At 41.1% G+C, this 207019-nt stretch overlaps 4 protein-coding genes across 6 annotated transcripts; 1 reads left to right on the forward strand and 3 right to left on the reverse strand.

The window, feature by feature from the left end:
• Positions 1 to 22850: 22850 nt before the first annotated feature.
• Positions 22851 to 122067, reverse strand: kalrna (kalirin RhoGEF kinase a). 3 transcript variants are annotated; one of them, XM_026376048.1, is made up of 68 exons: positions 121801 to 122067; positions 90109 to 90183; positions 87945 to 88059; positions 86069 to 86261; positions 85083 to 85256; positions 84914 to 84997; positions 84605 to 84736; positions 83655 to 83777; positions 82082 to 82204; positions 81320 to 81511; positions 80260 to 80391; positions 79024 to 79122; positions 78801 to 78932; positions 76522 to 76644; positions 73612 to 73803; positions 73146 to 73315; positions 72438 to 72612; positions 72093 to 72345; positions 71510 to 71676; positions 70291 to 70410; positions 69527 to 69595; positions 69242 to 69391; positions 69008 to 69157; positions 68427 to 68541; positions 67977 to 68092; positions 67718 to 67840; positions 67336 to 67518; positions 67021 to 67142; positions 66730 to 66796; positions 66525 to 66634; positions 65976 to 66045; positions 65772 to 65861; positions 65357 to 65449; positions 65147 to 65258; positions 64875 to 65065; positions 64651 to 64752; positions 64406 to 64554; positions 63882 to 63984; positions 53727 to 53805; positions 53424 to 53591; positions 41743 to 41949; positions 41167 to 41246; positions 40256 to 40402; positions 39703 to 39798; positions 39130 to 39245; positions 38952 to 39018; positions 38541 to 38644; positions 38380 to 38449; positions 38206 to 38292; positions 37980 to 38072; positions 37580 to 37630; positions 37362 to 37439; positions 37020 to 37205; positions 36744 to 36915; positions 36078 to 36286; positions 34687 to 34967; positions 31197 to 31359; positions 28732 to 28794; positions 28561 to 28588; positions 28143 to 28305; positions 27784 to 27905; positions 27568 to 27699; positions 27313 to 27474; positions 27089 to 27167; positions 26942 to 26993; positions 26685 to 26833; positions 26370 to 26508; positions 22851 to 25823 (listed from the first exon to the last, which is right to left on the reverse strand). In XM_026376048.1, the coding sequence occupies exons 1-68, from the start codon at positions 121865 to 121867 to the stop codon at positions 25266 to 25268; spliced, it is 9057 nt and encodes a 3018-aa protein (XP_026231833.1). In that variant the 5' UTR covers positions 121868 to 122067; the 3' UTR covers positions 22851 to 25265. The 3 variants fall into 3 exon arrangements, with proteins under 3 accessions (XP_026231833.1, XP_026231831.1, XP_026231832.1); XM_026376046.1 differs by lacking the exons at positions 22851 to 25823; positions 26370 to 26508; positions 26685 to 26833; ... (8 more) ...; positions 31197 to 31359; positions 121801 to 122067 and adding an exon at positions 102959 to 103027 and having other exon boundaries at positions 33544 to 34967; XM_026376047.1 differs by lacking the exons at positions 22851 to 25823; positions 26370 to 26508; positions 26685 to 26833; ... (8 more) ...; positions 31197 to 31359; positions 39703 to 39798 and having other exon boundaries at positions 33544 to 34967; positions 121801 to 121867.
• A 4113-nt stretch (positions 122068 to 126180) lies between these two features.
• LOC113173111 (aryl hydrocarbon receptor-like) lies at positions 126181 to 149855 on the reverse strand. The gene is made up of 11 exons (XM_026376424.1): positions 149192 to 149855; positions 146971 to 147158; positions 137872 to 137981; positions 135471 to 135560; positions 134942 to 135074; positions 133323 to 133456; positions 132682 to 132884; positions 132438 to 132547; positions 131530 to 131671; positions 129791 to 131375; positions 126181 to 128916 (listed from the first exon to the last, which is right to left on the reverse strand). The coding sequence occupies exons 1-11, from the start codon at positions 149230 to 149232 to the stop codon at positions 128767 to 128769; spliced, it is 2886 nt and encodes a 961-aa protein (XP_026232209.1). The 5' UTR covers positions 149233 to 149855; the 3' UTR covers positions 126181 to 128766.
• A 2737-nt stretch (positions 149856 to 152592) lies between these two features.
• Positions 152593 to 179586, reverse strand: LOC113172906 (aryl hydrocarbon receptor-like). Its single transcript, XM_026375976.1, has 11 exons — positions 179196 to 179586; positions 171234 to 171424; positions 160475 to 160581; positions 158954 to 159043; positions 158555 to 158669; positions 158281 to 158408; positions 157870 to 158072; positions 157597 to 157706; positions 156955 to 157096; positions 155180 to 156824; positions 152593 to 154888 (listed from the first exon to the last, which is right to left on the reverse strand). Exons 1-11 carry the CDS (start codon positions 179252 to 179254, stop codon positions 154808 to 154810), a joined length of 2871 nt encoding a protein of 956 aa, XP_026231761.1. The 5' UTR covers positions 179255 to 179586; the 3' UTR covers positions 152593 to 154807.
• A 6721-nt stretch (positions 179587 to 186307) lies between these two features.
• Positions 186308 to 191990, forward strand: ndufa10 (NADH:ubiquinone oxidoreductase subunit A10). The gene is made up of 10 exons (XM_026377198.1): positions 186308 to 186463; positions 187521 to 187689; positions 187992 to 188207; positions 188443 to 188529; positions 188675 to 188796; positions 188954 to 189033; positions 189153 to 189207; positions 189288 to 189373; positions 189553 to 189661; positions 191770 to 191990. Exons 1-10 carry the CDS (start codon positions 186389 to 186391, stop codon positions 191836 to 191838), a joined length of 1068 nt encoding a protein of 355 aa, XP_026232983.1. The 5' UTR covers positions 186308 to 186388; the 3' UTR covers positions 191839 to 191990.
• The last annotated feature ends 15029 nt before the right edge of the window (positions 191991 to 207019 follow it).

Consider the following 207019-nt stretch of genomic DNA (forward strand, 5'->3'; position numbering starts at 1 on the left):
AAACCCAATAGAACCAGGTTCAGTCATTTAGAAATCACAGTATATGGTAACTGTTGGTACTGAAAGTCATTAGCAGAACATCCTGCATTTGGAGGGGTACCAGTGGTTCTGTTTCATACCGTTGTTACAGCCTCTCAGTATCATTTTAATATTATTAACGGTAACAGCACTGCCACTGTTCTCCACAGATACAGAAACATTAAAATACATCACATGTGGCTTTTAGAAACACATTATTATAGAGTACTGCACCAAAAAATGTCCATACTCCATTCATTGTGCACTATCATGAGTCTTTCTTTTCTGCTGTTTCATCCATATGACTGCATACAGACCACCATGGTCCAGTAGCCCCTCAAGTCTGAACAGAACCTGAAAATAAAACAGGAGAAAATGAGATGAGACAACAAGGAACTGAAACATCCTTACTCTTGCAAATGGTTCCTAGAGTTTCCAAAGGTAGAATGGGAAGCAGAGCTTTTAGCTATCAAGCTCCTCTCCTGTGGAACTGCTCCCAGTTCAGTACTGATAAACAGTAGGGTGGACCAGCACAGGATGAGCAACACCTCAGGCCCAGAATCAGCTGTATATGATCACCTGAAGAAAACAGGATGATGTATACATTTTACACAGAGAATAGCTGGTATGAGATGGGTGTGAGGGAACTCATAGAGGTTCAAGAGGAAACATCTCTCTCTTCAATTTATCATGCTGCTTTTTAATGCATGTCCTGGAAAAGTGAGACCACTTCACCCATCCACCAGGAAGGCCACTGTTAATAACCCATTTTAATGAGTGTAGGAAGGGTTCAAGTCAGGAGAGAAGCTACTTGGATGAGTAGCCATTTACAGTCATTTACAGATCCTTAAACAAATATTACGGCTTCAACATGTGGCCAATAAAATATTTTTTACCCTTATAATTGTGTAAAATAGATTGATAAAATGCCACTGGGAGTAAAAAAAAAAGGAACAAATATAAAAGAAAAGAGGAGCAGACAGAGGACAAGGTGGGTCCCTCATAATGTCTTATGACACCAGAGCTACTTTTAGAACAAAGTCGAGCTGTCTGAAATCGTCCTGCAGACTTTAAACAACTTCACTATAAATTAGTAAAACCACAAGTCTGCTACTGTCTGGACTGCCAGACGGCAGGCGAGAGAAAGGGGGTCAGAAATAGAGGATTCAGATATGGGTGAGAAAAACAGAACTGGTTGATGGAAAAGAAACAAAGGAAAGTGCAAAGCAGAGATGATGGAAAAGAAAAGGAGGAGACAACAATGTTGGCAGCCATTTCTCTCAGTTGGAAAAGTAATTCTTGCATTTAGCTGCAGATGTGCCAAATGATGCCATTACACAGCCGCCATCCGCCCCAATCACCCCTGATAATTGCTCTAATGTAACTAAATGTAAAGCTTCATTCATTGAACTACAATGTGATTGCGATTTTGTTGTCAGGAGAGGACAAAACAAAGGTTTAACCGGCTGAGACTCAGCAGATTGGATCTGTCCCATATTTATTGTGATGATACAGTTGTTTGACCACCAAAGAGAGGTTTAACCTATCGTTCGGATGTTTAAGCATGGAGGAAGGACAAGAAGCAGCTAAATTGGATCTGCATTGTTTTCACATGTAAGCAGCGTTTTCTTAATTAATGGATAGTTCACATAAAGCATGTTAAGCCTAAGACAGCCTGGGGACAGGATGAGGCCTCTTCCTGCTTCTGTTTCATGATACACTCCCACACTTTGTGACAGAAATCGAGTGCAACCCGACACCGGAGGTGAAATAGGTCCGGTCTTGTGTTTACATCACAGTGTCAATCAAAAGATCAATGGTTTTTGGTTGGTGTTGCCTGCAGCGGCAAACTGAGTTCTGCAGCGAGGGGTGGGTGAACGCACGCATGTATTTGTAGAGTCCTGTAAGTGACTACCTCATCTCTCAGGTGTGCTCTTATCGATATCTTTGTGTTATCCTTTGTGTGCATCTGTGAGCGTGTATGTGAATCAGAGTGTGTGACTAAGGAAGTATTCATACCCAGCTCCTATATCAAAGGATTGCATACACTGGCAGTTAAATGGCAGCTCTAGTGTGTCTGTATGTGTGTGTGTGTGTCGGGGGTGTGCAGGGTCCATCAGCCTCTAGGGCTGAGACAGATACCTGAGGGTCACACACAAAAACACACTGAGGTTTTGATCTACAGATAACAAATTAGCAAACACTTAGGACACACACAATCATTCAGGTGTGCCCTGCACACACACACACACACACACAAACACACAGCAGTAGCCATTGTTAGGAGATAAAATGGAAGTGGTCTGATAACATCCCTCAGCATACTTACTTCTTAAAATACCTCATCTTGCTCTTTCTGCTATCTGTCCATTGTGAACCACCAGGATCTCGTCTGCTTCAACGATGGTGGACAGACTGCAACAAACATTGTACCTGAGTATAGTGTGTTATCGGACAGGCATGACACACAATAATACTTTAACAAGACACTGAATATAGTAATTCAGTGGTAAGCAACAACAGGATGAAGATGTGTGATCTTTCAACTGCTGTAACAACTAGCCTTTTACACTTTATTTCTCAGGTTTTATTGTTGTTTCAGTTTTCATTGTTATCTAGAAACAACATACATTTAAAGGAAATGTTAACACCTCGAAATAACAATGCAGTGTTTGCAGAAATTAAATAATTAAGAGAAAAGGCCATACAAAAAAATAAAAGAACTCTATTTACTTCAACATAAACAAAGTAGTGATAATTTTTTTAGGCAAAACCTCTACGCTTAACCTGCCTTTGTCTTGTACGCCATTTGTAAGTCGCTTTGGTGTCGGATAAATGTACTATTGAGAGACATTTGCTAGAAATCATGTTTGTAAAATTGAGTATACAAATTCAGTTTAGCCTTAAAATGGTGGAAGTTGTTCAAAATCTATATGACTTGGTTATTCTGCCAAGACACTAGGGGTGTGTCCTTTAAAATAATTAAATAGATAGGTGGATACGCATGTTTCATGATATAGTATGTACTATTAAACACTGTTAAGTTACCTACTAATATTTTAACACAGTGGTTTTGATTAAGATAAAGTGGGAGTAGAAGCCACGGAAAGCTTGGCCACATGCTATGGACAGCTGTGTTTTCAGTTGAACAAGGCAGTGTTACGAAGACTGAGTTGAATGTAAATCTCTCGTGAAGGTAGCCCTGTATATGAATTATTCTGTCGGTCTATGGATGTGTGTTTTTTGTGTCCATCATCCCACTACTGTATTTTTTGTTACTGTATTATTGTTGTATTTTTTATATATATATTTTCGTTTTGTTGTTGTTGTTGTTGCAAGAACCCCATGTATTGTGTTCTAAGTATCAACTAATTTTACCAGGGGTTGGGACAATGGGACGAGCAAACGGGAAAAGATGGAGACATGTAGTATAGAGAGAGAGTGGGAGGGAGTCATAATATGTGGTTAGATGTTAAATATGTTCAGCTGCCCTGTAAAAGTGAAATACACAGTCATTCCACAGTAATCACTAACAGAAACACAGAAACACACTTCAGTTCGTATGCTTCTGTCATACATATGCAACCAACCAAAGCTCACACACATCCATACAGCTGAGTATGTCGCTATGGGTTGAAGAACTCTGTATGAACCTGTCTGTAAATTATTAAAGTTAATATTTATGACTGCGCTCTGATGATGAGAGTCTGATTAAAGGCACACTCCATGATCTAAATGGCTCTCCGCTACAGGCTCTGTGAAAATGATTTCTTCTAAGATGCACAGATTAAAGTTTCCCCACAGATGCCTTATTTTTTTGTGTGCATTTATTAAATGTATGAATCTGAAAATAGGAATTTGAAAAGTGAGGGGGACACTATGGATATAATGGGCATGCACATAACAAAAACTGCAAACCATAAAGTTAATGTGTCCTCAAACAGCTTGATGTCACTTTAAGCTTCTGCAGAACTACTGCTCTGCTCCAATGTCACCAAGACTATCTTTGGACGTCCACCTTCAATATTTGATAGAAAACCTCGGTCACAGGTAGGAATTTCTCTCCCCAGAGACTGCAGACGTCAAAGGCAGTATACTCAGGGTATATAGTTCATGTCCTGGTTTTAAGGTTAGGTTCAGAATAAATTAAATAAAAATCTCTTTCAATGGGATGCAGTAATATACGATCACATGTTCATGTTAATCATCTTTTTAAGAGATGTAAACAATATGTTTAAGACACAAATTCACAATTGATGTTACAGTCTACCACAGAATAAACCAACTGAACCAATAAGTGAACCAGAAACAAAGAGTCTATGTTTTACACACAGATAAACAACTGAATTTTAGATCAACACAACTTGTAGTAATAATATTTGGAATCCAGGCATTAAGCAAATAAATAAACAGTGTCATGATTTCTCTTTTTACAGCAGATGTTTTGCTGGACTGCACTAAAAACACAGGTGAGCACAGCTTTTTCCACAAAGCTGTGCTCACCATTTCTCCACCACACACACACACACACACACACACACACAGGGCTGCTAATGCACCTGAGCACCTCAACCTCCATAAGCGAATGCCATGTCTGCATTAACATGCACTATCCATCTTCATACCTTGTTGTAAAGACAGCACCTATACATGGATACACATCCGTAGGGAAATGTTCCAGCTACATCTGTATTATTTGCACCGATCATCAACATATTCTGCAAGGTTTATATGCCCAGTAATGTTTCCTCTGTTTGCAGTTTCAGGGTTGTTGTGTTGGCTTACTGCCACACCATCATGGCTTACGTAGACACAGAGCACACACTTAAGTTTCTACTTTCAAGACTGCATATTTAACATTGCAATTCCAGGTGAGCAAAGAAGAATGAATCCAACATAAAGAATTAAGAATTAAGTAATCTGTAAGGAATAGTGAGGTGTTCATATCAGGAGACTTGCTTATTTAAGTCTAAATTATGACCTCTCTTTTGTTTGTTTGTGTGTGTGTGTGTGTGTGTGTTTTCATTTCATTTAAGACCAGACTGAGTCAATCCATAAACAGTCCTGATTCAACCACCAGACTCCATCTGTTGCCGCTATTTAAAGATTAAGGAGCTGCTGGATCAACTGAATCAAAGACAACTGGTCAACAAAAAGTCAAAGAGAGAGACTTACATAGTAAGTCTTACAAACACCATACAATTTATGGAAAAGGTAGTTATTAAAAGCTTCACCGTGAGTAATCAAACATATCCTACCTGGTTGGAATGATGCATATAGGTAAAATAGCCAAAGAATAATATTTTGTTTTTTAAAATGGGCATAATTATTTAAATAATTTAGTTGATATCAGTGGTCATCAAGCCTCATCAGCTGCACCTCTAAATTAGCCCACAGTAAAACTGACAGATTCCAGACAGATTTGGTCAGGGTGTGATTCATTAATAATGCCTCACAAACAACAGAATTACCATGAAACACGCTACTTATTGGTCATAATTGGTAGAACAAAATTTTCTAAATGAACTAATCCAACTTTAACACAACAGGTGGACAAACATGTTACTACAGATGCCAGAGAAATTGTACACAATGGAAAATGCAGATTAAAAATGCAGTTAACAGTTTTCTCTGGTCCAACAATGAGCACCCTAGTTTGGAAATGGTGAGTTTTTGAAGTTCCTCACAGCTTTTGGTGTCGACATTAGTCACAGTCAACATCTGTAAACAATGTTTGTTTGCATGTGTCAGAGTTTCCATACAGGTGTAGCCATCAAGTCTGTTTTACAAGTATTAAAAACCTTTTTTACACTAAAGTCACATGTCAATATTTTGTTAGATTAAGCACATTCCGATTTTTCAGTGCACATGGGAATTTTAGGAAAACTCCAAACTGTACTTTGGCTGATTAGACAGAATCTTAATGCTTTTTTGTTGTGTGGTAGTGTTGTTGTTTTATGGCTTGCTGATTGTTTCCAAAAGTCACCAAGCCCACGTCTGACAAAACACAGCTTGATGTGGGAGAAAAATTAGGATTTGGTAGGAAGAGAGACATTCTCTATACAAACAAGTCTCTTCACATAAACATGCACTTTTAACTTCTTACTTTTGTCCACTCCATCAAACGACTCAATACTCTTCTGTACAATAGAAGCTACAACTTAATAACATTAGTCATGGAACAAGAGAAAAAAATAATCCATTGTATGAGGACATGATGAAAACTGGGTTCATGCAGAGTAGCAGAGAGCAGCACCAGTGTTCGAGCCTTTCAAGTCTTTTCCTATGTCACTCTAACTGATGAATAACCAGACACCTGTTTCTTTTACTTTTGTTGACCTGTCATCATGCGTCACCTCATATCCTCCAATCAGCTTTTCATTTAATCTCTCCATCCCGCTCTTTGTGTCCGCGTAATCCTGCTTTGCTTTCAACACATCCGTCTTTTCCTTTCATCTCTTCTAGTCTCATTTGTTTTTTCTTTTCAGTTTGGTTCTCTATTACCACCGCTACTGTAACCACATTGTAACACTGGCCACTGTCATTTGCAGAACAGAATGCATGTTTAAACACTCAATGTCAAAACAAACTTATGTCCAGTACCACATTGAACCATATGGACAATAACCCCTCACTGGCTGTGTATCATGGGCATCAACAAACCTGTCTTAGCTTCACCTGATTGTCCACAGATTGGTAAGATCCCTGAAATGTAATCCAAATATGCATAGTCAACAGAAAATTCACCTTATGTTGTCCTCTAATTTTTAAAATTTTAAGGTTGAACTTTTCTTCTGCTCGTACGACCACAATTGAAAGGCTATAAAAAAAAAGTCCTGCCCCAATCAGGAAGAACTTTAATAAACTTTCCTCCGGTGGTGACATTAGGTAAAAATTACAATTTCCAGATACAGTATACATCAAATTCCTGTATAATATAACTGTACATGGTAATTATGAAAAGGTAGCAAGTTAAATGATAGCACTATCACACAGAAACACTGTACAAAGTGGACGCAAAACCTTTTTGACTAGTAAGTGGCCATAATGTTTTAGTCCAGTATATTGTGACTTGTTTGGAAGTAATGTGACCTGTGTGCGATCACTATGGTCGTCAATGCCTGTGTGTGTCAATGACTTGAACATGATGTCAATGTTCATGCATCCACCATCCAGAGGACACTGAACAACAACGGTGTGCATGGTAGTTGTTTAAAGGAGGAATGTTGCTACCTGTCTGCAGTTTGGTCAAGATCATGTGGATTAGACAGAAGCTAATTGGAAGACTCTTTCTGTGAACTGGTGAGAAGAAAGTCGTTGTCTTGTATGACACATGGGGGTGGCAGTAATATGATCTGGGCCTGCTTTTCTACCTCCAGACCAGAATGCGTCGTCATTATTGATGGTGATAGGGGTTTTGAGTTGTGTAAGCAAATTCTACTGGAAAATGTTACTGTAGTGAATCCATCTGTGAGATGAGTACAGTAAGATGAAAGAAGAGAAAGACAACATAACACATGACTCATTCTACCAAAGACTGGTTAAAATAAAGGAAATGTAATTCCTAATAGCTGAGTCAAAGTCCTGGTCTAAGTCCTATACCTGCAGCTAATGGTGTGGAAGGACCTGGAGCAGACAGTTCACTGAAGGAAGAGAACCAACATCCCATCATGAGTTGAAGCTGTTCTTTGAGGAGAAGTAGACTAAAGTCCCTGATGTGCAGGGCTTGTTGAGTTGAACAGAGAGAGTCGACATGGTTGCTGTAAAAAGGGATCACGCTAGTTACTGAAGGGTCACATACATTTTTTTTACACAAAAATAATGAAGATTGGAGAGTTTTCCACAACAAATAAATGAATGAGTGGAATTTTTTTCAATTTTTCTTATTTATTTAATTAAATCTCAAATCAAGTTTGAGGACTACTAAATGGTTTTATTATTATCATATTTAAATACACCCCTGCCTGACCCCGAGGAAGCTCTAGTATCCTGGTGTTTATGTCTTCAGCCTTGGCAGCTCTCTCCACTTCTTCTGTAACTTTGCTGTAGTGACCAGTGTTGCTGATGGTGTCATTAAAAAGAACTGTGGGGAACTACGCAAATGTACAACCTGTGATATAATTGTTAGCATGCAAAGCTATACTTTCAAAGTAATAATACAATTTAATAATACATTTATTTAAGCAGCTAACCAAAACTGGCTACATGATCTGTATGAACATGAGCAAATGTCTCTTTTCTTACTCCATCTTTCTGTCACACATACAGACTGAGCATGCATCTACATAAATGATGCATGGTTTAAAATATCCTATACTATATAATGCACACTGCCCCAGGTCACAGACAGCACTTTTTCTAAATCGATTTCTGTTCCATTTCTCTCTCACTCGATTTTTTTAAGGTTTGCATCTCTCTTTACCAACAAGATTTATTTCTTCTTCTTTCATACTTTGATCTTAATAAATGTAAATAAATCAAAATTTGCTTTGCTGATTTAGGCTGGAATTAATGTAGCATTTACTGATATTAAAATTGTGGATGGAAAAAAATGTACAGGCAGTTAACACTGCATGAAGAGTGAAACAAACTGAACTGTACACTGTAAACTGTACTGAAACCCAAAGTAACTCCATTATTAAATGAAAACTGTAATGTTGCACCATTTTCTTTCAGCTTTATATTATGACCAGCATTGTTAAAATATATTTCTTCTGTGCACACGTCCACCTCACGTCCATTGTCACATCATAAATATCACGTTTAGAATGACTGAGCTGATCAAAGGGAAGAGACGTAAATCTTTCAGGATTTTATCTGTCTCACTGAATCCATTATGCTTTGGTGTGTAAATTACATATCTGTACTAGTGACAAAGTCATAATGTGCTGTATTTGTTTTGACTCAGGACCTTATGAATCTGGCTCTTGATCTCTCCAGAAATAATTTCCGTTTTTTAAAGACGTTCTGTTCACTGTGCAGTTCTTTTGTGAGTCTTTCCTGTGATATGCTTTCCTCTGCAGCCACAACAACACAAGTTCCATTTCCTGCACCGGCTCTCGTTGGCTGACTTCACTCACTTTGCTTTAATTTGATCTTTGTTATTTGCTTTTGTTATTTATTCCGCTCCAGAACAACACAACATGTGTTTGTGCAACATAAATGTTATAAAATGAGAAAGAGGCAGATGGAGAGGAGAGAAAACAAAAAGGTTTTTAATGTCTTTCATTGAGACATCAACTGAGGAACAGAACAGAAAGATTCTAGTGTAAGACAGCTGTTCCCACACACAAATGATGGCTGCCAGCACAGTAAGCCAGTACTATAATGTATTAAGGATGTTACTTCCCATTAATTCTCTTTGTGTAGCCATTGATATTCAGCAGTAAGAATACAGTAGGCGCTCACAGCTCTTAGGCTGAGTAGAGGGCTTTTAAACAGGTTAGGTAAAGCTTTTTTGTTTTTAAACAAAGTTCTCAGGTCCTGTCTCACATCAGATGTGACTTAGCTATGGTTACTGGTGAACGTCTCTCCAGCTGCTTTACTAAATGAATGGATTCTGGCTGCTCTTCCCTGTCAAACAGTACGATGTGTCATAGAACAACAAAATCAAGCTAGTTGTGCTGTGAGTAAACTAAACTAATGTGAAACTGCTGTTTATTTCCCATAAAATCTAGAAAAATGGAAACTTGACTGACACCTTAAAACAGATGATTCACTCAAGTATTCAGTAAGCAGCCATCAGCATTAGGTTGTGCACATAGTCAGACTCATCTGAGCGTCTCTACACATGGCTGCCACATGCAGGGACAAACAGGACAGATGGGCCAAGTACAAACGACCGAGTTGTGTCCACTGTGTTAGTCAGTAAAGAACTGAACACATTTTTACAACAACACTCACACGTAAAAGAGAAATAATAAAAAATAAAACAATCAAAATCAAACCCAAAACTTGATTTTTAAACATGACTACAAATGTAGAGACTCATTTAAACACAAACTTTATATTTACTAATAAGTCAGGATCACAACTCTTTTTAATAAATTATAGCACTGCATAGCATTTTGACTTGAACTCAGACAACATCCTAAGGTTAGAAGGTCCCATATTTCTCACGTGTGATGAGATAACTTCATGACCAGTAAGATTACAGAGACCAATAACTCAGTATGTGAGTAATATATTAAAGACAGCTGTGGAAGATCCTGGACATGACTTATATGTCTGACAAGTAGAACTTTCTGTAAAATCCCCGCAGGGAACGTATAGACAAATATCAGCGATAATACAGTATTAAAAATTTAAAGAGGCAGCTGTCATCACTTCGCATTGCAAAGATTAAGAAGCAAGTGTGCATGAATTAAGTTTCTGTACAACTAAACTGCAATCAGAAATACATTTTGGTGTCAATGTAACTCACAATCAACATAAATTACAAGTTGCTAATAAACAAACATTATGGAAATGATTATGAAATGTCAAAGTAACTTTAAGACTTCTAGTGAAACCTAATATACTGGACTCCATCAATTTCACCATGATGATTTATTTGTACTACGTGAGGACAATTAATCGCCTACTGAAGATGAGACTGGGTGACTTATTAGGACAGACACTGTTTTACTGTGTCAAAAAAGCCAACGAGTCCGTTGATGGTGAAGCACCAAAGTATTTATAGAGTGCAACATGGAAAGCAGGGTGGATTTTAATAGAGTGACAACGGGCAACATGTGAAACAGATGGTGTGTAAAAACAGCTGGCATCAAACTCAAAGCTCCAAGTCCTCCTCACACTTTTTACTCTCACTCTGAATCAGAGGTGAGACTTTATGACTGTCTTCTAATCCAGTTTCTTTTATTCATTCATTGGTTTTAGATTTGAGCTCCGTTTAACAGTCTATTTCATGCCAGTTCCTTATTTTCACTTGTCTTTCTCCATAGCAAATAACGTGCAGCTTGTAATATAACATGCTTTGGCTGGGGATCAGTTGGTAGGGCTTTTATCCAAGAACCCCAGGGTTGCTGGTTCAATTCCTACTTTCTGCTGGCTACAGATCTAAGTGCCTTTGGCCAAATCTCTAAAATACTATAGTAGTGGCATCATATATGTGCAGCTGTCCAACAGCAGTTTCCCCACTGGGAACAATAAAGTAGTTAAAGGAAATGTCCAGACTGTATTTTAACCATATATCTCAAACACATTTATGTATTGATGTAAATTAAATGTGACACTTTATTATAGCATCTATTATTTGATTTAAATTGAATGTGCTGCACAGAGCCTCACCCAAAAATGAGTAAAATACTGAAAACTGTTGGCACACGTTTAAAGGATTTGTGATTAGGAGTGTTTGGCTTATGTCCTCTGTAGTTTTTCTCGCTATCAGGTGGGTTTGCATTTATAACTTCTTCTATAAAAAAAGAAATATATAAACGAAACAAATAGTTTTCCCCTTTAACATCACTGACCCTTAAACGCTTTTTCCCAACATACATACCTTGTAGTTTTAGTAATCTGGCATTAATTTAACTAAAATGAAACCACACACTGAGCTGGACAATTGACTTCTATTAAACCATTTTACAGAGATTAGTGGGACTTTATGTTGTCGTTTTATTTATTTATTTATTTATATTATCATTTAATTTTCTTCGCCCTAGTTACAATAACGACTCAACTCTAAAAAACTGAAAAATAAATAATACAATATAGTCATATTAAATTGTAATTGTAAACAGCTTAATGAAGTTAGAGGTCCTTATTAAACAAAATAAAATATAATATAATTATTTGTATGTATCTATGCCACTTAAGAAATCACAAAAGTTGAGGTTGGTTTGTCAGCGAATTACAAATTGATGTTCGTACTGGCACAGAAAATACCACAGTTAATGAAAGCCAGTGAACAGAGGATACTTGGAAAAGTCTTTAAAAAGTTTCATTGTGGAGTCCAGGAACAAACCAGGCTTAAAACCGGTGAACATAACAACAGAATGAGTCCTTCAGCAGAAGAGGCAAAGAAGTTTTACCACTTCCTGCTCAAAAAACCCAGATTGATAAACAGTCTGAATCTAATTTAAGAGAACACCACATGCGTGCATGTGCGTGTTGATTAAACAGTCCTCCTGCTGTGTAATTATGAACAAGCGTCCTCATAATCATCACCAGCCTCTTCATCTCAACAAGCATATTTGTCGCATGAAAGCAGGTGTATGTGTGTGTGAGTCGTAAAGTGCTTGTGCTGTTTGGTTTTTATTAAGATTTTTGGCAAATCATAAACAGTTACAGAGTTACTTCAACTACAATAAATGGTTCATCTGCACGCGCACACACACACACTTTTGTATGGCAGCCAGTGTGAGGACCCTCATTGTCATAATGCATTCTCTAGCCCCCCACTGTCATATAGGCCATGATAATCTACCCTGTTTCAATTTTTAATTTATCACGTGTACTGCCTTCCCCTAACCCTAACCATCACAACTCACTGCCTCAACCTTAACTTTACCCTAATCAAAACCAAAATCCTTAAACACTCTTCTCATTGTGAGGACCGGCTAAATTGTACTCACTTTGTAAAAATGTCCTCACTCCAAAGGTTAAAAACTGATGCTGGTCCACACATTGATAGCCATACAAACACACACACACACACACAGACACACATCTGGTGTCTGGACCCGTTGCTGCATTTTTCAGGAACCTTTTACTATGATTTATTCACAGTGTGACTGGAGCTCACACACGCAGCCCAGCTGTGAGAGAGGAGGGAAAGTGGAAGTGAAGGTGCACGAGGCAAAGGCTGGAAAAAGCATAGAAGAGCAAGAGCTACAAAAAGAAACGAAGACAGATGTCAAGGAAGGGTTTAATAGACAGACACATAAATCAGAGAAACAAAGTCAGACGATGGAAGATGGATTGTCACTGATATATGTTTTTAACCGCCTGTCAAAAGCTACGAAGCTGTTTAAGAATTGATTTGTGAGCTTTGCTTTAAAAAAAAACAAAAAAAAAAAACACAACTACGCTAATTTCTGCTCTCAGATGTCTGTGCACATGTTGTGTACATGTTCATACAGTACATCAGGGTCCTATGGTTTTCTGGAAGGATGCAAATGAACCTAAGAACTTTTGGCAGTCATGAAAGAACACACGCATTTGTAGCTAATGAGGTACAACAAGCAAATGTAGGACTTTACATATGAGCACTGAACTGAATCCTGGTATGCATGTGTTTATGTGTGTGTGTGTGTGTGTGTGTGTACCTTGAAGATGTCCTAGCCGTCAATTTGGTTGCAGCCACTCTGAGGGTCATAGAATCTGAACAACAGACGCAGGATGGAGCTTTTCCCTGATCCACACATACAGGTAGTATTAAAAAGTGCATATTATGATTTGAAACAAGTAAGATCATCATCCTCCTTCACTGAGCTTCAGTGTGACACAGCTGATGTACAGTTTACTGTCTATTCTCATACGATTCACCAACAGTGGGTTTTCTTCATACTGTGGCTCATTTTATACTGTAAAATAAATGCTAGTGCAGTCAGGAGGCCAGAAAAGACAAGCACTTTGTGGCTGTCATCAAGATAGTGAAACTGCAAGTACTCCAACCTAAAAGACTACCAACTTGTCCAATGATCTTCAAGTGCTGCTGTTCTTTTGGTTTTCTTTCCCTCATCCATGCACTTTGACAGTAGGTGAAGTTGTGCCAAGACTTTCAGCTTTGATCCAACCTTAAAAGCTAAACAGGTTGTTGTGCCATTGTCTTTCAAGGACTTCTCAGTGCATGTAATTAATTTAATGGTCAACAACATCTGTGGTTAGCAGAACAGTTTGTGTGTGTGTGCATTTAAATCGATTTCAATAAATGTGAGATTAAACTGTTAACAGGTTTGTTGTTGGCTACACACCAAAGCTGAAACAGACCCTGTCAAACTCTGCAAGTTCTGTGCATCTTCAGAGTCCTGCACCTGTGAGGGGGAGGAGGGGAGAACTCAAGAGGATACAGGAGGAGTTCAGTTTCCACTAAAATGTTGAATAAAAGTCCATTATTCTACTTACAATCATTCCACGTGGTTTTGATTAGCAAATGGCTGTTTCCAGGGAACCGCTAAACTCAACTTTTACATTAACAGTGATTGAGACAGACATGCGTTGGGTTTTGCTGCTGTGTATCTGCTGCTGCTGATGATATGGTGCTTTTGGTCTCTCTCTCCTCTCTTTCCTCTGTTTGTCATTGTTTTAATCTATCCATAAGACTTTTCATTCTACTGTCTTTGCTTAATACAGCATCTAGGTGAGCAGCACCAGCAAGAGTAAAACAGAAGACAGGGTACAAACCAGCAGAAGAAGCAGACACTTAACAGTGTTGAAAAATCCAGGCAGAATTGCCAAATATCCTAATCCAAACAATCCAGAACGAGGGCTGTCGTCCAGTGAGCAGGTAAACATGGAAAAGAATACATCTGGAAACTAAGCAGCAGGAAATGGTGGGTTTTATACCGACAGGTACAAAATGGAGCCCAGGAATGTGTGGATTGGTGAAGTAAAGTCAGGTGGTAAAAGTGGAGGGAAAAGTGACCTGAGAGAGAAGGAGGGGTTGGACAGGTGTACAGGTGAGCCAGGTACAGGGAAGAAAGGTGAGGGCATCTGGTGCCAGGGCAGAGGAACTGGCTGTGGGCAGGCTGAAGAAAACCATGAAGAGCAGCAGGGCCAGGGCCGAATCACGACCTGCCTCTGTTGATCTGTACTTTGAACTCTGACCCTGTATGACCTCATTACTATCTTCTTAATATTGCCTCCTTACTTATACCTCAGTACTCTTTAGTACAATTTAAACTGCACTTTTACTTGAGTAAAACTAATTTAGTTCCTCAACACCTCCACTCGCTACACACAAAATCTCCAGACTCCTTTTTTCCTTCTTTATCTTCCTCCACTTCCTCCCACCATGTTCTGTTTCTCACATGTTCCGACTTTTCCAATTTTAACACCATCTTTTAATTTTTCTTTCCTCCCTCCTTAAATCTTCCTCCTTTCATCCATGCACAGGGTGATTAGGGAAAGGATTCAGTTCTCAGAACATGAAAAGCAGAGCCTGATTGCAGTTTGATGATTTATCACCATCAGTCTTTGCAATTCCTCTCTCCTTCCAGACCTCCACCCTCCTCCTCCTCCTCCTTCTCCTCCCTGACTCCCCTCGTCTGCAGCTTCCCAAGCCAAAGAAAAGGACCGCTGTGTTTTTAAGGTGCTCTAATGCTTTTGTCTACATTCATGTGGCTGTTTACCATATCAAGGGCCTGTGAATGTAGGAGCCTTTAGTGAGGCAGCCGGAGGACGCCTTTTCCCACCGAAAAACACACACAAAGACAGACACACACACAGACATACACTCAGACTGTGTGATTGAACAAAAACACACACAAAGTCACACACAAACACTTGTTGACCTTCTAATCTGCTGACCTCTGACTGTGTGAATCTGTGTTTCCAAGCAGACTAACTCTTAACACCATTAGATCTGGGTTTTTATCCACCTATATAATGATGATATTCCTTTTTATATTTGCATGTTTAAATGTAATTATTAACTATTTAGTGTCTTGTTTATAATTACAGTTGGTCGGTTTATACATCATTAAAAGTGTTTCCTAATGTCGAGCTGCTCTTCCAACATCATGTTTCATTGGGCTTCTGATCATTAGTTTTGTGTCTTCATCCAGAGGAACTGGGATCAAACCTTTCACCAAGCTGCTGAATTGTCCTTGACAATGAATCCAGGTTGTGACCTCTGCCTCTGTCTGAGGGAGGGGGGCATCTAAAAACACTGTCTGCATGAAGAAACAGAGCAGGACAGCCATCTTCCTGCAGGTGATAGTTTTCCTGTTTGATGATCAGGTGTAGAAATGAATTTGTTCAGTAAACCAAGGTTTCTATTCTTAATGATGACTGAACAAACTGTTTTAGCAGTAAACAAATTAAAGTAATGATAATGTTGTAGATTTATTTTATGAAGCTTCATTGACTACCACGTAGACACATGCAACATAAGCACACTGTTCACAGTTTGATGGTGATTGGAGAGTTTAGTTACAGTTTTAGTCTCTGGCTTTCTTCCCTTCCCCATGTTTCCTGTCTGATCAATGCATTGGTCTTTATCTTTTTGGCCACTTGAGGGCAATGTGACACTTTACATACAAAATTATCACCTTTAACTTTGTTATAGTGTATGATATAATAAATAATTACCTGTTGGCACATCATGGAGCAATATTATTATTTATGTTGACATGTTGTGTTCACCTGGACAATACGAGTCCATTATTCATTGTTGCTTGGCTCGGTTTTTGCTCTCTCCCAATTTCTGGAGGAAATCACTGGCTCTTTAGCTGCTAAGTTCTCCACTATACTGTTCAGGTAGGCAATAGTAATGAAAGCAGTAAGACACTAATCAATGAGCTGAAACTGAAGAAATCTAGTAGGATTTGCAAAGCAGAGAGAATTTGTAGATTCAGGTGATCATTCTTGGTGTCATTTTGACCTCTGAAAAACAAACAATGCAATGTTCATCGTTCTGTAGGATGTTAGATCCTGCAGAAATGATTATGCTGCTATCATTTGTCTCTAAATAAAGTGTCGATCATAATTATTTAAACTAATTATTTAAACTTGGGGAAATTCTTGTGGACAGGCATCTGCATTCAGGACACACACACTGAGATAAAGTACCACGCAAGTGAAATCACGTCCAAAACAGACACTGAAGTAGGACACTAACCAGGATGTAACTAAAGACAGAAACAATCACAGGTTACTATTCTCCCAATACGTGTGTGTGTGTGTGTGTGTGTGTGTGTGTGTGTGTGTGTGTGTGTGTGTGTGTGTGTGTGTGTGTGTGTGTGTGTGTGTGTGTGTTCATATCATGTTCTGGTTATTGAAGCCAGGACAACTGAATTCAAGTTCCTGTCCCACCTCAACAGGTTGTTGATGGGGGAGGAGCCCCGGTCGACGCTCCTCAGCACGTCCCCTGTCCCCCAGAGACAAACCATGCAGGTAGGAAAGTGTGGAGGGAGAGAGGCGGAGAGAGATTTTCAGTTATGGGACCATGCACACAGTCCACAGACCAGTCTCACACTGTAATCATGTCCAGTGTATGTTTGAAATTCATTTTGCATTGTTATCAGGCATCTCTGTTAACGACAGAACATCTGGTTACATAGATGATCCTGGCAGCAAACAGGTGTTTAATGACCGACTGAGATTAACCCTGCTGAGAGTCGGCCGGGGAGCCAAAATGAGTTTATAGAGTTCCCTGATAGTTCTAATGTTTTGTTGTCCTGTTATGCAGCAACAGAGGGTGTGGTTTGTTTTAACTATGATTCACTGTGGGAAAAAAGCAGACACTTTTATTATATTCACTTGTTTTTGTCTCAGAACATGACAACTGCTTTCAGTTGCTACAGTGAACCCAATGAACCAAAGTTATTATTTACCACCATCACACTAGTATTGAATGGTACCTGAACGCCTCGGGTGGTCAACTGCTGAACTTTGATCCACAGAACTGACGAAGATTACGGATGAAACCAGACGTACCTACAAGGAATGATGTTCAGCATTGGAGAGCAGTGCAGGAGGAGCCAAGACAACATGAAGCAATAAAAAATAAAAGATAGAGGAACTAAGACACAGGTAAGAAAGGGAGGAAAGATGAGTCAAGTGGGAAACATGCAATCTTCTTAGATCCATTCAAATCGTTCTTACCTGCTCCTCCTCCCTGGCTGTTCCAGTCACCTCTTGCAGAAAACTCATTCACTGCACAAACACACACACAAACACAATATGTAAACATACATTTTAATTTTGAATGAACATATTATTAGTGTTTTAGTGTTTTTGGTCTCTACCATCCTCTGAGAGAAATATCGGATATTTCCAGCCGCTAAATGTGCCACAGTGTTCACCAGCTTGTCTCTCGCTGTGTCTGTCCTGAGCAGGACGTGTATGGTAGGATTACTGAGTAACATTTTTCTCTCTTGCTACAGTAAAGCTTTGTATCAAACAGCTAAATATTGATCAGTTCTATTCAGTGTCACTGATATTGTCCTTACAGTGGGACCCAACACACACACACACACACACACACACACACACAAACACAAACACACACATTCACACACTTCCCTTTCCGCCTTGCAGATGCATTCTCATTCACATTCATTACCATTTTGTACAAGTGCTGGGAATCAAGTTGAAATGAATAAAGAGACAGAGATGAAGGGAGGAATAGGAAGAAGAACATAAACAGAAGACAGACAAAGATTGGACCAAGGTGAGGAAAAAAAGAGCAAAAAATAGAAAACATTTTTGTAAAAAAGATGGAGAGAAATGAAAAAAGAAATGTGTGTCTCCGACATTCTTTAACTTTCTAATGTGTGTTTACAGCGGGGGGTATTTTCAGCTCTTTGGCATTGCGTTCTGGAGTCGGAGGGTGGGAGGCGGGGTCGGACCACAGAGACAAAACGTCCGTTGTACCGGTGTGTTAACTCTACGAAAAGGACGTTAATGCCGGCTAAGCATGACTGGCAGGAGGGGTGACCTCCCACAAAACCCTCTACACACACACACAAATATATATGAACAACAACCCCCCTCCCTCTCAAACCTCTTCCACGCCTTCCTCATCACACAAAGCTGCCTCATTCTCGTTGCACTGGCTTAGACTTTCATGTTGCTCCAAAAGCCAAATGGCCAGTTTACTGAAAAGAAAAGTAGCTGAAGACAAACTGAACGCTGACTTCCTCTGAAGTGAAGACTTCTGGGTTGTTGCCTTGTGTGGATGCAGTCCTGCATACAAAACAGGATACAGAAGACCTTGGCAAACTATGACATCCTCTGATGCTGCATGCCAAAACCCATCCTTCATATGTGAAAATGAAGCTTGATTCCACCTTCAAACTCGTCCTAAGGTCCCATCCCACATTGCTGACATGTTTCAAGACAAATGCATCCAAACTTTTTTAGTTTGTGGTGTATGTGTATTTCTGGTTCCATTTGACTTTTTGACCAATTACAAAATTATTTCAAAGAGAGGTAAAATGTTCAAATGGAAACACAACAACCACCAAAAAAAAAAGAACAATAACCTAATCGAAACAAAATAAAAAGGCACAAAACAACCAAAAACAGACAAAACAACCAAAAGCAGACACAAAACAACCAAAGGCAGACTCAAAATTACTAAAAACAGACAAGACGTGACCAAAAACAGATGGAAAACAACCAAAAATAGATGAAAAACAACTCAAATAAGACCAAAAAACTGTGTGGAATCACCATAAACAGAGGAAAATGATAAAATAAAAAAAAACAGACACTATGCAAGAAAAAAAAAACATGGTAAATAACCAAAAAACAGCACATTAACAAATAAATACATATTGTGAGTAAAGTGAATTTTAGTGTGATTATCAGGCTCAGTAAGGTGGACAGATGATGATGATTATATTAAGATGTGCAACACAAACAGGTGACTTTCAAAACCTCTACAGGGGGTTGCACGTCCACTTGTATGTTCACTGCTGGTAAAAAGATTTGATTCCTACTTATCTTTATTCGTTTACAGGTGTATGTCTGGAGATGTCTGATCAATAAACCTCAGACTGAAACAAGAGGCTGCAAAACAAACCAACAGAGGCATTTGACACATGGCCACCAGTCACCATAACCAACAGAACAAGCTTTAATGAATCATTCTTAATTAAAGCAGTGGGAGCCTCCTTGAATTGTGAAATTGTGTTTAATACAGTTTCATCAGGTTCTGGATCACACACGGAAATAAGGTGGACTACATGAGCACGCTGCCATCTAGTGTTGCGAGCTAAATGCTGCAGCAGGGCTTGATGTTATGAACCCATGTTCATCCTAGTTGGCTTTAAGAAAAGTTTTAAGTTTTATTCAACAGTTCTTTGATATATATTTAATCTGAAGTACTGTTTATAGATACATAATAGTTTCATGTACCTAAATATATAGTTTACATACATACAGACAGACAGACAGCAAAGTAGAGGAGGAGGGAGAGAGAGGAAGTAAGTTATCTGGACGCTCAGGTACTCAGCAGCTGTAACATCAGTGGAGTTCTCCTTTAACACTAACAAACTGTATGAACTGAACGATCTGATGTAGAAAGTATCTGCTGTGTGTAAAATGTAATCTGTAAAAGAACTAATAAACAACCACTCACCTCCACTTTCATGATTTCTCTTTTTCCTCCTCTTCTCATCACACCGACGTCGTTCATGTGATAATTCTCCACTTTACTCTAGTGTAAAACTGATGTCTCCACAAGCAGGCACTGGGTACAGGATTACAGGCTAATAGTTCATTAACTGAAGCTGAATTTTCACTATCAAATTACAGTATGATGAATGTAAAGTTTTCATAATGTTAAAGCAGATGAGCAGATGCCTTCTGCAGTCCACCTCCATTCATACCAACAAACACACTACATTTACTTGTCTTTTCTTTTCCATTGCTCTCTTTGGGCTGTCACAAAACACCTACAAATGAGGTTTTCACATAGTTTGTGATCGTTTTTTGTAGATTATTGTCACAGACAGTATATAAACATACACCATCTTTAAATATCGTCTCTAGTTTTGGTAATTCTTCAGTTGTTCATGGTCATTTAATGTATTTTTGGGACTATCGGTGGTGTTGTTTTCTTTGTGGTTTTAACTGAAATGAACTAAAAACCTCAAGCAATAAATATTAATAGTTTGTTACCAGAGTCCCATGTGTAGTTGGGTTTAGGCAAGAAAAACAAAACAACAAAATTGTGGTTTTGTTTAAAAGTTAATAATGATAATGATAATTTTTATTGAACCAGAGCACAGTCTTTCCCTAGACACACAAGTACAACAAACTGTTGAAAACTGGGGAGATACAAATAAAAAACCTAATGGAGACTGAAACTGTTGGAAAAGGGCCATAAACAGACCACAAACATTTGAAAAATGTCCACACATACGTGGTCATTTTGTGTCTCATATCTAATTCTCATTCAAGTGGTTCAGGTTGCAGTACACATCATTTTCACACATGGATTGGCCTCCACAAAGTCCAGACCTTAACCCCATTGAGAATCTGTGAGATATGCTGGAGAAGATTTTGCACAGTGCTCCAACTCTCCCATCATCAGTAATGTCAAGTCTATTGTCAAGATTCAAATAAATGTTAGCGTGCATGTTACAGGAGGAATATTAGCTAATACAATTATAATGGAAAGAAAAACAGGAAGTGCCTCAAGCTTTCCAGGGCTTACATGATTTTATTGAGTACCCAGTTGATTGGAAAGCTCTTTATTATGAGATTTGGGGAAAGTTAACATTTTCTGCATTAACAGAAATAATGCAAACCTGAAGCTTTACTGACTTTAAACAGAACTACTTTACATACTGTACACAACCGATCCACTATGCTGTTTGACTCTTCCATAAACCATTTCCATGCTGAAAACTGAGCACCAGTTTTAGTCCAGCAGAAGGGGAAAGTAAAATACTTTAATAAGAATGTAAAATTTGAAAAATGGCACATCAGTGGTTGTCTTCATTTAAAATGTAACAATGTTAGTATTGATCATAACACAACAGACCTCAGCAAAGATTCAATATTCTGATCAATTGCCAAACATGTGTTTAAGGCTGAATTATAGTTTAGCGGAAGTGAAAATACTGTAATGCACAGATTTAACATTTTAAATTAGATTCTAAACACAGTAAAAATGATACGATAGGATTATCCACCTGTGATTTTGGGACCTAAACTTTGAAATCTTAGAATGTTTTTCATTAATTAATTGAAATTCAGGAAACAGTTGTAAGAAAAAAAGCAGAAACAGAGTACAAACATGGTCCTCAATCTGCCACCATGTTTGCTTTTGGGCCTAAAACGGATGTTCATGTGCATTATTAATTTAATCGTAAACAGCATCTGATTACATTTAGTGTTGATTTCCATTGCTAGCGACAGTTGATTAATATGACTAAGATTTGGCAACTTTTCACTTCATTGTCTTGTTGTACAGTTGAAACACAGTTGTGTAATTGACTGTTTTTATATCAGCTAGACTGTGTTTTATTCAAAATACAAAACATAACTGAATTTCCAGCTACGCAAGTGCATTTCAGTGGCTGAGGTTGTAAAAAAAAAGGCCTAAAGTAGTCAACTTTAAATAAATAAGACATTATAGAATATGTATCATATCAATAAATACAAGATTTCGAAAGTACTGTTTGATGATTTTTTAATTTTATGTAATAAAACATTCCTTTTTGTAATGGCAAAAAAAATCTCACTGCTTTCTCAATATTTTTTTAATAATACATGTATTGTCAGCACAAATGTTGTCTACCATATGTAGCAACATCATTAGCTGATGTGTACTGTCAAATGTAAGTAAGGGCGCAGCTGTGGCTCCGGAGGTAGAACCTCGCTTGTCGTTACTAAATGTACATGTTATGTTGAACATTATGCTAGTTTAGCTGCAGTCGTGTTGAATCATACTATGTATCTGCGTCATTTTCACCAGCTGACTAGTAATATTCAATCACACTGGTACAGGTGTACACAACGACCATTATAACATGAAGGATTTCACTTTTTCTCTGGCAATAAGCTGATGACAACCTAATTTCCTTCTGTATGACTAAATGCACCATTCAAGCTTTGCATAACTTGATTTTAAATGTATTTGTGTGGACAATTAATGGCAAATCCTTTGACTTGGAAATCCCAAGAGCAGAACTGTCATGGCCCCATTGAAATAAGAGTGTCTTGCTGAAATGCTGCCATGTTGACCAGATAAAGATACCTCAGATATCAAATAAACTAAAGCTTACCTGAAACTGCAATGTAAGAAACACAATAGTTGCATCTTTGCTTTTAAGGGGGTTAGCATTTACAACCTTCTAAAATCTCAGAACGACTGTCGTTTTTTTTCTCTGTTCAAAATCAGACATCTGTTAAAGAACTTGATCAAATGTATCTGTGGTAAGTGCTGATCCGAAGTCTCTGTTGAAAGGATGAAACTGAGACAAGCAGCAGTACCTGAATAGATTTCATTACAGCTGCACCGATAAACACAAACTATTACATTTGCAGATTTGAACAGATGTTGTACTGGACATAAAAGGTGAATGTTGCATCTACGGACCTGTAGGTAGCCTACGTTTGCACCATTCTACATCCCTGGCTGCATGAAAATAAATGCTTACTATTATAATACACTAAATGCTTATTGGGGGATGCAAAATGGCTGGGGGGCATTGTGAATGTACAGTATTTGGTGAAAGCAGACAGCACTTGTGATGGCAGAACACATTCTACAAGAAATTACATTCGTCAGTAGAAACAGGTCAGTTAAAGAGACTCTTCTGTCTGCCAGCCACAGCAGCTGCTAAGACAATTTCAACAGCCACATGAGCTATTTTACAGGCCAAATGAATGAGACCCAAACACTATACTGGAATTGGTGATTTGCTACAGTGGCTGGTAGACAACTGTACAAACAACAAAGTTTCAGGGTGGAGTAGATTTCCTACCTTCACATCAAATGTCACATTTTGTTTCAGAACAAAGACAGATTTCTAACCTGATTTCTAAACTGTCTCTGGTGAATTTACATGCAGGTTTTCCCTGATTATTCTACTGTCTTGTAAACTATCTAAGCATGTTTTTGTAAACAGTGATATAAACAAATGATGTGTCCTTTGGAACCAATGTCAGTCTCCACGATACCTTCAATGTTCCCCCATTAGTCCTTCCTTAATCCTTTTTTTACAGTAGGAAGTAACCGTTTCACCTCTCTAGCAGTGATGCTGCGGGCCATATCTCCCCACTTAAACACAAATTCACTGAATTTCTTGATGCTTGCCATCCACCACAGTTGTGTATAGATTAGTCTGTGACTTGATGAAACCTCCAGCAGTTCCCCATGATGCTGTTCAGAATGTAAACACTGCTGCTGCACAGTTCAGCATCTGTTGAGTGACGTCAGCTTCGCTCCATTTGATTCAGTCTTTTCTGAACTCCACTTTGCACAGACCAGATCCAGATTGATCCCCGGTCACCGTTGGAAATGTGATGCCACTCTCAACCTCAGTCCAGAAATAAATAAACATTCAATAAATAAAAGGTTCATCATAGTCAGGGTCAGTCCTGTTGCATGTAGTCCTAAAATGTTAGCTGGGTTTACACATGCTCGATATGATGATATTACCCTTGATACCAGCCATTGGACGTCTTTATTCATCCTGACTTCCTGCTGTCATTTAGGCAGCAGGAATAAATTTAGACACGCAAAAATGTACAATAGGTGACAATGAAGACTTTCACTCCTTGACAAGCACAGCACTGACACAACAGTTTGCTAAACAATCTTTCTATTCAGTAAAATGTCTACTTTCCACCTCCGCACTGATCTGATCATCAACCTTCACAGCAGATACAGAATTTCACTTTCTTTTCTACAGCATTTGATTAAGTTCCCCCACACTCACAGCCTTCCTCTTCTGAAGATACTTCAGTCTAGTAACATGTTCCAAAGCCTGAAATTCTGTCACAAAAACTTCATGTCTTTGCTGTTTAATTTGATCAGTTAAAACTTGGTAATGAGTTCCTTGCAGGTGCTAATTCTGTTAGTTAGTGAGGCCGAGTAAAGGCTAATCCCACTATAAGTGTCACTGAGCAGGCTGTAAGTTAAGGGGACAAGAGAAGCTCAACACTGGGATTAACATAATGTGATGGGTCATTGGTTTTGATAAATATACTCTTCTCTGTAAAAATACAAATATTAATGTAAATATAACCATATGTTGCCATTATGGCTGGTCACAGTGGTCATTTTTCTCAACTTGGAGTCTAGTTTCTTTGGGTTCTTGTGGGTTATCTAGGCCTGCTTTGTATGTAACGGTTGATACTGTTTGAACAAAGACCGGATGAAATGTTAATCTACAATTAATTATTGTACAGCCATGAATTTATTTTTTATTTTTTCATGCTTAAAGGTTTGATGTCAACGCCTAGTTGTCCTAGAAAGAACATTGAATCGCACACCACAGGAAGTATTCAGGCACCAAACATTTTTCCTGCTCAAATAGAGATCATTAAACACTTAAAATATATTGTACTGTCATTAGTGGTGCTCTTCACACATTGATTGTTGCGTACATCTCCTCCCATCACAGTGTGCTGCCCACACTGCTGCTCACCAGCCCTTTGATATTGGTAATGGGCCTTACATCATGCAGCTGTCTCCTTCGATCAATGAACGTGGCCAACCGTGTGGTGTCCAGAGGTGTCTTTGAGTACTCCCCACCATGTGCACCCCCACGACCCACCCACGGGTGCTGCAGACAGGAAGTAGCACTTGGCCTCTTCCTTTGATCCTGCTGCAGCACTGAAGAGACAAAATCCCGTGCTGCCTGGCTCACACCGCAGAAGTATTCATCTGGAAAGCAGAAGTCCAGGCGGCAGATGTTGACACAGGTTTCTTCTGGCGACTCATCCAGAAATGGAGAAACACCACTGAGCATCACGTAAGCCAGCACTCCAACACTCCACACGTCTGTAGCAACAGAGACCGGTGTACCACGGATGAGTTCGGGTGCAGCAAACTCTGGATTTCCGAGCAGGAGGTGGACGTAACGGCGGTGTGCAGACAGCTGGACAGCATCACCAAGGTCGATGAGCTTAATGCACGGTGTAGGGGAGTGGAGGTCGACCATGATGTTCTCAGGCTGTAGGAGAGATTCAGAACATATATCATGAGTTGGAAATCAACGTTCTGAAATGTCAAACAATGTTCATAAAACTGTTTCTAAAACACTTGCAGATCATAAAGAACCCAGAGACCACACAACACAATAGAATGAATTTCCAAGGAACAAATACACATTAAATATATCGAAATTCAATATTTTGTGATACAGAAGTATCTTAAAAAGTGTTGTTTGGTCTTAATAGTCTCATTGTACCACCAGTTTCCCAATGGAATGGTGCTTCTCTGTGTAAGTAATTCTCCTGACTGCTGGTGGCAGTAGTGAGCATATTGCAATTAAAAAAATGTTTGTTTTGTTTGTTTGTTTTTTGTTTGTCTACTGTTTATATGATTGTTTTTAATATTAAATAAGCACAAAAAAGAGAATAAGAGGAATAAAGCTCAAACATTTCAAGCACCTCGCCCCATTCTTTACAAAAAAGGCATTAGGAATTAGGAATGTGTTTTATTTTTTGAAAATCAAGCTCATCAAAGTCTTTATTTACATGGTATATACATATCTAACCTTCAGATCCAGGTGTGCTACCCTGCAGGTATGAAGGTGCTGCAGAGCCTCTAATGTTTCTCGGATGAAGAATGCCACTTTCTCCTCCATCAGCTCATCATGGGCGACAAGGTAGTCGAGTAAACGACCATCCTCTAGCCTGACACACAATTTAAGAGACATTTAGATAAACTGTACATAATGTCAAGGTACGAGCCGAGCAGGCTATTACAGCGTGTGCTCAGGTGTCTTTCATGCTGTTTCAGAAAAGACATTTGGTGAAGGAGAAGTTTACATAAACTCATGTTGGTGTTAATTTAATTGTGACAGACTCACAGCTCCACAACCAGCATAAGAGAGGTGGGAGACTCATATGTGTCCAACAGCGCCACCAGCTGGTGATTCTGGACATGTTGGAGGATATCAGCCTCATGAGCCACCTGCTCCTTCTTCTGCATCTTCTTACTCACAAACTTCACTGCAACCTAAACAAAACAAGACCGTTAACTTTCACTAAATGTTAAATTAACTTTAAACAAAACATTCTTGAACACTTGCCAACACAATGAGACAAACCATCAGTAATGCTTTACCTCTTTCTTTGTGGACTTGTTGAGACATTTTCTCACCACTGAAAACCGCCCCCTGGTGAAGAAAGTAAAGGACAAAGAGGAGAGGCTACTTAAAAAAAAGGAAACAGACCTGAATAAATCTGAAACATAATGAAGGTGATGTTTTACCGTCCAATCTCACAGATCTCCGTGAAGGTTGAGTCGAAGTTTTCTTTCCACTGGATTCCTGTTCCATCATACCCAGAGTCTGTGTAGAGAAAAAAACAGTGGAGAAAAAGTTCTGCATTTTCCTTGGAATTGGAAAAATGGAAATACAGTGCAGTGCTTATGGAAATGTATTTAGTTACTGCCAATGCTGTGATGCTGTAGTGTGTTCCTGTGTGCAGACTTACTACTGCTGGGCAGTGTGACCATATTCGAGGGCTCGGACGGAGGACCAACCCCCCAGCGGTTGGACGCACGCACTCTGAACTGATAGTGACCACCGGGGATCAGAGCGTCGATCTGGACACACTCCTCTCTGCTGCTGGCCACCTGCTGCCATAGCAGCGAATCTGAGGGAGAGGAAAGAGCAGAGCTGTGGGCTTCTAGTCCCATTTATCATTTAACAATAATCCAACTGCTCCCACACACACACACACACACACCTTCCTGTCTGTACTCCACTGTGTAGCTGCTGACAACAGAGTGAGCAGATGAAGCTGGAGGTGGCCAGTGGACCATAACAGCTGTGCTGCTGGCCTCTTGAGCCACTGGCCTCCCAGGGGCTGCTGGGATTCCTGCAAGGAGCACAAACATGTAAAGCCAGAAAACACAGCAGCAGGTTACCTTTGGCAAATGCACCTTTAATCCAAATGCGCTACCTTGCACTTTAATGGAAGCAGAGGAGGAGGAAGAGCCGTGGTCATTAACGGCCACACAGGTGTAGATCCCTGTATCCTGAGGCATCAGATTACAGATCTTCAACAAGATGTCACCGGTGTCCCTGGAGAGAAGGAAGATGAAACAGAGGATAAGAAGGGCAGCAGGAAGCAACAGAATCAGAGATGAAGAAGGAAAAAAGAAAGAGGAGATGTGGGAAATAGGAAATGGAGGAAAATGAGTGACAAGAGTAAAAAGATGGAGGGAAGAAAGCAGGAGAAGAAAAAAAGCTAAAATTAAACCCAGTGTAGGAATCACAGTATAGAAACCAAGACTATGACACATTTACACCCGACGTTACCTTATGTCAATGGTGAAGCGGCTGTTGCTGGTCACTAAGTTCTGGTCGGGACCCTTCAGGGTGACAGAGGGTTTAGGTCGTCCACAGACTTTACAGCAGAGCACTACAGTCTCCCCGAATGCACACACCACGTCTGACAATGGGACGAGGAACTCTGGAGCCACTGAACACAGCAAACATCAAACTGATGAAACTCTTAATTTGAAATAATTTACTAAAATATTTCTGCACTTTAATGTATTGAATACATTTTACAGTGTCTTCATAATATTTAGCAGCCTCTCTGGGTACTTTACTTCTAGTTTTAGCTTTTTGTGAAGTTTAAGAATCATCTTTTCCGATGTTTCAATGTGTACAAAATAAAAAGGATATACATTAACTCCGAGTCAGCTAGGCTAATGCTTTGTGTGTCTCTTACCTTCCTGGATGAAATTTGGATTGAGAAGCTGGGAAACATAAGGTCAAAGTTAAAATTGAACATTTGAACAAAGTAAACAGTGAACATGGACTGTGTTGCTGCTATTTTGTAAAAGTTTTTAAATTGTGTTTCACTAATTAGCCACAAGTCATACAAAATGTGGACGAGTACCTCCATGCCCGTCTTTGGATCGAGGTCATCATCACAGTCTGACTCATCTGAAGTGTGAACGTCCTGGTGGAGAACGAAGGACAGAGACGTGGAAAGCAGAAGAACGTGAGGGAAAAGAGCAGGATGTATTTAAAGGCATGTAGGAAGGTGAGGGAGGAGCAGGAGGAGGAAACGAAGGGTCAGAAAGGAGGTTAAGGACATGGAATGATAAGTCGGGTCATTGAGCAAGAGAGGCAGCAGGAGGAAACCATGTCAAATAAAAGAAAAGATAAGAAAAGGAGGACGTGAGGACAATTAAAAGAATAATAGAAGTTTATGTCTTGAGGAGCTAATTATTGGTTTTGAAGGAGCTTTTCCGTTCTACACAGGAACCTGTTCGGCTCATACTCACCTGAAAGCTTCACACACCATGTGTTTGTGTATCATAGCTTGAAATCCTCTCTCTTTATTGTTCTCTTTAGGACGATTGTCCTAATATAGACTTTAAGCAGTAACCACTGCGTATTAAATTATAGCCTGCTAATTACATAATTATTACCAAGTAGCTGTTTGTAAATTAAATTGCAACCATTTAGAGTGAAACAAGTTTGAGATTTTAATTATAATTACATAGATTTTTGTGCAGCTTTAAGACAATATTTCAAACTATTACTGTGAAAAACAAAAATATTAACAAACAGCTACAGTTTTCCTTCGATATGTGGTTTTAGTGAAAACATTTTCTTTTTTCCCAGTAGGTGGGTGAAACATTTCATTACAACTGAGGGCAAGTTGCCAGGTATTTAGCAGGCTGTAATTTACTAGGTTACCTAACAAATATATGGACATTTGAACCTGAAAGAACAGGTTTTGGGCACCTGTGAGCAGTGAAAACTATTTAGTATCATGTAGTGAAGGAGAGATATTCTCTCCAAGCTCTTTCAAACTGCTGTGTCAGGTCTGTTTCCTGTACCAGTGTCAATTCCTAGCTGGAGTCTGTGTCTGGTGCAGAAGTGGGTTATTTTTTCAAGCTTTTCTTTGAAAGCTGTTGTCTGATGCAGCAGAACGTGACACTAGATCTGAGCTGAAAGTCACTGAAAAGCTCAGTGAAGCTGCAGATCACTAGATCACCAACACTGACTGACTATCATTATATAAATATTCATTTCTGCAGCTTTAAACTGTGGTTTTGATGTTTGTTCATCCAACATGTCCTATGCTAAAATGACATTTCTGATCAATTAAATTATAAAATTATAAAATCATAGACAATAAACAGAGGTGAAGTCATGCTGATGTCACATCCATGTTCTCAGATTTTGGTTTTGTTGGGACAAACTACAGGAGGTTACATGCAGAGATGCTTCAGACTCTTTCAACAACCCTCAGAGTTGGACAGAGCACATGCTTTAGTGGATTTAATTCTTTGAAATAATCAGATCTGATGCAATTTAATTCCATTCATCCATAACAGCTTAATCCTGCATCTAGAGCTTATTTTTACCCACTTGGGGGAGCCACCGATTACTGCCATTCATATATAAACCTTTTGACACTGGATGGCTGCTGATGTGTTAAAAATCTATATCTGTAAAGGTACTGTGTGGATGATGCCATCTACTGAATGAATTCTATTTTTTAATGTGGAGCTCCATAATGTGGAACCACTGCAGAAAGCACAGGTTGAACCAGCAGAGTAAGTAACAACAAACTCAAACTCAAAACAACGAGTTAAGTGAATTCTACGTCTACCCATGCAGGAGGGAGAAATAAACCACAACACAAACAGAAACCAGACTTTATTTTCCCATCAGTGCACTTGAGGGTTTGGGGGAAAAACAAAAAGTAAATTAAAATAAAACTTGCAGCGTTCTTCTTACTGTCAGTGGTTCTCAACCGGGTCATATTTTTGGTGTTGCGTAATATTATTTCTGTTTCCATGTTTGTTTTCTTCACCCTTGTTTAAAGTGTCTCCAGCCTCTTAAAACCTAAAGGCGTTTTCAAACTGAATTTTAAACATTCTGTCTTTTACATGTCCCCATGATGGGATTGTTGTGATTGGTGCACAGTTTGGCTACACTGCACTATTTAGACTGTGACTGTTCACAGTAGGGTGCTATTGTTTTACCTGCAGCACTGACTGCAAATTAGCATCACATGCAGCCAGAACCAAATCAGAAGCAAATAAATATGTAGTGATGATGTTTATTTATTTATCATGCTAGAACTAAATATAGGTGGTTTATTTCTTAATCAAAGCTCTCTGCTCAGTAACAGAGTCAGAATAACAACAAAAAGTTCAATGTGGTAGGTTGAGAACCACGGCTAGAGACGAGACACAGAAACTGCTGTGTGTTTGTTGGTTTGCACGCACACGCACACACACAGGTTAAGAAGAACAAATAAAAAGTGGGGCACAGGGGGCAGGTGAGGGAGTTCGGCACACATGACATCACTACCGTGCGCCGTCGGCCTGCTTTACTCACTTTGCCCTTCGCCCCAGGAGCCGGGGAGGCGAGCAGGGGAGGGGGTGTGGTTTCTTTAGGTTTATGGAGCAGGCCGTTCTCTTGACCTCTGACCCCTATTGAGGAGACATCTTTGGCTTCAGCGCGCTTCCGGGCACGCAGCGTGTTCCACGACAGAGACTTCCTGTGCGGTACAGGAACGAGAAACATCAACCAGACAATCAGAGAGACGATCAGTGGTGTCCAGCTCAGTCTGGCTGCAGAGGCAACGTCGCTGTCAGGACTTTCTACTGAGCTAGAGAGGCTTGTTGTCAATGAATGGAAATTAATATTTAATTATGCAATAATTTAAATTCTGTCTAGTCTTTCCAAATCATTTTTGCACATACCCTGCCATCTAGACTGCAAACATTTACATTTATTATCTAGCATGTTAAAATGTAGAAGGTCTATAGAATATTGTTAATTTCAATACATTCTCAAATGCTTTCAGTAATAACATCTATTAGTTTCTACAATTTCTTCTGTAGTTTATTTTGTAGACTAGCATAATGCAACAGGGATATACTGCTTCTAATGTAATGTTAATTATTCTGAGCTACTACTTTGCACAGTTTTAAGCTCTGCTAGCTACTAGAGATTGAGTTGATTATTGATCATTGATTATTCTTTCAGCCAATTAAAGATAAATATGTATGCACTCTTCCCATGACACATTCTGTAGTTTCAAAATAAGTATATAAATAATAGTAATAAAATAAGTAAAATTTAGTTCATATAATTATTTAGATTTATGTTATATTTTAAATATTTATATTTTATCTTTTGTATGATATAGGCAGGAGTTATTCATTGTTATTTTAAAATATCTGATTATTAAATGTAATGCACAGTAGGTTTAATTATGAAAGTTTCTACTTTCTACTGTATAAACTAATAGATTTGAGGCAATCTGCCTCAATTACTTGCGAAAGCAGTTGCATGGAACAAAGATTAATATTTTATAAGTAATAATGTGTTTGAACTCCTGTGGTTCACTTTCATTGCCACTCCTTATAGTCCCTCACATAATAAGTACAAACTGTGCTGCGAATGTGGTAACTGAGCACACTAATGAGAAAAATAAACCGTGTCTCCACGTTTCCACAGTTTCTTCTGTCATGTCTGCGTGTTTGTCTTTATCTGCTGCAGAGGGTCCTGACAGTGTTGCTGTTGCCTCAAACTGCAGCCAGACTCTTCTGGTCCATTGAGAAAAAAGAGAGGACAGAGTGACAGAGCAAGACTGGTCTGAGTTTATCTTTAGGCAGTGGTGAAGTTCGATGGAAGAATGAGAGACAGTGAAATGTGAGAGAACATACTGCGCCTTCTTCTAATGCAACCAGACACAATATGGAAACCTTTTACATCAATATACTAGTCTACCTTTCCCCTGTAGACTAAGAACTAATTTGTGTTCAGTTATTTACTGTTATACAGTAAATGTTGTTTGAAAGTCACAGAGAAAAGTTAAAAGGTGCAACATGGCAAAGACATAGAACAATGACCGGAATGAAAGATGAAATGACGTCAGGGAGAAGATAAAATCACCTAAAAGAGACACATCATGACCAAATATAGACACAAAATGATCCAGGGACAAATAAAAAAAGACAGTTACAAAATAAAACATAGAATATGATTACAAATGATATAAAATGACCTAAAAGTCACACAAAATAACCACAAAACTATAAAAAGAAATGATTATCAAAGTGATACACTAAATTATCCTAACATATATAAAATGTTTGTGGTCACTTTGTGTATCTTTTAGTATGGTGGTCATATATAGTAGAGGTGGGAGCCATTCATTTGTATTTCACTAATAATAATAATAATAATGATGATGATGTTGATAAGTGTCATGTTATAGTAACCACTTCAGGTCAGTAAAATAAGTCTTACTGCTCTCATACAGTAATTCATAACTAACACTAAATCCAAAACTGTTTTACTGCATTTATCACAATTTTAAATACCTGCATTATTTTAAGTACCTTGTGTGGAGTGTCAAACCGTTGAGGTTAGTAAAAACTGAAACATAAATGTCAAAAGAAATTTCACTACAACAACAAATACAAAAATAAGAAATTAACCATACAGGGAAAAGGTGCATAGAATAATTTTAAACCTTTTATGGTAGTTTTTATAAAGTTGAATCCCTCCTTTATCTATTCACTTTCTGTCTAATTTCCCTCAGATGCTCCTCTATGCAGATGATGTCATCTTTATAGATGCTAATTCTTTGTTTTTCATTTGGTCTCTCGTCTTAAAACAGAAACACTTCATCTCATGTAAAAAGTGCAAACACAAGTAGGCAGACTGCTCGTTTTCACGTTTACTGTGGTAGTTTATTTACAAAAATTAAAAACTACAAACTGTCAATCATCTTCAGCCTAACGCACAACAAAACAACTTCACCTTCACGTCGCTTTGCTAACTCATGCTCAAGTCCAAAAGGTTTATTTTACATATTTAAAATGCATTTAAAATCATTATTATTTAGACTACCAACAGTACACTGCTGATCATTGCCATTTAATGTAACATATTGCACAAACTGACTTCATTCATATTTTTTCTCTTCTTAAATAGTGCAAAAGGGATTGTTGACAGGAATGTTCTAGAGCCTCAGTTGAGGAAAAAAAAAACTTTTTACAGTGACTTGCCGACATAAAAAACAACATTAAGGAGGAAATAAATCCAACTTTGTCCAAAAAATAAAATAATAATTAACAAGGCAGAAACAAAACAACAAGAAGAACAAACACAAATTTCTGTATAGATTGCCACAGACAACAAAATAAATCTTCTCCACTGCGGAGAACAGGGCCGAGTCCACCTGAAAGCCCCAGGTGAGTTATTCCTCTCTTTCCAAAAAACATTAAAAAACAAAACAAAAACAAAAACAGAAAAAGCAGGGTGTTAGGAACTGAAATAAGAGTTCGGTTTTAGCTCCACATGAGTGTCAAGGGTTTTCTGTTCCAGAGTCAGCTACAAGTTACAAGATTTTCTATCCAGTCTATTTCTGCAGGATAATTCCTCAGTACTTGTTTACATGACAGTTTATCAGTGTATGTGTGTTTTAGTTTTTTTGCAAGTCTGAAATCCGATGTCATGTAGTTGCCAGAGGCGTTAAGAGACAATAGCTCAGAAATAAATCTGTCACTGCAGCAGCTTGATGAACAGTAACAGTTCTGTACCTTTTACCTCCAAGGAGCAAAAAGTCAGGAGTTAAAAAAAAAAAAATCTCCTGTGAGGTCCAAAAGTTTGGAGGGAGGGAGGAAGAGGGGAGTGCTATGAAGGATCGAGGGGCTATGTTAGGAATTTGGGGTGGGAGCTTATTCCATAAACAAACAAAAATGAGTAGACTGAAACCTCAATTATCTCATCCAATCCAATTGCTTGGTTTCAAGCCCAGAAGTGCGTCTGTCTGCAGGGAAAGAAGTACTGCGTGGGTTGGGGGACTTACTTGATGTTGTTGGCATCAGCCACTGCTGTTGAGAAGGACGACGTAGAGGATGAGTCTTTTATAGATTTTGTGAGCGGGCCCAGGACGTGACCCGGCACCCAGCCCTCAGCGGCAGGTGATTGGGTGTCGGCTGGCCGGAAAACAAGGTACATGTTCTGCTGGTTGGTGGCCAGGATTTGGACGGTCTCCCCCTGACTGACGCAGATCTCGTTCTCTTTGAGCGCCGAGTAGTCCTGAGTGACCAACATGGTGGAGGAGACGCCATTACAGCCGCCGTCGGCCTAATGCGGAGAGGAAAGGATGGCAAAAAAAGAATGGGAGAAAAAGTAGAGAAAACAGAAGGAGGGTGGGGAGAGCAGGGGAAAGATGGAGAGGATGCAGGAAAAGAGGACGAGGACAATTGAGGGCAAGGTTAAGGTGTGTCTATACGGGTTGGATAACAGTCCTGCTGGCTGCAATGCCATTACAACAAACCCCAACCTGAGGTGGAGCAGAGGGTCAGGACCAAGGACAACAAGGAGGAACAGTGACAGTGCAGAGCATCAGCAAACCTTTCAATGTGTTTAACACTGACTATTAACCAATACAATCTGTTTACATTTCACATTTCACTCTCAACACAAAGTGCTGCTGCTCTCAATATAATGACAGTAAATCAAAATTCAGTGGCACTGCTGAAAGGAACGGTACTGGAACCTCTGAACCAGGTAGATCATTTATCGTTTATCACTGTGCACACAGAAGTATGAGCTGTTACACCTCTAACTTTAACCAACAGTGAAGCCACAGGTGTTTGGAGTAAATCTGTAAATCTCTGTGACAAGGTGAGGCGTAATAATAATAATAATAATAATAATAATAATAATAATAATAATAATAATAATAATAATAATAATAATAATAATAATAAACAAGCATTTCCACTGCATTTGTGTTCATCCATGCATGTGACAGATATGCCCCCTCCCAAAAAGAAAACAGCTCAAAGATTTTCTGTAGTCTAGATAAATGTTATTTGGTTCAAGATGCATTGGCAAGCTGAAAAGTTTTAAGTTGGCAGAGCTGTCCAATCTCCTGCAGACAGCAAAAGGTGTTCAGTCAAAGTAGGTCAGAGAGAGAACAGCATGGTATATGTGTATATATATATATAAACGGAAACAGTACTGCTACACCTGCAGTAGCCCAGATTTTAACCTTGGCTCTTAGGGACGGGTAACAGACTGCCAGAAAGAACGAGAAAAAGTGTACTTGGAGATCTAGTTCACTGTGTGCTGCAGTCTGTGGTTAATGGCTAAGAGACGACGATAAAAGTGTGAAGTGAAGAGGAGCTGTATGTTTATAAAAACAAAAGAACAATGGCAAAGTGTAACTGTAGTAGTATAGAAACGCACCCTGGAGTCGAAACGTGACGAACCCCCGTTGGAGGTAGATATTTTCATCCGGTTCCTCCCTCTCTCCGTCTCGTCACTGAGTCCGACTGCAGAAGACGGCCGGCTGTGAGAGGACATTTCGGGCCGACTCCCAGAAGCAGAGCGGTTTCTGGTCAGCGACGAGGTGCTGCCCCCTCCACTCTTCTGGTACTCGATGGGAGACTGGAGAGCTACAATCACACACACATGGAAATTTACATCCCTTTCCTGGGGCGTGATCTCAGATTTGCTGAGTCAGACCTTGTTTTTCCTGCCCTGGAAATGAATGAGGGCTCTGCAGTGCTGCACTTAACCAACATAAAATACAACTACACAGATTCAGATGTTTATATACTGAATTCGTTTTTAATGGTGTGGTGATCTATTTGCAAATGCACAGACTCTTAAAACTTTATCATGAAGACAAGAAATAAAGCCTATCTATGCAACATCTCAGAGAACTGTTGTGTCAGACTGGTCGTTTGAACAACAAAGATGATCAGAGAGACGGATTAAACTGTTACTCAAGTATTAAATTGGTCAGCAGAAATTTGGGGTTATCTCTTATTTTGAATGGTCACATTTGAACATCACCTCCTGGGTAATGAGAAGTAAAGGAAGTAAAAAGTTCAGTGTGTATTTTCTCACCAGACAGAAAGTTGTTTTGAGCGTCCAGAAGTTCCTGAATGTGTCCGACCCAAACCTGCTTGATGTCGACGTTGGCTGCCTGCAGGGTGAAACGCTCCGACGATCCGCGACATGACAATACGAATTTACAGGGATCGTTGTCCACACTGTCCTCCAGACCGAGAAAGGAAACCTGTTGGAGGGGGCGGGAGCAGCCGAAGTGTGAGTGCACTTAGCAAAGTTTTAAAAATGTGCCTCTCTAGTCCTGCACAGCCTAAACACCATCCTCTGCTTTACCTTGATGCTCTTCTTGAACTGGTATCCGGGCGTGGACGATCCTTTCCTGAGCAGCTCACTGAAGATGACAATCTGCTCAAACAGAAAGACTCTGCGTTCTTTGGAGCGCGACAGGACGCTGGCATCCTGCTCCGTCACAAAGAAGGTTTCCTGCTGCAGCAGTTTTCCCTGACTGGTCAGTTTACCCTGCAGAAAAATGGGACCTTCAGGTTCAGTTTAGTGCTCACTGGTAAGCCTTTATTAAATTAAGAAGTGGAGTCTGCTGTAAAACTCACAGATACCTTGACATGTCATTGGATTGTGTGCAAACCTGTTATGAATTAGGACAGAAAGTGAACGTACCTCGTACCCTTGGAGTCGACCTAAATTCATCATATCGTTACACAGTTTGGGGACCTGAGACATGAAATCTACTGCTTTCTGTAGGAGCCAGAGAGAGAGAGAGTTTTAAATCCTCGGTTGTGTGTTCATTTGGTTTTTATATCCCCATCCTGCATCAATTTAATTCCTCAGGCAATAATTATAAACTGTGATATTCTAGTTCTTTGTCGTGTTTTCACCTCAATTTGTTCACAGTCCATTCCTGCCTTGGAGCTATACTTCAAAAAGTCCTGAGAACAAACACAAGCACAAGAACTTAAACATTAAAGTCATTACAGTTTACTAGTACTTAAATCCCTTTACCCTGAAGGTCAAACAGCTAAGTGTTAGATAAACAGACAAATAAAGAGGAGCACTATCCTCTTCTTAAATTACATATTGGCAGCATAGTTACTTGAAAGATTTTTGTGTAATAAGGACATAAGCAAACTAAACACACACTGGCTGTGCTAGCATGACATGCTTGTAACTTTACCTGCTGCACTGATCATAACAATCGTCATGTAACACCAGTTTGAATGCATCTCAATCTAATTCAAACTCATTTTGACAGTAGTCCTCTGTGTGTGTGTAGGTTACCTTTAGTAGCAGCTGGTATTTGGTGATTCTCTGGATTGGTTTGATGAGGAAGTCACTGATGGTCAACCTAGACTGGATGTCCTGCTGCACTCCCTGGAAAACAAACCGCACAACAGTTTCAGAAAATGTATTTTCTATTTTACATTTTTGCTTCATATGATGTTGGATGATTATTTTTGTGATTCTATTAACTAACAGTGATTCTTAAAGTAAAAGTGTCACTTACATCAAAATATGTGTCATATTCAGCTACGATGAACTCTGACTTGGGCTTATTCTGACAATAAACCACGTACATATGGAGTCTTCTCTCCTGCAGATCAGGAGATCAGTTTTCCATGTCAGATATGTTACAGTACAAATCATCATTTTCATTATCATCACACATTGTCTCACTCACGTGTTTAATGAAAAGCTCAGGAAGGCATTCATGGTTTTCCAGACACTTCTCTAGCTCTCCTACAAAGAAACTGATGCAGACAAAAGAGCAACAATGACTACAGCTGTCAGCATGTAGGAACAGTCAGTCTTCACCTGACCCGTGTTTGGTTTCCAACTTACTCTTTATGCCAGTCATAAATCTGATGGATGTTGCCAAAGACGATTTTGTCTTTTCCTTTCATGTCATCAGGGACGCCTTTCTCCTCGATTCTCTTCATGAAGCCCTGCAGAGTCACAAACAAGCAGCAGGATGCATTGTTCACTTCTCCTCAGTTAGAACTCCAGAGGCATATTTCACATCTAGCTACAGCACAGAATGAGTCAACGTCTTGTTGTGCAGCGTGATTACAAAACTACACATCTAGTGCTTTTTACGTTTTCATGCTCGGTGTTGCAAAGGTCCTGTTCTCACCACAGACTTATCAAATACAATAGAAGAGTCAGAAATAGCATCATGACTACGATATGGGATGACAGAATGCATCATGCTGAATTGTGGCGGCAGCCACTAATGAGGGTTGAGTGTCTCACCTCCACCACGATGCCCAGGTCTTTGACATAGTCTTTCTCAGTCTGAATCAGCTCGTTCACAACAAACCTGAGCAGAACAAATAGATCGCACATTAGCTGAGGAAATGCCGTCACTGGGAGCACTAGTCTATACGGGCTATAGTAGAAGCAGCAGTAGATGACAGACTAGGGTACTCACATTCGTCCTCGCATAGCTTTGGCTCTCTGCTCCAGTTCATGGTTTCGGGGCTGGACGGGAGTAGTTTGTTCAGGCGGCGAGAGAGAGAAGCCGGGGTACGCTCCTGGTTCCAGGGTCTGAAGAAGAAGAGATGGTCGGTGTGAAGAGGGGAATCAAAGTGTTTTTTTGGTTTTCACGTTTGTCAGACATTCAGAGAATCACGCTGCACGTGGCAGCTTCCAGGTGTGTGTGAGGCAGGTCAAGGTCGTACTGTGAAATATCCTTCTGTGAAACTGTGAAACTCTGAATAAATAAAGTGAGTGTGTAAAGACACTGAGTGTGAGTGTGCAGGTTTTGTTCTGTTAGAGCTCATGGCGTCATGTCATAGCACATGTCAGAGCACTTACTGCACAAACAACTAAAACTATGAACAAGTATATCTCACAAACAGACACTAATATAATACAGAACTGTAAATACATGACTGTCAGCACTACACATAACGTGTCCACTGAAACAAACATTGGTTTGTGGCTACTGTAAAGAAAACCAGTTTGTTGAACGACAAACGTGTACACAACCATACACACTCACCATTTTAGTTTTAACCAGTTTTTCTATGGCGCTAACCAGCTCTGCAGCGCTGGGCACCTCAGAGGACGCCTGCACAGACGTTAGCAGGGACGAAGGCTGAGAGGGAGGAGTAGGAAGCAACAGCGCAGCAGAAGAAGTCGAAATAAAGGAGAAAAAGCAGAAAGTTGATGAAAAAAGAAGTTACAGGAAGAAATGATAGATTAGTTATATTAAATGTAGAAAGATAAAAGGAACACGTGGCAGAGGAAATCGATCAGCTGAGGAAAGAGGCAGGTAGGTGTTGAGCTACAGGAGGACACGACTCTCTAATTTGAATATATTTAGTCTACATTAATAACCAAACTAAGCATGGAAACAACAAGTTTGACAAGAGTTAATAATAATATACAGAGGGAAGATGATAAAGATATATTTAAACATACAGCAGATCGTTTTAAGCTCAGATCATTATCAGTCAAGAATTTACACCAAGAATCAATTTCAGTTTCTAAATGCTCAACACGAGGAGAAACCAACTGTGAAACGTCATCTGCTCCACTCGTTCTGCTCTCACCTTGTCGTCCTGAGCTGAGGGGTCCTTCATGATCTCCATGCGGGGTGGCAGAGGAGTGTGGGCCTCCTCATCCGGCTCCTCCTCCCGATCACTCTGCATCTCTGAGGACACCTTAGAGAGGATGTTACCATCCTTACCGAGGACTCTCTGTGGAGATAGAAAGAAAAACATATTCACGTTTTACGAGCTTATGAGTAAACTGTAGTATGTTACACATCCATCAAATGGAAGTATTTTCTAGTTTATGCCATCATAATCAGCCCTTCATACACCCAGATGGACAAGATTGCTCTCTTTGCTTCTAGTTTTGAGGAAATATGGAAACTTCATAAGTTTCCAAATCAATTTAAAATGAAGATACTGAGTCATGGGGGAGAGCTGATGCATCAAAGACTAACAACTCCTCCTGGTTGTGATCAGGCTCGATGAGTGCGTATATAAACCACTGGTTTACTGAGTTGCCTCTCTGTCAAAAGTCAGTGTGGAGACGTTCAGTTCAATCCCACGAGTGTGGGGGTGTACTGGTGAGTCAGGGGAAAAAAAACAAATATAGAAAGAGGAACTTCAGCTGCTTGTCTGCTATGTAAATGTAGATTGTGGTAATATATTTCTTTATGACTCTGTGACACGTTCACCTCTGTCTAGGAGGAGCAGATAGTTCACCTTTACACTATAGACTCCATAGTTCCCTTCTGATATGGACAGGAACAGGAAAACCATAAAGCATGGTTTGGTGATAAATATGTTGTATCCAGATTACAGACCCAATAAATGATGCGTTGACCATTTCAATTGCTATATACACAAACACAAGGAAACAGAAAAGAAATAACAGGAAACCACCTCATTGAACCAACATACACTGGGTAAGATGGTAAATAGATGCCACTATATGCGCAAAAACGACTAACCTCATCGATGGCGTCATCCTGCAGGGAAAGGTCAGGCTGTCCCAGGTCGATGCTCTTTCTGTTTTCCTCTCTTCCAGTTCCTGGTTAATCAGACACACAGTTCATTACTCAAGCAATCACACAGATGTAAAAATTTAAAAACAGTTGGATATTGGTATAAGAGGATGTGTCAAATAAATACACTTGTACGTACATAAGCATGTTTATATATTCTGTAAAGTTAACATCACAGTCTATTGTTTACAGTTTACAGACAAGGATGAAATTCATCATAAAAAAACATAATATTGAACCACAGAGATGTTTTTTTCTTGCAAAAGTAATTGTCAGACTGATTTTCACAGCTTACTAAAATGAGCTGAAACCATAATGAGCTGCATGAAAGGAAAAAGAAACTCAAGAATTTGTGGTATGCTTTGAAATATTGCAGTCTCTATCGGATGTGTCATTTAGCTCCGTAACGTCTCGTGATTCTGTTGCTGATCATTTTTCTCAGGCTTAATGTCAGTGGAGCCCAGTGTGTGTTCCAACATGTTCTATACTGCAGATTGACTTAGTTACGTCTTCCTGCCTTACCAGTCTTCTTCTGTTTGTTATTAGGCAGCTTCTTGACCGAGCTGCCGTGGCTGAGGCGGCGGACCGGGCTGGTCAGCCATTTCCTCAGAGTGTTTCCAGAGCGTTTGGGACCAGGAGAGCTGGACTGCAGCGAGCTGAGGGACGCCTGCGGCTGAAGGTTCGCCACTGACTCGGTCTTTCCATCTGACGCACCAACAGGATAGTTTTCTGAAAGTAAGCAGACAAGGATCACATTTTAGTGACTTCTTCTTCTTCTACAGTGTTGCAGCACCATTTCCTCATTGTCTAAAACTCTGATAGATCCACTAAAGGCCACCTTCACATTTTATCCCTCTGCTTCACTTGCTCTTGTCGTCTTGTTCACTTGGTGTTTGATGTTTTTTTTAATCTGACATGTGCTTATGTTAATTATGTTCAGGCACAACAACATTGTGTTTTGGTTCCTGGTAGGCAACAACAACACTGTGAAATCCAGATGAGCCAATTTATTAATGAAAAACTAAATCTGCTCAGCAGCTGCTTTCACATCACACACGCCTCGTCTAATAACACCGTCAGACACATGGACTCAAGTTCGTAATAAATCCCTTCGTCCAGGATTTGTTAGCAGCCCTGCTCATTTTTAATGTTTTAAGTCCTTTAATGTGAATAGCATGAAGACATTTGCAACTTCACATCCTTTTTGATTCATTGTTCAAGAGGAAAATGTTCGATTGTGTTTAAAGATCACCAGAAAACAACCGTTAGCAAACACAAGTGAATTGCTGAGTGCTACGCTGAGATTACATCACATGTTTAGAATTACACTGCACCATATCAGTGCATAGTTTCAATGGTTTGGACCAGTTTAGCATGTTGTTTAGAGAGAAGGAAAACGAAGTCTGAGTTTCATTCCTGCTGCAAAGCCTGAAATATCTCAAACCAACTGACTGAAGAAATGGTGTCATGTGGAGTGTGGTTGATCAGCTGCACCCACACATACAGTAGCTGGGAGCTCTGGGGGTCAGCTCTTCCCGCTTTCTCGTGCTTATTTATTTCACTCCTTATCCATGCACTCATCTTTCTCTTCCCTCAACAGGTCAAAGGTCATAAGTGTCTCTGTATACATTTATCTGTACTAGTAACTAAACATTTCAATTTACAGCTTGTAATAACAGTGTAATAGTGCAGTAACATCACTCTAATAGCATGATAACGAGTAGGTAACAACCACATAAGAGGGAGTAATGGTTGATACCAAGGTATGAAGAGCTAATCTTTAGGTAATAGCAATGTAACTGGGGCCATTAGTGAAATAATACACATTTTACAAAGTAATACCATGGTAATTATCACAGCAATAACCAGGTAACTGGTTAGCATAACGAGATGTATATCTAGGTAATAGTAGTGAAGCGTACCTGGGCATTAATGTGGAATGGAAACGCCAAGAGCTACAGTAATTATCTGGAAACTCGCCTGTGTAATAACCCTCAAACACCATTATGGTATTATTACCAAAATGAATTGTTGTTATAATTATTATTAATTGTTAATTATTAATCTAAAATACTGAAGGAAAATCTTTTTCCAATGTTTTTTGTCCTCTAAGAGGAATTTTCCTGACTCCCACAAATGTTATCTTCACATTGAGCATAACTAAGAGTTAATGAGTCTGTATCAGTGGTACTTTTAGTTGCTATCTGACTCTGTCAGCAGTGTGGGAGAGATAAAACTGTTCAAAACAACAGCCAAGGTCACCCAGTGCTACTAAAGTACCTCTATATCGCTTTTTCTCTCATGAGGCACAAAACCCATGATACACACACTTCAACAACAAAAGATATGATATTGCAGAGAGGTGGAGCAGAGCATGATACTGTTGCATTCACTTTAGATTAGACTGTGGTCGTGAAATATGGCTCATAACATGCAATTTACTCTGGTGCAAAGAAAACGTGAAAGACAAACAGATAAAACCTTACTCTGCAGTTTACTGGTTTTATAACATTGCAGACACTTGTTGGTCTTTTCTTTAACCCTAACTCTACAAGGTCAAGGTATGTCTGTACACAAGTGTGCACCGCCCCGTGCCTCAGTGATAACTCCCTAAAGTGCTACTGAACTAATTCAGTAATGTGTTCTTAAGAGAAACATGTCATAGGTCATGTCTTCACCTGTGGGAGTGTTCACAGCAGAACTAATGTTAGTCATTGAGTGGCCTTGACAGCTGGCTGACCACAGAAACTCATTAGAGACTCAACTGCATGCACGCCCACACACACACACAGCTGACAAGACGTCACTACTTCAACCTGTCCTCCTCCAGAGGACAATGAAGCTGCTGAAACCACAGTGAGCTGCTGTCAAACACCGTACACTTAACATGAGTGTTCATGCTTCACGCTGGAAAAAAGAAACTCATTAGATCCTCTGAGGAAGGCCATGACATGATAACTTAGAAAGTTAGTCTCTTATCTTTCCTTTGTTATTTTTCCTTGTAAATTACGTTCTAATAGTTACTGGTGCAGTAATGTAAGAGATGTGCAACTTCTCATAAATGTCTAACGGCACATATTTCACAAATCTTCTGTTATGTTTCGTCACTGATTCTCGGCTGAAGTGATGTGTCATTTGTCTCCTTGAAGGACATTCCACAGTTTCACTCACGACGAGGAGGAATGAGAGGAGGGGGGGGGGGCAGAAAAACAAGGTGTCAAAATTTCAGACATTCCAGTCATTCAGATGAGACATCATGACATGTTGCAGACATACTTTTTGTTAGAACAGCACCAAACTTTGTGCATCAACATCGGAGAGTTACCAGTTCACATTGTTACTGAGCTGCAGTTTAAACGTTACATAGCAGCAACTAAAGAGTGTGATGAAAGTTAAATCTTCAAACTACACACCTTGGGTTGGATTTCACCTTTTATCTGTTCCCAGCAGCAGCACGCCCACAACATCGTAACACATTTCTGGCATAGTGTTACAGTCAACCTGGCAGCTGACAAAGCATCTTAAACTTTCACTTTGCTCAGAGCTGAGACATGAGACGTGACAGTAAAGAGGTTACAGAGTAATCTGTATTAGAAACATGATAATCATCCTCATCGGGTCCCAAGATGGACTGGTAAATGTAATGTATTGTAGTACTCTGCGTAACAGTGAATAGTGTGTGTACTACAGAGTACTGCAGCGTCACAGTGATGGCTAAAGTCAGGTGAGACCAAACAAGCAAGTTTTTGTTCTGAAGCCGACAGAAAAGACAGACCATCTACTGTTAAAATCCACATCACTCACTATCTTTAATCATGCGCACGAACACACACACACACACACACACACACACAGATCTGAGTCTGTAGATACTCAACCAGAGATCTGAATGAAACAGAGCAGGAATTTTTTTTTGCTTGTCTCTCTTTTCTCTCTCACTCCCACACATTCACTTTGTTTCCTTCTATAATTACACTACATGCACAAAAACTCATTTTGTCTATGAATGGCTCTATTGACAAAAGCAGGCTGAAACTCAGGCATGCTAAACTACACACACACACACATACAATCTCTCTCTCTCTCTCTCCTCTTTGAATACACAACTTCCTTGTCTTGTCTTCTCTGGCAGAAACTTTGTGAAATCGCTGGTGTTTGTATCGGCACCTTTTTATGCTGCTGCTGCTGATGCAATCTTCAGCATTATTAAAATAGATAAATATTAAATAGATCAATTTCATGTCAATCAGTCACACAAATTAAGAAAACACAGAATCCTTTCCAGTCAACTACTGTGTTTTATTCCGTCATGTTTGTGCTTGTTAAGTCACTGAGAATGAATCGCTATCTGCAGTGCACCTTTTCTCTAAAAGTATTTTAATTAGAACAAGTGTTGTTACACAGCAGTTAGCGCATCCTCTAACCGCAAACATCCTGTTTAAATGCCATGATTTCACTGCAACTGGATTATCTGATATCATGGGGCTTTCACATCCTGGTGGATGGAATCTGTCCCAGCAGGCTGAGGCGCCTCATCAACCGTCCACATAGCTCTGAACAGAAAAGAAGCTCATTGATCAAACATGTCATCTCTACCCCGATAATCCACTTCACTGCAGAGTTCTCATTTTCTCAGTAAGAGCTGCTCTCAACGTGGTATGGGAGAAGAGAAGAGAAGAAAAAGCTCTTAGGCCATTTAGGAAGTGACCGCGTGGATACTTTGTGATTTCACACTTGAAAACACTTCATGGGAAATATTACTGGAAATATTCTAGGAAACAAGTGGAGATGAAAGATGTTACAGAGGGGATAATACAAGCTGGTGCCACAGAGTAAAACTGAGGAGCTAAGAAAAAGCAGAAAAACTCCTGATCACACTTCCCCATCACAGCGTCTGTCAGGACAAATGTTTATCTTGAGTTGTCTGGTTCAAGTGAAAGTGGAAGTGAAAGAAGTGGAATGCAATCTGCTGTCTCTGTTTTTATAGCTGTGTGCAAAACACACATAAACAGAATTAAAAACATGATGTGAACTGTATTTACTGGAAATTAAAACTTAAATTAAGTCCAGTTGCTGAGACAATCAAAGCAATAACTCCTATTATTACTGTATCAGATGTATAAATGTCTGGCTGCAGGTTGCAGGGGCTCAATCACAGCTAAGAAAGTAATGGAGCGAAGATTTAGCAAATGCTGTCTCTGTCCATTATCTCTGCTGGGAGACTGAGTGTGTGTGTGTGTTTGTGTGTGTTTGCCTCATGGCCTGAGTGGATTCCTGCCCATCTTCAGGTTTAATGGATAATGTATGGGACGTAGGATCACTTTACACCCAGCAGTCAATTACCCCGTCAATGTGCGGGTGAGCGAGTGAGGAAGTGCTTCTGAGCTTCAGATCTCTGCCTCATCATCATCAACAACTTCAGCAGCAGCAACAATAACAAATGTCTTCCACTTCCTCACATCAAAGCCACTGAATGCTGCAGAGTCTCAGAGCGAAATGTGTAGATTATGGATTATTATCACTGGTTGGACGACATGCTAATAGTAGTGATGCACGTACCCAGTTTTAATGTCAGACATCGGGTTTTGTCTAAATAGCTAAATCAGGATATTGCTTCAGTATCGAAAGCTAGACCTGGATCAACTTGAAAAAGACTCATCGGAGCCTCCCTGGATGGTACAAGCTGTAACAGACGCATCACTGGAAACTCGTTGATCCAGTTTGTGCATCAAGGTTTAAACTATAATATTTACAGCTAAACTATAATATCTAATCTGTTTTACCTTGTTTAATGCAGCAGGTGGCAAAATTATACCGGCACATTTCCCCCAGATCCACACACTGGTCGCTCATCACTGGATTAAACATTACCTTTTGGGTTTGATCAACCCTGTCATGGCTTGTAAAATGCAGATTACATGGTATTTTAATGTATTACTGTGCTCAATGTGCAGTAAGTCGATCACGTGCATGTTGTTTAATCGAAAGACAAACTCTCGATGTGCAGCGTGGGAATATGAACCAGATCACCCTGGATTATTTAGGTAGCAGGTTCAAACAGGTCCACAGAAACCAGCAAAAAATTATACAGATGCACCAATGAAACTAGTGTAACCAGTGTAACCAGTTGAGGTACATGCCAGGCTGTACTCCAACCTGCACAGTCATTCTAACATGAAGCTCAGTGGCTCTGGGGCCAAAGTCCACAGCCTTTCCACACACAGTTCGGAGTTAACCTTTAGCTGAACACTAACCTACTGTAGATGCCTGGAGAACTGCAGAACTGTAACAGCTGACTGTTTGGCAGCAGCCTGGACTCAGATGATCAATTTTACAGCTGCATGAGAAGCGGCCAGTGGAATTACTTTCAGCTAAAGAGGGACGCCTTCTTTAAGTTTTCAGAAACATTCAAACAAACAGCAATAAATAAACTAAATGTTCCACTTTAATTTCCCAGTAATCAGCTCCGACATGTGCAGGTTTGCAGAACATTAGTGGTTGATGATTATTCCTATTATTTATTGAACCCTCTTAAGCCGACAACAAATCCTCAACAGTGAACGACCACATCAGCGATCTGTTAGTCCTGTTTGAAATGAGTGTTGAGTCTCCCAAACAACAAATGACAACTTGTATGGTCATTCATCAGGGGAGCGTCACAGGAACATTACTAAAGTGAATAGTTTTGCCTCAAACTACTACACACCCCCTTCAAAACAAACCAGGTTTGTCCTGGAATGAACTGTAGAAACTAAAACACCTGCAGCTTTTGCACAACCTCCAAATTAAACCCTTTCCCAACATGCACCTGACCCTGGTTTGACTTTTGATCTAGAGTTGATGTGATGTGTTTTTCAGCTTCTACAGTCATGCCAATATGCGACATGGTCAAAAACCAGTTCAGGCAGATACGTGGTCTGGATAAAACTCACTAGAAACTACAGCTGATGTTTGTAGGAAAAGAAAGTGACTGAGAAATTTAAAAAATGACTCCTAGTAAAGTCGGTAAAGACACGAAGCGGTCTCTGATACCAGCTCTCCCTGCGCAGAAACTGAACTGCAGGAAAACAGACTGCTGGGTCCAACATGCTGCCTAGAGACAAAGGAAGAAACTGTCCCCTTGTCCGTGTGTCTCCCTCACTCTCCATCTACCGTACGTCTCTGTCTTCCTCACTCTCTGTGTGAGTTCATAACGCACAACGTCCTGTTTCACGATTCATTTTCAAGTCAAATCAGTTTCTACTGACACCCTGAAAAAAAACAGCCACAATTAAAACAAAATAAAACTGACAACAACCACTGTTAGTTTCTGGGAGTGTCAACCAGTCACTGTCCTACATGCACATAAACACACACACACACACCGCCGTGCACGCTCCTCTCCTAGCTGACTTGTGTGGAAAAAGCTGAGGGCCATCACAAACCTGTTCCTTCATTTCTTAACATACAAACAATAGAAACTTCTCAACTTGTAAAGCATGTCACACAAACGGGCACAGAGAAAAGGCAACACACACAATCACACATTCAAATACCTGCTTTCACACACAACACACACACCCACACACACACATCGTGTTAGTGTCCCTACATCTTGTCCCACCTGTGCCATTGTAGCAGCAGCAGCAGCAGCGGGCGAGGATCCATCCACAGCAACGCTGGGCTCGCTTCATCCTCGCTCACACACTCATCCTACACTCGCACTCCTCTCTCTCTCGCCTTCTCTCACACACACTCACACACGGACACACCTCTTTTTCAGCTCTGACTCAACCACTAACCAGTCAACCAACTTCTAAAAGACAGACTGGCTGAGAGAGAGTGTGTGTGTGTGTGTGTGTGTGTGTGTGTGTACCGAGCGCTTCAAGTCCACACTGCTGAGATTCACTAAAGAGTGAGAAGGAGGGAACGGAGGAGGAGCCTACACACACACACACACACACACACACACACACACACACACACACACACACACACACACACACACACACTCACACATAGTTGTTGAGTTTCCTTCCCTCCCTCCCTGCCTCTCTCTCTCTTTCTCATGTGCACACTTCAGTTCTCTAGAACAGAAGTCACTGTTAATTATTGTGGAGGACTACTTTCCCTGTTGTGGAGAGCAGGAGCTCAGGTTCCAAACTCTGTGTGTGTGTGTGTGTGTGTGTGTGTGTGTGTGTGTGTGTGTGTGTGTGTGTGTGTGTGTGTGTGTGTGTGTGTGTGTCAGAGAGGTAGAGGTGACACAGGGAATATGTGTCTTAAGCCCTTTTCTTAAATCTACTTTCTAACATTGCCAGCTTCATCTATCTGTTGAGGTAATAGCTTTTTGGCATTCAAACACAGGTTCCTGCTAATGGTTCCATTCAAATATGGCAGCAGCTTTGCTGACAGAGCTGAAACACTAACACAACAACTCCAAACTTTCTGTATGTGCTTTATTTCTTTATCTTATATTTATATCCTATGTTAGTCCTGGATCAAACTGGCATTGCACACTAAAAAAGGACGTCCATTCAATCAGGCCAATCCGCAGCTCCAGCATTTGAAGAAGCAATAGACTGTAAACACCCCCCCTCCGTGTGAGTGTGTGCACTTCCATGAGCTCTGCAGCATCAGGTAAGACAACACACATGCACTTAGCCTAGATAAAGTGCTTCCAGCAGCTCTGTTTCTCTGCAGTGTCCCATTTTATACACAAAACTTCTAATGGTGTTCTGCAGCAAGAAATAGTACTAAGAATAAGACAGAAGTACTGCAACTAGTGCAGGACCGTACAGTAAAGCAGTCAGTGTCTCCACAACACAACCATCAACCACAGCTGGAAACTAGATAATTACACAGATGAAAATCCTGGAAGGAGTTAAAACTCTTATACTGTAGTTTAATGTTCAGTTAAGTTACCTTTGGAGCTTGAGTGTCTTCAAAGTGACTGAGGACAAGGAGGCCTACTTCACAAAGCAGTCACAAGACCCAAGACACACACACACACACACACACACACACACACACACACACACGGGAAAGAGGCTGAAGCTTGAATGATCATATAAATGTACAGTCTACTTAATTAGCAATGACTCCTTAGGGTTAATTAACAGTTTGACTCAATCTTTAACAACAGTTAATTAGTTCACTGTTGAGGAAGCAGATCCAGGTTCTGCCTAAGTCTGAGTTTACATCGTCAAACTGACAATAGTTTGTGTTAATTAAGAAGTCTTTGCGGGAATCAATTGAAAACCATGAAGAATTAAAATGGATGAATGTCCAGTAAATACTGAACTGGTTCATTGAAACTAATGCTGGCATAATTAAAATGATCTTCTTCTGTCAGTCGTTTCTACCGACCTTGATCTTGCCCATTGTGTTTTAATGTGGACTTGTTTGTGTAAGAATAAATATCACGAGCTGTTATGTTGTGTGTGTGAATGCACCGAGGTGCACAAAACAAAACCGCGGCGAATACGGTATTTACACAGTGTGCTCGGAAAGCAGGTGGTGAACAACCTGTCAGCTGGGCCGTGGTCAATAATACCATCTATTGCAATTATTTCAGGGAAGACATATCGTCTCCAAACGTAGACGGCATGACAGGCCTATGAGAGTATTCTTGTGAAACAAAGTGCAGATCCTGATTTATTAAATGTTACTTGAGAAGATTCTCAGGAAAGAAATCCCACATTTGTAAAGATGTGTGCAGAAATGTTAATAAAATGACTGGGTCAGGTTTTAAAACTGCAGCAACATGAATTTTAAAATGGACTGGATGCTGCTGTGTCCTGAATATGTAAGTAACACAAATAGCTACGATGAGTTCTTCGTGTTTCGGCACCATCGCGTTTCTCTGATATCAATTGAAACTTTCAGTGAGATTCTATTTCTGGACATTACGTCTAGTTAGTGTCTCCAGCCTCCTCTCAATGGTCCAAACCGAAAAATCACAGAAACTGAACATAGTCTGATCTAGTTTAGCTGCTGTAGTTTATATATTTCAGTTTTCCACCCGGTTCTATTTATAGTTCACGCTTGATTTCTGTGAGATCCTTCACATATTAAAACTAATCTGTTTATTTAACATGACCAGAACAAATGTGTAGGTCTGTTTGGATGATAGCTGTAAACACCCTGAGGGAAATGCCAACGACATAACTGTGTGCTGCTCTGAAGCTGTGACGCAACATCCCAGCTTCCAAAGACAGCAGCAAGTTTAATATTCTCCTTTCACGTGTGGCTGACCGGGTTCATCAGCCTTCACTGATAAGTTGGGCAAAGTTACACAACATCCCGGTGACACTGCGGTGACACAGAGCGGTAACATGAGTCTTCCCTAAATACCTTCGACATGTGCTGATTTCCATGTGTAGCAGTCGCAGCTATCGGATTTGCATCTCTCTACAGAAACACAAAACATCCTTTTCATCACTGGGAGCAACAAACACATCGTGGCTGCGGCAGGCAAATCAGCTGATCTCACGCTCTGCGCGCATGTGTGTGTGTGTGTGTGTGTGTGTGTGTGTGTGTGTGTGACCGAGTCAACAGTGATGAGGAATCTCCTACACACAGACCCCCCTCCCTGAAGTTTATAACCCTTTATAGGACAAAAACTGTTCAGAGTAGAAGGGAGTGGAGTTATAATAAGAAAACAGTGTAGGTGGTTGGTGTGTCCAAAGTTTGCTATGCAAGAGAGCTCTGATAAGAGGAGAGCGAATGACAACTGTGTGTGTCTTTAGTGAATAGTGATCATTGTTGGCTCCATCTGCAATATATCAAAACACAAGTCTAGACACCAAGTAAATGACTAACGAGTTTCAGCATCCTCGCCCTCTGTGCTTCAGAACTGGCTCCTAACGAGAAGCTTCCTGTTTCCATCTCATCTGGTCAGTTTCTGATCATCTGTGTGTCAAGCACTGATGACAGTCAGGGGTCAAGTGTCACTACAAGTGCAGAGAGGAGCGGTTTAAGCAGCTCCACAGCGCCCTCTGTCAGACAGATGAGGAACACTACAATCTAAAGTATGTGATACTGTACATCCTAAATCATGTCATTCATTTCTTTATGTTTAGGTTAACGTGCAGTAGTAATCGAGGCCACATCTAAAATTAAACAGTGGCTGTGTCTGAAATCAACCCCTGGTTTACGTCAGTTTGTGAGAAGTAAATTCCTAATAAGGAACATGATCTGTCCTCTGTCCTGTAGTTGAGTAATAATAATAACATACTTCACTGTAGGACTTTAACTATTCAAGTGTAAAGAATGTCTAAATGTCTACACGTGTATTCTGGTTGCACCCAACACAGGTATATGAAACGTGTGTTAAGAGAGCTGAGGTAGGCAAGTGTGCTGATATGTGTGTAGTGTATTACTGTATTTAATGTGCCATAAAACAAAAGCATTTCATTTTAGCCACCCACCTGGCATGCTCCACCTATGAATGTGGACAGATTGTGTACACTACATCTCTGTTATGTCTCTGTAGCAGAGTAGGGACACTCAAACAGGAGGACAGTAAATGTAAATCTACTATACAGGGAGGGATCTGGACACAAATAAAATCTGCCAAAACAGCAGCAACAACAAATTCACAATACATTTTCAGCAATATTTAAAAAACTAAAACAGTAAGTGGGTTTTTCATAATGTCATAAAGAAACTTCATCTCTGTATCAGACTCTGAAGTGTGTTAATGCAGAGAGACACCTTCCATTCAATCCATCTATTAGATATATTTACAGATCGTCTACTTTAGATCTCGTCCTCAATAAATAGTCATAAATACATTATGATCAATTAACGTTTTTTAGGAGCTCAGTGCTCAGTGTCTGAAAAGAACCATCTTTACTGAGTGTTGTAACGTGCACGACTCACCAGTAGAGGTCAATGTCGATCAGTGTACTTGAAATGATGTGACTAAACAAAATCAGTGCTTTTTCCTGATCAACAGTAAAACCTGATGGACGTGATGACGCCATTTAAAACTATTTCATTTTAGTGGTCGGTGTTCTCTCACTATCCAGCATGACGACCTGAATCAGTCCTAAATCAGTCCAATCACGTCACTAATTTCTGTAGGAAACGGGGTCTGCAGATCATTATCTTACCTACACTTATCTAACTAATCTTTAGCCAGAATATAAATGTATAAAACCACAGACTAACTGCAGGTCAGTGCTCACGGTCCATTAGGGCTTCAGGTTCGTTCTTCCTACCTTTCCCCGAGCCGAAGAAGCAGTCCATCTCCACACTGGATCGCGAGTGGGAGACACAGAGCGTGGAGCTGGGAACCAGTCCTTCCTGTGGTGGGCTGCGGTCGGTGGTTCGGACCAGACACCAGCCGGGCCGCTCGTTCGGCCGCTCCAACAACTCAACTGTCTGACCTGCAGGGAAGAGCAGCCGTGTGTTACCGTTCATGTCATTCTGCTGTTTTGTTCTCAGGTGTTCCAGATAAAATGTCGTGTATTGAAGCTTCCAGGTTAATTTGTGTGACCAGGAGTGGAACTGGTGTCTCTCACCTGTGCTGACAGACATCTCTGTGCTGCATCCTGCTGTGAAGTCCTGGAGGACGACTGTCAACTCACAACCACCAGAGAGCTGCAAAAAGAGAGAGAGAGAGGTTCCTGAAATCTCGAAACAGTTCAACTGTTTGTGCTTTAAAGAAAAAGAATTAACACTGAAACGGTACAGAAACATGATCCGTGCATCATTGGATGTTCAGGTAGCTGTGAGCTGCATGCTGGGTGCTGAACACCGAGTTTCCTTTTTAGATGTAACAATGAGAAAACCCCTCTTAATGTCTTAATAGTAACTATAAATCCGTTTCCACTTCAGAGGAACAGGATGACTGGGCATGTAGAACAGGAAGTGGGCAGGTAATCCTGGCTTTCTTTTGGTTTTATGACCAACACTGGACAAACACTGATCCTTGTGTACAGCAAAAGAGCAAAATCCAGAAATGAGCCAAGGTCAAAGGACGGCTGCACATTTTCTCACACTTTGCTGCCAAACATTTCCACGAAATATAAAAATCCAGTGTGAACCTGCACTACTTCCTGAAAATGATGATGACTGAATTCCTCTTCCACAGAAAGACAACGGGAATGTGTCACACAGGTCTATATCAACAGGACTGTCTGTGCAATTGATCTTAAATGTTAATTTGGTTTATTAATTGTGGACATTACAGTTTTTACTATCAGCTGGGCGATTTACCAAGTTAATGATTGACAGAATGTGATAAGGAAAGTGAAAGTGAACACGTAATCGACAGGTTCAGTCAAAGTTTTTATGGCACATCGTAATTCTTATGTAAAGGGGGACTTGACATTCTTACACAATCTTTATAGTAATAACTGACGTCATACTGCTGGGAGGTATTGATCTTCACTGTTTTATACAGTATGATCTACATATATGTACAGTAATACGCACACGTATGGAACAAGATAAAAGGTGAAACAAATTGAAGAGTTGCAGAGGAAATGTGTGTTTGAGAAGAACAAAACAAACACTGATAAAGTTTTCTTGTACCTTGTACTGGTCTAACCTGGACACCTGAGTACTGTATAAACACAGTGTCACCTGATGGGAGCACATATCATTACATCACCTGGGATGTGCTGGGACCTTTCTCTGGCCTCTCGTTCAGCTTCACACAGCAGCTTCAACCAAACGGAGCTGCTGTTCTGTCTGAACAACCGTCATGACTTCAGACTGATTTATGTGTAAAGCTGAACCTGCTGGATGAGTCGATTCACCTGCAGGTGCTGACTAAGAGGAAATCTACCTGTGAACATCAAATTAAAGAAATGAAACTAAATAAATCAGTTTCTTTCTACTCTGACCTCCTTTTCTTCTTCTACCTGCTGTTGTGCTCTATTCTTTTTGTCATGGAGTGTGTGTTGTGTGTGTATAAGCAGCCGCTCTTTGTCAGGCTGAGGATCTCCTAGCAACGAGGACCCCTGTTTCTATTAAGGTACAGGTGGCTTTATACCTGACAGATGGCCGCTCACACACACACACACACACATATATACACACACACACACACACACACACACACACACACACACACAGTGTCAAAAGGGCAGGTGTTTTCACTTATTCTGGCTGATTAGAATCCTGCTTTAGTTGAAGATGGAACAACGCTGGAGATAATGTTGCGTAATCAATCTGTGCATACGAGTGCAAGTTTTATTTCTGCTTCATTTTGCGGTGCAGGCAGGCGCCTCGCTTGTTATGTCACAGCATGGGCAAGAAAACAAGCTTAAATGTAGCGCAGGCAACATGTCAGGCGGCAATTATGGTGCTGGATCTAGCAGCTGCTCTCGCTCGACATGCTCTGATAATCTTAAGGCTTTCTGCAGCGACCCTGTACAGTACAACCACACGTGACTGACAACAGAGTCAGCCAATCAAATTAGCCAGTGCTGTGGAAGTGACACCTAAAACCCACAACTCTATTTTTGCATTCTAGTAGTGATTCTAATGATGATCAATAGCTAGATCAGGTCATGCTAAGAGGAAAGGCTTTTATAGAAGAGGTACGGGCTCTAAATCAAATTACAAGCTGGAAGCATAGTGGTGGTGATGTTGAAGTCATGCGACTGTGGTGCTGATGGTTATCGACTAACAATATTTTCTTCTTTACTTCTGGCCGTTTAGAGGTCAAACTCATTAAAGCTGTGTTCATTTGTTAAATTTTTATTTGCTTGTCCCAGAGGAAAAATCCAAAATCAAATGGAGAGTCCCGTTGTTTTGGTTTTGTTTGTTTATTTGGATGAGAAACCCAGTGTGATGCCGACTTCCTGGTTACCCTACAAAAATATGCCGGTCCTCTTCTCAGTGCCAGTCTTATCTGACGGACTTGTTTGTATGTTTGTGTCTTTGAGGGTGTGTCTTGTGCGGTTTGTCATATGACCCCTTTCTGTGCACACGCAAGCTCGCACCAGCTTGTGATGGTCATATGTTGGAGCAGAGGAAGACGACGTTAAGCAGAACAAACACCTCATTCAAAAGCAGAACCAATGGAACCTGTTAAGATCCGGAAACCTTCAACTCATTCATTAGACAAGGACACTGAAGATTTCCTCTTCTAAGCTATGGAGTGAGCTCTCTCAACCTTAATTCATTAGTAGTTCCATAACAATGCAATTGTAAGCTGACAAATTGAAATCTGACTTCACACAAATTATTTCCACAAGTTGCTTCCTGCAGAAATCTCCTGTGTAGAATCATGTCCTCAACGGTTAACCACTACAAAACATCACAGACTCACTCGGAGTCCACGTTAGCATTAATCCCCAGGGCTCTTTCCCCCTGTGCACCATCTTCAGATCCCCACTACAAGTAAAAGACCAAGTCTGTTTTGAATTCTTCCCACTAACCCTATCTGAGAGCTGCAGTTTTGACATAATAAAGAAAATGTTTGTGGGCGTTTGTGCAGCAGACATTTGTTCTTTTTTTACTTACACCATTAATTATCCCCAGATTCATCCTGGGATCCTCTGAAGTGGAACAACTTGATTAAACTACCTTTTATTTGAATTACCTAGACCAGCTACAACAGACAAATTGTTCTTATTAAATGAAGCATTAATATTATCAGTCTAGTCATGTAATAAATGAAGATTTACTTTTACTTTGGATGTAGTAAGTGCAGTAAGTTCACTTGAATGCAGGATTTTTACTTGCAATATAGTAGTTCTACATTTATGTGCTGTAGCTTTTACTTAAGTTATGTGTCGTGTACCACCAGTAATTGATGTACCTGAAAATTAAAATTGTTATGATTAATGAAGAATTTTTATTAAGGCTGAAAGCTAAGGATCAATTAAGTCTGTAAAGTAGTTTATAGAGATTATTATTAATTTGAAAAGTCGTAACACCGCATGCTTATGTGGAAATATTTGTGCTAGTTAGGGACTGCCAAGGAATTACTTTCATATGCAACTAATTTGCAATACTTGCATTCGCTGGCAACATTTTGTACCAGAGCAAAAAACAAGTGCAACTTTTTTTTGCCTGACTTCAACTCACACAAAGACAAAGATCTGTCCCTAAATGTTCTCGATTAGCAAACGAGGAAAGAACATGAAAACATGGGGGGGACACAATTAGCCCACAGTGTATCAAAGTTCCTAATAAGCTCTGTACTCTGAAAGTATTATTTATCTTCATAAGTACATTTTAATGTAACACTGATTACAGCTACACTTATTTCAGAGCTTTAACTATTAACTAAAACAAGACACTGCTACACATCAAGGTGTTTTTGTATGTGCAAGTGTCTGTTACATATTCATATTTTTTGCACAAACCAGACCGGATGCTAGTCTGAATCTTTCTGCAGTAGATTACGTGTCAGTACACTGACTGTACACACAGATGATATAGTACCAGCGTCACACGCCTTGTTGCTGGAGTTAAATGTGAGACTGATATTCCAGAGTTGCAATCATTTTTCTCCAAGATCTTCTATTGATGATGGGAGACCTTCTTCCATTGGACAGTTCTTAACTCAGTTTTATTAGTTTCATCAGTCTCCTTAGATGTTTTCTTTGTTTCATATCAATAATTTAACCCTTCAGAAACAGATATTCTTCAACGACCACAGGACCTGTCTTCAGACATGGTTGTTTGAGAAATGAGAAGCTACTCACTGCATCAGTCAGAGTTAAATAACTAGTTGTCAGCTGAACAATAATCATCCATGCAGTAATTATCCAGTACCTATTTGCTTAGTTAAATCCAGGTGGTGACTTTGTTTTTTGGACAAGCAGTGTGCTATAGCTGCATATTCAGTTTAAAACAATCAACATTAATTCTCAATTCTCCTCAAAACCTTTTTCTTTTGGTCTAACTGTCATAGTTGTGACTGTAAATGCACAAACTGTAAGTGAAATGTTTGCAGTTGTTACTGACTATGGTACATTCAGTCAGCAAAATGACAGCTTGAGAAAAGGCGTAAGTGATGCTTCTTTCCTTTCTGTACACTTGCACTGCACTTAAATAACACAGTGAGTCCAGGAGTGTGTTGACGCTGTTTGACCAGTGTCTCTGCTCTGTAATCGGAACCAAACCGACTTCAATTCAGCCGTCTGGATGCTCACATTTTGTTTATCCCGTCTCTCAGTGGCAGCTAATGGGCTGTTTCCTGTCTCTTCGTCTACCTGGCACACACACACACACCCTGTTTAACCATTAATCTCCCCCATTACACTGACACACACACACACGCACAGCTACGCTAAGTGAAAGTCGATCACACGTATGATCTGGATTAGCCTCTGAACCAGTGACCAGATCTGAACCAGCCTCCAAAAGTAACCAACAATTAAGTGTCAAAACATCTTTTCTACAGAGGAGGAGAACTGAACATACACACTTCATTTCCCCACAGTCTTCATTCAAACACACTCAATGGAAAGAAAATAAAAATCACTCAAAACCTTCTCAGCTTTTCCATTCATGCAGGGACTCAAGTCAAAACAGAAGTTAAGTGGAGGATAAGTTAAACAACAGAGTTTAGAAGGATCTGCATGCTCTCAAATACTGTAGTCAACATGTAGTTCAGGATTAGGACGACTGAAATACAAATGAGGGTAGTATAGTACTTGTCTATGCTAGAATATAACCCCCAGTTCATGACACATGTAACGTTTCTACCTCAATCAAAATAAATACACTACTGGAAAGACAGAAAAATGAAATATGCAACAGTACTTCTAAACACAGACGAGAGACGTGTCTGTGAGTCTGTTTTATCAGTAAGTAGTGAATGGAAAGTGCTAACAAGTATAATTTCATCTGCCAGGAGAGCGAGTAAACAGCCAGTTTACAGTGTTTAGTTCAGCGATTTGTACTCACTCGGCTACTCTCTTTGAAAAGTTTAAAGCTCATCCACTTTGACATGTCGACCTCCTCTGGTGTCGCTCTCTCCGTCTTTGACAACTCTCTCAATTGTTCCTCTGCCACACACATAAACACGCCCTCACACACTCCCTCTCTCCCTTTTCCTCTCTCACTCTGAACAAACAGCTGTAGCTTTGTGTCTGATGGGAAAGGCACTCTCAGTGAGTGTGTGTGTGTGTGTGTGTGTGAGTGTGTGTGTGGGGGGTCAGTGTGTTCACATTTCTCCCACTCGCTGGAAGCTACTCGGGCACTGAAACACTTTCAGCTGCCGTGACTTTTTGCGTTTGTGTGTAACACAGAAGTCAGATGACCAGCAGATGGCTACTGTACGAATTCAGCCTGCACCCAACACTGAATGCGTTTGATTCATGAGAACACACACGTGTGAACAATTGGCGGCTAGTGTAACAGGGCTGCAGCTGTATGCTGCAACACCAGCAACAAAATCGAGTGCATCCTTGTCTCGAAATGAGAAACTGCTCCGAGAAAGCTTTTTTGGCTGTTTATGGCTGTACATCAAATCAATAAAAACATGAACACGGGCAGATCTACAGCAGCTATAGCTGTGCAGACATTAAACTTAAAACCACAAATGTCACTCTGGTGCATAGTCAGTGGATCTGCAAAGACATTAGCACCGATCTCCTCAGGACCAAACCGACCGACCCACAGATCAACATTTATTATCTGCATGGCTAAAAACCACAAGTGTTGAGTATCAAAACATATATATATATATATATATGTCATCATTTGTGTCAACTGGCACCGAGCCTGAAAGACGTTCTTTAAAGACACAGCTTTCCAACAAGCGATGCCTATTCAGTCAGTACAGGAGTCATTTTTATTGAGCGTGGCTCAAAGAGAAGCACAATTTTACTCCAGCTGAAGGCGTACGCTAAAAAAAGGGGTCTGTCCCCTAACGGCCGGGCTGTGGTGGAGCCATGGGACCTGCCAAGTTGTCAGCCACTGGAATGATGCTTTAAATAATGTAAAGACCACAGACTGGACCACAGCTGACTCACTGCACCGAAAAACAGCACATAAAAGGCATATTCCACACGGCGTCACAGAAATGACACATCTAACAAGATGTTAGAGAAGTGGTGTGAACCTCAGTATGTCAACAGAGCATCATGGAGCCGGCGTATCCTGAATCGCATCATGTACATTGGCACAGAGCAGTTCCTCACTATTTAGACAATGGCACAACAAGCATAAAGGACAAAACCTGTGGTTTGCCAGTGTCATCGAAAACGACCAAAGTGACTTTTCTAGAAATGTTCGCAGCTATTTCAAGGTTCTACTCTGGTTCAGTGAAGTTAAATAAAACTACTTTACCAAGGTTAGGGAAAGGTTGCATTCATTCATGGAAAAAAAATAAAGCAACAACATGGACTGTAGGAAAAGATTTGCACACACACACACACACACACACACACACACACACACACACACACACACACACACACACACAGGGTTTACCAAAACATTTACTCCAACCTTTAGCAAGAGTGTAATGATTCTGTCTCCTCTAGTTAAAGAAGGCAGTGGTCACAACCACAAGAGGTCGTGTGATAAAAAAAAAAAATACAGAAGTTTTAGCCAAATGTTATTTGAGTGTGTTTACACCTATGTAGTGTGAACAGTTAATTAATTAAATGGACTTATAGTCATAGTTCAGGTGGTTCAGCTTAGCAATATGCCCTTTTCGGTGCCTTTCTATCCAAGGCTCTCTGTGCATGTCCAGCTGGGAGGAGAGATTATATACCTCGTCTGGGCTGGTCCTGAATAATTTCTGTTTTACCTTATTGTAAAATAAGCAAAGAAAGAAAACTGCTACCTACTACTCTTCAGGAGCAACTGTCCTCTCACACAATTAAAAATGAACAGACGTCCTGATGTTATTACCATAAGACAAGATAAGATTTCTCAAAACAGTGATTGTAACATCTGGGAAAACTGAAATGATTCATCTATATACTCACTAAAGTAATTAAAAAGAACTGATATGCTGAAACTATTGTTAAATTTTAACCTTCTTCCCATTCATTACATTGCTGAAGTGAAGCATGTAAGAGAAGGAGGATGTAAGACAGACAGAAAGGGGGTGGTGGTAAAGACGTCGAGACAGAACCGTCAAAACACACAGAAGTAAAGCAAGTAAATAGGCAAACTGAAAAACTCAGACAAGAAAAAAAAAAGTCATATAAAACTCCAAAAACCACCAGAAACAGTAGCTTCCCACCCTGTCTGCGCACACACACACACACACAGACACACACAGTCTCTAGACGCAGACAGCCAGTGGAACATCTGACTACGCCAGTAGGGAACTGTTATTATAGTATATGGAGACAGAGAGAGAGAGAAAAAGGCTTCGACAGCAAAGGCGTGACAGAGAGAGGTGTGTCAACATGTAGAAAGTGAAAGAAGGATGAGCTGTAAAAGCAGCGACTAATGATGGTCATAAAGGTAATTCAGTGACTGATAGCAGGAGGTGGAAAGACAGAAAACAGAGCAGGAGGTATATAAATAGGGGGTAGAGCAGGAAAAAACAAGAAGAGGCACAGACAAGAAAGCAGGTCAGAGCAAGACAGAGAAAGGTGAGCTGAGGAGAAGAAAGCAAGAGAGGAAGACTAATGAAGACTAAGAATGGAGAGGACTACATCGTACAAGTACTGTATCTAGTACTCAGGTGACAGTGACTGACTCACTGAACACTTCCAGATGTACTGTAACAAACATCTACTGTTTACTGACAAGCAAACCTAAAATGTGTCGACCTGATGAATCACCTCAGTCCAACAGATTCTGACAATCTGCAGCTCATCTTTCCTAATAAACGCGGTTAAGAGACGACTGTTTGATATATACTAGTGCTCTTTTCTCAGGATTAAAGTTTGATTTGAATAAAAACTGAAAACTTGATTCTGTGTCTTGTTTTGATTCAAACAGAGTGTTTTTCTCAGGACTGGAGTGAAAGTCATCCACAGAGATACTAAACCCACAGTGAACATTAAAAGTGGCTACAGGGCTGAACAAACATGCTCAGATCACTGATTCAATAAACACCACATCTTGACTTTTGTGTTTACTCCAAAATACACAGGGGACTGGCACACTGTATGATGATACATGGCCAGAGGGCTGGCAGAGAACAAGTGGGGACCACCATCAACCTCCTCGCATGAGACAACAAAGTAAGAAAAATGCAGTCGTCTCTCAGGCTCGATGACTCGACATCGCCACCATCGCTAGCCAATAAATATCTGTACTTGTACTTAGCACTTAAAGTAGCCTAAATTATGAATTCACAGCACTGTGCGTTGCTAAGTTCCTCATCTGTTGTCGTATCTCAAATGAGCTTATTAAACTAATTAAAAACAGGACAAGTAACCACAAGCGCACACAGAGTGCAGCTCACAGTTAAAGGCATGCTCTGCTGCTGCAGCATATGAAATATGAAACTTGTCAAAACAAAATGTGTTTTTTTTTTTGTGATGTTTTCATGAAAAGAGCAGAGGAGAGGACCCAAAAATAGCGAGCTCGAGTTTTCTAAATCCTAAAAACAATAAACTGGACGAGAGCAACGACACCCACACTCAGAAGAGGCTGGAAAAACTCATTATGATGTTCTCGAAGAAGTGGAGAGAAAAACGCAGACATGTGGTGTAAGATGAATACACATGCAGAGTGACAGAGCAGGAGACGAGCTTTTGTTTATGTGCACGATATAAAAACAGAAGAGTTTAGACACAGACGCACAAAGACGAGCTGCTAAGAGCATTCTGCATGAGTGGGGAAGAGTCTGTGTGTGTTGGGTGGTGACATTTAGAGGCAGGGTAAGTGTGTAGGCGTGGGGTTGTGAGGAGAAAAGGCCAAACTGTGTAACCCTACAGTGGGAGGCCATGACTGACACCAGTGTGGGGTTGTGTGTGGGTGGATGTGTGTAGCAGGGAGAAGGGAGATACTATCGTAAGACTGGAGGACAACCAGCCCAAATAAAAACAATGAATCCTAACTAATCTCTGTGGAATCAGAACAACTAATCATAAACAACTGCAAAACATGTTTAATGTTGCTTGAAGAGATTCAAGTAAAGCTGTGTGAAAACATCCAATCAGCCAATCCAGTTTAATGTAACCAGGTTCACTGATGCTTCTTTGCCTTCTCCCATCACTCTGATAAAATACAGATAATAAAATAAAAGATTGGCTTACTTGGATTTGAGAGACTGGTTGGTAGAAGACTTCAGCACAGCTGCCTGCACACAACCTGAGGAGGTTTTTCATTGTTCACAGTTTCTCTGTTCATGTGATGACATTGCTGAATTCTCCTCATACACACTCAACCCTGAGCTGCATGTGAACTTTAAATTATGGAGGTGAGTGCCTGCCGCAGGATTAGTGCTTTTTGTATATTGTAAGAAGACGCACAAGGCACTGCAAATGTGCAGAGTCTGCGTGAACTGGCATGTGCACAGCCCCTGCTTCCACCCACTGTAGGTGCAGGGGAGACCCTGTAGCAGTGACACAGCTGTGGGTCATCAGCTCATCGGGAACCACAGAGGGAGTCTTGATCAGCTGCTAACTCTCCAACATCCAATGAGGTAACAGCATGTTGTAGGAATTAAAACAGCAATAGTTGACGTGAAAGGCAAAGGAGCAGCAGGTAACCCAACACAATGTCAGTGAATTGAACAGTCCGATGTGTTTTGAACTACACAGTGACTCCTGTTTGTGTGCATATCTTACCTTGTCGCTGTCCACAGTGTTCTGGGACGTCCTGGATGCGATAGAGATGGTATCTGGTTGGCTGCTGCCATCTCCCTGACTGTCTCCATCTTCAGCTCCCTCCCTGAAAACACACACAGGATCAGAGTGAATATAAATTTAAGTCACTGTAAATATATATACAGATATTACACTTTGCTAAAATGCTGGGACAATATTTCCTCTTAAACAGGAAAATGTTGGGAAACCAACGTTTTAAATTTCAAAAAGGGACCAATCTGCTTTGATGACACATTTTCACAATGAGGACGTTTTTTCCCAGACTGCCACTGTGTACAATAACAACATTTTGAGTTGTGGCAACAATAGAGGTGAGAAAAGGTCAAAAGTTAAATCTCCTTACTGCATAATAAGTTTGTATTTCACTCAATCAGCTGTGTACAGACAAAACATCAGCCGAATGTATCTAGGCGAGCTGACTTTTTTCTAGATTCAAAGTGACATTTCCTTTTCTACATCATGCTTGTGTGCCTGTCCTCGTCTACCTCTTAGCGTTATTCCTGGGCTTGGACAGTGCTGGTGTTTTAGGCAGATGAAGAGGCTCCTTGAGTGCCCCCTTCAGATGAGTCAGCCTCTCCTGGATCACCTCCCTGATGTTTTTAATCCACTCCTGTTTAGCTTCCATACTTGACGCCTGGAGGAGAAACGAATATAATCATCATTAATGTAACACTTTACTTTGCCACAGAGGACGGAGAGTTTCTTCGTTTAAACATAAATTTGCACTTACCTTTAGCACAGTTTTGTTATCAGAAGAAGGGGTCCTTCCTGCCCACAGAGCGAATTTACACGGGTCACCCTCAATGTGCTCGGTCACCCCCAGCTCTGATGTCTGCAGACAGAGAGGAAGAATGGATGTGTCAAAGATGAGGGTCAGTGGCAGCTAATCATCTGTTTTAACACTGTAGAGCTAGTCCTACAAGCTGATTGATGATTAAAACTATAACTACTCACCAGTAGTCTGTTCTTGTACTGGTACTTGGTTCTGCCAGCGGAGTCTTTGATCTCTTTGCTAAAGACCAGGGAGAACTCAAACAGGAAGAGGTGTCGGTCCCGGCCCTTCCTGATCAGAGAGCGTGGATCCCAAACCTGGAAACTGTCCTGCAGGATCAGCTCACCTTGCACCTCCAGGTTTTCTTCAAACCCTGACACAGAGAATTTATCTCAACACAAACACTACAAAAACAAAAATGCAACAAGCTGATGATGCTTTTAATGTTTCTCACCCTCCAACATGGCAAGATGCATGGCATCGTTAGCTTTCTTAGGAACACTGAGCATCACTTCCAACCCGTCTTTAATCTCTCCTTTGCCTTCCTCACAGCAAGACAGCAACTCCTGCAAGAGCAGAGAAGGAGTATCACAGATAACGCGATGAGAGTGCACAGCACAAAAACTAAAACAGAAGCCTGTGTACTGTATGTGTGTTTATGTACCTTAAGTAGTAGTTGGTACTTTGTGATCCTCTGGACAGGTTTTATGAGGTAGGATGAGATGGAGTTAGCCAGTCCACGTCTCTGCTGAATGTCCTGTTCATAGACATTCACAGTTACATTTAGTCAATTGAAAGACGCTTTATCCAAAGATACTTACAAGTGAGGAACAAGGCAAACAAAATATCTAAGCCAAGGAGAAAAACTTTAAAGTAAAGTGCTGAAGGAAAAACTACAGCAAATACAAAATATAATAAAATAAATGTTGATGTGTTATATTCAACTTATTCAACCTACTCAACGATCAGGCATTGCCATCTGCTGACCGAACAAGTGAACTACACAATTAGCTTTAATTTCAGGAGGTAAACTATAGTAGAGTGCAGAAGGTGAATTATACATATAAGGTTTTACTCACGTCAAAGAAGGTGCCGGCATGCTCCAGTATGAGCTGACTGGAGTCTGGTTTGTTCTTACAGTAATCAACATATATGTGGAACTTATCAGCCTGGAAAACAGATCAGATGGTCTGGTCAGATTTGTGAGGACCGTTCTGTGGGTACATTTCACTGTATTCAACCTGCAGAAAGCTTTCAGTGATCACATGGCTGATGAGTCTCACCCAGGTGACGAAGCAGTGACCGACATCCTCTGGCAGCTGCTCATAGTTCACCAGCTCCTTCAGGAAAATACTGGAAACACACAAACAGCCAACGCTCACAGTGTGCACCTTCCTCAAAATGTAGCAGGGAGACAGAAAGTTTAGCCTAAAATGGTTGTTTTAAGTTCCTTTAAGATCTAAACAGAGTCGCTGAGAACAAGAAAATGTTCCTTGAGGACCGACAACACAGATTTCCAGGTACAACAAGGAGATGAGAGAAGAGGAGCTCCTCAGTCAAACTCCTGGAGTTCGTGAACTGTCTATCAAAGCTCGTACTCAGCTCCCTTGTCAGAACAACTTTAGATAAAAACCTGAAATATTCCCCTCAGGAGGTTTGGAAGCAGCGAGAGTTTAAGTGACAAATCTGTTAAAGAGTTTCCACTGAAGAAAAGTTTACTTGTTACTGACAGATGTGCGAGGTGCTGTCGGCTTGTTGCTGTGCTGGTTTGTACATCAGAAATGTTTATATTGGACTAATCCGTTTGAACAGAGACTGAAACAATCTCTCACTTGTTGTGGAAGTCACAGATCTCCTGCATGTTGCCAAAGATGATGTGCTCCTTGTTGGCGATGCCTGGAGGAATTTCCTCCACGCCGTTGGTCATCTCCCACAAGTAGGTCTGACAGGCAGGAGGAGCAGACAAGTGAGGCAGACAGGTAGACATTTGTTGTGTCAAAGCTACAAAACAGAATAAGAAGACGGCTTTTTTCTTACTTCTAGACACTCGTGCAGATCTCTGACGTAGGTTTTCTCTGTCTGCAGTAGCTCTGCCATGATGAATCTGAGACAAGAAAAGAGATGTTAATTACGAGTCATGATCGTATGAGCCCACTAGCGTTTCTCTGTCAACAAACAACTCATGACAAAACAAAAATCTTTCAGAAGGCTGCAGAGGAGTTTTGGAAAACACCTCAGACATTGTATTTGGTTTTGTACATGATGCATCTGCAGGTCTGTATTGAGACTTGTAGAGACTCTGCTGCTCCACCTCCATCCACTACTCACTCTTTCTTCCTGGCAGACTTCCTCTTCTCTTCATTGACCTCATGGTTGGGATCTCGCAGTTTGACCTCGGGGTCGTCCGTCAGGCTGGCAGGCATAATGTCCAATTCCAAGTCTTTATTGTCCTGCACAGAGGAACATAAAGAGGTTTTTTTCAATAATCCAGAAGAAAAATGATTCAGATTAGGCTCCATTAGATCTTTAATCATGTTCCTAACTCTTCTTCTGAATCCAACAGTGAGATATTGAGAATGTAAATCACACTGACAGTCGGAAAGAGCTCTTTAGTAATGCATGTGAAACGCTGTTTGTTTTCACCTCAGAGCTGACCCCCAGGCTCTTCTCCAGGCTCTCCTGGTATTTGGCCACGCGTTGGGAGAAGTCTCGATATCTGCGATCAACCGTGCTCACCCAGCGCTTCAGCTCCGACACATGGGCGTGACCTTTCTCCACCAGGTTGTCTGCAAGCTGGATCAGCAGCTTCACCTTTTCCTTGGTTTGCTGAAAAATATACATACTTTTTTATTGGAGGTGTCCCGATGCTCTCGACTTCTACATCAAGCCATGTTGACATGTATAACTGTGTAACTACTTTTACTACCTTCATCTGCAAGACTACCTGAATTTCCCTTCACGGGTTTAATAAAGTTTTATCTTATCTAAATTAAATTCTCAGTAACTGAGATCACACACAGTGTACCTTGGCAGAGAGTCTGAAGTGATGGCAGTCAGTGAGGAGCTCCTGTGTTTCCTCACTGCCGTCCCCAGGTGACGTGTGTGTGGCCAGGTAAACCTCACCTGTCTCCTGGATCCAATCGAGTGCCTGCACACATACACAACGCATAATGCTGATATGAAGTCACTCAATAAAGTAAAACAGATGTCTCTTTAGTGCTGCACTTTTCCCCAAAGCTAAAATCCAGCCAGCAAACAACACACACACACACACACACACTGACCTGTTTAGCGCTGCGTTCAAACACCACATACTGCTGACACTGATCCAGTCTTCGTTTCTTTAATGTCCAGAAGTGAAGGACTCTGTTCTCTCTCTGCAGCAGCTCATTCAGAATGGCTGCACACACAAACAAACAAAATCAGTATTACAGTAATCAAACTCTTTCCCAAAGTGTGAGCTCGTAGCTCACGAGCTGGTAATTAAAACTCAACATTAGGTTTAAGTTAAGTACATTATAAGAAAACATATGATATATTTGTGTTTATGTTTTCTCTGTGATCAGAATAAACTACATGTTAAACTTAAACAATGAGCTTTAAATATACATATACATACAATATGTTGTTTATAGTCATCGTCAGTCATTCTGACTCAATGTATAATAAGCAGTTGATGTAATCATTGTCAAATCAAAGCAGCATCACAGTACAGCTGGATCAGCAGCACTGACCTTTAACCTGCTGCTCAGGCCCTCTGGTGTGACTGGCAGCTCCGGGCATGCTCACATTGTTCCTGTGAATGTACTTCAGAAATACCTCAGCGTTTCTCCGAGCCAGAGTGCACGCCTGAAAAACAGCGATATGCAATAGACTGAAATAGATGTTGATTATCCAGGAAAGGGACCGATTGTCTTATCACATTTTTATTTTATTAGCAGTCAGTCACGTCATTTGCAAATGTTATTAAAGCTACTGAAACTCTAAAGTGTCGGCAGAGACGCTGAATTGCCTTAATATTGATTTAAGTCTTTCATCTTATTTCACCTTCTCGCCCGCTGGCATCTTATCTCATCCAAAACCAGCACAAACCTTCATTAAACTGGACATTTGCCAGTTTAAATGGAATCCAAAAAGGACAGAATCTAAACGACTTTTTATTCTGGCTCGTTCTGCTCTGTTGTCTTCTCCCTTATTCTTCTCATGCATCTTCTATCTCTGCTGACTTTCTGCTGTGTCAGTGTTTTTTCTTCTTTGTATGTACGGAGCATCTGTGTAGCAGCACAGCAGCCTGTTTTCTGATGTGAGGAATCACCTTGAGGAAAGCTTCTTTCTGCTCCAAGTGTTTACTGATCAGAGGTACAAGGTGGTCGCTGTCGGCTGACGTTCCCAGCTTGTCGTGACTGCCACACCAGTCTTCGTCGCGACGATACTCCTGCTCCAGGCTCTCTAACACGCTGCACACCTGGATGGGCACAAAGAGTTGGTGACAACCTACCAACACTCACAGCTCCACTGGTGCTCGGACTCTAGAATTTGTGATGTGTACCTGTTCGGACGTCTTGTAAAATGCCACGGATGCATTGACAAGTTTCAGGCGGTCTTCCATCTTCAGCATCAGCTGCTGCCAATGAACGGCCACTTTCTCAGCACAGTTTCGAATCGCTTCTGGATCGTAGTGACCTGCTTGTAGCATCATCTGGAACAAAGCAGCAAAGAGCAGTAATGACGTTAATGTAATGTAACTGTAGCATCTCCTAGATTTAGTAGTGTAGACGTAAAGCTGTATGATGGACACTAAAAGGTAAAGAATGAAGTAACAGAATAGATTCACCTCAGCTTTTTGCTGGACCTGCAGAGCACTTTGATGGGTCTTCTGGAGAGAGTTAGCATGAAAGAGAGACTGGAGGAAGAGGAGAGAAATTATTACTATCAATTAAAATCATGTCATCATATGAACAACACATTGTTTCCTCTTATTAAGTTTTAAGAGTCCGGCCACTTGTTTACCAGTGATGATCTGATCTAGAATAAAATGATGATTTCTTTACTCAGTGTGTCATCATTTCACTGTTCGTATTGGAGCCTACAATGCTTGTATTGTGCTGTGTGTGTGTGTGTGTGTGTGTTTAAGCTATTAGCTGAGCCAGTATTACATCAGTCTGATGGAGGACGCATGACTTACATCATGTTGAGACTCACACATACACGGGTGCACACACACACACACACACACCAGTTAGAGTTCTACATGAGTAAAACCAGGCCGGAACACACATGCTGGGTCTGGGCCAAAACAAAGTGTTGTGCATGTGTGTGTGTGTGTGTGTGTGTGTGTGTGTGTGTGTGTGTGTGATACAGTGCTGACCAAGATGTTTTTTTCCTATTTCAGTGCACACACACTTTTCTGCAGTCAGCTACTTAAAGCAATGCGCGGAGTGTGTATGTGTGTGCATGTTAGTGTATTATCATCTGTTAGTATTCAGAATGCAGAATGAAATAATTATTGAGGCAAACCAGACTCAAATAATTAATACTAAGATACAGTAAGCCTGGTTTGAGCAGCAATAATTAGGATGTGTTTGAGTGAGCTTGTACCTCTATGGCCATCTGGAACTGTTCATGCTCCCTCTGCAGCTGCTCGGCCTCAGACAGAGAGCTGGCGTTTACCATGCTGGCATTCAACATGGACTCACCATTACGAATCCAACCCAACACCTAAACGGAGAGAGAAACAGTGACAATGACAAAATAACGAACAGATCTACTGTAGGTGTTTATCATGCACGAAAAAAGTTAAAGAAAATGTGAACTGTGGAGATATGAAGAAGAAAAGTGAAACACTTCCACCAAACAAACCTTAAAACTGTAGATAAGACCAATTCCAAAGTATGAGCTCAGTTAATATAATCTTACTTTGTCTTTGGGGAACCTTGGATGTCTTGAACGTTACTTTAATTCACTGTATCAACAAACAGACGTCCTGCTGTAGCCTAGATGCATCATGTGCAGATAGCGTGGCTCATTGTATAATAGGGTTTCTCACTCTGTCTGCATCGTTGTATTTCCACCTTTGCCATGTGGCACATTCTATATGATACACTGGAAGATGAGTGTGTGTTTGTGTGTGTATGTTATTAGCACATTGCCCTAAACCTCATTAATTATTCAGCTGTATCCATCTGCAGCAGCAGTGCTGTGCTTCCTGTCTCAACACACAACATGTTCACGTTCACATCTGCAGCAGCGTCTTCACAAAAAAACACATAAAAAAAACAACATTTGCTTTATTGAGGAGGAAGATGTGGATGTTGTTCTTGTCACTTCTCCAACATGGAGGAGTCTTTTCAGCTTATTTTCTTTGTTTCTAATAAGCCAACCCACCTTGCTCCATTAAACCTGCATGTTATTTCCTTTTTAGGATTTGGTTTTCTACTGTTCTTTGGCTTTGGATCAGAGTAATGCTCTGGATCATTTGTAGATAAACCTCTACCTACAACAGTATTTTCAGCTCTCACATCGCTTTAGGATTCAACTATTTTGCTAAAAGATATTTTGAAAATAAAACTAGATTAAAATTGTCTCCTTAAGTTCTCACAACTATAGGATGGTTCTATCCTGGTTTTTAACTCTACACCCTGCAGCAGCAGCAGCAGCAGCAGCAGCCTAGTGAACCTGTTGAGTGGACGAGTGGATCAACTTAAAGCAAAAACTATTTCCAGGATCTTAATGGACTTTGAGTTGATGCTCAGTGAGTTACTACACAGGTGTGGTTTCTTTTCTTTAGCACCTTGAGCTGGTGTTTTCACGTTTTTACCTGTTTCACCTCGGCCTGTAGGTGGCGGAGCTGCAGACTCTGCTCCAGGCGTGTGTGCGTGTGCTGAGCGCTGAGCTCCACTTCCTGCTGCTTCTCATGGAGGAACTCCAGCAGCTCCTGGACCTGAGAGGCCAAGTCCATGTCCTTCTCCCCCGTCAGCTCAATTCCTGACAAACACACACACTTTTACATGACTTTTTATGGAAGGATGTTCTGTGTTTTATTGAGCACTGCACAGAAAATATAAAACTACAGTCCCTCTGTGCCTTCATGCTAAGCTAGGCTGAAAATGTCTCTACTTTATCTGTGTATTGGACAAACAGGCATTAATAATAAATATTGCCTCTTCTCATTCTCACAAAAACTCTGGATGGTTCTAATTGAATGTAGAACCCTCCTGAGGGGAGGCTTTCTAATCAGTTTGAGCTGCCACTGTCTGATTAGTTAATGCATTTAATAGAAGTATAATTGTCCCACATCACCCCTGACTGGCACAGACAGACACACATGAACACAGCTGATGAGCAATCTGATCATATGTTAAATAAATAACATAACAGAGCAAGCTTTGTCTCCATTTCACCTGAAGCCTGAACCTCCATGATGTACTGGTGCAGGTCTTGACCCTGTTGCATCACTTCATAGGTCATGTTGTTCATGGCCGCCTTCCTCTCTGCGTGTCGCTTCAGCCGTTGCTCAGCCAGGCCGATGTCCTCTGCACTGCCAGAGGAGGCGCTGCCTCCCCCACTGCTGCTGCCACTGCTACCGCCTGAGCGGCTGGCATCATTCAACTGACGCGACAAGTCCTCGTTCCAGGCGTCCAACTCCGCCGTGACCTGCAGGACAGAAGACACAAGGCGTGTGTCAAACATGTTGAATGCAGTGTTTGAGTACTATCTGTTTGAGTTCTACACTCCTGTTCTCATACCTCTATTGTATACTGCTCAAAGATGCGTAGCTGGAGGAAAATGTCCAGTTTGATTTTGCGTTCGTGGAACAGTTCCTCCATCTGTCCCTGGGCCTCGTCCAGTTGCTGCAGCACCCCCTGGATGTGTGCGATAGAACTACAGTGTGGCGTCTTATTGGTCGACATGGCTGCATCTCTGCGAAAAGAGGAATAGAGGAGACATTACACTAGGTCCTAACACAACACGTCCTTCATACCAGGAGGTCTTCTTCAAAACTTGTTTTGGAAGACAGCTGCTTTTAGGAGAGGGGCTAGTAAAATTAAATATAAGTAGGCAAATATACTGTATATTAATGAAGTTTATTATAGTCTGAGTTTAATTTATTAGAAAGTGTTTTTGCCATTTTATCAGCATCAGCTAAAAGTTCACACTCCCTCCAGTTAAATCAACTTAGTTACCAGCACAACTAGAATCATTTTAACTGTCTTTTCATACAAAAAAGAGGAGGTGAAACATGAGTCAGCGCATATCTGTGCCGACATAGTAAATGTTTTGTTTAATCTCACCTCAGCGGCTGAGTGAATTTGACTTTTTAATGAATTTTAAGTGTGAAATATTATGACCTGGGCTGTTGATACATTCTCACTTTAATAACATAAATATTAATATCATTACCTAAGTATAGGTATTAGTTTTTCACCCTCTCACATGCCACATTTGATTATTACCTGAGCTGCTGCATTAATTCCTCTCCCTCTTTAATCACATTGAGAGTTGCCTCCAGTGTGGCCGTCTGCTGCTGCTGAAACTGCTGGATCAGGGTCTGAACTGAATCCACCGAGTCACAGCACACGTCGTCCAGCAGCTGTTTCTGCAGCTCCTCCATCCACGACCAGAGCTGGATACAACAGACGGGCGGGTCAGCAGATCTGTGATCAACACTTGCACTGAACCACCTAAACACTGCTGTGCACCGGAGGGCACTAAAAATAACACTTACACCTACATAACAGGCTCCACTGCCACTAACCCAATTCTCCTAACAGGACTGAAAACCTGCAATTACACCCTTATCACATATCAGACTCTATGTGTTTAATCACACAATTAAGCATTAATTCAGTTCAAACTAGTTGGGAGCAGAATGATACGTCTGGGATTGTTTTTGGGTTTGTGTGTGTTTGACTTTCCCACCTCCTTGGTGTGTGTGTGGAAGGAGACAGACATGTCAAGCAGCAACTTCCTGTGTTCGACTCGGCGGACAAAGTCCTGGATTCGGACTTCTAGGTGTCTGGCTGCTTTGTAGATTTCCTCAGGGTCGCACTCTCCAGTCTGAGCGAGCTGCTCAGCCGCCTCCAGCAGCTTGTCTGCATTAGTGTATGTGTTCTGAGAAGACGAGGAGGAGAAGGAGGATGGACCTTCGTTAAGAACCTTATCACTATTGGTATTAGTTTAAAAATGCATTTGTGATCGACACATATTGTAGCCACAGCGTACTATATTATTCAATTATCACCACTGTAAGTCCACAGTCACATTTCTCACAATAAATGAATACCCACACGGATCATGTTGTATTAACATACGTATTAATACAGTTTCTGTAAATCGACAGTGGAACATTCCTTCTTTTTACCTCTACCTCCCTTAAAAAGAGACTAAATCCTGTCTGAGAGTTAAAGCTCTCAATAATTATTCAGGAGGACAAAATGGATTAGTGTCGGTCTCTGCTAGTAAGCATAAGAGATTACCACTGGAAATTTTCATTTCAGGAAATATATTACATCTGAGATCTTTTATGGAGACTGGAGGTTGGGGGTGTGGTACCAGAGGGAGGAAACTGTGTTATGATCCCAATTATTTAAGAATATAAGTTGAGGTATTTGGGTGAAGCTTACAGCCATGGATATTTCAGTGTGTTAGAGGGATTAGTTAGAAGATAAAGATTAAAATTTACAAGAGATTATTAGTCTTTGCTGCATGACTGGTTTAGTTGTGGGTGAGGATTATAGCAGGGGGATGACGGGAAGGCAGGATCATGCCTGTCACCTGAAAACTGAAGCTCATACCTGATTTTTTAGAATGAACTGCAAATGAATGAGTATAATTTATTATTTAAATTGAAATAAACTTTGAAATCACCCTAACCCCACTGATCTTACCACTAATGCTACAGTTGCAAGAATAACTATGTGAATGCTTTAGGATTACGTGGAGTTTATATAATAATAAATTTAAATAATACAACACAAACAGTTTTGGGAAGAGGAGTGGTCCAAAATTACTCTGTCTGATCTGCAACTACAGGAAACGTTTGGTTGAGGTTATTGCTGCCAAAGGCGGGTCAACCAGTTATTAAGTCCAAAGGTTCACATACTTTTTCCACCCTGCACTGTGAATGTTAACTTATTATGTTCAATAAACCATGAAAACATATTATGTTTGTGTATTAATGTTTTAAGCAGACTGTGTTTCTGTATTTTTGTGACTTAGATGAAGATCGGAGCACATTTTATAACCAATTCATGCAAAACTCCACGTAATCCCAAAGGGTTCACATACTTTATCTTGCAACTGACCATGCTGTGCTTCCTAACCAACCTGGAATCTCACATGCATGGCACACAGGAGCTGCTGAGAGACAACTCACCCTGCACACTGTTGCTTTCCTAATGTATGATGAGTGCACAAAGGCAGAAGATAGATTCACTTACTTAGGAACTAATAAGAGGACATATCCACTTACTGCCATACTGTCTATAATTTGTAGGCATCCAGAAGCCACTATAAATATGTGGTAGATTCCTAGGTGAAGAGAATGTATAAATGTATAAATGTAATGTATAAATAAACGTGTACTAATTTCAGTTGTGTTAACTGCTAAGAGAAGAATTTTACAATGATAAAGGGGAAAATGGAGTGAAACAGAGAAGAGAGAGCAACTGACCCAAATAATGCTGATCCACAGCAGGTTAGGAAGGTTAATCCTGATCCAGAGTGTAAACATCATATTATGCAAATACACAGTATTTAGAGGATTAACACTCACTCTTTTATGGGATTATCACTTTGCTGAAACTCCACCGACCAAAGTTGCTAATCATTTATTAATTTCCACGTTTGGTGAATAGACTTCTGTCCGTTATTTGACGCCACAGGCTGCATTATGTGTCTTTTTAAAGAGCTTTTATAAGAATATGTGAGATTAGAAAGATGGAGGGATCTCAGCATGAATTTTTAACCTTTGGACTGAGAACATTTTTACAAAGTGAGGACATTTTAGCCAGACTCCACACTGAGAAAGGTGTTTAAAGAGCAACTTCAGGGTTAAGACTAAGTTTTAGGGTTAGAGTTTTGAATAGAGTTAGGGTAAAGTTCATGGTGAGGCAGTTAGTCATGATAGTGCACAGAGAGTTAAATATTCAACATAAAATACTGCTGTTGCACTGAGTTTTCTGTACTGTACAATTTCTTTTGCAGTTTTGCTCCCACTGTCTGAACCTCTACTCGGAGCCTCAACATGCTTCTTTGTTTTGTTTTCATCTTTCTATCCAGTATGTTTTTAATTTGGCATCAAAATTCAGGAATGGATAAAATCTACTGCAAATCTTTCAGGCTTGTGACCATACATGGTTACGTAGAGGGATGTCTTCATGCTCCCTGCCACCATCACACATGGTGCTTTTGGAAATTTGGGATTAATCAAAGCGGATTACTTGCAGATGTTTCGAAGGGAAGTGAACAAATATGAAAAAACAAAAACACAAATTTCAAAATGTGCACCTTGGTGGGATGTTTATATGGTAAGTGAGAGCTCCGGAGTGGAGTTGCACTTACAATCCCTTGAGCCTCAGAAGTTTAGAGGCATGCTGCTCCTTTCAGATAGCTATGCCAACAGAAATTCAGCTGCACGACTGAGGGCATGGCAGCAAAAGAGACAAAGGTTTAACTGCTTTAAGTATTGTTCTCCAGTGTTGTCTCATGTCTGGTAGCAGCCGACATAAACATTCAAAAAGTACCCATCATTACACATCATTGTGTAATTAGTTTGTTAAATTACTTCATCCTCCTTTGATGTGAAACGACGTGGACAGACTGGCTTACCTGAGCTACGTCTTCAAAGTCATCATGTCTCTTCTGCAGGGCCCGGGCTCTGTGAAGGGATTTCCCAACACCAGTGTGTTTGCTGAGGAAAGCTTCACCGTGGTTTTCTATCCAGTCCATCACCTGGGTGAAAGAAAACACAATGATCATGTTCTGACGCTGAGAATAACAGGATGCTGACCATTCCATGACATTAGACGTGACTGGTTTGGCCTCTGAAGGAACAGTATGGATGAACAGTGTTGTAATTCATGACATCAGTGTAGTGCAGTCCAGCTGGAGCAGCAGAGAGGTCAGTGTAAGGTCATAACATACACAAACTAAAGCATGTTAACTGCAGCTGGACTATCTGCAGCTCAAACTGCCAAGTAAAACGACACACTAAGATGTTCTCTTCCTTTCTTTACTTCTGCATCTCTCGCTCTTCCTCTCTGGGGTCACATATACCCCGTAGCAATGCAACTACAGGAATAAGTTGGAATAGCCCTCTTCTAGTGATTTATAGACTATTGGTATAAGCTTACTCTCTCACTTGCTCCTTGTTTCATTCTGATTGTATGTCTCTCGCCCACTGTGTGAGCCTCTGTGTCTCTCTCTGGGGTCTCATAGAAACTCATGCATGACGAATACAGTTGGCAAGGCTGTTTTTGAAAAATTTACATCCTACAGATATGATCTCTTCTTTCTCCCTCTTTGTCTTTTCACCTCTCTTAAACACTCTCTCACAATTTCCCTCGGGTCAAATATAAGTGTTTGTATGGCGCCCATGCTCCGTGCTCAGAGCATTCATCTTTGAATGTGGAGTCTGCCTGATGCCCTAATTCTCCCTCCTCAGGACCATTAATTCATACATAAAGTACACACACGATGACTTCAGTCATCATGGTCCTGTCTTAAATTAATCCAGTGTGCTGTGGTTATTTTATGTGTGTGTGTGTGTGTGTGTGTGTGTCTGTGTGTGTGTGTGTGTGTGTGTGTCTCCAGAAGCACTGAACATGACCTCAATACAAGAAAAGTAATGAAGTAATAGGTGAACGAGGTGATAGCAGCAGTATAGAGTGAGACTGAAGAGTGTGTGTTCAGTTACTCTCAGGTGCTGTTTCAGTTCTGCTGCTACTGAGGCTGCTACAAACACTTGTTCCATTACTGCTTATAGATTACTTCTAATACCGTAGAACTACTTTTACTTCTACTACAACTAATCCGTGTACTGTTTCTGCTCTACTCTGTTCTGATACACCAAGTAATTTGAAGCATAAAGAGGTGAGGTTATAAACTAGCCTAAATTCAGAAGCAGGTAAACATATTGACAAATCAATTACTGAGCCAATTTAGTTAGTCCAATCAAGCGTTCCAAAGCCCCAGAAACTATAGTAACAGCAAATATCCATCTATAATATCTGACACTGGTAAATGACTCAGTTCAGAGGACAGTAAACACTGACATAAGCTTGTTTCTGTTATTTGTTTATTAATTTTTCTCTACAGCTTCAACTAGAAGCTGAAACTCTGTGTTTGGATGATACTGTCTGCATCCGTGTGCTTGTTACTGTGCTTTATGTTCATGATTGTAGAGATTTGACAGAGAGAACACATGGACTCTGCTGACATCCCGGGGGTTTCAGTAATGCCAGTGGTATTTGGTTGTAGCATCACTGACCCACAATCACTTTAAAGAAAGTCAAATAATACTCGAGACCTCGTCCTCTCCCGCTGATGACATTCACTCTGCTGCTTAAAAATACCCTTCATAAAATATAACGGTGATATTAAATTTTGAGCCCCCCGAATCTCTCTAAAACCTCCAGGAATCTGGTCTGACACCTTTCCAAACCCACAGTTTGCTCGTCTGTGAAATATGAGCAGCGGTAGCAGCGGAGCTCCGAGCGTTTTATCTCAGGAATTTTTACATTATACATTGTTCAGTGGGGATGAGGAGACAGTGGAGATGAATGAACATGTTGTTTAGCACACGCACACTCATCCCGGCTTCTGTTGATTACATACTTACATGCATGATTACATGCTACACTGTGGTTTTGGAAAATTTTACTCTGTGAGTAAAATGCTTACAAACCTCTTTCAGTAAACTCGAAACTACAATAAAAAGTTGGACTGTTTTCCTCAGTTACTAAAAACCTGGTATTTTAAAACCGATGTTTATACCGACTCTATACCAACAATATCTCCTCTCTCTGTGTTGTGAACCCTCTCACTCTCACACCCTTTTCTTTATTTAACTTGCTTGCTCCATACTTTATAGGTTTGTTTATGTGTACCTGCTGGACATCTTGCTGGAACACACACAGCTGTAGTCTTTGGTGAAGTCGGACTTTTCGATGCTGCCAAATATTCTCCAGACGCCGCTGATGGTGAAGCACCTCGTGAACCACATCCAGGATGCAGTGAACCTGCATTATTTTAACACCAATGTTAATAAGATATTTGTAACTGACCCGCAGGAGAAGCTTTGACGCCACAAAGAAAGAAAATGGCACTGACCGCTTTGGAGTAATTGGCAGTGGCTGTCAACGATTCAGAGTTGCCGGGACTCAGAGGCCTCTGGAGGACGTCCAGTAGGGCTTTACCGTCCTGACTCACCTGGAAACACAAGCGGGTAAATCACAGAATAGTTACACAGACAGAGATCAGGCAGATAAAGACAGACTGAAGGATTTTTTTGTTTCCCTCTTTGTTCTCTCTCATCTCCAAAACAAACACTGAACAAACTTCCTAAATCAGCATTTTACTTCATGTTGCTAATTGGAAACACACCACTGTAACGTCTGCATCACAAACACAAAGTACAGTAGCTGTTTTCCTTTCTGTGTGAAATGAGCCCTGGCGAGCGTTTTATCAAAGATCATTTAAAAGACAGTAACAGTAACATACACGATGCTGTCGGTGTGCAACACATGTATTTTATAAAATATCTAACAACTAATGCAGCACATTTACATAACGAGGTTGGTTATGAAATTGATTTTAAACCAAGGTCCAACAGTATGTGTTGCTTGTTGTTTTGATCATAACACCAAACTGTAATAAACATTCTGCTGCGATTACACAGTTTCTGTTTCACTTAAAGCAAACGCCTACAGATTCATCGCGTTCTATCATTCACAGATGTGAGGAGTCATATGTAATCATATAGAACATGATGGTGTCTTTATGCATTTACATTGAACAAGAAGCATTTTTTAGGTATTTATATAGTTCCTGGAAACCATAAAGGAGCTTTGTCAGCAGCACAACCTACTTTCACCTCATCAAGCCAAGACTGCAACATAAAAAGCCTCACTGAGTCTCGGAGCATGTCACTTTCCGCAGCAGTCAAACAGAAAACAACACTGTTGCTGCTTGCCAAGCAGAACTGCCTCGATCTGAACCTCTGCCCAGAGCTTTATGTGTGTGTATATGGACTTATTATCTTCACAGATAAGCATACGCTGAGCCAAAACTGCAATAGACCATCTAAAGATGAATGCCAGACTGCAGAAAAGGAGCACTGAAGAGCGGGGCTGCTCCCAAACTAAATTTAGTGGAACATAGATTTTCAGACAGCGGAGCTGGATGGTGGCGGTGCAGCAGTCGACCCTGTCATCACAGCCAATCACAGCCACAGAGCAGCACTTACAGCCCCCAGAGGAGAGACTCTGTACCGAGAGTCCATATCCCTTCCCCTGTGACATGCTTGTACAATGTTTAAATGATTTCCAATACAACGAAAGCTTTTACCTCGGTGTAAGCCTGGGTGACCTGCTCATACAGGCTCTGGTGGCGATGGATGGCGAGCTCCAGCTCCTGCATCTCTGACGGTAAACCCCCCTCACTGCAGACTTTACACCAGGCTTCAACCTCGGACAGGAACTGACAAAGCAACACAGACATTCGAAAAGTCATACAAAATGTGTAATAATATAAAAATGACTTCAACTCTCACCCGATGACAGCTGGGATCAACTCCAGCGCGTCAGCAACCGGTAACAGGGTAAGTGGTTTCAATCATGGATGGATGGAAATGAAAATCAAACAAGACGCTGAAAATTACTGTACAATGTAATGTTCACATTACGTTTGCTGATCTCACAGCTGTCGACATCCTTTATGTTGAATCACAAGATAAAAACAAACTTGAATTCTTGAATTACAGAGTAAATTTGTCTGCTTCACTTCACGTCAAGTCATTTTCAGTCTCTTCTTCAACCTCCTCTCCCTCTGCCTTCTTGCTAATTTGTCTTTGTTTGCCTCTCCTTCTACATCTTGTGTTTCATCTCTTACCCTGACACATTTTCTGTTTTTCCGCTTCACCCTCTCAATCTGTGCCGATTCTGCCCTCACCACTTTCTCCTTCGCTCTTTTCATCATCCGTCTTTCTTCTCCCGCTCTGTCAAATGTACACTTGTAGCTAATGTCAAGGACCCAGCAGGAATCAAATAAGTCCCATCTGTTGCCATGTCAACCTTCCAAGAATCAGCAGCGGAGCAGTTTGATCTATTAAACATAATCAGACACTAGAAATGTCCCAATTTACATTTTACATTCTGGACATGTGTCTGCTGCAGAGAGACTCCTGGATTAGTAAGCAAATCAGCAACCAGGCAACAGCAGTCTCACGGTAAGTGGGACGCCCATACATCAGGTGAAGAGGAGCAGGTGTGGACTCTTTTTCTGCATGAGCTTCTACATACAGTGGTGCCATGATGGATTTGCTCTATGTGCTGTGCAGCAATGTTCAGAAGTGCAGCTCTGCTCAAAGGCATCTGCATAGCATTTTAATTTCTTCCTTTGATCTCACCTGTTCAGCCTTCTGATGAAAGACAGATGACATAGCAAGGATGGTGGAGCGCTCATCGAGGGCAGCAGCAAAGCTTTTCCAGTCCTGATCCAGCTGACTCGAGATCTGCTTTATCTGCGTGGAGGCGTAGTGGCTGGCTTCTGCCAGTCGGCTCGCCACCGACATGATTCTGTTGATGTTAACATAGGCGTTCTGGGAGGAAAGAATACATTAAGAACATGCTGTTGTTAACCAGCTGGCTGATTCTCTCGGTTTTCTGTGTGTGGTCGTGGAAAAGATGTTCATCTCTTTCAGAAGGGTCAAAATATTGGTTAATATTAATCAAGCAAAGAAAATATCTGAGGAGATTGATGAAACTACTAAAACTGGGTTAAGAACTGTCTAATGGAAGAAGGTCATGTGGTCTGAAGAGTCCAGATTTGTCTTTTAATTGGCTCAGGGAGAATCACACATCATTTTATCTAAATATTATTAGAGTGTGGGATGGTATTTTTGGATGGTCAGTGTATATAAAAAATGCTTTTATCTCTATATAAACTCTATAAAACAAATAATGATTTACTGACACAATTCTGATGATGAAGATGTAGAAGTGCATTTCTCATTTCATAGCATGGATTTTGTGTTTCCTCTGTTAGTATTACAGCTACAATTTAAGATAGTTGAGATAAATAAATGCAGCCTAAGCTAACCTTACCTGACTACCGCAGACTAGCTGTCATGGAGTGAACTACAGTAAAGTGAGAATTGATGACACTGTACCATGGAGTTCATGGCGAAGTGGTTGTGTTGGGTCTGCAGCTCCACAGCATGTTGGTAACCTCGGCCTATCTCAGTGTGGCTCTGCAGGAACACTTCCTTGTTGTGGCTGATCCAGTCAAACATCTGCACACACGCCACAGAGCAACATTAATAACACTGCAAACTACAGGGTGTCACACATTCATGTTCTCCATCCCGATGAGCACAGAAAGCCGAGCATTGTCAGGGACAAACAGAAACCATCTGCCCTGACAGAAACACCTCGGTTTCCAGGATTTTAGTTTCTTCAGCATGTAAAGAAGAAAGGGGTCGGTCTGAACTTCACAGTGAGGCGACACCTCCTTAAACTCAAGTGAACTCCTAACTAACCTTGGTTGAACGGGTTTATGAAGCGTCATAAGCTGCTTCGCACATGTTTTGAAAAGTGAGGCATTTTCAAGCAGCTGCTGTGACTAATCTTTTGTGTATACAGTAAAGTCGGTGAGTAAAACCATAATGGAGAGTAACTGTGGCCAGGACATATAAACATGACTCATACTGCAGAAATACAAAGAAATATTCCTTCGTTTAATCGTTGTTGGCTTCGTCTTTACCAGCTGTTCAGCGTAAGGCACCAGAGGCCAGGACAACCTTCACGCTTGCTTCTCTATCCGAATCAATCTTTGCAGACAGATGGAGGCAAGAGAAGGTTATGGCGCCATGTGGTTACCATAGCAACAAGAAAGCGACACAGTCATTTCTCTCGCTAACAGGACGAACACTTCATCAGGTCTGACTGTTTCCCTGGCTCAGCTGCGAGAGCTGAGCGTTTCCCACAGTGTAAAGTTGTCCACACACCCCCGCTGTTCCTCGGCATGACAACACTGATGTGGACAAAACTGTTTTTTCTTTCTCTCTGTTTGCTTTTCAGTAAATATTTACCGCTCCTGCATGTGGAGTTCTGTGTGGAACAACACAACAGGTCAACTGACGCCCGCCTGTCTGTGTATATGTGTGTTGGTGTGTGTGAGTGAGAGAGAGAGAGTGAGAGAGGACAGGCTACACACACTTTTCAAGATAAAGACAGGACTACAGGTTGATGTGTAGCCATCCTGAATACATTTGAATGGCCCTGGATGTGATTTACTCTATGTTGCATCCAGGCCACAAGTGGTGTTTTTCCATCTGCTCGTTTTAATAACTGTAATCTCGGTCTCGGGTTAACTGTTAGTTGAGCAGGTGTCACCAATCTCACACATCAGAGACAATAATCAGTGAGGGACTTTAGCAATCTAGATGAGTTTACAAGATCAAACCACTTGAGAGGCTGCAATTGCTGCAGCTGTATTTCTAAAAATGTGACCTTTCCATATACAGAACCTTGGAATGAAACTGAAACACTTCTGCATGTTGCTGTAAACAGGCTGAGTGTTAATTATGAATGGAATCCAAACATTCACTACCTGGGGTAAGTAAAGCAACGCTGACTGAGTTCATTTGACTTTTTGACAAATTTCTGGAGACGTTTCACACGTCACAATAAACACATTCTTATCACACCGCCTTGTGATGATCAGGCTCAGGAATTACTCACCTTCTCTGCGTCCTGTTCGAACAAACGGAGCTGGAAGCACTGGTCCAGCTTCAGCTTCCTGACGTGCCACATCTGATGGAGATGCTGCCTCGTGGAGTGGAGCTTATCCAGCAAACTGGCCACCTGACAAAAAGCATATTTTTAACAACTGTTATTGAGTCTTTCTGTCTATTTAACCTGCAAAACCCACAGTCAGAACTTTTTAATTTTTTTTAATTATTACTTAAACAGAATTAAACAAAAAGTAAACAGCTTCTTGTGCCACTTTTCATTTTCCTGTTTTGTTTTGTTAGTCTTTTTAAAATTTAAAAAGCATTCTTCTGTTTCTTATGTACATTGCACCGTATATGTCATGCAAACAACCTGTGCAATGAAACCCACGCTGTTCTTATAAAACGTTCCCTGCGGAGTCCTTCAGCTAACGAGCTAACATGCAGCGATTACTTCACATTAGCTCAATTGAAGGATGACAGTCTTGGCTAGACCAGGAAAAAAATAAGACTATGAACTTGATCATGCATTAGGGTATAGTGTGTTTTAGTGTTCACAGGTCAGAATGATGATGATGATGTCAGATTTTGTTCAATGCATCACTTAGTGAAATCATCAAGATACATCATAGTTGGTCAAAATAACTATATGATGCTGCATCTGGTCATAATACAACTATAATACATTTAACTCCGGTGAGCTCTTTCTTCATTGGCCTTGTCTGCTTCAAAAATGCAATGACGTTTCCCATTTTTGATGAGTGCACTTTTATTAGTGTGTTAATCTGAAAGCAATAATAAATTATTGAAATGGTAGTAATTGGATTATGTTAAAATGATTACTTCTCCCTGCACAGCTTCAGCTTCAGTCCTTTTTCATTATGTTATGGATAATATGATTTGTCAAGATATGTGGCGTCTCATAAAGCAGCCATATTGCCACAGGGGGAGGTAAGTTACCTTCGGTACAAGGCTCTGAAAATCAGCGGAGCCAGAGATGCAGTTCCTCCCTGAAAAACCGTCACTAGATCGGATACATTGGAGCAACCTCTGTCCTTCCCGGTCCAACTCCTCCACTGGAGCCTTCAGCACCTGATGGACAAGAGTCAAAAAGTTGTGTTTATTGGCCTAATACGACTAAAGGTTGTCTGACATGATGAGAAAACTATAACATGTACCACAGAAACAGGCTAGTTTCAGTCCATGTAAATAGAAATGCTACCACACAGTCTGAACTACTAGTATAGTTCTAATATATAGTGACTGCACCTTTTTCTTCAGTTGTGTGTGCTCCTCTATAAACCGACGAGATCCCTCCACGTCTGCAGGAAACTCCTTCTTAGACAGAAGCTCCTGCAACACACAGTTACATTTTTCATCCCAGAATACATCTCTCCGTTGAAGAACCACTTTGTCATTCACCTGTCCAAAGCCCTACCTGCAGGTCCTCCAGTCTGGACAGCAGGTGAACAGCGTTGGACATAAACTCCTCTAGTGAGACTCTGAGCTCCATCCACTCCTCGTGGTTGTAGTCCAGTGAGCCTTCAAAGTCGTCCGTTAGCTGGGAGGGGTCCACTAATTTGGCCAGCCCTTCAACTGACACCATACTGGTCTGGTAGACACAAACAGAAAATCCGAAAATATATATATTATAATATTAAAATATAATATAGAAATATTGAAACACATGTTTTTAGCAGTGACAGAAGATCCTGGTTTGTGCCATATGTTCCAGTAAAATCATGAACAGTAAGAAGATAAATAGAGATAAATACCATCTGTAAACCAGAATTATTTTTATTATTATTATAATAGAGCATACATCTGATCCTGAGGATTACCAGGCTACAATGTCCAGACGTTAAGACCTGGTAATGATCATTAAAAAGTGAAGAAGAGAAACGTCTCCTTCTACATCACTATGTAGGATATTATATATAAAACTGAGTGTGAAAGAGCTCAGAAAATAAATTAATTAGCATTAAAGGTGCTTTGTTTTACAGGATGGCCGCATGTGAGCAAAGAGTGAACTCTAGACTTAAACACTGTTAACACCTACACTGAGAGGTGTTTTCTGGATGGAGACTTCACTCCACTGTGGAGAACACTCTTCTATAAACTGAACCAGCGTAACTGGAGCTTTAAATATTGTGATCGGAGTCATGTGTACCCACTAAACTGAACCTCCACCTGTAAAAGTGAACAATTAGCTCAAATTAGCTAAATCTAAATTTTAAACTGAAGCCTCAGTAGTTCACCTAATGTTAAACTAAGTCTTACATCAAAGTGTGAGCCAACAGGGATTTGCCTTTCAGAAAAACATTAGTCTACACGTTTTATTGCTATTGAATCTGAGGTTCAGCACTGCATGATCATCTCTCAAACTTCACTGGATGCCTAAAGAAATCAAGGACTCCCACTGACCTCAAAGGAGAATTTCGCGCTGCCAAAGTTGGTTTTCTGTTTCTGCCAGAAGTTGTCGGGTTTGATGATGAGCGCCACACAGATCTCAGCTGGGAAGAACTCTTGCAGGGTTTTCAGGAGCGGCTTGATGAGTTCCCACTTAGAGCCACGCATGTCGATGATGACAGTAAAACCACGTTTACACACATCCTCACTGAAACAGAAGAGAGAGACAAAGACCATGAGCAGCTTTTTCAGGAAGGAAAGAAGAAATTCAAGTGAGTCCCCTCATTACTCACCTGTCCCATGGATGCTACATATAAACCTACAACATAGGTACCAGCTCACTAAATAAAACACAGTTAATAGATATAATTTAATCAAAAACCAAATGAAAGAACACGTCTCCTAACATCGCCTCTGTGTATGGTCTTCTCTATTTTCAGATATGTTTTCAGCCACATTCACACATGATACAAAGACACCAGAATGCGTTGCAGATGGTGACTCGGATCTGTTCTTTCTCATACTTTATATGTGGCTTGTGGATTACAGCCTGCAACACTGATATGCAAACAAATACACTAAATGAAGGGGAACGTTTAGATCTACTGCAGCATCAAGTAAAAAAAAAAAACACTAAACAGATACAGATATGTCCTGGTGACCAGAAGCCAGTAAAACGGTGCTGCTGCTGATTGGGGAGTAAAAATACACCGGCCTCACCTCCACATATGCTCTCACAGAGCCTCTATTAATATAAATTCAACAACAGCACATCCATTATAGTCGGCCTCAGGGAAGCACAAACTCCACTGGTCACCATGGAAACAGCAGCTTGATTAGCAGGAGCGACGAGAGGATGGCGGATAGGGACTGAGTGATGATACAGATTTAGGGCTGGTTTGGTCCATTTACATTTGGCTCTCAGGTAAAAGTGTTAACATGCACATAAGTGCAGCTACAAGCACAGAAAATATTTAAAACTCTGTTTGGTCGGCTAATGAAAAGACTCCTTTTTACTTACAAACTCTTTCACATTTAATTTTACTTAGTTTGAAGTTATTTTTTCAATATAAGTTATATTCTTTCGATTATTTTTCATTTTTATATTTTCCACCTCTCAAACTTTTTAGCAGACAACTATTTTCTTAATGTCACAGCATCCTTGAATACATCACTAAGGAGTAATAGGAAATGTTCTGGCTTTTAGCTGCATGGTGCGATGATGATAAAGTGTTTTGGACCAAAATAAAAGTTTACTGAGATCATTTTGTGATAACATAATGCTAAAATATTAAGTATAAGCATTGATGGATACACAATGAGCTCTTTTTTTATTTTTAGCCGGACTTGCTGTCTTCTCTGCTACAGATTACCGGAGGGAAATCTCCTTTTACAAAAATCATCAGTGAAGCCGCTGCTTTGAAGTCACCATTCAAAAGAGGATAACAGTTTTAAGTGATATGGCTTAAACGATGCCCTTTAAATGACATTTATTACAAAGGGACACTGATTCCAATCAGTTTTTTGCTAGACCACCTCTTTCTTGTTCCTCAGACTGTGATAAGGGGCCGTGAGGATAAATGGACTCGAATGAAGTGTGACAGACTTGCTGCTGTCTGCTGCAAACACTGCAGCTTTCATGCTGATGCAAATCAAACGCTGCTCTCCATCTGCTGCTGTGAATGAGAAGAGAGGAGCGTTTGATTCTCCATCATGGACAGCACCAAAGTACTCCACATGCACTCGGAGCCCAGCTTCTTCCTTGTACTGTCTGTTTCAATTAAGTCTAGTTCACAAAATATTATCATCCTGAAGCAACAGTTAATATTAACAATACACATAAGCTGTAAATGTGAGTACACATGCGTGGGTATGACTGTGTTGTGCGTACCTGGGAACAGTAGACAGGTAGGTTACCAGCTTCCTCAGGTCTTCTTGTTTTATTCGGTCATGGTTACTCCTGGCAGGAAAGGTTAGTATTGGTCCTCCTCTTTTATCGCGTCCACCTGTGCACACACACACACACACACACGCACAATGAATTGATCTTATTAAATTTACTGTGTAGTCACGCTAATATAACTTTATAGAACTCTACTGGCGTTTTGAGTTTGTTTTTACAAGGTCATAGTATGCATGAGTAGTACTAGCAGTAGTTGTACCAGCAGTTGTAGCAGCGGCATTAGACCTACAAGTAGTAGTACTTAATATCAGTACTCTACTTAACATCAGTAATAGCAATGAACAGGGGTGGTAGTAGTAGTAGAGAAGAAGTGCTGTGTGCAAGGGGAGCAGCCATAGCAGTAGTAGCCTCAGCAGTACTAGTAGTACTAGTACTTGTAGCTGTAGTAATAGTTGCAGCAGTAATAATCATAGAGGTTTTATCAGTAGTATTAGCAGTAGGTGATAGAAGTAGTTTCATCAGAAGTACTAGTATTTTATAGTTATACCGTACTAATGGTTTAGCACTGTCACATGCAAGTTCCCCATAAATAACATTAACAATACAATTAAAATAAAAACAAAATACTGACCACAAAATCAATGAGATTCACATTAAAGAACTCGTGTTACAGAGCAGACGTTACTCTACACTGAGACCACATCACTCCATTAGCACCAAGCAGACCGTATCGCTGTTAATCTGCACATTACGTTACTCTAATAGCTTTAATATCTCTGTATCTGTAACAGAACTCCCATCACAGCCACATCGGCCAGTAAACACACTTCCCGAAGCATCCAAACTCTCTCTCTCTCCCGTTCTGTGATAAATTATGTGAGTAGAGATGTTTTGGTTAGATTAATGTAAGAAACACAAACCACACTGTTTATGAAACTGCTACTCAGACGTGGAAAATCCGTCTGTGTGTGTGCATTCGAGTGTGTGATTTGGGAGGGAGTACGTTACTCTAATCTAAAGACTAATCTTGCTGACAGATTATTGTTGGCACTCGGTCGTCTACTAGCCCTCTCTCTCCCTTCCATTCACACTGGCTCTCTACCACTACTACCAGTATTTAACTCTAGTACTATAGTGGTAACATTTAATGTAATTAGAGAAACATTAACCTCCAATAACACAGGACAAGCCTGTGGTGCAAAATAGTAAATATATAATTTAACAGTTTATAATCTTGTACCATGTATTGGTATTTTTTTTGTATTCCCATTTAGATTTAATAAACATATAAACATAAACATTTTCTAAAAACATTTTCTGACTGCAGTTTGTGATTTCTACTCTTCTAGACACAATTAAAATGAATGTTTTCCTGTTTTACTAAACTCTTTAGTGATTATTTCTGTTATTTCATTAATAGAAATTCATCTTTTGAACTATAAAATGCCAAAGATAATGAAATATGCTTGTAATAATTTCCATTTCAATATTCTTCTGCAAATTTTACCATTATACAAAATGTTTTTGTTTGTTTTGTTTATTTACTACTTTGAGTCCACAGACACAGATCAACTTCATGACCACATACTGTGAATGGGTTGTAGTCTGTGTCTTCGTGAGTTTACTTCGATCTGTGTTTACACACGGCCTAGAAAACAAGTTTGATTTGATAAAATTCTTGTGGGGGAGAACTGCTCAGTTAACGTTCAAGTTGATGGGATGTTGCAGCTTGTTTGTTCTTACTTAAAATATATCACAAGGCCGTGTGTTTGCGAGTGTGACGGCCTGAGGAGTGAACATCTCCTCTGCTTGTTTTGGCAGCCAGTGATCTGAGACGCCGGCCACGGTGCAGAGGTCCACATAAGTCATGTTTGGGTGTGAAGGGGCTGTGATGATTTTTCCGGCCTGTTTCCGGACTGAGGAGCTGTGCAGGTCCTGCAGTTTTGCATGTGCTCAGCACCAAATTGTCCCAATCTTCAACCTCCCATTCATATGCAGACTTGTCACTGTCTTGCATTTTTATTTTAGAAAAACCATTAGAAGAGAAGCTGAATGACAGAGAGCACTAGTGGCCCAGGTGTGACGTCATGATTCCTGTGTTGAACCCAAGGTTTCATGATTTAATTAACATTTAACACTGGCTGAAACTCACCTGACACGAAGGCGACTTTCTCCTTTAACACAGGGAGAACTTCAGATGCCTTGACACCGTCGCTCCTGAAGGACCCTGGAGAAAGTCAGAGAGACAGGATCAGTGAGACAGGGGAGCTTTGAGCTTTCAGCAATAATCCCATTATCAGATTAACATTCCTTTGAAAAGGAAACACACCCACACACAGAAATCTAGCCTTTTTTCTTATTTTGTCTTTACTTTATAGTATATTACTGTCACTGGTAAAGTCACATTTAGCAGGTTTTCTAACAGTATACAGTCAATCAGGAACCATTTCATTGTTTGTGATATTCCTATCCTTATGAGTTCAGTCCCCTGCTCTTGTTCTCCTTCTCTCCCTCTCAGTTCATCTGGTCATCCGTCTGTCATGTTACGAAATCTCTCTCTCTCTCATTTGCATCACTGCTCTCTCTATCCCCTCACCTCTCTCCCTGTCTTAGCAGAAAACAAGCCCAAATGTCCACGTCCTGCTGTGTGTATGTGCATGTGATGCACTGTCCTGGCTGCAAAACACTCGCGCACACACACAAACACACCCACAAATTCCAAGAACATTTCTGTGTGAGAACGCTAAATCAGCAAAATCTATCTCAGGACATAAAGAGAGAAAGTCGGAGAGACACCAGTTCTGACTGAATGTTCGCCTCTATGGTCAAAGTCAAGTCCATCTTTCAGTATTGTACATATTTAAAATTTCAAATGCATCTTGACTGATTTGATTCCAGACTAACAGTGTTTACAGGGATCATATCATTGTTTTCATGAGCTGATAAGATTAAGAGTATTTGTTGTCTAAAGGCCAGAGGAGCTGTTGCACTAATCATATAATGTGTACGTGTCTTGTAAATAAATAAAGATGAACAAATTATTATAAATTAAGCTGAATATGACCACTTTCACCTGTGAATGAGCGCAGATCAGATCGTTCAACCACATTGATTTCACATTAATTTTTGACACATGACCAATCAGAGCTGTCCACAAGTCAGCAACCGACCAGTTAGTCACAATCATTAATGCCACTAATGATCTAATTGATCAGTTGTATGTTGGCTCATGTAACAGCATTGATTTAAGACTGGTGGTTTGACAGATAGCACAGAGACAGGCTGTATCCATTCTAGTGTTTTTGAAGGTCTCAGTGCATAATTCATGTGACGTGCCCTCACTGGCCAAACAGCCAAAATCAAATCTGTAGAAATGTATTTGTCAGTGCTGCAATATCTTAGTTCAGCAGCACAGATCCCTCAAATCAATCTGCAACAGTACTGCATTATTAAACAGAGGTAGTGACTTTGACGTTACAAGAATCTACTGATGATGATGATATTTTACTGTAAGGAAAAGAATGAAAAAAACACACACGCCTGAAATAATGGATTAAACATGTTAAACCACTGCTTTAAAAAGACCCAATGTAGAGTAGATGCTGCAGTGTAGTGTTACAAAGACACATTTCCTCTACTTTTACCATCACGCTATCTGCACTGCTTCCAGGCTTCTTAGTAAAGGTACAATACTTCTGCATCCAAATGTCCAGTATACTACAAACAAGAGCAGGTGTAATGTGTCCAAGCACAATGTGTTAACATTGAAAAAAGTTTGGTTCTGTGCTCTCATTTCTCATCCTGATGTGTTTGATATTTTGTGAAAACCCATTTTCCTGAAGTCTGGAGTGAGGAAATGTCATGCAAGTCTTACATTCATTTGCATTTTTATTGGTTTCCTACAACAACATTTGCATAAATGATTAAAATTGGCTATCTGTTATAATGAACATAAATGTTGTACCAACACAGCAGACATCGCAAACACAGATGCAGATGTTTTCATACCAAACAGCTCAGTACTGATGCAGGAAACCAAATCTGTGAGACAATAGGTTTGCTCTCTGATTTAAATGAAACCAGATCAGGTTGGTAGAATTGAACCCTGCACACGTCAAGGAACACGGATATTGAATATCTTGGATGGCAGATCTGCACACATGAGCAGTATGTTCCATTTCAACACAGACTTCCACAGCATCACAATAAGCTCTGCTGCAATTAGAAACAATCCGATGACTATTCACTTTGACTGATCGCGTTAAAGTGTACAAATGACAACAAGCTGTGTCAGCGAGCCTGTGGTTTCTTCTGATTCCACAGCGTTCCCCCATGATGGAGACACAGCTGGCTGGTCGGACACTGGAGCTGTAGCTGTATGTCTTCATATCAAAATCTAAATGATTGAATAGAAAAACAGTTTGTGTTCCAGGAAATGAAGGAAAGAAAAGGGAGAAGAGCTCATCTGCAGCCAACGTCCACAGCTTTTTGTCCAAAAGCGTAAAACATACAGCAGAGGAAGCTCGACTGCGTGATTGGACGAGTGAGTGGGTGAGCCTCGTTTGTCCATTACTGTTGACAGGAAACAGCTTTTGTCATTTCAACACACAGGAAGCTGTCAGTCTTGTGTCTGAACACACACACACACACACACACACACACACACACACACACACACACACACACACACACACACACACACACACACACACAGTTCATTTCAGTTTATGATAATAATGCAAAAACTGCAATACGATATGTGAGATCATGAAGGTGATAACTTTCAGTTTTGCTGGTCTTAATTCAACTTTATGATTGTTTTGGAAGCTGCAGGTTGAGGAGGAGTTTTCTGAGATGGTTCAAACAATCTGCCTGCAAAGATCATTCGACTAATCGTTTAGTCTCATATGACAGTTGAGCTGTCTAATCAACAATGAAAACTAACCTTATTGAAACCGTCAGATAATTAAGATCATGCTGACAACGAAACCAGAATGATTATAGTTTAGCTGTTAAAATACTTACACTGGAATCAATATAATTTTGAATTATTTATCTTTCTTTCTCTGTAACAGTTGTTTCTTATCAGCAAAAAGGAGAGAGAACGACAGAGAGGATTATGCAAATCGTGTCAACAGTCCCACAAGGGTAGAAAACAGAGAGAGAAACATAGAAGGACACTGCATTGACTTTCATCAAATTCGTGAGTCATTTGTACACAAACCTTAAATATCACCACTGTAACTACAACTTGAACCTTAACCTTAACAAGACTGGTTTAAATTGAAGGGACCAGGTTTGTCCCTGGATGGAGGAGAGTCCAGTGTGACTTTGTAAAGTGCAAACACACTCACTCTCCTCAGTGACGAGAGATGACGATGACATCCTGGTCCTCAGTATCGGTTCTAAAGGGTGGCACAACACACAACATCATACACTTGCAGCTATAACATAATGCACATAAATGCAGCTTCTATTGTTAGAACTCTTCACTTCTGGAATATTCTTCATAATAAATGTGTTGTAGGTTAAAAGCTGCACTGGGCCTGTGTTTCTATAACAGCTGCTGCTGTATGGTCTGCATCCGCTCACAATTCTCCTGATAGTTACACTAGTCTCATTTTTCATACTTGACACCAACACGTTTCCTATCCCTATACAGTACTTTCTCATTCGACGCAGAAGCCGATGTAGTGGTTCAAAGTTTCAATCAAAGACACTGATTTAAAGGTGTCACCACCTGTAATTCTGTCTCACTCTCATCTACATGTGTCACTATTTTTGCATTAGGATTCTTATTCATAGTCCTGTTGGTAAAGATCCAAAAGAAGATTATGGATTACTGAACGAAGAGGACACACAGAGCTATCCTCAAAGAGTCGAATGACTAACGAAAGACAAAACGGCAAAAAGTTGGAAAAATATACAAAGGAAACCAAAGCAAAGCACAACACGATCATAAGAAAAGAAAAAAATGACGAGTGAGACACAAAGAATGAACCAAAATGGACATACAGTATAATAACTGCAATCAACATGACTCCGTCATCTGTAGTCAGTTTGTGTGTCTCTCAGTCTGGGGGCGCTACGTACAGTAGAAGTGGGGGGGGGCTTTTTACCTAGGGGACCCATTTTCTCATCATGTGTTTATTTGCACCGGCCCTGTTTGAATCGCTGAGAATAAAATATGTTGGTTTCAGTCGAAGCAGCAGGTGTTCACAGGTGGCTCAGTTCATCCACTGAATCTGTCTTTAAATCACGTTTCTGTGTTTTTAACTTCATCAAAAACAATAAACAATAAATTGAAATAAGACCCACGTGTCACCTCTGCAAGGGAAACTGAAAGAGCTGTTGTCTCCCTCCGTGGTCGAAGCATCCAAACATCTTTTAAAGATTTCCAACTACATCCAGTTTGACTTAGATCAACTTTAAAAGGCATGTTTTGTTCTTATTTTTGGCTCGTCTCTCCCCACGCTCTCCTTCTCTTTCTCATACACACACACACACACACACACACACACACACACACACACACACACACACACACACACACACACACACACACACACACACACACACACCCCTTTGATCCAGCATGTGTTTTGTTCATCAGACATATCCGCCACACATACACACACGCAGTATACAATGTGTGTGTTGTACAGTAGCAGTGATTACAGCAGCATATGGCTGTTTAACACACGAGAGTAAATAACTCGGGGGCACTGAATTGACTTGACACATGCTCATAGAGCGAGCGGGAAGACTGATCTCAGAGGCAAAGAAGTCGTGTCCTGACACAGTTAAACTTGGAAGGTTTAACTGTCTTCATATTTGATGCCACGCTCCCCTCGAACACAACAATTTACCTTCAGCGTGTGTGTGTGTGTGTGCACTAAAGCTGACATCATCCAGAAACCACACAAACATCTGCTAGCCATTGGTCCACTGAAAGAAGACTTCACTGTGCATGTGTGTGTTTTGTTTTTGTGTGTTGAGTGAACTCTCCACCATCCGTACAACAGAGAGATTTAATTCAGCAAGCAATTATCAGACCAAGTCTGTTCCAGCAACAGCACCGAAGCCAGAGCTGTGAGCGACGGCACTGACATCAGCAGAGCGCGTAAGAAATCACTGTTAATTCAATAATTATTGTCAGAATTCGAAAATTGTTTTGAATTGAGGTTCGGTAGATCAGTCGTCCCGTACAGATTCAGGATCAGCCGGTCGTGATATTGATCTAACTGCTCACAGAGTTCGTTAACTATATGACAACAGAAGTCATACGACAAAGTGCAGCTTTGCACAGCCACAGTCGAGACACTCACAACCACAAATAGTCCAGTTTTCCATAACCTGTGGTAATTACTGTGCAACAAGCTACAGAACTATTCTATATCATCAGTCAAATGTATTTTATGGGATTTTTACTGATTGTACTTAGAGGAAAATTTACATTTACATAACAACTTCCTGATCCACAAAGAAACTATCACCTGGTTTAGTAACTGATTGTTAAAACTGAAAACATTGAGAACTTTACTACATTTTTGCATTTTGCAGCAAATGTAATCACATAATTATTGTGTTCTGATGAAACATTGTTTTATGAATTAGGTGCTGCATTTATTAACAGAAAGCAAGTAGCAAGGAGGTGTTTGAGAGTCTCATGTGTGGTTAGGTTTAGGTAAAAGTGTTACGAACTGACTAACGGGACGAACGAGTAAAAACAAAAAGATACATTTATTAACAAAAGAAGGGCAGGGGACACAGGAAACTACACAAACCAACAAAGTATCAAATGAAAGAGACCCAAAAACGCTGTAACAACATACAAACAAAACCATAACCCAACATACAAAGTAACAACTGAAACTACACACTAATGTGGACCAAACTAACGGACAAAGCAGATGTACAAAGTAACAAACTAAAATCACTGCAGGAGGCAGGATAGACGGAAACAAACGTACAAAACTAACAGGACAAAGTAACAACAAAAAATACACTGCAAAAGGCAGGCCAAACAATTCAAACTAACAAACAAAACAGAGGTTCCTGATGGACAAACGAACGAACGAACAAACTGACCAGAATTGTGGAGCATGAATGAATACGCAGAAGTGAGTGAGCATGAAAGTCAATGTGTGAGCGTGAAAGTCAATGTGCGAGCGAGTGGAAGTGACAAACCAGCCCCGAACTGAGGACTGAGGGGTGCTTTTAAAATGGAGGGAGTAACAGGTGCATCGAATGAGTCAATTAGTCCAGCAGTGAGTGGAGGGCGGAAAGTGGAGGAAGTCCATATATGGTGCGAGACAGGAGGGTGAGACCAGAACAAAACAAAACCAAAGCCGCAGACAGGGGCAGAGGGAGGAACTGTAACAGAACCCCCCCGGCAAGGGGCGGATCCCAGACGGCCCCAAGCAAACCAGGACGGGCGGGGGGAGGGAGGCCCGGAGGAGGGCCCGAAACACCAGACCGGGCGGGCGGAGGGAGGCCCGGAGGAGGGACCGGGCGCAGCAGACCAGGAGTGCCTCCGGCGGACGGCCAGGAGGCGGCAGACGGACCAGGAGTGCCTCCGGCGGACGGCCAGGAGGCGGCAGACGGACCAGGAGTGCCTCCGGCGGACGGCCAGGAGGCGGCAGACGGACCAGGAGTGCCTCCGGCGGACGGCCAGGAGGCGGCAGACGGACCAGGAGTGCCTCCGGCGGACGGCCAGGAGGCGGCAGACGGACCAGGAGTGCCTCCGGCGGACGGCCAGGAGGCGGCAGACGGACCAGGAGTGCCTCCGGCGGACGGCCAGGAGGCGGCAGACGGACCAAGAGTGCCTCCGGCGGACGGCCAGGAGGCGGCAAACAGGACCGGAGAGGCGACGAACCAGAAGACAGAGCCTCGGGCGGACGGCCGGGAGGCGACGAACCAGAAGACAGAGCCTCGGGCGGACGGCCGGGAGGCGACGAACCAGAAGACAGAGCCCCGGGCGGACGGCCGGGAGGCGACGAACCAGAAGACAGAGCCTCGGGCGGACGGCCGGGAGGCGACGAACCAGAAGACAGAACCTGAGACCCTTGAGCCGGCTGGAGAACCGGGGACCGGAAAGCCAGTCGGAGAGCAGGCCGAGGACCCCCAGGCCGGGGGCCAGGATACGACCCACGGGGCAGGAGACCCGCAGGCGGACTGCCGGATGGCGAGCAGTGAGCCAGGGAACAGCAAGACGGCTGAGGACTCCCAGGCGGACTGCCCAGCAGCGACGAACAAGGCTGGAGAGCCCCGGGCGGACTGCCCGGCGGCGACGAACTTTGAGCCAGCTGGAGCTGAGGGGCCAGAACAGGACCACAGTTCTCAGGGGCCCCCCAAGGAGACAGGAGCAGGGTGGTGGTGTCCTCATTGTCATCCCACCACATCTCCTGGGGTGACAAACAAAGTTCAAAGTCAAGAGACGGCGACGACGGCGACCTCTGCGTCGACCCGTCCGGAGACTGAAGAGACGGCGACGACGGCGACCTCTGCGTCGACCCGTCCGGAGACTGAAGAGACGGCGACGACGGCGACCTCTGCGTCGACCCGTCCGGAGACTGAAGAGACGGCGACGACGGCGACCTCTGCGTCGACCCGTCCGGAGACTGAAGAGACGGCGACGACGGCGGCCTGTGCGTCGACCCGCCTGGGAACCCGGCGGCTGCAGGGACCGGAGCAGCAGCTGACACCAGAGCAGCGGTGACTGCAGCAATCAAGGTGGCTGCAACTGCGGCGACAGCTGAAGGACCAGGAACAGAAGCCAGATCCGTGACAGGGACAGGAGCCGGATCCGTGACAGGGACAGGAGCCGGATCCGTGACAGGAACAGGAGCCGGATCCGTGACAGGAACAGGAGCCGAGACCAAAGCAGCCTGGGCTGCAGGACCGACAAAAACGGCATCGGCTGCCGGACTAACACACACGGCATCGGCTGCCGGACTAACACACACGGCATCGGCTGCCGGACTAACACACACGGCATCGGCTGCCGGACTAACACACACGGCATCGGCTGCCGGACTAACACACACGGCATCGGCTGCCGGACTAACACACACGGCAGGGGCTACGGGACTAACAAAAGCAGCAGTAGCTGCAGGACTAACAAGAACAGCTTCGGCTGCGGGACCAACAAGAACAGCTTCGGCTGCACGACTAACTAAAGCAGCATTAGCTGCAGAACCAACTAAAGCAGCATCAGCTGCAGGACCAACTAAAGCAGCAGTAGCTGCAGGACCAACTAAAGCAGCAGTAGCTGCAGGACCAACTAAAGCAGCAGTAGCTGCAGGACCAACTAAAGCAGCAGTAGCTGCAGGACCAACTAAAGCAGCAGTAGCTGCAGGACTAACAAAAGCAGCTTCGGCTGCAGAACCAACAGAAGCAGCATGGGTAGCTGCAGAGCCAACAGAAGCAGCACTAGCTGCAGGACTAACAAAAACCGGGGACCGGGGAGTACTGGAGGAGGAAAGCAAGGGGGGCTGACCGGGTGAAGAAGCTACAAAAAACTTCTTCTTACAGGACCTTAGAGCGGCCATCACTGCGTCCTTGAGGTCCTGAAACTCAGTATATGTCATCAGGTAGCCTTTTTTGACCAAGGTCTTGATGGCAACAGAAAAAATGGCCTCAAAACCCTCCACGGTCTCAATGGAGTCTAGCCACGCTACCAAATGCTCTGTGCTGCAGAGTAAATCCAAATACTCCTCCTCAAGTATCTCTGCCAGGCCCCCATAACAAAAAAAACTAGGACAGGGGGGGAGCGGGAAGCGACCAGTGGTGGAATGTGGTGATTCCATGGTTGCTGACATGGCTGGTTTGTTCTGTTACGAACAGACTAACGGGACCAACGAGTAAGAACAAAAAGATACATTTATTAACAAAAGAAGGGCAGGGGACACAGGAAACTACACAAACCAACAAAGTATCAAATTAAAGAGACCCAAAAACGCTGTAACAACATACAAACAAAACCATAACCCAACATACAAAGTAACAACTGAAACTACACACTAATGTGGACCAAACTAACGGACAAAGCAGATGAACAAAGTAACAAACTAAAATCACTGCAGGAGGCAGGATAGACGGAAACAAACGTACAAAACTAACAGGACAAAGTAACAACAAAAAATACACTGCAAAAGGCAGGCCAAACAATTCAAACTAACAAACAAAACAGAGGTTCCTGATGGACAAACGAACGAACGAACAAACTGACCAGAATTGTGGAGCATGAATGAATACGCAGAAGTGAGTGAGCATGAAAGTCAATGTGTGAGCGTGAAAGTCAATGTGCGAGCGAGTGGAAGTGACAAACCAGCCCCGAACTGAGGACTGAGGGGTGCTTTTAAAATGGAGGGAGTAACAGGTGCATCGAATGAGTCAATTAGTCCAGCAGTGAGTGGAGGGCGGAAAGTGGAGGAAGTCCATATATGGTGCGAGACAGGAGGGTGAGACCAGAACAAAACAAAACCAAAGCCGCAGACAGGGGCAGAGGGAGGAACTGTAACAAAAAGGTTATTATTAAAGAAAGTAACATGGTTTGAAAATAACAACTTACCAGTTGACAGCCCCCAGGCTTTCCCTAACCCTAACTAAGTGCTGTGAGGGCCTGAACCAACTATGACACAGTTTAAAAATGCTGTGGTCACAAAAATGGATGTGAAAAGGTTGAAAACACCGAGCATCTTTGAAGAAAGGTTTGTCAAGTGTATCCTGTTTTTCAATCCTCCAGATTAAGCAGGAAACTGTTAACTTTACTTGTGATTCTAAAGCGTTTTGTTAGAATAAAACGCTCTGTGAATAAACTTCTAACAACCATGAATGAATGAATGACTTCTCTGAAAAACCTTTTTCTCTGTGTGACCTCATTTACATGCTAGCAAGGTCGAAAGTAATGAATTCAAATTAAGGATGCTTCAGTCAACACATAGAGCAAAGCACGCTGGGAGTCAGGGAAGGTCACAGCCCGAAAACTCTGCTATATCAGACTTTATTCACTTATGAGGGAAAAGTCTGCACTGACACCAAGCAGAGCCACGTACAAAGGTGCACAGAGCTACAGGGGCACCAGTGTGGGGCACCAGTGTGGGGCAGCCGCCCCCCCCCCCCCACGCCCCCCACTGTAGGATTTCACCCTAATTAGACAATATGTCCATTCGCTGTTCAAAACAATGGAACAAGCAAAATAGAGAAACTCAGTAAAGGCTGTGGAACATCATTGTTCTCAGTTTAATTAAAGCTTCACACATCATCAAACACTGTTTCAATACTGTAGTAATTACTGAACGTGTGTTTGTGTTTCATGTTAAATTGTTCTGTCTGAAACTTTAAGGTTAAATACATTTTAAAATAACATTAATAACAATAAAATAATAATGTTGCTGCTATGATACCGAACAAAATGTTTAATCAACACTATTCTGCTGCTGAAACATAAAATCTAGATGAAACAAAGAATGTTCCTCTCTGATGGAGAAAGAGATGCTATATCTGCTGTGCTGCCAACAAAACCCTGTTATTGTGTTTGTTCTGTGGGTTATTATCCTCCTGTCTGTCCTCGACTGACTGTCTGATTCAGATCATGTAGAACAATGATAAAAATCTACCTAAAGATGAAGACGGGTGCATACTGCAGCATGATGTTTCATCCAGAGATATGAGCTTCAATAACTGCAGAGCTATACTAAAAGAGAGTTTATGTGTTTTTAGCCGATCACACACACACACACACACACACACACACACACACACACACACACACACAGAGGTTTTCAGAGAAGGTTTCTGTTTTTCATGTGGTGCTGGGAATGAATGTTCCCATATCTGTAGATAAACTGCATCTTATTTGTTTGATGCATCTTTTCAACTGGTTGCTCAACGTTGGTCTAGTTCTAAAATAAGTGTTTACTAAGTGTAAATTTACATACGACCAAATGAAAGCAAACTGCACCACATGAAATACTTATGTAGCGTGTTATGTAGTGAAAAACTGTACACAGAGGTGTGTGAAAGTTTGTGAACCGTTTGGAATTTTCTGCATTTCTGCATTGATGTGACCTGAAACACGACCAGATACTCACAGAAGTCATAAAACTAGATAAACGGAATAAAACCTAAAAACTGAAATAATTATACTTACAAGATGAGTTGTTTCTGCTCACCAGGCTGAAAAAAAGGTTTCGACTCCACCAGTCGACTGTCAGGCAGATCATGAACACATGGAGAACATTCAACACCACTGTTACCCTCTCCAGGAGTGGTTGACCAACAAAGATCACACACAAGGCCTCAATGAATACATCATCAGGGCAACACTCTGCAAGAGGCAGAGCTGCAAAGAGGAAGTCACTGTTCTCCAAACACACAAATATGTAAGACTGGATTAATAAATGAATAAATAAATAAATGAGACTTACAGTACACATATCATAGATGTAGTCAATATTTGGAATAGTTTTAATAACAAAAAATTAAACCTGACATTGTAAATCAGATGTTTGTAATGTGTTAGTAATCAATAGATAAGAAGGGACGTTATTATTATTACTATAGACTACAGATGTAGGAATAACTGTGCAATTCAACCCTGCAACACAATATAAACCTCAGCTCACACATTTCACATGAGCCAAACACTTGGCTATAAATATAAATATTTATATATGTAAAAAGCAAAGAAAACCCTTGTGTGTGTACAGTGTGCTTGTTATAGCACAGTCACACCGTCACAATCTGCTAGGTGTGTGTGATTCGTTTTATCTATATGTCTATTCTTATGACAAACAGGGGTAAGGTCACAATACGCTCGGCCGCTCACACACAGAAACACACGCAGAGCGACATAGCTGGTGTTTCCAGACATGTAGATGTTAAAGGTCTACATGCAGTCCTGCTGGAACCATTAACACCGCTGCCCCCAACTACAGCACACAGGAGCCAAACGATGACCCAACCTCACAGGAAGCTGCTGGCATCACTGAAATGTACCCATAATGCAGTGGGAGTGAGATAAGCAGTCATAGGCTTCCAGTTTGATGTTCTGTTCACGTACACAAACGCCACCTCTCCTCATCAGACTGTGAAGGTGACATTGATGATGCTCAGACAGCCAACAGACGTCCGTATCAGTCATTAAGGCTGATAAATCACAACAAACACGACTTACTGCACATTCTGGTAATGTATCTAAGAAGAGACGCTTATTTCCCAGATCAGCATGATAGCAGCCAAAATGCAAAAGAGCCTAATGTATCTGAAAGAGTGTGTGTGTGTTTGTCTGGTGGTTTTGAATAACGATCAAACAAGCACAGTTTAACGGCTTTATGCAAAACCAAACTGTTGTGTGTGTGTGTGTGTGTGTGTGTGTGTGTGAGAATCCATAACACTCACACACACACACACACACACACACACACAGGTCATGTGTGTTACAGAACGTCTTAAGAAGGCAACAGGTGAGGCTGTCTGCACCCTAGCAACAGCTGCCTCGACAACCAGCTGCTGGAGCCCATGTGTTACCACGGAGACAGAGCCTGGTGTTGGTCAATATGATATTTAATGCTGCTTATCTTAAATTATACAAACATCCAAATCAGACAGTTTCCGTATGTGTGGATGAATCGCTGTGGCTGCTTAAATCCATCAACCATCGACTGACCAGTTATCATCCATTCACCAATCAACGATGGATGTTGACATGTTACAACCGTCGGATGAAAGCAACACTTGTCATCTAATCTCATCAGCATGTGTTAACCATCAGCGTCGGCTGCATCACCTGTTGCATCTATTACTACATTTGAGTCTATATTTAACTCTTAGAGTAGGAAAAAGACGACTACGCCTGCAAACGTCTTAGATGGTTTGAAAATCATCCAGAACTGTATTCATGACGTGATCTCAGTTTTGTACATTTATTCAAGCACTGCATTATAAAATTTGTATTTTTGGTTAAGACCATCACTGAAAATAGCTAACCCGATTACCTAGAACCTTTGAAGTTGAGCAAGTCATCCACTGACTTCAGGGCTGAGGGTTCGGTCTTGTGCCACCTGTTCAGTTTCCCTGGGGACGACACTGTACTCCAAATTACTTTCAGTCCGTGTGTGTGGTAACATAGAGAAGCAGTATCTATGTAAGCACAGTCCATTTATCATTTACCACTAACTTCAAAACAGCAGGAACATTATCCTACCATCAGCGTAGTAGTTCATTTGAATGTCTGATCTTGATAAGAAGTATATTAAGGAAACTACTGAGCTACATTCACAGTACATGACTTGATGATCCAATTCCTTTTTTTGGTCTAATCACATTTTTTGTTGATAGTACACACACACACACACACACACACACACACACACACACAGTAAATTCCTCGAATACTGCTCGGTTACAGATATTCCTTCCAGTTTGGCTTGAACAGATGTTTCTCCATAAATCTCCAATAAAACTGAAACTTCCTCATCTTTCCATTCCGCCCTGTGTCTGTGTCTGTTTATTTTTACTGGACTGTGAAATGCCGACACGGCCCGATGGCAGGATGCAGATGAGATGAGGTGAGATGCAGACAAAAAAAAGAAGCCTCAACAAACCGCTTTGACAGCAGTCACATTGTCAGCTGTTGGATTAGGGCCACTTCAATATGTAATGTGGACACAGCTTTGGATTGGCCACAGCACATCTAGAGATGGTTGAAATGTCAAATTTACTTTACTTTATTGCCTTATCTGTGTGCTTCACCTACAGAGGCTAAAAAAAGTAAGTGAACTGCCATTTTCTGTCTTTCTGATCTTCATCAAAGTCACAAAAAACGAACACAATAAATATTTTTAAGCTGACACAGTGATGATCTTGATAATAAAGATTTAAGGTGATAGTGGACAGTGGGCTTCTGATGTCACTAAATGTCAACTGGAGTCAGGTGTATATCAATAAAACGGGGTGGGGAGGGGGTGTTGTTTAGATCTACTTTGACTAATAAAGACACCCAAACAGTGTCAATCCGCTGTTCATAGGAAGCATGTGATGTGAGCCCTGCTGTCTCAGACCAAAACGGTGATCAGACGTTATTAACAGGTTCATACATTTAAGAACCCTGGTGACAAACTATGCACTGCAAACTGACGTCCACCTTTAAGCACAGATGTTTTAGTGTTACAGATATAGGACAACTAAGAAAAGAAAGTGGTCCACACACATGGACAAACAGTTGTCAGCAGACAGACTCTCAGTGCCTCAACAACAGTTCTTCACTGAACCAAAGCATAACTGGATGACCACCAGTAATAAATAACAAAGATAAGACGACATGTCGGCCAGGCATGAACTGTGAAGTGTTCAGACAGAGTGAACTTCAAACTGAAAATAACTTGGGGAGTTTTCTTAACAACACAGTTTTGTAGGCATCAGAACAACATCTCTCACAAATTCACTGTGTTGTGTCCTTGAGATCTACCGAATGTGTTGAATGCATCTGCAAAGTGACTTATTTGCATATTTATTCTTCTTTCCTGCCTTTTGTCTGCACATTGGTACGATGACTGTGTCCCTGTGCACAAGACACAAGCAAATCAGGGATCCCCTCGTAGACTGAATGCCCTAAAGGGTCCTTTTAACGCTGGAAGAATGCCATTAGAAGATAATACTGCACTGTTTTGTGCAGGTTTTCTATAACTACTATAACTATAACTATAATAAAATAACAAATAAAATAAAATAAATAACATAAATGTTAATGAACAGTGTCACCGATACAACGAAAGCTTGTTTCATTAAATCAGGCTGATGCTACTTGATTTGAAAAACCACGATGTCCCTGCAGCAGCTTTTCTGTTGGGAAAATGCAAACTAACACACCCTGAAGTTGCAGTTTGTGGTAAAGTTTTCATGCCTGTAAAATATAAAATTGGCTGTAAGTGAGATGAATGGATCTGAAAATACAGTTCTGGTGATTGTGCTGCATGCTGTCTTCACTGTGCTCACGGTGGAGCTCAGCTCCTCCACATATATATATATAGAAGTGAGATGAGACTTTACTAGTTTATGACTGTACGTCAGTACATTTGAATTGTCATTATACACACGATTAAAGTGAGTGAAAAGCCAATAACACTGTTTATCAAAGTACCAGACTCTGAGTCACAAACATCCCACGTCTCTCAGAAGTTCTATGAGTCTCAAACATTTTAACAGCGGCTCCTTAACCCCCACAAAAGATATAAAATCTCCTGGATATCAGATACTTCCTCTCTTATTGTTGTTATTAGCAGACCTACTGCGCACACTGAGTACACGGCGCAGCATGACCGTTCCTCACAGCAGTAGCACTTGTGAGGCATTCAGGGACAGCACAGAATGTAGGTCATCCGTGTTTCAGAAATGAAATAATAAAAACATTGTCAATGCTCATGTAAGTTCACATTTTTTTCCACATTCTCTAATTTCCATTTGTGTTTTGATGCAAAAAGAGGAAAAACACCAACATTGACCTCTACTCCAAACGGTAGTATGGTGCTTGAGTAATGAGTAAATTCCATCAGTGAGCCAGACGGGGACAGGCTCAGTGCAGCTTCTAGCATCAGTCAGTGGTCGTCTAATGTCAACATAATGTTGTAAACTCAGTTTTTCAGTGCTGCTTCCCCTCAAATGACAGTATCTCACTGAATATGAATAATTCATTTCTGTCTCATTATTTTAACATACTTCTTTCACATATTCTTGAACACTGCAGGGTAAATAGAGTATGTTTCCTATCTGAATCTCTCTCTCTCACACACACACACACACACACACACACACACACACACACACACACACACACACACACACACACACACACACACACACACACACACACACTTTAATGGCTTCGGCTCCAGTTTCCCCTGCAGAGGAAAACCACATCCATCACTCTTCCAACACAAACCACACACTGCTCTCTCACTCTCTCTCTCTCTCACACACACACACACACACACACACACTCTCTCACACACACACACACACACACACACACACACACACACACACACACTCTCACACAAACAGACAGAAAGAGAGAGCTTGTAATAGTTAAGTGCTTGCCAGGCACCACACTCCGCTCACAACACACACAGAAACAGCAGATGATGTATTCTCCATAGGGAAGCTTCTTCTCATAAAGAGACAGTTGCTTGAAAAAAAAAAACAACAACAATGCAATTATCAGAGATAGAACTGTCTCTGTACACCTCTGTATCTCTGTATCTCTGTATCTCTGTATCTCTGTATCTCTGTATCTACATCTCTCAGAGTTAGTTTAACTCCTTATTACTCATTTCTGGATAATGTACCTACTGTAAGACTTTCCCTGCTGTTTCCACTGTGATAACAACAAGCTTTTCCTCCTATTAAAGGCTCAAGGCTGCTGCACACACACACACACACACACACACACACACACACACACACACACACACACACACACACACACACACACACACACACACACACGCGATTGGCTGAAGGCCATTAAAACAAAACATGTTCACCTATTAAGGAAACTGAGGAAGACCTTGAACATTTGTATGTGCTTGCTTGTACACATGCATGTAGACTCCATGTGTGTTTCTCTCTTCGACTTGTCCGTCAGCACCACCTGACTCATTCGGCAGGAACCAATCAAGTCCGAGCTTTGGTTTGGGGGTGATGACATCATCTGAGCTGCGTTCCTACCACATGGAGAGATGCCATCTGGAGAGAGCTGACTCGGCACAACACACACAAGCACAGCAGAATCCCTTAGTATTGTAGCCGGGGATCAAACAGCACTGGTCTGAGCGAAAGCAGACTGGAGGAAAAAACGGAAAGGTGATTCTGATTCCATAGTTTGAAGAGTCAGTTAAGGAAATCATGGAAATGGTGATTTTCCTCTTTACCTCTAGTGGTACCCTGCAGACGGAGGGGAATGGAATTTGATGCTGGGTGTTTGTGTAACTGTACATTTCAGAGACAGATCTGTTAGTAGGCAAAAGGGGGAAATGATGGGCAGCTGTACGCTACTGTGTAAAGTGAAATGAAATCCATAAGGTGTACAAATCACTGAAACCATCCGGAGAGAGACAACCTAAAACGTAGCATTGTCTTTGTGTGTTTTTAACGCTGAAACATTGAGCCTGCTTTGGCCAGGTCGTCCTTCAAAAGATGCTAATCTCCCAGTTAAACTAATAATAATGGCTCAGCTATGGCACTGCACTAAACATGCACAGTGGTATTCTGTCACGAGGGGGTCACAGCAAGAGAGCGATGAAGGCTGCACAGGAGGGAAAAGAGGAACCAGGAAAGTCAGAAAAAGACAAAGCTACAGAGAAATGAAATAGTACCGGCAGACAATTAACTTTAAACTAACTAGTGTTGAAAAGGAAAACTGATGTCAGGAGAAAATCTGTTTTTATTTGGGTGAACTTATCCACTAAAAGTCCTTTTACACATCTGATTAGCACTGTGTTCAGTAGAGGCTGCAACAATGTGCTGACAAAAGCTATTTTCTGTGTATCAGTGATCTGTTTGGAAACAAGTGTGAGTTATCAAACTGTTTACTCTGGAGATTCTTGAATCAGATCAAGTGAAATAACTCCAAAAAGGCAAAAAAGTACAAAGCTGTCACAGTCTCCTAGCAGGACATCAGATAAGTTAGTTACAGTGGGAGCCATGACACACATGAGCTGCTTTGACTGACTGACACTTTTCCTCTGGTCAAGTGTCTGAATGTTGTTTGTTGGGAAAAAAAAATCTAATGATTGTTGATTGTTTCGACAGTAATGAATGTGCGCGTGTGGTTCAACTAACAAGTGAGACAGTAAGAGCAGTATTACAGCTGTTAATGAGTCCGTCGTGTTTTCCAAACAGCTGCAGCAGTAGATCTTTAACTAGCCCTGCAAGTGCAGAGCAGCCTGACCTCTGGTAAACCTCCTCCCTTAGTTAACAGGTTAATAGTAAATTGTCACTTTCTGATGGTTTTGCAGACTTTAACAGGAGCACTTGAAAACTGATTCTACACTGAACTCAAAACAAGAAGAGGAAAAATAACAGTAGAGCTGCAGAAGTGCTAGAAGACACTGTGGTGCACGTTACTGTGCGCCTGTTCTCGGCTCCTGTTTTATATCACAGCACTCTCTACACTACAGCTTTAGCCATAACGTGTAAAATATACCACCTCACTGTCGTTTATAACTTATTTTGACAGCAGCGAACCTGAACGTCTCACGATTCAAGACAGCCGACCAAAATTTCAGAAGCACAACTGTGGATTTTTCAGGTGTTTAAATGGAAGTTAGGAGCCTGGTGCACGTCAAACGGCCACAAAATGAGCCAAAAGTAAATGAACTGGGCCAAATCCGTACACCGTCTTCCCGGCTTTACAGACATATGATATACATCTTTCATTTATTTTGCTCAGTTATTGATTTGAAGCCAAACAAAATGTCGTTCACTTGTAGGAAATAACCTGCTGGACTCTTTGGCCTTTTGGCTGCTAACAGACAGCCGCCCCCTCATTGCATACCATCCTGAAATATCCATCTTAGCCGTACTGATGCACAAGCATGTTTTTCTGTGGAGACACTTGTGCGCACACACACGAACATGATTACGCAGAGAGGTCAGAGGTCAAGAGGAAGCCGGAGGTGCCTTCCTCTAGGAAAGAGAGCTAAAGACAGAAAGGGACCAAATGTTATAACATGGAACACGTGTTCGAGCTATCAGATGAAACCCTCTCTCCCTTTCTCTCTCTTTATGGATCAGCTTTCAGTCTCCAGACAGCAGCTGTCTGTAGAGAGGAAAAACTTAGACTGAGTCGTCAGACATGGAATGTGAAAGTGTGTGTATGTGTGAAGAGCCTGGTGACAGTAATGTACTTAGAGGTGCCACATTCACTGTAACGTCAAACACACTTTGAATCCGTCATTTCTATCCTAAACAGTTAAATTCATATATACATTAATCACTTACATCTTTGATTATTCAAATGTGCTATAATTAAAATTGCTTGAATAGATGAAAGCTAGAGGACAAGACTTACAGTGGGAATTGTCTAGGAATCAAAGAGGGTTTGCTAAGTTTAGACAACTGTCAGAGCACTTCCAGCGCTTACATTTCCAGCCCTTATGGTTGACTCATCAGTTCAACAATAAGACTTGTGGGGAACAAAATGTGCCACATTATGCTAAATCAAAGACACCAAAATGTGCAGATGACAACTTCAAAAAGAAGTCAGCTACAAATCCCAGAGAGGACTGTGGTGAGACCGCCAAGCTGCACAATCTGTGGCTGCGCGACTCATCCTGGATTCATGTAATATTGGCTGTTCCATAATTACAAGTCTCAGACTTCTAAAAAATCTCAACACACAAGTCGTGATTGCGATGATTTTTCTCGACGTTGGATGTCACGTCGGCCAGAGCCCGTTGTTCAAGGTCGCTAAATGTTAGGAACTGGGTCCAAATACAACAGGGAGCTCACGTCCAAACACTTATAGAGAGGCAGCCTGGTGGACAGTGAATCCAACACGGGTAAATTCATCAACTTGAATCCATGGAACTACAGTACAGTGCTGTCATTTGTTCTGTTTTTGACTAAACTCTTGATATGTGGCTGAAGCTCACGGGACTCATGCTAATTAAAGCCTGTCAGAACAACACAGGGTCAGAATTAACGTCTCGTCCCAGTATGATACAGTTCTGTGCCTGAAACACACAGAAGAGAACAACTACTGCAAAGCTGCAACTGAACAGACACTGTGTTATTGAGATTGTTGCTGTGTATGCAAGTCTTTTATTTTGCTGAGTCATCCAGTCCAAATTGTGTTTTTAAAATAAATAATGTCCTGGTTTTCATGTTCATATTCATAGTCATATTTCTGTTAATTGATGAACAACATGACACTAGATCTTAACCATTTGTAGCTGAGATTCAGACAGGAGACAACAAACAGTAAGATAAGACGAGGCAATGGGTTGAATTTGGCACATCACCCAACCCTACCTGTCAGCAGGAGACATGAACACATGCTGCCTTTGTCTCTGGAATCATTTTTATAGTCTACGAATAATGAGCATCTTTGGAAGAGGAACAAGTGAGACTGAATTCTCAGATCCTGGATGTGAAGCCCAAAAGATTAGACGATAATTATACCCTGAACCGAGGAATATTAAGGATTAATGTTTCCACTCTCGGTCTCTCTGTTCTATTAATACTCTACAGTAAGCCAGGTTCTGTTCGCTCAATTACAGCCTGACACAAATGTTCCTCTGTGAGTGTGTGCAGCCTCTTCTGATGATGACTGAGCTTTAATTAGTGTTCGGTGGAAAGAGAAGGTGGAAACGCTACTGAGCATTAGAGGAGAAAGAAAAAGAACAAAAAGAAATAAACAATAAAAGAAAAAGTATTGTGAATCAGTCCCAGCTGCTTCATTCACTCTGTGCACGGAAAGAATGAAGAGAACTCTGAAAATGAATGAAGCTCCGGGTGTAAACACACAACTGCAGCAAAGACCTGCTTGTGGTAATACTGGAGTATTTTACACACACACACACACACACACACACACACACACACACTCAGGCCAAACCACAGCATACTAAATCTTCATATGTCTGAGAGGTTTTAAGTTTTAAGCTGAACCCAAGTTAAACCAGCTAGTTTATGAGCCTCAGAGCAATAAAACCAGACTGTCAACAAGCTGCCAGCGAGCTTATCAGTCAGTAAAACACTCCACCTGCTAATCAGGCAGCCCACTGGTCGTCTGAACCATCTTATCTTCTAGTTTAAAGGTACAGTTCAGACTTTTTTTAAGTATACATGTACCAGCTGTGGGGGAGGTGATGGGAGCGCGGTGGTTTGACTGGTCAGAACCAAATGAGTCCCACCAGACAGCAACACAACTAAAACATTTAGAGCCAAAAGACAGAGATAACTTTCAGAAACACAATATGTAAGTGCTCACATGTCCTGGTGTGTTTTCAAAGTTTGAACTTTGAAAGAGAACGTTTTTGTTGGTTTAATTTACTTTCAATCACAGCTTGAGGTTAGGTGGAAGATATAACGTTGTGGGTCATCTTGTTCCTGCTTGTTCTGCATCCAGCCCTGCACTTAAAGCTTCTGATTGGCTGAACGCACATGATCCAGGTAATTAGCAGTGGGATAGTTGGAAAACAACCACAACTGTGGCTCCTGAGGACCAGGACTGAACAGCATCAGGCGACGCCTGATACAAGCCATCTAACCTTACTGACCATGCAATAGACCCGTCCCCACAACAAAGAATCACAACTCAAAGTCAAACACTATGGAGACGTCATAGATGAGAAAAAAACCTCAAAAGTCCAGACGTCGACATTTTAAGAGCCTTAAGCATGAACTCGTGAACATGAACACATTTTAGCACGGTAAACAGGAGTTTTATGAGTTGTTGACAATCGATATTTATCGTTATCTGGATGTGAAATGAATTCATCAGCTTTCATCTCTGAGCTCTGGCAACGTGGCCAAACAAATCAGACTGGAATTCATGCATTGTCGTTTTACTATCTCACTTCTCTGCATCAACATCACACAGTGCTGGCACAGGAAAGGAGCAAAGCATAAACAGTGAAAAGGGTCAATGGAAAAACAGTAAAGTCTCACATTCGTTGGATATTTACGATGTCTCTCTCGTCTGTTTGCTCTTAGTGTATCTTTAATTCTCTTGGTATTCACATTTCAATGCATTAATATGAGTATTCTTAATATGACTATTTCAAAAAAACATATCAAAAGAAAGAAACATCTGGTTTTGTGAACCTGTCAGCCCAGGTACTGATGTCCCTCTTAATAAAAGCAGCATTATGATGAACTGGAAACAGACATACCAGGATTCCCCACAAGTCCCCCGGATTTATGAGACATGCAAGTGGAAATATGACTGCAAATTACAAACTCAGCGGTCTGGCCACTGAAACAGGGCTCTCTGGAGACTGGAGGGGTACATTTGCTTATTTGCTATGGATTACACTGATGTTTTCACTGATTTTATTTATTGTCCAAAAATGTGTTCATACAACCAATAAAACATAGTGAGATAGACTCTGTCCACTAATCCACCTGTCTCACACACAACTGTGTCTAAGAAAATGAATGGTACATTATTTATTAAACTTTTCTTTTGAATAGAAACATAATAAAAAATAAAATACAAGTTCTCCAATAATTATTTCAGTAACATCAGTTTACTTTTATGTGTCCAGTACTGGTTCAGTACCAGATCACCAGTAACTTACACCGACTTAGTCTGACAAGAAATCCCTTCACTTCAAGCTTTTATCCGTTGACATCACATTTGACTAAGAACACATGCTTTTCCTAAACCACACACACCCACACACAGAGCAGTTTCCTTGTTTACGAAGAGAAGCCAATAAAATGTTTTACTGCTGTGTAGTATAGGCTAAGGAGCTAATTACTAACTGCAGTAAACTAATGAACATCACTGATGTTAGAAAGCAGTAAACCAAACCAAACTCTGCTCACAAGCTCATTAGTTCCAACCCCAGTAAAAAGCAGTGAGAATGAAACAAAAGGCAGTGTGTTCATTTCAAGGTTTTACCTCTAGTGACACTGTCCAGCACCAGTGGGTTAAACTCACTAACATGTATACATGTTTCCAAAAACATCTTTTTGCATTATTAGGATTCTGACTTGCTACTCAGTCATAAATCTATGATATCTGAGATCTGAAGAAGATCAGTTGAGAGCTGATCATTTGAGGTAAACGTTTAGTTTAAAAAGCACAATTCTCTATTACAATTCAAACAGAGGTGAATTGACGTCTTCACTCTTATTATTCCGCAGACGAACTGATTTAAAAAACAATTTAATTTACAATTAAAACCAGTGGTGAAGCCTCACTTTGACCTGGTTTGTCTTTTTTTTCCCATCAACTAATCAATGTAAGCGAAAGTCGTTTCAACAGTAAAACACAGCGACCATAAAATCAGGCCATGTGATACAGCTCTGCTTTAAAAAAAGAGCGAGACAAAGGAATCAATAAGAGATGAAGAGAGCTCAATAACACAGTGTGCAGGTCTGACTGACTCTCTCTCAGGATTCTTATCTGCTCTCTGACAGCTCAGCGAGCCGCAGGGGAGCCACACACTTGAACGAAGGGTGGTGAGTAATTACTCACGGTCAAGGATACCGGTGATCTCCAAGGAAGCCCTATTAAGACTGTGTGTGTATGTGTGGTGACAGCATAAGTCGGGCTGTAATTGGTCAAGCATGGACCGCATGGACTTCTGGGTAACAAAAATCTACTACTCTCAACTAGACTCATGAGCAGGAGACACCTCAGAGTCCTGCACATTAGTCCTATTAATGGTACAAATGCTGTCATTTAAATATGTTCAGCTGCACAGATCAAGAAAGAACAAAAGATCTAGCAGTACTTTTGCAGTATCCTACAGTCTTTGTCAATGCACCAAGGCCGTTACAGTTACCTATTTAACTATTTAACTTTAATAGGTAAGAGCCTCTTACTGGATAATTACTGCATGGATGATTATGTTTCAGCTGTCAACAAGTTATTTAAACCAAACTGATGCAGTGAGGAGCTTCTCATTAAACAACATGTCTGAAGACACATCCTGTGGTCGTGGAAAAGATCTTAATCTGTTTCAGAAGAGTCAAATTATTGACATGAAACAAAGAAAACATCTGAGGAGATGAAACTACTGAAACTGGGTTAAGAACTGTCCAATGGAAGAAGGTCATGTGGTCTGAAGAGTCCAGATTTACCCTTGTTCCAGTGTGATGGGAGCATCAGGGTAAGAAGAGAGGCGGTGAAGTGCCTAGTGCCATGCCTAGTGCCTACTGTACAAGCCTGTGGGGGCAGTGCTATGATCTGGGATTGCTGCAGTTGCTCAGGTCCAGGTTCAGCAACGTTATGAACTCAGAGAATGAGGTCAGCTGACGACCTGAATATACTGAATGACCAGGTTATTCCATCAATGGAGTTTTTTCTTCCAAGATGACGATGTCGGGATTCACTGAGCTCAAAGTGTTTAAAGAGTGATTCATGGAGCGTGACACATCATTTTCACACATGGATTGGCCTCCACAGAGTCCCGACCTCAACTGAACGGGAATACATTTTGTGACACGACAGAAGCTCATCGAAATGATGTCACAGCTAATGTGTACAATCAAAGCTAAAGACAGTCAATTGAAATGTGTGTGACGTTAGAAAACCCTGAAAAAGGGTCTGAGGTTAGAGGGTTCATGCTGGTCGGAGAGAAATCTGTTATTTTAGGGAATAAAACAGATTTGACGTCATTTTGAAAAAGCGTTTGTGACATTGTAGTATAATTGAATTCTTTATCTCCATCATGCTTAACAGTCTGACTATCTTTGGCTTTTAACAGCTCTGTGCTGCTCTGTCAATCAGGATAAAAGCTTCCTGTCTCTGTCTCTCACACACACACACACACACACACACACACACACACACAAAGACAAAGGCAAACACCTGCCCACAGAAGTTAATAACATCAAGGTCTATTAGATAGCACCACTAATCAGCTAGGAACACACACACTCACGTACGTCTGTGAAACGTCTTTGTGATCGATTATAGTCAAACCCCACGCTCTACACTAACACACACACACACACACACACACCATATGGTTGCAGCTGTCCACAGACTAGAAAGCTTTTAAGGAAGGGGTGGGGGACAAAAGGAGGAGGAGGAGTGGAAATCCTTTCTTTGTATTTATCTATTTAACACCCTTTCTCGCTCTCTCTCTCACTCGTTCGTCCCCTGGTGGGTAATAAGGGCTAATCCACTTAAGCTGCCTCTTTCTCCGTCTTTCTCTGTTCCTGTCTGTCACCCCAACATCCCAAACACACACACATACACACACACACACACACACACACACACATATATAAAAACACTTTCCTCACACCCATCTGCCACCGCTCTGGACACTGGGTGTGTGATTGGGAGACAAAGAGAAGAAATGGAGGGAGGGAATCCCTGCCTCTCTCCTCAGCAGCAGCAGCATCTCATTGTTCCCGGTGACAGCAGGAGCTGGAGACCATATCTCTCTCCTTCTCTCTGTCACACTCGCACACACACATGCACAAACACTCGTCAATAATAGATGCGTGGCTCCTCCCTCCATGTTTCCTCACCATGGATACATCTCAGTTGTGACATTTCCTTGTGTGTGAGTCCGTCCTGAAGACGTGAGGACACCTCATCCAAAGCCACGTCCTTTTCTGATGAGGGCAGCACAATTTGATAAGGAGTCAGCCAGAATTTAATTTGATAAGGAGTCTATTTTACCGCCAAACACACAATAATAAGTAGGGTGCAAAATGTCAAATCTTCAGAGCCTTATTCTTTCAGTTTCTGTTCAACAAACAGCTCCACATTTATTAAACCCCTGGATTCTGGGTTTGTCCTGTGCTCAGGACATCAATCCCTCCTCGCTCCTCGGAGTAAATTAAAGCTCCGGGATCGCCTTAAAGATGGAGGAGCTGAATTATTTCACAGCTGAGTGAGGATCAAGGGGTGAGTAGTGATCAAAAAGGTAACTGGGATATACCCCACGACTTAAGGTGTTTCATTTAAAGGAACATGACGCCCCATTCGTACAGTACATCACTCCTGTCTGCACACTAAACGTCATGGCTCAGACCAAATGACCCCTGCTAATGTCCAACAACAGCATTTTTAGGTAACTCTGGTACTAGCAAATTAGTATTAGTCATATTTTGTATTGTTGCTGACAGTGCGATCTCATTACGCTTTATTTAAACAACAGCATTCATCATTAGCTTTAATCTGCATAAACTGTGTAATTGATTTAAATGACACCTCTGAAGAGACGTGAGGCTGTCCAAGATACAGCTGCTGTTCGCAATCAGAAACACCACCACACATATATACAAACCCACACACACACACACACACACACACACACACACACACACACACAAACACACACACACATCTCCTTCTGTGTCCCACTCTTGCTTATATTGCAGGTTAAGCTGTCTGTAAGCCTGGAGGAAGCAGTGTGTGTGTGTGTGTGTGTGTGTGTGTGTCTGATTCACAGTGAATGAATGGATTACTGGTCATTCATCCATGTAATGCTTGTGTTCGCAAACCGCTTAAACACACACATGCATACACGCACATACTGTGTCTCTCCCACTTCTACCCGCAGGCCAACAAAGTCATTTTAAATGTGCTGTTGCACGTGCACACAGACGATATGTAATGAATGTAATATGTCAGCTGAATTTATTAGTGCAGTAGTTCTTTTAGTGAACGTAATCTGTGATGAGTTCTGTTAAACAGGATAAAAAGTTTAGATGAGCCCAGTGATGTTGGTTTCAGGGTGAACTGAGGCCTCAGGATGTAACTGAACCACATTAAATACAATTTCTTCTTGGTCATTATACAATTCGGAGCTCCTGTATCACTTACATTCTTTCAGTCATGGAAAGCAGCTGAGTCAGTTTCTACCGCCACAGCGAGCCCCGGCTTCATGTTACCCTACGATTCCCGTAACCTCCACACAGTGTGAGCTATGCTGATTTTAAAGTGTCCAGATACCTGAGCTGAAGGATCACGGTGGGTGCAGCAAAAGAAAAAGGTGGATTTGTGCTGGATCAGATCTGTGTAGCCTCGATATGATGAACTGTTTGGACAGACTCTACCTTCAATCAAGGTGCTGCACTCAGCTGCACTTAGACGGATGAAGAATGAAAAGAGACGAAGCAGAGAAGTTCAAACTGTTTTTAACCCGGATGAGGAAAGAAACATTTATTTTACAGGAAATCAGGTTCAAGCTGCTGATTGATGATCTTATTCGTCTTTGCTGATGCCTCTGGTGTCAGAGGAAGTGAAGCTAAAGAACCTGAACTTAACAGAGGTTGCTTTTCAAGCCCAGCTGTTGTCTGTTAAATGACCTCCATTCGTTTTGTGGTCCGGTGCACTTAGCACTAATGTCATCTACCCTCACTCCGCAGCGTGTTGCCATGGTAAATATCTACAGAAACATTACGGATATTTCCAGGAGTGCAAACTTTTACCAGCTACTGATTTTTACCAAACATCACCATGACTACAGCCGTTACTTGTAGCTTTCAACTGATTATCAGAAAGAATAAACTCTAATTACCTGTTCATGCACACAGTGAATGGTTGCTTCCCTCCTCGCTGCTGGAATTCAAAGAACGCACACTGTCGTTCAGTCTCACGAGAACAAGCAGCTATTAAGGCCAAACAGCAGCAGTTAATGTTCAGTATCTAGAGAGAAGTTGGGGCTTTGTTGGAGTCTATGAGAAATCGGTTTCAGAGAGCAGCACTTAGTCAAACTCTGCCGCCGCCTCTGTCTTTCAGCCATGATGCTTCATGGTGTGAGGGTAGTCTTAATCTCCCAGCATGCCCTGTGAGATGAGAAGCATCATCGCGCTTCACCTGTTTCCAACATGACACAGAGCAGAATGACATGTCAGCTTGTTACGTCTGTAATTCTGACAAATTAAGAAAATACTGAGGGAATAAGAAAACGCTGCTTTGTGATGATCTGGCAGCAGCAGCAGCCGCTATTGACAGACAGCTGGCGTCAGTTGTCTGATAAACACTCCGACACTGCCCTCTGATTGCATGCGTGTAGGTATGAATGTGTGTGTGTGTGTGTTACTTCCTGTTCCCGTCTGATAATTCGGGATCCTATTTATAAACTGCTGATTAGCATAACATTGAGCAGCCGCGCCGCCTGCGCTTTCCTGTGAGTTTGTGTTCTTGTGTTTTAAGACTCCAGCCCAGCGAGATGAGGCGCTCTTGTATGAGTTTGATTTTTTTCTGTTTCTGTTCAATCGCATTCTTAAATCTTATCACTGTACAATAGTTCATTAGATAAACTTCAAACTTTCAACTGTGTGACAGAAAGGAAGCTGAAAATCGGACTGGAGTTTCTCCAGCTTCTATAAACTAACTTTTTGATTATACTGTGCAGCAGCTCAGATTTAGGTGTCAGGCTGGATGACGTCAGGCTGGACTGAGTTCTCCCTTCTAGTTTATCTGGTGCTGAATGATGCAAAATTGTTGTTTTCAGATACACTTTCTGCAGCATTGTCAATGAGGTCGTGTTTCATTTTTAGAACTGGAAATGCCCATGTCGATATTCTATGTATGAGCACAGGAACTAATAATAAAAAAGAGCAAATGGTGCTGAGAGCCAGAATAATTTAATAATCCAGTTGATCAGGTTTCACTGCGCAGTCACAGCTCAGCTGAAACTGACCTCACTCTTCTGAAGCTCTCTCTTATCCAGATGCCCACGTCCTTGTCCTTGTCACTCCGTCCACTATTTCAACCATATTTAGCATTTTCCCTCCACTAGTTCATCTTTACTGCACTGATTGCAGCCTGGGTGAATCACCTTTTAATACATTGTACTGCACATGCACTGTTCTGTCACTCATACCATCATTCAATGTGTATGAGTTTACAGAGTAAATAATAAATAAGAATAATGTGTATACATGTTACCGTTACGCACACACCTGCTCTGCTGCACGTGTTCATGTGAGCTGTAGTTTTTCAGAAGTTAGGTTTCAACTACTTGAATCTTAAATTACAGAAAGACGTGTTGGGGAACAAGCTTCGTTTTTTCATAATGAACTACAACAAGAAATGCTCACTGTGGGAGTGCACGGAGGAACAGAGCTGAAGAGTAAAGACTTCAGCTTTGTGGGTTCATTCATCAGCATTATTAGTCAGAGTCAACAGCCTCATGAGCTTGATGTGTTGGTGATATCATGTACATCACACAGGAAGTGAAGAGCAAAAGAGTTCAGTGCAAAGTTTTCAATGTGCACTAGTCATGTAACAGAATATGACGACGCTGTGCTGCACAAGCAAGGAGAAAAATCAGCATGAGGCTCACATGTGAGTCCTGTCTCATTACTAAGTCTGACCGCGTTCTGGATAGACTGAATTCAGCTCTGCAAAAAGCAGCTCCCCACCACAGAGAATCCATCAGGACAGCACAGGGGGAGACGCTAACTGCACTGCAAAACCAGAGTCACGAGGAAAGTCCATCTTGGAAGATGGAATAGATTTATGATCTGCTCATTAACAGGTTGGTGTCAGCTCTGACAGTTTTAGGGATGAAGATGTGGAAGTTTCCTCTGTTTGGAAGTCAAACAGACTTTCAGCCTCCCAGCTTCACTCTCACAGCTCCTCAGACACCGCGATGGATTTAATGTGTGTCGTTAGCTTTAGTTTTTTCATTGTTGACAAAAATAATTATATTTTGCTTGCAGAGGAAAAACGGAGAGAGCAGAAAGAAATATGTGTTTTTCACTAAAAACTGCAAAGCAAACAACATTGATTTAAGCGCCGCACTCTTGTTTGTCTAAGGCCGTACTGTGTTGTGTAATGATCTCATACAGACTCAAAACTCTATTCTGCCTCGAGCGCTTTTTGGTCATCCATCCCAGCAGGTTAGGATAAGAACAGTAAGGCTGAATGCGCTGTGACAACATTACTCTTTTGATAAAGCGAAGGCAGACTGAGGTCTAACACAGTTCATTTACAATAAGGGGTCTTCCCCAAACCAGAAGCTGTGGTGTCCAACACACATCACTTGACATCACATCATACGGGCATCAGCTCTCAGGTATTACCTCCTTTCACCTGATCACCACCTGCACATGGTGACCACTCTCCTCATTGACTCTTCTAGATTTTAAACTTCTAACTTTTAGGTTTGAACAGGAAATGATGTTGTCACTGAATCAAGGAATGGATTTTAAGTCATTTCCTTTAATCTTTATGTTGCCACCTATCATTTTATGCAGACAAAACCATCACATCATTACTTCATTACAAATACCATCAGCTTTACCCAGCTCCTGTGTAAGTCGTAGCCGCTGTCATTTCCTTAAGTATTTGTTAAAAACTTTGGTCTTTTGTGTTGTTAAATCTTCATAAAATCAAAATGTGTGGTGTTTTAACTAAATAAGACATGTTGCAACTATTTCCTGTCTGTCTGTCACTACGCTGTCGCTCTTCCTGAGGTTTCTTCCATTTTTCCTGTTACATGGTTTATGTTTCTTATTCAATTTGAGGGTCTGAGGATAAAGGATGTTGCTGTTGAGCATTTGTGATTTGTGGCTTCGGTCTATATAAATACAGAATAACGATCCTGCAGGATGGTATATGATTCGTCTTTACCACAATTCATGACACTAAATACAGTAAATACTGCAGAACCCATGAGTTTTAGTGGCTCTTACTGTTGACTACGTCCACACTAGGCACAAATTGAGACGACTACATGCTGCCTGCAGTTATCAGCGCTCGGGTTGATCACTTCCAAACTCTCCCATACTTGACTTCCCTCCTACGATTGTTTTACCTTTGACCAGATCTCAATGAATCAGACTTTTTTTTTTCAACACCGTCTCTAAAAGGAGCTTTTGTTTGTACTGATGAGTCAACCAGAGGATTTCCATGTCCATCTGCTGGAAGCGCTCCAGCTCGCATTCACTTCAGATCATGGGAAAGACAAAGCAAAGAAGATCACACACAGACTCACGGAGACACAGTTTGCCGGTGTGCGTTTGATTTAATAAAACCACCTTGGCAGGATTGTTCATAATAAAGTTATGAAGTGAATATCACCGGAGACGAGACAGAGTCTGGGTGTGTCCCCCCTCCAGCACCGCCTCATACTCAGCATGTACATATTGTTATTTCTTAATTAGGAGCATTTTTCCTCTTTGTCAACACCACATCACCTTGTTTACACTCAAATACACCAGACACTCACTCACACAGTGAAATAAAACACAAGAGAATCTTAAAAAAGACAGATTCATGCAGCAGTTAATTAAACAAACTGTCAATTGATGATCTGTTATATGAGTATTTTTAAAGACGATATCCTGTAAGAGATGCAACTCAGATACTGTGAAACTCGTACAGATGAAACATCAGCTCAGCTTCTATGAGGTGTTGAGCTGCTTCTTGTCTTTTAAGACGATTTCTGCACAGTTGGACGCAGAAACGAGCAGTTTAAACACATCAATGTGAAAGTGCAATATTAATGGAGCTAATAGATGAGTCACCGATGGGAACAACTGACAGTTCCAGCCCTTAGTCATTATGCTCTGGTGGAAGTGTCACACACACACACACGCACACGCACACACACACCCTTCACACACACTTTTTCTCACCTTCAAACCATTTTGGTTCAGTTTAGTGAAAATAATCAGTGATCTTCTGATTTTTCTTTCATTACAATGGAAGATTTGTACCAACACACACACACACACACACACACACACACACACACACACACACACACACACACACACACTAATCCTCCTACAGACCCATACTAAACAGATTTCTTGAGATTCCTCCATGAATCCTGTGTCTTTTGTAGAGACCATCAGCACCAGACAACAGCTTTATCACACTGCTGCACACACACACACACACACACACACACACACACAGGGGCGCGCACACGCACTAACACAATTCCCCAGTAAATGCATGTTAAAACCCCTCAGATATGTGCTCGGGGAGCAGGATGGGAGGTTATTTTGGTGATTTCTGCTGGATTGTGCATCTCCCAGCTCCTGGGAGCAGCTCGCACCAGATTCCTGCTGATTTTCTGCACATTTCTGGCTTCGTGCGCTCCTTCAGCCGGATTTCGGTGTCATTCACCCCGGTTCTGATGCTTTTGTGTCGGGTTTTGGAGATTTGTCCTCTTACCTGTTTTGTAGAAGGCATCAGTGTCGGGGTCGCTGGGCGCCTCCTCGGCCGCTTCTGCAGGGTTCATACCGGAATCCGGTTCAATACAATCCACCGACAAAACAAAGAGAGAAATGAGCCCTCCGGTCCTGCAGATCCTCGCGTCTTTCCTCCTTACATGATCTCCGTTAGCCTCCCTCTGCCTCCATCCCCTTCTCCGGGCTCCTTTCTTTCCGTCGCCCTCTCGGTTTGTTTGGTGTTTCCGAGCTGGCTTCGCTTCTCTCTATTGTTCCCGGTCCAACCTCCCTCTGCTGCTGTCTGCCAGGGTCTCTCCACCTCCCTCCCTCTCCCCCAGCACATCCCCTCCCTCTCCCACTGCCTCTCTCTCTATTCCCGTCCCCCTCCCACTTCAATTCATTGACTTTTATTAACAAGCTTTCAGAGAACACATGTATTTATTCATTTATATATTTATTTATTAGAGCCAGTGAGACCTTCACCATGAAAGAACATGTTCTGCACATTTGGTTATTATTATTATTATTATTATTATTATTATTATTATTATTATTATTATTATTATTATTATTATTATTATTATCCATCCATGTTTGAATGTTTGTATGAATCATTGCAGCAACTTACTGGACTCACTAGACACATTAAAAATGACCAAGAAGAGATAAAAGTGGAGCCAAAGACGTGAGACGTGCTGCTGCAGTTTGGATCATCTGAAGGGGTTTGATGGTGCAGCTGGTGACCCCGTCAGTCAGACACTCCAGTAGTCAAGCTGAGACGTGACCAGAGCCTGAACAATGAGTTGGGTTTCATAGTCCTAAAGGTCTGATCTGATGTTGAAAAGGGCAAATCTGCATGATGTGGAGACAGAGGAGATGTGGGTGGTGAAGGTGGTCATCAGTGATCATCCCATGGTTTCTGACAGACTTAGTTGGAACAATCACTGTGGAGTTGTGTTATATTGAGGGTCTGGCTGAGAAGACGAGAACTTCTTTCTTGGAGAGGTTGATCTAAAGATGCCTTTCTCTCATCCAGGCAGTGATGTCAGTGAGGTGCAGAGATGTGTAGTGAGACAGTGGAGTCATCTGGTGGAAAGGACAGGAAGCGCTGTGTGGAACCTAGGGATGTAGTATAGACTAGGACCAAGAACTGAGCCCTGAGGCACGCCAGTGGAGAGGCAGTGAGAGTTAGAAACCTTCCCCTGCCAAGATACCTTGAAGGTTGACCCAGACAAAGACGACTTGAGCCAGGTCAGAGTTCTGAATGAGTTTATTTTCAGAGTTTCTTTTCTCCTTCAACAACAACGTTTCACCACATACTGACCTGTGATGTATTGTGAAAATCAGTCGACCCATCATAGTGAATTTATTTCCAAACATATCTAATTCCACAACCTCCAAGGCTCCTACTGAAACCTACTGAAAAGCAACAGCTAATTTCTTTTGTATATGATGCTGCAGTTATGACGTCTAATTCCACATTAAAACCAATCTCCCATCAACTTCTGCAACAGCTTCAGGACCATCACAGACCACATCTGATGAAGAGCAGTACCCACCTCACACTGTACCACAGACAGATTCAGTTTTCTTATGATCCATCTCCTGGACTCTTCTCTTCTCTATGGTTCACAACAATCCACTAATCATAAAATAAAATGTTGGTTTTACAGCACATTATTATTTAGGTCAATCTCAACACTCATATTAATTCTGTTTCAGCAGCAGCAGACGACCATTTTTGAAAAAGCTTTAATAAATAAACATTATGGTTTGTCATGCATCATATCATAGTAAACTGTTCAGGGGAGTTTCTTCACAGCAGCTGATGAAGACACAGTTTCAACCTGTACAGCAGTATATGACAAACGGGTCAGAACACACACAGACCGAGACCAGAAACTGAAGTGTGCTGGTCTAACGATCTAGTAAAACTGCTGGAGTTCTGATCTTCTCCGTTTCTTTTCTCTCATCCGTGCATCTTAGCAGAAGGTGAAGCTGTGCCAGAAAGTCCTGATTTGCAATGCATGAGGTTGGTGGCTGAGCTCTTCTTCTTCTTCTTCTTCTTCTTCTTCTTCTTCTTCTTTCTTTGTTCCAGCTTCGCTGTGTGGTACCAGCCAGGAAGAGCTGCATGTGTTTTGGCCTTTGTCCAGACGTGGCCATGTTTAACATGTGTCTCACTCCCACTCAGCCTTCTCTGGTTTTCCTGCCAACCATGAACACATCACCTCATCAGCATGGAAGTCATGTGCAAGCTGCTCCAGTCCTGTCACTGTGTGTTACTGCCACCTAGTGGACAACATCACACACAGCAGCTACATCACTGTTCAATGTCAGGGCCATTTGGATTTACATTGATGAGGGCCCATTAACGCCAAGTCAGGCTTAATGGGTGAGTCCAACATTTTCCAAAAACCAGACTGCTTGTTGACTTGTTCAGTGACACTGAGGCCTGAGGACGGGCGTTGAAATTAAAAAGAAGTAGGCAAGATTTATAAAAGACAAGATAATAGGATCCAGGATTGTGGACTAAAAAGCCTACGTGTAGATTCTAAACAAGAACAACACAGACTCGATGCTGTGTGAACATGACCTGAGTTACACAAATTCATTTACCTCTCTAATGCACGATGTTGCCCTCGGGCCACAAACCTATCCTTCAAGATGAACAATCCCAGGCTGCATATTTAATGTCACTGCTTGTTCTAGTATTAGCAGGGAGGAGATCGAATTAACCAATAAAATCCTCGCCCTGGGATAAATTGTTTTTAAATCCTTTTGTAACAAGGTGTAGTCATGGGTGGATAATGACAGCATGGAGCTCTGGGCACTGAAAATGCTCCACACTCAGCCGGACTCCAGACTGAAAGAGACTCAAAGCAATTGTAACCGAGGCCGTCACGTCACTTTTACCTCTTTTCCTGCATCCTTTCAGTCCTCTCGTGTCCCTTTTTGGCTGTTTTTCATCATCCTCTGGTTACGTTTTATGCCATTTTGCTTGTTGTAGATGTCATTTTGTTTTACACAGACATTCAGCCATGAGTATATTAACGCTGTAGAACCCAGAGGTGTCACAGTGTAAAAGCTTTCATCAGTGATCACCTCCTTTTAGAGCATGTGATGCATCCACACACACGCTTACCCAATGAAACCCCTCTGCAGGACCGTGTGGGCATGTGCAGACATCTTCAGTCTTCACCCCCTGTTAGTTTTGTTGCACCTGTTCCTGTGATTTCTAGCATCACACAAGTGAACATCTGGGAACGATGTGCAGAATTTCTTGATGTGCACTTGTGCATTGTCTCTTCTAGTTATTATGGATACAGGTAAATGTACTTAGTTACTTTGCAACATTGCCAGCGCCTGTGCTCTTTTTAATCAATGTGTCTACTGTGTAAAAGATGAATTGTCCAAGAGATTGAAGACAGGCAGCAGCTACTCCACACTCTTGTTTTGTCTGATCATGTTCTCCTCCATGCAGGCTGCTTGTACTCTGGGCCTCTGCGTCAGCTCTTCCCTGCTCTGCTTGTCGTCCTGTGAAAACCACAGTGTGGCCGTGACAGGCTCAGAGGGGGGAAGCAGATGTAGTCGGGTGATGATTCAGTTGTCCCAGGCAGCAGCCCCTTCTCCCTCCACTTCAGAGAGACTCTAATTGGCTAGTTATTATCTAAATATGTCTGCAGTCTGCACAGCTGACTCAGTCTGGCAAATCTCCGCTCTGAACATTACATCTGTGATGTCCTGTAGACGCACAAGCTCCCAATTTGTATTTTTTGCCTTGTTAAATTAGAATGACTCAAGATAGTCGTCAAACTAGCTCTACGCAAGCAATAAGACATTCAGAGCCTGAAAAACCCCACATGTTGAGTTCTTCTCTGACCCCTTTTCTATTTTTAGTTAGTAAATTCATGTTTAGAAGTAACTACAGAGTGCTGAAGGCTGCATGACAGGAGAGTTTGAGATTTAGAAGTCAAATTAAAGAAGGTTTGATCGTCACAGCCGTCACACTAGATGCTGTCACTGGTAAAGAAGGCAGCCATCAGTCGCTATATGCAGTTTAATTTAATTTCAAACATGGAAGATTCAAACTCCCTCAGTAGGAGGTGTAGGTGTCTTCAGCTGAGTCGGGTTTGTGGCCCTCTTTTGAGTTTTGAGTCCCCAGATTCTCTGTTGAACGAGGACACTTGGTGATAGATGATAGTCCTGCTGAAAGATTGTTTCCTGGCTGATGTTCACATGAACCACCGTTGTGCTTTATAAGCATAAGATGGTGATGTGAAAGTATCACAGTATCATTTCTTACAATGTAAAGACATTAACCAACACACAGGTTACTGGTTTAGATGACAGTAATGAAGCAGGCCTCTCAGAGTTAATGTGGTAATGATTTATTGATGTTAAAATGCTACACATAGCACCTTTACATGTCAGGGGTCCACAGTAAGGAGTCACTGACGAAGGTTGGACTTTGCTGCTGCTGCTTACTGCCCGAGTGAACACAAACCTGGAGAACTCAGAGAAGGAGTCGTACGAGTGTTCAGAGCTATGAGTTTGCAAAATGTTTGTGTTTTTTCACTGTGGTTAAAGAAAAATGCAACTTTTATCTCAAAGGAATCAAATAATACATTTGAAACAGTCAAAGGACACGGGTCAAATCGGCAACATCTACTTGTCATGTTAGCATGTTAAAAATCACTGTGGCTATGCAAAAAGACGAAATGAAACTCGACCGTCACAGCCTATTGAACGTGTCTCTGCAGTATGGCACCATTTTCAGGCTGTCAGAGTCCAGTGTTTAGTGATGACAGTACTATTTACAATAAAAAAAAAAAAGAATAACAACAAAAAAATGAATCAACAAATGAATTTGATAAGAACGTGTTTGAAAAATAGTGCGTGAAACGTCAAACTATGTACATACCTGTATTTGTCAAAGCTCGTTTGCCTTTATGTACAAATAATTTTTTTCACATTGTCAATAAGTCACATTAATCATATTAAATATAGCAAAAAAAAAAAATCTGCTGTAGAAAAAGGGAAAGAAAAAATCAATTTGAAAGACATGTAACGACGTGTGTCTCACATTTCAACATAAAACATGTAACAATAATAATAATAATAATAATAATAATAATGACAGACTTTATTGATCCCCTTGGGGAAATACCAATAGTAATGACAGTATTTGAACTATGAAATGGAAATCTCTCTTCAGCATCTTTTCTTGATGAAATAATTCTGCTCTGCATCGTTTTCCGGTGATTTTACTATGTACAAGAAACATTCAGAACTGTGTCCTTCCAGCAGAGAGCTCCCTCTTTCATGCTCACATTTGGTTTGTACTGTTTTCTGTAACTGTTCCAGGATCACCTGATATATCGCCAAGTTCATTTAGAAAGGAATAGTCTGACATTTTGGAGGAAGCTGTTTGTTTCATGTCAGACTTTTTCTTTAGAATCTCGGCTTTGATTGTGCTGTAATAGATTTGGGTCTGGATTCACTGTGAAAAAAGAAACTTCCCTCAAGAGAGCAACTGCAACCACCGTCTAGCTGATTTGATTAACTTCTTTTTCTTCTGTCTTAAGCATAAATACAGAAAAATTCAAATTCCTCTAATCAAGTCAATGCCCCAAAGAAATCACCCAGAGGTTTCACGATGATCAACGTTAGCAACAACAAAATAATAATAATAATTCAAGTGGAGAACGATAAAAATGACGACGGACAACTGTACAGAAGTGTTTGTGCTTGTGAGGACATTAACACATCACCTGAAATGTACCTCAACATAAAATAAAAAATGCAAACATGGCCGTCTTGCACAAGTTCAATCTAAGATTAAACTGAAATAAAAACCAGGATCTGTTGTTATTTTAATCACAGTATCCCTGACTACAGATCTGCATTAGGTGGGTGATTGAAATAAAGTGCAGCATATCTCTAGCCATAATTTCCATATTGTTTATATTTTCTTAATCTCATTAAACTCCTAAAGAAATCACTGAGCACTAAAAGAGTACAGTACATTCTTGTAACATGACAACAATAAAATAAAATTAAATTAAGTAAAATAACAACTAGCAGCGCTGATGTCCTGTCAGCTGCCAGCACCAAAAACTACCAAAATAATGTTGATGATTCACTGACGGGGACACGGCGTCTGTTTTCTGGTGTGTTCAGATACATAACAAAGCAAAAAATCAAAGCATGTTTGATGCTCGGTCAGATACTTACATCCCTGCTCCTGTGTCAGTTCCTTAATGATGTAAGAACACACAAGGCTCGTTCATTTGCCTGATTTTACTTCTTATAATTTAGTTCTGCAACTATTGAGAATATTTATCACTAATTCATCTGTAATTAGTCCAAAAAATTATAAAAAGTGTCACTCACTATTTGTCGTAGCTCAGTGTGACATTTTGGAATGTGTTGTTTTTTTATCTGAACAAGCAAATGTGTGAAAATGTTATGATGATATTTTCACTTTAATGCTGAAGATATTCAACGTCCACTGGGAACTTAGTTCCAGCCGCTTTCAGTCGATCCAGATTTTGAAGACATCAGTCCTGCATGTAATTACACGTTACGTTTCTTCTGAATCTATGCTGTGCTTTGTGCTGCATCTGAACACACATTCAGAAAACGTTGCCATATATATATATATAAAGCTATGTGACATTTACTGCTCTGTTTTATTTAAAATACACTCAACTTGACTGCATTATTGTAAACAAAGGACTCATATGATAATATGACTTGAAATACAACACAACGATCGCCTCCCCCTCCCCACAAAAAAACTAAACAAAACAAAACAACAAATTAAAAATGAAAAAAAGAAAAAAGCATGTAGGCCTACGTTTCATCAGCTTTGTTTGTTGTGGTCTCTAGATGTATAAGGCTGGTCCAGTCAGTGTGTGTTTCTGGCTGTGAACAGTGTCCTGCTGCATGACTGCTTCTGCTCAAATGGTCAGAGGTAGAAACCAGTGGCTGGTGGGTCAGGGAGACTGGGCAGAGTCTCAGGGCTGTGCATCTGGACAGCAGGGGGCGCTGATCTGTTCCCCTTGGGTAGAGCACAGCCTCCTGCGTAAGTGCTGTTTAAGATGCAGCCGTTCTCCATCTGCAACAGGGTATGATCAGTACTACAAACTGGAACTAATATAAACAATATATTCATATACAGTAAAAACACAGAATTATCTTATCTAACAGTCAGCTGGAAGTTTTTAATTCAGTCTAACCTTTCATTAACGTAACATTATTCATTTTTGTTTTAAACAGGAGCTGATCCTTTTGGAAGCTGTGCTTTGTGCCCTGCTGAACTGGAGTGAGTGGAATAAACAATATAAACACCTGAGTCAAGGTGAGTCTAGTTTCATTTATCTGCATCAAATGTGAGTCTAAATGGAAATTGTTTCTTTTGCACAACATACCAAAATACATTTCCTATTTTCTGGTATCTACTGGATGCATTGTTAGAAATCTCCACCCAATGTTTGCATATGAAGAAGTCCTGACTTCTCATTAAACGGATCATTGTGCAGATACGTGTAAGACATTTCAGGCACTACATGGTACAGTGCAGCCCCTGCAGCAGGTACTATGAATACAACAGGGTAGCCCAGGCATTTTTTGTAGGTCACACATGGCTAAAAAGTGTATCCATGCAGAATGGATTATTTAATATAATGCAATATATGTACTTTACTGCGTGATGGTTGAAATACATGTATATGTATATGTATGTGCACAAGATATTTATAGTTTGAATTTACGCCTCACACCTTCTTTGACCAATAGGAATCAAAGAAAACCACAATATGAACCTCAAAAGATATGCAACCAAATATGATGAGCAATACAGATGATTCTGTGGTTTAGTTTAATTACTTATACTTGTATACTGCTCAAATGTACAACAGATCTGTACCACATGTCACCGTACTGTGTGTCAAACACACACATTTCATGTTTCACTGTTACAGAAACCTCACCTTACTAAGAATGGGGTCATGAGGGATCTCGGAGGTCACGCTGTAGTGGTCCAGCTGGCGGCAGGACTTGCCCACACCTAGGATCTGCTCCAGGGAGGCGTTGGGGGGAGGACACTGGGACAGGCTGGAGATGACCTGGGCCAGAGGAACCAAGATCTGCTCCTGCTGCTGTTTTTGGTTCATCCCTTGGAAGGATGAGACTGTGGACTCGTGCTGTTGCCCACTCCTCCCAAACAAACCACTTCCGCTCACAGCGTAACCCGCATTGTCAATACCAGGCATGCTAAAATCAATGCACGGATCCAGTGAGGTGTTTGTCAGAGGTTTTTGGCTATCATCGAGGCAGGAGTTGCTGCTCAGGCTGTCGCTAAACCCAAAGCCCTGCCACTGGGATTTCCCAGCCGAATGCTCTGTGCTGACGTCACACAGTCCGTTGAGGTTGGCTGCTTTCTGTTTAGGGTGGCACTGCTGTGAGAGCTGGTTCTGCATCATGGGCTCCTGCTGCTGCTGAAGGTAGCGCTGATGCTGCTGAAGAAGCTCACCATCCAGCTCCGAGGTCTTGCCATTGAAAATAGTCTGTTGAGAGTTAAAGTGTTCTAATTGTATCCCTGCACTGGTTAGAATGTCTTGGGAGGTCCATTGTCCGTTGGAGATAGATGGATCTTGCCCAAGCAGCTCTCCGTTAACTATCGTGTTAGTCAAATGATCACTCTGCTGGCCCCAGTTCTGCGACATTTTACCTGTTTGCATATTCAGGTGCTTTTGCATCTGCTGGGACAGCTGTAGGATGGGAGTCTGCCCTACAAGGGGAAGTTTATGGTGAGGAATGGGCATTTGCACATTGGTGTCAGTCGTGGGAGTGGGTGACACTGCAGTGGCTGTGACTAAGGCTGTACTAGGAGGCACCTGTCCTTCGTGCTCTGTGGAATCCGCCTTTCCCTCTATAGAGTCATAAATATATGAAAGGATTTCGTCATTTGTCAACAGATCATCCAAAGTGGGCACATGCTCGGGATCCATCTCAACTCGGATCATCCGCTCGTCCAGCAGCAGCAGCTCCAGGTCCTCAGCACTCAGCCCCAGTCCTTCGAGAGCTCCAAACAGCTCGCCGTTTGAACAACCTCCCTCTTCTGCATCCACAACCCCTTGGCCTTCCAGGGACAGGGAGTCCAGAGTAGCCAGCAGTGGGTCAAAGCTGGTGCTCGGCTCGGTTACACCTGGACCAACCATGCCGATGCTCGGCTCATCCCAACTCCTTTGCAAACTGGAGGGTTCGGTGACAGAGAAGCTCATTTGGTCAAAGAAGCTGCTATGGAATGACATTTTGGGCTCCACAGCCGGCTGGGAAACGTACACCGACACATCCTGACTCATAAGAGCCCCCAGGAGGGAACCAGGGTCCAGACCATCCCTTACCAACCTGTCAGTCCGGCTCTTCTTTGACTTACTAATGGTTTTCTCATGGCTTCCATCTCTGAAGCCTGCGATGGGATGGTTGGACTGGTAGAGCAGAGCCTCACCCGTAGCATAGGTAAATGGCAGATGCATGGAGCGCTTCTGCAAGTGTTCTCCTCCTTCTTCATCCCTGTAAAAATGAAAGATATGATTATTATCCTGAGTTCTAGCAAGTTTGTGTCGTGCTTGTTTTTGGCTCTAACATAAAACACAGTTCCCTCTTGGGAAAAAGTTTTAAAATCTCTACAACAATCAGATTAAAATGTAAATACATAGGAACATACAAGAGGGGCCTCTGGGTGGCGATGATGTAGTCTGGTTTGCCATTCTTGTACACCAGTCTGGCATTAGCCTGGACCCATTTCCAGCGATTCTCCTTGGTAAGGAGCCTGAACACAGTCAGACCACTCTCTCCGGTCTTTATCACTACACATGAGAAACACAAACAAAGTTATAACCAGTGAATTTGGCTACAACATTAATATAAACCTAGTTAAACAAGTTAAACATTGAGTGAGATATTAGTTCAATACAACAGACGGTATTCACTAATGTGCTTTCATGATAAGATAAAATACAATATGACGGAATATATATATAGATAACTAAAGCGGCTAAGGCCACAAATTCATATTTCTATGTCATGTAATGTCGAATCAAAGGGATGAGTTTGCTCTACTTGATTAAACTACACTGACCTCAGAGCAGTCATTAATATTTCTGACCTCTGAAGTGTTTATGTGCTGCTGCTGCTGCTGTTGTATGGATCATGTTTGATGGTTTGCTCATGCAATGGATTTGTGGGCACTATCCTCTTCTGTGGCAGCTTTGCTCAATCTGCTCTATAATCCAGCAGGATTATTTACAAAAGCTGTCTGAACTCTCTGACCAGGTTGCACCGGACCACCTCAACTTTTTTTGATATGACAAAATATAAAATAACAACATGGTCTGTTCCTATTGTGGCAGATTAAACATCAGATCCGACTGATTCCGAGATGGATGGATTCGTATTACATATTGTGTCCATTATACACCTGCTGCACAGTAACCATCTCTTTTTGGCAAAGAACTGTACTGTGAAGCTGCAGGATAGAGGAAAATACTTTTACTTTTAGTAAAAGTAGTTGTTTTGGAACATGGTCCAAACAAGACCTGGTGGCTTCAGTAAGATAATGGTGAGAGAACTTACTCCTGACGTGGTTCTCTGCACAGTACAACATATCTGCTGCATGGATGAACTGATAACCGGATCCTCGCACCCGCAGCTCAGCTTCTGTGTATCCCAGTACTATCTTCCCCCTGCACAAAACATTAGCAAACACAGAACAATCTTAAATACCACTTCCACATATTTGTATTGTTACATCAATCATGAATCTTAACAAGCTGATTGTCTGACTGTCAATGTGCATGTTGCATTCCTCTATCATTACTTTGCATCACAGGCCATGGGTGTGAAGTCCAGCTTATGTTTGGTCCTGAAGATCATGTTCTTGGTCCTGATCTCCAGGATGGATGGAGGCTGCAGAGGAGTTGCGATGGCAAAAAGGGCGAGCTGTGGAGGGACCTTTCCTCCGTTTTCCTGCCGATGGTTCTGTCCATGCAGAAACTTCAGCCTGCCCTGGATATTCAAAGCCTGTAAAGTAAGATACATAAACTAAGTTTCAAATAGCTGCAATTCATGTTAGGTTCATATCTAAGAGACTATGTGGACCACAGCAGACTGCAGGTAAGAAAACAGCCCCACACAGACACGTCCATGTTTTCTGTTTATCATGGTCTGTCTTTATGTGTTATTTAATGTGCTGATTATTGTGCACATACTGTATGAGAGACAGTCAACAACAACATCACCTCCTCAGGGCATTCAGTTCAGCAGAGTCTCTCTCATCTCCTGAGCTCCCTCACATACTGATTTTTCCACACAATGACAAATGAATTACAAAACAAGCTGGTTATATATTTTCCCTGTAACAGGCTGTTAGAGGCAGTGACTGGAGTCCGATGTGTCATCTATCATGTTACAAACTTTACTAACTTTAGTGTGCAGGTTTCATGTCAGTGTGTAACCCACCAGGAAGCCAGAGGAGTTGTCCAGGAGGCAGCGGAAGCGACACACAAAGCTCCTCTCCAGAAAGGACGAGTTCTCCGGAGGAAGCTGTTCAGGGTTGTAAGTGACCAAAGATGAGCTGCTATCTGGTTCCACCTCTGTAATTATAATGTGGTGTAAAGAAACAATCCTCAGCATTGAGTATCACACTGTATTAGCAATAACACATTCACCCTTGAGCAAAGCATTTTGATCAAATTCCTCTCAAAATCATTCCCATCATGATGCAACATCTCTTACTATATTGTCAACTTCCATTTATTAGTCAACACGCTGTTGATGTTACATACAGTGGCAAGAAAAAGTATGTGAACCTTTAGGAATGTCATTGTTTTCTGCATTAATGTGTCATAAAACATGATCTGATCTTCATCATTTGGGACTGTGGTTACTCTACCAAGAAGTGGGCGGTCAGTCAAAATGAACCAAAGAGCACAACAAACACTCATCAATGAGGTAAAGAAACAACTCAGAGAGACAGACAAAGATTTGTAGGCATCACTGGAACTGGTTAACATCTGTATCATGAGTCTACAGTAGGTAAAACATTGAACAAGCAGAGTGTCTATTGAAGAACACCACAAAGGAAGCTGCTGCTTATTAAAAAGAACAGTGCTGCACATTGACACAGCAGTATAAGAAAAATGTTTTGTGGACTGTTAAAACTATATTAAACTACTTGGAAAGAACACACAGCACTACATCTCGTATAAAAAGGTCACAGGAAAACATAATGACGACTGTAAAGTATGGTGGAGGAAACATCATGATTTGGGCCTGCTTTGCTGCATCTGGGTTTTGTAAAGTTCGGTCTGACCACAAAAAATCAGTTTCCAAAGAAAACCGACATCTGTTTGATGATGTGCTGCAGTTTATTGTGACAGCATCTGGAGCAAGAGAAAGATATGGGTGGTGCTAACAACCACTGTTTGGGCATAGTTAGGCCTAAATGAAGACTTCAACAAGCTGGCCAATCAGACCAGAGTGGGATGGAAAAGAGGGGCCTTAAAGATACAGGAGCTAAAATGTGTCTTTTAAGTCTAAAGGCTGGGGGTGTTGTTGTATAAAGAGGTATTGGAACATACATTTGCACTTTTTAAACTTAAAAATCATCTAATCTTTGATCAGTGGAGCCGCAGAATAAAGTTTAAACTCTAAAGTAAGCATCATATGTTCACTTTAACACGTCCTCATTGCAGGAAAGGGTTAGTCTTGTCAGTGCTTCAGGTCTTAGTCTAAACACATTGCTCTGGACTAAAGCATAAAGACATAAGCATCTTAAAACCCCAATTCAGCTCTAGGACCACTTCACCTCAAAAGTCACAGGGAAGATTACAGGGTCACGTGACCTGACCTGAGGATTGTCTTACAGTTTAAAGCCTCGACCGTGTGTACTTAACCATCTAATGCTGATGTCCAAATGTGGATACTCACACAGACTCTACAATGGAACGAAGCACATTTAATTTTACGATATGTTCATGTCACAAGAAATTCAAAGCATGCTTAACTCTGCTAGAACCTCAGGACGCACAGTGCACACCGCTACTGAATCTCACGGTTTTCTAGAAATAATGAATCACCTTGGGGCAAGTCGTCATTGTTGGAAGGTGCAGAGGCAGGAGGAGGATTCAAAGCCCAATGCAAGTTTCTTCTGAGCTCCTGCTGGTCCTCAGTATGGACCAGTTCATACACGCTCTGGTGCATGATATCCGTCTGAGAAAAATAAGAAGAGAAATTACAACAGCGTGCTCTAATATGACCTTACTACACTGAGGGAAAGACATACAGGAAGTAGATATAGCGACTGCTCCACTAGCTTATTAATGCAGACGGTTCCCTTTGACTTAATAATAGTTTTTTACTCTGGCATCTCTGCAGTTTGTACCCTCATTTACTCATTGTAAAAGTGCAATCAGGTCATTGGTGCCATCAGTAAGCTGATTACTACTTCTATAGCTGGCACACTGCTTTCAACATAATCACCATGAGAAACAAAAGGATCAGTATTTCACATTTTAACAGCTTTTCCTTAATGTGAAAATTATCTAAATATTCCATCTGAGGCAGACTCTAAGTAGATCTCAGGCCTCAGGCTGTACGAGTTATTACCTGGTGGAAGCCCAGGTAGTCCTGGATGGTTTGAGAGGAGTAGAAGATGGTCCCACTAGCTGTGATAACCAAGACAAAACCATTGAGCGCCTGTGGATCAAACAAAGGATGTGAACAGGCAGTTAACTGGGATGGTCACTCTTGTGAATAATTTAGTTATATTTCATTCTGTAAGAAAGAAAATGGAGAGTCGTAAGCCATGAAACAACCAACCCCTCCATTCCCTGCATGTTTGTATTTTTTGTGGTGCAGCTTATATCTAACTGATCAGAATATAGTTATGAACAAACCGTATAAATAAACTGTACATTAACTGGCTGTGGTACAACCGTGATGTGGAAGCAGAGCAGCACCTTACTACTGTAGATAGTCTGTCAACACATGTTCTGCACATGTAAAATGACTTAACATGTAGTTTTATATATTTGCTTATCACAGATACCAGCAACAAAATGAACTAATAGAGTGAATAAAGGAAATAACGAATACAGCAGCAGCAACACGTTAAGTGAAATGGAGCACACTCATTGTTTCTCTTCAGATGGGAACAGCTGGTCCAACATTTCCACCTCACTACACGTACGGTATGGGACTGTTTTTAATCAACAAACACACGAACAGATGCACATGACTGTCCTCACAAAGCACAGCCATCTCTCTCCTATATTAAGCCACAGGGTTCAGAGATGACTAACGTCTGAGACACCATGTTATTCTTTCTGATAAGACACCAGTGAGTCATCAGAATTATCTGGCACACTCACCACAGAGTGAACACAAACAGCCAAATGTCAAAGTTGAGTATTTAAACCGACGCTAAAATCAGCTTCAGAGACATAAATTCAGTCTTCAGTTCTTCTTAATACACTAAAATGGAGATAAATTAACTTCTTATTATGTAACAGCCACGTGACCTCTTATGTAATCCCTACAAAGTTTGTTCAGATTTAGGAAAACAGCAGAAATGATGTTGCTGCTAGAATGCAATGTGATGTCACAGGAATTAGGCCATATTCCATATTTTAGTGCCAGATATTCTTCTCACAGCTGCAAATGATTTGATGCAGTCATGAGAATGACGAAGAGTTCGCACTGAAATAGAAAAATAATGACAAAGAATCCAGTGTGTGTTTATTCTAACTGAACAATTAATACACTCTGCCATGTTTGAATGTCTGAATAATGCACATGCTCACAGCTTTTCTATATTTCACAACAGTCTGATGTGACAACAGCAAAGAAACCGGCTCAGACTTAATCCTTGCATCTCTCTGCTTGTGTGCCGCTAGCTGCCCCTCTCGTCCCGAGGAGGAGGAGGAGGAGGAGGGAGCGAGCTGCTCCCCGTGGAACGCTCACCTCCTGACTGAGTCTGTTTCTTCAAATGAGCTTTCATTTGTCATTACTGACAAGCTGGGGAAATGTAGGCTTATCATAATAATGAAACCTCTCTGCTAGGGGTGGGCAGTGGCGGACAGGCTGTTTCCTCTCTGCTCCTGGAATGCCAGTGTAACGCACATTGGGAGGAACTGGACTGGAAAATCAGTGACTCGCAGAGGGCACAAAACCGCCATGAACCAGGAGACGTTTCTTTTTTGGTTTCCACTGAAACAAAAAACAGACTCGCTGATCGCTTTGTCTTAAAAAGCTGCAGCGTGACCTGAATTCCAGTAAAATGCCCAAATTTTCCAATAGAGAACGTCTACTTTAATAAAACCTCACGTCCAAATGATGATTCATGTTGTTTTGTTGAGAGCTGATAGTGCTCTGATCTCTAAAACAGGGTGCAACAGCCTCCACACTTCAGATCCAACAGATATTGGCTGCAGGGAGATGCTAACAGTGGGTGATAACGTGTGATTCACAGTCCAGCTGCAGACCACACTGGAAAACAGCATAGTGTATAGATGAGAGGATTGATACCACTTCATCCTCCCCTGTTGTACCTGAGCAACAATTCTGATGCTCTGATCCACAAGTCATTTGAGGATAAAAGAAAACTTGGATGAATCCACATTTCTGAATTATTTTAGAACAAGTGATGTGAAACATAAAACTCTTTGGGTCATGTTCAGATTATTCCCAGACACCAGTTTAATCCAGCAGATCAGCGGCAGACCTAACTAAAGAGAACACTAATGTTTGATGAGGGCACAGCAGACAGTGTCAGACACATCGAATGGTAAGCTGCCCTGAGCCTCCAAGCCCCCCCCCCCCCCCAATAGATTTAGACACAAAACACAAGAGTGGTGCAGATGAACAAGTTAAATCAGTCCACGATCAATAACGTTATTGATCACGTTAGCTGTTTGGGTAGAAAACAGAAACTCTCTGATACAGTAAATGAATAAAACAAATAATAGAAGCAGATCATTACATTAATAAATGCAGTCTGAAAACTGACCTGCAGCAGAAGTTCCCCTTCAGGGATCTTGTTCCCTGCCGCTCCCGCTGTTTTGCTGTCGTCATCGTTCACGCCGCCTGGAGTTGCTCCATTTCGACTGTTCAGGGCGACTGTGAAGGGGGCAGACAGGGTGGTGGTGGTGGTGGTGGGGTGGGGTGGGGAGAGGCAGCCAAGCTTTAGTGCTGTGGTAATGTTTGCGAAGCACTGCTGAGGCTGTCAGGTTTCCTTATGTTGAGCACGTTAAAGATGCTGCATGCAGCTCATTAAACATTCACTACATGCCATCTGAAAGTCTAATCCCCCAAATGTTGTCCAACTCGCTCATATGCTGCTGCGTCGGTGCGTACGTCAGATCTGTACGCTCACTGGCCACTTCATTAGCTACTATCTCATGTAAATATGTAAATACGGGGAAAACATTAGAAACAACTCTTAGTATAATGCACTGCAGTCCTAAACACTGACATGAATGAAGATTAAACGTCCTGATAGACACATTTTATTTTAAATAAAGAATGTTAATTACAACTATTATGTTATTCAATTTATTATTAAATAATATTTTAACACAAATATTAACAAATGCTGCTTTTCTTCGTCATGTGAAGCAAACTAAATGTGTTTTAGGCTTTTTTTTAAAAATGAAACTTTTTGTTAGAAAAGAAAACTGAAAATAATGCATTAATAATATTTCTACCTTTTTAAAATAAGATTAGAAAATTGGAAAAATCCAAAGTGATGAGAGAAAAAAAAACAGTTGGAGAAAAGCTTCTTGTTTCTGTTTCTTTCAACAGAGGAGAAGCGACAGTTGCTTCAGGCGTCACTATATTTTGCACTTCACCGCTTGCTCAGCTCCACTGCAGCCTCACCACTCACGCTGCGGCCCCACTGTCCCTCCTGCCTCCCCGCTGCTCATTGGCTGGTGGCCACAGCTGTTCTCATCCTAATGGGATTCTCCTTTTTCCCAGCATGACATCACGACCACTACTCACGTAGGCAGAAGAGATTTACATGTGATACAGTTTCTAATGCCAACCCTGTGCCGCACATTCTGGAGACTTTTATTTTAACTTTTTTATTTTACTTTTAATCCCACGGTGAGGAAATCCCATGTTTACAGCAGCAGAGGGAACAGAAACAAGCACAAAAACATCTTTAGAAACTTCTTCATCATCAGGAGACTGAAAACTATATTCTTTAACATGAAGTGAGCGGCGGTGATGTCATGAGAAAGAGAGCAGCGGTGAAGCACATTAATCTCTGACCCCGCAGAAGCTCTGTGCGGCGACCTGTGATGAACTTTGACCCCGAAGGTGATGTACAACATGATTGGGTGACTGAGTTCAGGGTCAGATCTTTTGTTGTCTGCAAACAGGGTTAACAAGGAGTCCATCTTCGGTGGGTGGGGAAGGGGTGGGTGGTGTCAGGAGTGTCAGAGCAGACACTGGACTTTACTTTCACACAGACTGAGCTTTGGTTGGACGCCCCATACCACCTCAGTCCCATACAGACGTGTTAGATCAACTTTTAGAGGAGCTGTTGACATAATCCAACATACTGGTGAGTAAATAGCGTGGGCGATGCTCTGCAGGCCGCTGAACGGTGCCGTCGTTGACCCACAAACATACTGGAGACGCTCACAGCAGGAAAATGATGGAAAATGTCACGAGTCTGACAAAGCACAGAGAAAGTCATCGAGCTAAGACAATAAAAAGACCTCAAGGGAAATATGTAGATAAATATATGTAGTTTGTACATTGAGCATGGAACCGTAAACAAACTGCACATGACCTCCATGACGCCTCAAAACTTAAATACAGACAATTATAAAAGTATTTATCCGCTTCTCATCCATGATCCTCAGGTCTTGATACCAAAATATCAGATCTACTGTGTGATAATAACATAGCTATCATGTGATCAACACAGAAACAGAGTCTGGTGTGATACTCAGCATGTGTGAAATCCAACTAACAGACACACAGGCACATTATGACTCTGTAATTATATGACTGCAGTGCCTCAGATCTGTAACTTGGTCATTGTAGACGAGTAGAAGTTCATTGATGACGACTCCAGGCTAAACACAGCTGCAGGAACATTATGGGACATATGATGTTACATGATTAGCTTAATAAAATGTGTTGATCCAGCTTGGGTGAAGTCAACACCAAACTGTTCATCACTAGAAAACAAAGCTTAGTTCATCTTTTGCAGTAGTTTACACACTAAAAACCACCACCAGGTACGCATCAGCATCAGCATCAATCAGCAGCATCAGTAGCATCAGCAGCATCAGCAGCATCGTAATCCAATCAGAAAAAGTGGGCCAACACAAAGAGTGTTGAATGACCAGAGGAGGACAAAGAGCAGAGCTTGTTATCAAGCTTCAGTAGGCACAAATGTACATAAAGCAACATTTACGTTCCCACTGACATCACATGCACACTGTTAAACAGCACTGCAGGAAATGCCCGGAGGCGTAGCCAGTGAATTGAATAGAACAGATTGGCGTTCCCATACATGTTTGTCAATGTATAATGGAGCTTTAAAGTTACTAGACAAGAACATTACATCCAAATACAAACAGTAAGTGAGCTTATATGACATCAAACATGCTATTCTTTGACCGTGCACTGTAAAGCTCTATCATTCCCATCCTACTCAGAAGCAACTCAACACACATTTTATTTTTTAGACAAATCAAAATTATTGCTTTTGTCGTATTAATAAGCTCCAAAGCTGCAGCACAGCGATATAAAGAAGCTTTTTCTGAGCAGAGCTTGGCCATTCATCCCTGTGGTGGACATAATGTTTGTCTTCCTCTAACTGGTCTAACGTATCCGCTCCAGTATCTGACAGATTAAACCTGACACACAAGCAGTGACCCTGAAAATCATCATACTTCAGCTGCGTTTGGAGGCTTTTTGCTGCACGGTGTATTCCCTGGAAGGTAGCGAAAACAAATCAGCATTTATCAAACTGTGTAAATCTCTCTGTCAAGTCTTGGATAAACAAAACTGTGGCTGGAGTCTGATGTCATCATTTCTGCATTTAATGTCAAAAGGTAAGGATAGGTAGGATTATTATTTTTCTGCAGGATCTGGCAACATGACATTTATGGTAACTGATAAAAGCAGGTAGCACTGGCCTTGGCTTTTAACCCAGGCTGCAACTCCTGCACCACACACCACACATTCACTACTGAAGACGGTGGCACTTTTGGAAATAAACGTATTCAATGACAATAACATTTTAAAAACAAAAATTAAATTTTTTAAATTGCAATTTAATTTCATAAATGTACGTTTTTAAAGACAGAGTTCCACCAAAGGAAACCAGTCCAGCTGTCAATACCATCAGAAGACAAATCTTTGACCTGAGTCTGTGAACTCTGTCCTCCATCATGGAAGCACCAGCATGAAGATTACTGCTGCAGCTCCACAGAGAGCCAGACCTGTGCTATGTCCACTGGGGTTTATCTCGCAGACAGCTTAACTTATCTGCAAGCTAAGACCCATAAACATTTTGCACACTCCAAATATTTATCAAATGTTTGACCACTTTCAATTTGTCCCATCATGCTATTTACAACAGGATTAGTGAGGATGTTCTGTGCTTGTGCCGCTTCAATTTCCTGCCCAATCCCTGCATGTTATCTTGGCATGCCTCCAGAGCGTCGCTTCGGGCGGCCATGTACCCTTGATAACACAAAAACACACACACGGCTCTTGCAAAAGAGACTTAAAGTGTTTGCAACCAATCAGGAAAAAGATTTGGGATAAAATGTTACTTAACATCAAAGAGCTGCGGTTTTAAAACCGGAGTGACACTGCCTCTTGTTGGTTGTTATTTTTAGCCAGATGGAGCTGTGCAGACTTTAGTCACCAAGACTGTGTTTTATTATCAGTAGAAAAAGCTGCAGAATGAATATGTTTTCTTATAGAGTCATCAAACGATCAACCTCAAAACAAAGATAAGAAAAAGGATAAATCACTAAATAATAACAACACTAGTTTGTTTACATCACATATAAGTTTTAGCATTCAGGTCACATAAGACAAAAATAGCAGGAGTCTAAATCATGAACTGGACTAAATTTGGACATCATTGATCCGGCGTACTAAGCCTGTGGTGTGGGGGAGGGTGCGTTGGGGGATCTGCATGTCAAACATATCACTCTGTATTAATTCTTCTGTCAGATAGAAAGACAGGAAAACTGCATCAGGTGCCTCTGCATTCTGTTTTATTCCAGTTGAAGGCGCCAAAAAAAAACTAAACCTGTGTATAACTACAACTATAACAGAATAAAACTCAAACAAAAGCTGTGAAACTGCAAAATACACACCTTCTCCTCAGTGAATCTGAGCAGTGCAGGCTGCAGGGGAAGCTCACTGGATGCAGATCAGTGATGATAATTGTGATCACAGTTCGTGAATGTGTTTGGCTTTAAAGTTACAGTCTATATAACCCACAGCCAATCACTATACAAGCATTTAATAAATGGGATTATGCTGGCACTCTGCTGTGCGTTTGAGAACACACATACATACAACTGGTGCTGGTTCAGAAAGATATTTCCCACTTTTGTTCTGTTGTGTGTTTGTTTTGGGATCTTGTGTTAATACTGTTCTAATCCAAATTTCAAATACAAACATGGCAGCAACAAAAGCAACAACATGACATAATCTGTCAGGATCCTAATCTGTATTAAACATGCAGAAGCACTGCATGTCACCATGTGCAACAACCAAGACGTAAACGAAACCGCAGAATTCTTTACTTTAACGAGCCGCGTTTCTTTCCTGCACAGCAGTGATTTTATTTCTAGTTAGTTGTCATGTTTTCCAGCGTGTAAACATGCTGCACGTTACACTGCATGTATACATGTGTGAGTATGTTCATCACTCTAGTGTGGAGTAAATATACGTTTCCACTCCTTCACGCCATGAACGCAGCATTACATGAACACACAATGTACACATACCACCCCCACAACCACTATCATACACATGAATGCACTCAACACACACACACACACACACTGAGGCTCACATTTAGAGGCTGAACATGAACATGCGGTCACTAATGCAAAGGGGGGAAGGCACGCACCCTGCGCTGCCTTCGTGTCTCCTGAGCTTTTTCGATCACATGGCTGCATATTTGCTTATGAGAGGCGATCCAGAGAGGGTTGGGCGGTGTAAGGGTCACTCCTGATTACCAGGTTTTCCCATTGGTGACCTGCATTCCTCGCAGTGCCCGTATCACGATCAGCGGGGGGATGGGGTTAAGCTGTGTAGGAGAAGGACGGAGGGAAGTACGGGCAGAGGGAGGAAGGGGGTGAGATGAGGGGGAGACCCACTGCTGATCACATACCCCACAAAAGTCTGCCTTTTATTTGTATACCGATAGATACAGGCAGGACGGGAAGAGGAGGAGATGTTTCAAATAACAAATCATATCACCCTCATTCAGAGCCAAACAGAAATGGGTATAACGACGTGTCACAAGATTTTCACAGCAGCCACACAGCTTACGTAACCAGTCCTGGAGCAGCAGCGGTGACAATCGCTGCAGACGCGGTGCTCAACTGCAGCTCTGTCAGACATTTCCAGCTGTGGTCCAGCCCTGTGTCCGCTGTGTCATGCTAGTGATGTGTGGACATTCATTTAATTCAGACACTTACTTGACCTCATTTTCCTTCAGACATCAGGCAACGTGTTCTGCAGGTGCACGCTCGCTGAACTAAACAGTTAAACTGCAGAAAGTGACACAAAATCGGCCGCAAACAAACAAAACAGTCGAGTGATGATGTGCAGGGAGACAAAAGATGCAGGATGTCGACCTCATGTGTGCAGCTATAGCCTGATCCAGCAAGAGTTGCGTAATGACTGCTATGCTGCTCCACATTTGATGTCTCTCTCCAACACTGATTTGGAGACATGTTTGATTAATTCAACGTCAGACTTTAGATTTACTCTCTGTTTTGTTTTAGTCTATCTACAGATGTAGAGTTTTAACATCAGCCGTGCTGAACATAATCTATTTCAACGTCATGGCTAAACCCCCAACACTAATGGAAAGCAGTTATGAAGTTGCTAATAATTCCAACAACAAAGTGTTAAACTGCAGCCCAGTCAAATCACAGCAGAGAGAATCCTCTGCAGTCTGCAGGGATTATTCCTCCTAATCTACTTCTACATTTATAGTAGAGTGCATCTTAAAAAGCTACAGTTTACAGTAACAGCAGGGATGCTGCTACTGCATGATACAAATCACACGACCACTGTCTTGTCCTGAGTTCACATCGACCATCTGACCGAACACTTTTTATGTAACACTAGTCGTATGGGGCCAGGTATGATCCGAAAACTCAGGGAAACCTTCCAGTAAAGATCGAGGATGAATGAAGGGAGACAGGAAAAGAAAAAGGGACAATCAAGCTGCTCAGCTGCGGGGAAGGACTCTTCCAAGAACCCCGGCAGAGCTCTTATTGGCTTAGTTGTGTCATCTGGGATCTTGTCAGGGTTTTCTTCACTACGACCATGTAACAGCTTCTTGAGGATCACAACTACTCTACGAGAGAGTGTGTACATGGGACACTAATAAGAGTGTCAATGATTCTGCACAGCAGACTATCTCACACTCCTGGAAACACCGTCACAGAAGTTAGAAAGCCACCAGCAGCGTGGCCCTCCACAGCTGCACATGTCCATGTTTGAACACCGCCGCTGTCATCAGTTTAAAAAGACTGATCTACGAGGCAGGCGGCAGCCGTGAGAACAGGTCTCATGACTGAGGGGTGCTTCACACTCATGGTGGGGTGACTTAAGAGAGTTAGCACCCCTCTTCAGACTGGCTGGGAGGGACGAGCCCATTGTAGCTGCAGACAATGACAAAAATGGCAGCTGGGCTGGATAACACTGTCAGCCAGATTAACTGGGCTCTGCCAGGGCTTTGTTCAGCTCCTGTGACAATTACACACAAAGCCATGACTGTGAGTCACGTTAGAAAAACCAACCTTGTGGAAATGATGTTACAGTATACAGGAAAAAACACAACATACCTCTGCACAGCTCAAAGCTTTTCTAAAGCATTTTAATACTTAATGAAGGAGGGCCTCTCTTAGCATTTAACAGCTCCGCTAAACATTTAAACAGAGCAGCAACAGGACACGCTGAACCAATGGCAGCGTTCCCAGAGCTAAGTCATCGCTGTGCAGACACACCAGCCACTTTTAGAAGCCTCTGACAAGCAGGATTTGTCCTGTTTACATACAACAAATTATGGCTGACCACAAAAACAGCCGTGAGCGATCGGGCCCTCGAGGTCCGCACAGTTTCCCTCCGCGGAGCAGCTTCCTTAATGTGAGCTCTGAGCTTGTTAATTACTTAGAGACTGTCCAGGAAGTAGGCTAATGCAGTTAGACAAGAGGGTTTGTCTAAAGGCTACGCTTTGACCTATTGGTTCTGAAATCCACTATCAATAATTGTCTCTGACAGGTGGAGTAGCCTCTGAATACTTCCATATGTTGTTGAAGAGGAATAATAAGCTCGACTGTTTCTCGTGGCTTTAAACATAAGAGACAGAAGAGGAAAATTATTCAGGTCCCTGTTTAAAGCTTTGTTTTGTTCCTCCAGGGCATCAGGAGCCCTCTCTTCATGTACACGACATATGAACCGAGCAGCCACACACACACACACACACACACACACGTTCACTGACAGCACAGTCATATCACTGGTGCTGTTTCCCGTCTGCCTCGGCCCAAACAGCCATTTCTAAAAGCCGCTGCCTTAAACAAACATTGCTCTGCCTCCATTTCATAAATTCTTTAAACTCCAGGGTTTCTCTCAATTATTGATGCTTCAAGAGCTTCTGACGGCTGCACTGCTGCATTCTCGGTGAAGGATCACCACCTAAAATAACGACGGCTTCACTCAGCACAGCGCTGCAAACTGTACACATCCATGCAACAGTACACAGCTCCTCCTGATGCTTTAGTGTGCAGTTTAATGGACACGGCTGATCTTCATGTCACTCACACACACACACACACACACACACGTGGGTTTCAATGAAATATTGAGCGACTCTCGCTGTAATGAAATCATCGGAATAAGGCGGTGGCTGGCTTCTTTGCTCTCTGTGCGGCAGTTTCCACATCTCCGGATGAAGAGATGAGCTGTGAGATGTCGGCAAACACGTCCAGCACAGATACAGAGTGAGCAAGTCGAGTGTTGTGACACTCTGGTAATCGTTGGAGGGACCGGGGCGATAACTGACGGGCTTAGAAACAGCCACTGCTTCAAATAACTACTGCTGATTCCTGCTTGATTCTCCCATCATGAAAATTAAAAACTGCTGAATTGTTCTTGTTAAATTCCCTTAAAGAACAATCTGACACCAAATAAACCAGAATCTGAATGAAGATCAGCTGTGTACAGTAAATTTTACCTAATTACTATAATTATTGCAGCTTCTTCTAAATTAATTTATAGTTTAAATAATGTAATAAAATACAGAGAACAGGTGATTCAACAAACTTACTTGTTAAATGAATAATGTGTTCGCCATCACCATAGTCTAGGAATTATAGAGGCTTTTTTTAGATTTTTGTAATTACTTGGTTAATAATAATTAATTGTTATAATAGCATATCATAATATAATTATATTACTATAATATTATATAGTAATATATAATATTACTATATGATATATGCAGTTTGACATCTAGATTAGTGTTCATTGTTGGGTTCAGGCATCACAGGTATTTCTGTTAATAATATAGCACTTTATTCATAGACCATAAAGATTATATGATTATTTTTCTACAAGTTTAGTTGCGTAGAACCATCATTTTCAGGAGAAGGTTGATTATGGAAATCTGTAATTATTATTTAGTATTTTGTTTTGTATATTTTTGCACCGTTAAAAAAAGTTTAATAAGGTTAATTAACATTTAATAAATGGAAACATGCATTGTGTTAAATTATTGTATGATTCATTGACTGAATATCTCCATACAGTAGAATACAACCACTGCTGTTGGATTACATCACGATTCACTTCACATTGTCTCGACTGGTACATTTACCTGAGAAGAAGTTCTTGGCTCTCAGGTAGCTGACGCTCAGGCGAAGGATGGAGAGTTTGTCCAGACTGGCGGTGACCTCCTCAGGGAAAGGCAGCAGACTGGCCAGTCGCTCCAGCTCCCCGTTCAGCCGGTCTCTGTGCCGTTTGGACGGGTTGGACTTGGCCCCTTCAGCCGGTGGTTGCTTCACCCTGATGGTCATTAAAATGGAGGAAGAGGTCACAACAAAAACTAAACGGGGCAGAGTCACTGTCTCTGGGTTTGTAGTCCACTAACAAATTCAAGGCTACTGCACCATTATTTCTGGGCTAAGCTCAATTATTTTAATCTAAAATAAGAATAACAATTTAAATATAGTTTTTATTGTATTAATGCTGCGTTCATGTGCACATCATCATCACTTTCTGGTGTTAAACATCAGCTTTTGTTTGAATCATGTGGATTTCACTAAGTTCTCAATATGAATGTGTCCTTTTCTTTAATTAAAAGCACATTTTACATATAGAAACTCAGTCTCACATGTCCCAGCACTTCCAAATAGAATGACTACATCACCCTGAATTTTAGTTGGGAAATGAGCAGTTATATCTGAGTATTTATTTATTATAATTGTATTTTTTTTATACTTATTGTCCAACATGTTGCTCCACATTTGGATCATCATAGATTCTGTCTGTGAAATCAAAAGCGAAACCCGATCGGAAAATATTTGTACACAAATGGAGAGCATCAATATAACAACAGCAGTGTGACCTGACAGTGTACAGTCAGCCGCCATGACCGCTCTCAACTCACACACTCACACTGTCACATTTTATCAGTGACGGATGGAGATCTGTTCTTGATCTTGTTGTTTGTTTCAGCAGCTGCAACATTACACAGAGACCATGAGTTAAAAAAACAAAACTCTGGACGAACACCGTCAGAATAAAGAAGGGAACATCTGACATTTGTCCTAACCCTAACCATGTTTAATTGGTGCCTAAACCAAACCTACTCCAACCAAAGTAGACAATAAACAGTATGTATGACAGAAAAAGAGGTGGTAAATACAGCCGAGCTGTAAAAACAACCTGAGCCAGTGACAGATCTCTTATCTTAGAGGGATCTGAGTGATCCACAGCTTCCCTCAGGTCCAGTTGTTGGTTCTGGTCCCACCATGTATCTCTGACTCTGGTGTCTTGTCACATATGATCACATCACAGAACAAATAGCAGCTTCACATCCAGCATCTGTTTCTGTCTTACGTGAAAACTTCACGTTTTTTTATTTTAACGTGCAGGAACATGGCGTCATTTTTCCGCTGCGTGACGTCACATTAAAACCAGTATGATTTCCAGACTTTATAAAAAACATCATCATGTTCGTGTTTAATTTGAATGGACACGACTTTGAACCACATTTGAGGATTTGATTGTGCTTTTAAAAAGACGTCTGTGTCTGAAGCCTGATTTAAAAAAAGGCCTTTTGTTCAGGATATAATTAAATATCACAGTTTGAATTAATAATTCATTCAACACCTCAATTCAAATAAAACGATCTGACAAGAAAAACGATGTCTTTGATTCTCTAAAGGACAAAACACAGCTCATCTCCCTGAACCAGTAAATAAAATCGGTAAATAAAGAATAAAGAAATAAACTGTTTAAAAAAACAAATAAAATAAATACAAATGAAAAATAAAACAAGATGTTTTATTGTTGTTATTTTGGCATTTGTTGAAATGGCTCTATTAAAAATAATAAAATAAAAAGTGTGCAGGAGATGAAAACCAGGCCTCAGTTCCAGGCCTGCAGTAATCCGCAGGCATTAAAGTGACCGTGCACATTTACAGTTATAAATGATCTGTTTTAATAAAGAACCGTACGAATAAATGTCCAAATATAATCAACATAATGATGAAGTGTCCATTTAAATAAATCTGTGCTGAAACGACTAAAAAAAAAAAAAGATTTCAATCCAACTCGTTTCCTTTTAGGTTCATTTTATTTTTGACTTAGTGTGGAGGCGAATTTACCGGTGATACGTGTAAATGTTATTATTAATAATAAATAATAGAAACATGCCTCCGTGTTAAACGTGCAGCTGTTTGGCTGCAGGTGCATTTCCAGAGCTCACATTTCACCCAGGCTCCTCAAGTCGATGGTTACACACTTTAAAACCAGGATATTTCCAGTCCACAGCTCTGAACCTGACAATAAAACGAGAATCAGAGGAAACTCACGCTCTCTGCACCGGTTTTCTCCTCTTGCGTCCTGCATACATGACGGCCCCTCTTATATAAGCCTCTGACGGATCCCACACTGACGCGCACAGCCTCCGTCTCCGCTACATGTAAGGTACCAACAAGTCTTCAGCTGTGATCCCCGACATCAAGTTCTCTGTCAAAATCCGAACCAGCTCATTTGAAGAGTCACAGGCTGAATCCAAACCCGGTGAGAGGTCGAAGCGGCTCTTTGTGCTGCGGCTTCACTTGGGAATTAAAAGAAAAACAGGAAAACGCGTGACGCAGCAGATTCTGATCCTTTAAAACAGGAGAACAAGTGGAGGAAAGCACCCCGACATGCTGCTCCACCAGCTCCACGGACACACGAACTTGTTCCAAGTGGGAAGATGCTGACTTTTTATGATGTGAACGCAAAATGACGCAGGTCACGGGAGACGCGCGCGGACCCTCCTCATCCTCCGTCCAGGGTCCACGATTCAGCAGAACAGCGTCCAACTCCGCAGCAAACGCTTCACCTATTTCCATCTGATCCTCTCCATCAGCGGTGCAATCTGCTTAGCGCCGGACAGGAGCCGCAAACCGGGCGCTGCGGCCGCGCGCATTCCACCGGCGGGCACGCCCGACACCGATTTCTGACGGGCACGAGCAAAAGCAAGCGGCTCGCGTATTTCAGCGCGGGGTCAGGAGGCACGCGGGATGGGTGGGTGCGCGGGCACGCGGGAGAGTCTCCTGGAAACACAGGCCGAGCGCGTTCACGCACACGCGTCCCCGAGCGAAGTCAGCCGTCCAATCAGCGCGCACATGAGAGACGGAGGTTTATGTGGAGCCGGCGCTGAATGTGGGTCAGGGGTTAGACCGGTAAATAATGGAAGAGGACTCGTGTGAGCATCTTCACCTGCACTGATTGGACCGTGGCACGTTTATCTGAGCCGGTGGGACCTGAAGAGGAGAGGGGATGATGGTCTGGTCACCATGGAGATTCAATCAGCATCAACTTCCTGAGATTCTTTCCTCCAGGTCCATCAAACAGTGAGCTCAGCTCCTTCTTCACCAACACCAACACGTGTTGTGCTGTTAAACGAGCAAACTGTCGTTCGTTTCCAGTAAAGAATCCCATCCATCATTTATCAACACTGTCAAGACAAACAGTACAGACCCACCTGTCATCGGCCCTCAGCCACAGTTTTACTGTCAATCACAGACAGACACGCCCCTGAGAAAAAGGAGCAGTTCTCATGTTATTATATATTATGTTCACAGTAGTTACATGCAGGAGTGTTTGGCTGCAGGAGTGAGGAGTTGAATAGCAGCATCAAAATGATGTCTCTCAGGTTGTAGTGACCCTCAGCTCTGCCTGCATGAAGCCTGAAACATGAAAGCAAAGAGGACATTATTCATTGTTAGACGTCTGTACGTCACAATAGAAATGTGCTCAAAGTGTGGACTGTCATCTTTAACTTATCAACAGCTCAGTCCTCTCTCTCTCTGGCTGTTTCCCCCACCAGCTGTTTGTCTGTGGTGTCCCAGGATGTTCCTAATCCATCTGTTTGTCTCCTCAAAGACTCTGGTCCAGATAACTTGACAATAATTGACCAGCCTTCTGTTAAATATTCGAGGTTCCCAGAGGAAGATTATTGATCTGACATCTAACATCGAGTTGCTTCGGGACACACAAACACACTGAATGACGACAGACACAAAATGAAGCAGTAAATAAAGTCTGTAGAGAGGCTGTGGAGCGACAGGGTTTCACTTACTTTTTCTGCCATCGCTTTGCATGTTTAATGGGCGTGTTCAGTAAAGACAGAAAGATCAGCTTAGAAATATTGTGTTTCTGACTGCTGCCCATTTCCAAGTGTCACTAGTCTTTCTATCCACTGTATGATGTTGTATATATATATACACACACACACACCACTGCAGAAATCTGCCAGCATTTGTCCTTCATACCTTCAGGAGCAGGGTGTTTGTGTGTTTGTCCCATGGGATAATCGACTCCACAGCTGTAAATGTGTTTTTCATGCTCCGAGCCCAGCAGAAGGTCGGCGTGTCTGTCGTTCAAGGTCGTCCTGTTGGGCTGCAGGTGAGTTCTGCACTCGGGAGAGGAGCACGTCCAGCCCGTTGGTATGAAACAGTCGGTGCATGGTGGCCTTAAGAAGTCCCAGGTCTTCACCTATGTTGCATTTTCTCTAGTTTTACTAACAATGTTGTCTATCTATCATGGTTATTTTTAAATTATAAAATTAAATACCATTAATCTCAACATTAAAAAGTACTGCACTCCTTTTTGTTGTATACTACTGTAAATCCTCAGTTACTAAGTTTCTTATCATTCATTTATAAAATTAACTCTTTATAAAGGACTTGACAGATCCTCTGGTAACAACACCGTGCACATACTGCCCTGTACTGTGGCATGCTCCCTCTCTGCTTCTTCTTGGGAAACTGTTCAATAAAATTCATCGCAATCTGCCCATTAGATTATGCATGACTGAACATCAGGGTCAGTGCAGAGACTACGGTGAATCCATACATTGGAATAGGTTTAACAACAGGAGCAACAGTACTTCAGCACATCAGTGTTGTTTCAGAACATTAAAAGACTTAATGTGTGTGGGTTAAATGAGAGAAACAGACAATCACACAACCATACGAGCGGTGAATGATGTTACATTAGCGTGCAGACTCTTTGTCTGCATATCCAACAGTGTGCTTTGGGAAAAGGCACAAGGGCTGTGGCTTTTTAAGTGATACTGTGATTTGAGACTCAAATCTTTCCAGATTTCTGGGCAGAAATTGGCTTCTGGTAGAAAGAATGTTATAACCAGTCGGTCCAAACCAGTAGCTGCCAGAAACATAAAAGCAGATGAAAGATTCGGTGCAGTACTTACTGATAATAATGATGTTGACGGCCTAAGTCAACATTTCAATAACTGTGATAAAAACAGACTCATTGTTTCAGAAATGCTAATGAAAATTATTAAAACACACGTTAGGCAGCTGCACCTGTGAGGTACAATACAGTTAAACACCTGCAGGTTAGTGTTACATCTACTCCTCAAGGCAAGACGACCCCGACAGATCGACTGAAAACAAAAAAAAAAAGAGCATGTTCTTCACAATGCATCCAGATACTGTACGTATGAATCTAATTTTACAAAAGGTGCCTTTCATGGTAGCTTACACCTTACACTAGAGAGGACAGGGAAAGTGGGCCCCCTGGTGGTTACACACCATAATTTCATTCTAAGAAACCAGCTCTGCTGCAGACTAACCAACGCACATATTCACAATTATTAACTGTTCTGTCTGTTTGACCTTTGATAAAAGAGGTCAGTGATCTACCTGAATAAATAAAGGTTCAGTCAAAACAAAATAAAACATGGAACAAACACAGATTTCATCATTGCACGCACATATTGTATTTATGAAAAAGCAGTTAACAGTAGACAAAGGCTGGATATTTGTTTAACATATATTATGGAATATATAGTATAACTACCTGGCTAAATAAAAGTGGATTACATTAAATGGAATAGTTGTTTTTTTTTACAGTTAACACAACTGTCAAGGCACATGTTGGCTTTAAAACATCAACACCACTCTGAACAAAACGTATGGCTCCAGGTTTTTCTTGGTGGCTGCAGTCATGATATTGTCTGTATCAAAGTCCAACATCAAAAGCGATCTACACGCCGTTCATTTGACCATTTCTAAGCACGTAGTAAAAGCTATGTAGAAAAAACCTGCACGACAGATTCTTAAGGAAAAGGTAGAATACTGAGTGATTTCCCACAGTGCAGGTGGAATACGATAAAGCTGCCATGTTAATGCTGAACTGTTAATGCTGTTTTTTGAAGGGTGGGCGCCACAAACATCTGACGAAGAGGAGCACAAACAGGTAACAGAAATGGCTAAGTAAATATGGTCTGAATACAGACAAGCTCGATGCAAAATACGCTGCTTGGTACATTTTTCAATGGTAAAGAAAGCTAAACATCTCATTAGAGATCAGTCACAGCTGAAGTGTTTTCCCTTGTTTTCATTGTTGAGACGTTTGTGCAGTTTAAAATGGCCTTTAACGAATTCCTCCGAGCCTTGAAATACACTTCATCACTGTGACACTATCTCCTCTGAATGTGGCTTCACTTAAAACATGCACAGCTCTTAAGGGTTTGCTTAAAAAAACAAAACAAAACAGAAATAATAACAAAATATAATTATTATTATGTCATTAAGATGCTTTATGCACAAAAAGGCACAGGAATATTTATACGTAGACACTTTTCAGCTGCCTCTTCAGCCAGAAGGCACAAGACAATTGTAGGATTATACTGTATATGGCTCAGAGTGGTTTAGTATGTTCCCATGCAAGATCACAAAGGTAAGATGGAAAAGTAGAGAAGAGAAATGTATTTTGTTAAAGGCTGCGGCAGGTTCATTTGCATCTGTGCATAAGGCTCTACGGATGATACATGTAGCTGTTACAATAGCAGCAGTGTGGTAGTTTTTAATCATCGGCTGCATCTAAATCCAGAGACTGCATCAGTAAAACGATAGGGGAAGTGCTATTTGAAAAGTTGTGGCTCTCCGTTATTTACATTTGGTGGACACAACGGGTCTGTCGGGCATTTGTCTGTTAAGAAGATTTAGACTCCACTGATCAAACCATAATGATAGGAAATTAAATATGAACACAATACTGTACAAACTGTATGTGCACTGCACCGTCTGTACTGACATCCCTTTTGGATAAGACATTTACATTTGACGGGGATTCTTAGAAATTGTATGTATATTATATCATATGTACAATTTTATTTTCTCTACATTTCTGGTGGCAATGTTTTTCTGCTTTCTCTGCGTATTTCACCTCAACTACTGGTTTTCAGTTTTATATTCCTGATTGTCTCCATTAAAGCACATTTACACTGAGCACACATAAACATTTAGCGCGTGCTGATGCATTCTGAACACGAGATTTTTGTGAGGCAAAGCGGATAAAATGTGACTGTACAGAAAGAATTACAGCTGAGATTTATACACTTCACATCATAGACATCAACCACTTTTAGGGTTTCAATAAAAATATACACGTTATCTCATATGTAATAATACAAATTTAGGGTACAGCTGTGGTTTTAGGTAGCTCTCACTTTTAGTGATTCTTCTACTCGTATTAAAATTGATGCGTCTCCAAGTGTAGACTGATTACATCAGATATGTTCAGTTTGTAGTATTTTATGTATTTAAATCTGGCTGAAAACAGGGACATGATGACATCTTGGGTTCCCTTTTAAAATCTTTGGCTGTTTGGATTCACTTGACCGATCCTCGTATTGGCTCAAGTTCCATCCTGATAAATGCACTTGCGGGTTTTTACTTCATCATCATTATTATTATTAATATTATTATTATAGTGTATCTTCACTAGAAACTGAAACCTTTAAACATCATGGACTGGACAGAGCAAACATGATACAGAGTGATATAAAACATTTAAGATCAGCGTAAAATTGAAAGTCTGTGGAAAAGCACTGATACAGGCAAACTGTACTGCGTTTTGTCCTTGTCCTGCAGCTGCTGCTATAGCAACACCAACACGACTCGGCTCTACTCCGTCAGGTATGCAGCTACATCGTGAGCAGAAGTGGCAAATATTCCATTGACATCAGTGGAGACTCTGTCATCATGCTGTAGAGAGACGGGGACAAACACGGTTAAAAGAAAATACAGTTAGGAGCGTGTACGCCGATCAGCCACAACACCGAAACCACCTGCCCGCTATGATGTACAAAACAATAGACAGAAACATTAAAACAATATAAGAAATATGTGTTTGCAGCTACTGATAATTAAGTCACAGCTAAATATTTCGATCATTAATGAAAAATCTTAGTAAATCATTAAATAAAAGTATATACTGATGAATTTTAGAAGAAAATTAATTAAAATAATTATTTATCATCCATCTAATATGCCTACCACAGGCTCACTGTGGTTCCACTGGAAGAACCAGGATCCTTGAGGATTACTCTGGTCCAGAGAGGTCTCCCCCACCCTGAGGCCAGAGGACTCGGAGAGAGTCAGTAAGTCGCCTCCTGCTGGACTGGAAGAACAATGTTGGTTGAACATGCAGCTGCTGTGAGTGACTGCCTGGCCACATGCCAGCCCTCCTTGCTGAGTGTGGTTCAGTCCGGTGACATTCCCTGGCCAAAGGCCAGCATGTGGTAATGTTTGGTTTTCTGAAGTGAGGCTCTGGCATGCTGGAACTGGGTCATGTCCATTCTGAAAGTTACCAGCATAAGGCAGCTTCTGCTGCTGGCTCTGCAGCCACTGCTGAACCTGTTGGTTGTGCGTTCCAACATGGGAGTTTCCATGTGGAGAAGCTGTGGCAAAAGAAATGGGAATATTAGGTGGGCTAGAAGAGCTAAAGTCATTACAAGGAATCAGTGGTGGCAAAATGTCCATTATGTCGGGTGCTACATCGTTGGGTTGTTTCACAGCACTCTGCAGGAGCTGTCCATTTGCTGCCATTGCAGGAGCCTGCACATTGTTTTGAGGACACAGCAGAGGTTGGTTTGATTCCATCTGTCCAGGAATTCCTTGAGGACAGCTCATGTGGCTGATGGACAACTGCTCACAAGACTGAAGTGAGCCTAAAGCACCGCCTGCTGAAGCACGAGGGACGGGGAGCTGTGTGGACGGGATGAAAATGTCCTGGAGCTGCAGCTGCTGAAGAGGTGGCAGAGTGGTCTCAGCCTGACCAATCAGAGGACCTTGGTGGGAGAGCCTCTGGGTGCTGTTGAGTATCTGAGAAGACTGTACAAAAGTTTGCCCTGTAATGGCCGATCCATTACAGGGCAACGTATTCTGCTGCTCAGCACAGAATCCATTGATTGGAGAGTAAGTAAAACCACAGCTTGGCGTCTGAAACAACGGCTGCCTGCCGGCTGAGAGCTGAGCAGCCTGAGTGAAGGAGTCCTGCTGATTACCGTTGACCGCCATGAGGCAGCTGGGAGGGTTGGTGTTTAGGTCTTCTCCTTTCTCCTTGAACAAAACTGTATCAATGTAGTCAAATATGTCATTGGCGACGATGCTGTCCAGCTCTGACCTGACATTATTCTGCTGTCCCTCATTCTGATTTAATTTCTTGAGAGCATTTTCCCACTCCAACAGCTCTGCATCGTTAACCTCCAGATTCTGCAACGCTGCAGTAAAGTCACTATTCTGAGCGAGTTTTTCAAAGTTGTCAATGACAGTCATCACTGACTGCTTGGCTTCCTCTTTCACTACCACAGGGTCACTGGTCGTGGCTGCAGTCCCATTTTCATTCCATGCGTCACTGGGGACACTGACCAAGGCTCTGCTGTCCATGAACACCTGATCCACAGGTAACAGGGGGTCCACTGTCTGTGTGTAGGCGGTTTCATCCTGTCTCAGGAAGCAGTCCACTAATGAGCCGGGGGTCACATCCTTGTTCTTGTCATTGCCGCTGAACATTTTGTTGAACTGAAACTGTGTGATGTCCACTGTGGGGCCTGTGTCGTAGAGGATAGCCTCTCCTGTAGTGAAGCCGAAGGGAAGCTGCAGCCTCCTCTGACGCAGATAATCCTCACCCTCAGCGTTACTGAAACAGACCAAACGGCCCAGTTACATTACTGACACTAAGATCAAAGTCTTATTCAGTTTAGTGTCTTATTTCACCAACCCAAAGAGCCACTAATAGCAAAGATAATAATAAGGAATCAGACACTCACACTAAAGCTCTCTGATGTGCAATGATGAATTCTGGTCTTCCCCCTTTGTAGATCAGCTTGGCGTTGGCCTGCACCCACACCCAGCCAGCCGACTTACTCAGGAGCCTGAAAACAGTCATTCCGCTCTCTCCTGTTTTAATCACTGTGATACGAAGACAAAAAAAATGCACACAAAAATAATTCTTAAAGGTAGTCTAGTTACGGTTTAATCACCACTGTGTTGTCATGTATTGTTCTTAGAGCTGCATTAGAAGAATGTTACACTTGTGAAATTAGAAAAAAGGTCAACGGGTCACGAAAACCAAAATGTTTCTTCTTTCTTGAGGGCATAAATGTGCTTGGTAAATTGTTTTCACTCTGTAAATGTTTCTTGGCTTCCAGCTGAAATGTACTGTAGTTCTTCTAATTATGCCCAAGGAACAAACAAGGTTTTACTGAAAATGTTAAGATTACTTCAATCAAGATCTGAATAAACATAGCAGCACAGAGGGCGAAGCAAACATCTCACTTTCATCAGCCATGTATTATTAGAGTTTATTTAACATTTATATTAATCAATTTTAAATAATTAACTAAGCTAATTTTACATACTGTCTTATATGTTTCTGTATTTTCTTAATATAGCATAAATTGCCAACATACTGCGTATGTGGTTGTCGGCACAGTACATCATATCGGCAGCGTGGATGAACTGGTACCCAGAGCCCTTCATACACAGCTCGATCTCTGAATAGCCAAGAACAATCTTCCCTCTGACGAGAGACAAAAGGAATAAAATCAATAAGAATGAATGAAACTTGAGCTGCAGGAATATAACGGTTGAAAAAATAAGTTAATATAAGTAATGTTAAGGATACAGTAAACTTCCCTTTACTTTATTACAAATAAATATGGAAGAAACTGTACTGGAGGCACCTGCTACAAACGCCCGTGGGTGTGAAGTCCAGCTTGTGCCTGGTCTGAAAGAGGAGCATCTTAGCCCTGATCTCCACAATGGATGGAGGCTGGACAGGCATAGCGATGGCAAACAGTGCCAGCTGAGGTTTGTTACATGTCCCGTTGTCCCTCAAAACACTCTGGCCATGGAGGTACTTCAATCGCCCCTGGAACTTCAGAGCCTAGTTTGGGTAAAAAAAACAAAAAAACGGAGGAGTTACTCAAGTTCTGGGCATGAAAACCGATTAATAAAGCAAAAGTGTCACTGAGTGTAAGTTTGGCTAACAATATTTCATAAGAACTGCACGAGATGTTGCGTATGAAACGTGTCTTTCAATTCAAACAGAGGTGATTCAGCCACAGTACAGTCAATTCTTGCATTAAACTAACCAGAAAGCCAGATGAATTGTCCAGGAGGCACCGGAAGCGACACACAAAGCTTCTCTCCAGGAAGGAAGAGTTCTCTGGTGGAAGCTGCTCAGGACTGTACATCACTGTATTACCACCACCCTGCAAAACTGAGAACACAGGGGAGGATTATACATCAAACCTTTAACTGTTCTTTTATGTCAAACATAGTATGGCTGATTCAGATTAATGCTTTCTAGGATTATGTTGAAATTGGAGGAAATACAATGGCTTAATTTGCATTTGGAGTACTCACCATCAGCATCACTGTCAACAGTTGGGGGGTTTAGAGCAAAGTGAAGCTGCTGTCTGAACAAGGTCCGGTCATCGGTATGGATGAGCTCAAACACACTCTGGTGAACCACATCTGACTTTCAGCAGAGGAGAGATAATAGCACCTAATTAACCATTAAGTTCATTTCAACATGCTCTTTAATAAGTGAGGCTTCACTTCCTGTTAATGAGAGGCTATTACAATATTCTCCCTCTGAAGCAACATGTAATCTCAAATTTGTTTATAGTTAAAATTCAGAAATAACAACAGATGCCGATTTTCTAACTGGTTATCACATTTTATAGCAGAATCTGCTGCTACATCTCTAATATTAAAGTACTTTAACAAGGTCAGCTTGGCTTCCAGCTGAAATGTACTCACCTGATGGAAGCCCAGGTAGTCCTTGATTGTGGGAGAAGCATAAAACATGAGTCCTTCAGACGTGACCACTATCACAAATCCGTTCAATGCCTGCACAGAGAGCACACAGTCGGCAACAGGTTTCAAAAAGTAAACTGTCTGTATTCATTTACATATTTGTATAGCTGTTCTATATAAAAACTATTGATTGACTGAAAGGGTGGAGACACACTGCAGATGAACCTCATGCACAGACTAAGTTCATGCTCCATTTGAAAATGACCACAATGACCACACTGCCTTTAATGTAGATTTATTATTTTCATATGCATCAGATGCTCTGTTTGCTGACGTCATAGGAAAATGTTTGAGTTTACAGTAAACAAGTTATTCTGGTTGCAAGGACAACTCAGAATATCCTGTGAGAGAAAACAAGCTGATTGTTCTGATGAGCCAGAACCCCCAGAGAAAAAGGAAAGAATTCATCTGCAAAAGGACTTTTATCAGTTGTTAATTACAATATAAATACAATTTTAGTCCCATTCCTTCAACAACAAACAAATGAAAGCTGCTGTAATTGTGATGGTGCATTTTCAAACCACTTTCCATTCCCAGCAATGTTTTATTTAGGTCACCAAGCTGTAAATCCTCAACGTCAACACCTGCTGCCTCTCAAAGGGCCTTAATATTGAATAATCATCACCTGTTGTGATCATTATGCAGAGCAACATGTGAAAATGCATTGACAGGTGAGCGTCAATAAACAAGGTGTAGAGCACTTGACAAGCGCAGGTTTTGTTAAGAACCACAAAGCGTGGCCATGCTTTGGCAAGAGGCACTAAGACAGGCCGCGTCACCTGTCATAACTTCCTCCTAAATGGACAGACCTGAATTAACTTTACCCAACCTGACTAGCGCACAAATAAACAAATCTGACTGCATTTGTGCACCTGCAGGCCTCAGGCTGTTCAGTTATCAATCAGGCTGTGACACTTTGTCTAGTGTACAGATTAACTAGTGTTTATCTATTATGTTTGTCTTCTGCTTTTGTATACGTGACTTCCTGCTCCTTGCTAGCGAACAGATAATATTTTGATTTTATATTATTTATTTCAGTTTATTTAATGTAATATTGTTGCTGGGTGAAGTCTATGTGGACTACAAGCGACACGTGCCTTAAATAGTATGATTAGATCAAATGTGCATTTACAACAACCTGTCACAAATGGTTCTCTAGTGTGAAAATATTTAAGGAAGTTACATTTTAATAGCTTATGGGATTGACACTTTGTGGTTTTGGTCAGCACTTGCATATTGCTACACGGGTCTAACACCAAGCATGCTTTAGTATAATTAATTCAGCAATTTTTTAAATTTGAACTCAGGTTACCTCAATAATGAGACCAAAATGGTTTGCAGCGTCACGATCATTATGACAGCTGTGACACTGCTGGTTAGAGTTAAAATAAATCCAAACCACTGCATTGCATGACAGTGTACAGAGACACCAGGTTAAAGAATACAAGGCTCCCTTTCTCATACCTGGAGCAGTAAGTCCCCTTCAGAGAAGCCTGTTGAGTCCATGTTGTTCCCATTGTGCCTGTTCACTCCAGAAAACATCAGACTGTTGCTGCTGTTCTTTATGGTGGCTGCACAGAAGATGATAAAATAAAGATTAGTCAGCAAAGGTAATATTATTATATTAGAGGCTTGAAGCATTTTACCAAGTATACAGATTTTATCCCTTAGCTGAAATGACTCTATGATTGGTAGGCATGGTCATCTGACTGACATACTGTAATTAATTACTTGAGTATGCAATACTCAAGTAATTAATAGGCCACCTTTAGCATTCATGTGATCCACTGGTTGTCAGAAACATGCCAGCCCGAGGACAAAGCCAGTTTAGACAACCATTTCCAGGTAAGGGATTACAAAAAAACTTGGCCAATGTTTCTGTTTATTCTATATCAGGTACGTGTGACGTGCCTGGGTGGCAGCCAGAAGTTTCATCACTTTGTTAATGCTGGCCAAGTGAAAAACAGCCTGCACAAAGTACAACCACTGTTATTCCACTGTGTGGAGTTGGCATCACCTGCTAGTTAAGTCACTCAGTCCTTGCTGGAAGCCTTCTCACTATTCAGCATTATTCCAGGGTAGTTTCATGTTTCAAGTGTCACGTTGACATTGCCTCTCGAAGCCAGAATTCACCTACTATTCTCATGTAAACTGGCACGTGTTTGTGCTTCAAACTGCTGCAAATGAAAGTTTAACTTAGCTATATTCATTTTTAAACTGACAGTCATAAGCTTGAAGAGCTTGAAGTGCTCCTACTTTCGACTTAAGATATTATTTTAAAGGGTAAATTCACACTAAACACTGTAACATACTCTTCCCTTTGCTTGAATGTGATGTCTGCTGTGGACAATACTCCTTTGTGGCTCTATTAATAATCTGAATGTTAGATCACAAGTGTGCAACAGAAAAAAGTAAAGCCAACTATCTGGCTTTAGTTGTTGGTTTTCTGCCAGAAGACAGGTTTTCTCATTGCTGGAAAACTGATCTGGCAGCCTGCATATCCGCACACACAAACACATTTGGTTGTCTTGCATCTGCCCCTGGGGGGTTTTTGTAAGCAATAGCCAACGAGGGCGCTACTCTTATCTGGACGGACACTACAGGAAAATCCCAGGATACAGCCTCTCCCAACCTGTCAGTCCAGTCCTGTCACGCAACTTCTTTAAAGAGGGAAAGAAGTTCAGGGCCCCTGAACATTCCTCTTTAAACACACTCACAAGACACTCCCATCCTCAGCAAAGACTCACAAACACTCAGACCTGCACAACGTGACAACCACACGTCGACAGCAGACAAAGCTGCAGGGCTGACACACAATACAATCAATGCATACAACCACTATTAGCATAAAATGTGGGTTACATGTGCAGCCAGTGCAGGCTAGAACCACTGTCACTAAAAAACAAAATGTAGACCATGCAAGTCAAAATCTGCATAATTCACCACATCCCTTATGGTGTATTTTTTTCTTCTATTCAGTGTTTGCGTGAGTAAGTGGGTCTCTTTGAAGCCCTCTGTTTGTTTTCATTCAAGTTTTCTTTGCCAGTGGTGAACTCTGTGTTGTGTTCGCTCTCCCCGTCTTTTTCCACTGCTAATAGCTTAACAGTTTACGGCACCATTCTGGGCAGAGTTGATCATGTGCACGTCCAGTTCTTCATACCACTGCAGGAGAAAGACGTTTAATGTTACCAGAGACTGACCAGAGGTTGGAGAGACTCTACTGTGAGTTTCTGTCAGACAAATTCCCTGCTGCAAAATATTTTTGTCAAGACTGCTAGATGGTATCTGCTATAAGCACACTATAGGTTAATTCTTACCATAAATTTACCATAAAAACAGTTGCAACCAATCTGGAGGTTTGTATAAAGGCAAAGTTGGACGTGTGCTTTGACAAACTTTTAGTAATAAAAGCTTTTCTGAGTTTCATATTCCTAGTTACCACGTAGATGTTGACATAAACACTATTTGCAAGTCGGAAACTGGTCATTGCGGAAAATCTGATAGGTCCCCAATGACACATCAGCAACAGGGACTAACCGAGCCGTAACCTGAAGCATAACTTGAACATGTAGGGCAAAGGTGACTGGCTCAAGTTTGCTTTTCCATCTTTATATCTTGAGACATGAAAGGTGGGAACTTTAACTAATAACAGGCGACAGCCCAATGAGCACTCGACCCTTCCCTCCGCAAAAACTTCCAACTTGAATTAGTACTACCTCCCTGCAGGTGCTGAGATTAAGCTCCCACAACATGTCTCCAAAGCCAATGGGGGAGAGTAGCAACAGAAACAGAACCCCAGACAGTGGAGAAACGCTCAGTGATGGGTTGGCAAGCTCCTGCAGCAGAAAAGACCTTAAAGACTCTATGTAGATATGTGGGCACCTGATTCAGGTGACTAACCAGAGGGATTCACAAACATCCCATTGGACCACAAACAATTCTGTTTGATGAGCATAAAATCCCAGAGACAGTACTACTGTATGGAGGTGATAAATGTGACAAGTGTGCCGACAATAGATACACAAATAGATACAGTGGCAAGAAAAAGTATGTCAACCTTCAGGGTATTCTGCATTAATTTATCATAAATCTTCATCTAAGTCAAGAGTATTAACAAATTTAATGTGCATAAAGTAATGTGAACCCTTTGAATAATGACCTCAAAAAAGCTAATTGGATGTGAGCCATGCCTCGCCAAAAGGAGCTTTCAAAGGATCTACAATCGAGAATTGTTGATTTACATAAAGCTAGAAAGGGTTAGAAAGTGATGTCAAAAACTTTAGAAATTCACCAGTCTACAGTTAAACAAACAATCTACAAATAGAGACACTTTGGGACTGGGAATACTCTACCAAGAAGTGGGCGGCCACCCAAAATGACCCCAAGAGCACAACAAACAGTCATTAAAGAAAAAGGTAAAGAAGCAACCGAGAGTGACAGCCAAAGATTTGAAGGCATCATTGGAACTGGCTAACATCTGTGTTCATGAATCTATAGTAGGTAAAACATTGTAAAGATTGTAGGGCAGGACACCACGAAGGAAGCTGCTGCTTACTAAAAAGAAGGGGGGGGGGGGCTCCAAGGGTTCATTTACTTTTTCCACTAGCACTATGAGGTTTTTATGGTTGTACTTATTAAAGACATGAAAGATCAGAATTCACATACTTTTTATTGCCACTGTAGACAGATAAAAACTAAGAGGAGTAGAAAGAAATAATGCAACATCAAGAAATTTACAATGTATGATTATTTACTGGGAACACTGGGAAATCCCCCTGTCACATTTAACAATGATTATACACTCTTATAGAAAACATTTTACAGCCACCCTAACGTTTTCTTTCAATACTAGCCACAGGGTAAGCTGACACCACATGAGGCCCGTTTTCAGCATCAAACTGTAGCTTCCTATTTCAGAAAGGAAGCCATTATAGGATTGGTGAAATGCAGAGCATGTTTTTGATCCAGGAAAACATCCCTGTCACTCAAGGAATGAGGCGGCCTTTAGAGGATTTGATGCCTTTTCATCATGAGTAATTAAGCAAAATCCAAAGAACTATGAGAGGCCAGAGTTCTTCTACATGCAACCCAGTCTAATTATGCAGGAAAGAAATTTACCCACAGAAACCAAATCTTAAAATGCTTTCCTAAAAGTTAAATTTAAATAACCCATGTTCATAGTTTCTACAGTTAAGTATGAGCATACACACTAAAACTAAGGAGAGAAAGAGGAAATGTTGTCACAGATTGGAGGCCTGCCAGATTTAGAGAGAGTATAAAGCATGCCAGCAATGCATAGGGGAATATTATCTTGATTTGAAAACATTTAGTTCCAGTAGATCCTGTACAGAGATCTCAGTTCTCACGCAGATGTGCAGGAAAGGGCAGTGATTGCAACAAATAGAAGGCCAATGAGCTGGGCCACCCATTCCACAGGTTCATCCTCCCATCAGACTTTTGATTAACGTCCCCCTTTTACTTCCATGACTTTAGGGGAAGGAAACAGCCTCAATTTTTTTCAATGATAAGACGAGTGTCATGTAGGCATTTCAAGTAAAATTAGAAAAAGTTGGCTTTGGATAGAAAACAGAGGTTTTCAGAGCATACTCATGGGGTACTGTGACAACGGAGGCAATGTTTCATGATTGCCATAGAATGGCAGTGTGGATTTTTTATACATTTCTCTTCACAATTACAATTAACAGTATTTCTTCAGGTATCTTTCACTTGCGAGCCAAAAAACGTTAGCAGACCATGATAATCTCAAATCAGTTAAATGCTAATGAAGACATCTATCTATTTTTTTCCACCACTGAGCTATTTTTGGCTGTCTGGCCTCTTTTTATCTGCTTAAAAATTAATGTCATCTGTTAAGGACAGTGCATAAAGAAAGAGAGTAAAAAACAAAACAACAGGTGGCTGTTTTAGGTGTGTCTCATATATCATATCACTAAAATGTTCTTATCAGTCTGGAGGTATTCAGTGGAAGCTCCCTAAAGGACTCGTGTAAGGCAACAGTTTGAGGCATGCCTACATTTGGCACGGAATATTAGCCAGAAAGTACTTGGATGTAACTGTTGTTGTTTATAAATGGAAAAGAATATAAATGCTTTCAGTTTGTAGATATATGCAAATTGTAATCACACTAAAGGCCAACAAAACTAATAACACTAAAAACTAATTTACTGTCATGAAAAAGACTCAATGTTTATATTTTCAAATTCCTTCCAAACCCTGAGAGATTTGAATCATGGTCTAAATAAATGAAATAATACATCTTCTGTGTTTCTGATTCCCCGACCAAACTTTGAGTGGGACGACAGCTGATTTTGGTTTGGCGCATAAACAAACAAAAGCATTTTTGGAAAACTCTAAATGTCACAGAAAGCCTTGGTGGGCGAACTCAGCTCTGGCCTACAGGGAACAAGAAAAGAAAAAGTTTGGGTATGAGGGGAGATGTAGCGCTGTGGTTTAAAACTGGATTGACTGAGAACAAACCTTCTGCAGAATGGAAATTTGAAAAAATGAAAACATGATTAAATCTGTCTCCCAGCGGTTGTTTGCATTCTCACGATATATTGAAAGGCGAGTCATGAATCAAGAGCCAACAGGCAACTGCTGTCACCCCAGTGAGACGTCCTCTTCGCACATATTATTATACTTATTTGACACTGAGGTTTTAAGGGCATGTAGAAGTAAAACACATGCCTTTCAAAGAAAAAAAGAATCCTCATAATGAGCTCATTGGGTTTAAACAACAAACAAGACTGGGCTTCTCCATGCTGATACTCTTAGCTCTAAGGTGCATGCATTTGCCAAGACCCTAAATGTTGTTCTTGCCTCTTTATTCCCTCTGCTCCACGTGTCATGTGTAAAGGTTTGTACGTACATGGCTCAGATATCCTAAATACCAAATTATATCAAATTATAGCATATGATACAGTGTTACCACATCAACTATGATTGCTAACAGGCTCTGGATGTTTTCAATGAACATGGAAAGTTAGTCCACATTTTTCTCAAATTTCCAACAGCGTCACACAAATATGTCAGCAGCACTGAGCCACAAGCCTTTCAAAATATCCAGTAATGCCTCATAAAGTCACGCTATGAGGCAAACAGTCCAGCCTGCTATGAGACAGCTGCCTTTTGGAGGTATAATCAGCTCTATAAATCTCACTCTCACCCCTAAAATCTGCCTGCGTTTGTTCTTTTGTCTAAAGTCTTTTGATTTACCTAACGGTTTATGGGATCCTTATCTAAATTCTAGGCATGTCCCCACTTGAACACCTAACCCAGGTTTATGTTTTGACTGGGACAATCCTTCAGAGTCAACCTGGGTGATCTTTTTGAGATAGAGAGCAAAGACTCTATCATCTTATCTAACTCAATATGATCAAAAACTAGGCCTGAGTTTATGTGATTTAACTCTACAGAATTTCATTCATGGTTGTTGTTGCCATGTATTAATGTACAAATGTGTTTCTCTAAGTCATTTGTTCCAAAAAATTTCTCTTAATCATTAAGAACTCTGGGGTTCCGGCTTCGACAGCGCTGTCATTTATTCCTTCACTTCCATGTCCTTAACATGTAAATATGTATGTATTTTAGCATTGTTTAAAAAGTGACTTTCTTTGATACTGTATTTACAGTGCACCGTTCAATTGAAATTTCAATTTATTTAACACTACATGCAATTCATCGCCTTCCCAGATTCCACACTTTGGTTCAGGACACATTCAGTCAATAATTGGCCATTGGGTTACTGGTGAGCATCAGTCAACCTAGTTTTTGTGGTGGGACTCCTCTATCCCCTGCTGGTGCCTTTTTTTTTAGCTTGGTGAAAAAGTGGTACCAAACCCTTTGTTTGCCAAATGTCAATGTAGCTGGTTCATGATCTGTGCATACCTGGAACATGCCTCTGGACTTTTAAAACTCATTGTACTGTGGTGCCCGGCTCTTTGTTGATGATTGGCTCTCTGATAAAAAAGAACCAAAAAAACAACATAAAAGTAAGTATGTAGTGAAGAGTTTTAGTCATCCTGGTGGGGTTATCAGGAAATTGACTCATGGAACTGGAAGACAGCTTCTTCAGATTGAAGAAACTACTTGGACGAGTGGCGAAATGTTTTGACTTAACAAGCCCGCTGCTATGACTTAACTTCCAGATAACATAAAAGAAAGTAGAAGACTGTACACATACCGTTTACACGCCAAAATATTCTAACACAGAAACTTCATGTTAGTCTAAAGCAAGAACAAAGCATTAGGGCTTTGTTTACAAACTATATTAATCTATAAACAGTGCATGTTCTTGCAAGGCTAAATCGTGATCAAGTGATTGAGCGAATTAAAAGGTGGTATCATGTCTCTCAAAACCTGATACTGAAGTTGTTTGACTACTATACTGAAAGCAGGTAAAACTGTATTGTACTACAGTTGACTGACAGTATATGATGCTGAAATCTTTGTAAATAATGAACAATGAACAACACGCTTGGCTCCCATTGTACACTCATCAAAGAGCTTCAAAATCTGTACAAAACAGATCTATCCAGCAGGGTTTTCCACAACTCTTAGCTGGAATAAGGTGTCATGGCATGCAGAAACTGAGTCGGTTGACACTTAGCATAATGTTCCAGGTGTATCATATGCCATACACATACATTCCAGTACCAACAGGTAAAGCTGATGGGGGTTGTTTATAAAACTGGCTGCTGTAAAAGCATGTCCAGTAACAGCAGTTCTGTTTTAATTCATACCTCATACTATCACAAGTTAATATCTAATTTGACTAATATCATCAGTGACTCCAGTCTGAAGTATCATTAGGTACGATTTACTGCTAAATTATAAAGATATGCACAATATGATTACATAGTAATCCATTGTCCTGTTCTTTCTTCACTTATTTTTCTCTCCTACTTTCCTTATGATTGATAATTTAAATATGATCATCAGTTAATTTCATTTGCATACTTAATGATTCACCCACTGATGTATGTGGACATTTTGACTAGCATCACTGTGTTAGTTACGCATGGGACAAACCTCAGAGACAGATTAAAGAAAGAATAGCAACTGTTAAAGCACAAGAGGCTGAATTAAACTGAATTTCTTCAGTTTATTTCATGCTATCATGCTATCTTTTCCCTGCCAGGTAAACACCAACAGCTTTGTATTTCCATGTTTCTAGTTAGGAACTCAAATGTTCTGTTTTCTATGTTTAGTTTTCTTAGACTTGACAAACTCCAGAGCCACAGAAACCATGACACAGCTGTTTTCACAGGCTGTTTAACACTCCTCCTGACTTGTGAACTGACCTTTGTGTGTGAAATTGGTAAGGCAGTAATATGAGTAAGGCGGAGCCAATATTCAGAATATGCCGACGTGATTATGCTCACAGAGAGCACAATGTGCAAAACTCTGCTGCCAGAATTATGAAAGGGCCTGTGAATAGCCTGACCCAGCTACGACTATTAGCTTTCACATGGCAACACAATCTACTGAATGAAACATACCAAACACGTACTGTTAAATATATGGGTCAACAGTTGTTTTCCCACTCCTGAACACTCCCTACAGTACAACTAACTTCCTGTTCTCTTAGCTAAAAGCCTGCTGAGAGCAACTGCCTCAGTGGTAGGTCCTTCTATCCTATCCTATCCTCTCCTCTATCCATTCAAATGTACAGTGCAATTCCAACTTTTTCCTTTTTACTATGTCTGACTAACACTGATATCAAATGAACTAGGAGAAGTATAAAAAACAAGGCAAGACAAGCAGAGGCATCGGCCCTGCAACAGAAGCAAGATGTCTGTGGGAGATGTGTTTAAGATGTGCACCATAAAAACAAAAAAATGACAGCTCGTCAGGTTCTACATGACCGTCTAAAGAGGATGACTAATGATTAAGTTTAAAATTCATATTTCTGTTTTTTTCTGGAAAACACAGAAAATGTGTTCAGTGTTCTGCAAAGATTAAATTCCACGACATATCTCACATGTGCAGCTGTTAACATTTCACACAGTTTTAAATTAATTTGTGGTCATAACGCCAAAATATGACACAACAGTCAGTCAGCTGGAAAACAGGACTGTATTCACAACCAAAACTGATTAGGGATGTTGTTTTTCAAAACAACTGCACAGAAATCCACCATCCGTTGCAGATGTTTAAATCAGTAGACACCGTCAAAAGCAATTTCAGATTTGACATTTGTGAAGTCCAAAGAAAATCTTTTTTGGGCTGGGGCAAATCATTTTGGGTGTGTTGCCTGATTTTGGAAACATGTAACTGATCCAATGCTGCAGAGAAGAAAAGTTAAATTTCTGTTTTATATGGAAGCTTGAGTTGAATACAATCACTAGCAGTCGAAGTCAGTAAAAATGTAAAATAAAGCAGTCTATGTACTGGGATCGGTGGAGGACTCTACACACAGCAAAGAGGGATTTGGGTAAAACACTTTCCAGGACAACAGGATCTGTGGCCTCATACATAAATGTGTGTCTAAACGTGTCAACACATAAGATTTTGTGTTGTTTGGCTGACTGTGAAAAACCATGTGTTTGCATTTGCATGGCTTACATTTGTGAGGTGCACACATTCTGACTGCATGCTCTACTTCTAATAGTAATGATTTATGTGTTGTAAATGGGATCAGCATAGTTTTAATGTGTATGTACGTTTGTGTACATACACATACATTATATTTACATTTGTACATCTGGCCCCAGGTGTTTGACATAACTCCACTGATATTTAACGTGCTGTATAAATCCAAGGCACATTTCAGAACCCACCAGCTGCATCTTACAAACTTATTTCCAGGAGGTAATCAACAACCGGAAAACGTTAAATAGCAAAATATAATAGCAAGAAATGTTAAGTTGTAAGTGCAGGAGTGTAAAGACATGTCAACTGCTTACACAATTACATGATGGCACAACTACTACTAGGCACAACTTGTCTTCGTAGCAGACGTGGATAAATGGGTGTGAGAACAAGCCGCTCTGGAACGTCACAACTGCTCTAACTGCGCGTAACATGTTCATTCATACAAAATTTTCACACTACAAAGAACTTGGGTAATAAGGGAACAGCTAGAAACCTTTTGATGTATTTTGGCACCTATTTCCTTTTTTTTTTTTTTTACTTTTAGCATTTCATCATTTAACTAGGTTAGCATTCCATACCTAGCTATGTAAAGACTTGCCGAAGCCTGTACATGTCAAACTAGTCTAAAAAACTTGGGCTGTCTTTTGCAACATAGCCACTAATCTATGTGAAATTCAGATTGATTTTTGTTGACAGACAAATCACAGATTTACTGCAACTTGTCCAGTATAACTGCAAGATCAGAAAGGCCGAACAATGCACAGACAATGCACCAAAAGCCAACAGAGACATGACGAATGAATTCACTAAGCGTCAGTGAAGCCAGAGGCACCAAGGCGACTTACTCAGCAGCTTGTCTGCCAAAACCTCAGCTACTCTGCTTTACTCCAAGAAAACTATCATCTGCAGGTGGTGGAGACGTTATGTGCGTGACTCATGAATAATTGACTCACACACAACTCAACAGATTTTCAAAGCCAGGGTGCTTGCAAGTCTAATCAACTTACAGTGAAGACTTTTTTTTTAAAGTAACTATTGTAGGTGTTTGCAGAAAGGGTGGAGTAAGAATATGTGTTCTGAGGATGTGTTGTTTCCTAAAACCAGATTCCTGCATGCTTCTCATTCCTGCTTGGCTGTCAAATGTACTACCGGAATATCTGCATGTATTACTCTCCAATCCATTCTAGTTCCAACAACGATAAGTGCTGCGTTGGTTTCCACAATTTTCTGCTGCCCAATTATCAGACTGTAATTCTATGTAATTCACTCGACCCATGTTTTTACAGGTTATGGCTTAATCTATTTAGTCATAATTCTTAGGCACTAAGCACTTAAAAGCATACGTTTGGAATACAGTAAATGGTCTATGAATTATGTTATTTAGAAGTTATTGTCAAATTTTTATTGTAAATTAGCAGTTATATAGTGTCAGTCTAGGCAGCAGTGTGTGATACTGTTGTGCAGGATAAAATAGCATGGAAGTCAGAGTGGTGGATGGGTTTATCAGCTTTTACTGTGACATCGTGTTTCATTTGAGTAGACAGTATAGACATTAACTGTCTACAAGTTATCAGGAAACACATTTGTAGACTAGGCTTTTCATCACCTCTGAAGTAGCTCTTCACCCTCAGGTATCCCACACTGAGGCGAAGGACTGACAGCTTGTCCAAACGGGAGCGAACATCCTCGGGAAAAGGAAGGAGCTCCGTCAGCCTGTCCAGCTCCCCATTCAGCCGATCCCGGTGTCGCTTTGAAGGATTTGATTTAACAACCTCACTGCCATCCGAGATCTTCTTTCTGAGGAGCAAAAAGGAAAAAAATAGAACTGGTTATTGAAATGCTCAGTGTGTATAGAAACTGATTTTGTGCAGCCTGGCTAACCGGCCCTGCCAGAGCATGGCATCTGTAGTGAAGTGCAGTACGACACATGCCAGATAAACATGAGCCATCTAAATGGTCCACATAGTTGCAGATTGACTGTTGTTGAAAAAAAGAGGCAGCCATAAATGAAAAGAATAAACACGGCAGTTCTGGTGAGTCAACAGTACATCACTTCCCATGATGAGTATTAGATAAAGGAATGCAGTCATTGTTGAACGTACTTTGTTATATTTATTATATAACGCCTACAAAGTTGTTCAATTATAGTAACAACCTGCTGGTAAGTCATGCAATATTATGTTTTAATACAGATAACTTTCTCCCGAAACCCTGTCACTCTACAATATAAGAGATGTTTGAAAGCACATAACAACGCTTTCATCTGCTTGCAAACTACTAATCTGAGAATAAAGTAGTGCCAGCAGTAAGTTTGTTTATCTAGAGAAGGATGGAACAGTCTGTTTGGTCTTGTTAAAGAGCAAAAAACCACAATCCACGCACTATTTTCTTCCAAACATGAAAACAATACAGAGTGATGTTTCTTTCTCAGAGAAACAACCAGAATAAATACTTCAGACCACAAGTTACCACAAGCCATTCCATTGGCTACTCCTGTAGTTTGTCAAAAAGGAGACTTTACCATGACAGCAGCTTTATTTGATCTTCTTGACCTTCTCTTAATCAGCCATGCTCAACTGAAAAATACAAGCTCACAAGGCTCGCTGGAGATACATTATTAACAAATCACATATATGCTGCACTGAAGTAAAACCTGGGACAGAGAATAACTGGGAGAGCACTGTAGTCTATCCTCTAACAGAGGCCTTTTTGACATTTTATATGGTACAACAGGGCTCAGGCAGTGGGGACATCTGATTAGGTAACAACATTATGGTTAAATGTGAAGAATGTCATGTTAAAAGATATGTTTCAACAGTCTTTGGTTGTAATATGTTTAAAATAACAAATCCTGATTAGTGTGATGTGATCTGCAAGAAAACATGCCTTTAATTTACATACGATGAAGAAGAGATTGATTTTATGGACATCTACTGTTCTCTGTGATTATCAAGTTTCATTAACTTAATGGGTAACTGTTGTCATTTTAAGATCAGGCTATTAAACTTTTATCTATTGCTGATAGCAGCAGCCTGGCTGTAGCCTGTTACTGTGACCTTTGGAACTGCATACATCTACCACCAAACACAGGGTGAGAGGCTGTCTATGCTACTATCGCTAGGGCTGATTGTAATCAGAAATGTGCTGGTATTTTTCACCTGCAAAAAGGTTCCTAATATATAGCATAAAGATGAAGCATACTAGGGAGGGGGATTTGGCAGAATTGGGGACAGATGAAAACGCTGTAACACATTGAAATAGTCTGTATTTATGGAATTGAAGTAACTAATTAAAGTTTATGCCTAGGTTTAACTCTAAAATCTACATATATTTGATTTAATGTAGTACAAAACCACCTACTGCCACTGAAAGCAGCTCTGGCATAATAACTGATAGTGATAGTTTTCATTAGTAGATATGTACATGACTGGAAATCAGCTGATTTTCACTAGAAATTACCCACTGGTTGAAAAACAGTGCTCACTGTGTAGACCCAAGTCTGGTTTAGCTATTGATCTGGGAAGATCTTGATCTGTCCCTTAGGAAATCTGACACACTGACAGTAAAGAGGGGAACCAGTCAGTGATCTGGATTAATCTGATCAAATTGAGTCATATTACTTCTAGATTTTAAATGCATCAATAATCTTTAGCATGCACAATTTTTCCAAGCCAATTCCACAGCATACCTGAAGTTTCAGGCTGCAAACAGTCAACGTTTCCCTACATTTCTCTCTTTATCGAAACTTTGGCTAATAACAGGCTATCAAATTTCCTCCTTCGCCACTGAATAGTGCAGGGAATGCACCGTAAACTTGATTGTTGGCATTAGACCTGAGTTTTACCTTCTCAGAAACAGAGCAGGGCTGATCTCATGCTTAGGAAATTCCTAGCAGAGACAAAAGCCAGCATTGAGAATTTTCCACCTTGATTTGCTGTGGATCACGAGTTAAAGCAGCAACATCATCAAGTTCGTTCAAGGACAGAGAAATGTTTATGTCATCCATCGATTTCTTATCTCAAAAGCAAAAGAGCAGGGCCAAACTCAAGGTCTGAACCCAAGTACCGGCATCTCAAATATACGACTTTAAATGATGCACTCAGTCTGACACACATTTGTCTCAAAGCAGGTTGAGTGTCTGCCAGAATCCAGAGGAATGACTCAGTGGCTGTAAAGTATGAAAAGCGTGCTTTCTATACACGTCTGGCTGCAGACAAACAGTCTGCAAATGTAGTAGTAGGATAGTTTACAAAGACACACTCTAGCTAACAAAGCACTTTCCAGAAAAAAAAGGAAACATATAGAGACATGTACAAAAAAAAGATGATGACTGGGTTACAGCCCAACAAGTGTGAGAGTGTTTTGTTAATATCCTACAGAGCAGAGTGGCAGCACTTGCTGTTAAACACTCAAAGCATTTTGTAGTCACACCCGACTTTTGGTTTTGTTTTCTGACCATTCTGACAAAAACACTCTTGTTCATCACACAGAGCTGCTCAACAATTGCATCACACAGCAAGAAACAGATTTCAGAAATGACACGAATGCACACATAAATCAAGAGCAGAAAGGATTCACTTAACCCAATACTAAATCATTAAATTCCCCATGTCCAGAGAGCCTCAGAACTATCCAGAGGCAAGAGCATGGCATGAAGACAGAAAAACAGAAAAGTGTTGTGCAGAACTGGATGTTCAGACTTTTTAGTGGGACTACAGGGAGCCCACTGAAACTACCACCCTCTTGGAAAGCGCAAACCAGTTTTTAAACTGGGCTTTCTGGCCTGTGTACCATTTCAGGAAGCAGTCTCTTCTGTTGTTCAACAGGGAGGGGAGCGAAGCACACTGGATACCTCTAGCTTATTATCATGATACATGAGAAGGGTTTTTTTTTCTGTTAGAGATACCGCTTTGCTGTCTGTGTACCAAATTATCTGAGTCATATTTTATATTACATTTATTTGGCAGACACTCCCTACAGCTGTCAGTGTTAAACTGATGTTCAGTCATGATCAATTTTCTAATAATAGTTTTAACATCCACAACAAACAACGTTGGCTAATTCGGTTGTTAGCCAGCAGTGTTGATATGCACACATTTAAGTGTTATTTCATGCTCTGTCTTGATTTTCCCGGTAAGAGTGTTAGACAATGATTAAAAAAACTGTGTTTAACTAGACTTTATGAAATCTCTTCTTTCAAAATGAAACAAAGGGCAAAGAACAATGGCTAACTGTGTAGGAGTGTTCTGGCATGCTGCCCCATCTCTTATCAGCATTTCTGCCTGTGTGTTTCTCACTATTCCTTTAAATTTAGTTTACTCTGCAAAACAATATTTGCTTTGCTGAAGCATGTTATCCCTTCTTATTGCATATGCACAATATAATGCACAGGGTTAAGTACACATCCTCATATATTACAGCTGTGTTCTGTGTTGACACTGTTATACAGCTCTATATGAAGGCTGTGCAGCAAAGACAATGCAATGCATCAATGTCATTACTTGCTGCTCAGTTGCTAGTACAGAAAAATATAGTAGTGGTATAAATAGGCTTGTGACAAGATGATGAAAATGTTTCATTGGACACATTAAAAGGAGCGTTTTAAATAACAAAGAAGGACTTAGTGAAGGAAGCTGGAAACATACAAAGGAGGTGTCTGGGTAATAAAACAGAGAATTTGGATGGGCTGATCTGCCATGGAATGCCCCAGTGTAGTGACCACAGCTTTTTACAGTCAGACTCAATGGTGCCTTTGTACAACTGAGCCCAGCTGGCCGTCCAGGAAACCTCGGTCCTTATTGCACAGTCCCGCAGACGTCTGCACACAGGCCACCTTTTTATTTTGGGATTTACACTGGGAACAGCCTATCCATTGCTTGATCAATATTAGATTTTAGATATTCGATAGTTTCTGTATTGGACCCTGCTGCTGCATCGTGTGTAAATCAATTTAAAACTAATACTAATAGTTAGACCCAGTCCTGTGCTTTCACTTGTGATGGAAGTTTCAGGTTACTTACTGTAAGTACGTCACTTTGAGCCGCTGCGTTGCAGCCCAGAAAGAACCAAATCAATGGCCCAAAAAACACCACAACAATGAGTGGAGGTAACAAAACGAAACGGGTGATACTCCTCTGTGTGTTTGTCATTCCATGCAGCTCTTTTCACGTCAAAATGAGTCATTTGATCCACTGTTTATATAAATACGGTACACAGCTTTAAGGACAAGAACAACCGTTAAAAATAATCTGGATTACTGCCAATACTGGAGACCGAAAGTTTTCACTTTAGAGAATGGTTCACTAGGCAATTTGTCGATTATTAGTCACTTAGTTAAACAACAACACAAAATCTTAACAATAGGAATAGGAAGTATTTCTTTAAAACATTTTTCATGCGTAATGCCCTATAAAAATGCTTGTGAAGAAACTCTTTTATTGGGCAAACAATGTATTTGATCCCTGAGCAGTTATCTGCTTTGCCTGGCTGCTAATTCGGCTCCTTCCATAACTGTAGTAAATGGAAACGTGCATTGATATGTACTCTGCATTATAAAACACAAGTGGTTGGGTTTAGGATGAAGAGTGGGTTCAGATTAGGGTAAAGGGAAAACACAGCATAATAAACAATTTTTCCCATTGATTATAATGATAAAAGACATTTCTGTAAAGCTGTTGATGGTTGACACCATGAACTGCAACTGCAGGATTGAAGTCTAGGCTTTCTATTGTGATTTTCTTTAATCCATGGAAGTTTAATATAAACTAATAATCAATATATATAATCGATCAATCGATCAATCAATCAATCAATCAATCAATCAATCAATCAATCAAGTCTTTATGTGACATCATCACAATGTAAAATCTACGTGACAAGAAGGAGTTTGCCGTCTTATGTTTTAAGCAGACTCTGAGGCCCCAAACATGGTTCACACAAGTACACAAAGCCAAACGGCAACACCAGGCTCAACCAGGCTCAACCAGCACCAGCGTGCATCCCTGGTGAACTTTGCACTTTTATGTATCTGTGGAGGTGACCACAGATACAGTCATGACCACAGTAGTAAACACACATGGTATCCTTGGAGGAATGTGTACTGCTGCAGGCTACTTGATGCAAAGAAGGAAGAAAAGGTGTTTCAGTCCATTCAAATCATACACTTCAAATTCTGTGTCGACCCTTTGTGTGATAAATTCAGTCTAAAATGAAGACAAATGGTTAAGACTGGTTGTGTGTGCATAAAAATGCATCAAAGAAGATGTTTTGTAGGGCGCTACTGTGGTCTAGTGGTTAGCACTGTCACCTCACAGGTTGAGCGACCTGTGTTCACATCTACCAGTGTGAGCGGAGTTTGTACGGAGCCGTGTGTTGGTTATCACCTCCCACAGTTAGGTTAGGTTTAGGGTTAGTTTAGGTTTACTGACGACTCTAAATTTCCCATAGGTGTGAATGGTTGTGCGTCTCTGTATGTCAGCCCTGCAATACCCTTTCTCTCGCCCTGTGACAGCTGGGAAATGCAGAAGAATAGTGGACGGAGGGTTTGTACAGTAATCCAGGTAAGTAGCTACTGTCACATACTGTCACATACTGTCACACATACTGTCACATACGTACGAAATAAATGCACGTTTGGTTCACGTCGCAGTCAACAGCTCTGAGAGGCTAAGAGAGGACAACAACAGGGGGAGTGGAGCAACAGACACAGACAGAGATACAGACAGAGATAGACAGGGACAGAGACAGACGTATGTACAGGTACAGATACAAGTAAAGACAGACAGAGACACAGACAAAGATAAAGACAGAGGAGCAGACACAGACAGAAACACAGACAGGTACAGGTACAGACAGAGATAGACAGGGACAGAGAGACGTATGTACAGGTACAGATACAAGTACAGACAGACAGAGACACAGACAAAGATAAAGACAGAGGAGCAGACACAGACGCAGACAGAAACACAGACAGGTACAGACAGACAGAGATAGACAGGGACAGAGAGACGTATGTACAGGTACAGATACAAGTACAGACAGACAGAGACACAGACAAAGATAAAGACAGAGGAGCAGACACAGACAGAGACAGAAACACAGACAGGTACAGACAGACAGAGATAGACAGGGACAGAGAGACGTATGTACAGGTACAGATACAAGTACAGACAGACAGAGACACAGACAAAGATAAAGACAGAGGAACAGACACAGACAGAGACAGAAACACAGACAGGTACAGACAGACAGAGATAGACAGGGACAGAGAGACGTATGTACAGGTACAGATACAAGTACAGACAGACAGAGACACAGACAAAGATAAAGACAGAGGAGCAGACACAGACAGAAACACAGACAGGTACAGGTACAGACAGAGATAGACAGGGACAGAGACAGACATATGTACAGGTACAGATACAAGTACAGACAGACAGAGACACAGACAAAGATAAAGACAGAGGAGCAGACACAGACACAGACAGAAACACAGACAGGTACAGGTACAGACAGAGATAGACAGGGACAGAGAGACGTATGTACAGGTACAGATACAAGTACAGACAGACAGAGACACAGACAAAGATAAAGACAGAGGAACAGACACAGACACAGACAGAAACACAGACAGGTACAGGTACAGACAGAGATAGACAGGGACAGAGACAGACATATGTACAGGTACAGATACAAGTACAGACAGACAGAGACACAGACAAAGATACAGACACAGACACAGACATGTACAGGTACAGATACAGACAGAGGTACACACACACACACACACACACACACACACACACACACACACACACACACACACACACACACACACACACACACACACACACACACACACACACACTGATCCCTGGACGGTGAAGCGCGAGCCCGGATCACATTACAATAACACACCCGCAGCCCGCGCGCCCGCCCCGCCCTCCTCGGAGCATCGCGTGAGAGCAGCAGCCGACTCTATTGTGATTAATGCGCGAGGGCAAGAGATCCCTGCCAGATCCAAGAGACAGATTCTTAAGGTGGTCCAGGAGAGCGGACGGAAAAAGAAGAGAAACTACATCAGGGCAAGTTCAACACAAAAAGCACAGGACGGAACTTTACTGCACATTTTATTAATGATCATTTCTCATTATTCTGAGAGGTTTTAGCGTTGGATTTGTGGCTGTGTAGTTGAGGTGTTTGTTTACATTAGGAGGCGGTCCACCTTAATTGGTTTTATCTTCTTTATCATCAAAACTCGGTTTAACTTATCCAACATGGCTGAATACGATTATTAACGATTACCAACTATATATTAGCACACATTTATTTCCCATCTCTATATAAGTGGCACCATTCACTCGATTTAAACCGAAACTTTGGCTTTCTAGTAAGCCGTGGTGCGTTCACGGCTCTTTTCCGCGCCAGCTAACGTCAAGCGCACATTAACGTTAGCTTCGACGCGTAACGTTAGCTAACGCTGCGCCTGTACAAACCACACATGTAAACGTCTAATTATAAAAGTGTACTTTAAAATAAAAGCCCGTTTTAAGTCGCACAACTCTCTTACTGTTTGAGAACGGGCTTCTTCCTCTTCTTGTTAGCATAAGTCCCCGGGTTCCCCAACATGGTGTCACTTGCTTTAACGCTCACAAACTTGACGTTGAGTTCACGGTTCACTCCTTCGCAGCTGGAGCTTCCTCCATCCGTAAAGTCACAGCCGGTGCTCCGTCGTTTGTTTTCTCAGCCAGCTAGTCCGAGAAAAACAACTCTCATGTTAAGATAAAAGCTTTTAAAAGGTGCCGGGGCCCCGCGGAGGTTGCGTGCCGCGTTGACAGGTCCCGCAGGCTGTCACAGCCGCTGACCTTGGTCGGTGCGGTGAGAGCGATCCTGCGGTGGGACGCAGCCGAAAAGTGCCGCTGTGTCTGGGAGAGCAGGAGGAAAAGTGTCGAGGCTAGTGTGGAACAGTTTGGCGCACATTCAGCATATGTCCAACCCTCCGTCTTTGGATAAACAACGCCGCCTTGTTATTATTATTCAAAGTCACTGGAGTTCAGCGTGTTTTCCTCCTCCTGTACGGGGCGTTTTCAGGAAATGTGCACACAGAGCTGCTTTAAGGTGGACTGGACACAACCGACAGTCTGTGCTGCAACATCCACCATGTGTTGTGATCCTCCACTCGTGAAAATGTGTCGTTTGTGACCACAGCAGGACCAGTTTCCCTAATAACTTCCATTATAATTATGGTTCAGGCAAAGTAAATATTCCTCAGTAGACTAAAAGGTTTGCACAGCATGAGCAAAACACAATGCAGTGAATAGTTTGAATGAATTCAGTGAACAGGAGAAGTGAATGTTTGCACCAGTCCACCGTCCACTTTGCACACAGCTTTTCAAGGTACTTGGCAGGTAGCTTGTTCCAAGCATTGATTAAAAGGTCTCAGTAGCTTTTATCTTTTCATTTAATCCCAGACTGGCCCCATGATGTGGAAACCAGGACTCTGTGGAGCCATAGCATCTGTTGCAGGACGCCTGGTTCTTCCTGTTTCCGAGGTTCCTAATGACTTTGGCTAAATGTTTGGGCTCATTGTCACATGCTACACAATGAATCTGGGAATAATCAGATGTTTACCCTGGGAAAAGAAAGCTATACAACTAAAGTGCTTGAAATTATTACACATGATCCTGTTACAACCTGGCTTTAGAAGTGTTCCCACCACTTTGTTTGTTTGTTGTTATTATCATGCATTTACTGTAAACTAATGCACTTTATCTCATACAGAAACAATTGTTTGTCTGCAGAGAAGAACGTTTTGCTTACATGCCCATGAGAATGCAAAGAAAAAAATCAATGCAGACTTCATAGAAACAGGTTGGTATATCACTTTTAACCTTTAGATATTTTGGATTTCCTTGTGTATTTGATAGGCACCTTTCTAACAACATCACACACGAACCAGAGCTGGAGACCTGTTACTATCCGTTGCCACGAAGACCTTTCACACCCTCAGCTTTCCTCATCCGTCCTCTGTAAACAGCAGAGTTTATCTTGGGCACACTGTACTTCCTCATATCAGCTGTCATGTTCACATTCCCTTCTCAAAGTCTGTCACTGGTTCAAATACTAAACTCAGTTTTCTTGACGACGCAAAAAGACTTTTACTTTTTTAATTGTGGAGAATAGTTTTCGCTCTTCTACGGCTCTGCCTTTGAGAAAAGATGACACTTGCCTGCAGCTCATTGGTATCAACAGCGTGAAAGGGACACGGTAACAGTCATACATTGTCCTGATTTTAAGTGCCAGCTCCAACTGTGTAGACATTACACTGCAGTGTGGGCACTGAGCAAACAAAACACATATTTTGTAGGAGATAGGAATATTTGTTTGGTTGTGGGTTGGTTATTATGGAATCCTGAACCTGCCTGAACCAGTCACATCCCCCCACATCTGAAACCTTCGAATTCACCTGAATCAAAACTGAATCTATAAAAACAAAACCCAGTTGGATTTTCCCTATTGATTTAATAGGAACATAATCATTTAGTATCTCACTATATGTCACTGACATTTGCACATTTGTGGGTGTTTATCATCAGTTTTGTGATAGTCCATATGTAATCACATATTCAGTCGTTGCAACACTTCCTGGTGAAAACTGAAAACTACTGTGTCAAACTGCAAAATTCTACAGAGCTGTGTTTCATGAATTAGGTTACAGGAAAACCTGTCTTTCAGTACATAGAAAGGAAATTCATTTGTCTCGCTCACTGTGCTGCCCATTGTACAAAGGAGATAGATTTAAATGCCAGAAAAAGATCATTGCATCATTAATTTGAATTTAGATGTTGTGAATATAAGCTTGTGTTACGATGTGAAAGCCTCCAGGGCCAGTTTCACAAAGACACTTTATACTGGTCTGTCGTCATGCAGGTGAGACAGTTTGATAAAGATGAAGACAGCCTAAAATGTTTCTCGCTTTGCCTCCGGCTAACACCCAACAGCCATATTTCCATGGTACTAGTCAGTGCATCTGCTGAATACTCAGCCCTGAGGCACAGTTATAGAGATGTTCTGTTACTGTAAGTTGTATTTTGACATTGTCTGCTGACTCCTTCTCACTATGTGCTCGTTACTGTTGAATTCTGCCAGAATGCTAAAGTGCTCGGTGATCTGATTTGGGCCTATTAGTCCTTCTTCAGATAGTTGGGACAAAACAGAAATTAAAATGAGGCTGTCACAAGAATCACTGTAGAACAGCAAGTTTTGAGCAATAATATTTTTCCTCTTTGTACTATATATGAAGTCTGACCATAGTCAAAGTCCATATTTGTGAAACCAGCCACTGCTGAACAAGATAAGATTAGAGTTGAAGGGACTGTGCAGCTGTAACACAGAGAGAAACCAACACAGCAGAGTCACCATGCAGTCACATACTGAGCGAGATAGCAGTGATTAAAACTGTGTATCTTTCTATTTCTAATATTGCATAGGGAAAAAAAAGAGAACATTTCAAGTTAATGAGGTCACATCCTTTCACTGTTTTTAATTCTACTTCCAGTGGTGGCACAGACCCCCACACTGAACAGAATAACAAGAACAGCCATCCAGCTAAGGACTGGGGGAAATGGGAAATGGGAATATAGCCGCTGCCTTGCCACAGAATTTGGCATGTGGTTGCTGGTGAGAACTGTGCAACCGTTCCCATGGGTTTAATCCACGCTGTTTGCTTTTTTATTTGACCCTGACGCATTCCTGTGTGACAGCCACCAGTGTGTGGCTCAATGTCTTTATTTCACAGTAACTTTAGAGAAGTGTTTTATTCGGGCCAGCAGCAGTTGTTATGTAGGAAGCTCAGATACCTCCCTGGCTTTGATTGTTCTCCACCCTCTGCATAACTTCCCTTGAACTTATTACGACACTGGTTTTACTGGATTGATTTCATCATTTGAACAGTTCGTTCTTATCCTGGGGTCCACTGCACTCACAAAGTATTTAAAGCTGAATTTCGCACTTCCAGACATGTGTTACAAATATACTCTGATGAACTCTTTTTTTCTGTTTTGAGCTAGATTTATGGAAGAAAAGTGAATAAATGATTGTGATGACAATTCTATACTCACTGATGACAAAGGGGCTACTATGCAGAGCACAGGGGCTCAGTATCTTCTCCAGTGTCGCTTTGACGAAACATTAGGAGCCAAATACGTTATTACAGAGTAGTAAACAGGAGATAAACTGTGATATACTGTCTCATAATACAAAGTGAAATGGGTTAGATTGTGGGTGCTGCACAAGTGATTTCTGTCTCACAGTTTGAGATTCTACTTTGTATTTTTCATTATTTTTACTGCAGTGAAAAATGTTCACATGTTGGATGATGAGTCACGCTTCGGACTCATCTGAATTACAGACAGATTGTGTATATACTTGTACTTTTTTCCCTTTTAAGCCTCTTGACTGTTTTCATTTTTGTGGTGCAAATAGGCTTTGAAGAGACTTAATGCTGCAGTTGAAGTAAGGTGTAGAAAAGTAGACAAGCCTGCAATCGATGATCAGATATTCTGTTGGCCGTCAGCCCTCTGACGAGAGAAGTCCTTTTCAAACAGGCAGAGGCTTGACAAGAAGCAGGTCTGTTGCCCTCTGGGAAAGGAAGAATTGCGTGTGAAAGACAGGAGGGCAGTTTTTAACACAGTGAGATGTAACTGAGCTCCATTATTCCCTCAACCACAAGTCCATTAAAATGAGCATCAGGTTGTGCAAAGCAGCCCTTGAGGGTCATGATTTCTGCCTGTGCACTCTGCGCTTGTGTGGTCGAAGACTTGTGGTGCGATGCTATTAGTTAGGAATGGAAGTTAACTACTGTGTATTTGGTGGGAAGCCAGAGGGAGAGACCTCGCTGTCAGAAAAATCAAAAAAGTAGATCAGATCTATACTTTATAATAGTACAACATCTTGTCACTGGGGCAGTACCCTTTACAGGAAGCAGAGACCACGTGCACACATGCAGTAGTTATGGGCTCTCATCCTGTGTCCCAGTTGTGGTGGGGCTACATGAACTCTTAACTCTTAATGTTTAGGGGAGATTAGAACCAGATCCTGGTTTGTGCTGAAGCTGTATGTCAGAAAATTAAAAGGGAGAATTCATTTTTTAAATCATCTCAAAGATGCTTCCAAAGGTCTCTGTCATTATGGTTCAGTAGTCAGAAGGGGACTTTTCACTTCCTGCAAATGGACACACAGCAAGTTCATAATGAATAATATCAATACTACAACACTGCACTCACATAAGTTTAGTAATTACTCACCCAGTGAGTTTGAGCACAGTAGAAGTCGGAACATGTGTCTCACAAATACACAGGTAACAGGTGTGAAGTGAGATGTACGAAAATGAAACATGAGAAAATGAGCATGCTGCAGGAAATATGGGCTACTATTTTGGTTGCCTTGCTTTTTGGTTGTTTTAATGATAAACAGTGCAGGCAAACCGCCTCCCTGCTGGCGCTGTTAAAACCAATCCAAACCCCGAAGAGTGAAATAAAACTTGCTGTAAAATAGGGGAAATTTGGCAAAGACAGCTTTGCCAAAAACCTCAGCTGGCCTCACAGGGCTTCAGCCGTGAGACCTGAATGTGGAGTATTGTTGTTTTACTGTTGACTAATTACTCGGTTCCTGTGGGGAGGGGGTGTCTTTGTATGTCAGGATGTCTACACAGGAAAGTGTTGGTACTATAACTGTGCGTATGTATGATACATGTGCGAGTGTGGGTTGAATTAATTCATCTCACAACATTTATTAGCTGCAAGACCTGGTACCTGCACACATTTCCTTTCATTCTGCGCCCCGTGTTCTTACTTATGTGTCACTGCTTCTTAAGAATCTGCTGGATTGTTATATATTATATTATATTATATTATATTTATAAAGTAATTTATTCATCAGATAAATACAAAAAACAATAAACTGGCCACTTGTCAGTCTGTCAGCCAATGAATCACTCAAATCTACTGTAAATGAGTAATGACAGCTACTGGCAAGACATTCATAGACATACTCCCTACAACTTACTGTTTTTGGTAAGAAACTGACCTTTACCCTACTGCCTACATCAAGCTAAACTTTCAACTTGCACACGATATGCAATGCTTCACAAAAGGTGTCCCTCCCTTCCCTCTTTCTGACTAAAAGTTTGGTCTGCCAGTAGGTCTGTGTAAGCACATTTGACTGTGCAAAAGCTGAAACTGTGGCGCTGACACTTAATGGCTTTGAAATATGAAGAAGTTGACTGTCGGCCCTGTTTACATTGGTGGTTTCCTAGTATACAGAGGAAACAGCCTGTGAGTCACACTTGTATGCTGACAAGCTGAAGGCGTTATATAAAGACTTGAAAATTAAAGTGTGAACACAGTGAGCTTGTAGCTGTAGGGGAAAGTGCAAGAAACAAATGGTGACTGCATGTGTGTGAAGTCATTACTACCAAAGACAATAGGATAGTTTTTTTATGGGTATTGTTCTCTAATGACCAGCGGTGTTACAATAGCAGCCTGCTTGTGAGGGTCTAATCAACACTATCTCAACCGCACCTCTTCAACTACCTGTCTCACTGGTGACTCATCCCTTTTTCTGCAAAGACACAATGAAGACGTGAGGCATTGTTTAGACCCACATTATATAAATTCCAGTCCAGATTATGAAGATTAAAAATAGCACATGATAAATGAGACATCTGGGGTTTTAACTTTGATGCGTTGCTAAATCCAGTGCAGTAGTGAAAACAGAAACAACAAACTGTGATTATATCGAGTCAAATTTCAAAACAGTGGTATCAAGGGGCCTCCAGGGTAAAATACAGTAGTTTACATCCTGTTCTTCATACTGTCACATACTAGTTCTTCAAAACAGCATCTTTCCCAGTGAGAAGTGTTTTGTCATATGAACTGTGTAAAAGCTAACACTTAAGAGTTTCTGCTGAAAGAGGCTTTAAGAAAAGTGGACACTATTTTTATTACTCTATATATTTTTGACCTCAAATGACACATTGAAACAGAACAGACAGGCTTATTGAAATTGAGCTAATACACCCACCTACTGGTGAAAAGACAGAGACACACAGGCTTGGATCCAGTAGTAATTCTTACCACAGTATTTTCATTATAGAACTCAAATGGTTGGTCAATCAACATACGATTAATTATCAACTACTTTGATTCAAACAATTAATCGGCTAGTTGCCTTATGTTTTGAAGAGACATATGTTATTTGCTGCGTCTGTCTTATTGGATTATTGTAAATTAATTTACATTTTTGACTTTTCTCAAACAAAACAAGCAACATGACCTTAGGCTCTGGAATATCATATTGGTTATTTTCCTCTGTGGTCTGATGTCAACAAAACACACACACACACACACACACACACACACACACACACACACACACACACACACACACACACACACACACACACACACACACACACACACACACATTTTAAATAAAATACTTGATCAAAATAGATATTTTAGGGAAATTATAATGCATTTTTTTCTGCTTTGCATTTATATCTCAATGTGTGGTATCTTAGACAAGGTTTGTTGTTGTTTTGTTCATTTAAAAAATAAATAAATTTGGGCAAATGACGAGACACCGTTATACGTACATTACATGAGACGAGCCTAGCTAAAGGCCCCTCTGACGTATAATTCAGTCGCTGAGGTGCAGCGATTTTTCGGGTCAGGTCGGAGGGTTTTTGGAGGACAGTTAATCATGGCCCTCAGGGTGATCCGGCTGGTCATCCCGTCGGGAGCTTCTGCTTTTAACGCAGTGAATACTGTACACAAGGTGAGGACAGAAAGTACACGGAGTCGGATTCTTATGTGGTCCACTGAACGTTGCTAAGTCGCAAGGGCAAGCTACCGTAGCCCGCTAGCATCACAATCGGTCAAGCTAGTTGCCCCATTGGTTTGTTTCTAATGTTAGCCACCAGCAACCAAACTGTCAACAAAACAAACTATTAATACATAGAAGAAATGTAGTGCTATGTTATTGATTAAATAGCTAACTGTATTGCAGTCAGATAATACGATCAGCTAATCCTGATGTGTTGCTACAAGTGAAATTGACCAAAAATGACAGTTGTAAGTAGCTAATAATAAAGCTAACAATTAGCCTTCTCGATTACTTAGCACTCGAAATGTCACTTAGCTTTTTACCACGTTAACAGTGTTGTTCGGCGTTAGGCTGCATCTTAATCTTTAAATCTAACTCATACTTTCAGAGAATGTGACCTTAAGATGAAGCAACGGGCCGAATTTACAACTAAGGCTAACCTATGGTTGCTCGTATTCTTTAGCTGTCAGTTTGTTTTTGCAGTTTTAATTTAGCCGTTTTACTGCATTAGGTTCATAAATAAATTACAAACAGATAAAATAATAGAATATGATTGAAACATGTCATTCACTGCAAGTATGTGTGGTCCACATCTTATCATTCACATCATTTATTCATTTAATTTGCATCTTGTGCCAGTCTCACCATGCTTGTTTTATTGTTGAGGTTCAGGTGAGATACCAACATTATAGCTCCTGTGCGAACACGTCATGACAAACAGTATTGAAGGATTGATATTATGACTCTTTATGATCTCATTATTTCATGGACATACAATACAATATGGCACAGCCATAATTGCAGTAGTTTCTGAAAGCAAAAATCATGTTTTGGAATTAGATTTGTAAAAATCAAGTGCTCGATTTCTGTGCTAAAAAAGGGGCTGAACTAGAGGTAAAAATAAGAAATAATTGTTGGTTTTGGGGACTTCAGCCAGAATTTACTGGAAGAAACGTGCGTGTTAAACCCATGTTATCGATTTTTTTATTTATTTCTTTTTGTCAACCAGGCAGGTGTTCACACGACCTCAGTGCGAAGCTTACGATATGGCTGGTGGTCGTATGTGCTGGGTGAGAGAACGACGCCACGATTAAAGCAGTACAGCAAAATCATCTCTGTGGATGGCAACTTGGCTTCAGGGAAAGGAGCACTGGCCCAGAAACTGGCTGATAAGCTGGGTAACTGTCTGACTGCAGGGATCCATCACTTGATTTTACGCCAATATCCATTTATCTGCAATAATCTAATAGCGGGTGATAATATCAGCCAGCCAATTCAGGCTGTGGACATAACTGCATTAAAAGCATACGCTGACATTTGGGGAAATATGCAGTTTGTTTTCGTGGGAGTTAGAATTGGATTATTGCAATTGGATTATTGCCGAACATGTAAACAAAGTCACTGACTGAGCTGCTAGGATATTTTGGTGGGAAGCCATTGTGGGTAGTATTTGTGCTGCATACAAATTCTGTCTTTACAGGGATGCTCTACATGCCTGAGGCTGACACTTTCTACTTGGACAAGATGACTGGAGAGAAGGTGCCACTCTCTGTCGACTTCAATGGGATGTGCAGCCTGGAGAAGTTCTACACAGACCCCAAAGCGTCTGATGGAAACAGCTATAGGCTTCAACTGTGGATGTACACCATGAGGCTGCTTCAGTACTCTGACGCCATCGAACACCTGCTCACCACAGGTATTACTGACTTAATCAACTAACAAATGAGTCAGACTTGGAATTATAGTTATACAAATACATTTGCATCTCTTGTGATGTCAGTCGATTGATAATAATATTTGAACCCCGCTTCCCGCGTGGAAGGCGGCAGTCTTACCACTGCACAATCCATCCTATTATTATGATAGAATGGATAATGTATTAATGGAAGGAACATAATTGAAAACCTCTGCTGTTCTGATCTTTGTTTAAGGCCAAGGAGTGATCCTGGAACGGTCCCTCTTCAGTGACATGGTCTTTGTGGAGGCCATGTTCAAACAGGGCTACATCAGGAAGGAGTGTGAGTACTGCTGTATGACAGCACAACTTCAGAATAGGTTAAAACATATTGTAATATATTGACATGATTCAGGTTTCAGTTAGCTACATTCGCTGTGGTTTCGTGTCGACTACATATTTTCTAATAAATGCCCTGTGGTTTGCAGGTGTGCAGCACTACAATGAGATAAAAGGCATCAGCATCTGTGAGTTCCTTCCTCCGCACCTCGCCATCTATGTCGACCAGCCAGCTGAGGAGGTGCAGAAGAAGCTGAAACAGAGCAGCAAGGTACTGAGGAGGTGTTGTATGCGACTTACAGTTGATGGTATTATATTATATTTGCAACTGGAACTATAACCTAATCAGAGGAATGTGCTTATTGGAACTTGCTGGTATAAAGTGAGCATCGACTACTGGTCTTGAAATGGAATCTCTTTATTCTCAGTCGTATCTTCAGAATGTGCCTCTGCCATATCTAAAGAGCATTGAGGATTGCTACAAGAAGTCTTTTCTGCCTCAAATCAGGTAAGATGAACTTATGATACTTGATAGCGGGCTAACGTGGTTCGTAAGTAATTTAATGTTGAAAAACCTCCCAGCAAGACATGAAGTGTTCAAACTAAAGTGTGTATGTTTATCTTCAGTGAAACATCAGAAGTGCTTGTTTATGATACAACCCAAGCCCAAGATTTGGAAAGGGTAAGATTGAATTTGACAGTAGCTGAGTTCTAATGTTTGTTTTTGGACATCACATATTTATTATAGTTTGTTGGCTACAGGTGGTAGAAGACATTGAGTATTTGAAGTTTGACAAAGGGCCATGGTTGGAGCAAGATGACGTCACCTACCACCACATGAGGATGCTGTGAGTTTCTGAGAAGTGTTACACATTGAAGTGTTACTTATTAACGTGTCACAGTCTCAGCCTCTCTTTGTCACACTACCAGCTCAGCACCAGTAGGGACTTGCACAGATTTTTTTTTACTCCTCTCGTACATCATCCTTCTACACCTTTCGGAAGGCTAATTTCACTCTGTTTTATAGTGTGGAAGACAAACAGAATGTGGCAACCCTGACCCATATACCAAGGTTTCTGCCAGAGATAACCATTGGGGCACACGAGTACGATGAAAAATACTATGCCTACAAATCGGTACGTACAGACTTGATGTCCATTCATTTCATTTATTTGCTGAATGTCACTTGCACGTCACTCCTCATCTGTCTCTCAGAATACACACTGATCAGCCACAGCTTTAAAAACACCTGGTGGTTCTAATGCACAAATACTTAAACTCCAGTACAGCTCAGAGGGAACTATTCTACTTTACTACACTGTATTAACTTTACAGTTTTACTGTACAAATGAAGATTTCTGCATCTGAAACATAAAGACAAAGTCGACACCAGTCACATCTTTTGTATTTGATACATGAAAATAAGACACTGAAGTTAAGAATGATGAAGAATATGATACTGAAATCAGCTTTAACAACCTTGTCACCACCTAATTTTTCCATATCACCCAATCAAGGAAAACAAAATTGTATTAAGACAACTTTGAAATTACCTGGACGTACATTTCTCCTGTTTTGATTGAGGCTGACACTTAATCTGCATCTCAACCATATCCTCAACTAGTCTGCACTGAAATCAAACACTCAGTAAGAAGTGACAGGTAAACGTGCTGCAGCTGATTCCTCCACCTAGCCTGTATAGTGAGGCATGATGGTTGCACTTTGTTTGGTGGCTTGTTCAACAAGTTAAGGTGCAGGAAGAGATGTGTGTACGTATCCTTTACGTTAGACAAGAAGACCTGAGCAGGAAAGCTGTTGTGGTTGATGAGTCTGGGCTCTTTTGATGCAAGTACGTGTTTCACTTTCTTATGCACCTCTGAAACACCCTGTGGATGTATGGACTACTCTTGGGAGCAGATACATACAGGATGCATACAGGAGCAGCACACTTGGCTGTTGCAGGTTTCATGCTGTTTCACTGATTGATTCATTGATTGGTAGCAGCAGGTCACAAGGAAACACAACCACTGTGCCTGCAAAGGCAAAGAAAAAGCAGCAAGTATGAATAAAAAGAGTTCGGTGGAAGGAAAGGCACTGAGAATACGCAAACATAAACATACAGGAACATAAACACTGTTTCATTCCAAAACCATTACCGGGATGTGTGAGCCATCACTGTTCCTTGACCATCTCAAAACATCACTGACATTTCAGCACGGCTGCGTCTTGTTTATTGCTGACACACATGCAAATACACATGTAGTGCATCTTTGCAGAGAGCGAATCGGTCGATACGTTAGCCAGACTCTTGTCTTAAAATAAACTAAGTATGAGAAATGATTGCGTTTTGTTGCATCAGTGAGGAGAGAGCTTGTTCTGCCTTTACACTGATCCTGGAGATCAGCTGAACACTTTGCTAATGAGACATTTCTCACTGACGGCTGCTGATATTCACCAGCTGTGCTGTGTTCAATTAAGCTACAGGAGGACGAGTCGCCCTTTTATTTTGCTATTATATGAAGATACATCTGCATTATCTTCTGCTGAGCACTTTTTAAAAAAAAAACATATTGAGGAACGCTGTCTATCTCTAAATCCCCTCTTCTCGATATATCGAACACCCGTATTTCTCTGCCGTCTCCCATCCGAGGCCTGCACAGCATTGTCGGTGTGATTGAACCAATTTTCTTCTGCTGAAATATCGAACGACTTGTAGCTACAAGAAGGCAAATGCCAGTTGTGGAATATTCTACAAGGCTTTTGGTATCATCCGTCTTGCAGGGAAACATTTGGGTCTGACCTTTTCTGGTTATTGACTGGAGACTTTTTTTTGTGTGTGTGTGTGTGTGTGTGTGTCTCTCTCTCACACTGCTCTAATCAGGCTGGCTAATGCTACAGGAGGATGTGACCTGACATTTTGTTGTGAGCCTGGATCTCAGTGGAGAGAACGAGAATCTGTGACACATGGTGGCATAATCTCACTCAGCACATTTGAAGTGACAAAGTAAAGTCATAGAAGGATGTTTGCAGCTTCTGTTGTGCGTTTTGTCCAGAAATAATGTCTGACATGTCATGTGAGACAGATTTAACATTGGTTTAATCACATTCAACAGATTAATCGGCTATCCAAATCTGGTTAACATGTAATACAACCGCCTTGTATTACATGAGTAGCGTCATGTGCGATTCTGCTGGTTTTAATGTCCAGTCTTGTCCCTTGTCCTTGTCTTACTTCTCCATGCAGCTCCCTGGGAAGAAGTACGCCGTTGGCTATAATGCAGACGTTGGAGACAAAAACATCTGGCTGAAGTGAACAAGTCCATCACTAATTCAATCCCTGTCACTGGCTGATCAGCTCGCCGGGTGACCTCTGGATCTTTCGTACATTATTGATCCACTTGTCTTCTGTTGTACATCCTAAATAATGTGTATGTATTAAAAGAATAAATTTTGAATCTAGTAAAAGTCTCGTCTGTTCTGAGTCTGCCATTCACTTGGGTATTTCTATTTTACTTTACATTTATTCTCCTGCTCATCAGAAGGAAATATTGCACTTGTTACTCCACTAGCCTTTTTGACACATTGTGTTGCAGATAAAATAACTGCAAACATTTTTTCAACCTTTGTTTTCTGTTGACAGAAGTAACATAAGTAAAATAAATTTTATTAAATATCTTTTTAAAAAGTCTAGTTTTACTGACTAGTTTTACTGTATCAACCAACATTTGGTCTTTATAGCTACTAACTACAGGGTCAGTTTCTGAGAAAAAAGAAAGTATGTATAAGATTTTTTGCCTTTATAACAAATTAATAAACACAAATCTTCCAACCACTACATTATAGAAATAGAAACCATGTATTTTATATATTTTTTATTTTGTTTGCTTTTATTACACCCTACCCAAATTTGAGTTCTTCACATTTTTCCTGTGACACATTTATCAGCTCACCTGTCAGTCAACAACCGCTGCCGCCTTATCACTCAGACAATCACAAGCGGCCCAGCCTCCCTCAGAGCTCAAAGCTCTACATTGTCTTGGTTCTGTTAAGTCGTCTTATTTGGTCTTGAGTTTTATTTTGGAGGACTGGGCCTGGGATGATTAGTTTGTGATCCTATTTGCTGGAGGAGGCTCTTGCAATCAAGAACTGATCAGCAGCACTGATACGCGGATAAACTGGGCTCAACAGCATGTGCAGGATGGATGTGGGTAAATCTCCAATATCTTCCTTCCTGCTGCCAAATCTTAGCAAATATCTCACTCAGCTACATCATCTCCTGTCTCAGCTCCCTCTTCACCACAACAGAGCAGTACAGCAGCCAGCCCATCCAATCTAATGTAGCTGTATTAGAGTGCTCACCTGTGGAGAAGAGGTTGCAATTCATCCAATAACCCTGGGGACTCCTGGAGACTGTGAAGACGAGACACCGGATGAATCATACAATATTTCATCCTGAAGCTGACTTATCATTCCATGCTTGTTGTTGGTTTTAATGGTCACACAATAGTTGATTAGATTGACCCTGGTTGGATGCTCCAATCAGGGTCTTACACGTCCGATTTCAGGTACAGCTATAGTAGTGGTTTGCGTATCGGTGCAGTTTCAGTTCCAGACCCACCGTGTCTCTGTCATAAAGACTTTTATCTAGCTGGACATGGAGTAATTTGAGCTGCAGTCCCAGTTTTCCCCAGCATAGCCACCAGGAACCAGGGACTGGTTCGTCAGGAGACAGTGAGACATCTTGTTCTACACCTTAGAGACATATCTTCAAACATCTGACCACTATTTCCTCTGATTATCTGCATACTGGAGGGACCGGATCTACTGATACTCAGAATACTCTGAACTGTGCCATCTGAGGTTCATTGAAAATCACAACAGTTATTTCACCATAAATTATGCTTCAACATTAAGAAATAGCAGTCTAATATAATAGTTATTCAAAAGTGATGAACTTAAAGTCCTTCATTATCCTGTCATATAAATCATCAGGCTCACATTAAACCTCCAGGCAGACGCTCTCCTCTGGTGGAAATCATACTCTGAACTCAACCTGCTGGATGACACAGGCTCTGAGGTCCAGGTTCACTTTCTCCTCGACAGTGAGGCAGTTAGTGAAGTTTGTGAAGGACTCCATGCGCAGACCAGAGACCCGGTTCAGCCTCTGTAAACTTTAGGAAGCTGATGAAAGTTCACTTGTCCACAGATGTGATGTTATTCTCTTTCTTCACTTCAGACCCAAAGTGCCCCAAAGGAGCCCAGGGGGAGATCTGTCAGAGGGTTCCTGGACAGATCCAAATACTCAATGTTGAATGAGAAGTCGCTGAGAGCAGTGGAAACATTTCTGCTATATTTCAGGACTGGGAGACAGTTACATCCCTTATAACAAGCTCGAACCGCCCTAGGAACCGAAGAGGCGAGAAATGATAGTGAAGTAGCAAAGCAACCTAAAGGCAGAGGGGTGAGGAGGAAAAAGATGTGTCTGTTCCACCACGTTAACACACAGCATACAGCGTACTTCCTGTTTCATTTCCAGTGTAGATCTCATGCAAAGCGCCTGATTACACACACAGAAAATGTTTGTGAAGTGTGAACAAAAGGAAACAAGTAGTTCACAAGTCACTCAAAGTATAACAAAGTAAGAAAGCAACTCTTACTTGTCCTGAACAGTGAGCAGACAGTGGAGGCCAGATGCCTGCCAGGAGCTGAAAAGAGGTTGTCTACTCGCACTCCCAGTGCCAGAGCATCAGGTCGACTCAGACAAAGGCAGTGTGAATAATTGACAGCACAGCAGCCTGGTGCGGTCGCATTCAACTAACAGAGGATGGAAAACATGAACTCCAGAGAAAGCAGGTTGGCACAGTATCCTGTCTGCTATAATGTAACACTGAGGTGTTATCAGGAGCGAGACTGGGCCGGGGAGCAGCGGGAAATGTGTAGAATTGATTTGTAACTCAGACATTTCAGTGGCTGAAATTGAAGAGGAAATAAATGCAGCACTGATTAAGTCATTCATGAATTTGTGAGGGGACGCTTTGAAGTCCAGATTTTGGGATTAGCGTCAGAGCCAGATTATCTTCACTTTACACCTTGAGTGGAGAATCTATAGGAAAACACCTGCTAACAAAACTGTCACCCAGCGATTCTCATTGAGTTTAACTTTAACACTTTAAACATCACTAAAACATTCAAAGAGAACACATGTAAGGAAAGTTCCCGGCGGTGCAGGGGTTAGGATGACACGTGTAATATTAAAAAACCCACGATTAAAGGAAAAAGACTCTGGGATGTACACTTGTTTGCTTTCTGGACGGAGGGTCAGCTGAGAAGATTATGAGGCGACAGTCGGGAGCTGGGTAGCTTAGCACAAAGACAGCTGGTTTACCAGAGTTTCTAAATCTCACTAACACGTCATATTTTGTTTTTATTAGTTATATCACCCACATTATTCTTCAAAGTGCTGGTGCTTCAACCCCCGTCACTTGAGATTTGTGACGCTCGACCCCATAGAAGTTAATTGGTTTATTAGTTTGACTAAATAATACCAAATATGCTGTCACACCAGTTTATGTTGTACTTAATCTAATCCCAGCTTTGGCTGAAGAGATTCAGCAACATACAGTTAAATATGAGCGATTACCAGAATTTAAGAGATTTAAAAACGTCCAGTCATTAGTCAGTGGCCAGAGTTTGCACCTTGAATCTGAATGTGTTTCTAGGTTTTTGAAGCAAATGATCGCTTCCGGAGCTTTGTCACATGTGAGGGATTTGGGAATTGACATAACTGCAAAGCACTTCACTAAAAGCCGACTTTAAACTTTCATCTAAAACTCACAGCCTCCAGGATTAAAACTAATTTAACGCTATACAGCAGATATTGAACATGTTGCACCAGAAAGCAACTTTCGTTCCATAGAAGTGCCTTGGGAAGCCTCGCAATGACTCAGTGATGAAGCCGAGGGAAGATTACTGGCGCTGGGGTTCATTTCTCAGCTGCAGTGAGCTGCATCGTGGGAGTCCCTGAGCCTGGGAACTGAAAACCAGGGCGAGAGCGAGAAGGAGAGGGAAGCCGCTGTGAACATTGTACATTTACATTTTGTCATTTGGCAGACGCTTTTATCCAAAGCGACTTACAAGTGAGGTACAAATGTACTGGAGGTTCTGCCTAAGGACCCCTACTGGAGGTAGGCCACAGCTGGGATTTGAACCCGGGCGTCCCACTTGCAGCAGCGATCTTCCCACTACAACATCCAGTATCCAATACTCATTAACCATTTCCCAATGCTCTTGTTCAGGGTGACTACAGATTAAACAGGAAGCCGGACTGATGGTGTCCCCGTCAGGCTTCAGTGTGCAGGCAGCAGATGGCAGTGTTGCTATCTGGAAACATGGAGTGTGAGGACATTGTCTAGGAGAAGGTTTTGTTGTGACACCATGTATGTGGCTCTGGGTTTACATGCCTCTGAGTGCTGCCACTGAAATGCAAAATACACACTCCCAACAGCTTGAGTTACTATGAAAGGGCGGCACTTTATTTCTACTGCCCATATTCAGCATTTATAAACACGATTTTATCGATTATAGATCATCATAAGCATGTATTAAGGGATTTATTGTATTTTCAATGTCTATTAATGAATTTATAACTGAATAAATGTACAACCCACATGATCATTTATTACAATACACTAAGAGAATGTTGTAAAATATGTCTTCATATCAACAAGTTGTATAAATACAGCACATTAGCAGCAGCTTAATCGTGTACAACTACATTATATCGTGTTATAAACCATTTTTTAAACATTTAGATACTAATATTCGAATACCCTCATTAATAACTCTAGAGGTGTGTTATGTCCATCAATATATTTTCATCTTAGCTTCTGAGACCTCATTCTTCATCTGATACCACATCACACATGAACCCAGCGAGCAGAGCAGCCAGAACACTGTCTGACAGGGTTTGGTTGTTGTTGTTATTCATTCTTCTTTAGTACACGTGCATTTGACCTCAGGCACTAGAAGAACTGATGGCTACAAAAAGAAGAGAAGTATTAGACAGGGACGGTAAAGGAGACGTTAGTTTGCTAACTATGGCCTTTAATCCATCTCTGTTATACTTTAAAATGGCTCAAAGATATTTTTAGAAAAGGCTAAATTGTTTCCTAAAGCTTCTCTGTGTTGTAGTTTTTAGCAAGCAGGAATAAATGGCGAGTTATTAGTAATGGACCCTGCTGGCCTTGGACTCTTAGAATATGATATTTACCGGTTCCTCATCCATCCCGCTCTAGGTGCTCTGCCTGGACTTCACCCCTGTCTATGCAGAAAATGAATGACGCTTCTACCCCGATGCCCAAAACAACCCCTTTATGCTTTATTTTTGAGGTGTCAGTGTGCTGACGGCTGGTAAATCTGGTAAAGCTTCACACGTCACCTTATCTTTGCAGAACACGGTTCGTGCAGGCAGCTAACGCAGAGTGTGAGTTGAAGACGAGCCATCTGTTTGGACTGTTAACTGTAAAAGAGCTAATAGCTGAGGTTTTTCACGGTGTTGGGATGTGACACAGTGGCAGGGTTCTCCGTCATATCTTCTGACAGGTCATATAATAGGGTTATTGATAATCTGTCACCTCTGCTACTTTATGTGCGGCTCTGGTTCGGGTGTGATATCTGAGTCCAGGCACGTCCAGTTCTCCATACGTCTCCATATGTTTCCACCACAGGTTGTATTGACGCCGTGGATCGATCGATCTGACCTGTTATTTTCAAGCCTCAGAAGTGCACGGCAATGTTTCTAGAATATACAGCACAGTGTGGGAATGATAGTGATGGACAACAGCAGGGCCGGCCGCCGGCCCGGGCACCAGTAGAACCTTTAACCCAGACAGCACCTGATTAGGTAAGATGAGCCGGAGACACAGAACCAACAGCTTCAAGTTTCTGTGCAGTGTTTCCACTAATAATCAAAGATGTTTTGAGGAGACCATTCTCCAACAATCAATGTTCACTCCACATGTTCACAGTCACAAACATCTACATCAAGATTATTTCTGAATGAGTTACAACCATTCTCCTTCTGTAAATGTCACTGTTGTTGACTTTGCGCCTGCTGTGTGATGGAGGACGAGGCTCGGCAGGAAATGGCGTTCAAGAGGCTCCCTTGAATGCAGCCTGTCCTCTGTTGGTGCCAAACACCACCTCGTGCACCAGCGTCAAGCTTTTATTCGCTCTCCTCCAGCCTTCTGAGCCGACTGTCCCCGAGCAGCTTCAGTCAGCGCATCATGACACCTCTGACACACTTTCAGAAGATAACATCAATATGTCAACTGCGAGTACCGGGCTCGAGTGAAGACTTCCGCTTCTTTGACTGCTTTGATTTTTTTTTTTCTCTCCTTATGATATTTCAGAAGAAAAGTGGAAGTAGAGAAAAATTGATTGCATCAGTTGCACGGCGTCTATCTGACAAATGATCCTGCACACATACTCACTGTCTTGGAATCTTCTGCTAATTAATGCGCGTGATCTGCGCTTTCAGGATAAATTAGCAGCTATTTGTGATTAGTCTGCAGAGGATGATAATGTGAATAGAAATTTCCTTCATTATCTTGTGACTGATACAAATGGTTGCAAAGCAAATGTAATTTCCAAGCTACTTCCTTATCTTTTGCCTGCTTTGCCATGTAAAAGCGTTGCTTCTCATACTTGTGCAGCAATAAGATCATGAGATGAATGACAAATATTCTTTTCTTTCATGTTCACAATTCTGTTTTTCCACCCCCTTTATTCTCAATTCTTTCTTTTGTACCTCTTCAGTGAGGATATTCTGAAGGAGTTGCAAGTGATGGACACGAGAAGGTGCTCTTTGCATCAGCTCAAAGAACAAAGCACTGAAAAGGAGCAGCGAGTTGCCTGATTGACAAGCTACAGTCGAGCCCTCTGAGGGGTTGTTAATCTTCCCCTGTGAGTGCTGGAATTATCTCGCTGGCCCTCCTGCCCTTTCACAAAGAATGAAAAGTCAAGTTTGGGAATTAGACAGCACAAGGACACGCTTCATCATTTAAGCTGCACAAGTGAAGAATTTTTAGGTGAAATCTCATCCGGCTAATGCACAAAGTTGGGCTGAATTTACTTACACGTTCATTTGACCTAAATTTAAACGCTGGCTGTCTGGAGGGAGGTGGAGGTGACCGCCGAGCTGAGCACCCAATGAATGAGGACCACCTGCGTGGGATTTGGTTCTGACAAACGTCCAGGGATTCTGGATATGTGTGAGGCATCAGTGTAGTTTGTTTATTACATTTATCGAGTAGGTTGCATTTATGCAGAAATCCACTTTAGTTTTTTGGAAATCCAGTTATTTACTTTACTGATCTAAGCATGAAGACAGGAAATAAGGAACCAGTTCCTTTCTACCAGCACCTCTACATCAGAGATCCCCTGCTAGTTAATGTCAGCAGCAGCTCTCTGAGGTTTTCTGATTAGGGTTTTGAAAAAGTCTCGATCTAACTCTATTTTCTTCTTACTTCACTTTCTTACAGTCGTCGATGCTTCAGCACAGTGAAGTATGACACCGTTTCTGAAATCAAATACCTCCAGCTGGGTGAGATCAACAATTAATGCCTGTGTTTGTTCGCCATACTCGCCCTGTTCTCTTCTCCCAGCCGCTCTCATCAGGTCCTATTTTTGTTTGTGTTGTTTGGTGTTGTCTGCACTCGCTGTCATGTGATTATCACAAGTACAGAACATGTTAATTTAAGCAAACAAAATAATTATTCCGTGTTCACATAAAACGTTTTGGCAGCTTGTTTGTGTTGATCACAGAACAATTATTTTCTTATCTCGAGCCAGCGACCTTGTTGTGGAAACTAAATTACTTTCTTGTAGACATATTTTCCAGAGGAATTGAGTAAACAGCTCTACCTGCACATTTCCAGCATGAAGTTGGGATTGAGCTACCTGCTAGGCATGACTGGATGCTAATTATATTTTGAATGAACACAGTCGGGCTCAGTAAGTTAATAAAACAGTTATTTCAAAGTTTTACCTGACTATGAAGATTAGAGGGGAACGTATAGCGGCTCCATGACGGTGAAGTGTAATCAATCATCGAACCCTAACAAACTTATTCTGATCTTAAATATAATTGTGAAGTTTCTGTGCCGTAGGAGCCTCATCCTTCAGAAGCTTCTGTGTTTTTAGCTCTCATTGGATTGATATCGACTCATCTTTTGGTGTAAATATAGACTCTGCTTTCACCGGTTCAATCAAACACCTCGAGGGTTCGGTGCTGAAATGTGTTGACTGAATGAAACCTTCCAGTAACAGTGAGTTCCTGTTGTTATTTTGAGAGCTGAGAAAAAAAAACCTCACAAATAGATGAATAACATAATATAAAACAATATGGAAATAAATGACACAAAGAGCAAATGTCTCCATCGCAGTCACATATGATTTGTCACTTCATTAATGTTCTCCTCATGTCTGATGGTTTCTCTTTCATACGGTGTATTTGTCCTGTTTTCCAGTCAACATAGAAGAGTGATTGGATAGGACAGGATAACCAACAAACGTAACCATGATTAAATTAAAGTTAATTCAATTCAAGGCTTGTTAAGAGTTTCTAGAGTTTTAACGACATTTAAATGACTTGCTGAAACCCTTTAAGTATCACTAGAGTTGTTTGTGACTCTCTGTTGTGTTGTTTTCTTACCTGTCAATGCAGAAACTTCTAAACTAAACTAAACTTAACAGGCACATCACGTAATTTGATAAAATAGGGAATAAAAGATTTGAAAAAATCTAAATGATCAATCATCAATCGTTCCAACTGAAAACACGGATAATTCACATATTTAACATGGTTTAACTAATAATAATAATATTAAGCACAAGTTACATTACTGATGCCTGGCCTCAATTTAACGAGACACCAAGCAGCGTGTCACGTGATTCAAATGATAATTATATTCAAAACATATGATCATCAAAACCGTGAAGAAGGTTCTTCTTCATTAATGAGCCTTTCTTCACGCAGTACTTTTACTCTTAAAGTACTTTTTTCAGCTAACACCTTTGAGCTGTTAATATCAACAAGCGCAGGTTTATTCCCTTTATTATTTTACAGTATGATCCATGTGTAAACATGTAGTCATCTTATGTACAGCTCATATATATGCAAACAGTGTTGGTGTTATAGAAATGTGTTTCAGCTGCGACAATATTGTCATTCCAGTCTTTTCTGTGTCTGTGCTTTTGTCTAAGTTTCTCAATTTCTCACTTCCACTTGAGAGCAAGCTGTTGGTTAATTGGAATTTTTTCCTTGGCAAATACCAAAAGACTATGCAGGCTTGTGACAGGAACAGGACACACACACACACACACGCACACAGTACATACACTGCATACCAAAATCCATTAGTATTTGGCCTTGCGAATTCGCTGATAGCTGTCCACTCTGTGCCTGTAATTACTATCATTACATTGAGGGATTTGATGGGAAGATGATGTGAAAGTGAGTGTAAGAAGCAGGTTACAGAGCCAAAACCATTAACACTGTTCCCTCATTTTACTGTACATACGCACATGCATCAGTCATCTCGAGCATTTTAGTTTAGTACGACCCCACGTGCACGTGCAAATCAACATTAGCACCTATGCGTTGTGTGTTTTCCTGTGCGTGAAAACGTTGCACCTCCATTTTTAGACACGTTACGGATGCAGATGTCAGACTGCACAACAAGCAATCCCCCGTGACCCTGAACTCCAGAAGACTAATCCTTTCATTTCCTAATTGTTTGCAAAAATGGAGTCTTTGAGAGCACAATAAAGGTTTTATATATTAAGAACAATAAATCGAATATTGGTTTTCTTTTAAAGAATAATCACCCCACGCTTCCTCGGAGGAGCGCACGCACCCTGATGGAGAATGAATACACTGGCACAAATTACTATTTTAATTTCCATTCTCGGATAATTTTCTTTGTCCTTTGCTTCCTGGCTCACGCTAATTCTTAATTTTAAATATATTGTGTGATTAATATGCAGGATTGAACTACTGGTAACAATCCAAGCATTGGTGCTTTTTGTTTTTTGTTTTAAATTATAACTGTTTGTTGACTTTATGATTGCTGATTTGTGATTTAGCAGCAGTTGTTGTGTTCTCGCTTTAACAAGCTGGTGGACTGAGTTAACCATTATACTATCAGAGGTCCATGTGTTACTAATATAACACTCTAATTACTGGTTCATTTACTGTTAGAATAACTTGTATTGTAATTAAAGTGCACTTGTGCACAAATTGTACTCTGTATGTTTACTTCAGATGCTGTTGTTTCTTCTTGGCATGAAGGACGAAGCAGGTTGCTGAGATATAAACTTTACACTTATCTATTCCTGTGTGATCACAATCACTGATTTTTTTACCACTCTAACACCTTCAACCTTGTTCTCAGTTAAACCTACAAACAACATGTCTTGTCTTTAACTTTTTAGTCTTTGAAACAAATTTAGCTCTCTGCTCTGCACAGATATACACCTACACACTTAATGAGGGCAGACGATTGTCATATATTTTAGAATAAATAATAAATTATTTTGCAGCTCAGTATTTTAATCCTCAAATAACTTCCAAAGATAAGCACCTCCTGCATTATTCTGCTATTCGGCATCACGGTGAGCTGAAGAAACTACTGTGGAAATAGCAGTAAACTGCATTTGGAGTGACAGCTCAGTAGATCTGCCCACAGGCAGTCGCGTGTGGGAGTTGTTGGAGGCTCATTGTGGCCTTGCAGTGCTCTGTGTATTTCTACCCTGATTGTGAATGCTCCACAGGATGTGTTTCATCATTTGAAAAGTACTGAAGTCCCACCCTGACACTTGCCTAGACTCCCTTCCACCTGCATCATTGCATAAAGGTTTTTTTTTTTGGCACTCTTCCTGAAACTCTGAAATGTGTTGTGGTGATTTTCTGCCCGTCTGTGTCCAGTATTTGATGTTCTTGAAGCCAGTATGAGCTTTAATTAGCTCTACTTGCTGTTGCTTATTTTTAGTTTACTGTAATTAGTTTCAAAGGTATGCCTCATGCTCAACCCTGATGGCTCAGTATCTGCAGGCTGTCATTAGATGCACAATGAGTACCTGAAATAATTGTTGACCAGCAGCAATTTCTGAGAAACTGCTTCCTCCTGTGAGTCACAAACCTCTCTGCGAACCTGCGCACACACACACATACACACACACACTGAGCTGCTGCATTTTATGTGCATTGTTTGATGGAAAGATTCATGCTGTGGAAATACAGCAGCACTGCAGTAATAATACACATACAGTACATATATAAATATATATATATATTCATATAGTGGATCTTCGATAAATTTAGTTTGCAAAACTCCATTAAGAAGCTCTCACACAGGAAGTTTAAAGAGGATCCCATACACTGCAGCTCATTAACTCAGACTTTTTGGTAGAAAGAAACTTTGTCTCCAGTTTTTCCCAATGCTAAAAACAGCAACTGTGCTTCTGGGAGTTTGTGTAGGTGGCCCCGAAGAACAAAAAAATAACGCGCTGAATCTAATGAATAAGCAGCGGAGACGCCTCTAATCTCATTTCTCTGGTTTGTTAGACAGGGTTGTTTTAACGTGTCAATGTGCCAGTGTCTTGGGACAAAGGAGACAGATATTCACACACACGGGGGGCAACATTTGGTGAATGGGACACATGTGAATCCATCTGGGGTGATTTAAAGGCGCGGGCCAGCTGTGAGGCTGTTACCAACATGGAGTCATCACTTTACTTCCATTATTTCATTACATCAGACTGACAGAGGTTCACTTATCACAACTGGTGTCTGGTACTGTATATTTTCTGCCCAATTTAGCATGATTGGTGTGGATAATTACGCACAGTAACCTCTATAAACACAGATGGAGCCCTCTCATAGAGACGTCTGCACAGCTGATGAGTGTTGGAGTAACACACATTTCTAAAAGGTTATAGTACGAGCACGGCCTCTGATATACTGACAGTAAGACCATATGAACACGTTAGCCTAGCCTACAGAGGGTTATTAGCATTTCTTCCAAAGTAACTGCATTTTTTGAGGGGTTAGATTTTGTACCTCAAATATTTGCAAAACACAAAGTTTCACACAACGTTCATGTGTTGTTAAACTGACAGTAACAGATTTTGGCCACTTGGGGGCCGTGGAGCCAAATTTACACCATTTAAGTTGTAGTTGTTGATTCTTATTTGATTTTCCTGTATTTCTGCTCAGTGAGTCCTGGCTGCATAATGCCCCGCTCTGTATGTGTGTATGTACCATACACAGCTTTACTGTCTGAATCCGTTAAGCTGTGGGCTGGACACGAGGACAATGAGCTGAACCTCAGTATAAACCTACATAACAAGGGAGACACAGTATGTTTATTAGGATGAGCCGCCATCACACTCTCATTTGATTTTGTTATGATATTTTTGCTCATATTTTGTTGCTTTGTTATTTTCACCTTCATTAAATGAACTTTCTTACGATGTTTCCATGAGTTTAAAACATCCAATTGAAGAACTGACATTTTCATCTAATTCAACTAGAAACATGAAAAAGTGAGCTGTCGATGGTTTTAGTAACTAACTTACTGAGTTCTTACTAATTAGCTGGCTGTGTTGTGGTTTAATGGTATAATTGGGTGTTAAGCTGCTGTACAGACAGAAAAAACAAAGTCTGCTCCACAGACAGAAGTTTGCTCTGTATCCACAGTACAACTGAACCAGAAGAGAAGCTGGTGACACATGAGAGACACAGACTTGAGAGTTATGTCACCACAGCCCATTAAAAGTGGCAAAGTGCAGCGGATAAAACAGACTGTACAGTCTGAAATCTCTCAAACCTACATGTACCATCCTGTTGACAATAAACTTGGGAGGTAAAGAGTAAGAATTGAAATGTATGGAACTGAATACTGTCACACGTGGGTGCAACTTTTGTCACCATAGTAACTTTTGATTATCTGTGCAGTGAACTGACTCAGACATGTGGAATCATTTAGACAAACTCAACTGTCTGACCATAGTGACTTCACTTGAATTGATTATTCAACCCGTTTGTGTTTGCCTGTGTTTGCTTGTATCTGTCACCATCTTTTGCATTTGAAAAATGTTAGTGCGTTTACTCTGGTGAGTTATATGGTGTTATAGTTGCAGTAATATTAAGAAAAGCTCTAGAGAACTGCAGACTTAAATAAATCAGAAAACATTTAAACCAAATGCAGATTTAACATTGTTTGCTGTGTTTTGTCCTGACGTCCTCTGTGGACTGACGGATGTTACAAGTACATCCCTTTATGCATTATGTTCAATCAGCTCAATTTGACACAGGTGGCTGCAACTTGTAGACACATCAAGGATAATTAAAGCAGAAAGGATTCACCTGTCACAGCAGAGCCACTGAGTACTTTTTAAATGGAGATATTTCAGCTTTGTTTTCAAAGAAATATGTTCTAGAAAATGATTAAAACAATGATTTCTGAATAAATTATGAAGCACTTTTTTATAAAAAATAAGCCTAAACCTTGAAAGAAGATTTTTGTTCCCAATGCAAAGTGAAAAACTGAAACTAAAACCTGAAATGTTTGTCCTGTAACTTCACAGCTTCAGGTGTCTCTGCTTATTGAAAGTTCAGAAGAAGATATCGATAACAAAACACGGCCTCAAATAAGATAAAACAGCAGAACGAGGGACGTTTCCTTTAATTAATAAAATCAAACAGCCTTCGTCAGCACAATCAGCAGCTCTAAATAATCCAGTTCATACCCAAAACGATATTATTTCACCCCAACACATCGACAGGAAGACGCTCTTTAACTCTGCTGATTGGAGTGGAGCTTCATCACGAAGGAGACGACATCAAAACGTATTGTCTGAATCAAACCTGCCGTCTGACCTCAAACACAACACTTCAGTGATCTGCTTTTCCTCCAGCAACAGAATAGTGTTTTTATTTTTCAAACTCAAGCTGTGTAGGTATCTTGTAGAAGTGTTTTGACTGTGGCCTGTGAGACATTTTATTTTGCTTTTGTTGGTGAACACAACACAGACGCTAAGAGGCATGACAAACATAAAAACGGAGACTCAGCAGTTCCACATACCAAACAGCCTTCTTAAGAAAATCTATACAGGAGGTCTTGAATACACGGGCAACACTAAATAAAAATGTTTATCTAGGGGACAAATAGTAAAATTGTAGAAACGTAGCATGAACGTACACAGTGTGTATGAGAGCTGCTTTTAAATTGTCATTAGATATTTTGGGCCAGTCCCTCATGTGCACTCAGAGTATTGCTTCTATAGTTCCACTGACACTAATGGTATAAGCTACTTAATGTGGCAAGCAAGCTGTAGCTGTTTTACTACTGCTGGGAACAAAGTGCACCTCACTGTTGGAGTCACTGAATATTTTAACATAATTTACATTCTAACTTCCTTCGAGTGTGGTCAAGAAAATCATGTATAAAATTCAGCCAGTCACTGAATTTTGCAGCAACACGCGGTGTTGCAATTTAACAATTCATGAAGCGATGAAGGAAGTGAAATCCCAAATGGTGTAGCACAAATAATAAAAGAGAAATAATCTGTAGCAGTCACAAGTCATACATATTATATGTAGAAAGAAATTCACAAACATAAAATGAATGAATTTACTGTCACTCCTGCAGTTCATAAGGATGCACGATGAGACGCGTGATGAATGATGCATTATGAATGTATGAAATGTATGAAATCAGACACTCAGCGTGTTTTCTTCATTATTATTTATGTAACCATGTGATTATGTATAAAGCTATTTAAACTTAGGAGATTGTCCATTTTTTCATCACTCTGCTTACAAAAGTCACACAATATAAATCAGAACATTACAGTATTAATTGAACAAAACTAAATTCAATGCCAGGATACTCAACATAATGTTATGATCTGTCACCTGCAACATGTCCGCAGGTCAGGAGTACAACTAATTTTTGCACACTGCCCTTTACTGCTGGATCGTTCATAGATCCACATCTAACAAAGAGAAATTACCAGCTTTGTCCAAATCTCTAGCTTAAGCAAGAAAAAAAACACAACAGTGACCTTCACTAAGAGGGTGCATCACAGAGGATTTGTACTATTCCCATGGATGGATTATTAAACATGTTTGTGCCCAATGGGCCCCATGACCTCTTGGATCTCCAGAACAGGGTATGAAGTGACAAGCAGCACAGCAACTAGTGACCAAAAACAGACACAAAAAAACACAAGAGACATAAAAAGACCTGAAACAGATGCAGAACAACAAAAAAACTAAACGAAACACAAAATGACTAAAAACAGAGTCAACATTACTGAAAAGAGACACTCAGTGATCAAAATCTGACACAAAAAAACAAAAACAAAAAAATAAATACAATGAACAAAATGAAGAAAAGAGATATGAAGCGCAGAAATTAAACATGAAC

This window comes from Anabas testudineus, chromosome 21 (assembly GCF_900324465.2).
Source record: "Anabas testudineus chromosome 21, fAnaTes1.2, whole genome shotgun sequence".
NCBI lineage: Eukaryota > Metazoa > Chordata > Actinopteri > Anabantiformes > Anabantidae > Anabas > Anabas testudineus.

Coding starts and splice junctions, on each gene's coding strand:
- LOC113173111 (XM_026376424.1), bottom strand. CDS start 149,232: ATGTATGCAGGACGCAAGAGGAGAAAACCGGTGCAGAGAGC. Junction 137,982..146,970: donor AGCCAAGAACTTCTTCTCAG/GTAAATGTACCA, acceptor CCCCCTTCACAG/TCGCCCTGAACAGTCGAAAT. Junction 132,885..133,322: donor ACAACTCCTCTGGCTTCCTG/GTGGGTTACACA, acceptor CTTACTTTACAG/GCTTTGAATATCCAGGGCAG.
- kalrna (XM_026376048.1), bottom strand. CDS start 121,867: ATGAACCCTGCAGAAGCGGCCGAGGAGGCGCCCAGCGACCCCGACACT. Junction 84,737..84,913: donor ACACACAACTGAAGAAAAAG/GTGCAGTCACTA, acceptor CTTGTCCATCAG/GTGCTGAAGGCTCCAGTGGA. Junction 27,475..27,567: donor AGTGGAGTACAGACAGGAAG/GTGTGTGTGTGT, acceptor CCTCTCCCTCAG/ATTCGCTGCTATGGCAGCAG.
- ndufa10 (XM_026377198.1), top strand. CDS start 186,389: ATGGCCCTCAGGGTGATCCGGCTGGTCATCCCGTCGGGAGCTTCTGCT. Junction 186,464..187,520: donor CAGTGAATACTGTACACAAG/GTGAGGACAGAA, acceptor TTTGTCAACCAG/GCAGGTGTTCACACGACCTC. Junction 189,034..189,152: donor TCTTTTCTGCCTCAAATCAG/GTAAGATGAACT, acceptor GTTTATCTTCAG/TGAAACATCAGAAGTGCTTG.
- LOC113172906 (XM_026375976.1), bottom strand. CDS start 179,254: ATGTTGGGGAACCCGGGGACTTATGCTAACAAGAAGAGGAAGAAGCCC. Junction 159,044..160,474: donor AAGGGGACTTACTGCTCCAG/GTATGAGAAAGG, acceptor CTCTCTGTGCAG/GCATTGAACGGATTTGTGAT. Junction 154,889..155,179: donor GGAACCACAGTGAGCCTGTG/GTAGGCATATTA, acceptor GTCTCTCTACAG/CATGATGACAGAGTCTCCAC.